The 288,358-nt window shown below is 36.4% G+C and overlaps 1 protein-coding gene and 1 pseudogene across 4 annotated transcripts; both read right to left on the bottom strand.

Annotated features, from left to right (window-relative positions):
* Nucleotides 1–54,160: 54,160 nt before the first annotated feature.
* Nucleotides 54,161–152,368, bottom strand: Cyyr1 (cysteine and tyrosine rich 1). Of its 4 annotated transcripts, none has more exons than XM_087213523.1 (5): nt 151,828–152,368; nt 146,837–146,939; nt 69,292–69,449; nt 60,310–60,420; nt 54,161–58,829 (listed from the first exon to the last, which is right to left on the bottom strand). In XM_087213523.1, the coding sequence occupies exons 1-4, from the start codon at nt 151,898–151,900 to the stop codon at nt 60,359–60,361; spliced, it is 396 nt and encodes a 131-aa protein (XP_087069649.1). In that variant the 5' UTR covers nt 151,901–152,368; the 3' UTR covers nt 54,161–58,829; nt 60,310–60,358. The 4 variants fall into 4 exon arrangements, with proteins under 4 accessions (XP_087069649.1, XP_087069645.1, XP_004842296.2 ...); XM_087213519.1 differs by lacking the exon at nt 151,828–152,368 and adding an exon at nt 147,104–151,821; XM_004842239.4 differs by lacking the exon at nt 60,310–60,420 and having other exon boundaries at nt 151,828–152,355.
* Nucleotides 123,929–124,053, bottom strand: LOC147830361 (U4 spliceosomal RNA; annotated as a pseudogene).
* Nucleotides 152,369–288,358: the final 135,990 nt, after the last annotated feature.

Below are 288,358 nucleotides of genomic sequence, written 5' to 3'. Positions count from 1 at the left end.
CTCTCTGCTCCAGTCCAATACTATTTCCCTTAATCTTTTTAGTGCCTGGGAAGCCACTGCTTCCTCTGTCTTTAAAGCCAGTTTTCTCTCCTGAAGGTTAATGTATTGAAAAGAGAGCAGGCCCATTGTTTCTGCTCCTCTGGGCAGGCACCCTATTTTCTTTAGTTTCATTTGTCATTATATTACTATGACTTAGAGTCAACCTCGTGATTGATATTCACTGGCTAAGTTAAGGTGTCAAGTTGCTTTCTGAGCAGCCCTTCAAGAAGAACTGAGCTGGTTACCTGAATCTCCTTGCTGGATCTCTTGTCTACCTAGCAGGACTTCTGAAAAGCTGAACCTACTCACCTGATTTGTTTCCCATCTGATGGGCTGAGTCCTCCATATCAGTTGGTGTCTGACTGAACTGAGTTTCTGCTTTATTCCCTTTCCCCCTATATTCCTGCAGGGTTTATCTGTTCTTCTTCTTACACTGCCTTTCTGTCCGTAACTGTCAGGGAAAAGACCTCACCTGAGATATTTGGATCTCACTAGTGTCAGCTGACGTTGTCCTCCCAGAATTCTACCCCATGAAGAGGAAGGAGGTGCTAAAGCTGGAGAGAGAGTGAGCCCCTCCCTGAACCTTTGTGAATGCTAGTGAAATCCATCCCACTTCACTCTTTAGCCAGTGCCTGTGTTCTCCCATTCTAAGAAACTTCCTTTCCTGTTTAAAACAGTTCTTGAGGGCCTGGGATTTAGCTCAGTGGTTTTGCCACCTGCTGTGCAAGTGCAAGGACCCAAGTTCAATCCCCGGTACCAAACAAACAACAACAGAAAAACCAGTTCTTGAATTTAATGGAGAATATTCTCCATCCTGCTGTACCTGTCCAACCAGCCTTGCATTTTCTCATCTGTCTTCTTGGGTGAAGGCATGTTGTGCTCTGCTGTCAACACTTGCCATAGAAGAGGACCAGGACACTCTCAATTGCCTGCAACCAAATTTCTAGGATCCCACTATTTTTTCCAGTAAGTTTTGCAAACATAATGAATAAGAATTTTCAGTACTTTTCTAGTAATCATCCATGTGGTACATAGATAATTAGGACATAAAAAATTTAATTATAGAACATTAGTTTTACTTTTACAATTTTCCTTGCCTTTCCAACTTTCATTGAATTGCTTAGTTTCACTCACAAATAGAGTATGTGCTATTGAGAATCTTGAATCAGTCGCCTTTTTTAGTAATCCCTTTTATATTACTTACTAATGTCTGGACTCAAATGGTCTCAAGAGTTTATGAACTTTAAAAAATAAAACCTGGGAGCATTTCTAAAGAGGTTGGGGCTGGGAGTCGAACATGCTGGGTCTCCTTCCAGCTGTGTCACCCTATCAGTATGGTCTTGGTCCAGACTGGCTTATCTGAGCCCTAGTTTATTTGTGAACAAAGTAAACATCTTGTCTTAGGCTTCTTTCTTAATTTACTTCAGCATCTGTGATGATGTGAATCTTTTAAGGTTTCCAAATCACATTTGACCTTCTTCATTTTGAAAAGCATTACCATTCCTTCTGTTTAGAAACAAATTTTCCACACCATGGTTGGAGAGTTGCCTAAGGGAAGATCTGAGATGAGCCACAGGTGACAAAAGAGAAACAAAAGGCAGAAAAGAACCTCAAATAATTCAATAAAGAAGCATTTTGTAGGCTTTAAGCTTATTACCTCCAGTGGGCCCTGAATGCCAGGAAAAGAAATAGAGTGGAAAAAAGCTTAAAACTAAGTACTGAATAGATGTCTTGGACCAACCGTTCAGTGAGGGGAAGTGCTCTGCCATTCATTCTTTTCACAGCAGTGGTCTTATTACTAAGGATTTCTTTGTCCCAAATCATAACTTTGCCATCTTGACCTTGAATCTTCCCTATATTCCTTTCTTAGTAATATGTTTGGAAAAGATATTATATATATTTTATGTATTATATATTATATTATAGATTTTATATTTTACATAAATATAAAAGCATATATATGTATATATAATCTGTCCCATATAATATATATGTATATACAAATAATTTAGTTACAAAGTCACATTATATACATTAGATAGTTCTCTGTTTTGATATTAAGCCCCAAGTGCATCTTGTTATTTTTTTAGCCAGAACTAAAAAGCTTTCCATGTAATAGAAAGGTAGTTTTTCAGACATGAATTTTCCATATCACATTATTTATTCTGCCTTCTAATCTGAATTCCACCAGATACTTCTTTTGTCAGCTTCTTTTATATTTTTACTTTTTTGGTACCGGAGATCGAACTCAGGTCCTTGTGCTTTTGAGGCAAGCGGCAGAACCACTGAGCTAAATCCCCAGCCCTTTTGTCACCTTCTGATAACCAAGGACATTTGTTCCATTCTACGTAATCTCTTCAAACCTCATAATCTAGTTGAACCTACCTGTCTGACATATTGGGCAATAATTAATTCCCTTAACAGGCATTTCCATGTGCACATCTTTCTCCATCCCAGACATTTTTGATCAGTCTGGACATGTTTTCTCAGCAGAAGTCTACAGCATTCAAACCATTTCTTATTGTACCTGATTTACTCCTGCCAGCTGTAGTGCTCTTTGAGACTTCTATTCACTCCTGGCTCTCTCTTCTTTGTCCTCAATCTTATTTCTGATGTCTTAGTCTCCAGTTTCATATTTCTTGCTCCAGGGATTTTTCATAGTCATTGCATATCAGTTTTAGCATTTCTAAATATTGTATTTGTCACTAATTTTGCTTCCACCTAACACAAGTGCAAAGGTATATATAATAAATTTTGGACATATGTGTGTATTTGGGGAAGAGATATTTTTTCACGGACTTGGAAGAATTAGCTTTTCTTCAGTGCCCACGAATTGACTTTCTAAATGAGATAGTATTTTAAAGACACCTACCTTAGGGTTAGAGGTCTAGAAGGTAGTTTATGAATGGTGGTTTCTTTTATCTTCATTGTGGAATTTCATTAACCATAGCTGGTGAATCAGGGAAGGTATTTGCTCAAGAAGACGTGCTTTCCTGATTCCCTCATATTGTGTGCTTAGTGTCTATTCAAAAGGCCAGCCATGGTACAGGGTGAATTATTTAGAATCTTGCATCTACATGTGATGAATTCCAAGCTATGTTGAGCACAGAGGAGTATAAGAAGGTAATGAGGAATCTCTTGTAATTCAAAGTCTAAGCTTCAGGAATGTCTACCATTGGGGTTAAGAACACTCTCAAGACTTTCTCACTCTTGTGCTGTTTATGCACATCTAGATTATTCCTTGTTCCAGATTCACTTCTCATTTCCCCATGGTACGAAACAAGAATTTATGTGTCCATGAGTGAGACCTTCCAAGACAGACTGAGTCTCATTTTCAGGCCCCAAATCCCCATGGAAGGAATAAGTGTGAGGAAGAGGCCTAAGTATACCCACTTCATGGGAGATCCTCACTTTCAGACTAATCTGGGAGGTCGAGGTCTGGGGGGGGGGGAAGGTGCTTTTTCTTTTTTGTATATTATTAATTTTATTGGTACATTTTAGGTATACGATGCAATGACATTCATCATTGGAAATTTGCACCTTTACATAGTCTTTCTTGGTTCTTATTTTTCCCCCTTCCCCAGCCCTTCCTTCAAGCCCTCCATTCCTCCCTATTTACAAAGACTTTGTTTCCATTTTTTCATTTTCTCATATTAATCCCATTCCCCTCTTTCCTTTCCCCTACCCCTCCCACTTCCTTCCCCTTTGCCCCTTTTCTTCCTATTTCATATGACCTATTATACCTTTTAGTCCTTCTTTACCCTTTCAGTTTCTCACACCAGAGAAACTATTCAGCATTTCCGTGTGTGTCCTATTTATTTCACTTAAGAGTATCTCCTCAATGTGCCTCTTCTCAACCTTGAGTGCTAGCTGCGTGCTATGTGTGGGACAGGGGAGCAAGGAAGAGCACACACTCTGGATTTCTAATGCCTGGGTTCAGTTCTTATCTTCACCAGTCAGCTTATATGATCAGTACCAATTACTTTCCCTCTGATTCATTTTCCTCATCTGTAAAATGGAGATGATGGCTCCTACCCCAAAGAGTTGTTGTATGAATTAAACACATTAATATGTACCAACGACCTGAAAATAGTGCTTGGCACATGCACATTACTTTATGAATATTTGTTCTTATTGTTTTTAGATAGCTCAAATATGCAAAATATAAAAAAAAATGCAAAATATAAAATGAAACACTCATTTTTAAAAAATCTTCAAACCGCACAGGAGAAGGATAATTCAAAACTTTCCCAGATGATTACTTCTCTTTTCTGAACATTCAGTATCTCTTTTTCTTTCTTCTTAGATCATGACCTTGTTTCTTATTTCACTGAAGAAAACTACTCCTCTCTACTGACTTCTCCAACTCATGTAAAGTCAACCCTCCTTCTACACCTAGGTGTGTAGGTCAAAATTATTGATGTCATGATTTTGCCCATTAATTGAACGCAGGTTTTCTTTATACTAATTCACATCTAATCAGTTGGCTCTACGGAATTCATACTTTTCAGCACTATGGTAACCTTGCTCCAAGTACTGTCTGTTCACCTCCTGGTTAGAACGCTTCCAGTGATAACTGATCCCTCCATGGTCACCTTTGCTCTTCTCCTTTCTTTCATTCCTTGTATTTATTGACAGAGTGTCACCTCTGAAAGAGCGGAGCAGTGCCTGGGATGGAGTAGTTACTAAAAACATGATTCTTGAAAGAACCCACTGATCTGTGAGTTCATTACCAATTTATGTTTGGGGCTTCTCAACTTTTATATTTCTTATGTATAGTGCACTGTTAGGCAAAAAGTGGGTACTCAGAATATATTTGTTCAATAAATGTCTGAACCCCAAGTTATTGGGGAGTAGTATAAGTACAGCACAAATTGCTTTTTTTCGCACCTTTTATATGTTGACCTTTTGTTCCCCTCCTTCTAAAGGCACCACAAAAAGCCAAAGGGATGAATGTGTCTAGAACTAATAAAGGATCATTTGTTAGGAGGAAGATCTGAAGATCAAAGTGGATAAAAAAGAGCTAGAGGCAAGGATTCTATGAAATAGGGAGTGCAGAAGCAGAGCCACCTGGGAGACTGTATATACACAAAGAAAGGTGTGGGCTCTACGGGAGGATGCGACATCTCTTGATGCAGGAAAAGGGAAGTCTTTGAGCTTTCAGAAGCTGAGACAGAAAGGTCCTAGGTCTTCAGCATGGTAAGTGATAGCTCTGTTTTCCCATCTTTCTTCCATTCTTCTTGTTATGATTTATATATCTGGATGTCTCCTGAAAGCTTCATGAACTCATAAGGGGGGTTTTGAAAATATGATTAGATTGTGGGTGTGGGATTCTCACCAGTATGGATTAGTCCACTGATGAGTTTTTAGCTAAATGTGATGTTGTGAGGTGAAGCCTGGTCAGAGGACCTGTGGCCTGGAAGGGTTTATCTCCTTCCCTCCTCCGGTGATCTCTCTCTCTGTTTCTTGCTGCCACGCCATGAGCTGTTTCTTCTCTGCCAGCTAAGACTACTGAGAGAAGCCTGGGAAAACTGTGAGTCAAAATAAACCTTTATTCCTAAGAGTTGTGAGGGTCAGCTCTTGTGCCTCAGCGATAAGAAAGTAACTAGGATACTTACCTTCCTGCTCACTTCATTCCCTTTTTTGTCCTCTCACCTTACTTATATTGAGCACTTACTGTGCACCAGATATATGGAGAAGAAAAGATGTAGACTGGGTCCTTGTACCTGTGGGGTTTATAGTACTGGATTGGCATGAGTGGGTTAGGATACAGCCAACCTAGAAGCACACATAAAACAAAGTGAAAAAACACTGATGTGGTTCCACACAGATGTAGCTATGCCTAAAATATACCTAAATATACCTAAAATATAGCAGATGGTGGCATGTGATGGTGGCTAAGGAGACGAAGTGAAAGGTAGGCAGAAGTCAGATTATAAAGTTCATAGAAGCTAACATAAGAAGCCTGAACATATTCTGGATGCTTTGGAAAGATTGCAGGATGACAACAGGAAAGTAAAATAATGAATCAGATTTTTGTTGTAGTAAAGGTAACCTTAATAAAAAGAAGACGCATTTATTTATTGAGGATTCATGATGTGCCAGGAAATAGTTCAAGAACTACTTATGTAATTTTTTATTTAGCTCTTCTAACAAACCTGTGATAAAAGGTCTAGGTTCATCCTAGAGTTAAGGAAACTGAAGGTTAGAAAACGTTCCTGTAGAGATATGGTCAGAAGTCACACAGACCTCTAAGTCAGAATCCTCACACTCTTAATTTCCAAGACCATAGTTGTGAAGTAGAATAGAGGTTAAGGGAGGAAAGTGGCAGAGGAGGTGTGGGAGACAAATGGGTGTGCTGTTCCACTCAACCTGGACTGAAGTGATAAGAATGTAAACAAAAACAATAGTGGAAAGGACTAGGGGGAAAGATGCTTTTCGAGACAAATGAAGGAGATTGAATATATAGGGTGGCGACTAACTGGTTGTAGAAGAGCAAGCGAGAGGAGAGTTTTTAGAATGGCTGTGTGGGATATGGTCATGGTAACTGGGTAGAAGGTGGGGCACATTCACAGAGTCAGGAGTGAGACTTGAGACCGTTCAGCTGTGTTGCGGTTAGGGGTCTGAAGGCAGGAGGTGTTAGGGACACAGGATTGGACCTCAGTGGAGGATTATGAGCTAGAGGACCACCACCAGCACAGCCCATGGAAACTCTGGCTCAGGAATGGTTGGTAAGCTGATTAGATGTGAGGGCTTCACATAGAGCCTTGAAGTTAAAAATTTAGTAGATTATGAGGCAAAAGAAAGAGGAAAGAAAGGGCTGAAAGGGAGTTGTAGAAGAAGTAGGAATAAAATGAGGTGAGAGTGATATCTCAGAAGCCAAGGAGGGATTCTGGATCAAGGAGGTGGTCCTCAGTGGAAAATATCACAGCAATGCCAAGAGAGGTAAGAACATTATTTGACACTATTTAATGACATCAGGGCCATTGTTCAACTTACCAAAATAAATCTACTCAGTGTTAAGGAAGCTGTATTCATCTGACAGGTGGAGAAGTAGATGGAAAAAAAGGGATTGGTGTGGTCAAAGACTAGGCTGAGGTGGGTGACAGATGGTGGCCAGAGCAGAATGGGGTCATGGAAAGGTTTTTGGGGAGAGAACTGTGAAAATGTTTTTCAAGAGGATAGACTCTAAGGAAATGGTGGAGAAATTATTCTTGAATAACACATTGAGGGACCTCAGAGACACATTATTGACTTTTTCAAATGGCTGTGTGAGTTGGAAGACGGATGCTATCTCTCTCTTGGCCTTATTCAGGACTGCAACCTGGATGAATACGCTTATTTCTCTGGGTAAAATAGGTTTTTAGTTTTCCCTTTTTCTTTCCTTCCCTCTGTACCTTCCTTTTTCCCTACCAACTAAAGCACAGACTCTTGGAGAATAGGAGTTCTGATCTTAATTCCCCACCAATAACTTTTTTCTCCACTGAAGCTTTCTTCCTCTTTCAATAAGTTAGTATTAACAGTCCTCACCACAGTGCTGCCAGGAGAAGATTTTGAGCCAGGTTAGGATGCCCGATTGATGTAGTGCTGTATCCAGTTATCAACAATGTCAAACTGACTTTCTGTTTCCTTGATCCTTTGCCTAGAAGTAGGCTCAATCCTTTATTCTGACTTTAGTTCTTTTTGATTGAAAGATTTAAACAGTGTGATATTGTGGGTGTTTCAATCCAAGAATCAGAAAACAAACAGCTTCTTCTTTTGCCTAGAGTAGAAGTACAAGCATTCATAATCATAGAGAGGGACCGTAGTCCACATTTTCTTTATTGTTGCATTCAATAGGGAAAAGTTTACAAACAAATACATTGGAGCGCATTGATTTCAGAAGCTCTTGGCTTCAGTGAGGGGAGGGAAGTAGAATCTCAGGTTGATTCTGTTCTTTGGTGGCCATACGTAGGTTTCAATTTTTGCTGAGGCTAGGTGAGGCAATCTGCACTTTCTTCACGTCTGTGTGCCTGTGACTTCATTCCCAGGCAATTAGCGAATGGCCTGGATCCAATGGCAGTTCAGTGTTTTTTCAGTGGATTATGTCAACCCTCTCTGGAACCTATGGTTATTTTGGTAAAGAGGAGTTAGATCAGCTGGTCACCATTGGATTTCTAAAGACTCAAGTAATCTTTAGAGCTGTTGATGGATACTCAAGGCAGTTAAAGGTATCAACTGAGTAGTGTTTTGTAGCCTTAGCGCTACTTGACAAATGTATGAATGAATGGTTGTGGTGATTTGTTTATTATGTGTTAGAATTGACATTTGCCTGCCCTTCTGTTCTCCCCAAAAGCCCAGAACACTGAAGCCACTGGTTATTTGCATATTATTATCACCTCTCCTAATTATAAAAAATAACAACTGAAATTTGTATTATGCCTCCTGTTTATACATTATTTTCCCACATGTGATCTTATTTGAAGTTCACAGCAATGCTGAACAGAAGGTAATTATTGTTGCTAATTTCAAGACAGGGGGAAAACAAGGCTCAGACTACTTTAGTGCTGTAAATGAAATTACAGATCCAGTAAGTGGCCACAAGGGAATTTGCTTTTTGTCTGCCATGGCTTTGCTCTGCCTACAGTTGCTCCTGTCCTGGCATCAGGAATCTTTCAGAGTTTTAGCAGCCAGTAGTGTTAGTAACTGCCTGCGATTAGAAGTTCCAGGCCATGAAGAGTTTAGAGGTTGACAGTGAATGGCTTCTTTTTTTTTTTCTTAAATTCTTTTATTGGTACATTTTAGGTATACAATATGTTTACATTTAGCCTTGGGTGCTTGTACCTGTACATGATGTATCTTGGTTCTTATTTTTTCCCCAGTACCTGTGTGCCCTTCACCCCCTCCACCCTTTCCTATTTACATAGACTTTGTTTCCATTTTTTTTTCTTTTCTCATAATTGTGAATGACTTCTTAACACTCATCAACCTTGAGGTCAAATACAATAATTATAGCAATAAACAGCTTTGCCATCTCCCGCCATCTTGTGCCCCAAGCAACTAAAACCCCTTGTGCTCCAACCAGACTTACATGAAATGTATCCTTAGGTCTCATGGAGCAGCATTTATTTTTGTATCTATTATATGAGAATGTGTGAAGGAAGAATTAAAAAAAAACAATGATTGATAATAATCAATCCCAAAGAATTTTTTTCCTATGGTTCAAGCATAATATTTTTCATAGTTTAATCTAAAAGAAATATGATTTTTAAATAAAGGTGTCTTTTTAATATAAGGTCATTAAAATAATGTGTTGTATAAGTAAATAATGGTACTTCCACATGAAGAGCCAGTACAGAGCTTTTCAACTTGATGGTATTGAAAATAGCTCATGATATAGGAACATATACAATTAAAAGTCACATATGCAGTAATAAGTATGTGTGTGTGTGTGGTGTGTGTGTGTGTGTAGGGAGAGAAAGAGAGGGAGGAAATTCTGACACATGCTAAAATTTAGGAAAACCTTGAGGCCGTTAGACTAAGTGAAATAAGCTGGTCACAAAAAGACAAATACATATTATCCCACTTACACGTGATTCCTAGAGTAGTCAAATTCACAGAGATGGAAAGTAGAACGGTAGCTTCCGCAGGCCTCAGGGAAAAGAAAATGGGAATTGCTTAGTGGGTATGGAGTTTCAGGTTTGCATGATGAAAAAGTTCTTGAAATTGGTTGTACAGCAAAGTCAATATACTTGACGCTAATGAAAATTTCATTTAAAATGGTTAAGAAGGTAACTTTTATGTTATGTATTTTTTATCACAATAAAAATGTAATTTTTAAATTATTATTGAGGAATAATACTCACAAAAAAGAAGAGGATTAGGCAGGGGAACTATCAGGGTGTGATACAGATCTGACAGACTCTACAGGCCAGTGGGAATTAAGGTACAGACTACCTAGTGAATGGACTACATTGAGTGTGGAAATGATTAGGCTTCTGCATTACTTTGGCCATCATGGCCTGGCTCACTCATTGGCTGTGGTCTGCTCCAAATGAGCAGGACCTTGGCTTGAAAGCTGAGGCAGATGCTGAAGGAGTTCACATTTGGAGACTGTCAGCAAGGCACAATCCTAACACTGGCAGGAATTCCTTCTCTAATGGGGGTACTGAGCAATGCATCTCCATGTCTGCACATGGGAATTTTCCTGTAGCTTGCACATCTGTGCATTTTACATTTCCAATAATAAATCAGAAAAGAAGCGAAAGCTATTGATATAAATGGCCACAAGTAATCTTAAGTGTTGAACAATAGGTCACCTATTAAATATTCATATCTGAATATTACTTGTAGACCCCTACCAAGTAAATACATTCCATCAAACTAAACCATGGACTATTAGCTTTTCTCTGAAACTGAAAAAAAAAAAAACCCCAAGAGATTGTCCTGCAGCCTCAATAGATATTCTCAGTTTGATACTGGGTGTACGACATGGACATCAACTTTAGATACCGCCTTTGTTAACTTTATCCTGTGTCTCTACCAGGGTATAAAAGGCATTCAAATGGATCACTGCGAAGATATTAAACACAGTACATAAACCTTGGAAAGCACTACTTTATCATCTGTTGAAAGAATGGAGTTCTTATATCAGGCTTAAGGCAGTCCTAGTGACTTCCAAAGGCAGCTAGGATGGAAACAGGAAGACAGTTGGGTATCAGCATCCAACAGTGCTGGTAAAAACTGTCAGATCCTCAGATGAAAGGAACCATCTAAGAACAAGACGAAAGTGAAATCATCAGAGGGATGGGTTTTTTAAACTTTAAGTTATTTGTGGGTTATATACCTAAATCCTGGGTTGGTTGGTGTTCAGAGGTGTTTTGTATTCTTACAAAAGAATAAAAACTTCCTAATTTCAATGAGGGAAAGCTGATCCAAGGGAGCAAGAAAATTATAGAGTGGATTACATGCTCAAAGGCCAAGAGAAACATGGGGCCATTGGGTTTTCTGTATCAGTCAGGAAGAACTGCACTGAGATATGGGAATTCACCCATACAAGATTACTTCAGTAAAAAATTACTTTCTCCTACAATCTCACAAAATAGAGGATCAATAAACTGCCAGGAGATAGAAAACGCTGAGTGACCACATGTATCAAACTGAAGCTGTTGCTACTATATACTTCTTAGACCCAATTTATGTCTCATTGAGCAACCCCAGTGATTTATAGACTATAACATGTGCTTTAAAAGTGGAGCTTGAAGAGCAGATCTATCTTTTCTAGACTCTACCTGTTCAAATAAGAATTTGAGTCACCTGTGATGAGACTCTATAAAATATCTGGTTAATTATTCACCTGGGTTTGGACAAGACTAAACTGGTCACAAATTCGTTTACCAAAACATGCAAAATTTTCAACTCTTCTAATCTTACAGGGGCTTTTGGTGCATTCTTTTATTTTACATGAACTAAAAAACATTGAGTGTAGGCTGAACACCTGCAGGTAGGTAGAGTTTTAAATGTTCATGATATAGGTGAGAATAAGATCCAACAAACTTTCTGTCCTTGGGGACTTTATCTTCTGCCAGGGGGTAGATAAGCAATAAGTCAAAGACATAAGTAAGGTGGGATTTTAAAGAATGGTGAGTGCCACAGATAAGAAAAAAGCAGAAAAGACATACAGGGAAAAGGGGGAGGAAGTGAAATTTCTAGCTGGTAGAAGAGGAAAGTTTTTACTAAAAAGGTGATATTTGACCACAGACTTGAAAGAGGCAGAGAGTGCATGATGTTCATATCTTGCATAAAAGTTCTACAAGCAGAGGAAACAGCACATGCAAAGGCCCTGCAATACTCAGAGCAGGAGACAAGTGATACAGTCAAAGAAGGTATTTCAAAGAGAGTTAGCCCCATCAGCCAAAGCCACCTGAAAGCAGAGGGCCAAGGAGACTTGGTAGGTTATAAAGTTAATCTTTCCACAGCACAGCAGAGTTGAAAAGGGTAGAGAGGGTTTCTGGAGAGGCAAACAGAAGACATTTGGCACATGTCCTGATGTGAAGAGGAATGAAAGAGCAACTGAATAGGAGAGTATTAGGAGATGAATCCAGACAAAGAGCAGACTGGAATTCCATGGGCTCTCACCATGAGTAGAACAGGGATCTGCTACAGAACTTTGTGTGAGGTGGTGTGCATTGAGAACATATCTTTGGCTTCTGAGTTACAAACAGACTCTACTGGGGCAAGGGTGAAGTTGTGAAACCAATGAGGATGCTAATCCTTAATATGAGCAAGAAAGATAATGATTTGAACAGGCAAATGTTGAAGTTACAGAAAATGGTGTGTTTCTGAACAAATTTTAAAAGAAAATGGCTGGAGATATAGTTCAGAGATAAAGTGCTTGACTAGCATGCGTGAAGCACTCGGTTCAATCCTCAGCACTGGAGCGAGAGAGAGAGAGAGAGAGAGAGAGAGAGAGAGAGAGAGAGAGAGAGAGAGAGAGAGAGAGAGAGAGAGAGAACCAAGAAGACTTTCTGGTGGACTGAATTTGAGGGAGATGTGATAAAAGACAGGGCAGTCAAGGAATTGAAGATGACTCCAAGTTGGAAGTATGGACTTGCCATTCATCTGGGACAGGGCTGGGGATATAGCTCAGTGGTGCTCTGCCTGCCTGACAAGCACAAGGTCCTGAGTTTGATTCCTGGTACTAGAAAAAAAATTAGCTCATATGGGGCAATTTGGGAAGATCCAGTTTTTAAGGAAAGCTTAGCAGTCAGTGTTGGACTTGTTGACTTGAAGGTTTTGCTTAGGAATTGGTAAGTAGGTAGTTGGCTTTATGAGTCTTGAGTTTAGGAAGAAGATTGTAGTGACTTCTTAGAATTCTTTATTGCTTCAGTTTCCATTCTCAATGTAAGTTGGGTGTAAACTTATTTTGAATTCTTATAGCAGCAGTGGAGCTTAGTCACCCTCTTTTTTCCCCATTAAGTTTATTGTTACATTTTAGGTATACAATACAGTTACATTCATCATTGGGATCTCATACCTTTACATGATGTATCTCGGTTCTTATTTTTTTCCCCATTCCCCTGCCCTCCCTTCACCCCCTCCACCCTTCCCTATTTGCAAAGACTTTGTTTCCATTTTTTTCCTTTTCTCATATATTTTCTTTTCCCTTCTTCTTTCCCCTACTCCTCCCACCCACTTCTCCTACTCCTTCAGACCTTTTCTTCCTATTAAACAATATCAATTATACATTTTTAAAAATTATAATATCAAGATCTCAAAGATATTACCACAGATTTTACAGAATTTAAAAGGATATAGAAAGCATATTACAAAAATCTTTTTTGAAATAAATTTGACAACTTCTAAGAAGTACCTTGGAAGACAAATTAATGAAACTAACTCTGGAAGAAATATAAAATTTGAATAGCACCTATTAAAGAAAATATATTCCTAGCTTGAAAACCTAGCTATATGACAACAGGCTCATATACATTTTAACTGATAAATTATATCAAACAATTAAAAGTGAAAAAGAAGGAACACTTCTCCCCTCATTTTAGGAAATCAACATTGTGCTAATCCTAAAACTAGATAAAGATAATAGAAGAAAAAAGTATGAACATAGACAGAAATTTGTTTAACAAAACAAACTATTAGAAGTCATATCTGGCAGGATGTAGAAAGTGGTTTTTTTTTATAGGGATGGCAGTGTTGGTTCAGCATTGGAAGATCTACCCCCAGAAGTCATCATTTTAACAGAGGAAAGGAAAAAGCCATATGATCCTGTTAGTAGTTGGAGAAAAAGTATTGGACTAAATTCTACAGCTGTTCATGGTAGAAGCTATCAGGAGACTAGAAGTAGAACAGAACCTCCTCAACAGATCAAAGACATGTACTCCATACTTCCAGTAAGAATGCCTTATATGAATGGAGAAGATACAATGCTTTCTCCTTAAGGTAGGGAACAAGGGTAGATATCCCTACTCTTCATCTGTCCATTAAACTTTGAAACATAGGCCCAAACCAAAATAGTCTAGCAATAAAATGACACAATTAGGATAGGATTGGCAAGGTAGAAGTAAAATCTTTATATGTAGATGAAATGATTATCTACAGAGAAAATACTAAGAAATCTCTAGGAGCCCCTAGAACTTGTATTTGAATTTAGCAGGATTAGAAAACACAAGGTATATATAAAAATTCAGGTCTGTGTATACTTGCTATAAATGAAGAATTGGATATTGAAATTTAAAAGTTATGTAGGAGTACAAAGGACCTAGAAAAGTAAAAAGAAAAAGAAACTGTTGGAAGACATTTATTTACCTAATTTTAAGACTTCCTCTAAAGCTACAGTAATCAAGGCAGTGTTGGTGTAAGGAAAGACATATAGATCATTGGAATAAAACAGAGAATCTAGAAATAGAACCACACATATATGGTCCACTGAGTTTTAAAAGATTATTTAACATTAACATTTTATAGAACATAAACTCAACTGAAGAGCAGAGGAAAGGATAGTGTTTTCAGCAAATGGCACTAGAACCCCTGGTATCTGTATATAAAAAATTAACCTCAACCCTTTATTTCCATACATAAAAATAACTTGAAAGGATCTATGAACCTAAATATGAAAACCTAAAAGTATAAAACTTTAAGAAGAAATTATAAGGGAAAACGTTCATGAATTTAGGGTAGGCAAGAATTTCCTAGGATATAAAAAACATGATGTATAAAAGAAAAAAATTGATAAATGAGATTCCATCAAAATTTAGAACTTTAAATGACATCATTAAGAAAATGAAAATTAGTCCTTAAACAGACCATATTTATAATGCATATAACCTATGGCCAGAATATATAAAGAACTCTTACTGCTCTTTAATAGACAATGCAATTAAAAAGTAGACACAAGGGCTGGGGATTTAGCTCAGTGGTTTCGCTGCCTGCTGCACAAGTGGCAAGGACCCGAGTTCAATCCCCGGTAGAAAAAAAAAAAAAAAAGTAGACACAAGAAGATGATAAATAGCCAGTATAGCACAAGGAAAGGTGTGCAACACTAAAATCAGAAAAATACTAATAAGTACAATAACAAGATTGAATTATACACTCATTAGGGAGGTGAAGTTAAAAGTTTTAAAAGAACAAATGTCAGCTTAGGTGTGAACCACGTAGAGCTTTCTAATGCTGCTAATGTGAATGTAAAATGATAAAACCATTTTGGAAAACAATATAGAAATTTCTTGTATTATTGTTAAGAACCAACAGTCCTGTTCTTAAGTTTTTACTTGAGAGGAATGAAAATACATGTTCACAATAGATTTGTACATACAAGTTGACTATCCCTTATCTGAAATTCTTGGGACCAGAGTGTTGCAGATTTTCATTTGAAATCCACTTGATCTGCAAATAGGATAACTACTCCTTTTTTTTTTCCAGGTTCCTGTCACATGCACTATTGTTTTCCGCCCTTTAACTTTCAGACTATGAGTTTCTTTTTTAATTACATGTGTTTCTTGTATGCAGCATATTGTTGGATCTTGCTTCTTGACCCATTCTGCCTATTTCTTGTGATTGGTGAATTGAGATCATTAATATTGATGACTATAACTCATACATGTTGACTTATCATTCTCATGACTTTTCTTTTTGTTGGATTCTCCCTCTTTGCATTTAATTTCTTGTTGCCCCTAACAGATTCATTCTGCTGGCCTTCCTGGGGTTGTGATCCTAGTTGTCTTTTCCTAGGATATTGTCTAAAATTTACTGGAGTGCTGGTTTGGTATTCATGAAGTTCCTAAGGTGCTCTTTGTCATGAAAGTATCTCATTTCTCCATCAATTTTGAAAGATAGTTTTTCCAGGTACATCAATCTGGGTTGGAAGCTGTTTTCCCTTAGGGCTTGAAATACATCACTCCAAGCTCTTCTTACCTTGAGGGTTTGCATTGAGAAGTCTGCTGTGATTCTGATGGGCTTTCCTTTGTATGTGATTTGTTTCTTTTCTCTCAGTGCTTGTAGAATTTTGTTCTTCTGTTGGGTTTCTGGAATCTTACCTATTACATGCCTATGTGTAGATTTTTTTTGATCAAGGCTATTTGGAGTCCTATATGCCTCACTTATCTGTATGTCAAGTTGTTTTCCCCTGCTTGGGAAGTTTTCTGTCATCACTTCTGTGAACAGTTTTTTATGTCATCTGCACTCTCTCCTGCTTCTTTGTTGACTCCAATCAGTCTTATATTATTCTTCTTTGCATCATCTAGCAGGTGCTGGATTGATTTCTCATGGTTCCTTACAATTTTAAAGAAAATTTTTCTTTTCCTTGTCATTAATTGCAATCTTATCTTCTATATGTGAAATTCTGCCCTCACATTGGTTCATTCTGCTGCATAGACTTTCAATGGAGTTTTTAATCTCCTGGAAATCTGTTTGTATCTGTTTTATGGATTCTATTTGTTTCCTGTGTTGGGATTCCATCATGTTCGTCAGCTCTTCTATTTTTTTTTTAATCTGTGTCCTCTATAGATTTATTAATCATGTCTTGCACTATGGGCACACTCTCTGTTGTTTTTTGAGAAATTATTTCTGATTTCATTTTTTCCAGATCCTCTTTTGTTACCAGTTCAGGGAGTCCAGGTGGTTGAGTATCAGATTGTTCCATCTCATTTCCCTTTGGGGTTGTTTTACATTATCTGCAAGTCTGGTTTTGAAACTTGTTTACGTGTCTTCTCATTTCAATAGTGGGGGGAGTGCTACTGGCACCCATGCTGCTCACCTCCTCTGTGCTGGTGTTGGGGGCGGGAGGTGGTTAAGGCACCCCGGAAGCCTCCTCTTGTGTGCTTGGAGTGGCTCACCTCCTTTGTGCTGGCAGGGGGTGGGGTGGGGGGGTCGGGGGGTAAGGTGGCCTAGAAGCTCCTCTTCTGTGAGTTTGTAGAGGTTTTAGTCCATAATGAGCAGGCTCCAAGGCAGGAATGGCAAACAGCCATGGCAGAGCAGAAACAATATGGCACACACAAGGCAGCAAAGGCAACCTTAGTCATCCTTGACAATTTCCATTCTCCACTTTCTCAAAGACTCTCCATGTAATAATACAGATATTTGTCTTATGCTACCACCTCCTGTGACCATCTCGCTATGGGACAGCTAGATACAACCTACTTGACTCACTCCACTGATTCCCAAATCTAGCATGGACTGTGTAGATATGCTGAAGTGACCACCTCTCACTTAGAGCATTAATCAATGGAACACAGGACTGTGTGGTATAAACCTGCCAGTTGGAACTTTCCATGGTGAATCTACTTGGGTAATGCCATGGACTCCCCAGTAAGGGGTTTGATCTACAGGTCTCTCTCTCTCTCTCTCTCTCTCTCTCTCTCTCTCTCTCTCTCTCTCTCTCTCTCTCTCTCCCTCTCTCTCTCTCTCTCTCCCCCTTTCCCTCTCCCTCTCTCCTCACTGGTTGAATGTGTATGTCCCTAATAGCTTTGCCCTTCCACTGATCCTGGTAGACACACTTCCCTCTTCTCTCTGGATCTTTAAGTTATATTTAACCTTTGTATTATTTCATGTGTTTTATTGTGCTGCCCCCTCTGTGCCTCATTTGACCTACACATCTGAACACTCTTTCCTGGTCATATCTTTTATACAGGATGATTCTCTTGGTAGGAATAAATTGGACAAAGTTCAAACAAGAGCCATAGGGGTATCTGGCAGTATAAGCATGTTTCCTGTGAGAGGAAAAATGTTTTTCAAATGACTCTTAAGCTTTAGTATGTCTTGCAATCACTTGGAAGAATTGTAAACACACATACTGTAAACACACAGAGTTTTTACTTTGATAGCTCTGGATAGATCTGCATTTCTAGTTTGCATTTCTAGCATCACAGTGAATGAATGCTATGATGATAGCCTGGGGAGAATACTTTAAGTATCATGGATGTCTAGTAAAAGGAGTATATAGGGCCAATGGTGGTGGGTGACTCTGTGTAGTGGCAGGTGTTGCCTTCCAATTGCTCAAATATGAGCTCCCCTGCCGCCATCTCAAGCTCCTAGGGCAGAGAAGCTGTGCTGGTCCCAGCACCCGGAAGGAAGCTCCCCCGCCGCCATCCCAGTTGCTCAAATATTCTTAAGAAAGACAAAGAAAAAGTCATCATTTGGGAATGAGAGAGGTTGGGAAGGTGCTGTGTCAAAGACATGAGGAAAGAAAGAGAAGGTATCTTTAATCACTTAGTAAATAAAACTATAAGTGGACTAAAGAAATGCAACATAACTTTTGGGCAGCCATAAAGGTCCACTAGAAGTAGGAAGTCATGAATTTACAATGAGAGATGAGAATAACCAGCATGTTTATAAAAAAAATTCTAGCAATACTTACATACATGAGAGTTTAGATAGGTAGAAAGATGAATATGACCAGGGTTCATGTTTTAAGAGAATGCTATGAAATGTGGAAGGAGCAAGGGAATGAGAATGTTTACGAGGGAAGATTTATAATGATTGAAATGAAATTGAAGTTTAGATGAGAAGGAAAAGCATAAGACTAGAGGGTGTGGGACCATAGAAAGAGGTCAAAAAGCAAGGAGGAATGGAGGCTCAGGAGCACTCTCTCACTGCCTAAGAGTAGAGAAGTGACTGCCCTGAGGGCATGCGGATCTTGGATGAATGGAGAGGGAATGCCTGACCTGGATTTCATTGCCAAAATTATTCTAATTAGAGGAAATATCTTGTAAATGTTGGCTGATTGAGAGAAAAGACTCTCAAACAATTACGAGGAGAATAGATGCAGCAATTGGGAGAAGGCTCACTATTTCTGGTGTATAAAACATAATGGGTTACAAACAGGGAATTCCCATTATCTACCTATCTCAGATACTTTTTTTTTCTCAGATAGTTTTTTAAAAAATGTGCTTTTTATCCAAACTGCCCATACAGTTGCTTTGGCTTTGTGCTATAGAGTGAACAGGGCCACTGAAATTTCTTGCCAGAAACATGATTTGTAGGTAACTTTAGATGTTTTGTTTTGGTGTTCCTTTTAGTCTTAAGTTTTCTGAATTTGGTAGCACGAAATAGACTACAATTAGTATTGAGTGTTTCTGGTGTACACAGTAATTGCTTATATCCTCTGGGAGATGCAAAAGAAGCTTGGTAGCTTAAAAGAAACTACATTTTGCTTTGCATTTGTCAGCATTTTTTCCTGCTAAATATTTCCCGATGATTTAAAAAGTGCATTCTGAACTTAAATTTATTTTCCTATGGTCATTACTAAAATTAAAATTTATAATTTAAGAGAAGGCCTGTTCATTTAGAAACCCCCACCTATGAACATTATATTGCTTGTAAGGGAGAATCAATTTTATGGTTATGACTTAGAAAATCAAGTATATACAGAATCTTCACTTCTAGCTACTGTCATATATCTCTGTCCTTTACAGAAAATCTCCTGGAAAATGGTTTCATACTTGATGGCTGCATAAACATTACCTTCCCTCTCTTGTACCTACTTGAATTGGGCATTGTCCATGTCCTGTGCATAGAGATCACTGGATACTCATCAGATTTTTTTATTTTTTGCTTCTGCCTTGATCTCTGTATGACCAATGTTTTGCCCTCTTTTGTTTTTTCCTCACCATGTTTGACTCTGCTGATAATATTTTTCCATCTTGAAATATTTCTCCTGCTGTCTTCCTGCACCTTATATTTTTCAGATTTTCTTGTTTTTCTTGTGGCCAGTATTTATCACACCCCTTTGTTCACCCTTCTCCTTTTTCAGATATACAAAATATTAAAGATCAGGCCTCTATTTCAATTTCTAAAGAAACCTCCATTCTGCTTTCTATAATGGATGTACTGCTAATTTATATTTCCACCAACAGTATACCAGTGTTTGCTCTTACTCAATCTTCACCAGCACTTGTTATTGTTTGTCTTTTGGATACTAACCATTCTAACTGGGGTCAGGTGATCGCTCATTGCTATTTTGATTTGTACTTCCCTGATGATTAGTGACACAGGCACCTTTTAATATACCTGCTGGTAGTTTGTATGTCTTCTTTGGAGAAATATCTGGTCAGGTCTTTTTCTCATTTTTAAATACTGTGACATGAAAGAAAGGAATAGAATAGTGGATACCAAAGCTTGGTAGAGGAAAGGGGGTGGGAAGATATTAGTCAAAGGATACATAATTACAATTTAGTAGGAGGAATAAATTTTAGAGGCTCTGTTGTACAGCAAGGTGACTATAGTTAATGGTAATATATTCTTTAAACATGTAGAGCAGATGTTAAGTGTTGTCATCACAAAAATGACAACTATATGAGGCAATGCATTTCTTAATTTACTAGGGTTAGCTAAAGCTTGGAAACAGCCCAAGTGTCCATCAACTAGAGACTGGATAAGGAAGATGTGTTTTTTTTTTTTTTTTTTTTTTTTAATAAAATGGAGTACTACTCAGCCATAAAGAACGAGAAACTAGAGATATTTATACCTAAATGGATGCATATTGAGGCCATACCCTTAAGTGAAATAAACAGGACACATATGTGTAAATACCAATTAGTTTCTGTGGTGTGAGAAACTGAAAGTGTAAATAAGGATTAAAATGAATAATTGATAACGTGAAATAGGAAGAAAAGGTCCAAAGTGGTGGAGGAAGTGAGAGGGGTAGGGGAAAGGAAGGAAGGAACAGGAAAAATACGAGAAAAGGAAAAAATGGAAACAAAGTCTTTGTAAATAGGATGGGGGAGGAGTTGAAGGGATGCCGGGGAATGGGAAAAAATAAGAACCGAGATATATTATGTAAAGGCACAAGCTTCCAATGATAAATGTAAATGTGTTGTATACCAATAAAATAATTTAAGAAAAAATATTTACTAGAGTTAGCTATCACATGAAAACAATGAATCATTGTACTTAAAAGCAGCAGATTGTAGATTATAGGAATGTAAAACATTAGGTTAATTTTTAAAATCTTATTTAATGAGAAAAAAACTACCAGTCTTTGTGTTTTGGTCCTTTTCCTTTGTAATCCACTGTTACCCTTTAGGTGCTCTCATCTAGTCCTGTGGCTTTAAACATGATCAATAGGATGGTTTGAATATAGTTTGCATCCCCAGGGACCCTCTGTTATTGAAAGCTTGTCTGGACGGTGCAGTTTTGTGAAGTGCTGCGGTACCTTTAAGAGGTGAAGTCTTTTGGGACACACTTGAGTCATTCTGGGGATAATCCAAGAGGGGACTGTGGGACTCCAGTCTCTCTCTACAGTTTCTTGCTTGGTGATGTAAATTGTCCCACACAGCGGGCCTCCATCACGGTGCATTGCAGCCAAGAGAGAGAAGCCTCAATGGAATGGAGCAGGTGCAGGCACCAGGCCTTTGAGCCTCCAGAGCTGTGAACTAAATAAACCCTTTCTCTTTATACTTTAGTGGCCTTAGGTGTTTCACTGTAGAAACCTGAGATTAGTTGATACCTGATGTTTCCCAAACCTTTATTTTCAGCTATAAGCTCTCTCTGAACTCTGGACTCATGTATTCACCTGTTGGGCATCTCTGTTTCAGAGTGGACACCTCAGACCTCACGTGGCCCTGAACTGGACACTGTTTCCTTTTTCTCTCCATTTCTTCCCAGGTCAGTAAATCACTCTGCCACTTACCTCGTTGTTCAGCTCCAATCTTGATATTTTTTCCTTATACCTGAAATACTTTAGTAAATCCTTTGGCTTTACCTGTGAAAGACATGCAAAGTCCAACCTTCTCTAAGTACTTCCTCATTATCAGCCTTGTCAACGCCATTGCCTGGACTTCAACCAAAAACCTTAGAGATCGTCTTCTGCTATTGTTCTCACAGAGTCTAAGTTACATACAGAAAACAAAGTGACCTTTTAGAAATGCCAATCAGATTATGTCCCTTCTTAGACCAGAAACTTCAAAAGACTTTCCATCCTGTTCACCACAAAATACAAAGATTAAGTCCTATATTTCCAATTCCCTTTCTAGCATGGACTTCCTTTCGTGTGCACACTGGCCACACTGTTTTCCTTTCTGTGCATTGAGCATGGCAAACCCTATGTTCCTGCCTGGGTCTTTGCCCCTGCTATGTGTCTTGCCTGCAATGCTTTCCCCAACATGTGCACAGGCTTGCTTCCTAATGCAATTCAGGTCTCAGTGCAAATGTTGCCTACTGAGAGTATGTCTGGACCATCTTATTTAAATATGAACTCCATCTCCCTTATTACATGCTCTGTTTCTATCACTCCTTACTGCTTTTTAACTGACTCACAATATATTAGGTATTTGTTTGTTTATTCTGTTTCCTCCCAATAGGATAAAAGCTTTCAGGGGTCAGAGACCTTATTTTATTTCTGTGGATTGTTTCTACAATCTAAGAAAAATTAATTGTTGCCAGCATGGTGAGCCAGTTTTATCTCCATTCAGGCAGATGTTTCATAATGATAAACATTTGGTCGATGATCTGGAGTTGTTATTATGTTCCAAGCATTGTTATAGTCTAAACATATATTTCTGATAAGGAAACACCAAGAAACACTTAAGCAGTTTTATATTTGCATTTTTAAATCCCCATGGTGGTAAAGCCAGACTTCTAATAAATGCTCAACAAAATTTTATTTAACAAAAGAATTAAATAAAAGATTGGATATAAGTGCATGTGTATGTATATGATGTACATAGAAATATTCAGATAATTTTTTGTAAAGACTATGTCTCTAATGTTAAAAATATTATTAAACTAGGCAAAAAATACATTTCACTTTGTTTCATTTGAGTATTAAAAAGATATGACATTCTTTTACTCTGGCTTCTCTAGGCTTAACTGTGAGTCTGATAAGGGACAATTAAAAATAGTTTAAATTATTTGGAATTTTAGATTTTGATGAGTCTTTCCAGTATCTCATTTTATGATTTTACCTTAGCTGTATTTATATTCTTACATGATTGTTTCCCCTCCAGGGCTGGGAAATCTAACCCAGGATCTTTCTTGCTAGGAAAGTCTTTTAACACTTTTAACACATCCCCAGTTCTATTCTTATATTACAAAAACAAATAAGTCCTTAGTAGGAAGTCACTTGGGTTAGGCAGGTAGGCTATAAGCAGCATTCAACAAGAGTTGATTAATTTCATGCATGAGAATAAATGGGACTCATGGTGTCCTTGTTGAGTTTAACATGCAGCACTTAATACAGATAGAAAGAATGCAGGACAAAGCGATTTGCCATTATAGTACAATATTGTACTCATAGAAGAACATGTTAAGTTCTTTTCATACTAATATGCATTTTAAAGGTATTCAATTTTTCTAAAGTTAACTTTATTGAAATGCAATTTAGGTACAATATAATGTACATATTTAAAGTATACAGTTCTATGGGTTATAACAAATGTATAATCATATCTTATGAATTAAACCATGTGTCCTCCCAGAAGATACCTTGGAATTCTAACTTCTAATACATCAGACTACGTCAGATAAAGTCTTTAGAGAGGAAATCAAGTTAAAATGAGGTGGTTAGGATAGGATCTGAGCCAATATGACAGGAGCCAATATGCAAGGAGAGAAATTTGAACAGAAAGAGGATGTGCACAGGGAGACTGTTCTGGGAATATTAATGCTATATGCTTCCACAAGCCAACAAGCTCCAGAAGAAGAAAGGACTAGATCAGCTCTTTCTCTAGTGCCTTCAGAGGAAGCATGGACTTACCAACACTTTCATCTCTAAACTACTTCCTTTGTGTTACTTTGTTAGGGCAGCCCTGGGACACTGACATATGTATCTCTAATTAAGATACAGAATATTTCCATCATTCCAAAAAATTCCTTGGTGTCTCCTTGCAGTCAATCTCTACTTCCCACTCTAAGCAAATACATTAGATTTCTATGCCCGTAGATTACTTTTGGCTGTTCTCAGACTTTTCATTAGTAAGATCATGCAATGTGTTCTCTTGTGCTTGATTTCTTTCACTCAGCATACTCTTTGGAAACTTATCTATGTTCTGGAGTGGGTAAGTACTTCATTTCTTTTAATTGTCAGGTAATGTTCTCTGTTTTCCTTTGCCCAAGTTCTTAAACTTAATTTATTGATGATAAATGCACAGGTCTATTTCTGGATTTTGTATTTCAGTCTCCCAATTAGTTTGAAATATTACTTTTAATGTTCTGCTGCTTTAAGTATGAGAATAATACTTAATATGCTATATAAACAAAATATTACAAAAAATCCACTTCAAACCCAAAAGAAGTGAAAAGATTTGATCCAGTAAGTTAGAAAATTAGAGCAAATTAGTTTTATTAACACATCTTATTTCAGAGATGCCAAATGATGCCTTCAAGGTGGCTATTCAATGGTACCATTTTGGCTATTCCCCCACTACTGGAGTGCTCTTTCTTTTTGCTTTATCTTTCCCAATTCTTATATTCTGCCACAAAATCTCTAGTCAATGAACTTTGTTATCCCTGGGTGCTAAAAGTAATGCCTTAAATATTTTGACAGACTGGGAGTGGAGCTCAGTGGTAGAGCATTTCCCTGGTATAATCAAGAACACCGATTTGATCGCTAGCACTGCAAATAAAAAAAAGGAAAAATATATCATGGAGCTTTCATTCTCACTTCCATGAAGATAATAATGACTTTTATCTCTAAAACTGGCTATAAAATTATTTAACAGGGGTCCAGACTTTGGAATATATTATTATGTTAACTTTATGTTCTATAACACACTATGCCCATTATAATCATGTAGTTCTTCAACCTGTCCCTTATATAAGTGTACCTTTGTGACTTTTTCTATGCTCTTTTAATTCATTTGTAGTGTTCTTTCCCCTGCTACCTGTGAGACTTCACATAGATTTCCATTTGTTGTATAATGAATTCCTTAATGGTCCCTGTGGACTCAGCTTTTTCTACTGTATCAAGCACTGTGAAGAACACATAATGAAAACACCATACATACTTGTCAAAAGAGTAAAAGAAGCTTGCCTCATATTTGTATGTTACAATTTGGATTTGGTAGTGGTTTTTTCCTCAGCTCCAAATTCTATAAGGACAATAGTAATTTCATGTACGGTAGAAAGATCTCTTGTGTGTTAGGCTAATCTCCAAGACTCTAGGCATGTGATCATTCTAACATAATTTTCAAATCAGCTATCATTTAAGAAAATCATGACCTCATAACTGTTACAGATAGTGCACTCTGATTTTCAAGAGAAAGATGCGTATTAGAAGAGTATTAAAATGTGATCTGAAGATATGATCTGAGGTGTGGTTCTAGAGATTTTGTGTTAGTCTACAGGCAGCAGGGAACCAGTAGAAGCCTTTAAATAGGGAAGCCTAAGGGTGCTTGGAGGCTGGACTGGATGGATGAAAGAAGGAAGGGAAGACCTAGTTAAGAATATTGTAATTGACCTGAGTATGGGGATTTAGAATAGAAAAATGGCAATAAAAGAGAGAAGGGACAGAATGGAAATATATCAAAAAGATAGTTTTAGTGGCTATAGGCATGTGGGAAAGAAATGAGCATTTCAGGACAATTTAGAGTTTTGAATTGAAATATAAATAATATTTATTTTTAGTTCTTCTCCATCTCACTTTCTTCTCTCCACTTTCCTTTTCTTATGTGTAAAGAAACCCAAAGAGCTAGAACAGTGGCTTTAGGATTTGTCTTCTTCAGAAAGAGACACTGTCACTGTCTTGTGCAGACACTTAAAAATTAGGTATATTTTAATAATATTTCAGTGTATAAGCAAATGACTTTAAATCCTATAGGACAAGAAGACTGAGTAGAAAACCAGGCCAATGAGACCATTTTTGAGGAAGGACAAAGAAAAATGTACCGTGTGGGTTGGCACAAATACAAAGGGGCAGGGCTCTTGGCAATGTTTCAGTGCTGTCAAGCTGACCATGCTAATCTGCTAATGATTATTATGAACACATTATTTAAAAATTGCTCTTAATAAATAGCATTTCAGATGAGCCTTATGTTCAAAACTCTTTTTGGCTTCTCTATACAATATTTTACTAAGATTGCAAACATGTTCTGTCTGGAAGAAACATATTCCCTGTATGTCTACATAAAGAAATAAAAAGAGATTCAGGTTGATTTAGTTTTTACTTTCTTTCTTTCCTTTCCTTTTTTTTTTTTTAGGAACCAGGGATTGAACTCGGGACCTTGCGGTTGCGAGGCAGGTGGTGGAACCACTGAGCTAAATCTCTGGCCCTGATTTATTTTTTATAAGCTTCCACATGAGGAATAATGTACAGTGTAGTATTTGTCTTTCTGTGCCTGGATTATTTCACTTCTCCTAGTTTCATCCTTTGTGATGCAGTGTCAGGATTTCATTCTTGACTATTAAATAATAGCACATAATAGGTATATATTATATGTACATGTGATACATGTCACATTTTCTAGTGTATCTCATATGCAAATGTTAAACTATCACACTGAAACCCATTAACATGTACAATTAATAATAATGATAACAAAATGAAATAAAATGAAGAGAAATATCATAGAAGTCAAAGATTACATGAGTAAAATAACTGTACTGTACATTTGTAGCATTTTATCCTCTTCATATTTCACTTTCTTTTTCTGATGCTTATCGTAAAATTTATTTTACACGAGAAGAAATTGAGTTCCTGAACATTTAGGTAATGTCTCAGATTTTATAATTTATGTTGAGTGCATCTGCATCTTGACCTCTGGTTTCTTAACTCCTGCCCAGTTTTTTTCCACTGTGATTTAGGGGTGATGGTGGTAGTGGAGACAGTGGACATCCCTGAAGGTTAATAGACGTTTATTCCTTGCTAAGCCAGTTGCCTCTTCTGTTGTCCATCTCACACACTGGAAATTCAGTGGCAGTGGTGAGAGCAATGGTACAAAGTGAGTTTGGCTAAATTCCCTCAACTTTAGACTCTGCACAAATTGTCAGTAAGGCCAGGTTTCTGTGACTGTCTCTTTTCTCCATTGTTGCTTATTAGACGAGTCTTGGACATGGCTGCTTTCTAGTTAAATGCCACATTTGTCACTGAAGTGATTTCACACAGGTGCTTGGAACGTGAGGATGGCAGGGGAGAAATTCTAAGACAGGAACTAAGCGATGTGTGCATTTGGTCAGAAGTTTTAGTAATGAGGTCATAGTGGAAAAGAGGAACCCTTCGCTCCTCATTTCTATGGCTGCTTGCCTATAGCATAAATGTTTCAACACCATGCCACATCTTTGGGTCCCTGTCTGATCTTCACTTGTACAGACACAGCTCAACTTTTTCCCTGACTTAGTGCTCTTGTGGGGTGATTCCCTTTGTCTCTCCCTCTCGCTTTGCTTCCCTGCTCCACAGCCCCTGCCAAGGCTGACTCCAGCAATTTCTAGCTCCAGCAGTCCTTGGCTTCTTTCCCCATGACCATTCTCCTCCCAGTTGCCTCTGCTCCTGTTCTACCCCAGATTTCCCAATCTATTTTCTGTCCACCAGGCAACAAACACAGTTCTTATTTCTGTTTTTAATTTAATATTTCCTCCATCTTTTGGCACTTGAATCTTATCCCTTTAAGCTGCTCTTGGGGAAAGAACCACTGAACAATATTGCTACTGTGCTTTTCCTTTAGTCTTCAAATCTGACTGTGCCTTGTATGAGGTCCTTGCCTTGTTTTAGAATGAGAACTTGAACCTTCCAGCTCCTCACAGAGCTTGCTCATTTTTGATAGGGCTTGCCACCAATGCTGATGAGCTCCAATAGGAAGTGTGAATTAAAATGAAACAGTGCTCTTGCTTTATCTGTTGACTGGTAACTGGAAGTAGCTCTGACTTCTTTATTATTTTTAATTATTAATTTTTATTTTTATTTAGTTTATCAGTACACTTTAGGTATACAATACAGTTACATTCATCATTGGGATCTTGTACCTTTACATGAGTATCTTGGTTCTTATTTTTTCCCCATTCCCCTGCCCTCCCTTCACCCCCTCCACCCTTCCCTATTTACAAAGATTTGTTTCCATTTTTTGCCCTTTCTCATGTTTTTTCTTTTCCCTTCTTTCCTTTCCCCTTCCCCTCCCACTTCCCCTATTTCTTTAGACATTTTCTTCCTATTTCACAATATCAATTATACATTTTGATTCTTATTTACACTTTTAGTTTTTCACACCAGAGAAACTGTTCTGTATTTAAGCATGTGTGATCTATTTATTTCACTTAGGATTATGGCCTCAATGTGCATCCACTTAGCTATAAATGTCTCTAGTTTCTCATTCTTTCTGGCTGAGTAGTACTCCATTTTATAAAAAAAACACATCTTCTTTATCCAGTCTCCAGTTGATGGGCAACTGGGCTGTTTCCAAGTTTTAGCTGTTACAAACTGTGCCACTATAAACATGGGTGCACATATATCACTGTGGTATGATTCTTTTAATTCTTTTGGGAAGATACCCAGCAGAGGAATGTCTGGGTCAAATGGGACCTCTAGCCCTAATTCTTTGAGGCATCTCCATACTGATTTCCACAGTGGTTGCACCAGTCTGCACTCCCACCAATGGAGAAGGGTTCCTTTCTTGCCACACCCCTGGCAGCATTTGTTATTGGTTGATTTCATGGTAGCAGCCATTCTTTCTGGGGTGAGGTGAAATCTCAGCATTGTTTTCATCTGCATCTCTCCAATGATCAGTGATGTTGAACAGTTTTTTATATGTTTATTTGCTGCTTTTACTTCTTTGTCTGAGAAATGTCTGTTCATTTCAGATGCCCATTTTTGGATTGGGTCTTTAAATTAGGGAGGCTTGATTTTTTTGAGTTCTTTATATATTCTAGATAGTAGACCTTTGTCTGAGGAATAGCTGGCAAAATTTTTTCCCACATTGTAGGTTGTCTCTAAATTCTATTGGTGGTTTCTCTTGCAGTGCAGAAGCTTTTTAATAAGATGAGATCCCAGTTGTTGATTCTTTGTGCTAGTTCCCATGCTGCTGAGGTTTTGTTCATAAAGTCCTTTGCTATGCCAATGTCTTTGAGAGTTCTACCTAACTTGTCTTCCAGCAAGTAGCTCTGACTTCTACTCAAATCTTCAGAAGACATCATTTGAAGCTGAAGCTCCTGGTTTCTCTCTAGAATACTTCTTGCACACTAAAATGATATAATCCACGTACATTAAATTGGATGAAATTTTATTTGGCCACTAAATATTTGAAGAGACTCAGGAGCATTAATAATCTCATTCTTTTGCTGACACAGTCATTTTCGTAGCTGAAGTCCAGTAACACTGAGGAATAGCTCTGAACGTGGGTGGAGAGCCAAGCCACCAGCAGCAACACTACTTGTTATACAACAAGTTTTAGCAATAAATCAAAGCTGAGGAAGGCAAAGAGAAATGCCACATGTGGGATGACAGGATCATGTCCTGGTGTAGGGAGCTTGGCTATTGTTAGGGTAGAACCTTACTTCTCATGCTGAAATTGCCAATGATGCCAGCTAAGGGGAAAGTTCAGGATTGGAAGGAAACAGGGATCATGGCAGAAGTGACTTAGCATGGCTATGGTGCTTGGAGGGCTATGCCTATCCCAACTTAATCTGAAATTGCCTAGATTCACATTCAGGCATGGATGGTGGGTCTGGAGCAGTGAGCAGGAAGTCCATTCTTGAGGATGTTGCTTAGAAGTTAAGAGAGTAGAAGAACTGACTATCAGGTGGTAAGATCAGTTCATTAAAAAGGGATTCTGGCCTTCATCAAGGATTACAAAGGACAAAGGTACAAACATTCACAGTGAGAATGGGAGAAGAATGGTCCATAGCTAAGTACTACTACAGGAATAAATTCTTAGTGGACAAGCAGCTGGCTGAAGCTGTCTAGGCCCATTAGACAGCAGCTGTTACAAATCCTTCTGTAAGATCTATCCTGGTTGAAATTGAAACCGTAACTGGATAGAACTGAATTTTCTGATTGAAGGCAGTAATAACTGCAGAAAGAAGGAGATGTGGAAAGGTGTACTAATATGATGGGACCAGGTGATAACCCACCATGGTTTACCTGGAGTAAGGAAATTCCTGGGACCTAGGACTTGGAGTTCTAATACTGGGACCATCTTGGGCAAGTCAGGATGGATTTGTCACACTAGAAGGAAATGTTTTTGGTGGTATCAATTAAATGCCTGCTTATATATTGCTGAAATAAGAAAACTAAACCAACAAAAATAACTGTTTATATGCCAAAAATATAGCAAATGTGAAATACACAATTGGTAGTAATCTAGGTGAGAAGTGTTCACTTACTTCTTATTGATACATGAAATTAGGAGTCTTAAAGCACTGAAATATCTTCTTCTTCTTTACCATGTTATTTTGTTAGCACATATTGGTTATGCAGATTAATGGGTTTCATGTTGGCAGATTTATACATGCGTGTAACATACTTCACTCATTCTCCCAATCAACCCCTTTTCCCACTTTCTCCCCTAGTTTTCCATGTATTATTTTGGGGGGAGTTCAATGTGTATAATATATTTAGATCATATTCATGCCCCTTTTTGAATCGAGAAGGAAATTAGATGTCATTTAATCTTTCATAGTGTGGATGATAAAGTTGAAAGTCAAGGAGATTTGATAAATAACTCGTTTGAGTAATAAAGAGCATACAATTTCAGAGTCCAAATTCTCTGCTTGCCCTCAGTTTTTTTTTGTATCACAAAAAGACTTTTCTTTTTTTCTCTAGGTAAGAACTGTACCCCACATAGGCTATGTGTGTGTGTGAGATTCAATTAGCTTTCCTCAGAAGGTTATTGTAAAATATACTATGGCACTATACAAATATCAAGTTGTAATTCTTCTATGACAACCATCACAGTTACTAGTGATAGCATTACTACCTATACTGCTGTTACTATAGCATGATGGAGATATCAGTTAATATTTGTTACAACCTCATTTCCTAAGTGGGCTGAATTGAGGAATATCACACATTCAGGTAGCCTAGCTGAACTTCTCGACTACTTGATAGTTTTTCATGGTCCCTACTGTAAATCTCCAAGATGAAAACAGCTCTGGAGTCAGTCAGTTTACTCTTTTGAATATACTATAATTTCGGGTACTGACTAGGCTGTAAGTCATGCACAAGTATGTATCTCGGCAGGAGGTAAAGAAACAAGGTATTGCACACTGACCAAAGCTTCGACCCTGAAAACTGAAAACTGTTACAAGAGAATTCCTTACTTGCAGAGTGAGTAGAAATGATGGATAACTCTCTGAGCTTCAAAGTTTAGAAGGACAGATCAATTTCAACTGGAGGGTCGGGTTGTCATTTTTCATTCCCTACTTTGTCAGGTGCGTGATGTCTAACATGCCCAAAGTAGCTCCCAGGGGTCTATCTGCAGCTGAGAGTTACAAATAGAAGGATGTTTTCAGCAAGTCCATGAATAAGATGTGTTCATACTTTAAAGATGCTTCAGATGAGTATTTGAGAAAAATTCAGATTCTTTACTCTAAAATGTATGATAGAAGACTATTCTCAAATGAGTTCCTTAGTATCTCACCTGGCTTCCACTGAGTTTGGATCAGGAATAAATTTGACCTGGCTTAAAAACTGAAAATAAAAAATCACGTTTTGACCCTTGAAGTGATAAAATTCCCAGATGATAGGTTAGATAATTAAATGCTATCATCAATGATTATTTTGCTTAAGTAACATCACAGATTTAATATGGTTGAATTGACTGATTTTTTTTTTTTTTTGGCCAACAGAATGCCTGACTATTTTGGAATTGAGTAGTTAGTATTTTTTTGTGAAAAAAATCTTCCATCATTCCCAGGAGAGGTATGGAGTTTTTGGAATGGTGAAGAAAGTAAAGGTTTTTACCAGAGGATGAAGACTTCATATCTGAGACTGTGAGATATTCTCGCATACTAGAATGAGTCATAGGAAGTAAAAGTGGTGTTTCAAAATTAAATGGCTTTTCCTCAGAATTTCAGGGAATATTTTTTTTCTACCACCCACGAAGCTTACCTTAGTATAGCTAATCTCCATTTAATTCTAAAATGTCCTCTGATGACCAGTAAATATCTCTTATGGGGAGTTTCTCTGATTTAATTTGGATAATGTTACCTTTATTATGGTCTTACATAAGAGTCAAGTTTAGCATTATATAAGTGGCAATAACTAAGAGTTTCAGGCTTCAGTAAATAAGGTTTATTAAATACAAACTAAGTGAAGTTCACTGAGTTTGCAACTTAATAAGTGTCTAGGCTAAAATAACCACCCTGGTTTTCTTTCTTGTTTTGCTATAAAAGACCTTGCACATACTCACTGAAGACAATTAAAAATAGCTTCATGAGAAAATCAAATTTAAATGGTTAATAACCTCATATTGGGAACTGGAAGATTGTTTTCTTAGAGTAAGAGTTTTTCTCTATAATATATTATTTTCAATAACGAATCAATCCCTGTATTAACTACCCCAGTATTCATCACAAAGGAAACCTAATAAAATGTATCTTGTCAGAAGCTTCCAAGTCAAACTTCAAAAGATAAAGTAGAGCCAGTGAATACACAGATGATATTGTGTAGGGCAATTGTAATTGTGCCTTCTTCTAGCAGGTGATAATACATCTCATGAAATATTGTGGTCCAACACCTGGGACAACAGCCAATAACATAATTTTAAAGGTAGGTATATTATGTGGTGGTTCCATTTTCCCTGTGCTGTAGAATGCCTAATTTTACTATTTAAAATTTTTTGATCCATATCATAATTGATTTTGTAATTTTATCAAGAACAAATTTCTATTTAATCAGTAAAATACCAAAAGAAAGAAAAACACATCCTATGGTTTGGCCATGTATAAGTGACTAGCACCTTCCTCCTGTGGGCATAATAGAGGCTGATATCTTTATACATTTTTGTGCACTGTTACACTGCAGGAGAGAGGCAAGTCAAACCCAAGTTCTAGTCTCAAGTTTCCATATGTAAAAAGTATAGTTTATATTACTCTTAGAAGGGTACTGCAGAAAGTTCAAGAAAATTGTCTAACAACGTAAAATATCACAGCAGCCATATTTTATGCACAAAAAGATCCCTGAAAGTTTTTATTGTAAGTCTAGATTATAGAAATAGAAATTAAACCCACTAAGTGAACTGCTTATGTGAAATCTTATTGACTAATCCTTCCTCTTATGAATCTGATTTTCATATTTCATGCTTGCTTAATGCATGGTAGAGACCATCAGTAAAAGAAGCACCCATGTTTATAATAGACACAATGAGGATGTGTAGTTTCTATATGTTGCTCTTGAAGTTGTTTCCATCTTAGATAAATGCCGTTCTCCAATTAAATGTGAGGCTGAAGACTGGGGAGAGATCCTTTCGCCCCCCACCATTTGTTCAGTAAATTGCCAGTTCTTTCAAGTCCAAGCTCCTCAGTATATGTTGATTCTTCTGACTTATCATCTAGCCAAGGCAGGGGTGTATCCTGTCACTCACTGCAGAATAGCTCAAGCACCCTGACCCACAGGTAACTTATTAGAATACCCGTGTTCTTTTCATGCCCTGTAGAATTTCAGAATATTATAGCATCTATAGGCCTGATGCACTTTAATCAATATGCTTTCTGGAAAAATTTTAGATTGTGACTAAATGAACAGAAAAACAATGTGGCATCTATATGGCCACATAGGGGGTAGGGAGGAAGTAAACAAAACTTTGTTTAGTATTGATTATTGTGCCCAAAGCTATGGTTGATTTTTAAAATACATCAAGTCATAAGTGAACAGAATATGGTGTTGGTGTCTCATAGAATTTATAGAATTTATGTAAAAGGTGATTTTATCCAAAACTAATAATAGACAGAATTATTGTTCTGAATATAGCAATAGCCATAAATGGGAAAGCATAAAGATTATGTCTACTGAACTCACAATCCAGACCTACTAATTTGACAATAGTTCCAAAGGACAAGCATCCTACGGTCACTCACATGGTAAGTTCACTGTGAGACATTAGAGGTGTGGTGGGAAGAACTGAAAGATGCTCCTCATAACCTTCACCTCTGGAATCACTGCCATCATCATGATATCTTGTATGGAAACATGGAGGTTGTCAATCTAATGAGTTACTGAAAAATAGAGTTTGCTCTGACTGGAAGCGGAAAGGGATGCAAAATATACCATCACTGTCTTTGAAGATGGAAGTGGTAACTTGTAAAGACCGTAGAGAAAGCGTTAGGAGCTGAGAGTGATTATGAGATGCCAACCAACAAAGAAATGGGACCTCCATCCTATGGTTGCCCTGGAGCTCGATTCTTTCAACCACTTGGACAAGCAGAATTTTTTCCCAAAGTTTGGACCAGGGTTATGCCCAGTCATCACTTTGTAAGATCAGCCTTGTAAGATCCCAAGCAAAGAATGCAGTTGGGCCCACTTCTGAGCTAATAAGTGGATGTGGTGTTAAGCTGCTAAATTTGTGGTAATATTTTTCACAGTGTAAGAACAGATACAATGGACAATATTGTGTCGAGCAAAAGACATAAGAAAACTCCACTTTTAAGGAAATGTTGGAAAGTAATCTAGGTTCTTCCTGTTGTTTCCTGAAAAAAAGCCATCCTCAGAAATTTCCAGCCTAGACAAAAATGGAAACTACAGAAAGTTTTGAGTCATTGCTTCAACAAGTTTGGTAGAACTGGACTCCCTTCTTGGACGTGGACTGTGTATGCAGGAGCACGAATAATCCGTCTAGTCTAGCGGGTGCAGGTATTGAAATTTCCTTACTAGGTCGCCTGATGACTGACATATACCTTTCGCTTGTCAGGGACAATAGCAACAGCTTTGGTAAATTTACTGATATTCTAGCAAATTGCTGACATTCGAAAAAGGAAGGAAAAGGTAAGCTGAAAATTAAAAAAAAAAATTCCAGGCAAAACAAATCCTGCCAACAGCTCACTAATTGTGAGTTTTGTGGTCAGAGTCTGATGTGGCACTAAAAAACAGTGGGGCTCTTTCACAAGAAATCTATCCAACTCAAGGAATTGTTTCTCTGAAGTGATCAGACAGATCAGTCTGGATTCACTTGAATATTCTTCTACACCAAGAATTCAGTGTACAATAACAGAGAAAATTAAAATGGCTTTGTCAGTTAGTTGAGTAGTTTCATGTACAATGTATAACTTTCCAACACTTTTGATGTGTAATCAATTTGAGTGCACCACATATGGCTTCTAATCAAGTTTTACATTCCAACATGCAATGTTAAAATTTAACCAAGATAATACAATGATTGCTTTCTGAAATACTACTGCTAATTCCTCCACTAAAAGTATCCTTTTTGGGCAGTCGGTATTAAACTTGACTTAGGTAGTTTCTCCATGACAGCACTGCCACATCCAATTTAACTTCCTCCCCTCTACTTTATGTGAGTGGAATCAGCCTGAATATTTAGGTCCTCTCATGTCCAATAAGATTCCCTAGCTTTAATTCTGAATTATTTTATTTTTAAAATGTTATTTGTCTTTTAAATAGGTAATGTATTCACATGGTTTATATTTGAAAATCATAAAAAATATTAACTGAAACTTCTCCCTTTCCCATTGTCTTCTAGTGACTTGGTTTCATTTTCTGGAGCAACAATGCCACTTGATCCTTGGTTGTCTTTCCAATGATATTATATGCTCCATATATAAAATTGTGCACACAGATATGTGTATACAAACAGAATCAGCCTTTCTATCTGTGAGTTCTACATTCTTTGATTCAACCAACCATGCATCGAAAATATTTGAGAAAAAATTTGTCTATACTGAGCATGTACAGATTTTGTCTTTATTTTCTATACAGTACAGTATAATTACTTACCTAGGATTTACACATTATAATTGGGTTTTATAAGTAATTTAAAAATTACTTAAAATGCGTGGGAAGATGTGCATAGGTTATGCCCAAATATGAGGGGCAGCTGTCATTTTATATAAGGAACTTGAACATTCTCAGGTCTTGGTATCTCGGTCTCTCTCTCTCTCTCTCTCTCTCTCTCTCTCTCTCTCTCTCTCTCTGGTGTATCCTGGAACTGATCCTATGAGAATAGTGAGGAATGACTGTGTAGAGGTACCTCCCTGATGAGAAAGCATCTTAGAGTTGCCTGGTACCCTGTGTATTGCCCTGTATTTCAGTGGTGTACACCACTCTAAATGACTAAGGTTTCCACAGGGGTCCTAGGCAGCCCCACTAGGGAAGCCCTAGAACATGAAATGTTGCTGAGTGGTGGTATAGTTTGAGGCGGTGCTGTGAGGCTGCACTTGCAGTGAGGTAGTTGTAGAGCAACTGCTGCAGTAGAGAATTTGTACCAAGAGAACAGTAAAAAGGCAAAAGCAACACACATCACTTGGCCATTTTGGTATGAGTATGCACAGCCCACTAAAGCTAAAAAGAGGGCAGGAAACTATTGTTACCATAGCCCTAGCATGGATCTAATTAATACATTTCTATAATTTAGAGAGAGACTCATTTTGAAAATTTTCAATCATTTTAAAGTGTAAAGTTCCTTGGCACTTATATTTACATTGTTGTGCAACCCAACAGGGTTTTGTAGAAGAAACACATGGTAGAAAATTACAAATATCTGCTAATGTTTAAATTTGCTGTTTTATGCTTCTTTTTTCATGCTGATCCTGATGTATAAAAGAAGTATAACTTTGAAGAATTATATAAACCTGCCTACTGCAGATCTCATGCTCTGAATAAATCACATAAGGTGGTAGTATGTCTAGGGTTCTAGAACTCCAGAAAGTGCTGAAAAACTTCAGAAACAAAAATAATTTAAAGTGGTTATTACAAACTGTTCCCAGTTTACAATGATTTGAGCTAATGATTTTTTATCCTTACAATAGTATAAAATTGATACATTCAGCAGAAATAATACTCAGAGTTTTGAATTTTGATCTCAAGCTAATGATAGATAATTGGGTATTTTATTATGATACCAGGCAGTGGCAGTCAGCCACAACTAAGCAGCCCTGCAATCACGAGTGTGAACAATCCATATGTGAGTGTGAACAGTGTACTGTGTTGCTAAGCTGTGATGTTTGGTAGGGTAAGTGTATTAAATGCATTTTTGACTTATGACATTTTCAGTGTATAATGGGTTTATCTGACCATAACCCCATTATATGCAAACCAAGGAGCATTGTATTTTTTCACTGTTTTGAGAAGTACTAATTTTTGAACTATCTTGATGTGTATTATTTGTGCTATTAATAAGCTGAGATCACACCAAACTGGGCAAAGGTAGTTTTCCTGAGCTTGAAGGATGATTGTCTGAGCCACAAGAGGAGCTGGGCTTGGATTAGCCCTTATGAAGTACCATGGCAACTTTAGATTGTATTAATGGCAAATTAATGAAAATTAGTAGAGATAAGATGTGTCTTTTGATTATATAATATGTAAAAATATATTGTATCATTTTACTTTTCAGTGAGTTCATGGTGTGGTTGATACAGATATTATTTTCCTTCTCTAAATTATTTTTTAACTCTACTTTGACTCCTCTCTAGGGCCCTTTTTTATTTCCCAACTTCATAGAAAGGCAAGAACTAAATTTGGACAAGCAAAGGGCTGCTAAGATTTGCCTTATCTGTTGTTGAATTTTATCAATTTATTATTGATTATTTATCTTAATTTTATTATCACCTTTTAATACAACTCAGGAGAACTTGTACTCCTTACACCTATTTATAGTTGTAGTCCTTGAGCAGAAAGATTACTACATTTAGGTTTTTTTGTCTTGATAAATAATTACCAACTGTTTCCTTGTTCTACCTTTTCAGAAATGACTGAGCTGTGTTTACCACTGAGCACATGATAAAGTATATCTGGCTTGAATTTAGTTTTTAGAAGAGCTTTTTTCAGAATCAATGGAAAAATATCCAGAGAAATCGCTGTGCAAACTTACAATGTAAAAATATCCCTGGCCCAGATGATAACAAAAGCTTTGTCAAATTGCACATAATAGAGCCAATGGCAGCCAATGCTTGAAATCCATCCTCACACTACTTAACTAATTCATTAACAAAATGCTCATGTCCCAACAGATTTAGAGAGAATGACAAATATGCTGTGTAGTACCATAGAGGTCAACCTACATTCTTATTTGCATGATTATTGAGCATTTGAATATTTTATTGCAGTTTCCCTGGATTTCAGAGAATTTCATTTTGTTTGGGTCTGAGAAAATCCACTTCTATTTATGACTTTTATCAATAATTATTTATTTCCTTGCTGAAAATCCAAAAAATTACAATTTTCCCCTAAATACATAAATGTAAATATTTGTAATAACTTAGAGTTAGATTTTCAAGTCACTATTGTTTCCTGATTATAAAAACCAAAGGACTATGTATCCAGAAAATAATAGTTATTTTAAAAAATAATAAAATACTCTCATCTGACAACTTAGAGATAAAAATTTTAAATTTTTGGCACATATTTAAATTTTTGGTGTATATAATTTAAAATTTTTGGTATATATATTTGATATATAATTTTTGGTATATATTTAAATTTTTGGTATATAAAATTTTAATTTTTTGGTATATATACATTTTTGGTATATATTTAAATTTTAAATTTTTTGTATATATATAAATTTTTGGTATATATTTTTGGTATAAAATTTTAAATTTTTGTATATATGGTATATATAAATTTTTGGTATATATTTTTGGTATATATATATATTTAAAATTTTTGGTATATATAATTTAAAATTTTTGGTGTATTTTTGGTCTAAATTTTGGTATGTATTTTCTGGATTTACATACAGACACAGTTTTCATTAAACACAAAATAAGAGCACACCGTAAGCCCCCTTTCCTGCTTCCCAGAGTGTAGATGTATAATAACTCTCCATGATTCACTTGTGGCATTTGTAGAGTATTTCACTGTTCGATGACCATTATGTGAAGTTATGTTGATTTTATTTTATGCTATATTCAACATTGCAGTTGTGACTCTCATCCATAAATCTTTGAATATCTACCTTATTATTTCTTTTAGATAATTCCCTCGAAGTAGAAATGTGGTCTTAAAAAATAACTCACACTTGGTGTATGTTGCCAGACAGAAAAGAAAGAAAGAATTAGAAAGAATTAGCTGCCCAATTTCCATCCTAATAGGTGCTAAGGCACATATCACTTACTTTTTTACTAGATTCATATTTTGGAATAGGTTTCCAATACATTAAGAAGGCTGGCAAATTTTAAAGTTTTAAGTTGATCTAGTTTAACACTAAAAGTTTGTGACTATGCTTTCTCAAGCAATGATTGTAAAATTCAGTGTTTTTTTTAGGTAGAATTTTCCCAGTTTAATCCACAATAGGAAGTTGTTAGAGAGCGTACCGAGAGATAAGAATACATTAAATTCTGGTTGTTGAGAAACAATGCTGTTATCAATTTGTCTTAGGAGAATAATGTCAACTCTATAACTGAACTAACTTTGGTTTAAGTTTCCTTTGAAAATTCTAATAAGGAGAGGTAACGGTATTTAAAGTATTTGTGTAATGTAATTTTAAAAAATTACATTCAATAAAAAAGAAAAACCCTAGCCTCACTTTGTGGTATTTCTTCTGAAGGAGTTATTTTTGAATCCTTTTTCTCCACTTACTCTTTAGACCCCAGAACCCAAGGGAAGAACAGTTTGGTCCTGAATTTGATGTGAGATGATTTCCAGGAACTGGGCCAGCAGCTCTTATTTCAAGTATAGTGACTGCACTTAGACATAAGGCCTGCTCCTCTGATGGAGGGAGATCTTGCCTGGGGCTGGATCTGGGACAACAGGCAGCTCATGAAATACTGGACATTCATTTGTTTTCTGTCCTGGGCAGCTCCTGTGAGTAATTTGTGGCACAAGGCAGATCAACATCCACAGCTATTTCTTCATGGGAGACTCTAATCCCTGGTGACTTTTTTTCCTGGTCCACCCTTCCTCAACCCTCCTGCAAAGTCCAAGAGACAAAGCCCATTTAGTTGTAGAGCTACCCTAATGTGTAAGATTGAGCCCTTATGATTTTCGTGAATTACATAAAACTTCTCATTTTATCCAAATAGCAGCATAAAATCGTATATCAGTCATAATTCTCCAGAAAACAACCAATTCAGTGTGCATGCCTGCATGTGTACACGTGTAGGTTTTAAGAAATTGACTTATGTGATTGTGGGAGGTGGCAAGTTCAAAATCTGTAATGCAGTGCAAAGACTGAGACAACAGTTCTATCCTGCAACTGTAAAGCAGAATTGTTCCTTTCTCCAGAATCCTCGGTCTTGCTCTTAAAATCCTCAACTCATTAGACAAGTCTCACCTTATGGAGGATGATTTGCATTACCTAAGTCTGATTGTAAATGTTAATCACATCCACAACAACATCTACATTAGCATTTGACCAGACAACTGGACACTATGATCTAGCTAAGCTGACATATAAAATGAGTTTGCTCTTAGAAGTGTGAACAAAACAATCCTCATAATAAGTGGCTTACAATTTACAGGTGAGATAAGTGAGGTTTAAAGAAAAAATGTAACCTCAACAGGTCCTGCATTTGGTACAGAGTGAAGCCAGGATTTGAATCCATCTCTGACTGACTCCAAAGTCCAGAGTGTGTTCATTGCTCACAAACATATGCACACGCATGCACACACGCAATCTCATACATTCATGCTGATGCACCCACACGCTAACGTCTCTTACCCTTTTTACATGAGCTGGGAAGAATCACGTTACAATGAGGAAAACTAACCCAAACTATCTTTTGTTGTTACTCGCATTTAAAGGTGAGGATGTGCTACAGTACGTGGGCAAACTGAGTCAGAAAAAAGGAAGCTATCACAGATATCAAATCCAAACCTTCAAATATTGTTTGGGTCATATTAAAAAAAATCATAGTGTTTTTTAAAAAACGAAAATTATTTGGGAATCTGTACTTGAGGCTGTTTTAGTGTACGCAGAGTTTAACAAACTCTCCTTGTTAATTTATTAAGATATTTCAAGTATATATATATATTTCAAGTATATATATATAGATATTTCAGTATATATATACAGATAGGTATTTCAGTGTGTTTATGTATATATATACTATATATGGAAACTGCTTTATATCTTTCCTAAGCACTTTAGCTCTTTATAAACTTGTCTTTTCATCTTTCTTCTTTTCAAAAAAATTAGAATAGGTTATCTCACTGGGTTTATGTTAGGAATTGGGTGGCTTGACAATTTCAATATTGGCCTCAAATAATTTTCATTCTATACATATTGAAGACCTTGTACGTTGCTTCATGCCACTCAGAAACGTAAAATGGGAAATTAAAAAAGTTAGAAATTAAATGGCATTACCTCATTAGGATACAATTTTTCAATCCATAACTCATCTTCTTGTAGTTTAGGTCTGGAAGACAACATTATTATTTTAGGAAAACAGTGTTTTCATTGTAGAGATAGTAGTTTTTCTCAAAATATCCATATTCATCTGATTTTCTTTGACTGATCTTCTTTTAGAGAAATCTGAAAGATACTATCAACTATGGACACAAGAAAACGATTAATCTCAGAATGAAATATGCTGTAGCTATTTTCAGATTTAAGGTTCTTTAAATATTTTATGGGGATAAGAGATTAAAACCTGGTGATTGACATAGAAGAATTCTAATTGGTTTGTAAATTTTACTTTGTGATCGAGTAATTTGGGACTGAGCATTGGTTTATATTCACACATATATGATTGGTTCTTTAGATTTTGACATCTCCACATCCATCTATGGCACCATGAGTGCTTAAAGAAACATCAGTCACATACAGCAAATTAGTCATCCCTGAAAATGCAGTCTATTGAAAATTCATGATAAGACACTAAGAATTCTCTCTTTGACAAGCATAGGTACCGCTTAAAATCATTTTATAGAGAAAGGATGATGTACAGGATAGTTGTCTGACTAGCTTTGGACCAACCCAGTTCTTCCCCCATAGTCCTAATAATAACTGTAGAATGTGCTGGGATGCAGCACCCCGAGCTAAGGAAGGATGGCCAGAAAGGCCCAGGCTTCGTTCCAGGTACTTTAGCCCAGTGAGTCGCATAACCTTTGTGACTTAAAACTCAGGTAGGCAAATTTTCAAAGCACCTCAGCCACAGTACAGATGGGACATGAACAGTCCCGACTCCCCCTGCCCATGGCAGCTTTCCCGAGCTTTGGGGGACTGGGACTCAATAAATCCTAGGCTTCTGCCTCTTCTAATTTGTTGCTTATGGGTATGCTCTGCTTCACTGCACTCAGAGAAGTTGGTAATCAGTGCATAGTGACCCTTCCTCACACAGCAAAGCAATATTTCTCATTTTTATTTTTATCTGCCAAAGGAATGCACAAGGGATATTAAATACCTAACAAATCATAATTATCTTTAGGAAATGAAAGAAAGGCTCATATTTCATTGCAGTTCTAGCAGAAAACTCCTAAAAGATTCCATAAAAACCTTCATAAGAACCATGGACGTATCAGTCCTCACTTTTATATTCTCCACTATCTATAAAATGAATGAAATCAGGTGTGTATTTTTGTGTAGTGTTATATAGATCATAAACATCTAGAAGCATAGACAGAACCATGTAAAGAACCTGATTCTGTGGTCTCGAAAACACAGAACTGACTGGGAGAAAATTTAACAGGCAAGACCTAAGAATTTTTAATTTTTTGGTGTTGAGGATCAAACCCAGCACACCCTCATGCTAGGCAAGTGCTCTATCTACCACAGAGTTACATCCCTAGCCTCACTTAAGGAATTAAAAAAATTGAAGATGAGTTTTCTCTCTTGTTATGGTTCTGGTAAGCAGTCTCAGAAGAGCTAGGTAGAGCTTTGCCAATATTCTCTAGATATTAGGGGGTATTTTGAAGTAAATACAGTATCTTTAGGGAACCACAGTTCCCTATGTTGAAGCATTCTCAATTTGTTCCGATACCACTCTCTGCCAACCATTCTCTACTGTTACGTAAGAACTCAACTACATCTCCAACCCCTTCAAGATCCATGGCAGTGACCTTAAATTTCCAAATGTCTTGTGTCTTCTAAAGTCTACAAATATTCATTAGGGTTGTGCTCAGTGAAGCACTATAATGATGTTATATATGTTGTGATGGGATGGATAGCCATGGCTTGATTGAAATACTTTCAGGCTGCATATTTGCCTTAACTTAGTTTCTGCTTTCTGTGTCTGTTTCTCTCTTGCTTTTGCTGTTGCTCTCATTTTCATCTCTCTCTTCATCTCTCTGCATCTCCACCATCAAACACTCTTGTGCAGATAAAGACAGTTATATAAATGGAAGCAGTTTGACATTTTAAGAGCAATATACACATGTTTTACATTACAACAAAGACACACGTATTACACAATTTTGCTATTTAAATTAAACACATTATGGTGACACTGTGTCTATCCATACATATACCAACATCAGTATCTATCTACCTCTTTCTGCTTTAGCGTCTTCCACATACTTCTCTTCGTTCAGTTCATTCTGCTCCAGCCAAAAATGACTCATTATTCTTCCTACTAAGTTATCTGAATACGTCCCCACCTCAGGATCGTGGCCTTTGCTGTTCCCTCTTCCTGGCGGAGTCTTTACCTTGGCAGCTACAAGTCTCACCCCCCCCACCCCCCAACCAAATTCTCTGCTTTCATAGAACCGCATGGAGAGTAGTCTCATGATCTTCCTATGTAAAACTCAGCTTTTCTTCCCAACCCTGCCATTCTTTCTCCTTTGATGTTGCTTATTATCATCAGAGATGTTTCACACTTTGTCACTATTTTTTGATTTGCTTATTTTTTACCTTTGCACAAGAGACCAAGCTTCCAGCACACAAAACCATGGGGAACACGGTCAGGCCACATGCAAGCTGTCGAGCTGTGCATCCCAGAATTCCAGCTCTCCCACCTTGGAGATCATGCGTTTAACTGTCATGACTTCATTGTTTTCAATTCTTATTTTTTATTAGTACACGTTTGCAGTACATAATGATCACATTCCCCATGAGGTGTTGGCATGTGTTCATAACACATCGCAATTCTTTTTTCATACTCTTCCCCTCCTCTTCCTCCCCCTCCCTCAATCCTATTTGCAAAAGATCAATCTCCCTATGTTCAATCATCTATATTTTATTTTGCTCTTTATTTATATTCTGGGTTTCTTATATAAGAGAAGCCATGTGATATTTAAGCTGTGTGTCTGATTTATTTCACTTAACATTATGGTCTTGAGGTGCATCCATTTTCCTACAAATGACTCAAGTTTATCCTTCTTTATGACACAGTAGTACTCCATGGTGTATAAACATCACATTTTCTTTTTTTTTTTTGTATTAAATTCTTTTATTGGTACATTGTAGGTATACAACACAATTACATTTCTCATTGGGAATTGTACCTTTATATAATGCATCTTGGTTCTTATTTTTTCCCCATTCCTAGCCCTCACTTCACGCCCTCCACCCTTCCCTATTTACAAAGACATTATTTCCATTTTTTCCATTTCTCATCATTTTTTCCTTTCCCTTCTTTCCTTTCCCCACATTTTCTTTACCCATTTATCTATTAATGGACATATAGGCTGTTTCTAAGATCACCTATTATGAATTGTGCTGCTGTAAACATGGTTATGCTTGTATCACTGTAACTTGATGTCTTTAACTCTTGGGAAGATCACTAGAAGGGGAATAGCTAGGTCAAAGGAAATTTCTAATTTTAGTTTCTTGAGGAATCTCCACATTGATTTTCATAAGAGTTGTACTAATTTACGTTCCCAGAAACATTTAAGAACACCTGCAAAGCTTCACCAGCATTTGTTACTATTTGATTTCGTGATAGCAGCCATTCTTTTGTAAAGTGGAATCTCAGTGTTGTTTTCATTTGCATTTCTCTAGTGGCCATTGATGCTTAACATTTTTTCAAGTATTTTTTAGCTATTTATACTTCTTCTTTTGAGAAGAATTTAATTGCCCATTTTTTGTTTGCATTGTGGATTTTTGTGTCTACATGGCACTTCCTATGATCACATTTGGTGAGTTAACTTTGCAGAGATTTTTTTGACATGTACAGTTCATAGAGATTCCCAAACTTCTATGAGCCATTTTCTTCTTCTTCATACTTCTGTGTCCATTTTCTCTTATGCTAAAACCACAGCAATTAAGGTTTGGCACAAAATACATTCTAGATTAAAAATCTGTTGATTGAATAAAGGCCCACATGCATGAAAATAACTCTAAAAAAGGTGCCCATAATGTGCTTGGTTTAGTTTTTATTAATCTGCTGGGAAGAGGTTATGATCTTGCAATAAAGCAAATCAAGCTTATTTTATTTTTAAATTGAGGCCTAGAGAGATCATTATATCTATCGTTCCATTTTAGTAATTTTCATTTTGTTCTTAATATAAGTAGAAATGTTGCCATTAATATTTGAATTTTAATGCTCTTTTACAGTTATAGGACCTAATTCACTTAAACCTATGCTCAGTGCATGTTAAAAGCTGGTGTTTTTGTTTTCAAAAGCATACTTCAAAACTGGTGACATGAAAAAGCACTAACTGATTGGGTTTTCCCCTAATGAATGGAGACCCAAAAAGGACTTATGTCCATACCAAATATTCATACTGCAACAAGCTGTATATCTACCATCTCACCTCTCCATCAACAATAAAATGCAGCTTCTCTCTGAGTAGAATGCAGGCTGCTGTCAAGTGGAAATATATTTTGTCTTGAACAATGGAGATCTGCATGCTTGGCTGGGAGGCTGTTGGACACAGTTTTCCTTGGATGAAACATAGCTGTCAAAGGAAAACTGCAGCAAGAGAGGTCAAAATACTATTTGCCATATTTTTATTACTTCATCACCGGTCTCTGAAATTTGAAAAGGAGGATGGAGGTAGAATATTTCTTAATGCACCTGTGTTCCTCATATCAGTGCAGTCAGATGAACAGTTCATTGTTCATGGCATATGTTAGGTCATTAAATATCTGAAACATTTCAAAAGTAATGGAATTGTACATTTTTTTCTTCTGGGTTGACTTTGAGGCACCTCGAGGAATCAAAATCAGGGAAAATGTGGCCCTTATGGTATTTGGATAGGACAGTTCTGTTTCACACAACTATCTGCTGTAGTGGTTTAATACAAATACCATCTTCTGAGGCAGAATGTCACCTGAAGTGCTCTTGGGTTCCAGAGACTTCTGGCTCCAGGCGGTGGTGATGGTGCCACCATCCTCCACAAATTGTGCCCATCAGGAAAGACAGTACAGAAAAGGGGGGCGGGAAAGAGAAAAAAAGCTTCTTGTGATGATCACATCGAATCCAAGAACTTTGGGCTTAACTCTTACTTTGTTCTAATTAGAGCATTTGTGCAACTACATTCCTTACTCTAGTTTGTAGTTTTCCAAAGCACATTGAATAATTAATTCAATATTTATTTCTTATTGAGGGCCTTTACTGAGTCCTGGCTACAAGGTTGTACATTTAACCAGCATGCCCTTGTTTTCAGGGATTCCAGTGGGATTTTGGGCAGTCTAGTGGAAGTAGGGGACAGAATAAAACAAGTAGAGAAATATATTTCATTATATCTCGGCGTAAGTGTAGGAAGACAACACACAGGAAGTAATAACAGGGGAAGGGGCAAAGGGTTGTTGGAAACATAGTGAGGTTTTTATGGTATGATATTCAAAGAAAGACTTAAAGAATGAGAATCAGCCATGTCCCAAATAGGAATCAGTATGTGCAAAGGCCCTGAGTTAAGAGAGTGGGTAGGGTCAACAACCTGAACAAATAATTGTGTAAAGAAGCATCATAATGAAGTGGACAACAGAAAGATGCTGGAGTCTCCACTCTCAGCTTTGGCAATAGTTAATAATAAAATAGAACAACTATGACAATCAATGCACTATAATAAAAGTTACATAGGCTCTCATTTTATCAAAACATCGTATCATGCTTTCACCTTTATGGTGAAAGGAAGCATTTTCCAGTGAGGCTGCTATGACCTCACTGCTCAACTTCTCTGCCACTGTTAGCTGTGTGACCTTGGAGTAGGTACTTTTCCTCTCTGTGAATCAGTCTTCTCATCTGTTCAGTGTAGGTAATTTTGTAATTGAATAAGGTAATAATTTAAAGAGCCTATTATGTATTTGTTAAATACAAAAGAAATAAGGAGTGGAGTAGAAAGAAGAGCCAAGTGACCAAGTTTTGATCCAAGGGCTCTGTCTCCACAAATGGATTCATGTCATAATCTTGAGAGTGGGTTAGTTATCACCAAGTGGGCTCATGGTAAAAGTGAGTTTGACCAGCTGTTGCTCTCTTGCCCTTTCTTGCCCTTCCATCTTCTGCCTCGTGTCTTCGTGCTCTTGAACTTGTCAGCCTCCCAAACTATGAACAATATATACTTCTGTTCATTATAAATTTCCCTCTCTTAGGTATTTTGTTACAGCTGCAGAACACAATCTAAGAAAATTACTATTAACTCTGCTGTTTGGGTAGAATTACCTGGAAGATGACCATTACTTTTTCTCATTTTAAAATTCTTCCCTAAAGATTCTAACACATTATTGTATAGTTTAATATTTGAATGGTTCTATATTTGTCTTAAAATTCTTCAGGGACCTCAGCCATCTAAAAACGTGTAACAGAAAGGCACCAACCAATTAATACACCAATTTAGGTGTATTAATGCCCCTTATTGGCTGTTCAGTGGATGCCCGAAACTATAGATAATATTAAACCCTATAAAGACTATATTTTCCTACATACACACCTATAATAAGGTTTAATTTGTAAATTATGCACACTAAGAGATTAACAATAGCAATAAAATAGAAAACATGACAATATACTGCAGTAAGTTTCACGTGAATGTAGTTCCTTTTTTCCAGAATATCTTATTGTGCTTTTACCTTTTCACTTTAAGGAAGCATTTTAAATGCTTGTCTTTGACACGAATTGTGAATTGTGAGCATTGGTACTTTTGTACTACCGGACAATTATTAAGTGAAATAAGTGTTACTTGAGCAGAAGTACTGCATTATGGCAACATTTAGCAGCTGATCTGATATTGAAACAGTCAATAAATGACTAACAGGTGGGAGGCATAGCTAGAATGACTATGCTGGACAAAGAGATGATTCATGGCCTGGGTGGCATACAGCAAGACTGGCAAGTTTTCATTAGGCTTCTCAGAGTGGCGTGCAGCTTAAAACTTATGACTTGTTTATTTCTGGAAATTCATTGACAGTTTTGGACCATGGCTTACTATGGATAATTGAAACTGCAGAAAGTGAGGCTACACATAAAGGGAACAGCTGAACCAATTTTTATTGTTCTCAGTTATGCTTACCAACATTCTTGATTAGCTCTGAAAAGTTTGGTTCATATTTCACATTGCTTTGCCATTCTAGTATTCCTTTTCCATGGACAGCGATTCACTCCTTCATGAAGTAAAAATATAGAGCATCCACTTAAAATTCATATGGTGTCTAATATGCAGGTGAAAATCAACCTGGGAGATTATCTAGTGAGAATCTGCCAGGACAGGTATGGCACCTGTCCACACCTGTCCTCACTTCAGAGATAAGGGTCCTTTCATTCCCTGCCTTGTCCACAGAGCACATTCAGAGTGGAACTGATGGGGGGGGGGTAAAGGAAGAATCGCAGCAGAAGAGGGAGTGAAGCTCTGAACCAGTAAGGCGGTCCACACATCTACCCATTCAGTTGGATCTGAAGCCAGGCAGTAGCAGCTTCTATGAACAGCCCAAGACTGCCATAGGGAGTTTGTATAATGGAGATTAAATATGGATGCATTTCTTTGTAGCATTAAAAATTTACTCTTATTGAAAGAAGTATTTTTTGATATGAAAGTAACACCTTTATAGTTTTTAATTCTGCAAAATGAGGGTAATGATAGTACCAACCATATAGAGTTGGAAGAAGATCAAATGTAAGGTGGAATAAATCCTGCAATATTTATTTGTAGACACTCATATCTATTATTATTATTTAAGCTGACACATTTCTAGGGATATTTCACTGACATCCAGTCTTTTTACCATGTGCTACTGCTTTTCACAGTTTCGATAAATGCATTCTTGTTCTCCATATATATTTAATAGTATATATTTATTTTTCATCTCCAGCTAGTTCTAATTGTTTTTGTTTCTTTTTAGAATATTTAGTTATTTCTCGATATGCCATAAAGAAATGGTAATTCAAAAACTATAGGATCTTATTTTAGTAAAAATGCTTTTAGTGAATCATTTGGACATTGCTTCTGAAGTTGATATTGCATTAGAATCTGTTCTGTGGAAAGTAATTTATGAGGCCATTCTCTTTATGTAATAACTGAGAAACCCAATTTTAATTTGAAGAATTATAAAAAGGCCTCTCCTAAACTGGCAAGTTGTTTTGTTCCCATTAAATGAATCACTCAAGATGAGCATGTTCATGTACATAAGTGGACATGTATGAGTACTGTGTTTAATGATACAATCTATTAGTATTTGGATGGACATGCACCATCAATTAAAAACTGCAAAACTCTAGCCTTCTGTTCATCTCTCTGCCCCACCCCTTGGATTCTGAATCCCACCGACAGTGTGCTGCTCACTATAAACTTATTTCCTTTAACTCTTTATATTTTAAAATGTCAAATATTACTTGTTGGTTTATTATATGCAGCCATTTATTTCATGATCTAAAAATGTAGGTACTACCTAGAGACTGCAATGTCTAAAAGACAATCCTTGCTCTCAAAGAGTATATAGTCTTGTGGGGAGACAGACATTCATACAATTCTAGCTATGAGGGGTAAAAAATAGGTTCAAAAAAGGCAGAGGTAAGAAAAATTCAATTCTCATCAGAGAAATTACTCAACTTCACTCCTTAGGGAATAAGGCCTTTAGCTAAATCTGGAAAGGTAAGGCGGTTTCCATGGAGTAAGTGAAATGCCTGTGGCTCCCGAGGGAAGTGGGTGAGGGAATTGGTGTTAGGGTCCCAGGTGGGGCTGAAGGACCCAGAGCAGTGAGGCTGCAAAGGCATTTTCACACGCAAAGCAGGGATTGAACTCTGAAGGCTTACTCATTCTGAACTACTTTCAAGCTGCTTTCTAGCCAGCAGAGAAGATGATGTCCATGCCGTGTGTTAATCAAGAAAATAACTAATAATAAGATACAAAAATGGGGAATCAGATGGATTGGTTGTCTTTAGTTTTAGTCAGAATAAATTAAATTATCCATCTTATAGGTTGGGAACAATATTAGATCACTTTCTTGTTTATCTCACAGGGCCAAGCAGGATTCAGAGAAAGATACTGTTGCCTCCGCCTCCCACTTAGAAATGGCAGGTGGCACGCACTCAAAATCTACTCATCACTGCATTAGAAGAGAGGGAGAGTGGAAGAAGAAACCAGAGTTTGTGAACAGATTCTTAACCATTTGTTCCTTCATGCATCCAGCAAAGGCAAACATTGCTGACACATGTATCTCCTGCACTACACATTTCCTTGGATTTGTTTTTCCTTTTCAGTGAAGGTATTCAGGGTTAGGTTGTACCTGTAGCAACTCTATCCACTGCAAGCTCATCTGGAGACACATCTTGGAATTCCTTTCTTGACACAGATGAACTATCTTGGAACAAAGTTGAAGCAGGGGTTAGAACTGGGACTACGTTCAAACTTGTCCACAAAGGCGCTTGGTATGTGGAGTACTTCCTTCCCTGCCAAGCACAATGTGCAGAGCAGAAATGACATTTATGAGAAGCACAGACTTTGTGTGTCTCCTTTTAATGTTCCTTAGGAGCACAGCACTTATCTAGTCATTGTGGCCTCTGAGTGGTGCCAGCTCCATTCTTCTGTTGTCAGTTCAAAAAAAGCAATTTGATCACAGCCAGGCATGGTCCCAGGATTCTTTCAGCTGTTGAGTTGGAATGGTTTTTGTTAGAGGGAAGGTAATATTTTCTACATAGCCTAAACTCCAAATAATGGATTTAGGAGAATAAGATAAGTATCTTTGCTATCAAGTGCTATCTAGCTGGCCCCTAAAGCTCTCTGCCTTTTGCTTTCCGTGCCTTAGTGTAATCTCCCTGGTTCTTAGGAAAAGATATAGCAGAAGTGAGGGGCTATCACTTCCCAGATTAGGTTTCAAGTCTGTGATTCACATCTTGCTAGTGCTCTGTTTTTCACTAGCACTCTCTCTCTCACCTATGGGTCTTCTTGTGTGATTGCCTGCTCTGGCAAGCAACTTGCTGTATTTTGAGTTGTCCTATGGAGAACCCATATGGCAAGAAACCGAAGGTGGACCCTGGCCTATAGCCAGTGAGCAAATGAGGTCTTTAATCCAAAAATCTTCAAGGAACTGTCAACCACTGCATGGGAACGAGCCGGAAGCAGATCTTTCTGCAGTTGCACAGTGAGATGATCGTAGCCTGTGCCAGTCCCAGTACCAGAGGATCCAGCGATTCAGGGCCAGAGTCTTGCTCTATAGAAACTGAGATAATAAATGTTCCAAGCTATAAGATTCCACATAATTTGCTACACAGCCATGGAAAATTATAGAAGCAGTAAGGTTTGGGGATGGGTCACAAAGTTTAAAAAGAGGATGTGTATATACATTTATATCCATCTGAATCGCTAACCTAGATAGGACATTTATGACAGATGTCCTACATACACTGCTTTATAATCATTGCAACAAGCTGGTAAAGGTGTTATTATTCATATATTTTGAAGGAAATTGATATTATGGAAATTCTGTTATTTGGCTCAGAACATACAGCTAGAAGACAATAGAGAGAAGAGAGAAAACAAAGTGTCTCCAATTCTGAAGCCTGGTTCTTTTCTCTGCATTAGAAAGGCTCAAGAGGTGGGGGAGGGGACAGAGTGAACAGAAATTGAAATCCCCTGTGGATCTTTTTAAAGTTACTTATGTTGCTTTCTTCCTTCGGAAGTCATGATAGTTCCAATTGAAACAGGTATACTCCATCCCCAGAAAAGTATGGCACTTAGACAAGTTTAGGTTATCCTTTTCAGCTTTGGCTTGGGTTCTGATAATAAATATTGCATATTCCAAGCAGGTTCAGTCTGTAGAAGCCTCTGTAGTGATTAGCAAAGTGATCATGTGGCTTTGGTATTCTGATATTAGGTTTTCCTAATGAAAAATAAAACAAACGAAAAACAAAACAATGGCACCCAGAGCACCATTCCTTCATAGGCTCAACTTATTGTCTGATGGGTGCTAGACATTAAATATCACCTATAACCAAGAGTTGGCTGTAATGGCTTGTGTCTAGATGTCCCTTCAAAGCCTTGTGTGGTCATAGGTGGGGCTTTTTCAGAGGTAGCTGGATCTAGAGTGTGTGATGCTGGAATCAATTCATAGTGCAATGCTAGGATCAAGGGCACTAGGATTAAGGGTGTGAGTGCTACCCACCCTAAGTAGTAAGGGTAAGATCTAAGGGATAGGAAGAGCTGTGGCCATCCCTTGCTGCTTTGCTACCTTCTGGCCACCATGAACTGTTTCTCCTCTGCTATTATCATCTGCCATACCACCCTGCCTTGGAACCAGCTGACTGTAGACTGAAAGCTCTACAAACTGTGAGCTAAATAACCCTTTCCTCCCCTAACTTTGGGTGTTGGGTATTTTGTCTCAGCAATGAGAAAAGGAACTAAGACATTGGCTAAATGGGTTTGGCTGAATGAGGACAAGTTAGGAGTAGAGTGGATATGTGGTGAGTCCTGCTTGCATTTTGTGATGAGAGCAAATATGAAAAATAGAAGAGAACATTGCAACATTTCACCTTTGGAAGATGAGGGCAACTTTGTATGTTCCCATGGTGGCTTCTAAGCTGAACAAGCAGCTGGAGACTTAATTTGACCGACTCTGTGTGACCAACTTCAACACTATGTCCAAATTCTATCTTCTCCCATTAGCCTGTTAGCTCCTATAATAACTTTGCCATTCTGGGTTCTTATGCAGGTCACAGTCTTGTTTCCACAACAATGGTATCATCACCCATGTTAGTGAAGGACATCATGATTAGCTGATGAAATCCACAGGCTCTCCTCAAGCAGGTGATTGGAGTGTTTTCCTCAACAACATCCTATTACCTTATTGCTTTGCTTTGTTTTCTTTTCTCTTTTCTTTTCCCTTTCCCCTTCCCTCCCTCCTTTCTTCCTTTCCCTCTCCTTCTCCTCCTTCCTTGTACCCAGGGTCTTATGAGGCAAACACTCTACCTCTGAGTTACACCCAGCCCTCCCTCACTACCTCATTGGATTTTTTCACTGAAGACTTTTATACAGCAGCACTATTCAGTCTGGTGGCCATGAAGCTATACATCATGAAGCTATAGATCACTTGAAATGCAGTTAATGAGATTGAAGAACACAATTTTTCACTTAATTGAATTTCAATTAATTTAAAGTTAAATCATCATATGTAGCTGGTGACTGCTGTGTTGGATAAGGTGGTTTTAGAGGCTTGTCACATTACATTGATTTTTAAAATTTATTTTGGGTTCATACTTATAGAACATTTCCAAGTGCCAGGCACTATATATTTAGACTTTGGGTATATTAACCCAGTGTTCAGAAAAACCCAGTGAGGGCTATTATTTACACTTGAAAGCAGAAAGCTGAACTTCAGATGCAATAGCCTGCCTCAAATTACATAGACAGAAGATAGGACTCAAAATAAAATCTGTCTATCTCCAACTTGTGTTTGCTGTACATAAAAATGAGGCTAAAATAATAGGAATGGAGGGTAAAAAACAAAACCAAAATGGATTCATGACAATTGACATATAACTCTTGTATATTAGTCAGCTTTCCCATTACTGGGACATGGTACCCAATACCCACAGCCTTTAGGAATCAAGGTGTAATTTCACTTCTGGTTCAGTCCAGGGTTGGCTTATCTGGCACAAATAACATGGTCCAAGGGCATGGTGAAGCAATGGCATTGGGGCAGAATAGGAGAACAGCACCAGAGAGGAAGGGTCAAGGGACTAGATACAGTGCACAGGTAATGCCTCCATGGCCCACCCAGACACACCCAGAAGCATGGTCTGCAGCCCCTCCCAAGACAACCAAGTTGACACAATCAAGCTTAGCAGTCACACCTTGTTATAATGTTTTCTTTCATTTTATTGCTTATTATAAACATGTTGGCCATAGAAAATATGTTAGTTTATAAATAACCCAATTCAAAGCTTTCACATCATATATTATTTTTCCCCAAATGCATCTATGAAAATAATCAGTGAACTTCAAAAATATATAATGTGCATATTTATGCTTTTGTGACACTAAAGGCAAATAGTAAAAATAGTCATCTATTGTAGGTGTATTGGTTTGTGGTATGCATTAGGAGAGGCCTTAATTCAAAGAAGAGATATGCTGTGGACTCAAATGGCTCCTATGTGGGTAATATTTACAGAATATAATAGGTTCACAATGAATGTTTACTGAAGGTGAAGACGATGAGAATTCAACTTTCTGATGGTCTTTCCTCCCTGTTTTTCTTAAGGAACACATAGTTATTTGCAATCAACATTCTCAAAATCAGAGACACTGGCATTTTAGCTGCAGCAAAACTGGGTCTGATCACACTTGCAGAAAAGAAATCAATGAAAGCATATATACTCTTGACAGTGTGCTAAATGGTTTATGTGAGTTAGGAAGGCTCTTACTAGAACAGGCTGGAACTTTTGGATACTTTGCATCTTCATAAGTAAGAACGCTGTCAATATCTAAAAATCAATCGAGTCATTCAAAATAAATCTAGCCTTTAGGCCTCACTCAGAGTTAGACTATATTCAGTCAGATCAATGTATTTCTAGTGTGGGCATTTGAAAGTAAAAGAAACTACTTATATTAGCTATTAAGTTTCTTAACTATAAGTACAGATACTGTAACATACTCTGAGGCATTCTTTGTTTTATTCAGCAAAACACATATAATTTTTGGACTTCATTAAATTATGATGATATTAGATTAAACATTTTAGGTTTAATGGTAAAGTGACAAAAAGCCTGGTCATCTATCTCCAATGTCCAGTATACAATTTTTAAATACACAAAAATATGCTAAGGTCTCTTTCAGCAAAATATGGCACCTGTGAAATATTTATTAAATGCTTTTACATCTAAAGGTAGGCACTTCATAAGATTTGCATTTGGTAAAAGGTAACCATTGATGACAGTATCTTACCCTTTTTGATCACTGTAAAACTTTTTTAAGAAAACTAATTATCAAAATTTTACAAAACCAGAACAAAACTTTGGCTCAGTTACGTATGAATGGAACTCAATTTTATTTTTCCCTCTTCTTTTTGTAAATCTGTTATATATTTTCATGAATAAGTTCTGAGATATTTGCTACCTGATATAAAATCCATTGGAATATTTAGCTTCTTATCTTACTCTTGAAGTGAAGTATTTGTTGCCTGTAGAACTTCTTTCAGTTTCCCCTCACAGTTGGAGTACTCTTTATGAAAATCCACTGACTAAAGCCAGCAGTTAGGCAGTAGTTAGCATTGAAGAGCTCTTGGCTTCTAGTAACTGTTGAGTCTCTTTGATCCTAATTTAACTCTGAAATTAAATAAATAATATTCAATTGTTGTTTTTACTTCCAGAGACATGGAAATTTACACTACCTAAAAATTTGAGTGGAGTTTTTGTGGCCCAGTGGACCCATCTACCATTTAATTTATTTTAATTTTCTACCATTTTTTACCATTTAATTTTCTACAGGATTTCTTTATAAGATATCAAGGTTCTGTTTGAAGTCCTGGTAACAGGGAGCTTCACAAAGCAATCTAGTCAATAAGAAAGCTCCAACTACTCCTTTTTATACAGGTATACCTTGGAGGTATTACAAATTCAGTTCAGTTCCAGACCACCACAATAAAACAAACATCACAATAAAGTCAGTCATTCAAATTTTTTGGCTTCCCAGTGCATACTAAAGCTACATTTACACTATCCTATTAAGTGTACAATAGTGGTATGCTAAGAAAATTCAATGTGTATGTCTTAATTAAAATACTTTATTGCTAAAAAGTGCTAATGACCATCTGGGGCTTTAGTGGGTCAAAATCCTTTTGCTGGTGGAGGAACTTAACTCAGTGTTGATGGCTGCTGACTGATCAGGGTGGTGGTTGCTGAGGATTGTGGAGGTAGTGTCAATTTCTTAAAATAAGACAACAATTAAATTTGCTGCATGGATGGACTTTCCTTCATGAACTATTTCTCTGTAACATGTAATGCTGTTTGATAGCATTCTATCTACGGTAAAAAATCTTTCAAAGTTGGAGTGAATTCTCTCAGACTTGGCTGTTGATTTGTCCAGTAAATGTTTGTAATATTCTAAATCTTTTGTTGTCTTTTCAACATTTACAGCATCTTCACCAGAAGTAGATTCCATGGCAAGAAACTACTCTGTGTGTCTGTAAGAGGCAGCCCCTCACCTATGAATGTTTTATCATGACACTGCAGCAGTACAGTCACATCTTCAGGCTCCACTTTTCATTCTATCTAGTTCTCTTGCTACTCACACTGCATCCACAGCTACTTCCTCTACTAAAATCTTGACTTAGCAAAATTATCCATGAGGTTTGGCATCAACTTCTTTCAAACTTATGAATGGTGATATTTTGGCCTCCTTCCATGAATCATGAATGATTATAATGTCATTTAGAATGTTGACTCCTTTCCAAAAGGTTTTCAATTTACTTTGCCCTGCTCCATCAGAAGCACCACTTTCTATGGCAGCAATAGCCTAATGAAAGGTATTTATTAAATAAGACCTAAAAGTAGAAATTACTTCTTGATCCATGAGACTCTGAAAAGATTTTGTATTAGCAGGCATGGAAACAACTTTAATCTTGCTGTATACCTCCATCAAAGCTCTTGGGTAACCAGATGCATTGTCAATGAGCAGTAAGTTTTGATAGTCATAATGTTTCCTGAGTGGTAAGTTTCAGCAATAAACTCAATAAACTGTGTTGCAAATGGGCTTTCTTGTTCCCTTGAAAGGTCACAGAGAGTGCAACTAGTACAATTCCTAAGGACTTCAGGATTTGAAGAATGATAAATGAGAACTGGCTTCAACTTAGTCACCAACTGAAACAGCCCCAACAAGAATCAACTTTTCCTTTGAAGCTTTGAAACCAGACATTGACTCGCTATAGAAGTCTTGGATGGCATCTTCTTCCTGTATAAAGTGGTTTCATCTACATTGAAAATCTGCTGTTCAGTGTAACCATTTTATGATCTGTGTAACTTGCTGCAGCTTCTTCTACATCAGCAGTTGCTGCTTCAATTGCACTTTTATGTTATGGAAATGGCTTCTTTCCTTAAACCCCATGAACCAACCTCTGTTAGTTTCCAACTTTTCTTCTGGAGCTTCTGCTCCTCTCTCATCCTTCATCGAACTGAAGAAGGCTAGAGCTTTGCTTGGGACGAGGCTTTGGCTTCAGAAAATGTGGTTGGTTTGATTTTCCATGCAGACCACCAAAACTTTCTCCATTCCAGCAATAAGGCTATTTTCTTTCTTATCCTTCAGATGTTCACTGGAGTACCATCTATATTCTTCAATGAGGAACTTGTCCTTCGTATTTACAACTTGGCTGTCTGGTGCAAAGGCCTAGCTTTTAGCCCATCTCAGCTTTCTACATGCCCTCCTCACTAGACTTACTAATTTCAAGCTGTTGTGACTCCTTCTTTCACTGGAACACTTCATTCATTGGTCTATTTTCAATATTGTTGTGTCTCACATAATAGGGAAGCCCAAGGAGAGGGAAAGAGATGGGGAATGGGTGGTGAAGCAGTTAGAACATACACAATATTTATCAATTTATTAAGGTCCTTGTCTTATAGGGGCACGGTTTGTGGCACGCCAAGAACTACTGTAGTACATCAAAGGTTACTGACGATAGATCATCTTATCAGATATAATGTTATTGAAAAAAGTCTGAAACACTGAGAGAATCACAAAAAGGTGAAATAGAGAGATGAACTGAGTACATGCTGATGGAAAAACGGCACTGCTTGATGCAGGGTTGCCACAAACCTTCAGTTTATAAAACACAGAGTATCTGCAAAGCACACGAGTAAAGTGCGTTAAAATGAGGTATGCCTGTACTAAAACCAAATTACCCTTCTGGTAATTTCCATCCAGTGCCTCAAACAGTGCCAGGCACATAGTAGGCTCTGTGGCACTCAATATACGTTTATTGGTGAATGAAAGAATGAACAACTCTACTTCTGACTTTTAAAGCTGCATAGAATAAAGCTATTTCTTTGTAGACCAGGCCATCATTCTCTTGCCCTTCTTCAGTCTTCTCTTTTCTAGGATCAGTACTGAAACTTCCTTCACCTGGTGCTTATCATGACTATCAGCTGTTCTGTCAATCTCATTACTTTTTCCTGAATGTGCTTAGGTGGATCGGGAGACATCCTAAGATGCAGTTCCATAATACTCCACGCAGGGTTAGCTCTGAGCAGGGTAGCAATGCTGCATCCTTTAACATAGATAGTCCATACCTGGCCTGAAAAGTATTCCCTAGAACAATTCTTTCTTGCCTGTTTCTGAGGAGAAGCATTTTATTCTGGGCAAGATCACTGACTGGCTCTTATTCTGCTGTGAGCAAAGGGTTATTTCCTTGAACTTCCAGGGTAAGGCGGGGGTGGGGAGCGCTGCGCTGAAGGCTGTGGTGTCGGGGAGTATGGAGGAGGCAAGTCTGGATGGTATTCCATCTCATGGTCATGACTGTAGGGGGGTGGTGCCACTGCAAAAGAGAAGGAAAGAGAGTCAGGCATCTAGCAAATACCTAAGTGTTTACCGTGTTTTAACTACTGGCCTAGATACTTTGGGAGAGGCCATCATTTTGTCTGCAAAAATCATAATCTTTTTTTCAAGTGGAGGGAACATATGTATGAAAGAGTGAGTGCTCTGAAACGTGGGGCTGTGGGTCACAGTGTTTGGAATCATTGGCTTAGCAAAAATTTTTTGGAAGTATGATGCTGAAGAGGCACAGAGAGAAAAAGTGGAGGAAAAATTCAAGCTCCAGCAGCACAGAAACAGGAGAGCACTTTTGCTTAAGCAAAAAAACGGGGCGGGGAGAAGAGGGAAAGACATCATCATCATGGTGGCTCTGACTGTCATGTGTGATGCAGCACTAGGAGAGATTTTTTTTGAGTACATTAGAGAATATGCTTTAGGACAATGACTCCACAATATGGATGGAAGGAGACTGAAGCAAAGGTGAGATGAAGTGGTAGCGTACCTGAAGGATTATAAGGGGCTGATGACCATGAGGGGAAGACATTTATGAGTCCCAAGTAACTCAGGGCTTAAACAGTTACTAGCTAAATGGAAAAGGAGTGAGAGACTAAAAGAAGAGGTAAGGCTACTATATTGGGTACCCAGTATGGGACTCCTATAACTTGGAGGATGGTGTAGCCATTATAGAAATAGGGAAACAAAGGTTGGGAATGATCAAGAACTGAATTATCTAAATCTTATTTAAATTTTTTCTTTAATATATTACTCTATTATATGCTAGTGTTTTAAATCGTATTTAATCCACTTTGCCATGTCTATGTATGGTTGTCTACTCTGCAGTGATCTCAAGCCCCCTCCCCAGGCTTGGAAGAGAGACGCTCCTTGAGCTGAATTTCACTGGTGCCTTCACAAAGTGAATCATTCTGCAATATCTGAACAGGCCCTCAGCAGCCAGTCTCAAGAGGTGCCAGAGAATCCCTGATTCCACTGGGAAAGTGACATGCCTTAATTAGTTGTTGTGACTGAAACCTAAATCTCAAGACTACCATCTTAATAATGCAGCTAAAAGGCCAAACTTTCCAAGTTAGAATGGCAGAAAAGAACAAGTGCAATTTGAACAAACTTATCCCTAATGTCTTCAAAGTCCTGCTGTTTCCAAAAGGAATTTGAGAATGCTCTGATAAACAGGCATATACAGACATAGGTGAGTAAACAAAAACTATGTTTTTTTCTGCATCCCTCTGGCTTACTAAGAGCTTGATGACTGGAGTTCTTTCCTTATCTCCCTGTACGTGGAGAATGTAGGAAGCAGAATTGAGTCACCTGAGGAGAAAGGAAGGAGTCACAGAACTGAGGGGGATGTTCCCCAAATTGCTCAGCTAGTAAGTACCATATCAAGTTGGCTGAGCTGGTTGAGAGCTCTCAGCAGCGGACATAACCTTGTAAAGAAATCAGTGATGATGTTTTCAGCATCTCCAACGCACCTTCATACCTAGGCTCCTCTAAGCTCTGTTTTCTGCAACGAAATGGAATTTATCCCGTGGAGTCCATATTCATTCTCTGAATTTTACACCCACTCTGCCACTTTATTAAATCTAGGAAGAGTGAGAAAAATAGATTGCTAATAAACTTCATCCCAATCAAGAAAGGAAACAGTTCAACTTCCATGCAAAATAGCAAGTTCCAGCTGGATGCTCACTGATCTGTCTCTTGTAAGAATGCAGTTCTGCACTGCTTTTCCGCTGACACTTTCCCCTGCCTCTTGCTTGAGGGGCACAGGCGAACTGATTCTGCAGATTTCTCTACATCAGTCTCTGTCATGAAGCCATGGTGTGTTTATGGGTCTGTAACAAAGCCGTTACATTCTGCCATCTGCATAATATCGGCTGGAGGACATTACAATGAGAATCCTTATGGTTTAGGCAGCTGCACGGTGAACATGAAAATCTCCTCTATGAAACAGCATTCTTTTACTCATGTAACCTTTGAATTCTGATGAAAGGATAAAATAAGGTTGAAAAGTGGTATTTTGGGAAGATCCATGATGAAATAAATATGACACATGCTTTATAATGTCAGTCACTGAAAGACATTTTGAGATAATACATGTACAATGGTGAACTGTTATCTTTCTTGTTGGTAATTAGGTTTCACTAGGAAGTAAATGTTTCAAGGTATTGATTTAAGAATTCCTTATTAATCAGAAGAGGTTTTATTCTTTGTTACAGGTCAAATAATCTTCGAAAGATGTGTGGATGAAGCTGGAGACATGGGACCTTTGAAATTCTTTCATAATCAGTATCCCAATTCACTACTGTAATAGACATGTCATTTATCCTCAATGTCTGATAAAGTTATCTACAATATTAAAAAAACCTGAGGAGCACTATACAGAGAAAGAAATTTAATGTTTTCAATCCATTCAGACTAACATCTCTAAGAAAAATAGATGGCATTATCAAAGCCATTCAACATTATTTTAGAACATTTAGAAACAGAAGAAAATCATCCATAACTTTGTCAACGCTCTTTAACAAATGAAATCTATATTTGCTAGTTATTTGTGTGTATTTATATCCTCACAATCACAGAAAACAGTATACATTTTTCACTTTGTATTTTAACATGTCTGTTTTATTCTGCTACGTATTCTTCATAAACTTTATTGTTAATGACTATATGTTATTTCACTTACAATTCACTTATTTTGAAGTTAAAGTTTTAATTATTATAAATAAGGAGTGAAGAAAAGCTTCTTATAGAAACTTTCTTTTTTCACTTTGAATGATATTTTAAGAATAAAATCCCAGAAATTGACTAACTGGCTAAAACAGGATGTAAATTTTATTGTTTAGGGGACATTATGAAACTATTTTTAAAAGAATTGTTGAAGCTAGTGAGGGTCCCAGTAAGGCAAAGGCATACTATCATTTACTACTTTGGTAATTTAATATGTGAAATAAAGCCACTTCATTTTATCATTTCTTTGATAATAGTAGGGTGTACATTCTTCTACTTTTTGTCTACTGTTTGAAATTCACATTTGGTAAATTTTTTTTGGTTCTGGGTAGGTGGCTTATGAATTAGGCTTTTAATTAGAATTAAAATATAATTAAGGGGACAAGATGTAAACAAACATACAAAATTGCATATTTTTATTTTAAGAAAACTTGGTCAAAATGCCTCTTTCATTACATGAGTTTTACCTCACTGACATACTGAAGTTTAAAACTTGTGCATGACAAACTGTTTTTCATGTTTATCATTATTTCAAAAGTTAGTCTTTTTCACACGTTACATAATGGACCTGAGATTATGCATATACATTTATATATTTAATTCTGCTTGTAAGAATTTGTTATTTTGTTCTATTTTTTACATCAATGTTTATTTTTCTAGGATTTAAGATTTTGTCAAGCCAAATTAAATGTAGCATATCAAATAATCCTTACTTTTCCAATTGTTTTGTTCTGTTTCCTTTACAGTCTGTAAAATTTTAATCTCCCTGTTCTGTTCCAATGATCCAGTTATATTTTTGTACCCAAAATGCCTCATTTTAATCATTCCTCATTTTAAATGGTTTTGATAAATGGTAGGAGTGATGACTTTCATGACTAATGATTTTTTTTTTTTTTTGTATTAGGGATAGAACTCTGGTCCTTGTGCTTGCGCAGCACTGAGCTAAATCCCCGGCCCACATGACTAATGATTTTAAAAGACAATTTCTACTGTTATTCTAAAAAGCAAACCTTTCCTCCATTCTCCTGCAGTTACTACTCAGGATTTGTCTGACCCCCATTCCAAGGAGAGGATTTTAATAAAGGTCCACAAAGCTCCTGGCAAGGACCTTACCATGTCATCCCAGTCACACAAACAGAATACTGCCCGTTTCCCTTCTACAATGGCCTAAGATGCCAAGATAATATAAAGGATTGTTCTTCTTCTCCCAGATTACATCAAGACAAGTCTTTCATGTTTTACATCCCTCTGTCACCATGAGAAAGACAACTGTGGAGCCTGAACCAAGAAGGCTTGGCACATCTAATCTGATTAAGCTTCCAAACTTCCCCCACCCTGGCTTTCCTGTGCTCAGTGGAAAACAAAGCCTGTCACCAGAAAAGTGCTGCGAGTCTTCTCCTTTCTTTTCCTTCACCTTACTTCACCTTACACTAGTCCAGAACATGAGGAAGTTCTTTTCTGATTGTGCCTTTTTGTTTCTCAGAGAAGTAAGATCTGTTGAGAAAGCACCTGCTAAGCGTAAGTAAGGGAGGCTGTGAAGAATTCTGACTTTTGAGAAGGGAGAAAAAAATGCATGAGATCATTATCTCAAGGAGTGGATGGGAACATTCACTTCACCTTTTTACTCTAACTAAAATTTGATTTTCCATGCTTGGATGACTTCCCCTGTACATTATCAAATCAGAGCTGGCCTTTTTCTCCCCTTACTACAAACTACAGGGCCAGGATGTGCTCAGAGTGTTTATAATCTTTGTAGCCAGTTTTCAAAAAGTTATGTTTGCCCTCTTTAAAAACCCAAGTTCTTTTGTAGTCCATATGATATGGGGCCATACTACTTTTCACTTCTTGATATATATGTATATAGTCCTTCCTGTCCCAACCCATATTGAATGGAAAGTACTCATCAGATCCACAGCTTCTTTTCATCCCAGTACCTATTACTATTCCTGGTCACTTCAACATCCAGGTATGCCTGTTTCTGAGTCCCTTGACATGTTTTGCTTTCTATTTTCATGCTTGTTTTTAGCAATAATGGTACTGTTTTGTAAATCTTAGTTTATGAATCTGACTAGTACCTTTTAGATTTCTAGAATACCACATTCCCCTACATCTTCAACCCCGCCTGGATTTTCAATTAGCTGATGCAATTTAAAAAGTTTTACTTTACATAATCTCTTTCCTGTCTTCATGTCCTTCTTTATGCAGCTAAGATTTATGCTCCATTATTAAAATTTTCTCTTTGCATCTGCTGTCAACATTCTTATTTCTTTCTTCCTCCTTCTACCTGGCAGAAACCTGACCCTGATTAAATCCAATATTTTGGCTACCACAGGTCTGTATCCAGAAGCTTCATGTGGAAAGAGAAAAAGTACAATCAGGCTAACTGACCTAGCTTTAAATAAAATGATCATTTTCTAAAATGTGGTGGCACTTACTGTTGCTTTTAAATTATACATTTCTTTAGGCATTTCATATGCTCTCTTTCCCGAGACTGGTTTCATGCTTTCAGTTTTCTCCTTAAGCACAAACATCTCAATCCCTCCACTCTCAGAACACTTGTGTCCTATTTCACTGAGAAAATAGGCACAAGCAGAAGAGAAGATACACCTGCTCTGACCAGCAGATCTACAAAGACCTGGGAATGCACCTAGACACCGGCCTCAACTCTGATCCTTGCTGAGGCCAAACAGTCTACTTGTGCTATGGATCCTATTTTTCTTTCTACTCAAGGACCTTGACTTTGAATAATCTTTTCTCTCTTCAGTACTCATCAGTTTTACTCCTTCATCTTTCTTATCAGTGCACTTACTAATGTACTACAGGATACCATGATCTGGAGTTTTCCATAGGAGAAAAAGCAAAAAAAAAAAAAAATCTGATTTCATGTCCATCCCAATTTTCTAGACCCATTTAATAGCAAAACATTTCAAAAACTTTGTATGTGCCAGCACTACTTTATCATATAATACATTCATAGATTTTGCCTTTAGCATTAATTCTGTAACTAAAATTTATATGAGATTAAAGAAAGCTTTATCATTTTATGTTTGCATTCTCTGATTTATATTGAAACAGGTTGCCTGGGTGAAGACTTGGCAATATTCATTACATTCATTTTGTTTCCCTTCAGTATGAGTTGTCCTCAAATTGACAGCCATGTTATTACAGAGAAGCTCTCTGGTATGAATTTTTGGTATATAAAGAAGTTACACATGAGATGAAGGCTTTTTCATATTCAGTACACACAGAAAAGTTTTTAGGATGAGTTTGTAGCCTCTAAAAAGATTTGTTGCATGCCCAAAAATCTTCTCAGGTTCAATACATAGACTAACAGGGTTGCTCTTAGTTGTGAATTCAGCGGTGCAAATGCAGTGCGGATTTCTTAATGAAGTATTTCCAAAAGATTTTAAAGACTACAGCCTAGTTGTTTTACAGAATGTGAAGGAAAATGAGATAACTAAGACTTTCTAAAGTGGAGTCCAAGATCATGAGGTGACTGCACTGATACCTGACAAATGTTAAATCACAGAATGTCCCAACAGACTTGGATCCTCAAGTGAAGCCAGTTTACAGATTTTGATACCTTGCTGCAGGGAGTACCCCATCGGAATAGTGATCAATTTAGGATTTCTGCTAGCCAATGAACTATCTCTGAAAACAAGCTTTATGTGGAAATCCCCTATAAGAAACCTCCCCTGCACTTGCCTTACAGGGGACTGAGGGCTGCTCTGATGCAGTGTACCCAAACTGCATTTATTTATCAAATAAATGATATTTCCCCCCGATCTCTGTGTCAATTTTTGTTTTTCAACTTGGTTTTGTCAGATATTTTCTCATACAAAGATGCAAGCTGTGAACTCCTGGAGCACCAATGCACAGCACTACAGCTGTTACCCTCAGAGTGATGCACTTAAAGGTTCATGGTGTCCATCTGTCCCTTTTTGGTGCTATTAATTTGGATCACCTTGCCAAATGTTTGATTTCTCAACTGTGTAGTTACTGTTTTTTCACTTATTATTGATAAGAAATCTGGCGCATACTTTAAGATCTGTAAATTCCTGTCTGCAGCAAAATATCCCCCTTCATTTTAGCGTCTGTTGATGATTTTGGCCCAAATCTTCTTACAGTGATTTTAAAATAGTGTTTTACCCCTAGTTCTGTGACCCTCTCCTACATTTATCTGTTGGCATTTTTCAGTTAGGAAAAGAGCGTTTTTCCACCACTACCCCCCAAGTCCTGTTCACCCAGCAGAGTCAATACTGTACTTCAAATCTCAATTTTCTTGATGGCATTGAAAGCTCTTGTGTTTCTTTTGTTGGCATTTGATGTTGTATCTTTGCCAATCCTTTTGTTTTGGTTTTACTATATTGTTTCCTTTTAGATGTGTAAGTAGCAGCCAAACCTACATTTTAAAAATGGGTTAACATGTTCACTTTTCTTTGTTTACACTGAATTTCTGGAAGATAGTGGCAATGTACAGCTTGACAAATCATTCTCATTTTGATAAGGGCCATTAAAAAATAATGGTAATGGAAGATGACACTTGTTCATTGTACCCAACATGGAAGGGATGAAAAGCTTAATTTTAGAAGGTCATTGTCCAACAAAGGGGCAGATGTGACAGCAGAACGACATTCTCTCTTCCCAAGTGCAGCGTAATGACGCTCACTACAGGTTTCCACTGAACACTTTCGCCATGGAATAAAATGACCTTCGATAAATTATGTTCTCCCACTTGTCTGGCTCCTAGGCTAGAGAACTATATCATTTGATAAGTTGGGTCATTATCTTAATTATCACAGGGTAAACTAATGTGGGTGAAAGTCTTTTGTACTTCTACACATGAAAGAGTTTGAAAAGCAGTCAACAGTATTATGATTCCTTGAGTAAAATGAATTAGTAACTATGAGCATATTATGTCTTCGAAGACTCAGTATTTTTGCAGTAAAATGCTTCCAGTGTAAGGTTCATGAGTTTCTTGCATTATTCAGTTTCCAGAACAATGCATTTACTGAAAATGCAACATGTTGCTACTGTGATGTCAGTGAAAAATGATGCCATTATAAATTTTGAAAATATGTTTATAGGACAAAATAGAAACCTCAAAACTAAAAATTAAAAAAAGATCTCATATTAAAATGGTGTTTTTATTACCTAATTTTATTCAAGGTTTGGACTTACTGAAAAGCAAAATAAAATAGGATATATTGCAAAATATTTTAAAATACCTTAAAATAAATTTTGATTAATCCTTTTTGATCAAGGAAATGTATATTGAAAATGTTATCTCTGGAATACTCCCTTCTATTTCTGGAGACTTTGCTCCAGTTAATAGCTCTGATTTTCTTCTGTTCTTCTCTTGAATTACAGGTTTGTGCTAGAGGAAAACAACGGGGAGAGATGAAGAATAAAAAAAGTCCTATCTATTCTTTTTCTTGTATCTCAGTCCCAACATCTTTTACCAACTTTAATAGTATTCTTGACAACCACGGAATATTCAAAACTGCAAACTGCTTTTGTAGCTATTAAATTCTACATATTCCAAGGTGGAACTTAAAACCAATTCCACGGGTATTGCTATATGGTTAAGTCTAGACTGTCATGAGATAAGTGAATAAAATAGTCCAAAAATTTTGACTCATAAATTTAGTGTTTTAGAAGAGGGGAGATAAACAGTCAACAATAAACATGATTAGTCAAACTATAGCGCTGATGGTGAACCTTTCAGAGACCAAATGCTAAAACTGCAACCCCAAACTCACTTATTTATTGCAAAGTGCCAACTCTGCAATTAAACCTGAATACTGAGGTTTTAGTTTAGAAAAAACAACTAATACATTAAAAGAGAAACACAATCACAGAGCTTTCAATGATACAAACAGCCCACTGTGACATGCCTGCCATAGGTTTGCCATCACTGCTCTATAGTAACTTGGAAGATTAAAAGTATTCTCGAAAGAAAGCAGAGTAGCATAAGGAGGACTGGGGTGTTGTGGAGAGAGCCACATCACAATCTTCATTCAGGAAGTGACCTTTGATCAAAGAGGTGAATGAAGCAAGGGAGCCAGTGCTTCAGGCAAAGCCTTGAACTGGTATTGTGACTTGTGTGTTCATGAACAACAAGGGACCAAAGTCTGATAAAGCCTGAGTGGTAAGGGAGAGAGAAGGAAATGAGGCCCAATATGGGAAAAAGGGTCATTTCATGCAATGTCTTGAAGGCCCTGGTTAAAAAGAGCAGCTTTTTTCACGAGATACAATGAAGAACCTTTGGTTGAGTCTTCCTCTGGAAAGGGGGAGCCTCTGGAAGACTTTGAGTACAGGAGTGATATAACATCTATTTTAACAGGTTTACTCGGGCCACTCTGTTGAAAAAAGACCCAGGAGTCCAGAGTAGATGCTGGGAGTTGGGTCAGAATGGTAAGAAAATAAGAGAGAGTTTATAGTGTGGCTCATGCCAGAAATAAAACTGTTTACTTTTTACTGTGATAAGCCATCAGATACTGAATACACTTTGCAGGTAGAGGTGAGAAATTTTCTTGGTAGATTGTGAAGGAAGAGTGGAGTTGAGAATTAATCCAATAGTTTTGGTCTGAGCAACAGGAAAGGTAGAGATGCCACCAACTGAAAATAGTGAAGGTTTTGGGTAGAGGGAGATTATCAATACTGTTTTAATCCCGTTACACTTCACATATTTATTAGGCAACCAAGTGAAGATTTCAAACATGCACTGGGATAAAACAAATGTGAGATTCATGAGAAGAATTAGCATATAAATGAAACTTATGACTGTGAAGCCACATGATCGAGTGAAAGAAGGGAAGTAGGGAGGAAGATCTAAGACTGAACCCTAAGGCACTGAAAAGAAGGTACCGGAGAAGAGGAAGAACTGACCAGAGAGGAACTGAAGTTATTATTTCCACATTCATCCCTTCTGTCGAAGCAGTTCAAGAAAAAACAGAGGAAGGAAGGATTAGGGAACTAATAATACTCAGGACAGATTGGATGTAGAAGGTATCTGTTGCTTTTTCATAGGGATTGAGAAAGGACATAGTGTCAGTGGGAAATGATTTTCCTAAGATGTATTAAAGTTAGAATGTGTTTGCCCTTTTATGTGCCAGATTATACATACAAAATTAGAAAACTCTGTTGAAATCTCTGGTAGAGATTGCAGCATTTTGTTCATGTGATCACATGTACTCAATATATTTATATGTGGAACTTCTAGAAGACTCAACAAATGCTTGTCAAATTATTAATATATTACCTTTGCTTTTTGATGAGAAATTTAAGATGTTCTTTTTGCATAATAAGGACATATAAAAACTTTCCTCAATACTTTTCCTCAAGACCTATATGCCTATTGAATCAGAAGCTAGTTTATTGAGACATATAACATACTTTTTCTATAATTACTTGTCAGAACTCACTGGCAGGTAGACAGAGTGGGTGTGAATTGTCTCTTTATTTTAATTCTGACAGAATGGCAATTGTAGTTAATCAGACAACCAGTGAAAATATGAATATGCTCAAATACAAAATAGGTTTTCTTATTTGGATTTAAGTAAGTAATCTCTATTCAAAGCTAGAGCTCTGATCTACATTTACTTAGGAATGCTCTAGAAAATTTGAGATTATTTCAATGAGAGCCTTAATGTCTTCTCTCTCTAAGGAGCAGGGCATAACTAACAAACCAGACTCTTCCTTCAGGAGTGGGCAGTGCTGATTACCAGGGTAGGAGGAGATGGCATTGATGTGTGTGGCTCGGATGACGCCCACCCTGGTCCCTCGGTTGTTCTTCATGCACATGCAGATGCAGATGGCGATTCCAGCAATGACTCCCATAATAAACACGATTCCGAACACAATGCCAGCAATTGCAGTGCCCCTAAAAGGAAAATCAAAGTGCATTTATTAGAAAAGGTCTGTAGGGCCGGGGATTTAGCTCAGTGGTTCTGCTGCCTGCCTCACAAGCACAAGGTTCCGAGTTTGATTTCCCGTACCAAAAAAAAAAAAAAAAAAGGAGGAAAAACAAGGTCTGTAAGGATTCTCCAGTCTTTGAAATATAGCTCCATGACTACGACAAGTGCTTCTTTACAGATGCTCTTAAGGCTAATACTTTTAAAAAGAGAATTTCTTGAATCGGCCAAGCGAATAGTCTGTATTTTAACGGGTAAGAAAAAGTTATAAACCTTTAGGGAACTGTCTTCCAGCACCATTTACCAATCAGTCATTCAGAATCTACTTTTAAAAATTCATTTTTGTACAAAGTACAATTTTCTTCGTATGTTCTCTAAAACAGTAACTAAAAGGTCACTTTGCTGTATACCTAAATAGTAAATAATTTATATTGAATATATTTAAGAAAAAGTTTGATAAGTGACTAAATTTGAAATACAATTTAACATTTTATCCTTGATTAAAACTCTTCATAGGACATTTTTTTAAAGAAAAACCCCCACCAAACCAAGAATCATGTATTTTTTTATTATCCAGAAGACAGTTATAATAAGTACCCTCATTAAATTCAGGAATAATAGAAGCCAAACTTCTACCCCTGCTAATGTCACAAAACCACACATAGAAAAAGAATGGCATGAGATAGGAAACATCATCATTATTTGTGGATAATTTGATTTGCAGACATATATATTTGTCTACTATTTTGAAAAGTAATGAGGAAATCTTTATCAAAATGAAAATTTTGACCAGAAAGTGTCATTTGTAACAATGGAAACAGAGCACTTGTGTGCAGAAGTAATATAATGAGGATGTTCATCAGAGTGATCAAGGTGAAAGGTTCATGATACATGGCTAACTTAATAAGAATATTATAAATGGAAAAGCAAATATTAGCAGGATAATGCAAGTATTTACAGAAGAATTGTAATAGGATAATTTTGAATGGATATTTAATGGCTATCATAAATACAGAAAAATAAGAAAAATTTCTTTACAATTTGTGTATTTCCAAAATGTATTCCCAACCATTTTCAACTCTTTCAGCTATTTTCTAGTACTTTTAAATTTATTTCTCAATATTTTATTAATTTTTTTATTTTAAATATTTTAATTCTTTTGTATTGGGCTGCTTTTTAGTATTTAGGGATATAGGACCCTCAGACAAGCTTTATCCTTTGTTAAAAAGGGTTATCTGTATTTATATTAGCATTACACTGCTTTTCGTTTTGCCAAACAAAGTGTCACGGTTACCTCTTACTTCTCTTCAACTTATTTTTCTAAAGGAATTTCCATGAATTTTCATTTTCCATATTCTTATTGCAATTCCTCTCCTTCACACAATTCCTAGAAATCTCTTGCACAATTATCAGTAACTTTTCATACTCATGCACAGTAAAAAAAAAAGTTTATTATTTCTATTCTGCCTCCATAAAGAGTTGGCCTACTAATTCCTTCCATTACTCTGAGTCTAGAACTATTTTTCTCCAGGACTGGATTAGTGTCCTCAGCTCAAATTTCTGAACCCAAATCTTGCTATTTCTTGATGAATTGAGCTGTTGTGGAAGCAGAGTCCCGAATGGCTTCTTAAAGATAGCTTCAAAGACAAGTAGCTTTCTGGTCTTTACATGCCTAAAAATTACTCAACTCACTTGATTCCTAATTTGGCTACTGTGTTAATCAGCTTTCTATTACTGTAACAAATATTTAAGATAATTCAACTTATAAGGAGAAAAGGTTATTTTGGCTTATGGTTTCAGAGGTGTTAGTCTATGAAGACTTAGCTCTGTTGGCTTTGGGACTATGGCAAGGCAGTATATCATAGTGTCATGCTCCCAGGAAGCAAAGTTAGAGGAAGAGGAAGGGGGTGGGACTGCACTACCCGCTTCGAGGGTATGTCCTCAATGATCTAACTTATTTCACTAGGCCTTACTTGTTAAAGGTTCCACCATTTTCCAATAGTGCCGCCCGAGGTACCATGCCTTTCACACATAGGCCTTTGGGGACACTTATCCAAACAATAGCATCTACGTATGGAATTCTAAGATGAAAGGCATTATTTGTCTTACAGAATATAGACCTACTATAGAGAAATCCCATGGCATTATAATTACTTTTCTTTGTGGGATATCCATTTTTTCTTTTCTTATTCCTAGAATTTTTTGTTCTTAACATTTTCTTTTATTTCCTGGTATTCTGAAACTTCATAGTGTAGTTGGGCATTTTTTAAAAAAACATATTTATATATATTTTATCAGATTCTTTTCCTCATGAAAAGAATCTTTAAACTGGTAATCTCTCCACCATTTACCATGCTTCTCTTTTTGGAAACCTAATCCGAAATAAATTTATAAATTCCTCAATTGCTTCTTCATTGTTTCCCTTTGTTCTTTGAACTAATTTCTGGGGAAATTCACTGACTTGATCTTCCAAAGTTTTATTGAACTTGTACATTTTAGCTAGCATATTTTAAAATTTCACCCACTGTACCTTATCCTCACTGCACTCCCCTCATTTTTATAAGTGTCTTCATTTCCTTTTGTGGATACAGTCTTTTTTCTCAATCGCTGAGATACTAATGATATGTTCTTTGAACCTCTCTATATCCTGTGTTACCTCTGCTCTAAGTTCCCTCTTTCTGATTATTTCGGTCTCCATATTTGATGTTTTCCTTAAATGTCTGGTGCTCCTTGAGTCCCATTGGCTATGGTTTGGATGTGGTTTATGTGTGTCTTCTAAAGACTGATTAGGGGAAGATGTCAAGAGGTGTTGTGGGATTTAAAGAGCTGGAGCCCAGTGGGAGGTTGTGAGGTCACTGGGCATGTGCCCATGGAAAGGATTAATATCATTCTCACAGGACCTAGTTGCTTCTGGCTCCCTTCCTTGTCACGTGATTAGTCCCTCTCTCTTATGCTCCTTTTTGATGCTATGTGGCCTGATATAACACAGCCACGGGGCCCCTTGACCAAGTGATGCCAAGCTATTTGGATTTTCAGACTCAAAACTGTGAGCTGAACAAACTTCTTTTCTTCATAAGTTAGGCAGCTACATGTATTCCATTACAGAAACAGAAATTGGCTAATATAGCCTCCTATTTAAAAAAGAGGCTCTAAGTAGCTGTGAGTACACTCACTGTGCAAGGCCACAGAAGACCACAGGGGTCAGGGTTTACATGTCATTTCCTTGGGGATGTTCATTTTTCTCCACAGATGATTCTCCAATTTCATTTGGTCTTAGCCAAAAGGCTGAGAAGCGATGATTCTCCAAGTTCATATTCGGGTAACATGGGCCTGACTGCCAGTATCCCGAGAATCCTTGTGCTTCGCCTCCAGAGACCCAGTCTTTTGCTGTGCTGTGATTTCTGTCTTTCAGGTTTAAAAGTATGATCTCTGAAGGAGTCAGACCACCTGGATTCCAGGTGAAGCTGGGGAACCTTGGGCAAGTTTCTCAGCCTCTCTGTGTTTCACTTTTCCTCGTTTATCACAGTCACAGTCAGTGTGGCACTTATCAGACCATCCTGGTAGATTTCTTGTCATGAGTCCTGTGCTCATAGACTTTTTGCCACATAAATATATCGTAATTCTCAGTGCTCTATGGACACTTATCCTATACTTATCCTGCATAGGCCTGTAATCTCTCACCCCAAACTGCTGAGGCCAGACATGCCTCACATATCAGAGATTTTCCTATTTTGGAAAACGAATACAATCCCTCCGGAGCAAATTGTCTGATACTCTGAGAGCAGGCAGGACAGCATCCTGAGGACATTTACATTTCTACAGTAAAAATGGAAACATTAACACGCATGGGTTACATCCAGACTAGTAAAGGGCCCCAGGTTCATTTACATCTGTTCTTGCTACTAACTGACCCTTATCTGCAATTCTAAAATCCTCAAAGAACTCTGAAAAGTGACAGGAACAGATATGGGATTGTGAATCTGTATTTGTACTGTCCAGAAGACATTCCTCTCTAAGACATTTTCTTGCTCACTTTAAAAAATAGAACACCTGGAGAATTGCAAAAAACTTAAAGATATTTCTACAGGCACTTTTCACTTTATTATTAAATTATGAACTTGGAATGTGAGACATGTTTGGATGTGCAGCTACTAGTACTTAAAGAATAGCAGAGTCTAGTAGTTTAATAGATACATCTCTTCAAGCAAGAAGATTTATCAAAAGAAATAATCTGAAGTAAGAAAATGGAAAGTTATCTGAAAACCTCCTTTGTATTTTAATTTCAGGTCTAAGTAAGATTAAATTAGAGGACCTAATTTATGTTCCCAGAAAAATCGATGGCCCAATTATTAAGACACAGAGTTTCTAAAGTATGTGTTCTAGAATCTGTTAAAATATCAAATTTGGGCATATTTATATTCATTAATTCTTTTTTTAAAATGGAGGAAGTAGAAAATTAGTCACATTTTGTTTCTCTGTTAGTAGCTCCTGGAAAAGTTCTTGCTCTTAAGGTTAATAATGAAGTTGTAATGAATGTGTTAAATGAAGTTTTTTAAAGTAAATCATGATTTTGATGTTATTGATCCTTTGACACCTATTAACAAAGCAGCAAGCACAAAATTTATAGCATTATTTACTGTTATTAATTACAAAAAATAATAAAATATAATCTTCTTGTATATAGATCATTTGTTTTAGGCAATGGCTGAAAAGAGAGAAGCTATTAATTTTAGAAATCAAACACCATTAAAACCTTGAAAATTTTTAGGGAATCTATAAGTCTAGTTTATCTTATTTTCCTCTGTGGATTGTCCTTTTGTTGCCATGTGGATGAAAATTAAAAAAAATTATAGAAATAGTGATGCCCAAGAAGTGGGCAGAATTATAGAACATTTTTGTTAGGAGAAACTTTTTATATGGACATAAGAGTTTTTACGAAATACATAGTGGGAGATAAAAGTTTTAGGAGACTGAGTTTTCTGGAAAAAATTAGTACAATTTCAGGAGAATAAATTTTAAAAGAATTCATTTCCCCTTACAAGGTAAAAATAAATTATAAATGAAGCAAAAGTATTTTCATCGTTTTACTAAAGGGAATATTAAGTAGTCCTATTTATTTAAGATACTCTGTATGGGATAAATTAGCAATGAAAAAACATTCCTGTACCCCAACAGAGCTAAAAGTAGAATGCACACATGAGAAGAATGAAAGTTGGCTTCATTTCCCACCAGACTATTTAATTTACCCAATAATCAGATTTATTTGTTTATTTTGTTAGGGCATTACAATACCATCATACTCTTCAAAACCAATATTTTATTGTAAGTCTTTCTGAAATTTGTAAGGTATATAATTTAGTAAAACTTTGACTTGCTTAATTTAAAAAATGCATTTTACCCTGGTGTTTCAGTAAAGCATTAGCTAAAATAGAAAAACAAATTTGATGATGTATAGTTTTTCAATATTAAAATTATACAGTTCTACAGCTTCCCCTAATAATTATAGGTCCTCAGAACTCTATCTTTACCTCTATGTCTTGCTACATGTATATCTCTATATATCAAATAAGAGCAATATAATTTCAAATGGTTACATTATTTGTAAACATTGTTACTATTCTAGATGCAAAATGTTTACAAAGGGTTGGAAGACCAACTTCTTATGACTTTTCCCAGTAAGCCTATATTACTTGCAAAAAAATTACTGTGACAGGCAAGTATGCCAAAGATGTGTTGCCTTCCTTCATCCCAGTGCTCCCATTTAGTGATTTCACTCAGTTCTTGGAGATTTTTAATTAACTTCACTCTGCCATCTCTAGAATGACAAAATTAGAAAGCAGTGGGTAAATTTACCTGATTTCCTGATTTAAATTAAATTTATCTGATTTTCAAGCTCTGTGAACAGAGACAATTCTCCACAACAGTATTTGTAGAGAATTCTACATTTTCATTGGTTCAAAAAAAACCTCTCAGGTACATGGCTACCTGAAATGAATATTAGATCTTCTAGACACCTTAAAGGTAGTCTTGTTTTCCTTTGATACAATTCTGGAAAATAAGTTGTAGGTAAAATAAGAGGTAGCTGGTATGGTTTTATGTCTCATTTTCTTTTTTTTTTTTTTTCCCGTACTGGCGATCGAACTCCGGTCCTTGCGCTTGTGCAGCAGGCAGCAAAGCCACTGAGCTAAATCCCCGGCCCTCATTTTCTTATTTTACCTTCTACCCTACTTTCTGAAACGTTGAGCTCTATCTCCATGTTGAGCCACGAGGACAAGGGCTATGTCCTAGGGATGGAGGAGATTGGAGGTGATGGAGTATGAACCCCTCCTAACTACATGGATATGCCATATCAGCTCCCAGTTGCTTATCTCTGGATTTCCTTTATGTGACAGATTAAACAACTAGTTCTTTTAAAAAAATAAAAACCTGTCATTTTAGTTTGAGTGTGTGTGTGTGGATCTGCGTGAAGGAGATGTTCCTTGATCTAATATTATTGAGTATAACTACTTTGTCAAGATTATCACATAATCTCCGCTATTGTAAACAAAATGAAATAATATGGAACAAACAAGCACTGTGAAACCCTGCAGAAAGTTTCCAGAAAAGCATATCAGTAGCAGGAAAGCAAGCAGATCCATTCAAATTCTATTAAATTGAGATCATTGATCTTATATCTTACAGAGTTAAATGTTATGACTCAGTGAGAACTTTCAAGAAATCTCTACATCATTTAGATGTCAAAGAAGTATACAAAATGAGAATAAAAAAATGAGAATAAAAATGGTCTTGAATGTGTTGTGAATTAGAGGGTGATGAATACAATAATACTTTATCATTACAGTTCAATGGTAAATGCTTTGATCAATGAGGAAAGGGAGAATTATTTAAGCCTAAAAGTACCCTTTTAAGAATTGGTTGGTTTGCACTTATCTCTACCAATTAAATTTGCTGAATGAGCACCCAACTCCTACCTGATTTTGTGTCAAGATAGATGGAGTGAAGATTAAGTGCCTATGATTAAACAAGACACCAATTAAATATTGTTTTCCAGTCACTTGGGGAGGAGAAAGGGAGGGGAAAGCAAGGAGATAAAAAAGAATTATGATATGTTATATACGTATACCAACTCCCCATGATATATATAATCTTTTTCTTTTCTTTTTTTTTGGTACTGGGGATTGAACTCAGGATGTTGCACTTGCGAGGCAGGTGGTGGAACCACTGAGCTAAATCCCTGGCCCCATGATGTATATAATCATGTACTACAAACAAACCAATGAGAGAGAGAGAGAGAGAGAGAGAGAGAGAGAGAGGGATTTCAAAATTTTCACTCAGATTCCTATTTTCTTAAACAAAAATCAAATATTGAAAGTATTCCTCATATTATATATGTATATTTATTATCCTTTTATATGGGAATATGTTTCTTATGATATTTATGTTTATGTATGACATTTGTGTGGATACCAAATATCATTATTTGATGCCTTCTATGGGGGTAATTTTTCCCCACTGTATGTACAAGGTGTGCTCAAAATATATGGGAAATGTTTAAATTAAAAAACATTAGTACAGCAAAACATACATTGGCATTAATCTCCCTCAAAATACTCCTGGTCCGTTTGAACCTACTCATCATATCATCCTTGTTCTTGTGAATTTTGGAAGCATTTGTTAAAGTCCTCTTTCATGTCTTTAGGAGGAATGATCAAAAATATGGTGAATGCTGCTGCCAACTGACATCCAATGCAAAACAGGCTCATAAAACACTTTAGTATGTCTCCATCTACTCTATTTACCAGATCTGGTGGTATGAGATGTCTCTCTCTTCTCTGAAGTAAAAATGATCACGAATGGTGAATGTTTTGAATCAATTCAGGACATTGAGGCTGCCATGATAGTGCAACTAAAATATTCAAGAAGAGGACTTCCAGAACTGCTTCACAAAGTGGCAAGAAGAATGGGATAAATGTGTTTGAAGCCAGCGGGAGTATTTTGAGGGGGATGAATAGCAACCTGTCTTTAACTGTAATGACTTTTAAAATTTAAATATTCAAAGATATTTCAATCATACCTTTTATAGTCTATAAAATGAACTGAAATGAAAATGATGGACAAGCAATCATTATCTAGATTGAAACAGATACAACCAAGCACACAGGTTTCCACTTTTTAAACCTAAAAATGTTTATATTGCATTGGTACAGTACACTCTTTTCAAGTAGCCTTTGCTAAAGTGCTAATCCCAACTTGCTCATGATAGTTATGTTAGACAGTACTTTCTCCTTTTGCTTTCTGTATCTTTATCAAGTTTTAAGCAGAAAACAAACAAATAACAAACCAATTTTTAAACAGATACTTCAAATATTTCTACTGAAATGCCACTGTTTTTGAGATTTAAGTACTGAGAGGATAAATGATTTTTTTTATTACTTAAATTCTTTTATTGGTAATTTGTAGGTGTACAACACATTTACATTTCTTATTGGGAACTTGTACCTTTACATGATGCATCTTGGTTCTTATTTTTTCCCCATTCCTAGCCCTCCCACCTCCACCCTTCCCTATTTACAAAGACTTTATTTCCATTTTTTCCATTTCTCAGCATTTTTCCTTTCCCTTCTTTCCTTTCTCCTGCTCCTCCCACTACCCCTACCCCTTTGGACCTTTTCTTCCTATTTTGCATTATCGATTATTCATTCTAATCATTGGTACAGTTTAGGTATACAATATAATGACATTCATCATTGGAAATTTGCACCTTTACATAATCTCTCTTGGTTCTTCTTTTTCACCCTTGCCCAGCCCTCCCTTCAACCCCTCCATTCCTCCCTATTTACAAAGATTTTGTTTCCATTTTTCCATCTCCTCATATTAATTCCATTCCCTTCTTTCCTTTCCCCTACCCCTTCCACTTCCCCTTCCCCTTTGCCCCTTTTCTTCCTATTTCACATTACCTATGCTACATTTTAGTTCTTATTTACACTTTCAGTTTCTCACACCAGAGAAACTATTCGGTATTTATACATATGTGTCCTATTTATTTCACTTAAGAGTATCACCTCAATGTGCATCCATTTAGCTGTAAGTGTCTCTAATTTCTCATTTTTTATGGCTGAGTAGTACTCCATTTTATAAAAAAAACCCCACATTTTCTTTATCCAGTCCCCAGTTGATGGGTACTTGGGCTGTTTCCAAGTTTTAGCTATCACAAACTGTGTTGCTATGAACATGGGTGCACATATATCACTGTGGTATGATTCTTTTAATTCTTTGGGGAAGATCCCCAGCAGTGGAACAGCAGGGTCAAATGGGACTTCCAGTCCTAGTTCTTTGAGGTATCTCCACACTGATTTCCACAGTGGTTGCACCAGTCTACACTCTCACCAGCAGGGTTCCTCTTTCCCCACAGCCCCACCAGCATTTGTTATTGGTTGATTTCATGATAGCAGCCTTTCTTTCTGGGGTGAGGTGGAATCTCAGTGTTGTTTCCTTTTGCATCTCTCGAATGACCAGTGATGTTGAACATTTTTTCATGTATTTATTTGCTATTTCTACTTCTTTGTTTGAGAAATGTCTGTTCATTTCAGATGCCCATTTTCAGATTGGGTCTTTAAATTTGGGAGGCCTGATCTTTTTAAGTTCTTTATAGATTCAAGATAGTAGACCTTTGTCTGAGGAACAGCAGGTGAAATTTTTTTCCCACACTGTGTGTTGTCTCTTCACACTGCTGGTAGTTACGAGAGCATAAATGATTTAAGAGACTGAATCTGATTATGAAAATTCAGAGATAATCGTTTCTTTCTACTGGCTCCAGGATAGAGAGTTTCAAGTATATACAGAGTTTTAAACACTGACCAGTCAGGATGGCAGGTGCCTTTTGGGGCCTAGAATTTAAAGATTTAATACGGCTCCCATAGGACTGGGGTTGATGTTGGAGATTGTAAACCTTTCCGAATTAATTGCTCAACCAGGTAACAGACTTTGATGCCTGGAGACTCCTGGCAAGGAGTCTATGTGTTCATACATTCCATGTTTTCTTACACAATTCTGCTGACTGCTTGGCTATACACTGAAAGCTGGCTTGCCCTTCTATACAACTGTGTTCCCTTCCTGGACCCCAGTAAGTCCTTATCCTCTGCCAAACAAACCTGTGATTGATCCCTGTCTGCTGAGATCTCCTGCTCTCACCCTGCTAATGATTTGCCTGGTTCTGACATTTATTATCCACATACGACTCTCATGAGTCTGGGGCTGCGCAGACCTGACAGCTGCTGCCTGGTCACACCTCTCTGAAGATCTTGCTCACAGTCTCACCTGTGTCAGCCTGATAGGACTGACTGGAGGTGGCACAAGTTTCCTTTTAGGATCTAGCTTCGTCCTCATTAAAGTCATTCACAAGCAATCCATTCTTATCTGAGTATCAATATCATTCTCTCTCACTGCGGATGGTTGCTCTTATACAGCCCCAAATAGATCATGAGTTTTGTATCTTACCATTATCTACTGGAGAAAAACGAATTTCAATCTTGTCCTATTTCAATAGACCCAGTCCCAGAGAAGCAATGTGACTAGCAAGCTGAAGATGGGGACCAACTTCTAGATCAACACACATGGCCAAGGCCAGAGATACTATGAGTGGACCAGCTTGGGTTAGATATCTGTCCTTAAATTCGCCATTTGTAACCATTAGGTAAGACATGGGGGATTTAAAGGTGGGTGGTTCAACAGCAGAAGCAAAAGGATTGGCACACAAAGACATGGGTGTCCACACACACTGCCCTTTGTTTAGTTGGCATTATTAGAATTCTAGGTCCAAAAGTGAGTCCGCAGCATTGAAAGAAATGAAGGAAAGGTAGAGCTAATTGCCCTCAACTCTCAGATCCATTTGTATTTTAACTAACCATACAAGCAGTACCACAAATTCAGAGAAGTAAATTTGCACAAGCTTACAGAATTTCTATGGTCTGCTGTTCTGGCAGATCCTTACATCAAAAAATATAATGTCATGTTGTAGAGAATCATAAATTATGCAGAGTCAAACATCTTTTATATCTCCTCTGTTCTGCATATCATGTTGGGGACACATGGAAGACAGAGATGGGAGAAGACATATACACACATGCATGCATTTAGTTATAACGTGAAGCATTAAGATAAATGGGGAGGATTCTATGAGAGCAAATAGAATAGCACCTAATACAAATGTGGCAGTGTGTGTGAGGGCATGTTCTAGTGTGTGGGTGGGTAGAGGTTGGGTGAATATGAGTGAAAGGACTGTGTGTATATGTGTGATGACTGAGAATGGATTCCTGAAGGAGGCAACCTATTTTTAGTATTAAAGGAAGGTTAGGAACGAATAAAAGAGAATTTAAGGGATTACAGCTACAGTGTATTTCAGATCAAAAGAACAATATATAAACGTTATGGGAATTTTATGTTTAAGGAACCATGAAAATCAAGAGTTGCTGGAGTAGAAAAGCGTTAGGTAAGGCTAGGGAGTAATCAGAAGCTTGAGGGGAAGATTAGGAAGGTGTATAATGACACTTAAAGAATTTGGACTTTTTGCTGGGGTTTCTGGAAAGCTTTAGGCATAGGTCAAAGAGTAGTGTGGAAAGTGGATTTGATTGGTGCCAGATTGCCCAGGAAGTCTTATTAGAAGATCATTGTAATTTACTAGGTGAAACATGAGAAAAAGAATTTGATGTTGGCAGTGGTACAGGGAAGAAGAAAAACAATATAGAAATAAATTCACTGGTATATTAAAGCCAATAAATTCAGACTTCTTTTTGTTTGTTTGTTTTTGTTACGTTTTTGAAGAACTGGGAATTGAACTCTGGGCATCACACTTGCCAGGAAGGTGCTGTGCTGCTGAGCTACACCCTTGGCCCAAGTTCAGGCTTCTAAAAGACTACTGTAACTGTATGCTATCCTCAGTCACCTTTTCTACAGTCAACTTTTATACAATACCCGTACATAAAAGGCAGCTTAATACATTATGGATTAATGGACTATTCGCATATTTGTGTGTAATTTTAGGGTGAATTTGATCTATCAAATCTCTTATCGCTCCCAAAAAGGGGACCTCTACAAGGGAACACTCTGACCCCTTACAGGAAGGGAAGGTCAGGCCCAGAAAGGCTTCATATGGAGGGCAGGTTGTAAAATGTATTTACCCTGTTGTCTACTGGTCTGACTTTAATCAAGTGTGCTTTCCAAAGGTGAACATAATAAAAGTCATATCCATTTTTTAAAAATGCTGTAGTCCATAAACTTTTAGGATAATGACCACTCATAGATAGAAGTTTGCTTTATTTGTAAAAATCAATGAACTCTGAATTGTCCTTGTCAGAATCCAATGTTCTTAAACTTCAGTAAGAAGTAAGATATAAATTAAAAGTAAAAGTCTGAGTTATTCTCAGATTGTTTCATGAAATCTGATCTTCTCGTGTAGGTTTTTGTGCAGTTAAAATATAATTGGATTATATGGTGCTTGAGATTCCCTCCAGCTCCCCAGCACCATAACTAATTAGCAGAAATTCTACTTTAATAATACAGTTGCTGCAGGTCAACAAAGGAAAGCAAAGTAGAAGTGAAAATCTTAGCCTAATGAACATGGAAAAACGATCAGAAGTGAGTTAAATTTCAGTGTGATAATTAATTACAATCCAATCCAATAAAGACAAAATTCTATGAATATTGACTAACTGTAATTTAAAATATATTTATTAACAAAATTCTCTTCCCCTTTATCATCTCTAATTCTGGGACAAAAAGGAATATATCTCTTTTTATAATTTTTAGTTGATTTATTATCAATATAAACAATAATCTCAGCTGTGGAGATATAAAAATAATCAATGTAGTAATAATTACTTTATGTAAATAATTATGACTATATGTATAATTCATATTATTTATCTAGCCACTAATTAATAATTTTTATTTTGTAAAGATATGGCTTTGATTGAAAGATCTTGACAAAAAGACTTTATAGACCATGACACACCAATTGGTATGGAAGATATTGATATGATCTTTTTTCTTGAGGGAATAAAAGAATCAGGAATATTAATTAGACCGATTTGCTTATTTCACACACATGCATTAAAACATTATATTGTAGACCAAAAATATATACAGTTACTATTGTAAGCATTTGTCAATTTAAAAAAAAACGAAACATTAAACAATTGGGTAGATTCTGTGTCAGTTTACAAGCAGAATGTTTCACTGTATCCTTTGAAATTCCCATCCAGGGAGCTTCTCACTCTTAACTCCATACACCTTACAGGATAGGATGTTTTCACAGTTTTAAAAGTGATGGCTTTTACAACACAGCTGTGTTTCTTTGGATGTCTCAGAAATCAGGCAAATTTCATATATTGCTCCATGTTTTAGGACAGGTAACCTAACATAAGAGTAGACAGAGAAACGAGAGTTTCCTATCAATGAAGAAGAAAATTAGTCAATATAAGCTGTACACAACTGGTTTTCAATATGTAGTAGTATAAACTACAGTTGTTCAAAGTACTTATGTTACGTGTGTAGACAGAATAAGTGACATTACAGTCTAAGCTACCTCTACTGATTAAAGCTTCTTCTGATTAAATTAATGCAGATTAGGCAGAAAGAAATGTATTCAACAAAGAGAAACTCAGCAACAAGAAATAAGAGGGTATAATCTTTAGGACCACAAACCCAAACTTTTCCATATCTCATGCTTCCAGGAGTGACTTGTAACAAATTCTCAACAGAACCTTAATGGAAGTGTGACATCATTTCCTGTCAAAATCAATTACAATCCATGTCTCTTCTTCAACCCTTGTACTCCCTAGCCTGTCTGCATGACTGGAGGCAAAGGATTCTGGGATGGTGAGCAAGCCCACAATATAGAAGGAGGGTGGGTCACAGAGTTATGGAATAAGGAAGAGCCACAGAGCTGAGCTGGTGCGGTGCTAAAGAAATGAAATTGTGTTGTGCTAAACTACTGAGATTTCAGAGATTGCTTTTGCAATATCAGCTTCATGATTAAGAGAACAGGAAGTAGATTTGGCATGCAACATCTAGTGTTTAAATCTAGTTTCCACTACCAGTAAGCTCTGTGACTCGACCATTTTCAGCTTCTGTTTCAGGAGCAACAGTCTCATTAATCAAGAGAAAATACTGTAAGGGATTTCAACTCAGGAAATAAATGTAATAGAGCACAGTGGTGAACTCTGGAGATAAAACTACATTCTAGAGGAGATGAAGCTTCCACAGCGTCAAATGTAGCTTCCAGGCTCCTTCAGTTGGTCAGCTGAGTGGGGCTGCACAGGGCACCTGATTTGATAAAGAGTACAGGATTAATCCTATTTATCTCAGAGTAAAGGCTGTGATCCCCAACTCCGGCTTCACATTAGATTTAAATTAAATCACAGAAATGCTCATGCCTGGGCTTTAAGGCAAGTCAATTAACTCCTACTGTCTAAGAAAGAGATCCAGACCATGTGATATTTTTAGTAACCTTGGTAGTGCTAATATATAGTCAGTGTTAGGAATTGCTGAGTTGGAGTAACTAGAGGCTAAGATTTCCACAAAGACACCTAAAGCTGCTTACGTATTTTCTGTATCAGTAGAAATTGGTTCAGAGCCCAAGGAAAAAAGAAAGATCAGGTGGACTTAGATCTGTGGAACTGGAAAAAAAATCTCAGTAGCAACTTCTCAACAAAAAGAGAGTAATTTAAGCCAAAGCTTTTTTAATAGAAAATTCAGGGAAGAAAAATCATTATTAAATATTATTATTATTGTTTCTGAATCCTAATTTTATTTCATATTTTCAGCCTACTAGATGGATGTGAAATACGTGAATATATTCCAAGTGTACAAAATGAATATTCAACACAGACAACTTTTTTTTTAAGTTGCTGGGAAATGAACCTAGGGCCTTGTATATATGCTAGAAAGGGTTTTACGACTGAGCTACATCCACAACCCACTCAACATATAAAACTTTTATGAATGGTAAACACACAAGACTAGTAAAGAATTAACCAAACATGACAGAAATAGAGATACTGAACAATTGCTGGTAAACTTTTCTGTTGATAGTCATTAAAAGATGCTTGACTATATGAAAATTGTGAGGTCAGCATTTCTCAAATGTGGAGAAAATTTATTTCAGCAACCTAAAAATTTCTAGATTGGTTCAGACTCACCATTTATCCAAGTCCCTGTGATACTGCTGATCTAACTCACACTTAGCAAGAAAGATCAATTTTCTACTAGACATGAATAAATCTTAATGGAAAGCATATAATAATTTCCTTTAGTCATTTATAACTTTTACACATAAATTTCTTCTATTTTTGGACCACTAAGGTCTAGTGGGATGACAAATTTGAAAATGTCTTCTGGTAATGAAAGATATTTTGTGTTGATTATTTGATTTTAATAATTTAAAAACGTTACCAGGGAGCATATAACTTAATTACACGAAGACGCACTGGTGCCAAAGCTTTTTATTTTTTCATTTACCTGAAATTAAAGTAAAATTTCCTCATAATTTTAACTATTCCTGAAAATATTTGAACATCTTGATAGATTTAACTTGCAAAGGGACCCTTTCCCACCAATCTGCTCTCAGCTGGAAATTCATATAAAAAAATTCCAGGGAAAAACACCAATAAGTTATTTGTAGAGCCACTTTTGGATTTTGCCAATCAATTCACCAGTTCACAATTTCAAAGATCGTTTCATCAATCTTCTATCATTCAAGTCATAGAACATAAAATAAATCCTTTAACAAGAATTTGGATTGTACTCTAAAAGAAAGACAAAGTCATTCTTAAAAAGCAAATCAACTAGCAAGAGTGCTATGAGAACCATACCTACAAAGCAAAATGGTTGTAGCAGATTTCAGCTGTATTCCATAAATCTTAACCTTTGTTTTTCCCTTCTGTTGCTAGCAGAGATTTGTTTCTTATATCTTCCCTAAGGCAGATTCTAGTTTTCTATGGGGCTAGAAAAATATAATTTGGCTTCTTAACATTTTAAATTCAACTTACTAAAACTCCATGGACTCCAGTGAAGTGTAGCTCATGTCCATCTGGCCCACCTGAGAAAGACTCAGACATACTGCTTCCTACTACAATATCAAGAAGTGTAAAATGAATAATTATTCCTTGAGGAACTAATCAAATTGGAATTAAGGCCAATGTTGTGCCATAAAATGCCTGAGGAATGCACATTGTTTTCTATGTTCAAAGACAAGGAGATATCTTCCTTCAGCACACCCATATGTAAATACTGATTTTATGCTTTTCATTGGATTAGAAATTCTGAATGGAGACTCAAATTGAAGCCAAATATTTCATTTGTATCATATATGTTCATTTGGCTTCAAATTTTAAGCAGCTAAATTGATATCAGATTTACAGTGTATATCTTTTACACCTGAAAAGTTCTTGTAAAAGTGAGGAACATATCTCTTCACCTATTTACCTAGTACAGGTATTTTTCTAGGAGCTGTGGATACAATGGTGACCTAGAATGTCATATTTGACCTCAACCAGAGAAGAAAGACAGTTACATAGCAGATATATCTGATACTATAATATGGTATTAAGAAAGTGTAATTATAACGAGGTTTGAAAGATGAGTTAGTCAAGAAAGAAAAAAAATTCATAAAGAAGAAACCTGTTGTATTTGTCAGCTTTCCCATTTCTGGGACACAGTGCCCAACACTCATAATTTAAAGGAAAACAGGTTTAATTTAGCTCATGATTTCAAGGGGATCCAGTCCATGGTTAGTTGTATTCAAGGCAGGAACATCATAGTAGAAAGGATTGGTGGAGCAAAGCTGCCAGATTCTTAGTTCATGGTGACTAGGAAGGAGAACAGGGGAACAGTGCCAGAGAGGTAGGGATAAGGGACCAGGACCAGACATAGACCACATGGCCATGCCTTTATGACCCATGCAGATACACCCAGAAGTCGTCATCAATTTCCAGGTGGATCCCAAGTTAATCATGTTGACATTCAACCCTAACTACCACACCAATGGAAAGGTGAGAGAGCACAGGCCTATGTTAAGAGAGGAAATTTTAATGTACCAAGTACCATGTACAGTTATGAGGACAGGAAGTTGTTTATCTAATGGATGTAGATGAGCAAACACACAAACTAACTCAGGAAGGGCCTTGCAAGCCACAATTAAGTGGAGGCTGTAAATTTTAGGGTTGAATGGCGGAATAGTGTTACATTTAAGGAAGACACAAGTAGAAGAAAGGACAAATTAGAGCAAGCAAGGAGATAAGGGTACCAGTTGGGAACTTTTTACCAGTTGTGACTGAGGTAGGAGAAGGCCTGGCTGGCTATAATGGTTGGACAGTGGTCCTCTAAAAGATGTCATGTCCTAATTCCTAGAACCTGAGAATGCTACTATGTTGTAAAATGTCTTTGCAGATGCAACTAAAATAAAGGTACAGAGTTCATTCTGGATTATCTAAGTAAGCCCTAAATCCAATGACAAGTATCCTTACATGAGACACACAGGGAGATGTGGCAATAAAAAAAAAGAAGTGAATTTGACCATGTAGGCAGAAGTCTCAGCACAAGGCAAAAAACTGCCACAGGCCTGGAAAAGGGGAGAGGTTAAGAAGCCTTCTTTTTTAGGGTATCCAAGAAGGATGATGGTCCTCCCTTGCTTTCTGACTTTTGGTCCTCAGAACTTAAAGTGAATGTGTTTATATTCTTTTAAAAGATTTGGCACTTTGTTATGGCTGCTATATGGAACTAACAGAGCAAAGCAAGTGAAAGACACAGGAGGAAGATGAGAATAAGGGGTATCAAGTCCAATAGAGCAGGATCTAACAGTATCCATGAGAGAGAAGTCAGAAAGACTTTTCTTTCTGACCAGAGCCTGGTCAGCAAACAGGAGATTACATGTGTGACAAACTGCTGAGTCTGAAAGCACAAGGAATGCCTGAAGATCACTGATGGATCAGGTTAGCTGGAAGAGGATTATGATTTTGAGCAGTGAAAAGAAAAACTGGAAAGGGAAGTAAACTAAACACAGTATTGTCTTGGCAGAAGAAGGGACTACATCAGTGTAGAGAGAGAGGGGATAGAGCTGGGATTGGGGAGGAATTTACCCCATGCCAAAAATAGAACAATGCTTCACTCAGCTTGGGCTGTTAGAACGAATACCACAGACTTGTAGCTTAAACAGCACACATTTGTTTCTTACAGTTCTGGAGGCTAGAACTACCAAGATCAAGGTGCTGAAAGATTGATTTCTTAGTAAAGATGGCTTTGTGGTGTGCAGATGACTACTTTCTTGGTGTATCCTCACTCAGAAGAGCAATGGAGCTGCTCCAGGAGAGTCTATTTTGTGTGGAGGGCAAGACAGAGGCCCGGCAAGAGGTACAGAGGAAGAAATAATAGGCATTTGTTGTAGATGTCAGCAAGCCAATCAGGTTAGCAAAAGAGAGCCGATAAGTTTTGGGGCTGCCATTAGAGAGGGCTTAGCAGCTTAGGATAGTACCTATCAGAAGCTGAGCAAGAACTTTCTTCTGTCATCCTCTACTCTCTTCCCTCCAGTAGCTTTTACAGTGAGAGATCAGCACAGAGAGGAAGGGGGCTGGGAGGGGAGCCATGAGAACAGAGAGCAATTGTCCACACCCCTCTCCCCCCAAAAAGGGGACCCACCGACTGCTGGCAATAGCTAGTAGATGGGGAGAAGCCTTGCATAAAACATGAATCACTACCATCTTTGATGAAACATTTTGCGACTTAGAAGACTTAAGAACTAAGACTGAGCAGAAAAGTCACAGATCTGCCCCATTTTCAACCTTCAATTATCAGAGGAAAGCTTCCTATAAACAGGTAGTGAGGTAGAACTGCATTTTGCTTATCTATCAAGTATCATGCTTGTTTCATTTATTTTTAGACACTGACAGAAAAGGATGAATGTATTCTCTATGATATCCTCCTGTGGATGTCTTTTCTTAGAAGAAAATCAATGGGATGGTAAAGGTCCAATCTTAATGGGTGTGTTCCTAATTCCCTTGGTGGTACAATTAGAATACACAAATCATGGTGTGCGCTAGATTTGGTTAGTTTTTGCACTTCTAATTCTTGGAGAAAGTTTTGAACAGCACTTTCTAAAGCATCACATACAAGGTTCAGTTGTTTGTCCTAGCCAAGGGAGAGGTCCGGAACAAGGTAAATACAAAAGACCCCAGATTGAGAGCTGGAATTGAAAAGCCTTTTCCAATCTGCTCACAGGGCTCTCTCTTTCCCCTTGGTTCACCACTTAATCTTTTGGTCTCATTTTCTTCATCTGTACGGTAGAGATAATGGGTCCCAATTTCATCTTATGTTATCTCAATGGAAGAATTCCCACAGTTAGAAGGAATGAAAATCTGACCAGTAATACCCACTTATCTGTATCTCTGAAGTGCTATAAGAATTAATGACAGCTTACAAAGTGTCCCTAAGATGAAGAGCATACCGAGAGAGAGAGAGAGAGAGAGAGAGAGAGAGAGAGAGAGAGAGAGAGAGAGGGAGGGCGCTGATGAGCATGATTAAAAGTGTCAGAGGATAAGTATATTTTAATGAAGGTGGAAAAAGCCATACAGCAAAGGATCTTGCTTGCTTGCCCTAGTGTGTCAATGCCTCAGAGTAGAAAGGAATATCCATGATACTCGAACAGAAAAATAAAGCCAATAACAGCATCTGACAGTCCAAGACTTAATACTGAATTATTCTTTGCTTCCTTAAAATTGCAACCTAAATTTTTAAATAAAGCACTGATTTATGCAAACAGGCTAATGAAACCAAGCAGTTATGTCTTGGAAATTCAGAATCGACTATACAGGGAAGCAAAAGAGTAAAGACAGAGATGTCCAGAATTAGAATTAAGGAAAAGACATCAAGAATACTCTGTTCCCAATTCAGAATGTATCATGAGTGGAATTCATTTGCTATGTATGAACTGATAACTATTTTTTTATTCTTGTTGTTTTTGTTTTTGGCCTTGCAAAAGGAGACAAGATGAGAATATAAATGTTGTTTGCTTAGGAGGATTCTTAGCCTGGGTAAAATGCATAACAAATTTGACAGAAAGAGTAACTAATAATTATGTTTTGGTTAGTTACATTTGTAAAACAATAGGATAACAATAAGGTATTTATGAATTTAAACAATTTTAAAGAAAGTTAATGTCATTGTGTCCTACAGTAGTTATTTCAGGTTATAAACTCTCCAGAAAATAGAGAATAAATTGTTTTGCTCTTAATATTTCTCTCTTGGTCTCTGCACACACAAGGGCAACATAGGACAGTTTCTACTTCTGCTTTTGGAGAACTACAATTTCTTGTATACATAAAACAGGTGTTGACGTCTAGCTACACATTTAACTCCAAATATGTTTTATATTTTATATTGTTTACTTCTGTGTTGTATGAAGAACTACAGCTAATGCTAAAGAAAAGTTATTTAATTTTCTTATGTTTAATACCAAATGTGGAACAGGTGATATTTTGCTCCTATAGATGAGTATTTCTAAGATGGTATTCTCATTTTATCCCCCATTCACTTTTGCTAACTTAATTTTGCAAATATGCTTTTATTCTGCCCTATACATGTGATGTGAGTGTATTTGCTGTAGTTGAAAGTATTTTATACTTGATTCTGAAGGTAGTTGAGACAAGGGAAAAAAAAGTGGATGGAACTCATAGTAGGCTTAATGCTTTTCTTCTTTTTTTTCCACAATGCTCAATTTTAGAGCTTGACTGGACTCCACAAAATATCAGTCTCTATGTTAAGTATTCTAATTTTAATTGAGCGATTTTACCACTATTAAAAACACCTGGAGATTGCATTATAAAGAAGACAGTAGATAGGGACTTCATTTAGCTCGGTTATTAATGAAAAATTTGGAGTCTATTCTTGAATGAGTGACCTACTTTAAACATTAAGTCCTGTGTTTTTGTAACCACCTGTCTCACTTTTTAAAAAAAGACATTGGTGATTTGAGGTATATGATCAAAATGAAATCAAAATTCCATTTAGAAAGTACACTATTGAATACTACATTTTATTGGTGAAACTTACAATGATATAAACAAATAATAAAAATCCCATAGTCTAATTTAAGAAATTAATTATAGATTTCCTTTTAACTTCCCTCTCCAAGACAATAGAACACACACACATTCCTATATATAAAATTCTTTCTTTTTCTAAATTTACCATCTTTCATCTTATTTCTGTTCACTTTTTTGTCCTCAACAGTATCTGCCTAGAAACCGTGTTGCCAGGAGACCACTCTGGAAAAATATCTACTGCTGTGGTCTCATAGAGATTTCAGATGTCTAATGAGGAGCTGACACAAATCATCAGTTTGCTCCTGCACAAGTAATAATTTTTTAAAAGTCACAATGAAATACTTATCTGGATATTGTCTATTCAGGTAATCATAACAACTGAAGTGCACAATGTGAAGAAGAAAAATAGTACCTTTGGAAAATTTAGTTTGTATAAATCCATGGAAAAAGGAGATGAGACAAAAATAATATCTGTAATTTATTTATGGGACAGTGTTCTGATCCTGACACATTACTATTTATTTTGATTTTTGAAATAACTCTAAAAGGCTCTATTATCTGTGTTTTAGCTCTATTATTTATCTGTTATCATTCTCTTTAGGTCAAAGGAATTTTGAAGCAGCAAATTCCGTGACATGGCCTAAGGGCAAGCATGAAAAAAAAAATCAGTGATAAAAGAGACAAAATGCATGCAATAAGAGCTCCATACCAACTTGGAGCATTCCTAGTAGGGTACAAGAGTCCAGGCCATCTTTAAAGTATTCAAGTAATTCACTGTATTACAATAAAATACAATGATCAATAAGCGACATGAAGAACAATGAATACATGTATGGTGGAAGGTGGACTCTAAGAAGTTAGGAACATATTTAAGGTATATTTTCCTTTTTTAAAAGATAGTCGAAATATTTAAAAAATATTTGTGCTCCAAAAAGAAAAACCAAATCTGTAATCTGAAGAGTTTATGTGAATTAAAATACTTGTTGGAAGCTGGACTTGGTGGCACATGCCTATAACCCCAGCACTGGGAGAAGCTGAGGCAGGAGGATGGCAAGTGGCCAGGATAGCCTGACAACTTAGGGAGACCTTGTTTCAAAAACAAAATACAAAATTCATGAAAAAAATGGTTGGAGATGAAATGATAAAGAAACCATGGTCCTTCTCTGCTAATTTGTTGTAGTTTTGACATTATTAATTATACTTTCCACATGGTGCTTCATGGTCACAAAGGTATAGTAATATATTTATAATTAATATTCCCTACAAAAATTTTTATGCCAAGCATGCAAGGAGCAATTAAAAACCCAAGTTACAAACAAAGATGAGGTTCTATGCGAGAATTTAGAAGCTACTGGGAAATACTACATTCCAGAGAGTTTAAGATTAAACTTTGATAATGTCCATTTCTGCCATGTTCCACAATGTGACCACATATTGGTTGCTCAACCTCACCAAGCTTCAACTTTTCTTGTAAGAAAAATGCACATATTTAATGTACTTTACTTATAAGGCCATTATGAGAATTAAATGAGAGCATTATGTAACCAGAGTGCCTGGAATATTATAAGTACTTAAACACATTAGTTATTATCATTATCATTATTATGGAGTTAAATTAAGCCAATATAATCATAAAGTTCTGCGACAGAGTTTATGATGGCAATTGTGGAGCCACATAGCTAATCACTGAACCGCTGCTAAGAAAATGAAAGAAAGTTACTGTCTAGAGGGCTTTCTGGAGAAACTAGGTTAATATGAAGAAACATATAGAAAACCTCTCTAATGCTTTTCAGAGGCATCAGAGAAGAAACTGGTGACTGCATTGAGGAACTGTTCATTTGGGGGACACGTCTAAAAGCAAAGTCCTGACCCAGAGCTACTCTACGTCTGCTTTATCTTTTATTGAGGTATATCTTCTATCAGTAAAGTATCTAAATATGAAATGTTCTGCTTGATGAATTTTAGGGTTTTATGTAAATGCCCAGGAAACCACCACCCATCGACATAGAGAAAGCATCATTCGACAGCCACCTCGTGCTTATGTGTCAGCCCATCACCCACTCCCCGTCGGTGACCACTCTTCTGGTGATAATATGAGTCTTCAGATTTCCTTTCAATCTGGCAAAAAGACCCTTGAGAATTCTGATACATCCATGCTCTTCCTTATAGCTAGACGTGACTCCTTCCCCATTAATTTTAATTATTTGTATTATAAAGTCACCTTGGTTCTAGTCTACAGTCATATCATCAATGTGCCTCTAGTACTAATTTATCTGCACCATGATATTCTTCTGATTTTTAGAGGGCTTTCTCTCAACTTTTATGTTACTGAGGTTTCATAGTAATTTTTGATTCATAAACTGTAAATGTTATTATTATTATTACTATTATTATTTTGTATCAGGGATCGAACTCATGACCTTGTACTTGTGAGGCAGGGGCAGTGTCACTGAGCTAAATCCCTGGCCCTGTAAATATTATTTTTAAAATCACTATCTTACTGTATTTTCTAAAACATCTTGAGCTAAGGCTGAGTAAGAAGCCAGGGAAGATGAGCTTTCAGAAATCACAAAAGTAAACTGGTGAGGCAGCTGTTCTCTCAAAGGTGAGGTTTTCTGCTTCTAGTTTCAGAGTTCAATTGTGATGCAGCAACAGAATGCACTCAGGAAGGAAGGAGGAAGTGCTCCATGACTACTGTACTCTTGATTTTAACCTGGATCCCTGAGCCTCGTGCACAAGCTGTGAATCCTTCCATTCTAGGAAAGAGAAACAGGCTTAAAAGTGCATGTAGAGTGCTCTGTAGAGTTCTTACCCAACCCAGATAATGTTCACCTGGCCCCTCATTTGACACTTGACTACTGGTTGCTCTACAAGCAAATGAAGCCCCTAGTGACCAGTGCCAGTGTATTAAGCTACACACCTGATCACAGAGAAACTAGAGTCCTTTCTAATTTCATAGCAATAGTAGTAAGTTTTGAGCTTAGTTTTTTTTCCACTCACTGCCTGAAAATACAAATGGTAACAGCACAAGCAATAAAAAAAAAAGCAAATCGGTGCTATGAAGATCTGTAGCCCACAGGTTGCTGTGATTTCCATTGAATATTTTCAAGGGTTCATTTTACTTTCAACTTTAAAATTCACATTCAATTTTGACACATAAGACATATGTCTTAATTCTTTACAGTGCTGACACTGTGAAAACAGATGACTCAACCACCAGTTATAACAGCATATTATTACAGTATTCAACCAAATATATCTTATGTTGACTAAAGAGGGATTTCAACTTGATGAGGCAAAACCAGCAATGCCCATGTCAAAACATATGCTGTCCTCTAGTAAGAAAAAAAGCCAAATATAAATACTGAACAGTGCTGAAATGTAATCCCTTAAGAAAATTTAATGTCTTTATGTTTTTCATTATTTGATCATTAGTTTTAGAATAGCTTCTTTCTAAATGAACTCTGCCCTTACAAAGATTTCAGAATTTAGACCTCTACATGAGTCAAAATTTCAGGGGCTGACTCTTTCAATGGGTTTCTCCTTTATAGCCAAAGAACAAGAACTCAATACATAAGAAAATAATGTCAGCCCTTAGAAGAACGGTAATCATTCAATAACAATGACTTCAAGCCAAAGAATTATAAAGATAAATCAATCTTGGGCAATAAAATGCCAAAACAACAACAAACCAAGCAATCAAAAATTCACCATGAGTAAGAAAAAGTTTGATATTAAATGTGTTTATTTCAGGTTACTCAAACTGCTGAAAGAAATGACTATCCACAGAGCATCCTAGAATGGCTGTTGAGACACAGTTATGACATCTCTGAATTACATTAACACCAGGCAATGGAGCCAGAATGGCATCTAAAGTACAACACAAATTGAGCACCTACTCTATACCTTCCTTTGTTTTAGGGGTTCAGCATGTAAAGAGTTGTAGAGTTGCAGGGCTGACAGATCTAAGCTCAAAGTCAACATTTAAATACACTTATCAGTATGAGGGGCTCTGAAGATGAGGTTGGGGGAAACTTCACAAATCACATGACATATAAAAGGAGGCTGAAAACAATGAGAATTTTCCAGTTAGATAAAGTAAGAAAATATTTCAGTGCAGGGCTTGGTATTTGCAAAATCATGATGTGTGAAGAGGCTTATGAATGAAAAACAACAAGCAGTGCTGTGTGGCTGCAGCAAATGTTGCAATGTTGACATGGCAAGAGGTGTGCCTAAAAATGCAGCCAGGGACTCGATCATGAAGGATTCTCTAAGCCCAAAGAGAGGGAATGACATGACCAGGCCTGCATTTTAGAAAGATGTTTCTGCAGCAGTGTGAAATGATAGGATGAGGCTAGAGAAGCCAGTTAGGAACTGTCCTAGCAATTCATATCAGAGGAAATGAGGGATAAATTTGAGGTGTTGGGTTGTAGGGGACGTGGATTTGAGTGATGCATAGGAGAAAGAACTCTGACCAATCTGCGGGCTTTCTGACTTGAGCTACTGTGGTAAAGGGGATTTTCTGAATTGAAAAAAGTGAATACAATGGACATAAATACTGGGTGAGTAAGTTGGTGTGAAAATGACTTCAGTTTTTGAAGATGCAGAGCCAAAGGTGTCCTTTGGATATTCAGATATAAACAACCAAGTAAACCATTTTTTTTCATAGTATCATGGATTTTTATGGAGTACCTAGAATTTGGTAAGAGTTTACTTAGTAGGTGTCATAATCAAACTATTGTTTCATTAAATGCTGGTCTTTTTCAGAAGAATTTTTCAAAAAGTATAATATTCTAAATTAAAATTAGCATAGCTTATTGTTGACACAGTGTGATCAAGACTTCTGATCTTGAGGTGTTGGATTATCCTAGTGATTTTCTCATGACTTTTGATTTGCTTTAGGTGTGTTAATGTTCACCAGATGTACACCAAATTAAACTGATAATGCAATTTCTGGCATCACTCGCTTTTTATCCAGAGCAAAACAACTTGATTCTGTACTTAGTTCAAATCCTATTCATTTACAGAGGCAAAGATGGCTTTGTAAAGTTTAATATGTATTCAAGCAGTTACCAAAATTAATTTCTTGGACTATTAGATTGGCTCTTTTCTATTTCTGGTGCAGTCATTGTGGGAGCAACTATGTTCTGAGTTTTACAGGTCTCTCTGTTGCTTAGCTTGCTCTCCCCACTGGTTCTCTTCCCTGTCCCAGACTACAAGGAACTGAGCAAAAGAGAAACAAGTAAAACATTTTTAAGGTCAATGCATTCACTCTGTCAATACTTAGGATAGTCTGAGTGACAGTGTCACGTACTATGAATTATATCCCCCAATTTTTGATGATATACAGTGGAGATTATGGAGAATAAGGACTCTTGGAAAGGTCTCCTTCATAGCTTTATGGAAAGCTTTTTAAAATCAGGGAATTGCAGCCTCCTGTATTAGCTAGGAGCCTGATTATCATCATCATGATAATGTGCACTGTGAACTAACACCACCAGGACTGATTTGGTGAGAATTATTCATGGATCAAACCCAACATAATATTGCAACAATAACATCCACTCTAGGTAACTGTTGTATGATAAACAGGCTCTTAAAAAGCAATTATTTAAAAATATAAATCAAATTATGTCTCTACACTGTACCATACATTCCAATGGCTTTTAGTTTTACAGAGAACAAGAGCTAAAGTTGACAACAGCTCACAAGGGCCTCCGTGATAGCCTCCTTCTCCTTATCTCTCCGACCTCATTTCTCTTCACTCTCCTGTTCTCAGTTATAGTATTCCAGCTCCATTTGTCTCTCTGCTGCTCCTAAAACAACAGATGCATGACAACTCTTTTAGAAAGCACTTCTTGCAAACATCTGCACAACTTTAAATCGGTCAGATGTCACCTAGTAAGTGATTCCATCCTTGACCTCTTGATTTAAAAGTGTGGAACCTATACCTCATCTGCCTTCTGTCATTTTTTTTTGCTTTATTTTCTCCATAGCACCAACAGAAAGTTTCTGTATATCCTTCAACCAACTTATTTGGAGATAATGATATATTGGGAGTTAATAATGGTAAAATCCTGAGAGCTGCTACAGAAAAGATCTAGATGGGTTGATAAATTGTATTGAAATATACTTATACAATATATTACAATAGACTGAGTTTATGCTGCTGTGACAGAGACCCCCATACCTCAGTGGCTTAATTTAAAAAGTTTATTTCTTCTTCAAAGTCTGCTTAAGCCAGGTGATTCTCCAGGATAGTTTTCGCCATGCTGTGACTCAGAAATCTAGGATCTTTGAATCTTATGGGTCCACCCTCTCAACATACAGCTTCAAGGCTTACCAGCGGAGGGGAAGAGAGTATTCCAAGATCCCACAGAAATGTTTGCCTAACTCAAGCCAGGAGTGACACTCAGGCCAGGAGTGACACACATCATTCCTGCTCATGGTCTAAACGTAGGAAGTACAACCTATGTATGTGATCAGATCAGGGTAACTGGTGTATCTATGATCGCAGACATTTATCATTTCTTTGTTTTTGGAATAGTCCAAGTCCTCACTACAAGATATTCTGAAATAATTTGCTTGTTGCTAACCATTGTTATCCCACTATGCTATACAACATTAGAAGTTATTCTTCCTGTGTAATGCAGTATCCTCGTACCATTTAACCTCGTACCATCATGTTAACCATTTTCTTTCCATCTCCCCTTCCTCTTGCCATTCACAAGCTCTGGTAACCACTTTTCTATGCTCTACTTCTATGAGATTAACTTCTAGTTTTCACATATAAGTGAGAATGTTGTATTTTTCTTTCTGTGCCTGATTTATTTTACTTAACATATTATTTTCCAGTTCTATCCATGTTGCTGCAACTAAAAGGATTACATTCTTTTTATAACCAAATAACATTGAATTGTGTGTGTATACCACCTTTTCTTTACCCATTCTTCCATGTAATGGACACTTAGGTTCTTCCCTATCTTGGCTGTTGTGAGTAACTCTGCAATAAACATGGGAGTGCAGGCATCTCTTTGACATACTGATTTCATTTCCTTTGGAGATATAATCTGTGTGTGTGTGGAGGTTCAGGATTATATCAAAGTTCTATTTTTAGCTTTTTTCAGGAGTCTCTATACTATTTTCTACAAGTAGTTGGACCCCAACTTACATTTCTATGAACAGTGTGGGAAAGTTTCGCTTTCTCCCTGTCCTTGGCACCATGGTCTTATTTAGTTTTGTTCTCTTTGATAGTAGCCATCCTACCTGGGATGAGATGATATGTGACTGAGGGTTAGATTTGCACTGTAATAGTCTTCTTATGCGGCAGTGTATTCAATGAACACAGTGCAAGAATGGAATTCAGCACAACTGGGCACAAGATCCGATTCAACCAATCACTATTCTAATGGCTTCAAGCAAGTCAGATATCTGTTCTGGGATTGTTTTCCAACTGACAAAATAGGAGAACAGCAATATCCTGCTTGTATTAGAGGGAATTGCAAGTCAAATAAGAAAATTTATAAACAGAATTTCCAAATGTAGGCTACCTTTCGAATGCTAGTATATGAATAACGCAGTATGATACATGGGAAAATCTGACAGGACCAGATAAGATAAAATGAATCACACTTCTATTTCATATCAATATTGATAAAGTTATTCCATTATTAGTGGCAAACAAAATGGAACCATTTCCAACTGGATGGGTTCACAGGTGTGATACCTAATCAGTAGGTACGGCCCCGTTTATACATTAGCATTAGCTTATTTTCTATGTATGGAACCTGAAGAAAATGCCAAGAAAATTCCTATATATAAAACATTAAAGATTGCCAAATGCACATTTACAGATTATGAGGAAACTTTTCTCATCATTGCCTTCTAGAGTCAATGAATCCAATATTGACAGCCGATGTAGTGTCTTATGCTCTGTTGCTGGGCAACACTCTGCTAGATGGGGTGTTGTGAAGTATAGTGAAGCTCTGCTCCAAGGATTCATGTGAATTTAGCAAAAGATGTGATACCGATCAAATGCCAGCTATTTGAAAAGTCTTACTAGAATATATTTAAGGATGCTACGATCTTTTAATAACAGTTTTTATAGATTTTGGGTACTTAATGAGTATGCTTTTTGTCAAACCTCAAAAAATACTGAATACATACATAATCACTTTGCTAGTTATCTCAAGGTAGTTGAGGATGATAAAACGCTAATGTTAATAGCAATAATAAAATCTTAATCCAAGAAGTCTTGTAAATAGCAAACCTAACTTTTAAAATATATTTAATGCAAAATAAACAGCTATGTGGGTTCCATTATTAAAATACAGGTTAGGTCTTCTAGAAAACTCATTGCTATTTTACAATATCAGGGTGGAAGGAATCCTAGCTACCTGCTCCAATTACCTAATAAATGAACAAACTGTCCCTAAAGAGAATTTTTCATTAATTTACAGTAGCATGGCATTTATTATCTAGAATAAAGTTCATTCCATTTATGTGGATCTATATCTGATATAAATTATTCATATAATAGGCAGGTATTTGCCTCTGGAAACTTTACCTGTTTCTAGATTAGAAAATGTTTCTTGCTGCGAGTGACTGTATTTTATATACAATACATATATATATATACTATTATACATAAACATACTAAACATTAGAAAAATCTTTACAATCATTTAAAGGTCACCGATTGAAAGCTTAAAATATTAAACCAGTCAATATTAGGGTAACCAACACACAAAATCCAGATGAGAATCTTCTAACTGAACCTCATCATAGAATTTTCCTGCCTATTCATTGGCCTATATAGGTCCAGTGTGATGAATGAAAGAAGATGGATTTAGTCAGGCTAGACACAAGCAGGTATTCACAGCCACATGCTGGAAGGCAGACAGCATATTAACAATAAGATAAAGCTTTCTGCAACGGAAGTTCAGAGAAGCAACCTTCTAAAAAATGCCCAAGTGCTGGTTTTTAAAACAAAGGGTAACAAAAAGCACAGTAAATTTTATATGATATTTTATATGCTGTTGTCATAAAATAGGACCAGGTTATTGCAAAGGGACTGCTTCTTTGTTTTATTTTGCTGACAACTTATACTACTCTCTTTAATTAAGGGTTTGAGTTACTTCCCCCCTCCAAATATTATAACCTTGAGAATGTTTTCTTTCCTTCTTTTAGTCTCTTTCAGAGACTTCTATTGTCTTTTATAAAGACAGAGAGTTAGTCATAGTGCCAAGTTGATAGTACACTGTGTAGATAATTTGAAGTAAGTAACAAGTACAGAAACAGATACATAAAAATAGGTTGCTCAGCTCAAATGTCACTTTCCACATGACAATTCAGGAATGTGTCAAAAATACACACACACACACACGGAACACACACACGCAACACAAGCTTGAACTATGGTAGTAGCCTCAGAAAGTGAATTCCCTTTCCACATCCTTGTTTCCACTGGTCTGTTTCCTACCAGATTAAAGAGTACCATGTTTGTCCTTGGCTCTTGTGTCTTGCACCTCCAGATGTGCAGTTCACATTAAGTCTAGACCAGGGGTCAGCAAACTATGTCTTATGGGGTCAAATCTGGTCTGCTGCCTGTGTCTGAATGGCCTATTGTATAAGAACATTTAAAAAATATTTTTACTTGGTCAAAAAAGTCACATTAATGTGTAAAAAGTCAAATTTCAATGTCCCTAAATAAAATTTAATTAGGACACATACACACTCATTTTTTCACACACTGTCTATGATTTCTTTTGATCTACAAAGACAGAACACTGTATATAACCTCCTTGCTCTCAAACTGCCATCATATTAAGTGCTTTTCCCCTCTCAGGCATTCAGAATTTTCCATAATCTGGACCCAGACTAGATTCTTTCTAGTCTTCTCACCCTCTACTGACTCTTCCCTTCCTGCCACTTATGATCTCTAAGTACAAGGACGGGTCTTGATCATCTTTACCTTTAAGAGTGTTGCAAAAATGAGCAAGCCTGCTACAGAGTCCTGCAGCCTGAGTAAGACCAGGAGCAGGAGCCATGCCAACCCTTTCCACATGTACATGTACGTGCACAATCCCATACTTAGCTGTCAGGTCCTGAGGAAATTCCATTGGCATAGCAAAATACCTATGTGCTCTAATAAAGCTGCTATGGGAGGGCTTACTTCCATAAAAAGCAAACAGGAAGTCTGAAAGGCGCAAGGACTCAGTCCAGAAGTAGATACTACTCTAAAGACTAACATGCTCTAAACACCAGTAAGGCCAGGATCCAGGGCAACAGATCAAACATAAAAGAGGATAAAACAGAGGCTATGGTGTTTGGAAAGGAGGATAGAGTGGCTCAATCCTAGAAAATCTGGAGCCCTGGGAAGTGACTGGGCATAGAATCTAGACGTAAGACCAGCTCCTTACTTCGCTGCTTTGGCATCATAGCCTTGAGGCCAAAAGATCTGGAAGTAGTGTTATGCTCTGTGGCTTTAAGAATATTAATGGGAAATAGAAATGTAATCCACTCTATTTTATCTGGTCAGGTTTTCTATGTATCATTCTGCAGTATTCATGTACTAGCATATGAACGGTAACCTACAATTGGAAATTCTATTTATAAATTTATATTTCAAGTTTGCAAACTCATATTGTATGAGCAAGGTGTGTGCTTTCTCCTGCACGTTATAAGTTTTCAAATGCAATCTCAAAGCAGATAATTTACTTACTTGCCTTAAAATAATATGGCCACCACTGGCTCAACCAGTCCTTAGTCCCAGTCCTATTTATCATAAAGATGAGAAACTGTGTTCAAGATCACAGAGAATCTACTCTAGAGAGGGAAATCTGAACTCAGTCCTACATACTGAATGAGGGCTTTTAAAATCACTCTTTTTAGCTTTAGACATAAGCCAAGGTCTGTGGAGGGGAAAAACCTATCAAAAAGGAAAAGTGACCCCCACAGAGGAAGGGATGCAGCAGAGCATGGGGAAGGCTGGAGGAGAGGAACCTGACTTATCTTGAGCACTAACTGTTTGTCAAGTCTTATGAAAAGGTTGTCATAATTTCTCATTTAATATGCATAGTAGGTCTGCAGGAAGCTGTATTATCTCCATTTTATGGAAGATGAAACCCAGGCTTAGAAGGATTAAGTAAATTGGTGGAACTGAGATCTGCAGGGAGGCCTACATGATCCCAAAATAACTCTTACCCTTGTGCTCCACTACTGTATCACAGTTCTTGGACAGATATTATCAAATGAATGATGAAGATAGAAAAATTATAAATTGGTAGTCTTTTTACAATTAAACATAGTATGCCTGATAGTATTACTTATTCCCTCCAGGTTTTCTTTAGCTTTTTCTTGTAAGTCAGATAGCTTGTGACTATCACTGGCCCACTGAACTCACAAGTCAAGCATACTTTGTGTGCCACCTGCCGAAAGACACATGAAGTAATTTAAGAATGTACTGCTTGCCCTAGGGAATTACTTCAGATCTCTGGCCATCAAAGCACTTCACCAAGCAGTCCAAATTCCCTTTTCAGGCAGAGTTTGTTTTGTTCCATCCTCTTGGGCTACTTTTTCCAACCAAACCTTATACATCTTGCCCCTCCCACATTCAATAACTTCTCAATAAAACCCACCCTGATCTCTCCATTCAGAAAGGATCTTTCTCTCTTTCCACTGTTATAGCATTTTCCTAGGTCGTTTATATGGCTCTGTTTTTGATCTAAAATAATATTTACGTATGCACCACAAACTTCAAGAACTACACCGTAAACATCCAAGAATTTATATCTATCTTTTAATCTCCCACAGTGCCTTATAGTGTCACTAACATAAAAAATATTTAAAATATAAGTACTAGAGAGAAATGTAGTAGTAAAATTACACTTTTTTAGGCTTCTCTCTATGGACAATCTTCCCTTCAGAAGTTTATTTCCACACTCAATTCCCCCATTTTTTTTCTGACATGGTTCTTTCCAATTAATGCAAATCTTTCTGGTCACTAGAATTCTTTAGAATAAAGCAGTTGTAAGAAATGGAAGAAGCTAGCATAGTTAAGGTGGTCTGTAGCTTTTTTTCTTTATACCACTTGCAAAGTTAATATGAAAATCTGGGTTAAAAAAGACACTTCATTAACAATAGAATGTATAGGGTTATTGGCATACAACTTGATTTTCAAAGTCTTTGATGAAATATTACTCTGATTTGTATCCCAGGATCATGCATCCTTCCAAGATGTTTTAGTCAAGTCATTGCATAATTTCTTTTACTACATAATTTATATTGCTGTGACAGTCTGAAGTTTATGAGGGCCCTTTGAAACCCAATTTGAACTGGAGGGCAAAACATATTTAGAAAATTTTAAAGTCTATTAAAGAGACTTTCCTTCTCATTTAATAAATATTAATGCCTTTATTAATGGAAGGCTGATGAGTACTACATTATGAAAAAGGAATCTTGAATTTTCAGTGATTACAAGAGTATTTGCTGCTATTAAATAAAAAAGTCTAAATACATTCTATTGAATATTTCAACTTAAAAACAATGATGGCAGAATATCAAATTTGAGGCTTCTGTTAGATAATAAGTTCCTTAATTTTGATAGATTTACAGAGCTCTTCCAAAATATAATCAAATGTAATTATCCGTTTAACTAGGCAATGCTGGGTGTATATATTATGCATGATAATGGTCAAGCTTAAAGCCACTTATATTGCCTTTTAGAATGTATTATATATTTAAAGCAATATTTGCTTCAAAATTCTTTTCTTAATATTAAAATTTGTGTGCAAGCTAGCAAGTAATGAAGAGATCTTAGGGAATAAAAATATTGTTTAACCAGGATTTAGGAATTCACTAGGCTAATCTATCTGATTAAAATTTTGACTATAATAAAGGTTAAAAAAATAATGTGTCAGGACTGGGGATTTAGCTCAGTGATTCTGCTGCCTACCTCGCAAGCGCAAGGTCCTGAATTCGATCCCTTGTACCAAAAAAAAAAAAAAAAGTCTATCAATAAAGTGAATTAATGTGGAAGAAATGGAGTAGGCTCATCCTAAGAATATCCAAGCCTATTCTTTCTATAATCCACTTTTTACTTTTCATAGTATTATAGTTTTAATATGGTATTAGTTCTAATCATTCAAGTACTCTGCCAGATAAACCTAATTATTTCTCAGAAGTGGATTGCAACTGGAAGAAAAATGCAGTAGAAAACTTATTGCTCCATACAGATATATTTACTTTGTATAAAAATATTTTCCTTCCTGTTCTTCTGTCTAAAAGGAAAAGACGCAGTTGGGGAAATCAAGCATATAAAACCTTCTTGGAGTGGGGAGGAAAATCCCAAAATTTGGGCTAGCCCAGATAATTGTTCCTTAAAGCCTAGGAGATTCCAGAAGATTTGCATGCAGGCACAGCCAGGGATTTCTTGGGAACCATAGCACTTGTTTGGGCCCACAGCACATCTTTGTCATCAGCAGTTGCTTTGATGGACTAAGCACAGCACGGCAAAGATGGTCGACTGATATAAAACGACTGCTTTCGGACCTGTAGGGACCACTCTGAAGCTCTGGAAGGGCAGTGCTTCCTGCCGCAATGTTAAAAGCAGAAATAAACATCTAAGCATTTGTAACCACCCAGATTCCAAACTTGGACCTCTGCATGGCTGTCGAGGACTACCTTCTTGAACTTACTGCCTGAATCTCTCATTTGGGCAATGCAGAAATTTTGCTAGTTTACTCCTTGTAGCTCCAGATCTTATGGTGTTCTAGGTCTGCTATTGTCCTAAGCTCGGCTTTCTGACACACTGACAAAAAGGTCAATTAATTGTGATCCTAGTTCCTCACCAATTGACTGCTTTACGAAAAGGACAGGGCACAGGATCAGAGTGTCAATTTGAGTATGAATATTACAGAGCAATTTACATTTTCAGAGTGTGACTGAAATATTTGCAATAGAGGTCTTTTCTGAGCAGAGTAGAATAGAGTTGGTAAATCCTTCCTGCTCCTTTGTTTTGGCTGTCTGTACATTCAAATATCACAAACATTTTAATATAGTCTTTAAGGGTACAGATAAAGCCAGTTAGTTTTCTGAAGAGAAGGCCAAGCCTTCCTTTTAATTTTTGTATCATCAGAATGAATCAGTACAAAAATATTAGGATGTACAAGTTGTTTGATTTTGACTATGGAATGGTATTTTCATCTACTACTTTTAAAGAATCCCTAATGGATGACTACTGCCCTGAAACTCCTGATTATATCTCAATCCAAAGAGAATGATAAACAGAATATTGTTTCATCCCCATCTACCTAGCCATGTCTCATCCATAACACATTCTCTAGGTCAAAGGCAAAACAATAATATTGTAAAGAGGAACATATGAGCAATGGATAAAATGTTTGCTCATGCTTAGAAAGAAAACACACTCCACTTTTTTAAATTAGGAAAACATGATATTTATATGTGTTTCTCTTTGTTTTGGAGGTGTACTGCCTCCTTGTTAGGTGTTTTGTCTTTCAGCAGAGCATCTGTGGTATAAATTGGGAAGTTAACACTATCATAATTGTACATAAATTCTATGTACATTGTATTGATGTTGTATGGTCCCATGTGGTACCTGTAAAAACTATGTCTGATAGAACAAAGGATGCAATACCCGTATATTTTAGCATATTTAAACTCACCTACATCTATTAGATATCTACACTAGGAGGTTATAATAATTGGCAATATTTTCACAATAGGGAAGATTTACTACTACAGATTATCAATAAAAACTAAGAAAGATAACTTTACATAGAAGAGCCAAAAAACTCTACCAAAAGACTTCTGGACTTAATTGACAGATTCAGTAGAGTGGCTGGATATAAGGTCAACACTCAAAAAACAATAGCCTTCTTGCATACAAATAGCAGACTCATTGAGAGAGAAATTAGGGAAACAATTCCTTTTACAATAGCATCCAAAAAAATGAAATATCTGGGAATCAATCTAACAAAGGAAGCAAAAGACCTCTACACTGAAAACTACAGCACTCTGAAAAAAGAGATCAAAGAGGATATAAGAAAATGGAAAGACATCCCTTGTCCCTGGGTAGGAAGAATCAATATAGTGAAAATGGCCAAACTTCCAAAACTACTATATAGATTTAATGCAATGCCAATTGAAATTCCACAAATATACTTCACAGAACTAGAGAACACAATTCAAAAATTCATTTGGAACCAGAAGAGACTTAGAATAGCAAAAGATTCTAGGCAACAGAGACGTGGCTGGTGGTATCACAATACCCAACTTGAAGCTATACTATAAAGCTACTGTAATAAAAATAGCATGGTACAGTCAAAGAAAAAACCTGAAGATCAGTGGAATAGATTAGAAGACGCAGAAACAACTTCAGACATACTCAGCCACCTCATCTTTGACAAAGGAGCCAACCACCCTCATTGGAGGAAAGATAGTCTATTTAATAAATGGTGTTGGAAAACTGGATTTCAACCTGTCAGAGATTAAAACTAGACCCATATCTATCACCATGCACTAAACTAAGATCAAAGTGGATTAAAGATCTAAATATTAAAACAGAAACACTAAACTTGCTGGAAGATAAGTTAGGTAGAACTGTTGAAGACATTGACATAGGAAAAGACTTTATGAACAAAACCTCAGTAGCTTGGGAACTAGCACAAAGAATTAACAACTGGAATCTCATCTTACTAAAAAGCTTCTGCACTGCAAAAGAAACCACTAACAGAGCTAAGAGACAAACTACAATGTGGGAAAAAATATTTACCAGCTGAACCTCAGACAAAGGACTACTATCTGGAATATATAAAGAACTGGAAAAAATCAGACCCCGTGAATTTAAAGACCCAGTTCTAAAATGGGCATTTGAAATGAACAGACATTTCTCAGACAAAGAAGTAAAAGCAGCAAATAAACATAGGAAAAAATGTTCAGCATCACTGGTTATTTGAGAGATGCAGATGAGAACAGCACTGAGATTCCACCTCACACCACAAAGAATGGCTGCTATCAAGAAATCAACCAATAACAAATGCTGGCAGGGGTGTGGAGAGAAAGGAACCCTTCTCCATTGTTGGTGGGAGTGCAGACTGGTGCAACCACTATGGAAGTCAGTGTGGAGACACCTTAAAGAACTAGGGCTGGAGGTTCCATTTGACCCAGCTATTCCCCTGCTGGGTATCTTCCCCAAAAGAATTAAAAGAATCATACCACAGTGATATATGTGCACCCATGTTTATAGCGTCACAGTTTGTAATAGCTAAACCTTGGAAACAGCCCAAATGCCCATCAACTGGAAACTGGATAAAGAAGATGTGGTCTTTTTATAATATGGAGTACCACTCAGCCCTAAAGAATGAGAAACTAGAGACATTTATAACTAAATGGATGCATATTGAGGCCATGCTCTTAAGTGAAATAAATAGGACACACATGTGTAAATACTGAATAGTTTCTCTAGTGTGAGAAACTGAGAGTGTAAATAAGGACTAAAACGATTAATAACTAATAATTGATACTTTGAAATAGGAAAAGGTCCAAAGGGGTAGGGGTAATGGGAGGGGAAGGGGAAAGGAAAGAATGGAAAGGAAAAATTATGAGAAAAGAAAAAAAATAGAAATGAAGTATGTAAATAGGGAAGGGTTTAGGGGTGAAGGGCGCACAGGTAATGGGGAAAAAATGAGAACCAAGATACATCATGTACAGGTACAAGCACCCAAAGATAAATGTAAATGTATTATATACCTAAAATATATCAATAAAAGAATTTAAGAAAAAAAAATCTAAGAAAGATAATCGGACCTTATCTTGATCTATTCCATGAATTCATAAGGAGGATTTAGAAGCCTTGGAAGCCCCAAAAATTATTTGCAAAGCTGTGAATCGGTTAAGTAATCTAATAGTTTTTTTTTTATCAGAACTTAAATGGCATCTGTGGCAATTTCTTTCAAAACAAAACAAGAATAACACCAATGACAAAATAATTCTTGAAAAAACACTGGTCTACAAAAATGAGTAAACTATTTTTAGGACTACTTATCTACTAGGAGAACATCAGGAGGATGTTTATGGAGAGTTTGATTGCTCACAAAATTTAGATCTGTTCTGATCAGTGTGAACTTGTGTGCCTTGGCTTGAATTTCTAGAGAAAATGTTTCATTTTCATATTTTTTTCAGAGTAGGATAGACTAGTTCATTTCAGTGAACATTATGAACAAACATTCTACACTGGGGGATACAATGATGTTACAAAGATAAAAAGACTAGCTTCTTGCCCTTGAGAATCTCAGTCCATCAGGAGAGACACAGATAAAGCTAGTGATCATATACCATGAAAAATCTTATAAGGGAAATGAATTCAGGACTGCCTTATCTCAGTAGAACTGAAATCTGCCAGGGCTTAACTGCGACTGGAAAAGAAAAGAAGTTTTTTTCAGTCATGGAGAGCCTTCTGGAAACCACAGCAACCGATGTGGAATTGTAAGTGTGCAGCTTGGTGGGAACACAAACGTCCATGACCATTCAATCTAATGTAGGCTGCCCAAACTAATCACCTAATGCTGCCTTCAATATATTCCCTTTTATATTTATTGGGTTAAATGCTTAGCATTTCTGCCCTTCCCTTTTGCCGCCCCACTTTTTCTGCCCTTGGATACTCCATAACAGCAGGGAATCTTGATCGTATCACTCCTTGTTCTCGACAAAAAAGAGTGTTATCGAATGTAGTAGCCACTAGCTACATGTGACCTCATGAATATTAATTACAATGAACTCAAATTAAATAAAACGAGACATGTAGTCCTTCAGTTGCACCAACAACAGCCCACTGCAGAAAGTCTAGTGTATAGCAAGACAACTCCATGTAGCCAAGTCGATGACCAAGCACCTTCAGCCACCAGGCATTAGAATCCAACAGTATTGCCTAAAGCTAATTTAAATCTCTAAGTAATTAATTTTTTTCATCTTTAAAGTTGTATAATAATTCTTTTCCTTGCTTCAGGGTCCTAGATGTCAAAAGAAATAAAGTTAAAGGAATTTTAAAATTCAGAAACCCCTCTTGGAATATATCACGTGTTCACCAAATGCTGCTGCCTTGTTAATGCTCACTCTCTGCCTGGGAGAAAATATTCTTCTCCTGCATAAAAGCAGACAAGAGTTTGTGTCAATCACTTGTAATGAATTAGAAAATGAAGTAAGTTGACCCCAAAGGTGAAGGGGGTTTGCATTCATATTATTTTCCTCCCAACATACAAATGCATTCACAACATGAGTGATCAGAAGTCAGGGAACGGCTGCCCTTATGGAACTACTGTGCAGGGGAAACATAAAAAAGCATTCAGACATTGGAACAAATTAGAGCCAGAGCAATGGCTGGAAGCACTGCTAGTTTCCCTCTTCTTTTTTTTTTTTTCCCACAGAACAAAATATTATTAAAGTAAGTAGCCTTGTCCATAAGCGAGGGCTTGGAACTATACTTTGCAATTTCAAAGTACTATTGTATTTCTCTCTTTTTTTCAAATTCTCTCTCTCCCTGTCTCTCTCCATCTGTCTTTTGGGGAGCAGGCAAAAAGCTGGATAAACTTGATGCATTTTAATTATGTGAGATAACTCAATCTATGTAACTAAATAAATTCAAATCACTTTTATTTTTACTCGTTGAATGTTGTATAAATCTCAATGGTCAGAAATCCAACCAAAAAAGAATGTTTAATAGGTAACATTTTAAAAAATTCATTAAGTTTATTGGTACATTTCAGGTATACAACATGATGTTGTTCATCATTGGGAATTTGTACTTGTACATGATGTATCTTGATTCTTATGTTTTCCCCATTCCCCTGCCCTCCCTTCAACCCCTCCACCCCTCCCTATTTACAAAGAATTTGCTTACATTTTTTTCCTTTTAGCTTTTAATTGTCTCTTTGAATTTAGATATTTTTTGTTACATGGACAATTACTGATAGGTGAATAGCTCTAGTTTCATCATTAAGTGATAATGACCTATGTTGGCATGAATATAACTCCATTTCATTGTCGCTTTTGTACCTTTCCTTTATTTTTCAAGACTATGGCCAGATGAATCACTTATAAAGAAAGCTGAGCTCCCCCACAAAAGTGCTATTTTATAAAGAGTACTGCTGCCAAATTCAGAGCTAAATTTAGGGTTGAGGTTTGAGGATCTTTTATAGGTCCCAGGAGAATATTTTGTTCAATAATATGACAGCTCAGTGATCACTGGGTCTCTTCACCTGTTTGATCTCTAGAAATATAATATTCTACAAAGTCAAAGATAATAAAGGTTAAGGCATCATTATTTTTTAATTTAAAGTTCAGACATAGGAGTGAACTTTTTAATAAAAATATTATATAGAAATCTCAAGAAATAAACCATAGCAATTCTATAAATAAAGAGTAAAGGAAAAATTTAGCAACAACTAAAATGAGTAAAAATTGAGAGGTGTTCTGCTAGAAATATGACCAACTGTCAATCAAACAGAAGTAAATAGTAGAGGAGAACAATTCTGATAAAATAGAAATATTTATTGTATACCAAAATATTCTCATTTTTCTTAATAATTACACTTCTGCTCTTAGCTCAAAAGATTTACATTTAAAAGATTTTGATCTCTTTTAGAAAATCCTCCTGAATAATATTTTCTGTAAATTTATTAATGCAAATTTGGAAAGAATTTAAAATACAGGGGGAGGGATGCTCAATTTATTGGGATATTATCATTATTTGTTCCCAGAGGAAAGCCATTTTTTCTCAGAAATCAATTTGACCTGCTATTACTGAGTAGCTGGGTTACTAATTATATGTGGCCATCAGAGAAGAAAACCCTTAAGAATAGAGAAGGATTCAAATAAATCTCATAAGCATTTTCAACATTTATAAAGTTAGTAGGACAGCTAACACTGTAAAATTTTGTTGGTTTAGTTTCTGTTTCAACCAGACATAGCCCATAATTATTGAGTCTTTCTCTTCAATAATTGTAAGTGCCTCTCCATGGCACTTATATAAATACTTTATACATAGTACATATTTCACACAACAATCCAAGAGATATGGATTGTCACTGCTATTTAATGTATAGAGAAAGTAAGTCTATGAGGTGTTTAGTAACTTCCCTAAGGTTACTGAGTTAGTGGATGACAAAGACAGCAGTTTAAATTGTAGTGTGTCTACTTCAAAATACATTCTATGTGTCCTACATCATATTTTCTTACATGTGAGGTATGATAAAAATAGTTTTTAAGTTAAGAACATTTACTACAGTAAAAGACAAATTAATGCCCCTCAAAATACTCTTCTTTGATTCAAATACATTTATCATCATTCTTACCAGTTTCAGAACCAGTTATGGAAATTTTCTTTCAGGTGCAATGTTTTGGCTGCCTCCATGTCCTTAACTGATTCAAACTATTTACCTTTCATGGTCATTTTGACTAGGGGGGAAGAGCCAGAGGTCGCACAATGTTAGATCTGATATCTAAGTGGATGAGCACACACTATAATGTTTATATGAGCTTGCTTTTTGGTTAGCTGGCACTTGACAGCCTCATTCATCCTATTTTTTAAAATCAAATCTTCTAAGGACATGGAAGAAGACTTTCAGAACTGCTTCAGAAAGTAGCAAGAACAATGGGAAAAGCCTGTTTCAAGCAAGGGAGGTTTTTTTGGTTTTTTTTTTGGTGTATGTGTGTGTGTGTGTGGTACTGGGGATCGAATTCAGGACCTTGTGCTTGCAAGGGAAGCGCAGTGCCACTGAGCTAAATCCCCAGCCCAAGGGAGATTGTTTTGAGGGGGATTAATGACAATGTGTCGTTTACTGTAATACATTTTAAAAATTTAAACATTCACCATGTTATTTTGATCATAATTCTTATGTTCTATTTGCATATTTTAAGAAAACTATGTAGTTTTAATTGAGTTATTGATGAACTGGATGCAAATAACTTCTATAAACTGAGACTTGTATTAACATGTATCAGAGACGTTCACTTATTTTATGAATATCAAATATTATCTTTATAAAGTATCCAATTCATGAAGAAGCCACGATTTTTTTTCAAGTTTCAGGTACAAATGAGGATTCTTGGCTTTACCTAAAATGGATTCAATCTGTACAAAGAATGATTCGGATTTAGTAGTAGCCATTACCAAAATGTAGGAAAAATCACTCTGCTGCAGATTTTGAAGCTGTCTCAATCTGGATCATGGTTCATGAAAACAGAAGGCATAGGCAAGCATGATTTGGAATAGCCAAGGACAATATCATCAGTCCTTATTTTATTTAACATTAGCAGCTGTAGACAGCATTATTTTTGACAGGAGTTACTGTGGTTCATTGCTACCGGGTTTCATCTTATTAAGCAGTGAGTGGTCTGCTAGAATGATTGAGAGGTGAAGATGTATTAGATATTAGGGAGGTTAAAGAGCCTCAAGGCCTTTGGCAATAATAAACAGTTGATTTTCAAAAGCTCTGTTACATTTTGACAATTTCATATTATTGCTACTCATCTTTCCTAAGTGGTGATGAATTGTGTTGAAACATTGATATACATCAGCAGGAATACTGATATAAGTTGACTTATATTAAGTGTCTGTAAGCAACTCTACAGCTATAGTAAATAACCTTTTCCATTAAAGAGTAGAGCAAAAGATTTGAGGTGCACGGTGAAACTTAGTTTTGCCAGTCTGCTTCTTTGTATTTGTATGTTATGAAAGCCACTGGAGTTAAGAAACTGCTTATGAGATTTAAGATGCTCACAAAGAGCCCAAGTGATTATTTTTCTCATAGCTAAATTACGTTTTTAGTGGGGAACATTTCCTGGTACCTAGAAGTTGAATATCTTGTTCTTTTGGCCATATTACAAGCACATATTCAAAAACAGTTCATGAAAACACATTAACTAGTGTATTAGTTAGAGTTCTTCAACAAAGCAGAAGCAGCCGTACATATAGTACATTTTAGTACAATAGAACATAAATTGTAAAAATTGTCTCGCAGGAGTCGGAGGTCAAGATGTCCCACTGTCTGTCCTCTGTAAACTGGGAAATGGAGAAAACCAGTGATATAATTCGGTCTGTGTTAGAAGGTCTGAGAGCCAGGGGTGGGGCCTAGGTGGTAGGTTAGCGTGGGTGCTGCTGGTTGGAGTGAGTGTCCGCATTTGAGAGCCCAATGGCAGGATAAGAGGAACGCACCAGCAAGAAAGAAGACTTCTGCCCTTTCTCTACTTTTTTTGTTCTAGCTGGACTCTTAATGGACTGGCTGATGCCTGCCCAGGTGGGTAAGGGTGATCTCCTTTACTCAGTGTAATGATTCACAGGCTAATCTCTTTTAGAAATGCCCTTACAGACACAGCCATAAACAATATTTTATCAGCTATCTGAGGATCCTACAGTCCAGTAAAGCTGACACACAAAATTAGTCATCACGACCAGGTGCCTGTCATGGCTGCTGCTGCTGCTGTTGCTGCTGTTGTTATTGCTGCGGATGTGTATCTGTGTGTGTGTTGCTTGTGTTCAAGGCTTGGAATCAGTCCTAAGACTAAGCACAACAGAAAAGTGAATGTTACAAACACTAGCTTAATAAAACCGAGCTAAAGCAACTTATTTTATGGCAAAAGTCCTAGAAGACTTTGTTGAGAATTTAGAACCCAGACATATTTGAGACTGATTCGAATGATGTAAAATTCAGTACCACAGTCTAACTGTAGTACAAACATGAAGCTCTAGGTGCACATGGCATCACCCACCACTATTTCAGGCACTATGTCAGCATTCATTTCAAATCAGCTTAAGTAACTGGTCAACTAGAATCTCAAAACCAGAACTGCAAAAAATGGTTTGTAAATACTTGGCTAGCATCACTCATTTGCCTGTTTAATTTTGCCACCACAACACTTTGGGAAGAGAAATGATGTCATTTCTCTGGTCCTCAGGAGCTGGCAGTTTCTTTGCACAATAAGGGGTTATTACAGGGTTAATATTAAATGAATACATTAAGGAGGTAGTGGCTTATTTACTTCATCAGCGGTGGTGGCTATGCCCTGCCTCTCTGTTATATACTCATATTATGGATATTTGCAATTTGTATCTCCAGATCCACTCTCTAAGCTTCTCTGTCATGATCACTAATCAGGAAGACCCATGCATAACAACTGTACCAATAGATCAATTTGCCCTCCAACTTCTGTTTGGGTTTGGCCAATGGAAACCTGATGCTGAAGACTAGGTGTGGGGAGGAAAGTGAAAATGAGGCCTTTGATCCTCTGGCACTCATCTGTCAGCTGTTTCTAGCTGACTGTCTTGCTCTCTGGACAGCCAAAGCTCCTGTGCCATTTTACACAGCTACTTTCTCCCAGTTGGGTATCTGCAGGGGACTGCAATATTGATTACCAATAAAAATCAGTGGCTTGGACTGGCCAGCACCTTTGTCAGTTGCACTAACATTGGTCATCCTGGTGTCCCACTTTCCGTCTCTCTTAGTTCTTTTAGTTTTTTTCTCAGGCCTGTATCATACACTGGGCAGGAGACTGGAGCCTACTGCAGAGGTTTCCAGTAACGTTTCACCTGAAACGTTATCTTTTTTAGCCTTATCTTTTTTAGGCTTAGGGATGAAAAGGGTTCTTTGCTATTGATTGCCCAGAATACCACACCACCTTTTGTTGGTTTCTCTAATCTCCACCTGCACTTTCATTAATGGTCCTTTTATTAAAGTCTCTTAAGTCTCAAGACTAAGTGTATTTTTGCTTCCTCCTGGAATTGATGGAAAGGGCTGGGTACTATTACAGTGGATTGCACAGGTTTTTCATAATATAATACACCCCACTTGGAATGTCTATGTTATTTTATTTTAATATTTATTTTGCTCATTCATTTTTGTTTCCCATAAGTTTGGAAATTCATCTCTCCATACTTTAACTGCTAGTCAGGGTGACAGAGAAATAGCTGGGCCCCAAAGGATACAAGAATATCCAGTTTAAGAGGCTCTTTGCTAAATGGAGGCAAAAATGGAGGAGGGAATTATGAAAGGAAGAAAGAAGAACTCAGCTCAGAATAACTGTGCTATTATAAAGAGCCATCCTACTGAAGCTTTGCTCTCTTTACTCATTTGGATGGAGGAAGGAAGGTTTGTGAGATTTTTCCTAGTACTTAGCCCAATGACTATAGAGTTATTAATGATTTATAAACCAAATATTATTAGAGCATCTTCTAAAAGCCAGGCTTTTTGATTTCATTTCTCTTGAACATAATGTCTATAGTCTGAGGTCTTTTCCTTGCCTGTGTTGTCATTGCACATTGGTGGTCCCTCCCTCACCTTCCAAGACCTACTTCAGCTTTTCTATGGGCTCATGAGTACAGTGAACTCTGAGGTCTCCACAGCTTCCCTATCCGGTAGGAATCAGTGCATCTGTATGTCCCCTATGGCATTTAAGGGTTGAGTTACTAGAAAAGCATTGAAAGAGGGTGGTGAAACACACTGTTGAAAAGCACACACAGGTATTAAGCTCTGTATCTCCATGAGAGGCCTTATTATACTTTTAACAAACGGGCATATGTATAGTCTGTGTAAATAAAGAAATGGTGCACACTATCAAAGGAAGGCAATGTCAAATGACAACATTTCAAAAGTAGGTATGGCAGCAACTTGAGACTTTTTTTAGAAGGTGTAAGTCACTTTATTCCATTTTAGACACTATTTCCTCACAACTTCAGAGGATTTTGGTAAGAAAGCATGGCAGAAGACATTCTAATGTGGTTACAAAGGGCTTGAAGCTTTACTTTTTAAATTCAATACTAAGGTTGAAAAAATGGTGCCTATTTCCTTTTGATTTTTATTCAGTATTTTTATAAGACCAGCAGCCTGACACATCAGAATGAAAATGTACATGCTTTGTGATTTTACTTGGGCAGCACTACCTAACAGTACTTTAACTGGGTCTGCTTTCATCTTTATTTTTACATCCCCCAAAAGTACATCATTTCTGTATCCTCTAGATTTATTCTCAGCTTTCTTGACCCTGTATTTCTTGTTCATTCAATCAATAAATGATCACTGAAGACCTACTATGTGCAGTTTAGATTGAGATTCTGCACTCATGGGAGATTTTAGTCAAACAGAAAAATCAAGACTATGTAACCGTACATACTGATGAGCATGTGAAGTAAAATATATTGTGGGGTCCTAAAACAAGGAATCTTCCCTGGGGTGAGGATTCAAAGACGTTTATAAGGGAAACAATGGAGGTTGGGGAAGCGGGGGGAACTGTGGCTGATGAGTGTAAGTTAATAAGCTAATTGAAGGGGATAGGAGAAGTCTAGGAAGCATTTGTCAGACAGAGATGAGGGTTGTTATATGCAAGCACCTAGAGATTGTGTGATGCTGAGATCAAGCATGGATATATGTAGTATTTGATATAAAACCACTGGACGCCAACTAGCTCAGGCATAGGGTCAAGTTTCACACATAAGGAATATAAATTTACTTTGTCCATTCTGTGTGTGTGTGTGTGTGTGTGTGTGTGTGTGTGAATTTCCTTTGGTTCATGTCTATAATGAAATATTTAAGACCCTAACATTTATAAAGAATAGCTGTTTGTTTAGTTCATGGTTCTGAAGTCCTAGATCATGGTGGCAGTATCTTCTTGACCTCTGGTGACGTCCACCTCGCTGTGTCATAACATGGCAGAGGACATCAGATGGAGAGAAGGAGCAAAGTTGCCAGTTAGGATCTCTCTTCCTCTCCTCATAAAGTAACTAATAACATCATGGAAGCCCTACCCTCATGAACCCATCTTGTCTTAATCACTTCCGAAGGGCATCATCTCTAAATACCACTGGTATATGAATTTGGAGATTAAATTTCCAAAATATATTCCAATCATAGAAGTTTATGGCAGAACACATAAAGGGCAGATGCAAGAAGGTGGATGGCAGAAATTTTAGTTCTTACTGCAAGAAAAAGAGCTCAAACTCTCAGCACTTGTACCAAACAAAGTTTATCTATTGCTCAAATTTTATGTCCAACTCAGGAAGCAGAAAGAAAGTTTTTGTCCTTCACTGGTACTCAGCAATTCAGTCTAACACATGCTTGTCTGTGACAGAGAGGTTCATTTGCCAAATAGTGAATCAGTTTTATAACCTTCTCTCCAGACATTTTGCACATTTCAATGACCAAAGAAATTCAAGGGCAATGCATAATCTCAAACTACAGCAAGAGTACAACAGACCTACCATGAGGCAGATAATTAGAAGCCTAGACATATTTAATGAGTACCACAGTCTGAATGTTTGTCCTTCCCCTGAAATGGATATACTGAAACTCAGGCCAGAAAATAATGATATTATAAGGAGATAGAGCCTTTGGGAGGTGATCAGGTCATGGGGGATGAGCCCGCAAGAATGGGATTAGTGCTCTTACCGAAAGGACCCCAGCTGCCTTGCGCCTTCTGTTATGTGAGAACATGAGCAAGAGGACCGTCCCCGGATACTCAGTCTGCCAACACTTTGATCTTGGGTTTCCTAATTTCCAGAACTGTGGGAAATACATTGCTGTTATTTGTAAGCTGTTCAGACTATGGCACTTTGTTATAGTAGCCTGAACAGACCAAGATAGTGATCAGCGGTGATGTCCACCACAGAAATGCATGTTTCATTATCAGACACTGTAGTACATGCACAGAAAAAGTGACTGTGCCCTGCCTACAACCAATGTGTTTTTGCACCTTCCCTTATTTACAACTATCTGTTAGTAACTACAGGTGAATGGAGGATGGGTAGGGGCAATGTACTGGAGGGGTAGTGTGTAACAGTGAAGTTAGGAAACGTTTACTTAGATGCACAAACATTTTGTTAGTGGAAGAAAACTACAGTAGATACAATACCATTTCTATCTATTTGACTTTTTTTCCATTTCCTAGAAGAAGGACACGAGTGATTTTGCCCTGAATATCAATTTCCAATTGCCAGTTGAACTTTTTAAAATTGCAGTTATTTGCTTAATTTTCAGAGCTCTTTCTGGTTCTTTTGTGTGTATCTTACTGGTCTTGTTTCATGAATGCAATATAGTCTCCTTCTTTTAGGATATTAACCATGATGTTTCTTCCATGTATTTATTTTTCTGCCACTTTGTTTCTCTCCTTTCTTTGTTCTTTATCTGATCCTTTTCTCTTTTTGTTTTGTCACTACTTTACTTAACTTTCTTCTAATGTTAGGTCTTTCCTAGATGCCAAATTCCAAATCACATTTAAAATTGAAGTTTAAGCAAACCCCATTCAGAAGGCTGAGTGTGGCTTACCAATTTGTAAATCTCACTGTAGGTTTGCTACTCTGGACCATTAATTTGGTTGGGAAAAATCCAAATGCCTGCGTCTATAATTCAGAGGCTCTTAAACATTTGTGGTGCCATGGAAGACTAGTGAAGCCTATGGAACCTGTTTCCGAATTGTGTCCTTACACTGTGTTATGGTTTATATCTAGATGTCCCTCCCCCCAATGCCTTATGTCTCACAGATGGGGCTTGGGGAAGGTGATTGGATCACAGGTGTGTGATACTCATAGGTGTGATGTTCACTGAGGAGTTTACAGCTAAATGAGATATTGGAGGTGAACATGATTGGAGGAGGCGGATCACTGGGGGTGTGGCCTGTAAAGGTATCTAACCCTTACCCCTCCCTTGGTTCCTTTCCCTTCTTCCTGCCTGACATACCATGACTTGCTCCTCCTCTGCCCTGCCCCTCTTCCATGCTGCCATGCTTTAGACCTAGCAGATTACGAACTGAAAGCTCTACTAACTGTGAGCCAGAATAAAACCTTTTCTCTTTAGAATTGTGGGTGTTGGGTATTGTGTCACAGCAATGAGAGAATAACTAAGATATACTGCTATAATTTTGAAATAATGAGGATCATAAATTCTATTTTGAGATATATGCAATGAGTCAGGCAATAAGAAAGTACAATTATTTTATGATGGTTTGCTGCCTGTATTTAAAAGTTATAGAAATGTAACTTATGGAAGTTAGTAAAAATGGAGATGAATTATTGTTCCAGTCAAGTTCACAGCTTCTCTGGTTAAAAATTGTTCCTGGAGAACTTTATTTCTGGGCGGATTGATTTTTCCAGGAAGCAGATCACCAATTTCCAACCTTATGTTTACAAGTCTGCTGCCAGGTTTTCACAAGCCATGCAGAAAACAAATCTCTCTTCTGTGGGAAGATTTTCTAAACACCCTTGGATTTCAGTGCAGTAACTCACCCTCCAATCTCAAATATACCTGCTGTCTCCAAATTCAGGGGTTGTCTGATGAAACCTCTTCAAAAAACAGACTCCAAGTTTACACTTGATACAGCAGAGTTGGAGAGGGACTGTTCCATCCACATTCCACTGTTGAGTCCTATTTTCTGTACACCTGCTTTTAAAGCACCAGTTGTCTCCAATCCTTGAGGATTTCTGTAATTTTGTGTGGAAATGTCTAGCTTTTTGGCTTTCTGCCTCAACATATTCAGCTTTCTGCATTCCCTAGGCTAAAGCCATTACAAGTTAAACTATTTTCCAGATTGCAAAATATTACTTCTGTTGTCTGATGTCTTTTCATCTTGTGAGTTTTTAAAATTGTCTTTACTGTCATTGCTTTGTGAAGATTCAGGAGGAATTACAAGTAGACATTTGAGTTCAATTTACACTATTAAAGCAGAAGCTTTGGTTTCATAAGTAGCATTTTATTACGTCTTGGATTCTCATACTCCCCTTCCCACTCCATAATAGACTATCTCCTTCTCTGAGTTAATATAAAAATAAGCAGAAAAACAAGGTTGATATGCAACACCACTTTATGGAAGACATCTATTTTGTGTTATAAGGAAGTCATTTTGTGTTTTAGGAAATAATTGCTTCTTGTTTTTGGTAGTACTAGGGATTGAAACTAGTGCTGCTGAGGTATATTCTCAATCCTTTTTATTTTATTTTTTATTTTTATTTTGAGACAGGATCTCAATAAATTGCTCAGGTTGGGCTCAAATTTGCAATTCTTCCTCAGCCTCCGAAGTAGTTGGGATGAAAATTATTTCATGCCTTGCAAGGAAATAATTTCTAAAAAGATGTTTTCATATCTCTGTTTAAAATATTAGACTGAGTTCCTCAAAGACAATGACCAGGGAAGAGGTGGTTTCTTCTGCTAGAATGGCAGAGTGGAGGGTTTTCCATTGGTACAACCCTTTCACAGATAGCAACTAAAACTCTTGAAAAATATTAAAACAACTCCCTGAAATCACTGGAGAAAATATAAAAAGCAGGCATAAATTTGTAGTGAGTCAAAAATGGGTAGGCCAGAGATGTAGCTCAGTGAGACTGTGCCTGCCTGGCAAGTACAAGGTCCTGACTTCAATCCCTGGTACCAAAAAAAAAAAAAAAAAAAAAAGCAAAGCAGGAAATGAAATTGAGTTTCCTATGGGTAAGAGTTTTTGCCTAAGGGCACTCTCTGGTCAGAAAGCAAGTCCACTCTATCTTGGACAGATGTCTCTGCAGTGTACTGGTTTTAAGAACCACAAGACTGAGTTCAGGACTATCAAAGCAAATGGGAAGTGAGAGTGGAAATTAGAGAAAAGAGAAACTGCACAGGATGGGTGTTATGGTTTATATCTAGTTGTTGCCTCAAACTCTCATAGGTTCATAGGCAGGGCTTTGGGAGGTGGTTGGATCATGGGACATGATATTCATCAATGGATTTGTCTACTGCTAACTTTATAGCTAAATTCGATGTTGGAGGTTGAAGCCTGGTTGAAGGAGGTGGATCTCTGGGGGCGTAACCTGGAAGGGTCTATCTCCCTCCCTCTTCCTTGATCCCTCTCTCTGGTTTTCAGCACCATGCCATGAGCTGTTTCTCTTCTGCCTTGCCCTTATGCCATGCTGCCCTGCCTGGCAGCCAGTTGAGTATGAACTGAAACCTCTACAAACTGTGAGCCAAAATAAACCTCTCCTTCCCCAAATTGTGAATGTTGGGTATTTTGTCCCAGTCACAAAGTAACTCAGACAATGGGGGATCATATTTTGCACCTGAATACTGGGAAAAAATCTTAGGATGACCTCAGAACTATACTTGAATGGGGTAAACCCCTAGCAGCCATAGATGATTTGAGGCTAAAAGAACTGAACAGAGATTCTAGATTTTACCTTCTGCAGAAGTGGTAAAAACTTCTTTTGAGTTTTTCCAAGTAAACTATGTGATAAAAACAAACAAAAAATAACACATGTAGAGAAAAACAGAATCCAGTTACTACTATGTATTTTTTTTACACTATCTGGGCTATACTCCAAATTATGAGATACTTTGATTTTCAATAGGAAAATCAAATAAAGAAATCAATCTTGAGATAATCTAGATGCTGGAATTAGCTAACAAAGATTTTAATGTAGTCAGTTAACAATGCTCAAGGATACAAAGGCAAATATGTTTGTGATGAATAGATAAATAGGAAATCTCAGTGGAAAGATGAGAACTATAAAAGGACCCAAACAAAAATGGGACATAAAATATCCAATATAAATAAAAATTCTTTGGATGAGTTTAACAGCAAATTGGGGATAAAAGAAGAGTTGGTGATTAAAGAGATCTCAATCAAAATTATATAATCTGGAGAACAAACAGAACAAAAAGAGAAAAATGAATCTCAAAGATTTGTTAGAGGAGCTGAAAAATAGGATAGGGTGGAACCCAACATTTTTACAATGAATGAAAAAATAAATTCCCACATTTTATACTCAAATATTTCAGGTATCCTATGTAGTATGGATGGGGAAAAACTTTGAATATATCAATTATATTGCTGGAAACAGAAGATGAAAAAAATCTTGAAAGCATCCAGTGGAAAAAAAGATTAAATATGCGGGAATAAAAATATAAATTACTACTGACTTTTCAGCAGCAACAAACCACAATTCAATAGTATAAGGGTCTTTACAGTGTCAACTGAAACAACAAACCATCAATCCATATTGTATTTGGAGGAAAAATAAGTCAGGAATAAAGGTGAAATAAAGGCATTTTGAGATGAATAAAAATGATAATTTTCTCCTATTGACTTCCCCTGAATGAAAAGCCACCAGAAGTTCTTCAAGCAAAGATAAACAATGACAGATAAAAATTCAGATCATAGACAGACACAGTGGCACACACTTGTAATACCAGCATTCCAGGAGGCTGAAGTAGGAGGATTACAATTTCAAGACCCATTTGGGTGATTTAGTGACAGTGAGACTCTGTCTCAAAAATTTAAAAAAGGGCTAGGGATGTACTAGGTTCAAAAGTTCCACACACACACACACACACACACACACACACACACTCAGATCTTAATTTCTTTCAAATATGACTGTTAACAATAAAAATGATATCATGAATACCAATATGTAGTAAAAATGAAAACCACAGTATAAATTACAGGGGGTAAAAAATACCCTATAGTTCATACTTTTTTGATAAGTTGTACAGCATTAATTTTTAATATGCTGAAAAACTGAAGGTACTTATCGTAATCTGTAGAGCATCCCTGAAATAATAATACAAAGAAGCAAGTCAAAAAGCTGAGAGATAAATGAAAATGGAATTCTAAAAGCAATTTCAATGAACTCAAAAGCGGTAGGGGGACAACAGCAAAGGAACACAAAGCAAATGAGACAAACACACAACAAATAGTAAGCTGATAGACCTAAATCCAAACACATCAACTATTACATTGCTTTGAAATTATATACTCTAAGTACAAAACAAAGATTGCCAGAACAACCTTAAAAAGCACAAATTATTTGTTATCTCCTAGATGAGAAGTGTTTTGAATATAAAAACTCAGTACTTTGAATATAAATGCACTCTGAATACAAAGATTCACGTACAGGCTGGGAAGACGTACTTTTATATCCTGAAGCATAAGCAAATGGGAAGCAGAGGGTGGGAAGGAAGGGAGATTCTCAGGAAGGCAAGGGTGGTTTAAGAGTTGAAAATCAATCTCTTGAATCACTGTTGAGAACTAAAAATGCAATCATTTCAGTAGATACAAAAAGTGATGGAATCAACTTCCATTCCTTGCAAAACCCTCAGCAATTTAGGAACAGAAGAGAGAGTCTTCAATCTGATCAAGAGGATCAGTGAAAAGAATTACAGTTAATGTCATACTTCTTGAGTGTTTGTCCCTAAGATGCAGCACAAGGCAAAGATGACTTCTCTTACAATATCAATTCAGCATTTCCCTCCTCTGCCCATGTACCATTGGCTGAAATTACTCAAGTGGCTCCATATATCTCCAAGGTAGGCTAGGAAATACAGTTTACCTTGAGGAACTATTGCACTCTATTAAAATTCAGATGCTATAGAATAAAGGAGATTGGATATTAAAGACAATTCATCTCTCACACACCAGTCTTCACTGGCTGGCAGATACAATAAGGAAGAATTTTAATTGCAATAATTTACCATTCTTAAAGCTACCACACTTTGAAATCATCAGTGAGCTTAGAATACGCTTCTACTAACTCACCCACAAGAATAGAGGAAGATCTAATCAGCTGCTGTTTTATTCATGCAGATAATCACTTTTCTTCATCAAAACCCTAAAATATGAAGTTATGAGATTCACTGCCAAATGCAGAGCACTCAGAAAATCAAAATCTTACACTGACCAGGATTTATGAATCACGTGTTAAAAAAGAAATTGTAGAATAAGATTTATGCCAGCTCAAATTATAGATTTTAGCATACTGACTCATAAATCAGTCACTTGAATCCCAATGGCCCATAAAAGGATTTATAAATCAAATTTTATTTAGGATTTATTAACTGAATGTCTACCACAAAATTACCATGTTTATAAATCTCTTTTCTGACTTACAAAACTCAATTTTATAAACTTTTGACCTCTCTAATATCTTTGATAGGATGCATCCTGGTGACACCTGGGATTACTGTTTAATGATAATGCCTCTATCAGTCAGCTTTCCTGTTGCTGTGACACAATATCCAACAACCCGAGCCTAAAAAAGGAGAGGTTGAATTTGGCTCACAGTGTCAGAGGATTCAGTCCATGATCAGCTGGCTCCAGTCCATGGTCAGCAGGAAGGCATGATGTTTAGTTCATGGTGACTGGGGGGCAGAACAGGGGAAGAGACCCAGAGAGGCAGGAGGAAAGGACCAGACACAGACCCTGGGGCCAGACGTGTACTCCACCAGTCCCCAGGCAGAACCCAAAGCCAATCAAGTCAACAGACCTCCCTAATTACCACAATGTCACAAGGAACGATAATTTTATTCAAATTATTTAAATAAAATTAAAAGAATACCATTATAATAAAAATAATGTCTATATTTAGGTTTAAATATTTAAAAATTAAGTTTTCAAGTAGTAATAATGGGGCCTCAGGTAAACCTCATTGGCTCTTATACTGCCACCGCACAAAGCTAAAATATTTAAAAATTAAGATAAATAATTATTTGAGCATAAAATGGCATGTAAATGGTAATTTAATGAAACACAAAAAACATTTCAAAGCAGATTAAATGTTTCAGTACACATCACATAATAGAATTTCTCTACTATGCATCTTGTTCTGTTTAATTTCTAACTTGTCAAATATATTTTGTTTTACTTTAAAACTGTAAATTTTATTATGAATATAAAAATAGTTAAGCTATTTTAAATTATTTTGTTTTTCAGGTTCAGCTTTCTCATTTATTATATTATGTTTATGGTCTCTGGATTTGTCTCCTACCCAGTGGAATGGTATTATTCAAAGTATTCACATGGCTGATTTTCTCATTTTGTCCATTCTTTGCTCAAATGTCATCTCCTTAGCATCTTTTTTGTTCATTCCTGACTACCCAGTACAAAGTAAACCTGTTATTCTCTATCCTTTAAATTGCTTTACCTTCTTTTTTGCATAGAAAGATACTGATAATTTGAAAGTTTAATTACAAAGATGGCAAAGCTAATGAGTAAGAGAACAAACAAGCAGTTGTATTGTATAATGGTTTCTGAATTCTAGTTAATATGATATTTATTCCTAATAAAATTAAAGGTAGTTTATATGATTCACTGCTTAATAAGAAAAGACTAAACAGTTAATTTAAACTAATTTAAATGAGTATATAAATTAGGCATTCTCTTAATCAGTACATGGACTTTAGCTATCTAGGGTAAATATCAGAGATTTCTATAAAAAAGATAAAAAAGCAGGAAGAAATAGTATGCAACTTTTCAAATAAAACTGAAGTTCAGTAAATGTTTTAAGAAATCAATGATCTTTTGTTTTTAATTTTTTGGATAAAGTTTAAGGTGATGTTTCTGTGGGCTTGAATTCTCTTTATATTTTCCTAAAGGTCAGGTTTTAAAAATGAAATAGAAAAAGTGACAATACTTTAAAAAAATCTCATTAAACTAGTTTGGTTACATATATTCCTTATTTTTCATCCCTAGATCCAACAGCCATAGTAGCAATAACAACATATAATCCTGACTTTTAAAAACAGTGCTGGAGATCAAAACAAGGCCTTACACATGGTAGGTAAGCACTCTACTACTGAGCTACATTCTCCAGCCCTCAAATGGTTCTGTTAATTTAGTATATGCATTCTGCAAACAAAATTTAAAATGTAAGTTCTGCAATATTTTTAATAAAAACTAACAGGGCTTAAAGAAAAAACAGTTTTGAGGCAAAACAGTTAAAATACATACAACTTGCTAGTGAAAGAAGATCTGTCTCCTTAAGTCTGAAGCTTACAAATTCTGGGGGCTCATTTTAGGGCAAATAAAACATTAGATTAACTGCCTGACAAAACTCAGTAGCGCAATTCCCTATAGGTTTTATTACATTTTTTTGGCTGCAACTATTTGAGGCTCTCTTCATCTAATGAGAACTTTGAAATATCTTTTCGGAAGCTAGAAAGAGAAATTAATATAATATCACACCAGAATGATGAATTACAACTTGCTTTTGGCTATTCTTGGTTAAAAACTTTTTGGCTTCACAGCTTGTTAGTGGGCATATGTAGGACTCTTATCAAATTTGGGAAAACTTCTGTTAGGCTTTTTTTATATGCAAGTGGTACTACTGTTTGAAAGAATTTTCCAATTTCTCCCTTAGCTCCTATGTATCAAAACTTGTTTCTCAGTTACAAGTTGTAGAGCACACTTCAGTCATAAATTCCTGCTCCCCTTCCTATTAGAATGCTGGATGATTTTTGATAATGGGTTGTTTGAGTATTCTTGGGAGCTATTTCTATATTGGAATGGCTAGCAACAACTTAACTATACATGCAAGTGACTGCTATGTATATGAATACATATATTAAACAGAATCCAAACTAAATATATACACAATTCTCCTTCTTCTAGCTGAATCCCTCAAATGGTGAAGCCATTCAAAACAATGTAAAGAACATAACGGTCTTGAAAGAGAAAATTAAACATCTTCCCAAGTGCTGTAAGAGTTCATAACCATGTGAACATTACCTCTAGATATAAGGAAGGGGAATGCTATGGGTTGATATGGTTTGTCCCCTAAAGGTTTATGCATTACAAGCTTTATCCCTAATGTCACTGTACTGAGGTCATGAGATCTTTAAAATTCAGTGGCTAGGGAGTTAAGAGGGATTAATGCTGTTCTCACTGGGAGAGAGATCGAAAAAGAGACTGTTCCTGCTCTCATGGGACTGGATTAGTATTTTGTTAGAGAAATGCAGAAGGGACTAAAATGGCTTAAAGAAGACTGGAGCCCAGAAAAGAAAGCTTCTCAATGGCGCAGCAGATTTTACTCCACTTAGACTACTATAGCAATAGTACTAGATGTCTTGGGAAATAACTTGCTCAGCTCAGGGAGGAAGCTCACTGTGGCCCAAGGCTGCCTCAAAAACATTAAAAAGGCACAAAACAATCCAGTGGAAATGTCAGCTTCCCAGGATCTGGGCTTTGAGTACAGGAGGAAGTGCAATTGCTACAAGTCAAAAGCTGAGCAAAAATGAGGGCCTATTTTTCTGGTTAGAAGTCATGGGGCCAGTGCTCATTTAACTTTTTCTTAAAATAGAGAAAAAAGGGTCTAGTCTCTGCAGCATTCAGGTTCAGGTTTTTGTCTTTGTCTCTTGAAAGGGATAATTCTATTTCCATTATTTTGGTTTCCCTTGCCAAGGAAGAATCTTGTTTAAACAAACACAATTTCTCTGTTATACAAATACTAACTCCGGATTTACTTATAATGTATGAGTTAACTGACATAATGGAAGTATATATTGGAGAAGAATAACTGGTAGCTAAAAATTACTGAGCACCAGCAGGTATTCCTAGTGGTTCACACACATTCACTCATTTAATCTGTATAGCTACCAATGGGCAGATTCTAATGTTATAATTATTTTGTAATTTCATATTTTATAGAGACAAATTTTATAATTTGTCAGTTTCTGTTCTGTATTTAATCATTTTGACCAAACATAAATGAATCTTTATTGCTTATTGTTTTCAATATTCCTAAATATTTACCAGAATAATTTGAGATTACCCTTTATGTATGTCTATACAAGCATGAAGAAGTTATAGTTGATGAATGTTTAATTATACATCTTAATTTGGTACTTAAATAGGGTAAAAGGAGTCCGAAATGAAGTATTATTTGATATAGTTGATTTAGACCACTGTGGCCCCAATACCATTTATTCCCAAACTGTCCACATGAAGACGTGGAAATATCCCATTATTTTGCACCTATTGAATCTGAATTTCTAGATTAGACCCTGGGAAAAGGTATTTTTAGCAATTACTCCCCGGTGATTCTCATGCATACTAAAGTTTGAGAGCCTTCAATTTAAATGAATTTCAATACTGTTAAATCTCTATTTTCTGATGAATAGTCATAATTAAGGTCTGATGTTTACAAATGCAAGACATTTAAAAACTTGAATGTGATTTAAGAAATGAATAAATATAATAAATATGTTTTTGTTTCTTGTATATGAATACAAGCTTAAAATTGTTATTTGAAACTAATGATGCAGTACTGGGGGAAAAAGCCTATAAGGTTTTGCAGATCTTTAAATGAAACTATCAATTAATTGAAATGCCTAGGGGTTGGTCTTCCTAATAGCATAATCTGAAAAGTAGAACAGAGTTTACTTCCTTTGGATAAATCATTTCAAGATAAGCTCTTTTCCCTTGTGAACCGTTTTCTTCTTGTATTCAGGAATGAATTTTGGGTCTCTGCGGTTCTATGTGAGTGCTCCCTTCTCATAAATATTTAAATTAGAAGAAAAACTAGGATCATTCTTTTAAAAAGTTTAATGAGTTTTTAAAAATGTATGAACATAGTTGGGAAACCCTGCCAGTGATTAAAGAGACTTAGTTTTAATATTACTTTTTTTTCCTTTCTGAAATTTTCTTGGACATTTCATAAAATATTATTTTCCTTTCATAAAATCTGTGTTGATTAGTTTTCTCATCACTGGGACAAAATACTTGACACAACTGAAAAGAGGTAAGGTTTATTTTGGCTCACGGTTTCAAAGGTTTCAGTGCAGGGTTGCCTGTCTCTAAGGCAGAAACACAGTGAATGGTCATGGCAGAGGAAAGCTGGTCACTTCATGGCAGCCAGGAGGCAGAGAAGTTAAAGTTTCAAAAGACTCAGAGGAGAGATTTATTCTCCAAAGGCATGCCACTAGTGACCTGCCTCCTCTACCATCATGCAATGGGTTTTGCTGCACTATAAGAAAGAACACAGAGTGGGCCATCTCCTCAGAGATATCAATTCCTAACTTAAATGTTCACACACATGCAAAATATGGAATGTGAAGTTTTAGACTGGTTTAGAATTGGAATGGAGTAAGTCTAACCTATGGAATTAATTGCAGTCCACTCAAGTGACTGTCGATTAAAATGAAAGAAGAAAAAGAAACACAAATAATTTCATGTAGCCTTATATGAAAATCAAACTGCCCTTATTGTTCTTTTTTGCTTGGTAGGTGAGTTTCATCAAATTAGCTCCTTTATTTACTATTTATAAAATACCAAAAATTTGAATTTCTCCTTTCGATTTGTTCTTTCACTAAACAAGTTAGTCATGAGATTATGATTTTCCCCACAGGAATACACAGAGGAAGATTCAGGGTCCTCAGTGAACAGTGGTTATCTCTGCCATTCATTGTGTCTCTTTTGAAAGATTTAAGTATAATAAGACATGTGCTAATGAAATGGATCCACATACATTTTCTTTTTCTTTCCCTGTCAATTGATTCCTGCCAATAGCACTCTGTATTTGTCCAATACATCATGATATGTACCTAATGTTTTCAGAGACCGTATAACAAGCAAGTATTCAGTGCTACATGACAATGAGATTTTGGTCATGTGCAAGTAACTGTTGTTACATATTCTTTATAAGTAGATTCAATTATAAAAGGATTTACACAAATGCCTGTAAATAGAAATGCTAGTTTGAATCTTGATCACTTCTTATTCTAGGTCAAAGCCTTGCCATGTCTCACATTTTGGAGTCTGATAATTCTTGTTATGGAGGACTATTCTGAGTATTATAGGAAGTTTAACAGTATTGTTGGCCTCTACCTACTAGATGCAAGTGAAAGCCATCTCCTTAGCTATAAAACATCTTTCAAGACATGTCCCTATTTCCACTGTGGGACAAAACCCCCCTTTTGTTGGGAACTACTGGTCTAAATATTTAGATTTTTTTCATTCTTTTTGGCCCATAGTGATCTAATGGAATATTTTATTGCTTTCATTAAAAGAGCAGATACCTTTTGTTGTGTCTTACCTGAAATACAAAGAATGGGTTACTTTCTTCCTGTCTTTTGTGTCTACAAAGTTTTAGAATTATTCATAATTTCAGGAAAAAGACATTTTTGTAAACAAAAATATAGTATGTATACTTAGTTATAATGTATATGCATTTCTGCATTACCACATTATATATATATACACATAATATGATATATAATATATATACACATAATATATACACATAATAACACAGAGATGGTAAACTTTAAAATGATAAGATAAAAATAAATATAAATTCCATCATTTCCTGCTGACATCCTACTAGATAATCTTTATATTCTTGGGCTGAACACAATTCAGACATCACTCTTCCAAGATATAGTTCCATGCTGTTCAACAATACAAAAACAGCATGGGTTAAGACATCCAACAACTCTAAGTATCTGCTCTAACACAAGCATAGAATTAGGTGCTGTTTTCATTTAGACTTTACAAGAATTTTGCAAACATACTATGATCTCCTCTTAAATAAGAAAACTGAGAGTCTAGGAGTCAGTCTGCCCAAATTACCAACTAGTCTAGAGTCAGGAGGCAAACCTGATTTTGCTAGTCTCCACAACTTCTCTTTCGATTATACAGCTGACAATGTCTTTTAACAGTTTATGTCTGCCATATGCACGACCCTATATCAGACTCTGAACTTTAATGGGCTGTGTGTCATATAGGGAAGTAGATGGATATTAAAAAATGAATATAACCAATAACTTCCTCTCAAGAATTTATGCCAAAGGCGATAATATGTATACAAACATGAAAAAGAAAAGGACAAATACTACAAGAATTGTGAAAATAAATTGTGATAGGAATCCAAAGAAGGGAATTAAGTGACTATTTACTGTTGAATGGGTAGAAAACTGGTGAGGGGGGACTTATATACAGATTCCTAAATTTAAATATTGATAAATAATTTATATTTCTCTGTATTTTATTGCTGTCTTTCTACTTTACAGCAATGATAATACTTTATGATAGATATGTCAGATACCTTAGTCATTCCTAACACTGGTAATTTATGTCTTCTCTCTTTTTCCTTTTTTGTTAGTCTTGCTAGAGGTTTGTCAATTTTATTGATATTTTTAAAGAATAAGCTTTTGGTTTCATTTTTTTCTCTATTCTTCTGTTTTCAGTTTCATTGATTTTTGTTTTAGATTTATTTTGCCTTTCTTTTTCTGATTTCTAAAGGTGGAAACAGATTACTGATTTGAAAACTTTGTTTTTAATACAAGCACTTAAATCTATGAATTTCTCTTTGGACATTGCTTTAACTTCATTCCTTATTTCTTATGTTGTATTTTCACTTTTGTTCAGTTTAAAATATTTTTTAATTAACCATTAGACTTCTACTTGACCCATGGGTTATTTTTGTACACTGATTAATTTTCGAGTGTTTGTGAATTTTCCTTTTATCTCTTTGTTTCTGACTTCTAATAGAATTTCATTATTGTCAGATAACATATTTCATTAATATCAATTTCGTTAATGTTGCTTTGTGACCTAGGACACTGTCTATCTTAATGAATGTTCCATGAAGGTATTTTAAAAGGTCACTTTCCGCTTTTGTTGAGTGAAGTGTTTTAAACATTTCAATCAGATCCATTAAATTGATGGAATTATTCAGGTCTCCTAAATCTCTGCTGATTTTTCTCTCTGCCAGTTCTACCAATGACGTCTTCTGAGAGAGAAGTACACTATAATTCTCAGTTCTTCCAGTTTCTTCTTCACAAATATTCACATTTTGTTGTTAAGTGTGTACCTATTTAGGATTGTTATATCTTCTTGGTTAATGGGCACTTGTATGTAATATGATTATTTCTGGTCATATTCTCTGCTCTGAACTTTATTTTGTCATATATTAATGTAGCCATTACAGCCTTATTTCAATTAATGGTTACATAGCATACCTTTCTCTATCTTTTTTACTTTTAAATTACCTGTATCATTATAGTTGAAGTGAATTTAACATAGCACACATTCAGATTAGTTATTTTAAAAATCCATTTTCTGTCTTTTAGTTGATGTGTTCATACTGTTGATGTAATTATTGATATATTTGGATTTAGGTCTATCATTGCCTAATTTACTTTCTGTTTGTTCCCTCTGTTTTACCTTCCTTTCCTGTTTTCCTTTTTGCAATATGAACATTTATGAATATTCCATTTTTACTTATGCGTTGTGATTTAGACTTCATTGCTATGTAGTTTTTTTTTTTTACTTTTTTTAGTGGGTATTTGAAGGAATTATAGAATATATACTTATTTCCTTATTATCACTTGGAATAAATTTTCTATCACATTATTTAGACTATGGAAATCTTGCCCTCTTACAGATCCCTTTTGTGCCATAATTATTTTAAATACTATGTCCAAATCCATTGAAATTGCAATCATACAATGTTATATTTTTGTATTGGACTGCTGGATGTATTGTACAGAACTCATGGGGAGAAAAATAGTCCACTAAACTTCCTTCTGGTATCATTTACTTTCATTCTTAAGAACTTTCCTTAGCAATCCTTTTAGATCAAGTCTGCTCATTTAATATATTCTTAGTTTTTCTTAATCTGAGCACTTGTTTATTTCATTTCTATTCCTGAAAAGTATTTTTACTGGATATACAAATCTAGATCGATGTGTCTATTCTTCCAGTACTTAAAATATATGTCACTTCTCTGACTTCTTTGGCTTCTGATGAGGAATGCAAATTTATTCAAGTTAGACCTCCCCTACAGATAATGCACTGTTTTTCTCTGGCTGCTTTCAAGAGTCTTCATCAGTTTGATCATATTGTGTCTAGACATGGATTTCTTTGGATTTCTCCTGTTTAGAAGTTGCTGAGTTTTTAAAATTTATAGTTTATCTCTTTCACCGGACTTGGACATTCTTTAGCACCACTCTCTTCCTCTTTTGTTCTGGAACTCAGGCGGCAGAAACACTAGACCTTCTCCACATTCATGTCAGGTCTTGTCCATAGGCACTCAGGACTCTTTACATTCTTGAAAATATTTTTCTCTCTGTTACATAACTATCTGATTGAATCATTTCTATTGATTTTTCTTCAAATTCACTTAGTTTTTACTCTGACCTCTCTATTCTTTTCTTGAACTGAACTAGAGAAATTTTAACCTTGATCACTATATTTTTTTGTTCTAAAATTTTTCATCTGGTTCTTTATAGTTTCAATATTTTTTTTTTTTGAAAATTTCAGTTCTTTTCACCAATTTCAAAGAGTATTTGCCCTTACTTCTTGGGGTTATTTTTACAATAATGGCTTTGAAATCTCTGCCAAATAATCACATTTTTGTCACCTGCTGATTGTCTTTTGAATTAAAATTTGCTTGGTTCTCTGTATGTTGGGTAATATTCAATTGTTTCTTGGACTTTTAAAATACTATATTTTAAGCTTATGGAGAGTTGTGACATTTTTATTTTAGGAGGCAATCAATTAGACGACAAGTTCCAACCAGACTTCTGTGGGTTGTAATTTCAATGCAAATTCCAGTTCAAAGCCTTCACAGTCATGCTCAGAACAGTCCATGTGTATACCATTAAAGTGCAGTGTAGGACTTGGATGGTTGTTTCACTTGTATTCGGTTCGCAAGGTCTGTGGTGGGCTGCTCAAGGTCAGATCCATGCACATGCACTGTGAGGTACACTTTTAGAGGGCTCCAAGAGTTCACAAGCAACCACAGGAATCTCTTCCCTGAGCTTCTCCATCTTGATGATCTCCTAGCAGTTTCTAGTTCCCAGAGACAATCCTATTTGGATTTCTGACCAGAAAGAAACTCATGGGAGTTAACCCACTCTCCTGGTACTGCATTCCCACTTTCACATTATGGACTCTAGTTTGACCCTGTTGCTACTTTTGTCTCTGCTGCAGCAGCAACAACCAAATAGTCTCTCAGGAACTAGGGCATGGAGAATTGGGAAAAGAAAGAATATTATAGGATGCTCCCCTGTGATCTGAGCAGAAGTCCCTACTTATTTAGAGACCTCCTGGAGTGAGAAAAGCAGAAGGAAAAACTGGTAAAAGCAAGGCTAGCTGGGTGGTACTCTGAGTTCTCCTCTCAAGTCTGCCTGCTATTATTTACTTTCCGTAGTCCTGAAGTAGTTGCTCGGTGCCTTCTGCCCTGCTACCAGAGCTGTGTTTGGTGCAAGTACAGGTGCTGTATGCTTTCTCCATCTTATCCAAAACTGGAACCAACCTTTCCAGTTGAAGGCAACCAGATAAAAACTATTTTACCACAAACACTGACCAAAATATACAACGTGTAATACATGGTCTGTGTAAAGGCAACAAGCTGAGTAAAAAGAAACTCATTTGAGAATTTGATAGACCTCAGTAGATCCTCGCTATGATCAGTGACTTTCTATTCCATATGCCATCTGGCATTTATTTGCTACCACTGAAAATATGTTCAATATAGTCACTGTAGCAAATACAGGTTATGTCCAACATTGTCAAAGACAAGTAGTTGCCCTCTATACTCCTGTAAGCTTTATAAGCATTGACTTGAATTGAGAAAATTGCCAATTAACACAGTTTTTAAAAAGCCTAATCAGGAAAATTCTAAACTGTTACATCCATACTCGTATGTATAGAGCACGGTACTGAAATTGCCAGCAATTAAAACACTGTGCATACATTAATTATTCACATATCATCAAAAAGATGAGCTAGGCATCTGCACAATATGTGTTTCTGAAAAGATGTGAATAAAAGTTTTAAAAGAGAATTAATTGGAATTATTTAATGAATTCATCTTTAAAGCAAATCATTATCTCCTGAGTTTTGGGATTGCACATATGATTTTCTCATAAATCAGGTGTCTGTACTTTGAGACTTGCCTCTGCTTCTGAGTTGGTTTCTCTGTGTATTTCACAGGTCAGCCTGGGGCAGCAAGGATGATTTGAATTCCTAATGCACGTGATTGTACAGGTTGCATTATGCTTTTGGCAACTGCTGGGCAGCAGGACACAGCACTTAATTAGCTTCCTTTACAGTTATCAGACTGCAATCACATTTGATTAAGAGGGCCATTTGTTTCACTCAGGCTGAGAGTGCTCTCTGGGGCAGAGATGCCTATGTCTTGACAGGTGGTACTCTTTCACTGACAAACTCCAGAGGGCCAGGGAGAGAGCTCTGCCCCAGAAGTGGCACTCTGAACAGTCGCAGGCTTTCCCAATGACCTTGGAGAAGTCACTTTGCTCCCCATCTGTTTTCTCTTTACCTCAAATCCTGATGTTTTTCAAAGCCCATGTTTTCATGAATGACCAGAAAAATTTGTAAAGTCCAGATAAGTGATTTCACCTATGAAGATATCCTTCAGCCAAATTCTGAGAGGAAGCCAAGTTGTTCCTATTACTCCACCTTACACACTGACAAACTGAGGTGCAGTGATACAAACAAAACCAAGTTCATACAACATAAAAGAAGAAAAGCTCACCCCCTTAGGTTTTTTTTGCATTCAGTCTTCTATAACCGTCTATAGCTAAAACCACTATTCATTACATAGAATCACAGTTTGTTTAGAGGGACATGAAAGGAGAGGTTTATCTACTTAATGTAAGGGTGGATATTACTTAAGATTGCAACCTCAAACAACAGTGCTTAGAATTTATTTCATAAATTTAAATTCCATAACTATAGCTAAGGTATAAAATCAACCCACATGCCCATTGATAGGTAAATGAATAAAGAAAGTGTGGTATATATGCACACAATGGGATATTATTCAGCCATAAGGAATGAAATCCTGTCATTTGCAGCAAAATGGAATGAGGACATAATTTTAATTGAAATAAACTAGATAGAGACAAATATTTCATTATGTGGAAGCTAAGAACGTCAATCTGAACGTACAGTGATTACTAGAGGTTGAGAAGCAAGCAAGGTGGTGGATAAAGGCAGGTTGGCCTTGATTTTTGCACATTACACTCATATGATAAAATGTCATGCTGAACCTCATTAATATGTACAACACATACATGTTAATCAAAAATAAAATTTAAAGGACAAAGAAACATTTAAATTTTAATTTTCCTATGTGTAATACTTTGGAGGCTGATCTTGTATTTTTATGGATGTTTGTAGAGGAAAAATGTTTTATTAACACCATAGTGGTGGTTATTTGAAAACACAGTCAATACTTACTTTTTGCAAAACAGAGCTTAGAAATGTATAGTTGTTTGCCAAACTGATTTGTAATGTTTTTCTCTGTTTTTTCTGATGTGCGCAAAAAAGTCTTCTTACTACCTCATCTTTCCATAACAGTGATACAGAAACTACAAATTCTATTTGTCTTTGAATCACAGAGAGTTACTTTGGGTTAAATAGCTAAGGCTTTCACCCATGATGCTTTCAGATGGAATCCTGTTATATTTTATGAGGTTGTCATTGCCCTCTGAAATTTTCATTAGTTGCGGGTGTTTTCATTCTAACATTCTGCAGTTGGGAGTCATTGCATTCCACGTTGCACCTGCCTGCCAGAATTCTTCCAATACAATAGAGTAAAATTCATGGGGTGTATAATATTTTTCCCGCCTCAATTTTATCTATAAAACATTTTGGCTCCAAAAATTATGGAAATGAATAGAATTGTATAGGAGCCTGTTGAATGGTTATAGGCTGCAGATCACAGTACCTCATGGTAGAGCATATTCACCCAGGAAGCATGAGAAGTTAAATCATTATAATCAAACTGGTGCTTCAATTCAGGCCCATCTCATGACTATAATTTATTATAAACAGTGTGATTAGGAAGTGGTGACTGACTCTCTCACACCTTTTACTCGATAATGACATCTAATTTGTATTCCATGAAAAGATGGTCTCTGAAACCAAGAACATATTCAAATTATGATTTGATTTTTCTAAATAAATATTTATCCAGATGATGCATACTAATTTAAAACCCGCAAAACCTCTGGGTTTTCTTGTTTAAATGTAGGATGGATCTGCATTTGAATGATCTGTTATTTGATCTTTCAATCTGATAGGTCCTGTAATTTGGACGGTGAGTTGGCCAATGGGCTTCTTGACCTCTCAGGTCTGGAATGTCTGGATAAGGGCAGACAGATAACTTTGGAACCTGTTACAAATCCTAAAAGGGAAAAGAATGGGTAACATATTGACTGTGAATAATAAGAGAATTTAACCCAGATATTGAGGACAAGGCTCTCTCCAAATATAGTATTAAGATCTTCCTAAGGATAGCACTGAATTATTTCCATTCATCGCAACTTGAATCCTTCAGATCTTCAGGAACTAGTAGGGAGTAGCAGAAAGAGGTCAAGTATATCTAGTTTTAAATACTAGCTTGCTTATAGTAGGTGTGTAAAATTGGATAAATTACTTAACTCTTAGCCTCAACCTCTTCATTTAGACAAATAATAATAATAATAATGCCTAGGTCATAAGAACTACTTTGAAGTATAATAAACTAATACGGTGTAAATATCTGGGACAGAGAAAGTCCTAATTTAATAGTAGTTAACTTCACTCTAACAATTGCTCTACCACCAAACACTCAACTGTGATTTCTATCTAATTAAGGTAGCTTCTAAAGCTTGGAATACATAAGCAGATATGAATTGATCTGCTTCAGGTTCAACCAAAATAAATAAAGATAGAGCTTCTCATAAACAGTGTTGTTGGCAACATGTGCAATTCCAAATGATCTGAAATACAATGAATCCTGTATTTTATATAATTTATAATGCAAAAAACAAGTTTTAAAAAAGGCCTTCATTGTCCTACCATCACCAGAGGTATATGCAGGTGAACAGCAAAGGGCATAGCTATAGTGATGGAAGGAAGGAAGGCTTAAACACCATCCAAATATAAAAAGGGGAGAAATTAAAGTGTGTTCCTGAATTTTCATGAAGTTCCACTGTGAGCTTGCTACTCTTTCTTATACATTCTTCAGAATTTCTCATTCATTCCTGTCTACATTTTTCAACCACCAACTCTAGGGTTTTTACTCCCAAGTCTATATGTGATGCTCTATTCTCTCCACTTAGCTTCAGATGGGTATATTCCACAATGAAGGTTCACTGAATTTGGTTTATAGCCTATTGATTGTTCTGCACTCAACATAATAAAAATGGAAATCATTTACTTCTTTGAACATTTGGAAATATTCTCCATTAGTTCCTAGTAGATCCACCCAACCATCCAGGCAGAAACTTCAAAATTAATTTGGACTGGGATAGGGATTTAGCTCAGTGATTTCACCACCTGTTGCGCAAGCCCAAGGACACGAGTTCGATCCCTGGTACCAAAAAAAATAATAATAACAAAATTAATTTGGACTTGTTCTTGTTCAGCACCAACCCCTCACCCAACATTCCATAACTCTTGATGTCTGTCCTCTATCACTTCATCCTGTAACACAGGACACCTACAGCACCACCATGGCCTGGGTGCTGTCGAAAGTAGAAAATTTCAAGCCTGAACCAACATCTCTCTACCAAATCAGAATCTATATGTTAACAAGACGTTCAGGTGTTTCCATTACAACTCTCACAGAGCTTTTCAATTTCTTCCTTTTTTTAATTGCAAGAATTTTTATATATATACAAATTACAGACCTAAAAGCCGGTCAGTTAACATGGTTTTATGTCTTGATCAGCCTATTGTAAATTGAATGTGTCATAAGTTGAAAATGTATTCAAAGCACAAAAACTGTGGAATGTCATAGCTTAGGAATACATACTTTAAATGTTACCAGAATATGTACATTCATCTACATTTTGGGAAATTTATGTCACAGCTTATTTTATATTAAAGCATTAAATATCTCACGTACACAGCAAACTGAAACTTTGTAGACATGATGGGATGTGAAAACACAAAACAAAATGCTTTATCTTGGATCTGGAATAAGTTCCAAAGGCCCATGTTAAAGGCTTGGTTCACCACTTGGTGTTATGGGGAGGAGGTGAATTTAGGAGGTGGGGGCTAGTTAAAGGAGGTTAGGTAATTGGAGCATAACCTTTACAGGGATCTTAGGGCCTTGGTACCTTCTTGTCTCTTTCTTTTTCTTTGCTTCCTCCTGAATGTCAAGAGGTAAACATATCTCCTCTACCATACACTCCTGCCTGATATATTGTGCTATGTCAGGCCCAAAGCAACAGGGTGGAGTGACCATGGACTAAAACATCTGAAACCATGAGCCAAAATAAACCTTTTTCCCTTAAGTTAATTATCTCATGTGTTTTACTACAGTAATGGAATGCTGACTAACACAAACAATAAAAAAAAGTCCAGGTAGCACTGTGCCCTATAGGGTACCACATAGTTCGCTTGACTTCTCATGGCTAACTAGAAGCTGTGCTTGCTGCCACTGCCCAGTGTCACTTGGGAAACTATAAAAATTCAAAATGTGAAGTGCGGTTTCTACTAAATGCAAATTGTTTTCATACCGTGATGAAGTTGAAAAATCCTAAGTGAAACCATTGTAAGGTGGGGACTCTAGGTAATAAACATATCCATATACTCCTCACAGATTTATTGTATATTAGTAACGTGCAACATTTTCTTCAGATGTTTAATTTTTTAAGTAATAAATATAGAATTGAAGTTAACTTGTACCTCGCCCTAGGTGACTAATTTGTCCCAGTTTATCCTGACTGCAGCTCTGACAGCAGTCCTGCATTGCTGGAAACCATTCCATACTGGAAAACCAGACATTCATGTGTGCTTTTACCTCCCTCATACTTTGATATATCCACCATATGCACATGCTTTCATAAAGCTTGCAGATAATTATTTAAATGTCTAACTACACACAAATAGCTTCCAGTTTTACACATTCTTCCCCATTCACTCTTTCACATAGCATTATCAGTTTTGAGATTTACTTTAATTGTATGTATTGATTTATTTTAATCACTGCATCATAGCCTATTCAATTAACACTATTATTTATCCACTGTCTTCTGATGGATATTTAGGTTGCTTCCAATATTTTGTTATTTTAATAATATCTTGATCAATGGTACAGATGTCTCCCTGTGCATTTTGGTGAATTTTTAGGGACTGCATCTTGAAGAGGTATTGCTAAGTCCTAAATTATGTCCACATTCAGCTTTCTATATTGGTCAAATTGCTTTCCAAGCATATTTAAAGGTTTATATTCTCCTACTAGTGTTGTGGAAACCTTTTTATCTTTGCCCATATTGCTTGGGCAATATTGACTTATCGAATTTTGCCAGCCCACTGGGTGTGAGAAGGTATTTCATTGTTTTAAATGCTTCTCTCTGCTTTAGTAAGCCAGGCTGAGTATCTTCCATGTGTTTATGACCTTTCTCCTCTTTCCTCCATTTTCTCTTTTGTTGCCCACACAAATTGCCTATTTTCCTATTAAGATATTCTGGACACTAATCTTTTGGGAATACTATGAATTGCAAGCATCTTTCCAAGTGAGGAATTTCCTAATCCTTTTATCTAAGAATTTTGTTACCCTGTATATTTAACATCTAAAAAATACTGAGATAATTTGAGATAAAATTCTTACCATAAAACTCACCATTTTAAAGTGTATGATCCATTGGGTTTTAGTATATCTCAACAGCTGTTTGTGCTTAATTTTAAAAACCTTTCCTATTCTCATAACATAAAGCCATTCACTTATTTTTTTTACATTTATTTTAAAACTGATACTATACATAAAAAGACAAAAATTGCACATGTTAGAGGGGTACCATATGACTTTTAAAATACATGCACACATTAGGTAATGTTTAAGATAGGTTAAATATATCTATCTCTTCAAATATTTATCATTTCTTTACAGTGAAAACACTCAAAATCCTTTGATAATTGTTATATTTCCTCTTTTTAAAAAAATCATAAATATTTGATTTTTATATTTATGTAACTAATTACACTGATAGAAGTAAACTTTTTGAAGTTAAGTAATAGAATGATCTAATTTAATATTTATTTAAATAGCTAGCTAATTGTTCTAGCATCATTAAGTAATACATTCACTTCTACTAGTTTCTAGTGCTATGTCTGTTATCTGTAAGTTCCCATACATACATGAGTCAGTTTCTAAGCTCCATATTCTTTTGGTTTGTCTGTGATCCAATGTCACATAATTTTTTTTCTATAGTTTTAAAATAAATCTAGTGTCTGTAAGGCATGTCTTCTTAGTTTATTATTCTTCATATCTATCTTTACTTTCCTAGGCCCTTTACCATCCCACATATATTTTAAGCCCAGTATTTCAAACTCAATGAAAGAAAATGGTCCTGTGCCCTTTGATTAGAGTTATATGAAATGTACAAACAGCTCAGGAAGAATTAACATATATCAGTATTGGCATTGTTACAATATTCCCAGCCACAATTTGGATATACCTGTTATTCCTTTAGGACTCTCATACCTTGAGAGTTTTATACATTTATATTACTCTATAAATTCCACATGCATATTATTTGACTTCTTACAAGGTATCTTACAACTTTTAGTGTTTTATTTGGATGTGTTTATATACATACACACTGCTTTTTCTAAAAAGTCTTGTTTGTATATAGCAGTAAACTAATTTTCGTACACTCATCTTGTACAGTGACTACTAGTTTTTATAATCTGAGTGTTGCTAATCATATCATTTCTAAATAACAGTAATTTAGTTTCTTCCTTTCCAGTTCTTTCTACCACTTTTGCATTTGTCTTGCTGCTCCTACCAGTGAGGACTGTCAGTACAATGCTGAATAGTAGTGGTAACAGACACAGTCTTGTTTTGCAGTTGCTTCTGTTAAATTTTCTTCTTTTCTTAGTACATGTTTGCAATACACATCCATCATGGGGAGCTGGTCCATGCACATATGGCATCTTGCACCTTTTTACTTCCTCTTCCCCCTTTCCTTTCATACTCCTTTCTCCAACCCTAGGTTCCCTTCCTATGCGTGAAAGGTCTACCTCCCTGTTTCCTACAAATTTTATCTTGCTCTTTCAATTATTTATACTTTGAGTTTCTCATATAAGAGAAACCATGCAATATTTAACTTTCTGCATCTGCTTTACCTTTATGGTCTCAAAAGTTGCTGCTTTTAAAGGGAAACATAACATTATACCCCCAAATACAGGGTTTGATGAAAGGTGGGTTTTTACAAAAGAAATCTATTGGGTTAAAAGTTTCCTCTATACCTACTTTGCTAAGTGTTTTTACTTGAATGATAAACTGCATCAATTCCCTTTCATTTTTGATTTGATCTTAGAATTGCTCTTGTTCAAGAAGCCTGCAGAATACCCTAAAGCTGTAGTGAAAGTTGGTTTTCTTTGATTCTACTATGTTTTGTGCTTTTCACAGCAGGTTAAAGTGTGTGCGCATGGCTCCCTGGACTCCAGTAGCTTCTAAGTAGTTCAAGGCCAGGGCCCTGTCTGGTTGGTTCATAGCTGTAACTCTTGGCAGCTGGTGGTGTTAACTGAGCATCTCTATGTATGTGTAGAAATAAATTGTTGGTAATATACCCTAGAAATTTTTATTCCTTTCTTAAAACAAATTATACAGTATTTCTGAGAGGCTTATATACAAGGGCAATTAGAAGGGAATACAAATTTGAGAAAAGTTTTAAGTATCTAGACATCTGTGTTTGCTCTTAAGATGACCAGTACAATGTAATTATATATCTTCTGAGAAATGCTGGCCCTCTTTTACCAAATATAAGTTGTTGCCACACTTTAAATTATGTTCATATTTATTTTAATCTTATAGTACTTATTTATCTTTATGTCATTCTTAAAACAATAATAAGGTTCCTACAAACTTTGATTTGCTCTGTATATACTTTTCAGAGGCTTTTTTCATGTTACTAAAATTCTTTTAATGATTCATTTAAGTGACTTTTAAAACAGTGCCAAAGGTCTTTTAAAATGCATTAAGTTTCTGTCAGTGTTTGAGTGTCTCATGTGTTTAATTCAGAACATTCCGCTGCTCAATAACCACAGAACCTCACATGCCACTGGAAAATACAAAACCTTTATCTTTTAACTCAGTTTTGCTTTCATGCTTAGCATGGCTCTAAAATCACCATTGGGATATTTATTAGCTGTCTTTGCAAAACTGTGGGTCATACATCTTTCACATTTCATTGAGAAGAAAAGAAACTTAATCCCACTAGGATCTCCATTATTAGTTCTTCCTCTTGATTTTTTTCTCTGTGGGGATTTTTATGCTGGCCTAACAGTGCTCTGAAGATTCCTTAGATGGATCAGCATTTTACAAAGGCAAAATGAAAAGGCAAAACTCTATTTTGAGTTGGGAAATTAAATTCTATATTTGCCAGGCAACTTTTTTTTTTTTTTTTTTTTTTTAGTACTGGGGATCGAACTCAAGTCCTTGTGCTTGTGAAGCAGGCGGCGGAACCACTGAGCTAAATCCCCGGTGACGTGTCAATATTTGGTTCTTATTTAATATGATACAATTATTCTCTTACATGGCAGAGTACCTTTATGTTCAGTAAAGTCGTTTTTAGCCACTGCATAACAGTAATTAACCACTTGATTGCACCTTGAATGATACCATTTCTAAAGATTACTCTACAAAGGGCATCTTTTTGTGGGATCTGCTCTCCAGGGAGCATCAATCATATTTCACCAGCAGCAAAAATGTAAATATCCTTTCCATATTCATCATAGAGTATTTTGTCTTCCATGGAGAAGAATTGCTGAAATGAAATGTTCAGGAGTCAGACTGGTAGGAAATTGTTTATTTCTCAAATTGGCTCAAATTCTCATTTTTAAGCATACTGAGACTTCTAATTTTCAAGTAGTGGCTTGCATGTTCGAAAATTTCTTACATGGAGACATAATTACAAAGCCACATTTTCTATCATAAAATATTCCAAATAATGTGACATTTCAAAATGTCCATTCTTTCCTCTATGGAGTAAGTGAAAGCAATCTTTATTTAGAGCCTTCTCACCTTAGTCTATTTTCTTAGTGGTGTCCAATAGTTTATCTTTTCTATGTAAAATCGCATATCTAGTTTTACCAGTAAAATATTGAAATAGTTCATCTTATATTTTGTACGTATGACAAGTGAAAGCATGTTAGTAAGATCCTACCTTTGGTCTGATCTACTTTTCTTACATTATACTCAAATTTTTACCTTCCCTTGCTAGCTGCACTGAACATGTTTTCCCATACTGATCATATCCTTTCTTGTGTCTCTACAGGCAGGAGTCCCTCTGTCTGGAATGTGTTTCCCTTTCTTCACTGTTCATTTATATAAACATCCATGCTTCCTTCAAAACTCTGATTAAATGTTATCTATGAAGCTTTCTCTAAACATCTCATTCTAAACACACACACACACACTGTTTTCTCTACTGTCATCCAATAATATATTATAGATCAGATTATGAAATTTGAACTTCGTTTACACTCATATTCTATTTTGGGATCTTAGCAGTCAAGGTATATTATTCATTTATCCTTGGATAGGACCTGCTCCAGCTCTGGCACCCTAACAGGCACTTCCTATGCATTTATAAATAATTAATGGATTAAACAGTATGTGCCAATTAGTGTAAACATTATTCTCAAATTCTAGATGATGATGTTATGATTTTTCTATACGATATTGGTCCCTGCGGCCATAATGACAGAGAGGAGATAGGCTATTATAAGGCTTAATTTTGGAAGTTTTACAGCAGATAGAAATAAATCTTAAAATTCCTACCTGAATTAAGAAAAAAAAAAACAAAGGAGGGAAACCGAAATTATTTGCCAAAAGTAACGTATTTAAAATAGAAAATATCTGAAAAGAAACATGGAGAACTGAGAAAAATGACTTTTCAAATAAAAGGTAGATGGAAAGTTAACTCTTAATGATTAATGTGAGAAAGGACAAGTGCAGTGGAAGTAAACAGAATTAAGTGATAAACATCTCTCTCGGAACTGCTGTAGTAAGTGAGCAGGAGAGAGGCCTCTGAAGCATCACCAGGATCCAATTCACAAAAAATCCAGAATGCCCCAGATTATATTCTTGCTTCCTTTCAACTCACTTTAAACTAAACCAAAGTTTCTCTTTTGAAGAGAAACAAAAACATCAACTAAGTTATGAAATTATTCATTTAAGATACATAATATTTTATTATTTATTCCTTTCTTCCTTATTACTTTTATGATAACCACAGAAGTTTAACTTCTGTTAAGGTCACTAAAATGATTTTACCAAGAATGTGCCTTGATGCTTGAAAGAGGGGAAGCACAGTTTATGAATTCCAAAATAGCATTATTTGAAAGCATAAGACTCTTGTAAGCCTTCTTAGAATTGATTTTTTTCTACTTGCTTCACTCCCCCCACATACACACAATAAAAAAATAAAGCTTTGGGTGGAGTTAAGAATTCTTTTCAAATGTTAAACAATAGCTGGAAATCCTGAACATGTATTCTCCTTTACCCAGTAGGGAAAACACTTTAAAGTCTCTCCTTTTTTTGTTGTTAAGAATTATTTAACAAGGTATTTAGTCAACAGTTTCTATTTTAAACTGAAAGTCCAGTTTTAACTGCCTGAAATATATTTTTCCTTCCAAAACTCAATTCTTCTTTTTCTTGAGACATAACAAGTGCATGATACTAATAACCTTGACGAATGTGTCAATGCAATTAATGATTTACTTCAATCAAATGATGAAATTAGAGATCTGGAACATGTATCATAAAAGTGTGAATTTGATTCCAAATATAAATCATATAAAGCATATCTATAAATTTAACAATTTTAAATATTCTGATAAATAAGTAATTATGTACTCTGTGCATATTTACCAGGGTGGAGGTAGAAAGAAGAAAGAAATAGGGACACAGTGCACACCATGGTGTCGTGGACAGAGAAGTATGTGAGGAGCCAGGGGACCACAGTCACTCTGACGTCCCCTTCCCCAAGTCCATAAGCACTTGGGGGCTCCATTCACACCTCTCCCTGGAATAGCATCTCTGGTGAGCAGAGATGAAACAAAAATAAATTTCCAACCTATTAACAAGGAATTTCAAATTACTTTAAATACTCTGCAATGATATGTAACAGTAAACATCATTATATATTTACAGATGAACTGATAAATTCATGTAATAATTCTGACAGTTTTCTAACTGAATTCCTAACTGAATTAAGTAAAAGAAGGGGGTTTTATCTTTCTCCTGCCAAATCTCACATGAGGGAAAAATTTACCACTGGTTTAGAGTTATTTACTTTTCAAACAATGCTTAAATTTCATACATAATTTTTAAATTTTAGCTTCACATTTCCTGCATAGAGTCTTTAAGAACTATAATAGTCTTCAAGTATGTCCCAAAGTCTGACTTTTTTTTTTTTTTACTGTAGTCAGACAGACAAGATCTCTAACACCAGTCCCGATGCTGATTCAAGAAAGGTTTCCCTGGTGCCAGTTCTTGGGAAATGGAGGATGTGCTATGAGCCTTCTCAATGGACACATCCCTAAAGAAGCTGAGCATGTAGGACTTGCACTTAATAGTTCCTGTTTTCACATGGCCCTGCACAGGGGATGAGTTAAGCATACCTGTTTGGGAACAGAACAGTCCCCAAATCATCCTAATATGAGCTTAAGGAAGAAAAACAGAAGACAGGAGCTAAGCCATTGCTGCTGTGAGAGCTACAGGGGCTTCTGAGCCGAGACCCTCGCTCACTCCCTTTCATCTGAACTGTGTGTGTGGAGGATGAAAGTTGCACACATCTCCAGAACTCCACCCCAAGAAAGGCCACTCTTGCCTCCTCCTTTCCTCAGAAGCAGTTCTAAAATAAACCCTTCACTTGTTTTGGGGAAATGCTGTACATATTCCCTGCGTGCATATTTCTGTCTTATGTGTGTGTGGTTTGATTATTTATTACTTTGCATTAGTCATGCCTACCCCCCCTTTTTTTGACTGTTAAACTTGTTTCCTGAAATTACTTTGTGTGTATTGCACAGAGAAATCATATTTTTGCATCTCAGCTGCCTTTATTCATAACTTCTCCCTTTCCTTGACTGGGTGCATCAGACAAATTAATACATAAATGGCAAAAACCTGGCTATAATTCAATAACAAATGCTAACTTAGAAATACATAAACGCAGTAGAAAAAAACAACATTAAAGAACATGAAACACCCATTGACAATATTTAAAAAATTACCACTGTATGTAATGCTACTTAAAGCATTACTGTACAGAATCAACCAATGAAGAATCCATTTAAAACTCTTTTAATAAAGGCAATTTATATTTATTTGCATATTCACACCACATACTAGATAATGACGTGTGTCTAATATGTCCACTAAAAATTTTATGTCAGTAATCAATTTAAGCTCTCTATCCCATACCTGCAACTTAGTACTCCTTGACACTAACTGGACACCATTAATATTGCCAAATTTGACAAATACTCACGAGAGAATATTCCCAATATAGGCGTAGTAGGAGCAACAGTAGGGCGTGGTTCCATCACAGCAATAAGATCTGCAGTCTTTGCCACACTGAGCAAGGCAACTGTCTACATAATAAAAACCATGGATGAGCTATTATGGTTGGAAATCACAGCATCAGGAAAAAGTATTCTATTTCATATCTTTATCAGTTAATTCCCCCTCTTTAGTACATTCAGATCTTCATTTTCATATTCAGAATTCTAGAACATTTGCCAGGTTTTACACTCACCTTTCTTCCCAGGTAGATGAAGCTGTGAAGAGCAAAGACCATTCTTCCTGAAGCTCCTGAACCAAGTGCTGTACTCAGCACTCAGCATTGGTCAAATGAGGTAATGAAAGGAGAAATGAATGAATGAGTCAATAATCATTCATTCAATTTGTCAATAGATTTCTTTGAATAGTTTTTAACTGATCAAGTTTTCTGATTTTAGAGTGTTATATTCTCAATCAACCTCAATTAATGAAAAGTGTTATTGATATGGGTAATACCGAACAGTGCTAATTTAATGCTAAGTTTTCATAACAGTGTATTTTATGCTTTTCTTTCCATGCCATTTTACCCCCATAATTACAGTTTGCTTCCATATGGTAACAGAAATCAGTCTACTTTCTGTCAAGTCATTAGGCTTGGAAAATGGTGTGTTAGTTACAATAAGAAGTTTGTGAGCAATTAACAGATCATTAAAAATCATACTGAAGAATTGATAAGCTATAATACAGCACAGTGTGAAAGAGGAAAAGGGTATTGTCTGACCAAAAAGAAGTATTAGAGGCAAGAAAGACAAATTACTATTTTTCTACATGTTTTTCAAGAAGGAAAATTATACCAGAAATGTTAGATAAAAATCACCCTAACCTTTTAAAATTTTGATTTCCTCATACATGGTTTATTTTTTGTTACTTTTTAATTAGTTAAGTTTATGAGTACATTTTAGGTATACATAATGACTACATTCATCATAGGGAATTTGTACCTGTACATGATATATCTTGATTTTTATTTTTTGTCATTTGCCTTCCTCCCTTGTTTTGAGTTATTATTGAGTTATAATCAGGACTATAAATCATGATCTATATGTGAGTTTTGAATACTATATATGTTTAGGAAAACAAAATACACGCTGATAATTTAAGTTGTATCTTCAAGAATCACAAAATAAGTCATTTCCAACTTATTCCTTGTAGGTACTATTGACCATTATATAAATTATATAAAGATTTTGGTTTCCTATCAAAGGTATAGTATTAAAAGTATAATGACCATGTATTGATTTATCAAGAAAGGAAACATTTTATTACTTTTAATTCACCTGAGATGATTCTTTACAAAATGATGTGATCAAAAGGTAGCAAATTTCATCTGCTTTTATAGTAGCTTTTTTGGAACAAGTGAGAAAGTTCAACTTCAAATTTTATTTCCTTTCATTTTATGTTTACATTGTAGATAAATAAACACGAACCTTCATGTTTTCTTCTTGATTGTGGTAAGAAGAAATGAGAGGGAAAAAAAATCTCTGTAAGCTTTAGCAACTACCTGAACCACTTACAAATTTTGAAACAAAACCATATTGGAATCATTTAGATCCAAGGGAGAGGTTAAGGTACCAACAATAAGTGCTTCCTGCAAAGCACTTGTCATACTGTTAGAGGCTAATTTGTGCTTTCTTCAGTGACTATTCTGCTGCTGTCATTTTAATGCTATTTCATTTATTCAAATATTTCGACTGGTCAGTTATCCCCAAGGTTTAGCAAGGATGTGTTACTTCTTGTTCTTTAAAAGGCACTCAGATCTGGAGACAGCTATTGTCTTCATTGTTCACAGTAAGACAACTAATGTTTAAATAAATTCATGGGCGCCTTTTTAGTGAGGCTCAGGACAGTGAATTGTTAAATTTTCCATGAATGTCAAAGATTCAATTACTACCACTACTTTCTAGTTATGACTGTCATAAGGACATGGTGTTATCAAAATATTTTGAACCAACATTACAGGAAAGCAAGCCCAAAATCTTGTAGCCAAGAAGGTGGATTTACCTGTAGCAAACCTCTAGATCATGTTGCACATTGTTTCTTATTTTTATGGCATTTTCCACAACTCTTGTCTGCTTCCCAGCACTAAGCTGCTAAATTTAATTGTACAGCAAATACATTCACAATTACAACTTTTCCAGTCTAAACTTTGACTCATATTTCAAAATTTATTTTGCTATGTTACTTGCTTTCTCTGGCTTGAGTTTTCACACACTTATAAAAGAACGGAACATTCCAACTGTCCTTGGAAAATAGGTTGTATTACTTCTAATAAACAAGTTCGTATCACTGAAAACTAGTTCAAACTTTCTTCAGTAGCTTTTTAATGAAAGGCAGGAAATGGAAGAAGGTTCCCCAACTCACCCCCTTAGCCCACCTTCGGGAATTGTGGTACAGGAAAAGCAGTATCTGGCTTGAAGCACTTGCTCAGAGGCTCCTGCAAGCTATGGGTAAGGATAAGAGAGGTAGGAAAGGGAAGGGATGGAAGGCACTGGCTGAGGCCCAAAAGGTAAAACCTTGACCAACCAGATCCTGTCTTTGTAGCTTGCAGTAGGAATTGGACAACAATATAAACACTTCATTATGTCTTTTTCTAAAAGTGATGCCACCATAAAACATGGTATATCATGGATAGAAGCCTTGTTCTTATTTACCTAGCCCAATAGAACTTGAATATAATGTTTGTGGAAAATAATTCAGATTAAGGACAGTGCATCTCTTAGGCTTTTGTCCCATGAAACGGACAATTCATTTACCAGAATATTTCAACTATTTTTATTTCTAACCATAACTCATACTTCCAACTGAACTGAATCATCCATCGTGGCATATACATACCCATGGTGTTTGGTGTTGTTCATACTATATCCTAACATACCCTACTCTATCTCTGTCCAGGCCTTTCTTATTTAAGTAAAGATCTTGTTCCTCCAATTTCTCAATTCAATACTCCTGAGCAAATATTTGTTTGAGGTCTTTCAAGGGGTGAGTTTTCTAGTCTCAGAGGCTGTGCAGACTGTGTCCTTAAGGAGCTTACACTTATAAGCCACAAATAAGACCCCCACCCTTTGAATACCAACACACATGATGGTGTCTCTCCTAGGACACACGACAGTGATTCATGGGCAGCCCTTCTCTCCCAGAGAGAAACTCAGAGCGTGACTTCTGTTCTCTTCTTGAGTAAATATGGCAAGCTTAAAAGCCTCTGGAATCAGAAATCCAGGAGTAAACACTCAAGAGTTCCCTAGCTAAACATTTCTTCTGAAAGACAGTGAGTCAACCTAGTATTGGTTTGCGGTTACTTTAGAGTGTGTGTAATTACTCTGTAGTCTGCTAGGTAAGGAGAGAACGGCACGAATCCAGAGGAACCAACCTTGCTGTTGACCAGCTGGGCTGGCTTCCTGAACGTGCAACTGGTACTGAGAGAACTGGAGGGAAGGGGGGGGGCAGGTGCAGTAGGTAAAGTTTTCAGTCTTCCAACGGAATAAAGCAGACACAAGAACAAGAAAAATGTGTAGTTCAATGTAGTGGTTGAGCAAGGCCAGGCCAAGTGAGGGTAATTAAATAAAGTCTCATTTGCTTTTTGCCTCCTTCCATCCTTCCCATAAGCAGAGGAGGTGGAAAGGATGAGCCATGCTTCAAATGAACTAATGAAGAGATTTTTACATAAAACTACTGTTAGTGCAATTTATCCTTAGTCCCTCAAATTTGGAAAACTATATGATTTAAGTAAAAGGAATGTTGTAAACAGATTAAAATGTGAATTTTTCCCATTATATTGGAGCAAATTTTCTACTTTTATGCATTTCTATATTAGAATCAGCATTTTCCCTATAGATATCTTTTAAATGACAGCTTTAAACACTTGCTAATTTGCACTTTAATAAACAGACTGAGAATTTCTATGGAAGTTCTATCTGGTGAGGTTAGATGAGAAATTAGATGCTCAGGTGACAATGTGGGAGAAGGTCTTCATTTGAGTTTGCAGTATCTCTCAAAATGTAAATTGCAGTGCTATTCATATATAAAGCATTGCAGGGAGATGGGTAAGACTGATTTTTGCCACCAGAAATCAAGAGATATGGAAATATTTTTTATTAAAAAATTAGCTTTTAACTTTGTTCTGTGAATATGAACAGATGCAAAAACCATGTGTGTAATTAACTTTATACCTGAATACCCAATGAAAGGCCATCTAGGGCTTCCTATCAATCACAAAACAAAACTCATTTTGCTTCATTATTTATTAGCAATTCTCACTAAGAATAATTAGAAGGCGGGAAAGGAGATGCCCTCCACAAAAAGTGCTTAGCTATATGAAAGAAAACAGATTAGACTCCGAGTGAATTCATGCCTCTCAAAAACCTTGTATTTTAACTCAGCACACCCAATCCCCCAGCCTACAACACTTGTGAATCTTATAAAGAACAAAAGCAATGCCTAAGCTTTCATTTCTAAAAGGGGAAAACCGATATATTCAGAAAGTGGGCGGTGGAGGGGGCCGTGGGTAACCTATAATGCAATGGCAAAGTCACCGGAGGAGCTTACTTTAAAACCCCAGCGAGACCTCCAAACTTCAGGTGCTTTTTAAAAGCGCTTTCCCTTCCCTCAGTCTCCGCCCTCGCGCGCAGGTTCCTGAGTCGTGGATACATTTTACACCATCCAGACACTGCAGTACACTAAACGTGAGGTTACCATTTGCAGGTTGCTTACAAGGAGAAGGGGCAGGGGCAGCAAGCAGGAAAAGTTAAAAGAAAGAAGAAAACAAGCAAGCGCAGGTTTCTGCAGTCGCCTGGCGGGGACCACACAATCTCTGCCCTCCCACAAAGGTCTCAGATGGTCCTGCCCGGCCCGAGGTGGCCCAGACCCGGACCCACACACATTCCCGGGCCCCTTACTCTCCCTCAGCCCCGTGTCACTGACCTCCGTAGACGAACAGCAGGACCAACTTGGGAAGCAGGACCCCTGGACCCCGGGGCAGCCTGGGCGCGTCCATCCGAGTCAGCGGCTCGAGGTCGCGCTCTGGGACAGACGACTGGACCGGGGCCGGGAGATCCCGGGTCCGGGACGGGATGCGGAGGCGGAGGCGGTCAGAAGCAGAGAGGGGCGCTCCCGGGAGCAGGCTGGCGCGGAAACCCGGCCAAGGCCCGGAGAACCGGGTGGCAGCCGGGCGGCAGCCGGGCGGCGGGGAGAGGCGCCGTGGCTCGGACCAGGTCTCTTTGTCTCGCTCGGCGATAGGCGCCCCGGCTCTCAGGAGGCGGCTGCTCCGGCGTCCTGGCCACCCAAGCTCACGTTTTATCCCCGCTGGTGGCACCGAAGTGGGGCAGGGGGCGGGGGTGGCCGGACTCCTCCCCACCCTGCAGCGCTTCCTTCTTCAGGAACTTTGTCTAACCCTCCGCTCCGGATGCTCCCGGGGCGCTCAGCCAGCTCCTTTTCCAACTCCTGCCTCCTCCACACCCCACTCCTGGTATAGTCTCTCCCTAAGTAATGGATGAAACTTTTGCTTTTTATCTTTAAACAAATAGGAGAGACTCAGTTGGAGGTAATTGGACAAAGAAAGACAGTGAAGAAAACCCAGGAGAGTTGGAAAGCACTCAAACTGAATGATTCCTCTGATGGCAACTGATAAAATGTTGGTTAGCTGTTAAAGCATTTGCAATAAAGCCAGGGAAAACGACAAAACAATGCACTGTCATCACAGTTATTTAGTTACTAGCCTATGCAATTAGATAAGAGAAAGTAAAAAGATTTATAAAATCGTGAGCAAATTATCATTAGCAAAAATGATGCTGTATATTTGGAAAATCAGACATCAAATCTAAAGCTCTTGTCTAAAATATCAATAGCTGTTTTTCCAACAAAGATAAATCAATTAGAAAAAACACAGGGCTATACAGAATGGGAAACAAAGAAAGGAATAAAATTCAGCATCTCACAGATAATGGGGTTCTCTAAATTAGTGTATAAATTTGAGAATGAATGTGATGTGAGTAAAAATACCAACATGAAAGTTTTTTTAGAATAATTAGAATCTAAAGTTTTGTGAAAAGAAAACATAAGAATATCTATTTTTAAATAAGAGCAATGATGGTTTTAACTTCAACAGATAGTAAGTACACATAACATTACAATCATTAAAACAGTTTGGATCAATACTGAAATAAATAAGCTCACTGGGAAAGAATAAAGAACTCCAAAATAGACATAGCTTTGCACAGCAATGTAATTCATGGTAAAAAATAATTTTAATAACAGGGAAATGATGAATTTGGGTAGGTATCTGTGGAAACTTCTTTCATCCAAATCAATTTCATATGAATTAAATATATGAGCTTAAAGATGCAATTATGAAAGTATTTGCTAAAAGAATTAGAGATAGTATTAAAATAATTATGGAACAAGAAAGGATTTTCTAAGCATTAAAAATACCTCAGAAACTATAAAAGAAAAGATTGACCAACTGAATTAAATTAGATTAAAACTTTCTGTATGTAATATGTTAAACATTTATTGGTAAAAATACTTGCAATGGATAGGATAAACAGGCCTAATCATCTATTATTTAAAGAGCTTAATAATCAGTAGGAAAAAGAGAAACAGCTAGTATGAAAAAGAAAAATTATATTATCAAACATTTCATTAAAATTATGTACTGTGTATATATGAAGAGGTAGATACAATTGACAGAGTCATGGGACTTTATTCTTAATATTACATTAAAAATGTATGCATTCTAATTTATATTTACCTCAAGAATCTTGATTATTAAAAAGTCAAGGATAATACATAAACAGGAGATAAAATGGCATTAAAAATTTGAAAATAGTTTTTTTGGATGGTGGAATTCTGATTGTTATTTCATAATTTTCCTAAATTAGGCTCATACAATTTTTTTTTTTTTTTTGGTGTCGGGGATCGAACTCCGGTCCTTGCACTTGTGGGACAGGCGGCGCCCATACAATTTTTAAAATAAAAAATAAGTGTCACTTTTAAAAAGATGGCATGTCTATCATCTGCGACATTATTCCATCATTAAACTCAAGTGTGTGGAGACTATTTAAATGAGGAATGCTCATGACCTCTTTAAGGAGCAAAACTGCACTACTTTCAGATCCTAACTTAGTGACTACATATAACCTTCTTTATTATTTTTGTTTTTCAAATACTTATAATAAACATATTGTTTCATAATAATAAATTGACTTAAACATAAGATCTTTTAGTCTGAGTACTCAAGTAGATCTTTCTTATATGAAAGCTTTTAAATATATTTGAAGGTGGAATGATTTCATCTCTGGAGATATTTTAATTACAGCCACAGTTTTGAGATTTTAAGATCTATGTTCAGCAATGACCATTTATTAGTGTATTGTATGTAATTTGATGCTGTATTTGTATTGTACATGTGCCTCTGGATGATATGTGCACCTATGTTGTAAATGCTTAAAGATGATCAAAATGCCATAGATCAAATAAATATGACAGAGGAGAGCTTTGACCAATTGTTTTATTTAGCACCAAAAAATTAGAATAAAGCCAGGACTGCTGGGGATTTAGCTAAGTGGCACCTTGCCTGCCTTGCAAGCGAAAGGTCCTGAGTTCAATCCGTGATACTGGAAAAAAAAAAGACAGGGTTTCATGGATTGTCTAGGTCAATTTTCTAGTTTCACAGATAGGAAAATGAAGACCAAATTTCCAAATAGATGAGAAGCAGGCAAGATCTCATGTGGAGTTTTCACATATTGGAGTTTTCAGTGATATGCTAGACTGCCTAAATTTGATGATAACCCCCTTTGAATTCTCCTGACTCACAATATTCTCTTCAATAATTTATTTCTCTCTACAATCAAACAGGTCCATGTAACTTTTTACAATTAGCGACATGTTGATAAATACCAATAAAATATTTTATGTATGTGCAGGGACTCCCTTTGTGTCTGTTCTTATTTTTATAAGACATCATAGATGCCCAGAAAAGAAAGTGCTCACACAAACAGAAACATGGATTCAGAGGAACTCAAGAACAAACAGGGAGAAGAAAAAAGGAGAGGGTTGTAGACTGAATACTGAAGGTTCACTGTCCACCTCGGTCATTCCTAAGTTCTTTAAACTTACGACTAAGTAATAATAAGTTAACACTCTTCACTTCCCAGTAAGATGGATACTGTTGTCACCATTTCTGTGGTGTGAATAAAGTCACTGAGACACAGAGTGGGAAGCAATTTTGCCCAAGTTTACACAGCGGAAAAGGATGCTATGAGAATGTAGCAATTCCACCCTTCACCATTGAATCTAAACTGTCAAGACTTGTTTGGTTTTGGTGAGATTTAAGAGTCTTAGCCTGGTTATTCCAAAATGGAGGTCAAATGCTTGCCAATGACAAGCTGCTTCACAGCAGCCATTATTTCAGTTAGCAGCAGTGAAGGTTTACTGAGGCCTTCTTAGTGCAAGGCCTAGGACCAAGAGTGGGAATATTTGAGCAAATGATCTTTAATGTTTCTTGAAAGATTAGTTTGATAGAAGCACAAAGTATGTTAGATTCAAGGTTTTTTTCATACAGTTTTATGTGGCACAATACTAGTCTGCTATTAGCAATAATTTTAAAATTACAGATTTGAAAGTCATCTTCATTTGTGTAATATCTTGTTCAATCATCCTAACAATCATATGACATGTTATGTTACTATTATTATGATGGTGATGCTACATCTTAGAAGTGTGGAACTGTAAGTTTAGTGTGCATTACAGTCACCCGTGGGCTGGATTGAGCTAGAAATCACCAGAGGCTGCCCCTAATTCACTAAGGCAGGGATGGCCTGGGAATTTGCTTTCCTACCGCATTCCCATGCTACTGCCTGAATACCATGAGAACCACTGGTTTAGAAAATTCTGGTTTAGGGAATCTTCCCCTTACATTTGGCTACTTCTAAGAGTAAGAGGCAAGTTTTTTAAAAAATTTTAAATCCACACAATAATGATTATATACATTTATGTGGCACACCGAGGTTTTGACACATGCATGTAACATGTAAGCATCACCTGCCCTGCCCTCTCTAACAGTAGTAAACTATTTTTTACTTCTATGAGACCAATTTTTTTAGATTCCACGTATAAGGGCACTCATGTGGTATTTGTCCTCATGTGCCCAACTTGCTTCATTTAAAATAACGTCTTCTGGGCTCATCCTTGTTGCTGCAAATAGCAGGATGTCATCATTTTGCATGGCTAGATATAAGCTGCATTAATAACATTTCACTGTGTGTTTCATATCATGTTTTCTTGACACAGTTATTCGTTGCTGGGCGGTTAGCTTGATTCTGTATCTTGGCAATTGTGAATAGTGCTGCAGTCCACATGGGTTTGCAGATACAAGGAGGAATCAGATTTGACTCCAGAGTTTTGTTTCTGGGTCTCAATGTCTATTTTAGTAGCACTGGCTATCACTGCTTCTCACTTTTGCTTTTCAACATGGTTGGATGATTAATGACTCTCAGAGTCAGCTTCTAACTGTGTTTATGTTTCATAAAGATTGCTGATGAACACCTCACAAGTAGAAGTGGTTTTAGGGTTTGTGGGTTTTTTCTGCTTCAATATGGCTATTTTAGTTTTCTTATTAGAAAACAGAGTTTATGTTCAAACAGTTGTGCTTTGAAATATTAATTTAGTTTTAAAAGCCTATCTATAGAGCAATTATTTTGTTTCTTTAATCCATCTTGTGTAGTATTGTACATTCGTTTTCTTTAACTTGAGACATGGAAGGCAGAATCTCATTGTATTGCTAAGGCTGGCCTCGAACTCACAATCCTCCTGTCTCAGCCTCCTGAGTAACTAGGATTACAGGCATGTGCAGTACCACCCCTACAGGCTGGTTTTACGCATTCTGAAAGGATTTCAGTTCAAGAACTCCATGTTCTTGGGAAAATATACTGCTACTGCTAATCTGTACATGGTGTAGCTTATTTTAATTGAATAGCTTGTTTCTTTTAGGGGTATTTATAGAAAACTGCAAAATTTGTTATCAAACCAAAAGGCTCTTTTCCTTCTTGTCTCATTCCATATCTGTACTTCTTATAACATCTATTTATGCTTACAATGCATCTAAAATACTTTCAGAATTACCTTGTTTATCTCACTATCAAAGTTGCAGTACAAAAAACAAAAAACACTGAAAGGAGTCTAGAGTGTGCTTTCAGTTTGTTCCCCACTTTGCCACAACCATGATTAAGGGCACACAGTCAATTACTAAGTTCCACTTTCCCTGTATTAGTGTTTTTCTCTGCCCCAGGTTTCACTCAATTGAAATGCAGTTCGGTTCATCGGTTCAGTTTTCTTTCAGCTTTACTTCTTTAAGGTTGTCGCTGTTGTTTTGTTTTCTCTTTCATCCTTGATCATTTTTGAAGATGTAGAATCACAGAAAGCTTCCAAAAGTCAAAAACCTACAGAAAGGTATATTGAGAGACGTGTCAATTTTCCCCAGATGCCATTCCAGTCTCCCACCCCTTAAACATAACCAGCTTCATTATTTTCTAGTTTATCTCTCATATATTTATTTTTTAATAAAGATAAGATGATTTTGAGTGGTTTTTCCTTTGGAAGTGATAGAGGTGAAACAGTTCTGCAACTATCTTACATACATTAAAGGACTGTGGAATTTGGAACAGCGGAGAACTTTGTGTCTGTAGATTGAAATTATAGCAGTACAAACTTCATTATTTCCCTTTCTTTCTTACACAAAAGTCAGCTTGTCGTCCACACTCTTTTGCATTTTTTAACAGAGCAATGTATTTTGGGAAAAATTCCCAAGTCAGTTCAATTATCGTCTTTATTCATTTTTTATTGCTCCATAATATTACATTGAATGTGTGCCATTGATTTGTCACATGTTTGGATCCTGAGACACTTGGTAATATTTGCACTTACAAATAATGTCAGAACAGATAATTTCGAAAATGTATATATTTTCATGTATATACTGTGCAAAAGTAGGATTGCTGGGTTGAATGGTGTATATTTTGTTGAATATTACCGAATTCCTCTTTAGAAAGACTGGCATTTTGCATCCCCACCAGTGATGTGTCCCTATAGCTTTGCCAATATAATATTGCCAAGCCTTTGGTTTTTCATTTTTTGCCAGTTTGATGGAAGAGATAGTGTTTCTTTTGTTTCTCTTGTTGTGAGTGAAATTTAACTTCTTTTCAAAAGGTTATTATTTTTAATCTCTTTGTGAGTTACTTATTCATAGCATTGTCTATTTTCCCATAGGATTTTGGTATGTTTCCTTAAAAAATTCTAGGCCTGGCAGCTAGCTCAGTGGTAGTGTGCTTGCTTAGCATGTCCTGAGTTCACTTTTCAATACTGCAAAAGCAAAACAAAATGAAATAAAATTCCGTTTGTATTACGGATATTAGCTTTTTTAAAGTGATATATGTTATAATTACTTTGGTTCAATTTATCTTTGCTTATAGTGCTTATATCATACAAATAAGTTAAAATTTTACAAAATGAAATTTATTAATTTTTTCAGTATCTGGATTTTGAAGTCATAATTAGAAAGTCTTTTTCTTTTTCCAGGTTATATAAGAAAGTACCCTCAATAATGATGCTTGTATAGAATAATGATAAATAAAATGATGTTTCATTTTATAAATTTATATCTCTGTGTTACTAAGTGCATAATTTACTAGGTTATAATATTAGCATGTAACAATCAATAGCATTTAAGTCCACAAATAATAACTAATTAGAAGATACATGTTTGTTCTGTTAATGAGATGTTATACAGAGAGATTTGAAATCAGATGGCCACTACTATTTTCCACTTGGAGGTCTGCTGCATTACTTTTAATGTAATTGGAAGTTTTTCAAGTGGATAACATTTTATTTGTTTCTAGCACAGAGAATGATACAAGGAACTAATAAATAATAAAATACTTTCTTATATTAAAAAGAAATGGAAATTATCTATACTTGTCTATCTGCTTTTAACCTCTGCTATGGCCACGACTATTTTTTTCTTCCAGGGATTTCTCGGGAAGATAAACACTTCAGTGATAGACACAAACATAAATATTGTTAATATTGTGACAATTTTATCTTCTTAGTTGATAAAAATATTTAACTCTGTGAAGAGAAATGGTAGGATAAATCTTTCATTTCATTAGAGAAAGGCTCTCAGTATATGTCACTGTAAAATTTTACCAAAATTTAATTTAAATTTTGAAAAATGAAAAGTATCCATGCTCCCACTACTTTTTTCTTCTTTGAAGAAGTTGGTTATGTTCTCATTTGCACTTTTGCATGTTTAAATAACCACATAATTGAAGCATAAATATCTGTATAATTTCATCTTATTTTTCAGTTAACAGTATATCCTTAGTATTTCTCATATTTATATTATCTTCATAATTGTTCAATAGTTGTTCAATATTCCAGAAGGCTGTTTTAGCTTATTTTATTAAGCCCTGACTTTGTTGTTCAAATAGACTTTCTGTTGTCTATCAATTTCCACTCTTGCTCATAGCTAAACAGTTTGCCAGATATTAGCTGTGTAATCTTTTAAAAATGAAAATATACTCCAGTTCTCCACTGAATAAAACTCTTTTAAGTATTCCCTTTGAACTTTGAGTATGATTCAAACTCTTTGTCAAGATCTAGAGTCACAGATGATTTGGTTTCCAGTGCCTGTCTAACTTCTTTTCCCACTAGATCTGACCACAAAGTCCTCCTCAGAGATTCTCAGAAGTGGAGATCATTTCCTCACCTCACGTTATTCCATCTCTCTGTAGCAATCCCCTCTGCAAATCTTAAAGTCACACCTAAATGATCACTTTCCTAGAGATCACTTCTGGGCAAACTCTCCCTTATTCTTAATAAAAACATCATATTATTTTAAAATTCTTTCACCTGAATATTAAATCTCTAGAGTATTAAAATTTAAGAATTACTTCTCCAGACAATTGCTATCCAGTAAAAAATATGTAAGCCATATATCTAATTCAAAATTCTCTATAGCCATGTTAAAAAAGTAAAATAGGAGAAGGGAAATTAATTTTAAAATGTTCTTATTTACTTTGATCAATACAACAGATTATTTCAGCATATGAGCAATAAAATAATTAATGATATATTTGCATGTTAAAAAATCCTATATACATTACACCTTTATAGCTTACATTAATTTGAGTGCTAAATTTTCATCAGAGATAGCCAAAGTACATTTAGATTTCATGGAGCATTGAAACAGTAGATTTAAATAAAAAAATCTTGAAACATACTTAAATTTTCTGGTAAATTAAAGATGTTAAAGTTTGAGTTAAAATTTAAATTAAAATGAAATAGAATAGGAATTTTTATCCATTTCAGTAATGGACATTTCAAATGCCTGGAAGATACTGATACCTACTAATGACAATATCAGACTTGCACAGATATAGAAATTATACCAGATTATACCATGAGGCTGTTCAAATGAGGACATCACATCTTCGGCACCAAGTACCATTACAGAAATCCTTACTAGTGCTCCCTATCTGAACCAGATGATGTTTTGCAATGCTGCCCACTCTTAAAAATGTATATTCTATCTTTGTAATCCTGTCTTCTCTATTCCATGTTATAACAATGTATCATCAGAATGCATATCGAGGAAGAGCCAAATTCATTTGATGGAGCTCTTGCAATGAAGGTTGAGGTGTTGAGTTTCTAAGGTCTTTCTTGGGAAATCTATCCTTCAGCGACATATTTGCAAGACATAAGAAAACTGGGTAATAAAAGGTGTATGGCAAATGTCCACTGCAAGTTCCCAATGGCAGGGAATGCCTCTAGTCTGTACATGACTGTTTTATTGACACCTTTAAACATGTTTTGGCTTATAAGGATACACAAAAAATTTTGATTTTGTGAATGGCTTTTTGATTCACACCAGGAAAAACGAACTAAGAAATCTAAAACATACATACTTTTCACTGTCTGGAGAACATAAGCATCGATCTTACACTGTTGTGAGGAAGATCTATACTTATCTATCTGCTTTTAACCTCTGCTACACCCAAGACTATTTTTCTGATGTCTTCCAGGGATTTCTCTGGAAGATAAATTAAAAATAGAACATGAGTGACAGCAGAGCTGAAGGGTAGAATGACCTTGAGTACATAGCCAGGAGTGGTTCAGCTGCTGATTTCAAGAGATATATCAGTCAGGAAGCTCGCTTACCTTCACTGTAAGGGAAACTGACTTGACTGGAACTACACAAAGTGATGTGCAAAGGGAAAGTGTAGGCACGTGTTTTGTAACAAGTGACCTGTTTCTTTCCAAGGCCTTCTTGTTGATTTGATTAGAGAAGGGTATCTGATCCAAAGATAGTTAGTCCCTAGACCAACAAGCAGTCTGGAGCATTACCCACAAGAACAGGTAAGTGTGGCCGATCAGGTTATAGTACTTAGGAATTCAAATTAGGAAATATCCACATAAAGAGCCAGTTAGCTGTGGAAGCTAAACATGCAGGAGTACAGTATTATTTAGGGGTGAGCACAGAGCTATAATAAATTTTTTATTGTCCTAAATTAATTGAGAGGAACAACTATGAGTAACGAGAAACAATGAAGTAGAGAAAAAGTTAATTTACATGCATTCACATACAGCCACAGCATTGATATTTTCTTCTTCTGCACTTATCGTTTTAGATAATTCATATGAGAATCCTTTAACTATGTTCTCTCATTGCCATTGGGATTTTGAATTAAATGTCATCTATCTAGTTGACTCTACTCTGACTTCCTAGTCTATTCTTGCCTTCTGTGCTTCTTCCTCTGCCATCCTGCACTTTCAAGACACTACATTTCTATTTTCCTACATTCCTACATTTCTACATAGCACCCTTAATATATACTGATTGATCTTCTCTTTACTATCAATTGCTCCTGCATGAACAGAAAAACAGTGATGTTGGGAGCCTGATACCACCCATACCATTGTGTGTGCAAAGCCCCAAGGGTGAACGATGTACTGTGGGTGCAGAATAGCTTTGTCAAAAGAATATGTGATAAGTAGAAATTTGTACATGACACATGTAATGGAAAGTTGGTAGATATAAAAACATACTGAGAGCTGCAGAGATGCGGGGTGCTATAAAAAGAAATGGTTGAAGATCAAAGGATCCTACTGCTGAATTCCTTAGATCCATCTTGTCTCCTTCTATTTCTTGCTTGTACTAAGGTGTGATTTCATAGGCTAAGAAAAGGTACCTCAAGCTAAATATCTGTGAAATGTATTCTACTTGCAAAGCTCAGATCTTAAAATTACCAGGTAAAATGGAAGGCATCAGGAGGAATCAAGGTTGAAAAGGATTGCATTAAATTATGTAGTAATTCAGGGTCTCAACTATTTTTCAGCTGAAGTGAAGAGTACAGAGTCTGTCTAGTGAGTGTCACCACCTCTTCCTAAATCTGTTAACAATACTCCTATTTTTCTTTAAATCATTCATTTTCAATCAGGAACAATTAACCCCCAGGTAACATCTTTGGTAATTTCTGGACACATTTTGATTGTTATAATTTGGGCAGGGGAGGAAAGGTAGTGACCACAGATGGTGGTAAATATTCTATAATACACAGGACCACTTCCTAAAACAGAGTTTTGCATTTCCTAATAACAGTAATACAGAGGTTGAGAAACCCTGCTCTGGAGTATTATGCTATTTATGTTGCCTAAACTATCCTTGTTCTTACCCAGGAGTATTGGTCAATTTTCTTGTTGCTGATTCAAAATACAAGACATCTACAATTTAAAGGAGGAGAAATTTAATTTGTCTCATGGTTTCAGAGGGTTTAGTCCATAGTAAGCTGGACAGTACAGGAACATCATGGCTGAAGGTTGTGATGGAAAAAAGCTGCTCATTTTGTGATAGTTGGGAAGCAGAGCACAGGGCTCAAATCATTTTTCTAAAAGTCTCTTAATCCAGTCAAGTTGACAATTAGCTTTAATTATCACATTGGGTGGCATAGCATAAGATATAGGATTTTATATAAATTTGGCAAAATCCAAGAGTTTTTCTGTAACTTACTATAAGAGTTGGGAGAAATCAAGTTAATGTTGGAGATATGCTATGGATTAATGTTTATTTTTCTTCCAAAATTTGTGTTGAAATTTAATCCTCAAGGCAACAGTATTAAAATATGAGGCATTTAAATGGAATTAATGCTTCATAAAATGGCTAGAGAGAACTATCTATGCCCTTTTGCTCTTCTCTCTCTTCTCCACATAGACACAGTGGTTTTTCTTCTGGAAAGAGTGACAATCAAAATGTCATCTTTCAAGCAGGTATGGGCCCTTCCCCCAGACACTGTACCTGTTGATTCTTTAGACTGAGACTTCTTGCCTCTAGAACTGACTGTGGACAATAAATTTCTCTTCTTTATCAATTTCTAAGTCTCAAGTATTTTGTTAAATAAGATAGGACACTTTCCATTATCTGGTCTGGTCAACTGCATACATCCACTTTTTCTCCCAAACCTCATTTAATAAGAATCAAGAATCAAAAATGTATGAATTCATAATGCCAAAGAGGATAACAGAGAAGATATCATTGATAACTGATTATGAATTCTGGAAGACAGGAAATCTGTCAAGGAAAGGTACCTGACAAGGCAGACAGAAAAGATATTTCAACCTAAGTACCTGTAGAAGGCATTCCAATTGCAATGCCTAGAACTTAGAAGTACAAGTTAAAATGGAAGGCAGCAGAGTAGGAGGCAGGGCTGGAAAGAGAAAGATTGGTGTAAAGTGAGTATATTCAAGTGAGTAGCTCCAGATCTCCTTTGCAGTCATGAAATTGCCATTGCTATACTGCCCTTCTCCTTTCCTTCTTTCCCCACTCCCAAATTCCCTTCTTCCCCCATAAATACCTTGTGTTTAGACTCAGAATAATTCAAACAAGAGAGTGATCCCAAGCATCGATTAAGCAAGGGTGCAGTGATCTGAAATGACATAAACTCAAGTCTTGTTGGTCCTGGTAGATCAGGATGAGAGGTTTTGAATTCATTTTAAACACAGCACAAAATCTTGTGGGTTCCAAGAAGAACATCAGGATTTGATATTAATTTTTAAGAAATTACTCTGCTGAATGAAAAAATGGATTACAGAAAGACATAACTCCCATTACATATGGCAGAACAACTGAAAAAGCTGTTGGTTGAATATGTAGGTTAGGATAAGAGAAGAACAAAGATGACTTTATTTTTTTAAATTAAACAATGAGGCAGATGTAGTGTTACTGAGATGAAGAAGGCTAAGAAAAAGTTTGAAGGTGAGATTTGGAAGGTAAATTGGTAAAACTTTGCTCATATTGACTTTCTAGGTAATCAAGTGCTGATGCCAAGTTGGCAGTTGGGAGACTGCTAAGGATAAATACCAGAGATATAAATTTTGGAGGCATCAGTAAATAGTTGGTGTTATGTGTTTAAATTTGTCCTCTCCCCAAAATATGTTCCAACCCCAATCCCCAGCACTTCAGAATGTGATCTTATTTGGAAATATTATCCTTGCCGATAGAGTGATCCTTGCAGATAGTTAAATCAAGATGAGGTCATATTAGAGTAGGTTGGATGATCAATGCAATATGACTTGTGTCATAAAAAGAGAAGAGACTCGGAGACACTAGGGGAGAACTCGATGTGACAATAGAAGAAGAGATTGAAACATCATAGCTGCAATTCAAGGAACTCTGAGGATTTCCATCAAACCACCAAAAACTGGGAAAAGGCAGTAAAGAATTCTCCTCTACAGACTTTAGAGGTCCTATGGCACTTTGTACAGCTTAACTTTGAACTTTGATCCTGCAGAATTACGTGACAAGAAAGTTCTGTTGTTTTAAGTTACCTAGTTTGTGACACTAGACTATGGCGTCTCCAGGAAACTAATATAGATGCTCTAGGATCCTGGACAAAAATATTCAAAGAGGGAATATATTCAGGAAATAGGGTCGAGAACTAAGCCATTCATGACACACTCCAGTAGCGATGCTCTATGGAGTTGGTCCAGAATCTCACTGGATTCTGATCCCAGTACTACTTAAGTGACTCCCTAGTCTTTTCAATATTTTGATCTTGGTGTCTGCTGGTATTGTCTTTTTCTTTACAGCATTTTCAGTGACTCAAATAGGTTCCTCTTCATGAGGAGGAGAGAGAAGGGACAGCAAACTTGTGAAGCACTGCTTTTATTGTTAAGGAGATCATAGATTCATTGAATCATAAGTAATAAACAATGAAGCCAGAATATTGAACTTGATCAAGGGATTCCCAGATTCATTCTATTTCCACTGAAACCTACTGTGCCAGTTCTGAGACATGGCAGCTCTTACAAATTAGCACGATGAGCTGAATTTATTCACTTAAGTGGATAAATAGTTTATCCTTTAGAACTTTTTTTTGTTTAAATTCTTTTATTGGTACATTTTAGGTATACAATACATTTACATTTATCATTGGGTGCTTGCACCCAATGTACCCTTGTACGTGCTGTATCTTGGTTCTTATTTTTTCCCCATTACCTGTGCACCATTCACCCCTCCACCCTTCCCTATTTACATAGACTTTGTTTCCATTTTTTTCTTTTCTCATAATTTTTCCTTTCCATTCTTTCCCCTACCTCCTCCCACCACCCTTACCCCTTTGGACCTTTGCCTATTTCAAAGTATCAATTATTTGTTATTAATCCATTTAATCCCTACTTAACACTCTCAGTTTCTCACACTAGAGAAACTATTCAGTATTTACACATGTGTGTCCTATTTATTTCACTTAAGAGCATGGCCTCAATATGCATCCATTTAGTTATAAATGTCTCTAGTTTCTCATTCTTTAGGGCTGAGTAGTACTCCATTTTATAAAAAAAAATCCTCTTTATCCAGTCTCCAGTTGATGGGCACTTGGGCTGTTTCCAAGCTTTAGCTATTACAAACTGTGACGCTATAAATATGGGTGCACATATATCACTGTGGTATGATTCTTTTAATTCTTTTGGGGAAGATACCCAGCAGGGGAATAGCGGGGTCAAATGGGACCTCCAGTCCTAGATCTTTGAGGTATCTCCACACTGACTTCCATGGTGGTTGCACCAGTCTGCACTCCCACCAACAATGGAGAAGGGTTCCTTTCTCTCCACGCCCCCACCAGCATTTGTTATTGGTTGATTTCTTGATAGCAGCCATTCTTTCTGGGTTGAGGCAAAATCTCAGTGTTGTTCTCATCTGCATCTCTTGAATGACCAGTGATGTTGAACATTTTTTCATATGTTTATTTGTTGCTTTTACTTCTTTGTCTGAGAAATGTCTGTTCATTTCAGATGCCCATTTTTTAATTGGGTCTTCGAATTTGGGGGGGTCTGATTTTTTTCAGTTCTCTATATATTCTAGATAGTAGCCCTTTGTCTGAGTTACAGCTGCTAAAATTTTTTTTCCCACACTGTAGGTTGTCTGTTAGCTCTGTTGGTGGATTCTCTTGCAGTGCAGAATGTTTTTAATAAGATGAAATCCCAGTTGTTGATTCTTTCTGCTAGTTCCCATGCTACTGAGGTTTTATTCATAAAGTCTTTTCCTATGCCAATATCTTCAAGAGTTCTACCTAACTTATCTTCCAGCAAGTTTAGTGCTTCTGTTTTAGTATTTAGATCTTTAATCCACTTAGATCTTAGTTTAGTGCATGATGATAGGTATGGGTCTAGTTTTAATCTCTGGCAGGTTGAAATCCAGTTTTTCCAACACAATTTATTAAATAGGCTATCTTTCCTCCTATGAGGGTGATTGGCTCCTTTGTCAAAGATGAGGTGGCTGAGTATGTCTAAAGTTGTTTCTGCATCTTCTAATCTATTCCACTGATCTTCGGGGTTTTTCTTTGACTGTACCATGCTATTTTTATCACAGTAGCTTTGTAGTATAGCTTCAAGTTGGGTATTGTGATACCCCCAGCCACGTCTCTGTTGCCTAGAATCTTTTGCTACTCTAGGTCTCTTCTGGTTCCAAATGAATTTTTGGATTGTTTTCTCTAGTTCTGTGAAGTATATTGTTGGAATTTCAATTGGCATTGCATTAAATCTATATAGCAGTTTTGGAAGTTGGGCCATTTTCACTATATTGATTCTTCCTACCCAGGAACAAGGGAAATCTTTCCATTTTCTTATATCCTCTTTGATCTCTTTTTTCAGAGTGCTGTAGTTTTCAGTGTAGAGGTCTTTTGCTTCCTTTGTTGGATTGATTCCTAGCTGTTTCATTTTTTTGGATGCTATTGTAAAAGGAATTGTTTCCCTAATTTCTCTCTCAATGAGTCTGCTATTTGTATATAAGAAGGCGATTGTTTTGTGAGTGTTGACCTTATATTCAAGTACTTTACGGAATCTGTCAATTAAGTCTAGAAGTCTTTTGGCAGAGTTTTTTGGGTCTTCTATGTAAAGAATCATATCATCAGCAAATCATGACAGTTTAACTTCTTCCTTTCCTATCTTTATTCCTTTTATTTCTTTCTGTTTTCTAATTGCTGTGGCTAATGTTTCCAGAAAAACATTGAACAGGAATGGTGATAGTGGGCATCCTTGTCTTGTTCTTGATTTTTAGCATGAAAGTTTTCAGATTCTGACCATTTAGTATGATATTGGCTGTTGGTTTTTCATAGATAGCCTTAATCAGGTTGAGATAAAGACCTTCTATTCCAATTTTCTGTAGGGTTTTTTATCATGAATGCATGTTGGATTTTTTGAATGCTTTTTCAGCATCTATTGAGATGATCATATGTTTTTTGTCCTTGACTCTGTTAATATAGTGTATTACATTTATTGATTTATGAATGTTGAACCACCCTTGCATCCCTGGGATAAATCCGACTTGGTCAGGGTGTATGATCTTCTTGATGACCCTCAGTATTCTGTTTGCCAGTATCTTGTTGAAGATTTTTGCATCTCTGTTCATCAGGCAGATTGGCCTGTAGGTCTCTTTTTGGGTTGGTCTTTCCCTGGTTTTGGAATCAAAATAACACTTGCTTCCAGGAATGAATTTGGAAGCCTTGCTTCCCTTTCAATTTTCTTGATGAGTTTAAAGAGTAATGGCATTAGTTCTTTAAACATCTTGTAGAATTCAGCAGTGAAGCCATCAGGACCTGGGTTTTTCTTTGTTGTTAAATATTTTATTACATTTTCAATTTCACTCATTGTAATTGGGGTGTTTAGAATTTCTATATCTTCTTCATTGAACTTTGGCAATTCATATGTATCTAGGAATCTGTCCATTTCTTCTACGTTTTCCATTTTATTAGAGTACAGGTTCTGGAAGTAGGTACTGATGACCTTCTGGATTTCTTCTGGGTCTGTTGTGACTTCCTCGTTTTTGTTCTTAATTGCATGGATTTGAGTCTTTTCTTTCGTTTTTATGGTAAGTTTGGCTAAAGGCTTATCGATTTTATTTATTCTTTCAAAAAACCAACTGTTTCATTCATTAGATTTTTGTGTCATTCTCTTAGTCTCCATTGCATTGATTTCTGCTCTGATCTTTATAATTTCCTCTCTTGTGCGAGCTTTGGGTTTGTTATTCTCTTCTTTTTCCAGGAGTTTGAGGTTGTGCATTTGGTTATTTATCTGAGTTCTCTCTGTTTTCCTAATATGGGCATTCACTGCTATGAATTTCCTGCATAGAACTACTCTCATTGTGTTCCATAGATTCCTGTATGTTGTAGTGGTATTATCATTTACTTGTAGAAACTGTCTAATTTTTTCTTTAATTTCTTTTGTGACCCATTGTTTGTTCAGGAGGGCGTTATTCGATTTCCAGGTGTTTGTGGGAGTTTTGCAGTTTCTCATGTTATTGATCTCCAATTTTACTGCACTATGGTCTGTTAATATACAGGGGATAAATTCAATTCTTTTACACTGACTGTGACATGTCCTATGAGTTTTCATGTGGTCTATTTTGGAGAATGACCCATGTGCAGCTGAAAAGAATGTGTATTCTGATTTTGTGGGGTGGAACACTCTGTAAATATCTATTAAGCCTATTTGTTCAATAGCTTGGTTCAGCTCTAGAATTTTGTTGTTAATTTTTGTCTAGATGATCTGTCTATTTTTGATAATGGGGTATTGAGGTCCCCCACTACAACTGTATTAGTGCTTATTTGGTTTTTCATGTCCATAAATATTTGTTTTGTATAGTTGGGGGCATTTGTATTTGGTCCATATATATTTATGATTGTCATCTCTTCCTCTTGGATTGTTCCCTTCACAAGGATGTAGTGACCATCTTTGTCTCTTTTAATTAGTTTTGGTTTGAAATCTACTTTGTCTGCAAATAAGATTGCTACCCCTGCTTTTTTCTGGGTTCCTGTTGCAAGGAGAGCCATTTTCCATTCTTTTACTTTCAGTCTACAAGTTTCCTTTTGAGTTAGGTGTGTTTCTTGTATACAGCATATTGCTGGAGTTTGCTTCTTAATCCATTCTGTCAGTCTACTTCTTTTGATTGGTGAATTGAGGCCATTAACATTGATAGTTATAATTGATAGATATTGACTCATTCTTGCTGTGATGTTTTAGTGTTGTTGCCTCTCATTTCTTTTTCCCCCTTTCCCTTTAGTTTTTTTACCTTGTCTGGTGGCTTCCCTCTGTTGAGCCTCATGGAGATGTGACCTTCGTTGCGTTTTCCTAGGATATTGCTTAGAATTGCTTGGAGTACTGGTTTGGTGTTCATGAAATTTCTCAGGTGTTGTTTGTCATGGAAGTATCTAATTTCCCCATCGATCTTGAAAGATAATTTTGCAGGATTCAACAGTCTAGGTTGGAAGTTATTTTCTTTTAGGGCTCAAAATACTTGACTCCAGGATCTCCTTGAGTTGAGTGTTTGTGTTGAGAAGTCTGCTGTGATTCTGATGGGCTTTCCTTTATAGGTGATTTGCTTCTTTTCTCTAATTGCCTGTAGGATTTTGTCCTTCCGTTGGGTTTCTAGGTTCTTGACTATTATATGTATAGGTGTAGATTTGTTTTGATCATGGCTAGGTGGAGTTCTATTATGTCTGAGAAGTTTTCTATTATTACTTCTGTGAACAGTTTTTTTTATGTCAATTTTACTTTCTCCTGTTTTTTTGTGAACTCCTATCAGTCTTATGTTATTCTTCTTTGCATCATCTAGCAGTTGCTGAATTGATTTCTTATGGTCCCTTACTATTTTTAAGAAATCTCTGTTTTCCTGGTCCTTCACCACAATCTTGTCCTCTATATCTGATAGTCTATCTTCAGATTCTGTTAATCTGCTTTGCATGCTTTCAATGGAGATTTTAATCTCCTAGATATCTGTTTGAATCTGTTCTATGGATTCCATTTCTTTCTTATTTTGGGTGATCATGGTTTCCATTTCTTTCTTGTGCTGGGCATTCATGGCTTCCAGCATGATTCTGAGCTCATCTATTTTTTTTTTTTAATCAGTTTCTGTTCTAGAGCCTCTAATCATTTCTTTCACTCTGCTCACCATCTCTGTAGTTATCTGGGAGATTATTTCTGTTTTGAATTTTTTCTAGAGCCTCATTCATCTGTTTTGTTACTTCCTGTGCTATCAGTTCAGGGTGTCCACGTGGTTGATTATCAGACTTTTCCACCTCATTTCCCCCAGAATTTGCCTTTTGGGAGGTGGAAGTCTAAGTTTGTGACTTGCTTAAATGTCTTCTCATTTTTTTTTTTTTTGGTACTGTCCTTAGTTTAGTTCCTGGGTTGATATTTTGAAGTTGCTTATTGTAAGTATCTTTGTTGATGTATTTAGAACACTTATGGAATGATTGTTTCTCAGAGGTGTCTTCCAGATATAGCTGGTCTTTAGGTTTTGAGTCTCTAATGACTCTGAGGCTATCTCATTTTTATTATACCAGAAGGACAACTGATTAGATCAATCACAACACCTTAGCCAAGTGAGACAATCAGCAACACCATAGCATCAAACACATCTTAGAGAATGACAATTTGTGGTAGTTATTAATCTATCACCTTTAAAAAATAAAGGGCCTCCTTCAGGGTATGTTACTGCTGTCACAATAGACAACTTGGGCAGCAGTGTGCAGGTATAAGTCAGTGAGTCTCAGTAAGCTAGTCCCAGACCAATGAGATTCAGGCAGATTTCTGGCTGTAAGTCCCAAGTTGAGCTCCTTGTCCCCCTGCAGGGTTGCACTCTGCAAGTTTCTATTGCAGGTTTCAGCTACCTTTCCCCCGAAGAAAGTCCAGGATCCAGTGGGAGCTGATGATCCCTCCAACTTACCAATCATGGTGATCTGGTGTGCCTTTATTGCCGAGATTCTCTTCACTTTTCCAGTGGGCTTGTTTTCATCATGGAGCCTGAGAGAGGCCCTCTTTCTGTTGTTCACTTCTGGCACTCAGGACAATGGCTTTTATGTCCGCCTGTGCCGCTGCACTTTGTATCCAAGTAGCTGCATAGCCAGAAGGCCAGAGGCAGGGGTGTGTGTGTGTGCTGGGGCCTGTTGTTGGAGGTGCCTGCTCAGCCAAGCTGGGGGCTCGTGGGCATGCTGGGGGGTCCTCCTCACCCTGTCTTGGTCATAAGCCTGTCTTGGTCACAAGCTGGTGGAGCAAGCCAGAGGAAGGAGGTCCCAGTCAGGCTGCAAACACTCGGCCCCACTCGGCCAAGCTGGCCTATCCTTTAAAACTTCTGATGTAATCTGTGTTTCATATCAGAATCCCAATGATTAACTTACTTTCAGTATGGGGTTTCAAGTTGACAAAGAGAAAACCTTACCTTCCATCTGCTGAAATTAATATTTATGTTCCATATTTATCAGGAAAATATATAAGATTTTTGTAATATATCCCAATTTAAGAACAAAATAGTATATGTTTCAATGCTGCTTTGCCTCGTCCCTTTATCTATGATCATACATTTTCTATTTTTAAATCATGCAGTGGGAAGTACACAGAGGTGCAATGATATTTCCCTTTTGTAAAGTTAAACTTGGGGAAACAGTCCAGTGCCAAACCATTCAGGAGTTACTTGTGGAAACTAAATAAATCTAATGTTTTATCCAGTCTATTCTCCAGGTATTTTCAGAGATTTTTTAGAATCTTTTTTCCAGATCTCTGCTCCCATTGCCAAGTTCAGCTTCTCCTCCTACCCAAGGTTAATCCATCTACTTGTGTTTCAACTTCTTCCAACTTCTATCTCCTACTTGTTATGCTCCTAAGATTTTTTTCCTGCATGCATCTTTTATTCTGCATTTTGGCATATCTTTCTTCTATGGCTCTTTTCTTTAGTATGTAAACATGACTGCAGATGTTATAAACTGAGAAGCTATGTAGTCTCTTTGGTAATTTTAACTGTTGTGCATAAGTTTTTGGCAAGGCTGTATCTCTACAGACTTTGTTGCTTTTTTGGAGAAATGTGTTTCTGTTTTATGAATATATTTATAATGTAGTCTGCTTGTATACTGTAATTTATTTCTGGAGCTTGCATGTACTCTTCATTGAGCAGCTGTTTTCTGGAATGAGGATCATAAATGAAGAGGACTTTATAAAAGAAATACAACCACAATTTTAAACTTATGAGGGAAAGAAGCCAGAAAAGGAAAGGGAATTGTTTTAGTGTAGTCTGAACGTTTTGGAGACTGTTGATTTTTTTTCTCTTGTCTAAAACCAAATAACATAGACATTAGAAAATGAAATCCTTCAGGTGTTCATATGTTCAGATATGATTGTCCTGATTGAGCCAGAAGGGAAAGTGTTTCTGTGAGGACAAAGTCTCTTCTTAGGGGAAAAAAGGTATCCCTACAGTTAATCAAGTAGGAAAAATGACGGTCCTATGCAAAGAGAGCAAAACTCATGTTACAGTGAGAGAGATCCATTTGGCGTCTTGGGACACAGGAGACTGCTCTCTGAGGTAATCTGGGTATTTGTAGAGTTCTAAGTTGGCACTGTCATGTCTCATATTGAAGCTAGGCTTGGTCTGTGATATGGAACATGGGCTGCATTGGGGACTATGAAGAAGATAGAAGTCCACACAGTCCATGCCTAAAATACCAAATATGCCCTGAAAATGAACCTGCACCTGGGGCCTAATACTATCTGTAGAGAGCAGAAAAAGATAGTGACTCTCTGTGTTGCAATTTCACTACCTCTACAATAAGGCATTAAAAGATAACCCTTTGGATTAAAAAAGAATGAAGATGTATTATGTACAAGTACCAAGCTCCATAAGAAATGTAATCACTATGTATTGCAAACATGTAGTAGCAAAAAACATAAATTGAAAAAATAAAAAGATCCTACCTAACCTTGGTTTTGGTTGTGGTATTGTCACATATGCTTAGCACGGGGCCAAAAACATGGATGGTTGGGCCTACCAGGGTGGCAATCTTACACAGAAACAGTGGTCAACTATATAAAAAAGACAAAGACTTGTGAGAAACTCACAGATCCAATTAGAAGATTATTAAGTCTCCACGTGGGTAGATATGGATTCAAATTCAAGGCATTTGGGGACATTTGCACGCATGTGAATGTCAAGACTGGTGAACATAATATTATCTTTAATAGTCTTTCATTTCTCTTCCTGTCTCACAAGGAAACATGTTTCTTTCTTCTATGCCAGAGAACATGCAAAGGAAAAATAATTGTCGTTTTATTTGTGATCCATGGTGAATCAGGGATTTGTCAGAGAAATTGTAGGGGAAATATAATGACCTAATTAAAAATTAAATCCAAGAACTATAAGTGGTAAGTTGGATGTTAATATTTGATCACCTTTGAGGTAATAATTTTCAGTTAGATTTTTGATTAGCAATACAGCAGAGTAAACTATTAGTGGTGGGCAATGAGAAAATGGTAGTATAGGCATTTAAGATCAGCATCATGGATCTGACTGTTACTCATTATGAGTGGGTTCTTATAACTATCACTTTAACACTCTGAGCTTCCATTTCTTTGATAGTGAATGAGCACAGATAATCTTCTCTTTGTCATAGTAAGCAAGGAATGAAAAACATATGCAAAACATGTAATTTATACATGAGTTATTTTTCCACCACTCAATGATCTTTTGTATTTCTTTAAATTATGATTAGCAGACTCTGAAAATTCAACATATATAGAAATATTAAATTTGTTAATACTAATTGGTAGTATATTGACAGACTAGAGACTGAAATAAGAATATTTGTGACACAGGAATATGAAATTTTCATTTGTACATTTGGTTTTTACAGTCTAAAGCTAAAAGTTCATGCAACCAGTATTACTATCCTGGGGAGTAGAAGGAAAACAATAAGCACTGACATTCATCAAAACAAGTATTTTCAGTTTGTCAATTTCAGTGGCTTCTTTCCTTGACTTTCTTAGCCATAGGATAACAAAGTGCATGAAGTCATATGTCCTCCAAAATATGAAACATTTCAGAGCAAACAATTTTTGTATGAGAAATGGTTACAAAGACATGAAAATAGCTGTCTGTGTTAGTCTGCTAGGGCTAATATCCACAAAGCACCAAAAACTGGTTATCTTTGGCAATAGAAACTTATTTTCTCACAGTTCTGGATGCTGGAAGTCCGAGTTCAGGGTGTGGAGAGGTTTGGGATCTCCCAAGGCTGTCTTGTCGGATTACAGATGGATGCTTTCTCTCGGGGTGTCCTTACACATGCACACAAAGCCCTCTCACTCTTCTCAGAAGGACACAAGTCCTGAATTAAGGCCCCAGCCTTGTGGTCTCACTTAACCTTAATTTCCCTGTGAAGGTCCTGTGTTGAAATAGAGGGACACCATTTATGCCAAAACAGCATCATAGAACATTTTCTTAAAACTAAAGAAATTAGCAAAATCTGAAGTATATTAGCAATGCATGTGATAAATCAAAACCTAGTGCTAGCTAAAGGTAATAAAAAGAATAATTAGCCAATTTATTAATTTTCCTTTGTGGTGTAGTTTAATTAAAGAAAATTGTTGACATAAAAATTACCTTATACTCCAACCCCAGGTTTGGTCATGTTGGGTAGTATACTAGTATAAATGCATAATTCATCATATTAAACTATGGGATATTAAGAGCATTCTTTCACAGCACAATAGAGTGATTATAGTCTAGAACAATATACTATATATTTTATATTATTATTGTTAATTATTATATTTTACAATCCTGGGGATTGTACCCAGGGCCTTTGCACTGAGCTGCATCTTCCCGCCCATTTTTTATTTTGAGATAGGCTCTCAGTAAGTCACTAAATTGCCTGGGCTGGGCTTGAACTTATAGTTCTCCTGTCTCAGTATCCCAGTGCTGGGATTACAAGTGTGCACCACCATAATCAGTTTATATATTTTAAAAAGAACTAGAAGAGAGAAGTTCAAAGCCTCTCAACACACACAAAAAAATGATAAATGTTTAAGGAGATGACAATAATAATAACCTTGACTTGATCATTGTACATTGTCCACATGTATCATGGTGTGCCTCATAAATATGTACAATTAATTATGTATCATTTAAAAAGGCATAATGTCATTTATTATAATCAAGGTGCAAGATTTTATATGAATCCACATAAACTGGAGACAATTTAGGAATTTTCTTTTGTGTTTGTTCTTTTTTATTTTATCGGTATATTTTAGATACACTTAATGATAACATTCATCATAGGGAATTTGTACCTGTACATGTAATATCGTACTTTTTTCCCCCCATTATCCTTCCCTCTCTTCAATTTCTCTTCCCCTCCTTATTTACAAAAGCTTTGTTTCCATTTTTCATTTTATTCTTTATTTTCTTGTCCTTTCTTTCCTTTCCCCCTCCCTCTCCTTGTTTTCCTTCTCATTTAAATATTTTCTTCTCATTTCCCAATATTTATTATACATTTTGGTCCTTATTTCCACTTTTGGTTTCTCACACCAAAGAAAAAAATGCAGTATTTAAACATGTGTCTGATTTATTTCACTTAAGAGTATGAGAGTATGGTCTCAAGGTGTAATCATTTAGCGAGAAATACTTCAAGCTCATCCTTCTTTATGGCAGAGAAGTACTCCACTGTATTAAAAAATGCATCTTCTTTATCCATTCATTGGATGATGAGCATTTTCTCATTGTAATACAAAGTATAATAATGATGACTACCTCTGCGTTAATAATAAAGGTAATGCTGGCAAAATGAAGGCATTATATTGTTGTGGCAAATCAGGAGTTGAAATGATCTTCCAGAGACAGGAAAGTTGGGTAAAATAAAAAAGTTTATTGCCCGACAATGGCCAGCCTCAGGAAACAAGTCCTTATAGACTGACCTCGAGTTAAGACAGTTTCTCCTTTTTATACCTTGCTCGTAACTTACAGGGTAGCTTAAATTGCAGTTATACAGAATGTGGCAAGGATGTGATAAAGCAGCATTAGGCAATTTTCCATGGTTTCAAGGTTGGGGACATAGATAAACAAATTTCAAGGCTGGTTTCTAATCTTTCCAAGAATAGGCTGCCCCACAAGAGGGGGAAGGCCCACCCAGAGTTTCCAAGCTGGGACAAGTTGATACAGATGGGGTTTTACAGGTGGCTCACACAAAGTACATAGCATATTACTGCTACATTAAGTTGACACAAAGTTCATGAAAAAATATTTTACAGCAATTATCCATTCCAGGTTATGTTCGGCATCTCTTTCTACCTCACTATCAGTGAATATCATATTCCTTTTCTTCTCAAAAGCATACATAGTCCTTTGTGGGTAGCATCCCAGTGGGAAGAGAGAAGGGTTCCATGAGGTTGAGAATGACAGGAATGGAATTTTTGGAGATATAGTGCTCAAAAAGTCTCTCTTTCCCTGCACAAGGAAGATGCATTATGGATCTGATTGGTCATGGAGGATGACCTGGGGCACTTTTGCAGATGGGCAGAGTCTTTGTGCTTAGAGAATACACAAATGGGTGTAGTTCCTTCATCTGTGCCTCTTTCCTAGAGGCAGAAAGAGGGAAGCTGAACTTGATGAAGGTCGCCAAGGAAGGGCACCTTCAACCTGCTCTTTTCTTTTTCTTCTCCCCTTGAGAAACATTTTGTTGGCAAAGTTACCTGGGGCCTTCTCCCCTAGGAGATGAAACTGGAATCCCAGAATTGTTGCCCCTTGGATCTCATTTTCTCCTGTATGTTTAGTGATTTAGTATTTATAAAATGTAACCTGACCTAGGTTATCAGTAACATCTTCTTGGAATTTCTAACACAAAGCCAGGCATCAAATAAATATGGAATCTAAAAAGGCAATAAAACAAAATGTAAAAACCACAAACAAATAACATAATACTTATAAGAGAATAAGAAAAATAATCTCTAAATTATTGATAGGTTGAAAATTAAAATATGTCAAGAGAAGAACATTAACTTAATAGCAATTCCAAATTTGATAACATCATTTTTCATAAATACTTTATCCCTCCTCTAATTTGTATGCTGTGTAATGAATTGACTTCAAAAGGAAGATATTTGGAAGAAAGATATGATAAACCTGCATCCTATGGAAGTTATATTTATTTCCATGGTGGCATGAACATCTTATTATCAACTGATATAAGGTCCCTCACAAAATAGTAAAATGAGGGGGCTGGCAAGAAAAGAAGGAAAGAAGGAAGAAAGGAATGGAGGGAGGAAGGGAGAGAGGGAGGAAGGAAAGAAAAGAAAAGAGGGTAATTTTTCTCTAGACATAAGCAACAAAACATTTTGTGAAAGGGTATATTTTAGAAATCTTTTTCAGAATGTAAGACTAGAACTCATGGAAAATGGAGACACAATTACTTTTGAAAATTCACAAGAACCCAGTGAAGAGGCACTTGGGACAAACGACCTTTGCTTCTAATTGTATAAAATTTTGTGACCTACTTTTTCTGGCTGGTTCGCTTTTTATTTTATTTTATTAATACATAATTGCATATATGAAGTTTACATTCATCCTAGGGAGAGGTGCATATACATAACACATGTTCAGTCTTTTTTAATCCCTTCCCCTTCTTATCCTCCACCCTCCAAATGACTCTAAATTCCCTTTCCCCATTTTTATGCTTATGGTTATTATTATTTTTAGCTCAGGGCTATGACATATAATGTGTACTTTCTTTGTGGGTATTTGGTACATGTAAATGACACATCTTAAATCTTTTTACTTCCACTGTCCCTCCTCCCTTCCCTCCCCCTCATTCTCCTGATCCCTTCACATTTGCAAAAGCTCTGTCTCCTCCTTTGCTTTCTGATAAGGAAGATTCACACTGAACCTATGGTAAAATATGAACGTATGGGAATGCACATCTTTAAATTGTCAAGTAACAAGTTAGGAAGAAACATTTTGGACATTGCTGACTACACTCATTATGATACTATTCTAAGAAACAAAATTGGCTTAGATGATATCATTCCTTGCCTTTAAGTTTTTCCTGAGAATTTATGGTGTGGTTTCAAGTCATGTGACTTTTCTTCAGTAAGTGCATATTCCCTGAATGATCATCTTGATTCCTAGAATCATTCCTAATGTTACTGATTTTTAAGATGGGTAGGGTTTTATTAACTCATGTCAGATATACATTAAAAATTAAAGATAATTGACATTTATCAGATACGTCTTTACTAGGTTTACCAGGTATTTATCTCTGGGACTAGTACAGTTTTGAGCACCCACTATACTTTTAGACAGTATCTCTCTCTCTCCATGAACAGAAAAAACAGAGAATTAAAACAAATTTTAATATTATGCAAAGCAAAACAGATTTGCTTAAGAAAATATGTAAAAAATTAAAAAGCTGAAATCTTAATAATACAGTTCAAAGCCAAATAGAAAGTGATTTTTAAGTATGTGTTCAATTGAGTTATGTGCAATGGCTCCTCAAAAGAGATACCTATTTATATCCAAATACTGACCTCAGTGCTTCATTGTTACACCACAGGTGCTATAAAAGAAAATAGAATTCTTCTTTCTCCTCCCCCTCTTTCCTTCTCCTTGGGCCTGGAGTTGAAGTAGGTTAAGAATAGGCCCCCATTTTCAACCCAGAATTCACTCCTCTTCTCAACAAGTGCTCAGACACTGGGTTACTGGACTGGGGAAGGATCTCTGAAAGAACTGCATCTTATAAGAAGTCTCATCCATTCCCACTCGAAAGCCAATCTGCCCACTACAGTTCCTCAGGCTCTGGGAATTTCTTCTGGGGCAGTGGCTTTGCTTTCTGGGTAGGCAGATACCTTTTAGCTTTCCGTGGCCAGCTAAATGGGCTATCATTTTTTTCTATTTCCTAGCTGCTAAAATTCTGTTGACCTGTCTGCTCTTGTCTCTTCTACTGTGCTCTTTATTTTTGCAGGGTTATTTTTGCTGTCATTTTGGTTGATTCCTGAGGGCAGCATGGGAAATGCATGTGTGCAATCTGCCACTCTTAAACACGTCCCAGAGACTGTAGTTTGAATTAGAGAGAAACAAGTTTTTGCCTTTCTCTCTATAGTTCTCCTCTATTTCCATCTCACTTACGGTCAAAACAACCTACCTAATTCTTTTTTTTTTTTTTTTTAAACCCAAGAGCTTTATGGTCGAGCGGAGTGTTGAGGAGGCGCCTCCTTCACAACCCCGCTCCCAGTAGAAGCTGTGGCTGCTGCTCTGCTCCTGCCAGTCTCACCTGGCACCGGGTCCAGGTACCCTGCAGGGCAGGGGCCGACACATCCGGGGCACTCACGGGACTGCAGTGTGCGGCCCAAGCCTGGTGGCAGAAGCAGAGCCCATGGCATGCTGTGGCCCCACGCAGCTCAGGAGGACGAGCAGGGGCAGGCGGGTGGTGGGTATTGGAGGAGCCCGGCAGCCCCACGCCCTGCTTCTGTGAACGACCCTGTGGGTCCTTCCTCGGCCGGTGACATCCCTGAGAAACCCCGGGGACTGCCCGAGGCCCTGCCTGGGGAGGCCAGGCTGTCCACCCAGCCGGCTGCAGCCCGGCTGTCCCCTCCTCCCTGCACAGCAGGCTCATGCTGGCCTGAAGCCCGGCACCTGCAGCACCCAGCCCAGGGCCTCCTCCAGCAGGAAGCCAATGCAGGGCGGGCCAGGCCCCGGGTGCAGGTGTGGCGGGGAGCAGGGGTGGGGCGGCCCTGTGCCCGCGCAACCTACCTAATTCTTTATTGCCTGTTCATCTGCACCAAAGCACTAGTTGATAGCAGTTTAGAGAATTATTTTATGCAGGAAAGTTGTATATATATTTTTCATACTCCAAAAGCGATCCATTCTCTTTGAAGCAAACAAAATAAAATGAAGTATACAGAGAAATAATGGAATTTCTTTTAATGGAAATCTTACAATATGAGAAAGTTTTCAAGACTACCAAGGAATAAATAAATCTTGATTGAAATTCAGGCTATACCTGTTGCTTAGAAGTGGAGGGCCATTTACACATAACCAGATTAACCCGGGGCGATTCAGGCAAACAACCTGCTTCCCCGTGAGGTTCCAGAAGCTAGTATAGTATTAACAAAGATTTTTCCAGTATAGATAAATAATTGAGTGAATTTTAAAAATCATATAAAGGAATACACTTTTTCTCAAAAAGTCAGTAGTTTTACATTGAGGCCATTTTTGATTTGAATGATTAATTTAGGTGACATTTGTACTCCAAAACATTACTGGGGAAAAAAAAATCACCTTTTCAAAATTTCTAAGTATCAGTTTACATTTACGAAAACTTTTTAAAGGACTTCAGTCAAGGGCATAAAGACAGATTAATTGTGTAAGATTTCTAGGAAAAATTACTGAAGTTGGTTTCTTGAATTACTATTTGGGTTAACGTGTTATAGTCTTGACATAAAGGGGACCTGGAGCCAATATTTAAAAAAAAAAATTCTTGAATGTGTTCATAAACCCTTGGAAAAATAATTCTTGAGTCTATTATGTCTTCATAAAGTAGACAGCAAATAAAACAAACCCCTCAAATCCCAAGGGAAAAATAAGCTGTAATTAAAAATCTATTATTAAACAGTGAGAGCAGCAGAATTTATTTTTATGGCTCTGTGGCAATAACAGAAGTGTTTTTTAAAGCTATATATATATGTGACAATGTTTACTACTAGCCAGCTTAATGTACAGAACAAGCCCAAGAGAAAATTTTGGAAATTTCATGTTATTAAATCTTGTTATTTTTTCTTAAATTCTTTATTGGTACATTTTAGGTATACAATACATTTAGATTTATCTTTGGGTACTTGTACTTGTACACGATGTATCTTGGTTCTTATTTTTCCCCCATTACCCATGCTCCCTTCACCCCTCCACCCTTCCCTATTTACATACTTTGTTTCCATTTTTTCCTTTTCTCATAATTTTTCCTTTCCATTCTTTCCTTTCCCCATCTCCTCCCACCACCCCTACCCCTTCGGACCCTTTCCTATTTCAAAGTATAAATTATTAGTTATTAATCCTCTTAGTCCTTATTTAATCTCTCAGTTTCTCACACTAGAGAAACTATTTGGTATTTACACGTGTGTCTTACTTATTTCACTTCAGAGTATGGCCTCAATATGCATCCACTTAGCTATAAATGACTCTAGTTTCTCATTCTTTATGGCTGAGTAGTACCCCATTTTATAAAAAACCACATCTTCTTTATCCAGTTTTCAGTTGATGGGCACTTGGGCTGTTTCCAAGCTTTAGCTATTACAAGCTGTGCTGCAATAAACATGGGTACAATATATCTCTGTGGTATGATTCTTTTAATTCTTTTGGGAAAATATCCAGCAGGGGAATAGCTGGGTCAAATGGGACTTCCAGCCCTAGTTCTCTGAGGTATCTCCACACTGATTTCCATAGTGGTTGCACCAGTCTGTACTCCCACCAAAAATGGAGAAGAGTTCTTTTCTCTCCACACCCCCAACAGCATTTGTCATTTGTTGATTTCTTGATAGCAGCCACTCTTTCTGGGGTGAGGTGGAATCTCAGTGTTGTTTTCATCTGCATCTCTTGAATGACCAGTGATGTTGAACATTTTTTCATATGTCTATTTGCTGTTTTTACTTCTTTGTCTGAGAAATGTCTTTTCATTTCAGATGCCCATTTTTGAATTGTGTCTTTGAATTTAGGGGGTATGATTTTTTTCAGTTCTTTATATATTCTATATAGTAGCCCTTTGTTTGATTTAATTTTGTTTTTGTTTGAGAAAATTTTTTTTCCCACATTGTAGGTTGTCCATTAGCTCTGTTGGTGGTTTCTCTTGCAGTGCAGAAGCTTTTTAATAAGAGGAGATCCCAATTGTTGATTCTTTGTGCTAGTTCCCATGCTACTGAGGTTTTCATAAAATCTTTTCCTATGGCAATGTCTTTGAGTTCTACCTAACTTATCTTCCAGCAAGTTTAGTGTTTCTGTCTTAATATTTAGATCTTTAATCCACTTCAATCTTAGTTTAGTGCATGGTGATAGATATGGGTCTAGTTTTAATCTCTGACAGGTTGAAATCCAGTTTTTCCAACACCATTTATTAAATAGGCTATCTTTCCTCCAATGAAGGTGGTTGGCTCCTTTGTCAAAGATGAGGTTTCTGAGTGTGTCTGTAGTTATTTCTGCATCTTCTTATCTATTCCACTGATCCTCGGGTCTGTTTCTTTTTCAGTACCATGCTATTCTTATCACAGTAGCTTTGGATGGTTCTTTTTAATTTTTTTTTGGTACCAGGGATCAGACTCAGGACCTTGCGCTTGGGAGGCAGGTGCCGGAACCACTGAGCTAAATCCCCAGCCCTCACAGTAGCTTTGTAGCGTAGCTTCAAGTTGGTTATTGTAATACCCCCAGCCATGTCTCTGTTGCCTAGAATTGCTTTTGCTATTCTAGGTCTCTTCTGGTTCCAAATGAATTTTTGGATTGTTTTCTCTAGTTCTGTGAAGTTTATTGTTGGAATTTCAATCGGCATTGCATTAAATCTATATAGCAGTTTTGGAAGTATGGCCATTTTCACTATATTGATTCTTCCTACCCAGGAACAAGGGATGTCTTTCCATTTTCTCATATCCTCTTCAACAAAGGATGTCTTTCTTATATCCACTCCTTTTCAGGGTGCTGTAGTTTTCAGTGTAGAGGTCTTTTGCTTCCTTTGTTGGATTGATTCCTAGCTATTTCATTTTTTTGGATGCTATTGTAAAAGGAATTGTTCCCTTATTTCTCTCTCAGTGAGTCTGCTATTTGTGTATAAGAAGGCGATTGTTTTGTGAGTGTTGACCTTATATTCAAGTACTTTACGGAATCTGTCAATTAAGTCTAGAAGTCTTTTGGCAGAGTTTTTTGGGTCTTCTATGTAAAGAATCATATCATCAGCAAATCATGACAGTTTAACTTCTTCCTTTCCTATCTTTATTCCTTTTATTTCTTTCTGTTTTCTAATTGCTGTGGCTAATGTTTCCAGAAAAACATTGAACAGGAATGGTGATAGTGGGCATCCTTGTCTTGTTCTTGATTTTTAGCATGAAAGTTTTCAGATTCTGACCATTTAGTATGATATTGGCTGTTGGTTTTTCATAGATAGCCTTAATCAGGTTGAGATAAAGACCTTCTATTCCAATTTTCTGTAGGGTTTTTTATCATGAATGCATGTTGGATTTTTTGAATGCTTTTTCAGCATCTATTGAGATGATCATATGTTTTTTGTCCTTGACTCTGTTAATATAGTGTATTACATTTATTGATTTATGAATGTTGAACCACCCTTGCATCCCTGGGATAAATCCGACTTGGTCAGGGTGTATGATCTTCTTGATGACCCTCAGTATTCTGTTTGCCAATATCTTGTTGAAGATTTTTGCATCTCTGTTCATCAGGCAGATTGGCCTGTAGGTCTCTTTTTGGGTTGGTCTTTCCCTGGTTTTGGAATCAAAATAACACTTGCTTCCAGGAATGAATTTGGAAGCCTTGCTTCCCTTTCAATTTTCTTGATGAGTTTAAAGAGTAATGGCATTAGTTCTTTAAACATCTTGTAGAATTCAGCAGTGAAGCCATCAGGACCTGGGTTTTTCTTTGTTGTTAAATATTTTATTACATTTTCAATTTCACTCATTGTAATTGGGGTGTTTAGAATTTCTATATCTTCTTCATTGAACTTTGGCAATTCATATGTATCTAGGAATCTGTCCATTTCTTCTACGTTTTCCATTTTATTAGAGTACAGGTTCTGGAAGTAGGTACTGATGACCTTCTGGATTTCTTCTGGGTCTGTTGTGACTTCCTCGTTTTTGTTCTTAATTGCATGGATTTGAGTCTTTTCTTTCGTTTTTATGGTAAGTTTGGCTAAAGGCTTATCGATTTTATTTATTCTTTCAAAAAACCAACTGTTTCATTCATTAGATTTTTGTGTCATTCTCTTAGTCTCCATTGCATTGATTTCTGCTCTGATCTTTATAATTTCCTCTCTTGTGCGAGCTTTGGGTTTGTTATTCTCTTCTTTTTCCAGGAGTTTGAGGTTGTGCATTTGGTTATTTATCTGAGTTCTCTCTGTTTTCCTAATATGGGCATTCACTGCTATGAATTTCCTGCATAGAACTACTCTCATTGTGTTTCATAGATTCCTGTATGTTGTACTGGCATTATTAGTTACTTGTAGAAACTGTCTAATTTATTCTTCAATTTCTTCTGTGACCCATTGTTTGTTCAGGAGAGTGTTATTCAATTTCCAGGTGTTTGTGGGAGTTTTGCAGTTTCTCATGTTATTGATCCCCAATTTTATTGCACTATGGTCTGATAATATACAGGGGGTAATTTCAATTCTTTTACGCTGACTTAGACATGTTCTGTGAGCTAGCATGTGGTTTATTTTGGAGAATGACCCATGTGCAGCTGAAAAGAATGTGTATTGTGATTTTGTGGGGTGGAACACTCTGTAAATATCCATTAAGTCCATTTGTTCAATAGCTTGGTTCAGTTCTAGAATTTTGTTGTTAATTCTTTGTACTGATGATCTGTCTATTTTTGATAGTGGGGTATTGAGGTCCCCCACTATAACTGTATTAGTGGTAATTTTGCTTTTCATGTCTATTAATATTTGTTTTATATAGTTGGGGCATTCGTATTTGGTGCATAAATATTTATGATTGTCATCTCTTCCTCTTGGATTGTTCCATTCACAAGGATGTAGTGACTATCTTTGTCTCTCTTAATTAGTTTTGGTTTGAAATCTACTTTGTCTGCAAATAAGATTGCTACCCCTGCTTTTTTCTGGGTTCCTGTTGCATGGAGAGCCATTTTCCATTCTTTTACTTTCAGTCTACAAGTTTCCTTTTGAGTTAGGTGTGTTTCTTGTATACAGCATATTGCTGGAGTTTGCTTCTTAATCCATTCTGTCAGTCTACTTCTTTTGATTGGTGAATTGAGGCCATTAACATTGATAGTTATAATTGATAGATATTGACTCATTCTTGCTGTGATGTTTTAGTGTTGTTGCCTCCCATTTCTTTTTCCCCCTTTCCCTTTAGTTTTTTACCTTGTCTGGTGGCTTCCCTCTGTTGAGCCTCATGGAGATGTGACCTTCTTTGCCTTTTTCTAGGATATTACTTAGAATTGTTTGGAGTGCTGGTTTGGTATTCATGAAATTTCTCAGGTGTTGTTTGTCATGGAAGTGTCTAATTTCCCCATCGATCTTGAAAGATAATTTTGCAGGATAGAACAGTCTAGGTTGGAAGTTATTTCCTTTTACGGCTCAAAATACTTCACTGCAGGCTCTCCTTGAGTTGAGTGTTTGTGTTGAGAAGTCTACTGTGATTCTGATGGGCTTTCCTTTATAGGTGATTGGTTTCTTTTCTCTGTCTGTAGGATTTTGTTCTTCTGCTGGGTTTCTGGGATCTTGAGTATTATATGTCTAGGTGTAGATTTTTTTTATCATGCCTCGGTGGAGTTCTATGTGTCTCACTTATCTTTGTGTCCAATTGTCCACCTCTGTCTGGGAAGTTTTCTGCTATTACTTCTGTGATCAGTTTTTTTATGTCAATTGTATTTTCTCCTGTTTTCTCGTGGACTCCTATAAGTCTTATGTTATTCTTCTTTGCATCATCTAGCAGCTGTTGAATTGATTTCTCATGGTCCCTTACAATTTTTAAGAAATCTCTGTTTTCATGGTCCTTCACTCCAATCCCGTCTTCTATATCTGATATTCTATCCTCAGATTCTGTTAATCTGCTCTTCATGCTTTCAATGGAGTTTTTAATCTCCTGAATATCTGTTTGAATCTGTTTCATGTTTTCCATTTCTTTCTTATGTTGGGCCATCATGATTTCCATATCTTTCTTATGTTGGGCATTCCTGGCTTCCAGCATGTTTCTGAGCTCATCCATTTTTTTTTTATCAGTTTCTGTTCTAGAGCCTCTAATCATGTCTTTCACTCTACTCACCATTTCTGTAGTTATCTGGGAGATTATTTCTGTTTTGAATTTTTCTAGAGCCTCATTCATCCATTTTCTTACTTCCTGTGCTATCAGTTCAGGGTGTTCAGGTGGTTGATTATCAGACTATTGCACCTCATTTCCCCCAGAAATTGCCTTTTATGGGGTGGAAGTCTGGGTTTGTGACTTGCTTAAATGCCTTCTCATTTTTGTTTTTAGTACTGTCCTTGGTTTAGTTCCTGGGTTGATATTTTGAAGTTGTTTATTGTAAGTATCTTTGTTGATGTATTTAAAACCCTTATGGAATGATTGCTTCTCAGAGGTGTCTACCAGGTATAGCTGGTCTTTAGGTTTTGAGTCTCTAATGACTCTGAGGCTATCTCATTTTTATTATACCAGAAGGACAACTGATTAGATCAATCACAACACCTTAGCCAAGTGATACAATCAGCAACACCATAGCATCATATACATCTTAGAGAAAGACAATTTGTGGTAGTTATTAATCTATCACCTTTAAAAAATAAAGGGTCTCCTTCAGGGTATGTTACTGCTGTCACAATAGACAATGGGCAGCAGTGTGCAGGTATAAGTTAGTGAGTTTCAGTAAGCTAGTCCCAGACCTGTGAGATTCAGGCAGATTTCTGGTCGCAAGTCGCAAGTTGAGCTCCTTGTCCCCCTGCAGGATTGCACTCTTCAAGTTTCCACTGCAGGTTTTAGTTGCTTTTCCCCTGAAGAAAGTCCATTTTCTGATGGGAGCTAATGATCCCGCCAACTTACCAATCACAGTGGTCTGGTGTACCTTTATTGCAGAGATTCTCTTCACTTTTCCAGTGAGCTTGTTTTTATCAGGGAGCCTGAGACAGGCGCTCTCTCTGTTGTTCACTTCTGGCACTCAGAACAATGGCTTTTATGTCCCCTGTGCCTGTGCAGTGTGTAACCAAGTAGCTACACAGCCAAAAGACCAGAGGCCGGGGGGAGGGCAGTGTTGTTGGAGGCGCCTGTTGGTGGTGGGCCTGTCTGGGGTCGGGGTGGGGTGTCCTCCTCACCCTATCCTGGTGGCAAGCTGGTGGAGCAAGCTGGAGCAAGCATATTCCAGTCAGCCTTGACGTAGTAATACTCTTAATCTCTCCTTTGAAATATTACATCATTCAGACCTCCATTCTGTTTTACTTCTTTTTGGTTTTGTTTTGTTTTACTTTAAAGAAGAAACTTCCCACAGCAGATCTTCTTTCTAGGTGTGAGCAAGGATCAAAGAAAAAGTTTGCACAGTGACCTTGTCCCCTACCTTTGTTTTCTCCCTGTCCTGACCCTTCACTTGTCCAACCCTCTCCACTGTTTCTTTGAGACTGAAATCAGGCCTGCAGGAAATTTGCAGAGTTCTGATGGAGAGGCATTTGAAGCCTGATGTATAAAGTGCAAACCTGTGTATAAAGTGTCAGGACTGTGTTGGATGATTTGGGGATGGATAATGAACACAGCGATAGTCTGATGCCTCAGTCAGATGCTAGTACAGCAATATTAAAAAGGTCTTTCACTGATGTGCCCACCACAGGGATGAACCTCCTCTGGAGTATGGTGAAAACAAAGTGGACAGATGGTGCATTATGGGTTCTCCAGAGAAAGAGAATCAATATAAAATGTTTGTGTAATTGTACAAAGGGGCTTAGTAGGAAGGCTTACAGAATCAGGGGCAGAAGAATCACAGTGACTGTAGGAGCAGAGGCAGAAGAATCCAAAATGGACGACTGAGGAGATAGTAATCAGAGATGGAATCCAAAATGGCTCTCTGAGGAGATAATAATCAGAGGTAGAAGGCTTGGAAGCTCACTGTAAACTCAGTGGTGCAAGAGTTTGTGTCAGGAGGCTGAAAAGTCTGCTCTGCAAGGCTGAAGAAACTGAAGATTGACGTTCTGAGGCAATGACAAAGATTGGAGCTCTTTCAGAAAAGGGAAACACTTCTTTTTTCTTTCCCTTTTTATTCTGCCCAAGCTACAAGCCTATTAGCTGGGGCAACAGACATCCAGGTGGGACTTATCCTCTCCTGTGAGTCATCCATGGATACACCCAGCACCTGCTGATCTGCTAGGTGATTCTTACTCAAGTTAAATTGACACATCACAATTATTGTGTACAGACAATGTCCCCATTTGAGACCAATGAACATGTTTTTGGACTTACTGAGGCTGCAAACTACTTAAACATCAAAGGTTTGCTTGAAGTTACCTGTGAGGCTATTGCAATATAATCAAGGGCACAGCTCCTGAGGAGATTTGGAAGACTTTCCATTAAAAAAAAAGATTTTACTAAAGAGGAGGAAGCTCAAGTATGCAAAAAGAGCTGGTGGTGTAGAAAGAAGTAAAATGCTATGCCTGACATTGTAACAACATAAAGATTGCACCAGACACTGTTGCACTATTCTACTTATAGTTAGCATTAGACAAACAGTAGACAAATGCAGCAGCCAATTGTATTGGCATAATATTGTCCTCATGGGTTGTACAGTTTGATTACTGATTGCAAAACTATGGCTGAATTTCTTCATATACAATTGAAAGTTTGTTTTTCCTTTGCTCTGAATAAAAAGGAATTGTGGCTTCTCTATAGAAAGTGGCATTTCGAGATTTCTGGTTTTGTAAAGTGATTTCTGACTAGATTTTATCTAAACTTTAGTGAGCTTTTAAGAGTTGGCACTGAAAATGAAACAACTTCTCAAAAGTCTTCTGAACTAGAGTTAACAAAATATCTTTTTCATGGATTGAAACTGGAAAAACTCTACGTAGCGTGAATGATCTAGATGGGGTGATGAGGAGGTTTGCCACCTTCCATAGTCAGGCAGCACCATGGTACTGGGCAGCCTACATGGAGGGAGTTCCCTTAATTGGGTCCAAAGATCTGTTGTTGTTTTTGTTTTTAAAAGTCTAATCTTCTCAGCTTTGAATACATTGCCTATGGACTCAACTACTACCCAGTTTGGGTTTTTGGAAGAAATGTAAGTAGAGAGTTTGTACGCTTTTCAATTAGGAAAGACACTTAATTCCAAAAAGAAGCTTGCATACTGCACATCATCATTTTATGCTTGTGGGTGGCAGGGATGCAGAGCTGAAGGTAATGAGGCATAAAACAAAAATCCCAATTTAATCATAGCATTTCCAACATTACTTGAGACTTTAATATCATAACAAAGTGTCTCTTAATCTGTCTTCGGGAGTGAAACATAAGCCAGCCTGGATCCTGAGCAGTCTTAGAGAAGAGGCTGGAATATGAACGTGTGTTCTCAAGAAATGTTAGAAACATTCAGAGGTTATTTTACTCTAGACTGATGCTGCTACTCAGCAGGCAGTCACAGACTGAGTCCGCAAATTCAGAGGTGGGGAAGAGGGGTGGGAAATAGCTAATACTCTCCCCTGAATGTATTCACATTTCTCACAGGTGGAACCTTGCACAGCTGTGAACCCTCAGCTCTTACCACATTTCTGGAAACTGAGAAGCTGTGCCTTTGTGTAATCTCTTGATATAAACAAGCTCATACATTTTCATACCTTTTGCCATCAGCTTAGCTGTTTTAACTGTGCTGACTTCATCCTATCAAGGGCATCACAATTTCATTGTGATAACAAACACTACAATGGTTTTCAAGCATTCAAGGCATTGGGATGTGTATTAGAAGTAGACATGTTTTCTGGAAGGGTAAAGTCTTCTGAATGTCCTCTGAAATGCAGGCAAAGTCACAAACATGTACTCTTAAATTAACATGGGAACTTACTAAGATCCTGCTATTCAGAGGGGCTTTTATTTATTTATTTATTTTTTTATTGGCTTAAATTCTTTTATTGGTACATTTTAGGTATACAATACTTTTATATTTACCACTGGGTGCTTTTACCTGTACATGATGTATCTTGGTTCTTATTTTTTTCCCCATTCCCTGTGCTCCCTTCCCCCCCTCCACCCTTTCTTATTTACAAAGGCTTTGCTTCCATTTTTACCTTTTCTCATAATGTTTCCTTTCCCTTCTTTCCTTTCCCCTTCCCCTCCCACTTCCACTACCCCTTTGGACCTTTTCCTATTTCAAAGTATCAATTATTCATTTTAATCCTTATTTACAATTTCAGTTTCTCACACTAGAGAAACTATTTGGTATTTACACAGGTGTGTCCTATTTATTTCACTTAAGAGTATGGCCTCAATATGCATCCACTTAGCTATAAATGACTCTAGTTTCTCATTCTTTATGGCTGAATAGTACCCCATTTTATAAAAAAACCACATCTTCTTTATCCAGTTTTCAGTTGATGGGCACTTGGGCTGTTTCCAAGCTTTAGCTATTACAAACTGTGCCACAATAAACATGGGTACAATATATCTCTGTGGTATGATTCTTTTAATTCTTTTGGGAAGATATTCAGCAGGGGAATAGCTGGGTCAAATGGGACCTGCAGTCCTAGTTCTTTGAGGTATCTCCATACTGATTTCCACAGTGGTTGCACCAGTCTGTACTCCCACCAACAATGGAGAAGGGCTCCTTTCTCCCCACAACCGCGTCAGCTTTTGTTATTGGATGATTTCTTGATAGCAGCCATTCTTTGTGGTGTGAGGTGGAATCTCAGTGTTGTTTTCATCTGCATCTCTCGAATGACCAGTGATGTTGAACATTTTTTCATATGTTTATTTGCTGCTTTTACTTCTTTGTCTGAGAAATGTCTTTTCATTTCAGATGCCCATTTTTGAATTGGGCCTTTGAATTGGGGGGGGGGTGTTTGATTTTTTTCAGTTTTTTATATTCCAGATAGTTGTCTTTTGTCTGAGGATCAATTGCTAAAAATTTTTTCCTAGACCTTAGGTCATCTCTTAGCTCTCTGTTGGTGGTTTCTCTTGCAGTGCAGAAGCTTTTTAATAAGAGGAGATCCCAATTGTTGATTCTTTGTGCTAGTTCCCATGCTACTGAGGTTTTCATAAAATTTTTTCCTATGGCAATGTCTTTGAGTTCTACCTAACTTATCTTCCAGCAAGTTTAGTGTTTTTGTTTTAATATTTACATCTTTAATCCACTTCAAACTTAGTTTAGTGCATGGTGATAGATATGGGTTTAGTTTCATTCTCTGGCAGGTTGAAATCCAGTTTTTCCAACACCATTTATTAAATAGGCTATCTTTCCTCCAATGAGAGTTGTTGGCTCCTTTGTCAAAGATGAGGTGGATGAGTATTTCCAGAGTTGTTTCTGCATCTTCCAATCTATTTCACTGATCCTCAGGTCTGTTTCTTGGCCAGCACCATGCTGTTTTTATCACAGTGCCTTTGTAGTATAGTTTCAAGTTGGGGATTGTGATACTCCCTGCCATGTCTCTGTTGCCTAGAATTGCTTTTACTATTCTAGGTCTCTTCTGGTTCCAAATGAAGTTTTGGATTGTTTTTTCTAGTTCTGTGAAGTTTATTGTTGGAATTTCAATCGGCATTGCGTTAAATCCATATAGCAGTTTTGGAAGTATGGCCATTTTCACTATACTCGTGTTTCCTACCCGAGAACAAGGGATATCTTTCCATTTTCTTATATCCTCTTCGATCTCTTTTTTCAGAGTGCTGTAGTTTTCAGTGTAGAGGTTCTTTGCTTCCTTTGTTAGACTGATTCCTAGCTATTTCATTTTTTTGGATGCTATTGTAAAAGGAATTGTTTCCCTCATTTCTCTCTCAGTGAGTCTGCTATTTGTATACAAGATGGCTATTGTTTTTTGTCTTGACCTGTATCCAGCTACTCTACTGAATCTGTCAATTAAGTCTAGAAGTCTTTTGACAAACTTTTTTGGGTCTTCTATGTAAAGTATCATATCATCAGCAAATAATGACAGTTTAACCTCTTCCTTTTCTATGTTTTTTCCTTTTATTTCTTTCTCTTTTGTAATTGCTGTGTCTAATGTTTCCAGAACTATATTGAACAGGAGTGGTGATAGTGGGCATCCTTGTCTTGTTCTTGATTTTAGTGTGAAAGTTTTCAGATTCTGACCATTTAGTATGATATTAGCTGTTGGTTTTTCATAGATAGCCTTAATCAGGTTGAGATAAAGACCTTCTATTCCAATTTTCTGTAGGGTTTTTATCATGAATGGGTGTTGGATTTTGTCAAATGCCTTTTCTGCATCTATTGAGACAATCATATGGTTTTTGTCCTTGACTCTGTTAATACAGTGTATTACATTTATTGATTTATGAATGTTGAACCATCCTTGCATCCCTGGGATAAATCCAACTTGGTCAGGGTGTATGATCTTCTTGATGACCCTCAGTATTCTGTTTGCCAGTATCTTGTTGAAGATTTTTGCATCTCTGTTCATTAGGGAGATTGGCCTGTAGTTCTCTTTTTTGGTTGGGTCTTTTTCTTCATTCTGGAATCAAAGTCACACTTGCTTCCAAGAATGAATTTGAAAGTATTGCTTCCCTTTCAATTTCATTGAAAAGTTTAAAGAATAATAGTGATAGTTCTTCTTTAAATGTCTTGTAGAATTCAGCAGTGAAGCCATCAGGACCTGGGCTTTTCTTTGTTGGAAAATTTTTGATTAAATTTTCAATTTCATTCATTGTAATTGAGGTGTTTAGAATTTCTATATCTTCTTCATTTAACTTTGGCAATTCGTATGTATCTAGGAATCTGTCCATTTCTTCTGTGTTTTCTTTTTTTTTTTTTTGCTACCAGGGGTTGAACTCAGGACCTTGCACTTACACAGTAGGTGCTGGAACCAGTGAGCTAAATCCCTGGCTCTTCTGATTTTTCCATTTTATTAGAGTACAGTTTCTCAAAGTAGGTATTGATGATCCTTTGGATTTCTGCTGAGTCTGTTGTGACTTCACTTTTTTCATTCTTAATTGGTTGGATTTGAGTCTTTTCTTTCCTTTTTTTTTTTGATAAGGTCAGCTAAAGGCTTATAGATTTTATTTATCCTTTTGAAAAACCAACTCTTTGATTCATTGATTTTTTTTGTGTGTCATTCTCTTAGTCTCCATTGCATAGATTTCTGCTCTGATCTTTATAATTTCATCTCTTGTGTGAGCTTTGGGTTTGTTATGCTCTTCTTTTTCTAGGAGCTTGAGGTTGTGCATTAGATTATTTATTTGAGTTGTCTCTATTTTCCTACTATGGGCATTCATTACTATGAATTTGCCACCTTGAACTGCTTTCATTGTGTCCCATAGATTCCTGTATGTTGTACTAGCATTATCATTTACTTGTAGAAACTGTCTAATTTCTTCTTTAATTTCCTCTGTGACCCATTGGTTGTTCAGGAGGTTGTTATTCCACTTCCATGTTTTTGTGGGGGTTTTGCAGTTTCTTTTGTAATTGATCTCCAATTTTATTGCACTATGGTCTGATAATATGTAGGAGGTAACTTCAATTCTTTTACATTTACTTAAACATGTCCTATGAGCTAGCATGTGGTTTATTTTGGAGAATGACCCTTGTGCAGTTGAAAAGAATGTATATTCTAATTTTGTGGGGTGGAACACTCTGTAAACGTCTATTAAGTCCATTTGTTCAATAGCTTGGTTCAGTTCTAGAATTTTGTTGTTGATTTTTTGTCTAGATGATCTGTCTATTTGTAATAGTTGGGTATTGAGGTCCCCCACTGCAATTGTATTAGTGCTTATTTGGTTTTTCATGTCAATTAATATTTGTTTTGTATAGTTGGGGACATTTGTATTTGGTGCATATATATTTATGATTGTCATCTCTTCCTCTTCAATTGTTCCCTTCACAAGTATGTAGTGACCATCTTTGTGTCTCTTAGTTTTGGTTTCAGATCTACTTTGTCTGCAAATAAGATTGCTATCCCTGCTTTTTTCTGGGTTCCTGTCCCATGGAGAACTGTTTTCCATCCTTTTTCTTTCAGTCTATGAATTTCTTTTTGAGTTAGATGTGTTTCTTGTATAAAGCATATTGCTGGATCTTGCTTCTTAATCCATTCTACCAGTCTCTCTCTTTTGTTTCGTGAATTGAGGCTATTAATATTGATGGTTGTAATTGATAGATATTCATTCATCCTTGTTATGATGTTTTACTTTTTTTGGCTCTTTTATTTATTTTTCCTCCTTTCCCTTTAGTTTCTTGCCTTGCTTGGTGACTTTCCTCTGTTGGGCCTCATGGAGTTTTGACCTTCATTGTCTTTTTCTAGGATATTGTTTAGAATTGTTTGGAGTGCTGGTTTGGTGTTCATGAAATTTCCGAGGTGTTCTTTGTTGCGGAAGTATCTAATTTTGCCATGGATTTTAAAAGATAATTTTGCAGGTTACAACAGTCTAGGTTGGAAGTTATTTTAAGGGCTTGAAATACTTCACTCCAGTCTCTCCTTGACTTGAGTTTTTGTGTTGAGAAGACTGCTGTGATTCTGATGGGCTTTCCTTTGTAGGTGATTTGTTTCTTTGCTCTAATTGCTTATAGTATTTAGTTCTTCTGTTGACTTTCTGGGATCTTGACTATTATATGTCTAGGTGTAGATTTTTTTTTTGATCATGCCCAGTTGGAGTTCTATATGCCTCACTTCTCTGTATGTCCAATTCTCTACCTCTGTCTGGGAAGTTTTCTACTCTCACTTCTGTGAACAGTTTTTTTATGTCAATTGTACTTTCTCCTGCTTTTTCATGGACTCCTATCAGTCTTATGTTGTTCTTCTTTGCATCATCCTGCATCTACTGGTTTGATTTCTTGTGGTCCCTTACTATTTTGAAGAAATGTGTTTTCATGGTCATTCACCATAATCCTGTGTTCTATATCTGGTATTCTATCTTCACATTCCCTCAATCTGCTGTGCATACTTTCAGTGGAATTTTTATTCTCCTGGATATCTGTTTCAATCTGTTTCATGGATTCCATTTCTTTCTTATATTGGGAGATCGTGGTTTCTCTTTCTTTCTTTCTTTCTTTCTTTCTTTCTTTCTTTCTTTCTTTCCTTTCTTTCTTTCTTCTTTCTTTCTTTCTTTCTTTCTTTCTTTCTTTCTTTCTTTCTTTCTTTCTTTCTTTCTTTCCTTTTTTTTTGGTACCAGGGATCAAACTTGGGTGCTTGTGTTTGCACAACAGGCAGCAAAACCACTGAGCTAAATTCCTGACCCCTCCATTTCTTTCTTATGCTGGGCATTCATGGCTTCCAGCGTGTTTCTAACCTTATCTATTTTTTTTAATCTGTTTCTGTTCTAGAGCCTCTAATCATGTCTTTCACTCTGCTCACCATCTCTGTAGTTATCTGGGAAATTATTTCTGTTTTGAAATTTTTTAGGGCCTCATTCATCGGTTTTGTTTCTTCCTGTGCTATCAGTTCATGGTGTCCAGGTAGTTGATTAACAGACTTTTCCACCCTGTTTCCCCAGGAATTTACCTTTGGTGGGGTGGAAGTCTGAGTTTGTGCCTTGCTGAAATGTTTTCTCATTTTTGTTTTTGGTATTGTCTTTGGTTTAATTCTTGGGTGGGTACTTTGAAATTGCATCCCTTACATTGGATGTGAAATTAATGAAGTGGCCTTAAGTAGAAATATTAGATTACTAAACTACTAAACAGTGGAGGAGTCAAAAACCTCCTCACCAAGAAAATCTACCTCACCAGGAGAATACCAAAAAGAGTACACTATTATAGTAGGATACCATTTAGCAATAAAACTGGAACCAAGTACTTATACATGAGACATAAAGTAATGACAGGAATCATTACACTGATGAGCTCTATTAATTGTGAAGAACTGTATAACATGGATAGGAAGGAACCTTTAGGGTTAATGCAAATGTCCTATACAGCTTGAATCTTGGGTTAAATAGGTATCTACGTTTGTTGAAACTCACCCTGTACATTATGTGATATGTACCTTTTATAGACATAAATTATACATTAAGACAGCTGGAAGAAAATGAAGTTACAGGGATCAAGTGAAAAAAAAAGCATCAAGTGTAAATATTTGTATCATTTTTCCACCCCTACATAAAGAGAACTCCTGAGAGGTCTGATCCCATCTGCCCCCCACCCTAACCCCAGACGTCTGAGTTCCTGAGCTCTGAGAACAGTCACAGCCCCTCACCCGAGCCTAGGAGCAATGCCTATTCTGCTAAAACACAGCGCATGCGCGCGCGCGCGCGCGCGCGCGCGCGCACACACACACAAGCACGCGCGCACCTTGCACCTGCAAGGTCACAGCAACCATTGCTATAGCCACATGCTCACCCATTCTCACTCTCCCGCTTTGCACCCTACAGAAGCCCATTCCAACAACCTCCTCTACCCTGTCCATAGAAGACCCAACTCAATAAACTGGATTCGGCCTCTCCTTTGGAGTTACTAGGAGGTCCCTCCTGGAATCCTCAAACTCAGGCTGGCCATGTTCTTTACTGAGTCACCATCATTTACCTACCAATTTCTTTATTCCTTAAGCTATAGCTAGAAATAGTTTTTTATTTTTTATTATTGTAAAAATATATGTTTACCAGAGCACAGTGGGAACAATTGCAAAGATTTAGGGAAAAAAATTTAGAGGAGCTGGATAGAGAGAGGAGGAAGATTGGTAGTAACTATCTTGCCATGCTGTATAAGATATTGAAGGAGAGTCTCAGACAAAGAAATTTGAACACATTTGTTCAGTTACAAATATAGTCACATTTCAATGCTTTCCAAAAGCAGTAGTGTAAATATAAATTGATCCTAATCAATCTTGGATATTGTACTGATGTTGCATCTAAATATGTGCTTTTTGTTGAGATAGACCAAGCAGACAAGATCTCCTGAGAGACACTGGTATTATATATTAAATACTAAAATATGTTTTATTACTATCTTAAGACATATTAGACAAATTTTATTTTTTCAAAGAATAACTGATATCTACTGGTTAATTTATTTTAAATAAATTATATAAGAAGTGTGATTTTATAAAATGCAAAACAAATAAAATGGCATGTTTTATTTTTCTACTGCAAATCAAATGTATATAGACTATTAAGTTCTGTGGCATTAAAAAGATGCAAAAGAAGTTTTCATTATGTGCTATTAGGAAATCTTATCATTTGTGTGGGTTTTTTCCCTCATCATTTTGTGTTTTGTTTTTAGACTGAACAATAAAAAAGCTATTATTTTAATCATGCTTTGTAAATATAATTTGGGAATATAGGTAATCATTATTTCTGAAGAAGCAAAAGTTGAAGTTATTCCATTGCTATGGTTTGTCTTTTGCATATTGCTTTTTAAGCTCATAGAATCATTTAAAATGATACTTAGGAATTTTCATTAGCTGATCTAATAAAGATTACCCTGAAACAAAATGTCAGATTTTTTCCTTTGTGTATCTCTTATTATCTTTAATTCAACACCATTGTTCCTTATGTTTCCTGCTTTCAATGAAGGGCTCAATATGGGTAGCTATTATACAGGATATGACTAAAATAAAAAGCCATTAAAAAATTGAAACTTCATACCTCTCAAAATTCCCATGGGCGCAGTCAGGTACAGCTGAGTCACGAATCAGTGGATGATGTCCAGGGGTCACAGAGTACCCCCAGTCTCCAACAGCTCACGTCATGTCCCACTGTGAAGAGGAAATGTTTGGACTTTGTTTGTGAATTAATTAACAATAGAGAAATAGAAATAGCTGTCATGAACTCACTGGAATACTTTGACACACTGCTGGCTGTTCATGAAACACTGGCTATGAACAGCAAATCTAGCTCACTTTCTTATCTAGGCAAGACAGTAAATTCCTCCCTGTAAATACCATACTCCCTGTCACATTTTCCAAGATATACGACAGCATAATGTGCAAGGATACCATGTGGTAGAGATAATCCAAATGAATATATTTACATATTTTTCAATTCATCAGTAGGGATCTTAAAACATACATATGAGAATAGTAAATGAAAAATTCATAATCCAGCACATTTCTAAGTTTTTATCCAAAAAAACCTGACAATAGGAGTTGAAGAAGATATTTATTTATACTCCCATGTTTATTGTAGCCAAGAAGAGGAAGCAAGTTAACTGTACATGGGTAGACATATTGATAAAGAAAATGTAGTATGAGAATAAAATGCCATAGTGTTAGGCTTAAAACACTAGGTATTCCCATTATATGTTACAATACTGATAAACATGAGGACATTATATATGTGAAATAACTCAGTCCCAGAAGGACAGTACTGCATGGTTTGACTTACTTGAGGTTTGTAAAGTAGCTAAGTTCGTGGAATCAGAAAGCAGAATGGTGGGTGCCAGAAACCGAGGAGAGGGGACTCAGCTATACAAGGAGTGTCAGATTTTTTTTCCTGTAAGATGAAAAAAATTCTAGTCTTTAACTGCACATGCAGTTAAAACTTATGTTAATAAGTACATTTCACATTGTGGGTTTTTTTTTTACCAAAATAAAAAAAAATCCTAAATACATGTAATAAACAAGATATTGTGTTCATGATTTTGTAGGAAATTGTTTATGGGAGTAGCTGTGAAGGAGCAGTACAGTCCCTTCTTAGGGACAGACTTCACGGAGAGTTTTGGATTTAAGGGCAAGAAGGGAGTGGCTCAAGACAGGTTCTCCAGGAAGAAGACTCTGAGGCCAACTTCAGCATTCAGGAAGCTTCCCTGGGGAATGATAGGGGACTAACAGCCCTGGGAGAGTGACAGAAGTAAATTCAGGTAGAAGGTGGTGCAGAGCTGTGTTGCGACCACAACCAGACTTCTGCCAGCATGTACTTGGAGCCTGGGTGGCCCTGGGAGTTGTGCTGAATGGGGCAAAATGGGTCTGGGTATCCATATTCCTACAGACACTGGTGCTGGAAGATCCTACAAAGAAAACACAACTTTGATGAAAGAGGCTATCTTTAGTGTAGGATAATCACAGTAGAAAGGAGTGGGTAGGGGGAATTGTGGAGTAGGGAGGGGAGAGGCAGAACCAAAGAAAGTGTCTATCAGTTTGGAAGAAGGATCCAAGAACCAAATCATCCTTCCCAGGGAGGGATAAAGGAAACGAAGACAGAGGAGACAGATGATTCACAGGTTAAAAAGGGGTATAGAAAGCACGACAGGAAAGAGTGAAATGCGTAAGTCAGAGAGTAGGTAATAATGTTACCCCTATGAAGAAGAAAGGATGTAGGGTAGAATCTAAGATTATACTTCCGATATTGAAAAGAATTTGCCCAAGTGAGATTTTCAACGCAAGCTCTTATTTCAAGTTGTATTAGTCTGGAAATGTGATCATCTAGGAACTTTGGTTTGATAAAAGTAATAAACAAAATTTATTATTATTTCTGAACTATATAAAAATCTATTATATTAGTGTAAATCTGCCCTTAAAGCTGTGATTGGATATTTGCTATTGTTATAATTATTTATCTTCCTTGTGGATGTTTTGATTGTGTATCACAGATTCTTAATGAAAAAATTTCTTTACCCTCTAATCTCTTCTTAGAGGTCATAATGACAATTATATGTCCCTCTTGCTCATACATAATACATGAATTCTGCAGAAGTAGGTTATTGAAGTACTTCACTTATCTCCTTCATCACCTTTTCAGCTGATGTGTGGTGAGGAGAAATTTAATATACAGATTTTTTTTTCCACTTTTATGCCCCAATTGTAAATCTAGGTTGCATAAACATAAAAGGGAACTTAATGGAGTTAGTGAATTTATGGAATAAACAGTTTACTAGACCTGGACTTTTAAAAAATTTATTAACTTTGGGCTTTGTGTGGAACTTTGGCCAAGGAGTTTTAGATCTCTAGGTCTCATTCATTATTTGTCAAGTACAATTTTGGATTGTGTGATTTATAATGACACCTTCCTAAGGAGTTGAAGCTGGTATAAGTTTGCCTATAAGCCTCCATTTCCTTGTCTGTTGAATACGTCCTTTCTGTCAATTTGCAATATTAATTTTATAGGAAAATTAATCTATGAATCTTTCCTTTCTTTATTCACTACAGCTTAACATACATCAATTCCCCCTTCTCTGAAGGAGATATGTGCCCAGACCTCTGCTGGATGCCTGAAACTATGGACATAGTAGTGGACCCTCTATCTACTATGTGTTTTCCTTTATAAAATACAGCATTGTCACATAGTATAAGAGGTACCCTATCCTTCCATTATTTATGACCCGGTACCTCCTTTGCATCCCTACTCCTGCACTTTGGGGCAATTGCTAAGTAAGAAAGAGTTACTTGAATAGACACTATTGGGTTGATCTGATCACCAGTGTGGCTATAAAGTGACTGGCCAGATGGTAGTGTACACAGTGTCTGTACACACATAGAACAAAGGAATGGTTTATGGCCCAGGTAGGACAGAATGGGATGTTGTGGGATTTCATCACGGGCCTCAGAACAGTGAATAATTAAAATCTCAGAAGGCTTTATTTCTGGAATTTTCCATTTAATATTTTTAAACCATGGTTGATCACAGGTAACTTAAAACCAAGGAAAATGCAACCTTGATGGTGAACTACCATACCCAGGTAGTTTTAATGCACCACCAAATTTGAAACATTGCAATTTAATTTTGTTCCATAAACTTAACTCCATTTCAAAACTGTAGCAGGAACACTTATGTACATTTTTAAGTCATATGTTATAAAACATAATAATTTCATTATTTCCCGTAATTAATCTGCCATGTCTGACAACTCTCTATTAACACTGAAGGTTAAAAAACAAATAACAAAGCACTTCAAAGTCGCAGTCGGGCCTCTTCCTTTGTTTCCCAGCCTTTGTCCCAAGTCAAAGGACAGTTTCCAGCTTCCCATAAGAACTAGGGTAGGGGCTCAGATCCATGTGTGAACTGTGTGTCTCAGGACTCTCCTGAGTCATTTATCCAGCTGGCTAGACAACACTGGTGCCTACTGCTGTGCAGCTGGCTGCCCTGGAAGTCATAGACATCACAGGTCATGCTGTATCTAACTTTCCTCCCCTGGTGAACTCAGGGACAGTGCGATTTGTCTTCGGGCTCTACTTCATAGATGCAAACCTGGTTCTGGTCCATGGAGCTATGATTTCTCGGGTGCTGTTTCTTTTTGAGGCATAATCAATGGTCTTCAGGCACTAGCTGTGGATCTCCTCCATAGATTCCTACAGTTGAGGAGTCAGTAGAGTCTTATTACTGCTTATACCTAAGACCTTCTGGAAGCATTATCCCACAGCTCTGAGATTCCTCATCTTCTCTGGCTGTTTTTAAAATAAACCTACCCACTGCATAAATCTGACTTCCTATGTATTTTTTCCTACCCTTTTCCTAAGTTCCCACATAAGTCTTAGAAGATCTCTCTCACTTCTTTCTCCATCTGGTAGGAATTTCTCCCGTGTTAATTCTTTTCTCCAACTTTCCGAAAAGGCTTCATCTTCCATTTTTCCTGGGGGCCTGCAGGTGATTAATAATAAAGGTGCTTTGGGCAATATTTGAAAAAGAGCATTCCCATTATAAAAGTATGTAGTTAACTTCCTCAAAAATGAAAGATAAATTGTTGCATCTTGGTTAGAGAAGAAGGACTAATGCTTAGAGGGCTCCTTGACATTTGAGGACTCTAGAACACAATGAGGGTGCTGTTTTGCCCCCTTACTGTGTTGACTGGCCCTGTGGACTACAACCCTTTAGTTCGGCCCAGAGGAGCCCCTCCCACAGGCCTTGCAGGGGAAGCAGCTCTGCTATTTGGACCTTTTGAAGCAGTAGAATGAATTCTGTTTGACTTTTCTGTAGCTGACTGCATTGTTCTAGCAAACCCCAGTAGGAGAATTATTGTGGAGCCTCAGGGGCAGCAAGTTTCCAGCTGTGTGTTGTGACCCATCTAGTGAGTTGTGAAATCCACTTAACAGCATTTTAAGCATCATTTCAGAGATATGAAAGAAAGGAGAATAAAAAGAAAAATATCACAGGACATAGCCTGTTGTAAGGGCAACACTTACTACAATTTGTTTATTTTATTCAGGATCCTGAGTGTTTCATACTGGATTTCAAATTAAAATGCATTTGTTGCCCAGAGTTCTGGGCCACATATTTTGAAAACCACTTTTGTAGGATATTTGAGCAAAGTCATGCCTGCTAGGTCAAAGAAGCTGCTTCCTTTCAAATAATAGCTCTTGGCTTGATGCTGGGAACTGGAAAAGAGATTGGGTCCCTGGTGGTAACACTGTGAAACTATACTGCTCTTCACAAACTGGGTTTTATACATCCACCAATTGATAAAGTGGGGCCTGCCCAGTATCACTGTATCATCAAATGGGAGATACACAGAACCAGGCACCAACCAACCCAATGCACACAAGTAAGTAATGGAAAAAGATTGATCTAGCTCCCAGAATATATCCTGCTGCATAATCTTCTACCTGTCCCACTACTCATGGCTACAGTCTTCTGGGAATTTGTTTTCATCTATTGATCAAGGGGAAAAATACAAATAAATCTGTTTACAGATGGTTCCTCCCAAGGTTCTAAAATGGGCTACAAGTAGAGGCTCAGTGTTATAACTGAGGTGTGATTCTGAAGGACAGAGGTAGAATTTACCACTGCGTTGTCCATTTTGCTTGGAAGAGGTGATCTGAATCTAGGCGAACATTATTTCCTTGGTTTGGCTGATTGATTTGGGATTTGAGGATTATTGACAAAATGTTTGGGGAAGAGGTGTGTGATGACCTTAACGTTTTATTGTTTACATCTAGATGTTCCCCCAAAGACTCATGAGCTCACAGGTGGAGCTTTGGGGAGGTGAATGGATCATGAATGTGTGATACTTATCAGTGGATTAGTCTATTGATGAGTTTATGGCTAAATGTGATTTGGGAAGTGAAACCTGGAGGAGGTGGTCACTGGGGGGTGGCCTGGAAGAGTCTATCTTCTTCCCTCATCTTTTGATCTCTCTCTGCTTCCTACTTGCCAGGCCCTGAGCAAATTCTCCTCTATGGTGCCCCTCTGTCATGCCACCTTGCCTTGGAGCCAGCTGACTATGGATCAAAACCTCCACAAACTGAGCCAAAATAAACCTTTCTTCTTTAAATTGTGGGTGTCAGGTATTGTGTTCTAATAACGAAAAAAATAACTAAGGCACAGAGTATGAGGTTATTTATGTTTCAGGTGAAGTTCACGTCTAAAGAGATGGGTCTTGATAACTAAGTGAACAGAATAACTTGCTCTGTGGATATTAGTCAACCGCAGTATTAACTCAGTAGTGTTAAAAGCAGTCAGTGCAGTAGAAATGTCTAGGTTCAATAGTTCCTGGCAATCAAGGTTTAAATGACCATTAGTGATCCAGTTTGTCAGTAGTAGAAATCAAAACTGGGAGGAAGACAGTATTGGTTCTTTATTCAATAGTTATAACTGAAAAAAGAGAGATATACATGAAATAAAGATCTATCCATTCTTTCTTCCTTTGCTTGTTGTCTGAGGATGGAGTGAGTCTTGTGACCACCTAGAGAGGGAAGCCAGGGGATGACAGGAAAATTAGGCCCAGGACACTGTCCTTAGAGTGCTTAACTGACCAAGCCTGGATTCCTGTGACATGAGAACATAATGTTTCTTGTTGATGTCACTTTTTAATTGAGTGTATTAGTTTCAGGTAGCTACTATAACAAGTTGCCACAAACTTAGTGGGTTAAAGAAATATACAGTTATTCTGATAGACTTCTGCAGGACAGAATCCTAAATCACTTATTGAAACCAAGATGTCAACTGACTTTTGGTTCCTCCAGATGGTCCAAAAGAGAATCTGTTAGATTCTTTGTCTTTTCTAGAGCTATTGTCCTCATATACCTTGCCCAGGGGCTCCTCCCTCCACCTTCAAAGCCAGCAGTGCATCATCTTTGAATCTCTCTCTGCTTTATCACATTGCCTCTGTTTCTTTAGCTACATCTTCCCTGTCTCCTTTTGTAGTAACATTTGATAATTATATCCTAGGACTACCTAGATAATCCATAATAATCACTCATGTCAAAAAACTAAATGTAAGCATATTTTGAAGTTCTATTTTTGCTATAAAACTTGATAGATTCTAGAGGTTAGGACCTAGATATCTTTGGAGCCAGTATTAATTTATTTGTAAATTAGTATTACATAATAATAATTGTATTACTATAGTATTAATTTATTTTTCTTTATTATAATGAGGTACCTGAGGTTGAGTTCTTATAAAGAAAAGAGATTTCTGTAGCTCACAGTTTTGAAGACTGACAATAGCATATATCTGGCCCTTGAAAAGGTCTCCTTGTCTGCTTCACCTCGAGGAAGATGGCACCATAGTGAGAACTACACTTCAAACACACGAACCTCTGAAGGACAAACCATATCTCAAACAGAGCACTTTCTCACATTGGATATTCTATCACTTGCAGATGAAAGTTTTCTAATAGATACTTCTTTCAATATGGAAATGTGTGTGTGTGTGTGTGTGTGTGTGTGTGTGTAGGCATGTGTGTTCAGAACATGTGCATGTGTATGTATTGCGGTTAGGATGGAGTATCAATTTGATTTGCTTTGGAATCTACTTGGGGATTGAAGGAGCATACAGTAGTTATGTCTGTGTCTAGGTGGGTCATGGAGGTTCAGCCTTAAAGTCTACATCTGGTCCCTCCTCACTTCCTCTCTGACACCGTTCTCCTCCTCTGTTTCCTGGCTACCATGAACTAAGCATCTTTACTCCACTACTCCCTTCTGGCATGATGTTTCTGCCTAGAAGCCAGGTGATCATGGTCTGAATCCATTTATAACATGAGCCAAATGAAACCTGTCCTTGTTTAAATTATGGCTATCAGATATTGTGTTCAGGTTCAAGAAAACTGATTAATACAGTGTGTGTGTGTGTGTGTGTGTGTGTGTGTGTGTATGAGAGAGAGAAAGAGAGACAGACAGACAGGCAAACAGACAGACACTAGCAATTTTTCAAGCTCCGGGTTGATTATTTTTGAATTCTTCAATCATGAAAGGAAATAACTTATCTTCTCTGACTTATACTACCGTAGTGAATTTGGATTTTCTTCTCCTTCTCACCATGCAACAAATGCTTTTGTTCTTTTATGTCTTTAACTTCCTGGATGTTTGCAAGTTTCATCATTGCATCATATGCAACCTTAATTTTGATCAACTCATTTTATAATACAAGGAAGACAATAAGGGATCATGGGACTCACGAGGATTATCATGTCTCTTGTAAGCTGGAAGTTTCTGCTCTTCCAGAATAAAGAAAAGTACTATTATGGCCTACATATAGCCCAGCTGGTAGACTATTTTTGCAAGGTGCAGTATGAACCAAAAGCTGATGTGTGCTGCTGAATCTTCCATTGCCAGAATATATCAATTCTGAGAGCAGTGACAGTTACACACACACACACACACACACACACACACACACACACAATGTTATTTCTATCTCCCAAATATGAGATATTTTGGTTTAGGGATTTTGGTACTATGAAATAAATGCCTTTATCATGAAATTCAATAGTGTCTTCAAATATTTCGATGAACGTTCACAGAGAGAGAGAGGTGTGGGGGGGGAATGCAACTTGGGCTTGTGGACAATTTAGCAGATGGTGTTGGAGGCAGTTAGATATACTAGAAATTGTGTGTGCCTGGAATGGATGTGGCCAGTAAATGTAGGTTAGTATTTACATAAGGAAATTATTTAAATGTGACTGGGGAGAGGGAATGAGCTGCCTAGTGAACCCCAATTCAAACCTCTTGGTAAGCTGGCATGACTTCACTATGGCCAGGCAGAACATTATGACCAGATCTTCTCCAATGAAAACTGGGGATCTGGAAGAGAATGTATTCACTAAATATCCTCCAACCTAATATTTATTCTTATGCTCTGTTACAAATTTGTCTTTTGAAGTTTTCAGCCAAAACTGTAATTTCTATAAAATATATCCAGAGTTATTATTGTTAAATAAACTTAATCATCTGCAAGATTACTGGTATACTGTGAACTTTTTTTACTTATGTTACTGTTTAGTTTTAATATTCAATGTATGGCTTAAATTGTATTTTAACCAAAAAGTTATATATTAAATTTATACAAATGTATACTATGCTAAAGGTAAAAAATAGATGAATATTACAGTCCTTTGTCTTTCCAATACTGGTAGGAAAAATAAGCCCAGAAAATACTAGCACTGTTCTGGTGTATTTTTCTTTTCTCTCTTTCTCAGAGCTTGGCCTGCCAGAAAGCATTTGCTGTACACAGCACAGTGTATGTTATAGCCTTTGCCATTGCTTTTCACTTTACATGGAAATATCAGAACCACCTCCACTCAAAACTATTTTACCTAACCTATGCTGAGCAAATTTCTGGTGGAGGAACATATGAAAATAAATTCTCCTAAGCACAGCTTAGGAGATATGATTTAGGTCTAGAACGTCTTCCAAAAGCATCTTGTGTCTGGAGGTGGGCTTTGGAAGGTGACTGGATGATGGAGGCACCCTACTCATCAGTGGATTAACTGACTGAAGAGTTCAGAGCTGAATGGCTGTTAGGAGGAGGGCCTGCTCAGAAGAGGCCGGTCACTAGAGGCATGACATGGAAAGCCTATTTTCCTCCTAGGCTCCTCCTTTCTCTCTCTGCTTCCTGACCACCATGACATGAACAGCATTCTTCCACAAGACTTCTCTACCACGCTGCTTCTGCTTTGGAGCTAGCCAGTCATGGACTGAAAATGTAAGTCAAAGTAAACCTCACTTCCTTCAAGTTATGGGTGTTGGATATTTTGTCTCAGTGATGAGAAAGTGACTAAGACAGTGCTACTGTGGACCTATGTCATGGTATTTGTCCTTGAATAGAAAGCTCTGGTGTGCTCAGTTCAGGGGTCCTCAGCCTGGACTAGGTCATGAACTGCTGGGAGTGACTGGTGAAACGAATGTTACCTTCTGTAGTATAACACTTCTAAGTTCTCAAGCTACAAAAGCACAAATTTTAAAAATAAAATTATCAAAATAACAAGGCTTCAGATTTTTGAAATAGGAATATGTGTGATTTTTAAAATTAATACACAAAATGTATTCTTTAGCAGTGGGTCAAAATCTGCTGTAATTTTAAGTTAGTTTTAAATATAAATGATGTTTTTCAAGTAGACCTACTTGATGTGATGAAGGTATTGATAATTTCTTGATGACACAAACACATAAGATATTCCTTATACTGCTGTATATTAGTTACTTATATTTGTTATTGAAAGAAATGCTAACTTATTCAATTAAAAGTTAACAAAAATAAAAATTGATGTTTTTTCACCCATATATAAAGATCCTTACATTTTATATGCAAATCCCTTGGATCCTAGATAAAATCTGATGATTTTGATAGGTATCTGCAGAAAGTTCTTCACAAGAGGACTACTGTCATAACAAAGATTAAATTTTTATATTTTGACATCCTTCAAGTGAGAGATGCATTTTATATTTCTTTAAATGTATGTATCTATTCACTTTCCAGTTTCATCAGTTTAATGCTAGAATTCTTCTGAGATTATTCGGTTTCTGATGTTCATTTTTCAATTATATCAATAGCATTTTCTCTCTATTCCTTCTTTCCTGATTCATTATCTCCAGTATGTCTAAGAAATATTTTTCTCTCTCTTCTGTGAAAGAATAATGCCTTGAACCATTGGTCTACAGGTTGTAAATTAAACTAAAGATTTCTGTTCATAATTCATGTGCCAGTCAGACTTAAATGTGAGCTTTAAACAGTGATAGTTGTTGCATAGTCAAGTTGTTCATTAGGTATAATATCACGGTAAAATTGATTTATATAATTATGATATATATATATATAAATCTCAGTCTTCAACCATTTTTGAAAAATTTGAGGCTACTTTAGAAACTTAAGTGATTTAAATACATTAAATTTGTCAGAAATCATCTCCTGTACAAAATATTTTTATTCTCCTTGTGTTCCAGAATTAACAATAAGAAAGAAAATAGAAGGCATTCAAGAAGGCTGAAGAAATATACAAGTATAGTAATGTTAGAAACACCATAGAGATATGGTCTGCTAGTAGGCTGAAGACTGAGATTGTATAGGAAAAGTTTTATTGGCAGAAGTGAGAATTGAACTGTTGTCTGAAAGAAGACAAAGATGCAAGATAGCAGAAGCAGAAAGAAAGCTACTTCATGTGATGCTGCATTCAGAGGAGGACTGAGGTGGGCAGGTGAGAGAGAAATGTGTGCAGAGAGACACAAGGACTTAGGCTGGTAATGCATTAGAAAAGTGGTAGATGTTATGAAAGATGGATAAGGTGCAAAATATCTGTAGAGATAACAAATGGAATGCTTCTGTGTGGCAGAAGTATTTTTATTTGATTTAATGATGTAAAAGGTAAGAAAGTGCTTAAAGAATTTTATATATCAAATAGGTTACAGAAAAAGAAAGAATTACTAATAGGGTATCATGGAATCACAGGTTTGTAAAATTCTATAATCATACATCTTATAATCATTCAATGTGTAAACTAGAAAAAATAACATCTAATTACTTTTGATCTTTTCACTTAATAAAAAGTATTGTTGTGTGTAAATATTTTATGATCAAATGAAGATAAAATCAAAAGTAGATATTGATGCTTATGTAGATACTGTTTTTTTTTTTTAGATATTGGTTTTTATAACTAGTTCATTAGGAACTTCAGCTACTCAAATGACTTTATCTCCATTGGAAGATTTTTTTGTATCCATTTATCAATTTCACTATGGTTCATTAGAGTTGACTATTTCTTGACTTCAACATTTTTCCCCAACATGTTCTTTATAGATAAGGGAATTTGATTCTTATAGGAAGCATACACCTTAACTTGAAAAGCTCTGTTTTATACCGAGAAGCTATATAATTGACAGTATACATCTTAATAATATGTGTAAGGCTGGGAGTGGTGGCACATGCCTGTAATCCCAGCACTTGGGCTGCTGAGGTAGGATAACTGCTGTGAGTTTGAGGCCAGCCTGGGTCACATAGTGAGTCTAAGGCCAGCCTAAACTATGCAGCGAGACCTTGTCTCAAAGAAAAAAAAAAAAAAAAAGACTCACTTAATAGTATGTGCAAAAGTTAATTTCTATAGTTACTACATAGTTTTCTTCTAACTATATTAGTTCTATTGTTACTAAGCAAATAACAAAAAGAGAAATACGTTGTATTTTAAAGCATATATATATATCTCTTTGAATTTCAAACTTGTGTATTTTTGTCATTGTAATTGATATATATTAATTTTAGAAATCTTATATAGAATAGACGTATTACAAAAAGAAATTACTGCTTAACAGATAGCATAAAATATTTTCATTGGTGTCATTCTGGTTTGACTGATGCAGGGCATAACTGGTTTAATTCAACCTCCAAAAAATCTCTCACCTAATTATGAATTATTCAGTTAATCAATGGACCATGAAAGCTCCAAAGAGACTCAATTCTACTTTATTGAGTAAATAGGTATTTATTCATCGTGGAGTTACAGCAGTCTCTTGGGTGAAATTTTACTTCAGAATTTTTCCAAAAATATTAGGTGTACTTATACAGTTGTAACAAAACTATAATCTTAAAAGTACAGATTAGTACTCATACCAAAGGGATGTCAAATAGCATTTATTGAGAAGACACAATTTTAAAATAAGTAAAAATTTTTAGTTTTTCTAGGAAAAATCCTTTAAATAACCTAGTAAAAATATTATTGCCAATTGTGCCTTCATTTTCTTTTTCTACCATTACCTTTTATGAGTAAAAAAGCCATGTATTTTCAAAGTAACGGTATCTGTAAGGGTAATATAAATTTATTTTTATTAATTAAAAAAATTAAAATGCTAATCATTGTCCTTGTAAACTTCAACTGCAAAGAAATTAGAATAGAAAGACATCAAATGTTTTGCTTAGCTGTTAAAGCATACAAAGTGAGGGCCGGAGATTTAGCTCAGTGGTTCTGCCACCTGCCTCACAAGTGCAAGGATCCGAGTTCAATCCCTGGTACCAAAAAAACCAAAAAGAATACAAAGTGAATTTTATTTGACTCTTAAAGGAGTTCCTTCATTAAATTTACACAGTTTGGGTTAAATAGCTAGCTCTTGAATTCTCAGAGGGTCAAGTAATCTGTTTCTAGTTTCAGGAGTAGTTTCTCTCAGGTTTATCCTAACTTCTCTAATTCTATATTTCTATGAGAAACTCAGTTAAGAGTTTTATTCCACTTAAATGCAGAGTACTCTTTTGTGTTCATCAAGCTCTTTTTGAATGCAACTGGACCTGTGTGAGGGCAGAGGATAAATGAGGTACAGGGGGAACTGATAATCTGACCCTGGGCTTTTCCATTAAAAAGTAAAATGAAATGCAGCACTTCTGTGCCTTCTGAAAATGATGTTGCTATGGTGACTGCCCTTATGAATGATGTTAGCAACAATCTTGTGATTTTGACTGCCTGTGAGCTAAGGCTGCTTTCGTCTCCAAACATTGCACTCTTTGTTAAATATGCATTTCCGGGGCAGAGCTGTAGGATATCTGTAGGATGTCTTCTTTTTCCATAACAAAGTAGAAAATAGAGCACTAAGATATTTACACTTTCAGGGAAAAATATGCATTTAAACATTGTATGGATAGTAGTCATAAAAATATCGTTTTCAACTTATTCTGAACATGGGGAAAGGAAGAAACAGCACCCAAAATTTGAAAATGAAATTTTGTGTGTTTTAGAAATAACATTCTTTATGTAATTACTGCATAAATAATATTTAAACATTGTAATTTGATTTCCATTGACTTGAAATACAGCATACAACAAATCAAAATTTTCCGTAATTTTTAAAATGTTCAACAATAACAGATATCCTGTTCTTTGCTTCCATATACAAACACCAACTTCTCTTTCTAAATGTTCCTGTAGGGCCAGGGATTTAGCTCAGTGGTTCTGGTGCCTCCCTTGCAAGCACAAGGACCCGAGTTCAATCCCTGGTAATAAAAATAAATAAATAAATAAAAAACTAAATGTTCCTGCAATCCATTTGTGTAGAAAGATGAAGGCAAATATAAATATACTCAAACCAAATCAAAATGGAAACATGTTTCTTAAATGTAAAAACGCAATGGGCAAGGTAGGAAAGAATAAATTATCTTTCCTGGACTAGAAGTTTCAATATTATGTCATATTTTAATTTAAAAATATCAATTTCTAGCATAGTTTCCCTTTTAAAGGTGAAGATTTGATTAGTATCACTGAGTTCTCATGGCACTTTGTACCTGGAAGCACTTTACCATAGTAGCTTCTTTATCTATGCTTTTCCCAGACTATGGGGCATTTGGATGTTGGATCCGCAGCCTTGTGTCCCCAACACAAGCATGTGTCATTCTGACTAGCAAATTAGACATTCAGTCTTTACTGAACAAATCAATCACATCCTGCTAAATATTTGGTGAATTCTTTCCATCCTTTTTCTGAAAGGATTTTTTAAAAGTATGTGTTTCTCAGGTTCAGTTGAATATATAAACTCTCATAGGATGAATTTATATTCCATGTGACACTATATTAGGGACTGCAAAGTTAGTAGAAGAACATTTCACTTAAGTTTTACTTCAGTAAGAAATTCAAAATTAGTTAAATTGTCTTGGGAATACAAAAAAAATTTTTTTAATGTGGCACAAAATATGCCCTGGGAGATAACATGCTCTGGGAGCTGGAGATTGAAGGACAGATGAGTGCTGCTTAACTTCTGGTAAGTTACTATGACTTCAGAAAGTCCTTTATGAAAAAGAGGAGAATCTACATTTTTAGTTAAGATGTTTATTAAATTTGTGGGTATAGGTTACACTTTTCCTCTTCCCTAGCATTCATCACAGGATTCCTTTCTGCTCCTTTCAGTTTTTCCTTCACCCACTTTCATGTCCTCTGCCTTCCCAGTACAGGGTTTCCTCCAGAGTTCTACTCACCTTTTTTTTCCCTTCTAACTCTGGATTCTCTTTGTGAGTGCTGCATCCTCCCACCCCACCCCCTTCACCTACTGGATCACATGCTGATGACCTCAAAATGTGTCATCCTGATTCTCAGAGGCTCCTACATCTTAACTCATCAATTTCTCTGTCTTCTGTCTTTATCTCTGTCTCTTTCTTTGGTCTGTTCTCCAGATCTGTGCTTAGGAAATCCCCATAATCTCCCTTCATCCGGCCATCACAGCATGAAACCTGGGTCATTTGAGTCACAGCTTTCTCCTGTAATGTACAGAGCCAACACCTACTAATTCCTCTTCTCAAGTATGTCTGGAGTCTTGCCCCCACTCACAATCCTTTAACCTCCACACTCAGTCTTTCATCTGAACTTTTATAATTGGTCTCCCATTTTCTACACTTAACCTTTTTGAAATCCCTTCACCAACCACAAAAATGCTTTCCAAAATAAAATATGACCTTTAAAAGAATCCATCAAAGGATGCTCATTTTCAGCCCACTTTCTGTAAGGCCTCTATGTTTTAGCCCTGGTCTATCTCCAGAGCTTCAGTTTTAAAATATGGGCCTGACATGTTACTGCTTGCATTTGTTACCTAACTAAAGAATTTTTATTTGCAGACATGTATGCTTAGCCTGTTCTCACTGCCTGGAAGATCTTTGTCAGTTAAAAAAAAAATCCAACTAGTTCTTATTCATCTCACTCAACACTCAAGTGAGGCATTATCTTTTTTCTGAAATCTTTCTGCTATTGTTCTATTGGATTGAATATGCCTTTTCTTGGGAATTCTTATGGGTTATCATTCATCATATTATATAGCAATTATGTCCATTTGTTTCTTTCTTACTAGATACTGAATTTCTTGAAAGCCTAAACTATTTCTTATTTGCACATTATAGTGCCTAATGCAGAGTTAAGTAAATGTTATTAAGCTGAACTGGATTTAGAGAAGAAAAAATGTGTGGCTAATATTTATCAGTGTAAGTTAGTGTTTTGTGTAAGTCCTAACAAAAAGGACTACCATATTCACAGCATGTAAAACTGCTTGTCACTCTGTTAGATACTGCACGTAGCATTTTGAACTTTTATCTCCACCATAAACCTAGGAGAGGTGGTCATCTTAGCTATGATTTTAAATCTGAGAGAAAAAACTATATATCGCAAAATGATAAGGATAGATTTGACCCATTCACAGATAAATTCTCACCAACACTGTCTCAAATAGGGCAAGAGAATCTTATGCACAAGCTTTAAACAAAGGTAGGCATCTCCCTGGAGGTGTGGTGTGTGTGTGTGTGTGTGTGTGTGTGTGTGTACATGGGTGCGTTGTGTTAATGGTACGTGCTTCTTCCTTTGGTTACCTGACTGAGGTAAAAAAATGTAAACGTAATTTCCTTCCTCCAGAGGTTCAGCTTTCTCAAGTATTACCATGTTTGCTAAAAAGTGGTCAGTAGGGATCATGAAAAACACCGTGCTAAATTGGCAAGTGCTCCTGTGGTCATTTTAGTAGCTTCTACCTGACTACATATCATTTTGTCAAAGTTTGTTATAATGGCCTCGGATTAAGGACCTTTTATGCATATTAAAGCCCTGGGCTGAAAATTTTTCTCTTAGTTTTGGAATCTAGAAACTTTGGGGAAAAAGAAACTATGTCAATTACTCTGCTCTTTCTGTTTTAAATAAATATTTTAATTTTTTATTGTTTATCTGAGGAATAACTTACAATAGAAAATAATGTTCATTGTTTTATATGCTACACTTTTAAGAAGCATCTTGAAAAGTAATCATGGCCATTTATCTACTGAAATAACAGACTTTTTGTAGTGGATTTTTTCTTATCAATTTTATAGTCTACATAATTGTGCTACCGCATATAAAAACATCCAGAAATCATTACAGAAGCAAACAGAATACTAATGATGAGGAACTGATTCAGGTCACTGTTAAAATATTAGCAGTAGGAATTCAACTGAATATCAAAGTTTGATAATGCTTTGTGTTTGTAGACTTTGATTTTTAAGACTTCCGAATAAGATTGGAAGGTAGAATGTATGCCTATGAAAACTTCCTCTCTGCCTCAAACTTAGAGGTGAGTTACCAGTCCAATAAATGGTCAGTGATTGACCATTTGGCCATGCCATTTTGCAGTGGTAGCTTAGAATCAAGATGCTTTGTCTCACAAAGCACTAATCATGTATGGATCATTATTAACTTTAAGAGAATGAGATTGCATTTTGACAGTTACCCACATTGATTTATATAGTTGTAATTCACTTGTTTTTCACTGTTGTTTTTTATTACTTTATTCTGTGAACATATCATAATTACCTTATTCATTCACGTGCTGGTGAATATTTAGGGTTGTTTCTCCTCTGATAGAAATGAAGATCCAATGAACCATCTTGTAATCTGGTCTGTTTTTTGTGCATAAATATCAGTTTCTCTAAGTAATTGTCTCTTTCATTGTGGAGAGAGAATTCCTGACCCTCAAAGTTAATGGTGGAAAGATTTATTTCAGCTCACAGTTTGTGGAGATTTTAGTTCATAAGAGGCTTTCTATAAGGCAGAGTGGCATGGCAGAGGGGCATCACAGAGGAGAAATAGTCAATGGCAGGGCAGGCAGAAAAAAAGCAGCAAGCAGGAAGCAGCCAGCCTGTCTTTCTCTTTTATCCTATCCAAGCAGCCAGCCTTTTGAGTGGTTCCACCCAGAACTACACTCATTCCAATCAATGGAATAGTTTAGTACCACACACCCTTAATCTCAATATCAAATGCCCTAGATCTAGCCAGTTCTGAAAAGCTCTACTGATGGGCACATGAGGCCAAACCATAATGATAATATACTTAGAAGTAGAATTGCTTAATCATTGTATAGGGTGTATTCATGTTCAACATTGTAAGACATTGCCAAATTGCTTTTCAAATTGGTAAGGCTATTTGCACTTCTATCAACAGTGAATACAAATTCCAGTTGCTCTATGGCTTTGCCAATGACAACTGTGATGGTTAGATATTTTTGCTTTTTAAGTTTTGATTATCTGATTAGATTAAATGTTATCTTTGTTCAAATATGCATTTTTCAATTTTGTTATATTGAGCATGTTTTTGCATGCACATTTTTATGATTCACATCTATTATCTATTTTTCTATTCTGTTGTTTGTATATTTCTTCTCTACCTAATTTTTATATTCCATAGTCAAATACGACTACCAATTTAATGGATTACAAATATCATCTTCATGCTAGTGGCTTGCAGTTTCATTTTTAAGAGATGTGATAGTGGTGCATCTTCCTTTATTTGTTTACCTAAGTTCATCCATAGATGTATAGAGACTCTTACTATTGATAGAGTCTAATTTATCACTATAATTCATAATTTGTAATTTTATTTTTAAATTTAAAAATCCCACACCTAGTTTTCAAATAAATATTTTAATATTTTCTTTTAGTCTTATATCTTTCTATTTAACTTTAGGTCTTACCCTATCTGAAGGGTGTATGTACATGTGTGTGTGTGTGTGTGTGTGTGTGTGTGTGTGAACTTGTTTTGTTGATTTCTGCTTTGATCTTTTTCTTTCTTCTATTTATTTTTAATTTAACCTGTTCTTTTTTCCTAGGTAGAAGCTGAGGTAATTATGTTGAGACCTTTGCTCTTTTTTTTTTTGGTACCAGGGATCGAACTCAGGACCTTGTGCTTGCAAGACAGGAGGCTTTGCTCAGTTTAATATGTGTTTAATGCTATAAATTTTTTCTAAGGACCGTTTCAGTGGGATTCTACAAGTTTCAATTTTTCATATTGTCATTTTTATTTGATTTGAAATACTTTTTGAACCTTAGATTTCTTAGAATATGCTATTTAGTTTCCAAATATTTGATTTTCCAGATACATTTCTGTTGTTGATTTTGAATATTCTAGAATATAAAATAATTCTATTATGATTTAGAAACACACTTTACATGACTCAAATCCTTTTCCAATTATTGAGAATTGGGGCCAGGCATTTAGCTCAGTGGTTCTGGTGCCTGCCTCACAAATGCAAGGTCCCAAGTTTGATTCCTGGTACCAAAAAAAAAAAAATATTGAGAATTCTCTATGTCTCAGAATATGATCTGTCTTGCTACACATATCTGTGTACACTTAAAAAGAAATGATTTAGAAAAGGATATTAAACTTTCCAAATATAAAAACATTTCCAAATATACTAATGGATCTATTTCTCCTTGTGGTTGTAATGTACACCTACGTAGGTTTTTGAAGCTCTATTATTATGTGTGCATGCCTAGTATTATTTCATCTTGATGAATTAACTTCTTTATCATTATGAAATAGTCTTCTTCATGTTTTGTAATACACTTTACTCTGAAAATTACTTGATGTAATCACTCTAGCTTTCTTTGCAATAGTGATATAGATATAAATTTTCAATCTTTTTATTTTTTAAACTATGTTTATTTTTAAAACTATATTTCAAGCACATCTACTGTGAACCATATATATTGGGGTTTAGCTTTTTAAAAATACATAATCTGAAATCTCTATATTTTAATAGGCATATTTAGACCACCTACATTTACTATGACTGTTAGTATGGTTAGGTTTAAACTAACATCTTGGTATTATATTTCTTTACACTAGTGTCAATCTATTCAAAGTGCAAAGTAAGAAATTAGTCTCATTTAAGATTAAGTCCAATTCTGATAGCATCACAAAGGATAAAATGATATAAAATAAAAATAAATTTAATCAAGATAGTAAATGATCTGTACACTGAAAACTATAAAACATTGATGAAAGAATTGAAAAAGACATAATTAAATGAAAAATATCTCATGTTTATAGATTGGAAGCATTAATGTTAAAATGACCATATTACTTGTTTTAGTCTATTTTATCTTGCTGTAAATAACTAAGACTTGATAATTTATAGAATAAAGAGGTATTTGGTTCATAATTTTGATGACTCAAAAGTCCAAACCACATGGTGGCAGTGGCCTATTGAGGACTTTCTCATTACATCACAACATGGAGAAGTGGAAAGGAAACCAGCTGTGTTAGAAAAGGGCATGTATGTGAGCAATGATGGGAAAGACTGGAGAGAGAGAGACTCATGCTTTTGATAACAACTCACCCAGTCAGGAATGAATCCACTTCTACCAGACCTGACCTACTCCCATGAGACAGCTTTTAATCTTTTCATGACGGTGAAGACACTAGAACCTAAGATCTTAAAGACTGTACAACATTAACACTGTCATTGTGGAGACCAAGCTTCCTTCACATGAACCACTGGAAGAAAAACTATGTACAATTCTGGCATTATCCACAATGACCTACAGATGCAATGTGATCACAACTCAAAATTGCAATGGTATTTTTCACAGAAACAGAAAAATACAATTCTGAAGTTCTTATGGAAACACAAAAGACACAAATAGAAAAAGCAATCTTGAGAAAATGCAAAGCTGTAAGCATCATACTTCCTCATTTCAACTTCTGTTACAAAACTATAGAAATCAAAACAGTATGGAACCAACATAAAAAGAGGCACATAGATCAAAGCGACAGAATAGAAAGCCCCCAAATAAACTGAAATATTAATGGTTACATGATTTTTACTAAGGATACATAATGGAAAACAAATAGTCTCTTCATTTTATGGCACCAGGATAACTAGATATAAATAAAATAAAGAAATAGGATCATTATCTTATATTATACACAAAAATTACCTGAAGTCAAAGATTTGTACATATGATTTAAACTCATGAAATCCTACAAGAAAACATCAGATCTTCTTGGCATTAGCTTTGACAGTGATCTTTTAGGTTTGAAATCAAATGCTCAGAAAATGAAAGAAAAAGAAAAAAAAGGGAGACTACATTAAACTAAAAGGCCTTTGCACAGCAAGGGAAACAATTATCAAAGTGAAAGGCAGCACACAGATTGGGAGAAAACATTTACAAAGCATCTATCTGATAATGGGTTAAACTGATATATTAAAAATACATAAAGAATCCATACAACTCAATATAATAAAAATGGACAACATGATTGAAAAGTGAACACAGGACCTGAAAATAACATTTTCCAAAGAAGATATACAAATTGTCAACAGCTATTTGAAAAGATGCTCAACATCAGTAATCATCAGTGAAATGCAAATCAATACTTCAATGAAATGTTACCTCACACCTGTTGAGATGGCTACTATCAAATATCTAGATAACAAATGTTGCTAAGGATGTAGAGAAAAATGAACTCTTATACATTGTTACTGGGAGTATAGATTGGTGGTTGTCAGGGTCAAAGGGCTGAAGGAATATTTTCATAGGTGAGGTTCCCAGGGTAAAGAAAGCATCCCGCACTGACATCAGCAATGAGACCCAGAGCAAACATCTTTATTCCTCGGCCCTTAAATAGGTGGATACACAGCCTTACATCATTATGTCATTACATAACCACATAATGTATGTGCAGTAGTTTATCCTAAGTCATGCTTACATAAGTGTATACCATTGTGCACATGTGCTAGATGGCAGGGTTGTGTCCTTAAGGGTGCTCAGCTGCCCTGGGCTTTGAATTGATCAGAAGTGATCCCATACAGTGGAAATTATAAAAAACAATACAGAGATCTTCCAAAAAATTAAAAACAGAATTGCCATATGATATAGCACTACAACCAAAGGACATGAAACCGTATGTTAAAGATATCTGCATTCACATGTTCTCTACATATTATGCACAAAACCCAATATATGAAACCAATCAAAGACTTTATTGATGAATGTATAAAACATTGTGATATATATGGAATATATTCTGCCTTAATAAAAGGAGATCCTACCATTTGCAACAACATGGATTATCCTGGAGGTTATCATGCTAAGTGAAATTAGCTGGCTAAAGACAGACCAATTCTACATGATCTTATTGATACTGTATGTGAAACCTAAAATCTTGAATATATGGAGACAGAGAATAGAGCCATGGTTGCCAGGGGGAATGGAGGGATTGGAGAATAGGGAATGCTGGGAAAAAGTATGTATGTGTAGAGATTTATGTGCAGAGCAATAAATATAGTTAATCAAATACTGGAAATACAGCAAATCAAATACTGGAAATTTGCTAAGAAAGAAACTTCAGTTTCCTTTAACACACATAAATGTAAATATATGATAGATATATTAATTTGTTTAACTATGGTATCATTTTGTCAGATATATGTATAAAACATCATGTTGTGCACCTTTAACGTATAAGAAAATATAAATAAAATTTCAAACATTGGTATCAAATTAGTCTACATGTGAAATAAAGACATTTCTCTATCCATCTCTTTTTCATGGAATATATTTCTAAATTTTAGAAATAAGTCTTACATTATACTTTGCATATTTGGTTAAAATGTAAAATTTATTATCATATTTACCTTTTCTTCTGAATAATTCATAAAACATAAAATGCTTTAGCCTGAAAGTCTCATTACTATTATGGAGTGATTTTATTTCTGCATTATACAGTCATTTTCTTCTCTAACTTTTGGAACTTTCCTTTCTTACATGTGGCGGGTACACAGTGGTGGTATTATATTCCAATCACAGTATATTCAGATTGGACATGAGACAGTATAATAAGCACTTAAATATACACATAAATTATCAAAACATAAATTAAAAGAAATGACCTCACATAATACTTGAAACTTGACACACACAAAATGTATACTTGTAAATAAAAATTCAGATTTTCAATATTGAGATCAGAAGGAAAAAATAAAGAAAAATAAAAAGATAAAGAAAATTTGACACTGGCTAATGAGCTCTTAAGAAAGTAAAAAGAGGGGGCTACAGATGTAGCTCAATGGTGCCACCCCTGCCTGGCAAGTGCAAAGTCCTAAGTTTGATCCCTGGTTCTGAAAAAAAAAAAAAAAAAAAAAAAGAGAAAGAAAAGAAAAACACTAAATAGCTTTACAAAACAATTGTTTTCTAGCATGAATGAATAGACCCTTCTAAATGTTTCCAAACTATTGCAGAACACAGAGAAAAAGAAATTGTCCAATTCTTATAGAATGTAATCAGTATGATCTTGACTTCTTTGTTTCTTCTTTATTTTTAATAGCCAACCTGTTTCTTATGTACACTAATTTAAGAAGGGCTTTCATAGATTAAATTTGATGACATAAAAATTTTAGCAAGCCAAATTATTTAGAAATGTACATGCAACTAAAAAAGTAGGGACATTGGCCATTCCCCTCCCAGCCCAGAGGAAGGGGCTTCTGGACCAACATTCCACAACTCCCAGCCCAGAGGAAGGGGCTTCTGGGCCACCATTCCACCACTCCCAGCCCAGAGGTAGAGGGTTCCAGGCCACTGTTCCACCACTCCCAGGGCACAGGAGGTGAGCTGCATGGGCGCCAAAAGCACCCCCATCATCAAAATGAGAAGACACATAAACAAGTCTCAAAATAAGACTTCCAGATCACCTACAGAAACCCCAAAGGGACATGAGATGGAACACTCTGATACTTAATGACCTGGACTCCCTGAACTGGCAACAAAATAGGATATGGGAAAAATGAAATCAGAAATAATTTCTCAGATAACAGCAGAGATTGTGCCCATAGTGCAAGACATGATTAATAAATCTAGAGAGGACACAGAAAAAAAAAAGAGGATCTGAGGAACATGATGGAATCCCAACATAGGAAACAAATGGAATCCATAAAACAGATACAGGAGATTAAAAACTCCATTGAAAGACTACACAGCACAATGAGCCAATGTGAGGACAGAATTTCAGATATAGAAGATAAGATTGCAATTAGTGACTAGGAAAAGAAAAATTGCTTCAAAATTGTAAGGGACCACAAGAAATCAATCCAGCAGCTGCTAGACGATGCAAAGAAGAATAACATAAGACTGATTTGGAGTCAACAAAGAAGCAGGAGAGAGTGCAGATGACATAAAAAAATGGTTCACAGAAGTAATGGCAGAAAATTTCCCAAGCAGGGGAACAGAGCTTGACGTACAGATAAGAGAAGCATACAGGACTCCAAATAGCCTTGATCAAAAAAATCTGCAGATAGGCATATAATTGTTAAGATTTCAGAAACACAACAGAAGAACAAAGTTCCACAAGCAGATAGAGAAAAGAAACAAATCACATACAAAGGAAAGCCCATCAGAATCATAGCAGACTTCTCCACACAAACCATCAAGGCAAGAAGAGCTTGGAGTGACATATTCCAAGCCCTAAAAGAAAACAGCCTCCAACCCAGATTGATGTACCCTGCAAAACTATCATTCAAAATTGATGGAGAAATAAGATACTTTCATGACAAAGTGCACCTTAGGAACTTCATGAATACCAAACCAGCACTCTAAAAATTTTAGATAATATCCTAGGCACAGACAATGAGGATCACAACCCCAGGAAGCACAGCAGAGTGAATTCATCAGATGTGACAAGAAATTAAATGTAAAGGGGGAGAATCCAACAAAAAAAAAGTCATGACAAGGAAAAGTCAATACATATCAGTTATAACCATCAATGTTAATGGCTTCAATTCACCAATCAAAAGAAATAGACTGGCAGAATGGGTAAAACAGCAAAATCCAACAATATGCTGCATACAAGAAACACAGTTAATTAAAAAAGAAACTCATAGATTGTAAGTTAAAGGGTGGAAAACAATTCTCCAGGTGATGTGAACCTGAAAAAAAGCAGGTGTAGCTATCCTCTTTGCAGACCAAGTAGATTTCAAACCAACACTGCTTAAGAGAGATGAAGAAGGACACTACATCCTTGTAAAGGGAACAATCCAAGAGGAAAAGATGACAATCATAAATATCTATGCACCAAACACTAATGCACCCAACTATATAAAAGAAATACTAACGGACATGAAAAGTCATATATGCACTAATACAATTGTAGTGGGGGACCTCAACACCCCGCAGTCACAAATAAATAGGTCAACTAGACTAAAAATAAGTAATGAAATACTAGAACTCAGTCAAACTCGTGAACAAATGAACTTAACAGATGTTTACAGAGTGTTCCACCCAAAAAAATCAGAATAAACATTCTTTTCAGCAGCATATGCATCATACTCCAAAATAGACCACATAATCACTTGTAGAAAGTGTTTAAGTAAGTGCAAAGGAATTGAAGTTATCCATATTATCAGACCATAGTGAGACGAAATTGGAGATCAATAGCAAAAGAACTGCAAAAATTACATAAACACATGGAAATTGAACAACACATTTCTGAATAACCAATGGGTCACAGAGGAAATTAAAGAAGAAGCCAGACAGTTCCCACAATTAAATGACAATGACAATACAACATATCGAAATCTATGGGACACAATGAAAGCAGTCTTACAAGGGAAATTCATCAGTGAATACACACATTAAGAAAACAGAGTGAGCCCAATTAAACAACCTGATGCTGAACTTCAAGCTTCTAGAAAAAGAAGAGCAGGACAAACCCAAAGCTCACACAAGAGAGGAAATTATAAAGATCAGAGCAGAAATCAATTCAATGGAGATAAAGAGATATGAAAAATTAATGAAGCCAAGAGTTGGTTCGTCGAAAGAATCAACAAAATTGACAAATCCTTACCCAAACTTATCAGAAAAAGGAAAGAAAAGGCCCAAATCCATGCAATTAGGAATGAAAAGGGTGAAATTACAACAGATCCAGCAGAAATCCAGAGGATGTTCAATACCTACTTCCAGAACCTATATGCCAATAAGATGGAAAACACAGAAGAAATAGACAGATTCTTAGATAAGTATGAATTACCAAAGTTGAATGAAGAAGACTTAAAAATTCTAAACAACCCAATATCAACCAATGAAATTGAAAACATAATTAAAAACTTACCAACTAAGAAAAGCCCACGTCCTGATGGCTTCACTTCTGAACTCTACAAGACATTTAGAGAGGAATTACTGCCACTACTGTTTAAACTCTTCAATGAAATTGAAAGGGAAACAATACGCCCAAATTCATTTCTGGAAGCAAACATCAACTTGATCCCCAAAGCAGAGAAAGACCCAACTGAAAAAGAGAACTATAGGCCAATCTCACTAATGAACATAGATGCAAAAATCCTTAATAAGATACTGGCAAATAGAATGCAGAAGATCATCAAGAATATCATACACCCTGACCATGTGGGATTCATCCCAGGGATGCAGGGATGGTTCAACATAAACAAATCAATCAATGTAATACACTATATCAATAGAGCCAAAGACAAAAACCATATGATTATCTCCATAGATGCAGAAAAAGTATTTGACAAAATTCAACATGCATTTATGATAAAACCCTACAAAAAATTGGAATAGATGGTCTCTACCTCAATCTGATAAAAGCCATCTATGAAAAACCAACAACCAATATCATGCTAAATGGTCAAAAACTGAAATCCTTCATACTAAAATCAGGAACAAGTCAAGGATGTTCACTATCAGAACTCTTGTTCAATATAGTTTTGGAAACATTAGCCATGGCAATTAGACAAGAGAAAGAAATAAAAAGAATAAAGATAGGAAATGAAGAAGTGAAATTGTCATTATTTGCAGATGACATGATACTCTATATAGAAGACCCCAAGAACTCCACCAAAAGTCTTCTAGACTTAATAACCAAATTCATTAGCATAGCTGGATACAATGGCAACACACAAAAATCAATAGTTTTCTTCCACATGAACAATAGACTCACTGAGAGAGAAATAGGGCAAACAATTCCTTTCACAATAGCATCCAAAAAACTGAAATACCTAGGAATCATCCTAACAAAAGAAATCAAAGACCTCTTCTCTGAAAACTATAGCACTCCTAACAGAGAGATTGAAGATATCAGAAAATGGACAGACATCCCGTGCTCCTGGGTGGGAAGGATCAACATAGTGAAAATGGCCATATTTCCAAAACTGCTATATAGATTCAAGGCAATCCCAATTGAAATCCCAGTAGCATACTTCACAGACCTTGAGAAAACAATCCAAAAATTCATTTGGAACAAGAACAGGACCAGAATAGCAAAGCAATTCTAAGTAACAGAGACATGGAAGGGGGTACCACAATCCCCAACTTGAAACTATACTACAAAGCTACTGTGAAAAAACCCAACATGGTACTGGCAAAGAAACAGAACTGCAGACCAGTGGAACAGATTAGAAAATGCAGAAACAACTCCAGACACACTCAGCCATCTCATCTTCAATAAAGGAGTCAAACACCCTCACTGGAGGAAAGATAGTCTTTTCAATAAATGGTGCTGGAAAAATTGGGTTTCAACTTGCCAAAGATTAATACTGGACCTATATTTCTCACCATGCACTAAACTAAATTCAAAATGGATTAAAGATCTAAATATTAAAATAGAAACTCTGAATCAACTGAAACAGAGGTTAGGTAGAACTTTTGAAGACATTGTTGTAGGACAAGATTTTATGAACAAAACCTCAGTTGCCCAAACAATCAACAAATGGGATCTCTTCTTACCAAACAGCTCCTGAACAGCAAGAGAAACCACCAACAGTGTGAAGAAACAACACACAATGTGGGAAAAAATCTTCACATGCTATTCCTCAAAGGTCTACTATCTTGAATCTATAAAGAAGTTAAAAAAATCAGACCTCACAAATTTAAAGACCCAATCTGAAAATAGGCATCTGAAATAATTTTGAACAGACATTTCTCAGACAAAGAAATAGAAATAGCAAATAATCATATGAAAAAGCATTCAACATCACTGGTCATAGGAGAGATGCAAATGAAAACAATGCTGAGACTCCACCTCACTCCAGAAAGAATGGCTGCTATCATGAAATCAACCAATAACAAATGTTGGCAGGGCTGTGGGGAAAGAGGAACCCTGCTCCACTGCTGGTGGGAGTGTAGACTGGTGCAACCACTGTGGAAATCAGTATGGAGATACCTCAAAGAACTAGGACTGGAAGTCCCATTTGAGCCAGGTATTCTCCTGCTGGATGTCTTCCCCAAAGAATTAAAAGAATCATACCACAATGATATATGTGTATCCATATTCATAGCACAATTTGTAATAGCCAAAACTTCGAAGCAGCCCAAATGCCCATCAACTGGAGACTGAGTAAAGAAAATGTAGGGATTTTTAAAAGATAAAATAGAGTACTACTCAGCCATAAAAAATGAGAAATTAGAGACATTTATAGCTAAATGGATGCACATTGTGGCAGTACTCAAGTGAAATAAACAGGACACACATGTAAATACTGAATAGTTTCTCTAGTGTGAGAAATTGAAAGTGTAAATAAGGACTAAAATGTATAATAGATAATGTGAAATAGGAAGAAAAGGGGCAAAGGGGAAGGGGAAGTAGGAAGGGTAGGGGAAAGTAAAGAAGGGAATGGAATTCATATGAGAAAATGGAAAAATGGAAACAAAGTCTTTGTAAATAGGGAAGGATGGAGGGGTTGAAGGGAGGGCAGGGGAAGGGGGAAAAATAAGAAACAAGAAAGATTATGTAAAGGTGCAAATTTCCAATGATGAGTGTCATTATATTGTATACCTAAAATGTACTAATAAAATAAAGTAAAAAAACAAAATCGGGACATTACTTGTGTCAGACATGATAGAAAATCCTAAAAATTATTAACTCAGAAGGATCTGCTAGAAATATTTAAAAGATCAACAACTCTATAAATTCTGCCAGAATATAAGTAAGCGGGCCAAGAAAGAGAATTGTAAATGACCCATTAACAGTAGTAGAGATATTTAAACTCATGATTATTAAAATTCAAATGTTAAAATAACATTCCATTTCTTACTTATTAGAGAGATTAAATTGATTTACATTACCTTGTATAGTCAAGGCAGAAGTGGGGACTTTGCATACATTAGTGCAGATTTTTGTAACATAATTTGGCACTGTTTTTCAAAACATATGATCAAAGTATTTAATGCAACAAATAGTCTAAGCAAGAGATGCAAATATATCTCAGCAAACATTATATAAAAATGTTAAGAAAAGGAATGGCCTAAATATCAACTAATAGAAACCAAGTAAATACATTGTGGGATAGCATATTAATAGAATATAGGCAATCATAGAACAGAACGAGAAATCACGTGTGTCTTGGAAAATATTAATATTAAAATTGAATCTAAAAAGGCAAGCACTAGAATGCAAATCTATTTCAAAATCTCAGTCTTTATATGATATGCTGGTATGTTTTAAGGGAGAAAAATATGCACTAAAAGGTAAACAGCAATTATTACTTAGAAATGAGGTGAAGAATGACCCCCTTAAATAGTCACTGTGTCACACTTTTTGATATATCTCTACAGTCTCAACTTTTATGACTAGAATAAATTAATTTTCCAATCAAAAATTTTCAAAGCATAGCTATATGGAGTGCTAAGGTGACTCACTGATAGCTGAGTACATGTGGGCTACTTATGCATTAGTTCTAGAAACTGAACTGCTTTGCTGGGCACTGGGGGAGTGTCTGCAGCCTTCCAAACAAGGCAGAGGTGGGCTCAGATTTGCAGTGTCAAGGCTCAGAGGGATCAGGGATCGGAGCTGGTCTGGGAGCACTAGAGCTGAGGAAGCAAGTGAGTAGATTTTACAAGTAGTCCCCAGGAGATGAAGAGCGCACCTGCGCCAGGTGACAACTTTGAAGGGACATAAGGAAATGAATGCGAGGGTTGTTGAAAGTATGATTATCATAAACAATAATAGTTTGGATAATCCTTATAGCACATAGGTCTTTTGAAAAGATTTGTCTCAAAATAAAAAATAAAAATAAGTCCTCGGAATACAATCCCCGTTACAAAGGAAAAAAAATAAACAGCAAAATTGAATGAAGATCAGAATAACTTTCATGAAATTTATTTTTATCATTTGTGATATAGGTATTTTAGTAATTTTCACTTGTGTATTTTCCTTTCTTCATAAAACTCAAAAAACATGATTCATTTCTTTTCATTAAAACTTTTTCTCTCGATAGCTACTTTCAGGAGATGTCTATCTTTCAGGACTTGTTACCAGAGCAATATGAGGGTGTGTAGAACTTTTAATATCATAAAATAGGAGCAAGAGAAAAGGATATTTTCCATTTATCTGAGATTGAGATGGCAAAAATAATTACCTTACTCATTTTTTGTACATAAACCACTATATAAACAAGTCCTCTTGAATAACAAGAATAAGATATGATAACAAGATAAAAGTTGTTTTTCCATTTAAGTTTATTAAATATTCAGTTCATAGAAAGTCAGTGGGCCAGTTAAATTAACAATTCTTATCTGTGATTTTAGTCCAGCCCAAAGAGAGCAGTTTTATTTTGGAAGGGTGCTGTCAACAGAAAAGTAGTTTTGTTCATATTCGGTAATTTCCCTGTAGTGTGTTTTAGCTGAGATTAAAGGATAAAAGAGTTGCTTTTGGAAAAGAAAAGCGAAAAAGTCTCTAACCATACAATGGATCTAGAATCTTTAATTACACACACACACACACACACACACACACACAAATAAAATAAACAATAGAAGGATTCATTCCCATAAACAAATGGGGTAGAAATAGTCAAGGCAAGTTAAAAGTAAGAACACAAGAAAATACATGTTGTACATAACTTATTTTTACAATATTAGATGAGAACTAAGGATTTGTAAAGTAGAAACTGACATTTAATTGAGTCACTATGTTCTTTTTTTGGCATTTTCTTCTGCCAGCTTTACTAAATATAATAAAAAAATGTTGTATATATTTATGGTGTACCATGTGATATTTTAGTATTTGTATATATTGTGAAAAGATTCAATCAAGCTATTTAACATACCTATCACCTCAAATACTTGTCATTTGTTTGTAGTGAGAACATTTAAGATCTACTTTCAACAATTTTCCTGTATGAAACACATTATTATAACTTATAATAACCATGCTGTACAATAGATCACCAGAAATTAGCCATCTTAGGTATGCACAACTTTGTATCGTTTAATTGAAAACTCCCAATCTTACTTCCCCTGGCCTTGGTAATCACCATTCTACTCTCTGTCTCTCTATATACATTTGTAGATTCCACTCATAAGTAAAATCATACAGTATTTATCTTTCTGGTTTTGGCTTATTTCACTCAGTAGAATGTTTTCCAGGTTCACCTATATTGTAGCAAATGACAGAACTTCCTTCTTTTGAAGGTTGACTAGCATTCCATTGTATATATCTATCATATTTTCTTTACCCACTTATCCACCCATGGACACTTACATTATTTCTATATCCTAGCTATTGTGAATGTGCTACAATGAACACAGGAGTTCAGCTATCTTTTTGATATGCTGATTCTACCTCTTTTGGATATATATCCTGAAGATGAATTGCTGAATTATATGGTTGATTAATGTATAATTAAAGAATTGTACTGTTTTCACTAATGTATAATACTTTCCATGAAAATGGCATATTGGAATCCCCACCATTATATCATTATTGTCCTATATCTGTGCCTGGAAGAATGGGCCTGGATCCACAGGGGCTAGCCTGGCACTGGGGTTTACTCTGTATGGGTTCTGGACCCTGCAATTTCTGGGTTGACCTGGGTCTTGGATTACCTGTCTCCTAGGGCCACAGAGATGGGTTTGGAGAATGAAGCCTACCCAGCATGGGGCAAGCTGCAAGCCTGCAGCCATGGAAAGCAGGTTCAGTGTTGAGATCCATGGCAAGATCTAGTGCTCACCTCATTCCTTCTCTACATATGGGGCATCTCTCTCTCCTTACCCTGGGTTTGCAGGCTTAGGGGAAAGTGACATTGGTGCTGTGAATTTGTCATTCCTACAATGTGCCTTTCCTTATTTCTGTGATACACCCAGATGCTATAATCTCTCCCCTATATTTTTTAGCTTGTATAAAGATTTTTGTGCATTGATAGTTCAAATTGGTGTTTTTGAGATTGAACACTGAAAAAAATCCTATCCTTTTCCAGCATCAAGCTGATGTAACTTTTTTTACAAATTGAGGTAAAATGTACAGAGTGAGGTATGCAGTTATTAAGGATTAAATTTGAGGAATTTTGACAAGTGGATGTAAACAACATCACACAAAACATTGCCGTCAATCCAGAAATTCTCTTTTACTTTCATCGGGACAATTCCCATGGACAACCATTGTTCTAATTTTCATCATCATAAGTTGGCTTTACCTACTTTTGAACCTCATAAAAATGAGTATTCTCAAAAACTGTGGCTTGGTGTATACCTTTTTGTAAGACAAATATTTTTGACATTATTTATGTTGGTGCACGTATCATTATTCATATTTTTATATCAATGAACATGATTTTATTGGATGAACAGAATACCCATTCATTTCTCCATTCTCTTTTGATAGGCATTTTAGGTAGTTCCTTGCTTGAGACTGTTATAAATAGCACTGCTATATTCTTGTGTAAGTTTTTTATGGACATATTAACATATGTTTATATGAGCAATTTTGTGAGTCTATAACCTGAAGGAAGCAGAGAGGAAACGAGAAATGTGGGCAATTTGAGAATGTGGCACAACACCAGAAAACATTATTACCTTCCACTGAAACAACCCCTAGAGGCTCTGTCTTTTCCTTTCTCGGTGCAGAGGACAAAAATGAAAGACACATGAAAACTTTTGGAGGTTTTGAATATGCTGCACACCTCCATTTTAGTAATGGTGTAATGGGTGGCTGCATGTGTCCAAACTCATCAACATGTATATATTAAATGTGTGTAGTTATCTGTACATTAATTATTCTTCAATAAAGTTGTGAAAATGAGCCTTTCCTAACCCAAGGTTTTATGTGGGGATATATACACATGTATAAGTATAACTGCCTAAATAACATATAAAGAGGTGACCCTTGCTCTGTCAGATGATGTCCTGCTACATCAAGAGGTGACTCTGCTGTGGGGGACTCTGGTTGCCATAGCCACATTTGCTCTCCCATGTACCTTTTTCCTATTACTTTGATCCACAGTGTGAAAAAAAATTCACAAGTATTCTCTCTTATGAATCCAAGATATTCTCATCTCTAGCCCCTAGTCCATGCTTTAGAAATTTCTTCTACTATACTGTTACACTTTTACTGTACCAGATAATCTTACTTGTCTACTTGACTGGATTGAGAGACTTCTGGAGAGCTGTCTGAGCCACAGGAAACTTTACTCTCTAGTGGGTTAACCCAAGGATGTTCATGGCTGAATGTGCTGGTAGGAGGTGGGGCCAGGTTGGAGGAGGTGGGTAAATGGGGTATACCTTTGGAGGATATTTCTCTTGCTTTTTCTTGTCCCCTGTGCTTTGCTTCCCAGCCACTTGAGTGAGCAGATTTCTTTCACCTTGTCCTTCTGCCATGATGTTGATACCTTGGGGCCAGATGACCATGGACTGAAACTTCTGCAGCTATGAGACAAATAAACTTTCCTCCTGAAAGTTGTGTATGTCTGGTATATTTCCTAGCAATGAGAAAGCTGATCAAAGTATTTTCTTTGTGGGGAAAGGGAGTTATGAGTTGTCTCTGGAGTAAATCTTTTGTTGTACCCCCAGTTTGGCCACTTCTGTTAGAGATTCTAGTGATTCTATAGCATGTCATTGATACACTTCTGTCATCTCTGATGCTTACATAGATTTTCTGTTATTTTTGTGTCTCATCTTATATTTTAAAGCCATTTTATTTAGGTTTTGGGTGGAAAGATTTAAATGATAATATGCAAGTCATGGACTTACCCAGATACAGTATAATCTTTATTCAGATTTTTAAATTAATTAATTAATTGATTATTTACTTTTTAATTACTTTTATTTTTGAGACAGGGTTCTCTATGTAGTTTCTATGGTCTCTTTTTTTCAGGTACCAGGTATCAAACTCAGGGCCTTGAGATTTCTAGGCAGGTGTGGTGCCACTGAGCTAAAACCCCACCTCTGTGGTCACTTTTGAGGCAAGGTCTCTTCAGGCTGGCTTGAAACTCATGATGAGCTTCCTGCCTCAGCCTCTCAAACACTGGGATTGCAGATGCATGTCACCACACCCAGCTACTCAAAAATTTTATAAATATTTCTTTTGAAGTTTAGAGTCATTAATATTTTCAAATTAATTTTTAAAAAGGCAAAAGATACAATCGATTAATTACATTTAGTGTGGTTTTAAATTTTGGAATAATAACCTTGCTCCAAAATGCAACTTGAAATGGGTTCTTGATTTTAGTTGAACCTAGGCAACACATTCGAGAAGGGGTTTCACAGAGTTGCTTCCTCTGTTACAACATGCTTTGTGTAAAGTTGACAAGAATTTTGGCAAGGAAAATTGGAAAAAACTTCATTAAGAATTTTGCATTGTTAGGTGGAATGAGCATATGAAAGTGAAGAGCCACAATTTTTATTAATAATTAGAAAATTGGCAATCTTTAGATAATAGAAAATCAAGTTACACATTTTCATTAGTAATAAATCTGGGTTCTCTAAAATAAGCCTTGGGATCCAATAGGATTAAGTGATTGTTAATAATCTTAACATCTTTCCAACCCCGCACTCTCATGAAACTTCCAAAATCTGTGTCTCTTTCTGCATCCCCTACCTGCCAGACTCTAGATTTACATTCATAAAAGCCCTCTTTTGATAACTTAAATTTTTCAAATTGACTCTTGTGGGCTTATGACTCAAATTCTGCACAAAACACTTTACCCATGGCCCAAGGGCACATAGTTGAGTCACTTCTAGTGGCTGCCACTGTATTCTGTACATAGAAGGTGAGACCATTGTCCAAGGTCAGAGTTACAATGGTGTTCAGCATTGGCTGGCGCCATAAATATTGCTGATGCTTGTTATGATGCTGTTTTCTCTGTCCTCGTCCTACACACTTGCAGCATGCCAGTGCCTCTGTTTCAAAGAGGAGAAATTTCTTTCCCCTAACATCATAGGAATACTGTGCAAGAAGGAGTGTGACTTTATACCTCCATTACACTGTAGGCTTGCTTACAGGTGTTTATTCAGTTTTTGCTTCTATTCCATTTCTTAGAGCTTGTTTAGTCATGAGAGGGTGAGGGGCTCTGGTCAGAAGAAAATGTGAACTAGAATTATCTGTGACATTTGTACTAATGGGTTCTGTAGCTAAATTATTATTCCTAAGACTCCACTGACCCTGTGATGGCCTCATTCACTAATATTCCAGTCAGATCAAAATATATTTAAATTATACTAGTAATCATAATTTAGACTCAAGCTGTTAATTATCCCATCCTGTTACATGCATATTGTTTTAAAAATTAAAATTCTGCTCCCTTTTTCAGAGTTGCAGATGGTAAAATTTATTTTGAAGCCATTGAAATTCAAATAGTTCAGGTTCTTGGGTCCAAACTTCCACTCTTACTGTGGATGGCCAGGGATGGTTAGATCAGATTGTATCTGCAATATAATTTGCATAATGGCACATAAATTTTACATTAAAAAACCTCACCTTATTGCTATACAAACTTCAAGCCAGTCTAAAATACCAAATGTAAATAAATCAAAGGGAAAAATAAAAGATACTAGAAAACAGGGAGAGAGATATTTGCAAAAGTGAGGGCGATCAAGATATGGAGGAAGGAGGGAGAGGAAAGGAGATGAAAAAAGAATTAAGATGGAGTCACACAGAACACACCGAATCAGCCCGCTGCAGACAGGCAGGTCTGTGCACGCCATACCAGGTCCTGAGTCGTGCGGAAGACACCCAATCACCAGGCTGCAGACAGGCAACCACTTGGTTCCACACTACAAAGATGCAGAGGACACCAGACCAACAGACCAAGGTACTGAGTCCTGCTGTTCCCTGCTGAGAGGTAGTGGCTTCTGAGCTGCTGTCCCACTGCTCCTGGTCCAGAGGAAGGGGCTTTCCAGTAAACATTCCTCCCGCTGCTCCCAGCCCAGAGGAAAGGGCTTTTGGGCCACCTTCTGTCCCACTGCTCCTAGCCCAGAGGAAGGGGCTTCCAGGCCACCATCCCTCCTACCACTCCCGGCCCAGAGGGAGGGGCTTCTGAGTCACCATCCCACTGCTCCTGGTCCAGAGGAAGGGGTTTCCTGGCCACCATCCTTCCCGCTGCTCCCAGCCCACAGGAAAGGGCTTTTGGGTCACCATCCCTACCGCTGCTCCCAGCCCCTGGCCCAATTCACCCAGCTCAGAGGAGGTAATCCGTGCAGGCGCTAAAAGCCCCCCACCCCAGTCGAAATGAGAAAACATGTAAATAAGTCTCAAAACCAGACTTCCAGATCACCTACAGCAACCCCAAAGGGAAATGAGATGGAACACTCTGATACTCAACCACCTGAACCCACTGAACTGGCAACACAAGGGGATCTGGAAAAAATGAAATCAGAAATAATTTCTCAGATAACAGGAGAAATTGTGCCCCTAATGCAAGACATGATTAATAAATCTAGAGAGGAGCTCAGGAACATGATGGAATCCCAACATAAGAAACAAATGGAATCCATAAAATAGATGCAAATAGATTTCCAGGACATGAAAAACTCCATTGAAAGTCTACACAGCAGAATGAGCCAATGTGAGGACAGAATTTCAGATATAGAAGATAAGATTGCAATTAGTGACCAGGAAAAGAAAAATTGCTTCCAAATTATAAGGGAACATGAGAAATCAATCCAGCAGCTGCTAGATGATGCAAAGAAGAATAACATAAGACTAATTGGGCTCAATGAAGAAACAGGAGAGAGTACAGATGACATAAAAATCTCTTCACAGGGGCCGGGGATTTAGCTCAGTGGTTTCATTGCCTGCTGCACAAGCTCAAGCACCTGAGTTTGATCCCTGGTACCAGAAAAAAAAAAAAAAAACCTCTTCACAGAAATAATGGCAGAAAACTTCCCAAGCAGGGGAAAAGAGCTTGACATACAGATAAGTGAGGCATATAGGACTCCAAATAGCCTTGATCAAAAAAAAATCTACACATAGGCATATAATTGTTAAGATTCCAGAAACACAACAGAAGAACAAAGTTCTCCAAGCAGTCAAAGAAACAAATCACATACAAAAGAAAGCCCATCAGAATCATAGCAGACTTCTCAACACAAACCATCAAGGCAAGAAGATCTTGGAGTGACATATTCCAAGCCCTAAAAGAAAACAGCCTCCAACCCAGATGGATGTACCCTGCAAAACTATCTTTCAAAATGGATGGAGAAATAAGATACTTTCATGACAAAGAGCACCTTAGGAACTTCGTGAATACCAAACCAGCACTCCAAAGAATTTTACACAATATCCTAGGCACAGACATTGAGGATCACAACCCCAGGAAGCAAAGCAGAATGAACCCATTTGGCATGACAAGAAATTAAATGTAAAGGGGGAGAACGCAACAAAAAGAAAAAGTCATGGCAATGACAAGTCAATACATTTCAGTTATAACCATCAACGTTAATGGTCTCAATTCACCAATCAAAAGAAATAGACTGGCAGAATGGGTAAAAAAGCAAAATCCAACAATATGCTGCATACAAGAAACACACTTAATTCAAAAGGAAACTCATAGACTGAAAGTTAAAGGGTGGAAAACACTCCATGCGATGGGAACACACAAAAAAGCAGGAGTAGCTATCCTCTTTGCAGGTCAAGTAGATTTCAAACCAACACTGATGAAGAGAGATGAAGAAGGACACTACATCCTTGTCAAGGGAAGAATCCAAGAGGAAGAGATGACAATCATAAATATCTATGTACCAAACACTAGTGAACCCAACTATATAAAAGAAATACTAACAGACATGAAAAGTCATATATGCACTAATACAATTGTAGTGGGGGACCTCAACACCCCACTGTCACAAATAAATAGATTAACTAGGCTAAAAATAAGTAATGAAACACTAGAACTCAATCAAACTCTTGAACAAATGAACTCAACAGATGTTTACAGAGTCTTCCACCCCACAAAATAAGAATACACATTCTTCTCAGCTGCACATAGATCATTCTCCAAAATAGACCACATAGTCACACATAGAAAGTGTTTAAGTAAGTGCAAGGAATTGAAGTTATCCCCTGTATATTATCAGACCATAGTGCAATGAAATTGGAGATCCATAGCAAAAGAAACTCAAAAAATTTCATAAACATGTGGAAATTGAACAACACACTTCTGAATAACCAATGAGTCACAGAGAAAATTAAAGAAGAAATCAGACCGTTCCTTCAATTAAATGACAATGACAATACAACATATCGGAATCTATGGGACACAATGAAAGCAGTCTTATGGGGGAAATTCATAGCAGTGAATACGCATATGAGGAAAACAGAATGAGCCCAATTAAACAACCTGATGCTGAATCTCAAGCTTCTAGAAAAAGAGCAGGACAACCCCAAAGCTCATACAAGGGAGGAAATTATAAAGATCAGAGGAGAAATCAATGCAATGGAGACTAAGAGAACGATACAAAAAAATCAATGAAGCCAAGAGTTGGTTCTTTGAAAGAATCAACAAAATTGACAAACCTTTAGCCAACCTTGTCAGAAAAAGGAAAGAAAAGGCCCAAATCCATGCAATTAGGAATGAAAAGGGTGAAATTACAATAGACCCAGCAGAAATCCAGATGATCATCAATACCTACTTCCAGAACCTATACACCAATAAGATGGACAACACAGAAGAAATGGACAGATTCCTAGATACATATGAATTACCAAAGTTGAACGAAGACCTAAAAATCCTGAACAACCCAATATCAACCAATGAAATTGAAAATGTAATTAAAAACTTATCAACTAAGAAAAGCCCAGGCCCTGATGGCTTCACTGCTGAATTCTACAAGACATTTAGAGAGGAACTGCTGCCACTACTGTTTAAACTCTTCAATGAAATTGAAAGGGAAGCAATACTCCCAAATTCATTCCTGGAAGCAAGCATCACCTTGGTCCCCAAAGCAGAGAAAGACCCAACTGAAAAAGAGGACTATAGGCCAATCTCACTAATGAACATAGATGCAAAAATCCTTAATAAGATAATGGCAAACAGAATGCAGAATATCATCAAGAAGATCATACACCCTGATCAAGTGGAATTCATCCCAGGGATGCAGGGATGGTTCAATATATGAAAATCAATGAATGTAATACACTTTATCAATAGAGCCAAGGACAAAAACCATACGATTATCTCCGTAGATGCAGAAAAAGCATTTGACAAAATCCAACATGAATTTATGATAAAAACCCTACAAAAAATTGGAATAGATGGTCTCTACCTCAAACTGATAGAAGCCATCTCTGAAAAACCAACAGCCAATATCATACTAAATGGTCAAAAACTGAAATCCTTCACACTAAAATCAGAAACAAGACAAAAAGGTCCACTATCACCACTCTTGTTCAATATAGTTCTGGAAACATTAGCCATGGCAATTAGACAACAGAAAGAAATAAAAGGAATAAAGATAGGTAATGAAGAAGTCAAATTGTCATTATTTGCAGATGACATGATACTCTATATAGAAGACCCCAAGGACTCCACCAAAAGTCTTCTAGACTTAACCAAATTCAGTCAAGTAGCTGCTTACAAGGTCAACACACAAAAGTCAATAGCTTTCCTCTACACCAATGACAGACTCACTGAGAGAGAAATAGGGCAAATAATTCCTTTCACAATAGCATCCAGAAAACTGAAATACCTAGGAATCATCCTAATGAAAGAAATCAAAGACCTCTTCTCTGAAAACTATGGCACTCTGAAAAGAGAGATTGAAGATGATATCAGAAAATGGACAGACATCCCCTGCTCCTGGATAGGAAGGATTAATATAGTGCAAATGGCCATCCTTCCAAAACTGCTATATAGATTTAATGCAATTCCAATCGAGATCCCAGCAGCATACTTCATAGACCTCGAGAAAATAATCCAAAAATTCATTTGGAACAAGAAGAGACCCAGAATAACAAAAGCAATTCTAGATAACAGAGACATGGCAGGGGGTATCACAGTCCCCAACCTGCAACTCTACTACAAAGCTACTGTGATAAAAACAGCATGGTACTGGCAAAGAAACAGACATGAGCACCAGTGGAACAGATTAGAAGATTTAGAAACAATGCCAGACACACTCAGCCATCTCATCTTCGACAAAGGAGCCAAACACCCTCACTGGAGGAAAGATAGCCTCTGAATAAATGGTGCTGGAAAAATTGGGCTTCAACTTGCGAAAGATTAAAACTAGACCTATATCTCTCACCATGCACTAAACTAAAATCAAAATGGATTAAAGATCTAAATATTCAAATAGAAACTCTGAACCAGTTGGAACAGAGGTTAGATAGAAGCCTTGAAGACATCGGTGTAGGAAATGATTTTATGAACAAAACCTCAGTTGCCCGTGAACTAGCACAAACAATCAACAAATGGGATCTCTTCTTATTAAAAGGCTTCTGCACAGCAAGAGAAACCACCAGCAGTGTGAAGAGACAACCCACAATGTGGAAAAAAATCTTCACCTGCTCTTCCTCAGACAAAGGCCTACTATCTTGAATCTATAAAGAACTTAAAAAGATCAGACCTCCCAAATTTAAAGGCCTAATCAAAAAATGGGCATCTGAAATGAACAGACATTTCTCAGACAAAGAAGTAGAAATAGCAAATAAATACATGAAAAAATGTTCAACATTACTGGTCATTCGAGAGATGCAAATGAAAACAACACTGAGATTCCACCTCACTCCAGAAAGAATGGCTGCTATCATGAAATCAACCAATAACAAATGCTGGTGGGACTGTGGGGAAAGAGGAACCCTGCTCCACTGCTGGTGGGAGTGTAGACTGGTGCAACCACTGTGGAAATCAGTATGGAGATTCCTCAAAGAACTAGGACTGAAAGTCCCATTTGACCCCACTATTCCACTGCTGGAGATCTTCCCCAAAGAATTAAAAGAATCATACCACAGTGATATATGTGCACCCATGTTCATAGCAGCACAGTTTGTAATAGCTAAAACTTGGAAACAGCCCAAATGCCCATCAACTGGAGGCTGGATAAAGAAAATGTGGTTTTTTTTTAAATAAAATGGAGTACTACTGAGCCATAAAAAATGAGAAATTAGAGACATTTATAGCTAAGTGGATGCACATTGAGGCCATACTCTTAAGTGAAATAAATAGGACACACATGTACCGAATAGTTTCTCTGGTGTGAGAAACTGAAAGTGTAAATAAGGACTAAATGTATAATAGGTAATGTGAAATAGGAAGAAAAGGGGCAAAGGGGAAGGAAGTGGGAGGGCTAGGGGAAAGGACAAAAGGGAATGGGGTTAATATGAGAAAATGGAAAAATAGGAACAAAATCTTTGTAAATAGGGAGGACTGGAGGGGTTGAAGGGAGGGCTGGGCAAGAGTGAAAAATAAGAACCAAGAGAGACTATGTAAAGGTGCAAATTTCCAATGATGAATGTCATTATATTGTATACCTAAAATGTACCAATGATTAGAATGAATAATTGGTAATGTAAAATAGGAAGAAAAGGTCCAAAGGGGTAGGGGTAGTGGGAGGGGCAGGGGAAAGGACAGAAGGGAAAGGAAAAACGATGAGAAATGGAAAAAATGGAAATAAAGTCTTTGTAAATAGGGAAGGGTAGAGGGCGTGAAGGGAGGGCTAGGAATGGGGAAAATATAAGAACCAAGATGCATTATGTAAAGGTACAATTCCCAATGAGAAATGTAATTGTGTTGTATACCTGCAATGTACCAATAAAAGAATTTAATACATTTAAAGAAAAAGATGTAAACCATAACAATGGGTCATGAGTACTCTGATTTTTAATATCAGAGATTTATTCTACTTGTTTAAAATGCTTTGAATAAACTGATATTTACTTAAGATATTTATACAGAAAAGTCCAAAAGTCATAACGTGACTAAATCTACTAAAAGAAAATCCCTAAGTGGCCCTCATTCCTCCGCCAAAAGCTTTCCCATAGCTAGAAGGTAACTACTATCTATTCCTCCCACCTTAATTCAATGTTGACTATTTCTGATTAGCATATAAATGGAATTATACTTTGTCATCTTTGATTGGCTTCTTTCAGTTTGTGGGATTCATTTTTGTTGATGAATGTTACAGTAATTCATTTTTTAACTTAATGGTTAGTGTATCATTCTGTAAACACCACAATTCACATACATTTGGATTCATGAACATTTGCACTGTTCTCATTTCAGGCTATTGTAAACAGTTGCATTGAACACTTAGAAGTAAGAGCAGGTGCTTCCACAGGACCATGATGCACAATCCCTTACAGGCCTTTTGGTGTCTGTAGGTACAGGTACAGGATTCCATTCATCATATCCTGAGTTGTATAGTTGTCATTTCTGGATCACAAGGCATGCCTTTGTTCAGCCTTGGTAGTACTGCCGGTTTTCCAAAGTGGTTGTATCAGTTTGCATTTCCATCAGTAGGGTATGATGGATACTGATACTGCATGTCTGAGCCACTACTTGATATTTCTACCCTTTTTACCTTTGTTAAATGTGCTGTGTGCTTCATAGGCACTTCCTTGCTATTTGTGAGACCAAGAAACTGCTTTTATTGCTCATTTGAGATGATGGTACTCATAAACATTTTGTGAGTTTCATAATATTTTTAACCATTGTCCCTGCTGTGCTTCTTTTCCTCTTTTTCTGAGACTCAGACTTCCACATTTAACTGAGCTCTTTGTGTTCTCTATGCCTTTTATGCTCTATTTATGTGCATGTTTCCCTCCCCTCTCCCCCCGGGCTTCAGTCTAGAGATTTCTTTTTGTGAACTTCCAGTTTACTCAGAGCATCAATGATGTCAAATTTACTTTTTTTCCCTTTTTTGGTACTGGTGATTGAACCCAGAACCTTGAGCTTCTGAAGCAGGTGCAGAACCACTGAGCTAACTTCACGGCCTGATTTTCTCTTAAATTTTTCTATGAAATTTGATTCACTATAGTTTTCATTTCTATGTTTTCTTTTATTTTATATTTTCCTGGAATTCTTCATTCTGTTTTAAAATTTAGTATAGTTTTTGTTGGAAGTAGAATTTTATTTGATGACAGTTAAAAATATATATACTAGGACCATAATAATTATTTTAAAATTAACACCAGATAATTCCAATACTTGAATCTTTTATAGTTCTTATCCTATATTTCCTTTCTAGTTCTCTAAAATATTTTGTCTCTTTATAGGGCTAGTTAATTTTGTTTGATGACAGACATTTACATAAAATGTAAACATAACTTGAGCCTTTGAATTGTTATTTATTTCCTTTAAGAGTGGATTTAATTTTGCTACTGGCAAGTTGTTGAGCTATTGATTGATTACCAAAATCTAATCAGTATCATCATAGATTGAACAGGTTAGAGTCTGGGTTTCTGCCTGTGTAAGTGCTGGTCTATCTCTGGAACACTTTCTCCTTGCTGTTGCCCTTTGGTACTCCCTTTGAAAACTCTGGGTGTTTACCTGGTCCTTGCTTTCTTCCTTACTTTGCTCTCCTCCATTTTGGGGATTTTGTTCTGTGGTACTGGGGATTGAACTCAAGGCCTTTGCACAGCGCCACATCCTCCATCCCCAGATTTTTTTTGTTGTTTGAGACATAGTCTTGAATTTGTGATGCTCCTGCCTCAGCCTCTCAGAGTGCTGGGATTACAGGCATGCACCATGATGTCCACCCATCTCTTTTCTTTAATGAATATAGTATTCTAATTTTGGTACTCCCATTTCTATGAGGCTGAAAAATTATCTGCCTAGAATATCATTCTCTCAAATGTCATTTTCGAAAATGGATGTGCTTGAAGGACAAAAGAGCATTAAACAGTAGGCTCATCCCTCTGCACATTTTCTCAGCTCTGCACATTGTTACTGGGTTGGTAGCTCACTAATACCTCCAGGCATATGTATTTCTAACTCCGTCTTTTGCAATTTTCCTCATTTTTCTCTGTGAAGGTGTTGGCCTGACACAAGTTGGTCGACTATTGCTTGGAGGGAACATACAATTTTAATTGTATTGTTACATCCAAAATCTTTATTAGCAGCACATGGCAGACTGTTGAAAGTTAAACATACAGGGAACTGGAGTGAAAAAAATGTGTGGTGATATGGTATATTTAGATGAAAACTATATGCACCGCTCACAAAATAACATTTTGGGAATGCTCAGAATGAAATTCTACTCACTGTCTATGATTTTATATACAATAAAAGAGCAGATGAGCTCAGACCAATCAGGAAGATTCCATGTTGCACTCTTTTGATGATAAATATCTTGTTATGAAGATAATAATAAATATTATGAAGACTACAAGCTCACAAATACTATTAATGGCAATAGTCATGAAGATAATTTTCTAAAATTCTGTATGCATGTGTAGAAAACTATTGCTGCTATAAAGATGTATTTCTGAACACTTAGAAAGGTACAAATAATGCAAGGGAATAATGCAATCATAACTTTTTCCCTTAAGAAAACAGATGTTTTATACCAACACACATTCTATCCACTGACTTGAATTTCTACATCTATACATCATTATAAAATTGAAGCTTTATACCCACAATGTTCACATGATAATTCATATGATCAATCAAGATATGGGAAAAATACAAAACCACTTTTAAAATCTATCAGTCAAAAATTAAATTCAAAAAGGTGTAAATACAGCCATTTGGATAACCATATTATAGGTAATAATGCATACTCATCAAGAATTGGATATTTCAAGCTTTATTCATGTATTCAATAAACATTTTATCATTTGGTGACAAGTATTTGTATATCATGTAGAGGTAATATGAAGTACCTAGAAAGAAAAATTTATGTTAACTTATTTTACTGCAAACAATAATTGCTAAGTCAGGAGATGTATTACCACCATATTTAATATGTTATTTATGATCAGAAGATACACAGACACTTGGGAACCAATTTCCACCTTCATATTGGAAAAAAATAGCTACTTTTCTCCTCCATAGTCCATCATCTCTAAGACATGCATAGTGATAAGAAAGAGTAGGGTTTGCCAGGGATTTAGCTCAGTGGTTTTACCTCTTGCAAGCCCAAGGACCTGACTTTGATTCCTGGTACAAAAAAAAAAAAAAAGGGTAGGCTTGGATAATTCTTCAGTGATAATTCTTCTAGTCATAGTTGCTTCCAAATGAAAGCCTCTGATGGCACCCAGCACCTGGCACTCTTGTCTGTCTTTGGCGGGAACTGTGACTTGCAGAACGGCAGCTGGCACTGTGCTTGGCACCACAGTCTTCAAAAGTATAACGAGAATCTGATTAACTCCAGCACTTGCTCACTTGCTGGGACTCTGCTTTTAGGGCTGTTACCATTACTGACTAGATGGCATTTAGGTCCACTGCATTTCTATGCCTGCCCTTTGAACTGGCAAATTCTAGTGCTTGATGGAGTCTCAGTATTCCTGCAGGGAAATGCAGGATCTGGCCAGTTACTCAATAATTCCAGAACCTACAGCAAGTGTAAGGAGGACTGGATAAATTGTATTTTGGGGGGGGGCTACTTGACAGCTGATTTGCACAAAGGATACCATGGGCTATGGGGAAGTAATGTGTTCTACTTGTGGCAAGGAGGCTCAGAATAGAAACACACAAATGCAGTAGTCTCAGTACAGAAGAGGAAGAAATAAGGCAGAAGTTAAATTGGAGCACCTCTCTTGGCCTTTTAATATACAACAGCTAAAGCATGTTAAAGAGTTTCTTCACATCAGGGAAATCTTTTTAATAGGGTTGTTAGAAGCTTGTATAAGATGAACTGGGAATGTTGTATTTGTGTTTAACTACAACAAAATATTATCACAAGTTTTATTCTTCTTATAAAAAGTAAAACATTTGAAAAAGAGATAAAAGACAAAAAAGAAAATAAGAATAACCTACTACCCCCCAAATAACATAATTTTCACAATATTTTATATGTATTTTTAATATAAGTATTTATATATACTTTATTTTAAATGAGACTATATGTATTAGAATCTGCTTTTTTGTTATTGTTCACTTAGCAATGTGTGGTGAATATTTTCTCATGTTAATGAAAATGTTTAAAATAGTCTTTTGAATACTTAATGAAGATCATTCAATTTCATTGATGAATTGTAATTATATAATTCTCTCGGTGGTAAGCATTGAAGTCCTCTCTCTCGCTCTTTCTGTTTTTGTACAAGCCAGGATACAATGGAAATCTTAATATCTGCATATGTAATTATTCCCTTATGTTAAATAACTAGAATATGATAAATCAAAGGACAAGTTATGTGGTGTAGAGATTAGTTAGACTCAATAGAGGATCAGAAAAAAAGCATCTTTATCCTTTCTACCACATTTCTTTAAATTTTAATTGTAAGCAAGTTGTTTTATTTTATAATAGTTTTATAAATCTTGAACAGATTTTGTAGTCTTTCATGACCCTTTGGATAAAAAGTAGATATTTTGTGCAGCATTAAAGTATATGTGCTGCCGAAGCAAGCACAACCATTAAAATAATTGTTCTGAACCTGGAAGAATTTTATGGGCTAATGTGATTAAATGTTCCTTTTGGAACTAATTACTATTCCTGATAAAATTCTTCAGGAAATTTCTGATACAGAACAATAACTCAAAAGCCCCTGCTAGCATCTTAACAGTGTTTATATTTAGAAGAGACTGATATGATTTAACAAATCTTAACAAGAGTCTATAACTTTTAACCATGTGATGAATTAATTTTGCCCAGATTTAAAGCTATTTTACAGTTATCTTTCTCCAGAAAATATCCCTTCTAGAGGAATTATCAGTGGATACTTGAATAAATTCATTCTTTTATAAAAAACTCAAAATGAACTTTGACATATTGATAATCAACTTGCCCAAATCTTAATGGATATTAGAATGTCCTATCTACAAGATTAACTAGAGTTTGTTCCAGCTAGGTAAATATAGCTTAAAAATCCATCACATTTTACTACATTATCAGTAAAAATTAATGCTCATTTAATTGTATTGATAGAGAAAAATCATTTGATTAAATTCAACACTTAATTAAAATAAACAAAAATTCTTTGCAAATAAGCACTAAAAAAGAACTTCCTTAATCTGACAAAGAATATCAACCTACAGGAAAAATCATATGCTATGGTGAAATATTGAAAATATCTACTGAAGACTAAAAACCAAATGATAATTTCAACCTCTTTTATTCAATTTTTTAACTCACTTCTTAACAAATAAAATAAAAGAAGAGAAAAAGAGAAGTCTAAGAATAGTTAAAAGGAAATAAAAGTGTCATTATGCATGGGGCAAAATGATTACGTATATGGCACTTCCAAAATAATCAACAAAATATTAATAGTGAATTGAACAATGTTGTTATATAAAAACCACAATGAAACAATTGTATGAATATGTACCAGAAATAATGATAGGAATAAAAGACACTGAAAATATTGCCTATCTGGAAATAAATTTGAATAATGATGTGCAAAATCTCTACTAACAAACCAAGAACCAAGAGGCAGAAATTAAGCCTTCCCAGGCTAGGGTTTAGCTCAGTGGTTCCACCACCTACCTCACAAGCACAAGGTCCTGAGTTTGATCCCTGGTACCAAAAAAAAAGAAAAGAAATTAAGCAATCCCAATAAAAATGGAAAAATATTTCATAAAGGTTTTGAAAATCTTATTATAGTCAAATTTGTAATTATTTTAATGGTAATCTTAGATCCATTGAGACCACAATAAAATATTGGAATTTTTAACTTAAGAAATAAACAGAAGTTGAATTTAAAATGCAGTAGGAAATGCAAAGGGCCAACAATAAAGATAGCATTGGAAAAAGAAGCATACTATTGTTCTACATTATATTACATTTGCTAAACAAAACAATGTGATATCGGGGAAAGAACAAATAATAATAAAAGAATAGAGGGTCCTGAAATAAATGGACATATATATCTTATTATATATACATTTATATCATATATATCACATTATTTGTGATTTATGTAATATATATCATTTATATCATACATATCACACATGTATCATATATATTTACATATCATATATCATATATAACATTTTACCATATATATCATGTTTTTATCATATATATCACATATATATTACACACACACATATATGTCACATTATTTGTGATAGGAAACAGCAGTCCATTAATAAAAGGAGGGTGATAATAAATACTCCTATGCCTTTTATAATAGCTCTATGCCATGGATATTTACATGGAAAAATATTAACTTGACCCCTAATGCATCACACTTGCGAAATATTTTCCAGATGAACAGCAAATATAACTGTTAAAAGTAAAACAGTAAAGTTTTGATATAAAGAGTACAAAAGAGCACTAAGCATAAAGAAAAAGAAAAAGAAAAATGTTTATCAGAACATGTAGTAAGTCTTCCTCTATCAATATTCATGATGGAGTAAATGGATCCAGACTATCCTGTCATAATCAATTAGGACACCAGACAGAATCTTTATGGCTTTTAAACATTATAAAATAGATCACGAAGAAGGTAAGGTATGAAAGGAGGAGGGTGGGGAATTGCTTGGATATCTGTAAGAAAGCATGTTCTGGACTATGGCAAGGATTGCATCACAAGGTGAGTGGAGTGTGGGGGTCTTCTGCACTTGAGAGGCTCAAGTTCAGATTTGTAAGAGTGGTGCAGTCGCAGTTTGCAAAGAAGAGAACCAGGGAGGAGAGAATGGCACAGAGAAAGAACTCTAGAAATCTACCTGGGGTAACATTGGTTCTGGTGCTGAATACTACACTGTTTATGTGTTGGGTTAAATGTTTTGAGACTGGGAAAACAATGATGAGGCAGATGCAGTGTGAACAGTTTCTAGATCTCATACAGGACTAGAAGACCTTTTGCGTGTCAACTAAACAGAAGAATGTCCTCGTTGAGCACCAGGGTCACCTACTGAGGAAAGTGGAAATGTTACAGTACCACAGTAATGTGGCTGAGTCCTAGAGTAAAGGTTACTTTTTAGCCCCCTCCACAAAGTTTAAAAAGAAGCTATGGGTTGGATATGGGCACAGAGTTACAGATAAGAGAAGTTCCAGTGTCCTATTTCATAGTCAGATGAGTACAGTTGATAATAAAATATTATATATTTCAAATTTGCTAGAAGAGATTTTTAATGTTCTTCTCATAAAGAGATGATAAATGATTGAGATCATAAGTATACTAATTGCTCAAATTTGATCATTATATATTGTATACATGTATCAAAATATCACATTCTACTCCACACATCTGAACAATACAAATTATGTCAATTAAAAATCAATTTTCAAAATTAATTTTAAAATCAAGCTATGAAAATATCAAGTGAGTCTGCAATTAAATCTACCCATGAGAGAACAAAGTTCAACACTTTTGAATGAAAGACTGCAAAAATTAACACCCAATAATATAAATTTACCATTCCAAAATTACTGGACATGCAAATCATGCCAAAAAGAAGAAAAATGAAACAAATTAACAGAAGAAAAATCAGGCAATGGGAAAAAGACAAATGGCAAATGTAATGTAATTAACAGGCAAGGATGTTAAAAGAACTTATATAAATGTGCTTTATACGAACATAATGAGAATGACAACAGAATACTAATCAAACAACAAGGGACAACACAATAGATGAGATTAAAACCAGAAGAAACGTTGCAGAAGTTCATCTGTAAAACTAAAGTACAGCAATAGTAAATTGAAACTATAGAAACTCAAGCCCAAAAAGAAAAAAAATGAAATTAATGACCAGAGTTTCAATGACTTGTAGGACACCCTTATATATAAAAATCTACATCAATTTATGAAAGACTAATGTTACTTTGGTTCAATTTGTATTTCTCTAATTATTTGGTTTACCATTTCTTTCACATTTTTTCCTTTGTCTATTTCCAGGTGAAAAACACATTATCTTAGGCAAACTAGGATTGGGTCAGTTAAATCTAAATCCTTTATGATAAACTGACATTTCAGCAATCAGAATGTGGACCATTGATTAGATGAAAGTAGAAATGGCCTACAATTTTTTCTTACTTATTAATATAACTTCAAATTATGACTTGAATTCTTAATGTGATTGCCATTGTAGATCATCATGTCACAAATTAAAAAGACCACCCTGAGCAAGGAGGCTACTACAAAAATGAAAACTAGGAACAAGAGGTTGTTTTATATGCTCCTGTTTTAGGAACTTCACTTTTATGTGATTCTGCTCTTTTTTAATGTAGAACTGTATGCTGGTTTACAAAACACATTTAGTACCTGAGAGGTATGTCCACTGAATGGACTGGCAAGCAAAATTTCAAGAAAGTTGGTTATGAGATCCCAAAGCTTAATTAGCCTCTTAAAAAGGCAGGAACCACTCAAACATGAGATAACAATTTGCATCTTTCTTATATAATATGTCATATCTGGTATGTGTTGAATTGTTTCCTACAAATCCATATGTTGAAGTTCTTACTGCCAGAACCTCAGAATAAAACACTATTTAGAAATAGAATCATTTCAGATGATGTTAATTGAGTTAGGAGGAGGTCATACAGGAGTAGGGTGGACACTAGCCCAATGTAACTGCTGTCCTTTTAGAAAGGGAAAATTTGGACACACATGCATAGCAAGAATGCCAAGGCCAGATGAAAGTAGAGATAGAGGTGATTTATCTAAAACCCAAGAAAAGACAGATGGCAAACCACTAGAATCAAGGGGAGAGGAACAGAATGGATTCTCCTTCACAGCTCTCAGGACCACAACCAACCCTGCTGACATCTTGAACTTGGGCTTCCAGCCTCCAGGCATGTGATAAAATAAGTTTCTGTTGTCTAAGTCACCCAAGCTCTGGTCCAGGAGTATGTTTTATATGGTGGACTGATAATGGAAGTCTGAGGAAATTAGTATGCATGCATGTCAGAGCAAAATTAAAAACAAAACTATAATTTGAAAAGTAGTCAGAATCAATTTCATTAGCAGAAATGTTAGTATTGTGTGTAACAAAGGGAGAACAAACAGGTATGTTAAGGGAGATACTGACTAAAATGGTACAGTTAATACAAAAGGGATAATAGTTCTTTAAAAATAAGGATTATAGTTGCATCCTAAAACCAGTGTAAGTTACCCTGCTTGATATGGCTCTTTAAATGAAGAAAGTCTTTAAAATGTGGTGCTGATTTAAATGATGATCACTAGGAGAAGAATGTAAAGTATGAAATGCAGTGAAATATCTGTAAGTTATAGTAAGAGGAGCTGTGTAATTCAAATTATCCCATTGTGCCTTTCTAGTCTTTAAGACTAATGGAGTCAGTTGGTGAATTATTATTAAAATGTCTTTCAAGCTTGAGACATTTCCCAGCACGTTATCCTGAATGCCAATTGTTATCCTTTTACCAGCTTTCATTTTTACTTTATGGGTCAGTGACTAAAATGTAGGGTGCTCTGTAAGTCAGAGTGACTTCAATATAAAGATATTAAGGAAGCAAAATTGAACTGCATGCAAATTTTTTCTTAATTAGCTGCTAGAACATGAAGAGTTTGCTTCTGTGCCTAAAAAATGATACAGCTGTGTACTTGGGCAAAGTCTTATTGCATTACCTCCTACAAATTTGTTTCCATAACTAACAAGGGTAATAAAAATTTAAAGAAGAAAGATAAAGTCTTTTCCTTGGATGTGCTATATTCTGAAAAAGAGTGAAGCATGTAAATTTCCATCAGAACTGGACTTACCTGCTTTAAAAAATTCCACCTTGAACCTTAAAATTTGAGGGTACAATTTTCAAATGGCAATTGTTACAGGCAATTTATCTTTCTAGTCTGAAAAGGATGTTCCTGCATGTATTTCCCTTAGAAACTGGCTGACATGACTACTTTTTTTTTTCTGAGCTGTCATTTTTCTCATAGTGAAACTGAGAAGATCTTCTGAATTTCTGCTGAACATTTCCATCTGTATTGTTTTAACTCTGTATGTCAGTGTCACAGTGAAACTACAAACTCTACCACAGAGATTTCTAAATGAATTCTTTTGACAGAGGTGATTCACGGCAGAGGTGATTCTCTTAGACTTGGTAGCAATCCACACTGCCAAGATCATAGCTCTTAAAATCCCATGGGATTGTGTACTATTTTCCACATTCAGCATATCATTATATGGCTATTCCTGGAACTTCGAAACCTTGCCCATGGAAACTCTTACAAGATAAAAGTGCAGCACTGGTGTTGGAGATATGTGTTATTCTGTGATTGTAAAAGTTGAGTGACTTTTGTACATGACCATACAAGGCCATATGGGAGGTACAAAGACAATTGTTTTAGAAATCAGTGTAAGGGTATGGTGATAAATGATACAAGTGAAATCCCAATGAGACATTTGGACCATCCAACTTCTAGAGCTGAAAGTGTGCTGGGCAATGCATCTGTCATGCCTGCTCTGTTGTTTCAAATGGTTATCATTTCCAGGGGCAATAACTATGCTGAATATTTTCCATTTACCCCTCCCCCCTGATCCACTTTCCACCCTGCTCTATATCATAGAAGCAGCTGTATCATGGATTCCCTAATATTGTCTGGGTGGATTCTCTTCATACAGAAGGCTTTTGGGGATTCCAGTCAATGCTTCCTGCTTCTCTCTACCTAACCTAGACATCACAGCTCTTTGAATTTACTAGCTTCAGATTCAGAACTGTCCTTGTTCCTTTTCCAAATCCCATTGACACATTTTAAAGTCATATCTTTATTAAACTGTTTTCAAATACCTCAGTTTAATGTAGCATCTTTTCCTGCCAGGACCTGGCTGATACAATAACTAAACCTCTAATTTGGATTTGTGTCTATAAAGCTCATATTTTCAAGTCCTTACACTTGTCTGAGCATCCACAGAAGGATTTTATGATGCGAAGATGGAAAAATTGAACTGTGTGATTTGGAGATACTTGGTTCCTTTATCTTTGAGTCCTAGATTGCAAAAGGAGCTATTTTAACATTGTTTATGTTTTCACTAGTTAGCAGTGATTCATCTTAAAGAGACTGGAATGCCAGGCTAACTTCATGGTTCCAATTCTGTGAGTGCTTCTGTAGTAGAATGAATATTAGAAAGGAATGTCTTATTATATAAGTACGTAATAATTTTCTCAGTTTTAAAGATGGGAAGTGTGTGTGTGTGTGTGTGTGTTATACAAACAGGACTACAGTTTATCTGATTGCCATTTATTAATATGGAAACATGAACAACTATTCTAAGAGCATGCAGATACAGTGCTGTTTGTGTTTGATTCTTGACCAAAATATTTTCCAATTCCCAGCTCTATAAGAACAGGTTGGACCACCTGTTTGAACACAAGGTGCAAGGTGCAAGGATGAATTATTTCTAACTTATTAATAAAAATAATAACTTGCTAATCAGAAAGAAAAATTTATAACCTAGGAAAAATGTTAAAAATGAAGCATTATCAAGGTCATTATCAAGAAGTCAATAAATACAAAATATGACTGTTAAAAGAATTGTTATAACTGCTGTACCTGTCTAATAAGGCAGCAGGTAAAATCTTGCTCTCAGGAGAAAGTAGCTTAATGCTGAATGGCATCATAAGGGTTATTTGATAGGTGGAAGAAGACTAATTCTGTTCTTGCAATAAAGAGAGGGCTATGGTTATTGATGGTTTTCTGAAAATAGTGGAAAAGGGGTAACCATCCTTGACAGAAACTTTTCAGACATAACAAATGCACTGACATTTCCCATGTCTACTGATTTATGTGGAAGCAAGTTCTATTCTCACAGTGAACTGGAAAGTATTAACGAAATTGAAATTTTGGAAAAGCAAGTGAAAACTGAGGCCAGAAGGAATCTCTTACTTTATCTTCCATGGAAAATTTTGAAAATTTTGCCAGATTCATATAAAAATGGAATTTGATTTTCTAGGATTGCAATGATTTGTGATTCCAACACAAATGTCTTCTGGATGGGATAATACATCCCGTGAGTTCTTGGAAAGGTGTTTGACAGAAAATGTGCTTTTATGACCAAAAAGGTCATTAAAATGAAACATGAGTGAAAATAAACAAGATTAAAAAGCAAAGTAAAAATATCCAAGCAGATCCTATAGAAAGCATGAAAACATAACAATATGGTTGATTTGCATCAATTTCTTAGTGGAATGGTAATGTTGACCTTCTGAATGATCACAAGGAAAGGTTTTGAGCTTTAATCAACTAGTAATATTTTCACAATCAAGAACTAAGCAACTTTCTCTCCACCGATGTCACATTAATGAGCTTGACCTGAAGCCATAAGGATCAAATAAGAGCAATAGTTTGGCTGTCTATAAATTTCTTAATCATTTCTGGAGGCATAACTGATTGCATTCAAAGTATGCTTAAAACTAAGGAGTTTAAAAGAATAATTTGGGGTTATTCCTGAGATCCTCCATGAGCATTAACTGTGACAGAGACTTTATCATTTTTTTTTTTACATTCTTAATGTCTTTTACCACCTTTAAAACACTCCTATACATATCAGACTTCTCACTTCAAAAGAACAGAATTTCAGGTGTTAGTAGGAAAATAAGACTGTGGAGTCACACTTTTACTATCTACTGTGACTTTATCTGAAACCATCCCAAAATATACTGGGTACAATTATAGTAACATATGAATTTAATTATATTTTTATTTTAAACTATATTATTGCAACAGATATAGTTATAATTTTTGCAAAATTGTGATAAAAACAAAGTTCCACTTAATTAGTTTCTTTTAAGGTTCTAACAGACATATGGTTAGAAAAGAGCAATGGAAGTGAGCTGTTTTAATGTGCAACTCATTTTTTTGGAGAGGTGCCATTTTCATTGAGGAAAATGTTTATTGTCAGGCATGATGGTGCAAGCTTGTAATCCTAGCATTTGAGAGGCTGAGATAGGAGGATCGCCTTGAGTTCAAGGCCAGCTTGGTCTGCATAGTGAGTTCAAGGCCAGCCTGAACTACAAAGTGAGACTGACTCAAAAAAACAAACCAAAGAGGTTTATCAATTTTGTGGGAATGTGTTGCCTTCTCTCTTGAGAAATTGGTTTAGTTTTATTTTATTGTTACTGTGATCTGTATTACCAGTGATACAACTCCCTGATCTAGATTGTGTGGCCATGTTTCTTCCTGTGCTGAGTAGAGCTCTCAGATCCTATTAACTTTTAATACAGACAAGATCTTGAACCAGGAGTAGTGTCTCTCAACATGTCCTTTGCCCATTGTCATAGCTTTGGCATGTTTTTTCTCCAATTAATTCTTCTTTCACTTTATGCATGAAATGTTGACCATTTCATTGTGTTGTGTCTATTTTTATAAACCAACATAACTGCTTCCTAAGAAAACTAGTATATAAATAAATTAGATGATAATAGGTAACCAAATAATAAGGATTTAGTCTACATTAAGAGCATAACTTTAAAGAAGAGTGGGCCATGGAAATCCTACTAAATTATGTAGCAAAAAAACCAAAGCTGGATTCCTGTTCTCCCTTTAATTGGCCTTGAAATGTTAGAAGAGTCATTACATTTTTCTAAGTCTTGATGATTTATTGGTTAATAGAGTGCATGATTGGATAACATTTAAAATCCTTTTCAACTTTAGTAATGTATGAAAATGTAAAATACCATGAGCAAAACCTTATAGCAAGTTCCCATGCAGAACATGGAACGTTTGTTACTGTCAGCTGACAGCTGCACCTGTCTGAAAATTTCCCTGGTTGACAAGACTCACCTCACCTATCTGGGAAATGTCTGGAAAGTTAGGGTCTCCACAGGAGGCAGTAGCTGGTAAAGAGGTCCAGAAATGAGGGACCGAAAAGGCCAGCTGCCTTGCCTTAAAATGGGAAAATCTCTTGGATGCATTCAAGGAAGAGGGTTTTCATGGACTCAGGGTGAATTCAGACCCAGCCAAACCATCTCATAGATTGCTGGATTGGGTGCCTTCCAACTACCTTTCCCATAATACCCTGGTAGCTGGATTCCTGTAAAATTCATCCAGTGAACGTGCTGATGACAAGTTAGAAGGAAAGAGGAAAGGAGAAAGATTAAGCTGTTGACTCCAGTGACTGCTCTTCTTTCTGATAAGGTCAGGACAACTAAGAACTGCAGCAGCTCCAGCAGTGAAAAGATTTCTAGCAGCTAAGTAGCAGGTGTAAACCACAGGATTTGAACAGGTTCCTACATTCATCTCTCTTTTTCCCTTTTTTGCTCTTCTAATTGTGTTCCTCCAGCTTTCTTTCTCTCTTTTTTTTTCTTTCTTTAGTACCAGGGATCAAACTCGGGTCCTTGTGCTTGCAGGGCTGGCAGCAGAACCACTGAGCTAATCTCTGGCCCTCCTCCAGCTTTTAAAACATTGCTGTAAACATTTTTTAAATTAAATTTACTTATATTAAATTCCTACCGTTTGATATACCTGTAGTGGTTTCTTTTGTCTACACTGGATCCTGACTAATAAAATAGCTAATACTTGTTACTTTAAAAAGTAACAAACACCTAGAACACATACTACAAGCCAGGAAATTGTATATGAAGGGGGAGGCACTGAAATCATTATCCAGATGTGAGGGAGATCTGACTGTGACATCTGTCACCCCATTGATCATCGGGGTTGACTTGGCTGATCTGGCTGGCTAGGCAGGTGTCTCCTTCTTCCCTCACCATTCCATGTGTCCATCCTGAAGCTGCACTTAGTTGAAAAGGACAACCATCCTGATAGAGGAGGATCATTTCCTTAGTCAAGAGTATAGGAGTGGCTACACTTCCTTGCTTGAAGCTCCAAACAAACTCTCAAGAAAAATCATGATCCATAGGCATTCTTGCTCTTAAGGTACAGCTCTTGAGGACTAAGGATTCCAAGAAGTTAAATAACAATAATGTTGCACCCAGTGAGAGAGAACCAACCAGAGACTGATATTAAATCCACACAGGAGTTTATTACCAGCTGGGACCCCAGCTAAGCATCGGACTCGAGCCTCAACTGGGGGGAGACAAACATGTTTTATACAACTTTGAGGCCAGCAGTTTCTAGGCCCCCCTATGGGATAGAACTAGTAAAGCAAGCAAAAGGTACAGAAGCAGAACGTCCTGCTGTTAGAACATTTGTAAAACAATAGTTGATTAATTGTTATTTCTAAAGAGACTTTCTAAGGGGAGGAGGTTTTTAAGCTTCCTCCTTCAGAGTTCATCTAAAGGGCAGATAGGTGGGTCAAGCAGCAATATGGAGTCTGTCTTGCTAACTAGGGTCCTTCATTCCCCACTGGTTCTTGTAACTTAATCAAATCTTTGATTCTTGTATTTACTCTTTGAATTTTTTTAAACATCTTTTAAAATATCATAATTTTGTCTCAACACCATCAGTTTAACTGTATCAACCCTCTGTCTAACATATTTAGTCAGAGCATTTATAATGCTAGGTCTCACTAGCAAATGCAGAAGTAAGATAACTAGGGAGCCTGTTACAGCAGAAATTAGGGTAGTTAACCATTAGCATAGAAGCAACAGGTTTTTTTCTAGGGCTACACATAACCTTCCTTTTTTTTATGAACAGGAGGTCAAGTCGCCTTTGATTTTGCAGGACCATATCAGCTAGGGAATCAACCTGTTTTTTTAAATCTGAAGATCGAGTCTTTCAGATGACCCAAATCTCTGGCTACTTGGTGGCTTAGGGCTTTAAAATTTGTGTCCTGAAGGACCAGGGAGGAAGTTCCAATAGCTGCTAACCCAGCTATTCCTAATCCCACCAGAATGAGGACTAAAACGGGGGCAGCCCATTTACTCCTGTAGTGTTCAGTGGTTAATCCCAGATTTTTGGGGGCCTTTTTTAATTATAATACAAGACTTGTGGAACAACATACATGGTGACACAAAATAAAGTGGCAGATTGGGTAGCCAAGACTCATTTGGGAATGTATTTAGTCAAGTCCTCAGTGCAAGCAAACCAAGAATATCAGGACCAGGTCTCCTGGCTTGAAACCATGGGGCTGGAATGTTGCAAAGGGTTTTTCTTGAGCCTGTTGTATTGTAGCCTGGATCTCACTCTGAAGAATCCATAAGGCTTGAAGAGACTGAAGTAAAGAGACACAAGAACTCTCTGTTATCTGTTCAAGGTTTAACTTAGGGAGGAGTGGTGGTGGCCTCCCATACAAGATTTTAAAAGGGGTAAACTTGTCACATATGGGGTACATCTAACGCTTAACAAGGCTAGAGGAAGTGGATCGGGCCACCTACTGCCAGTTTCTAGAACATATTTAGTCAGGGTTTCTTTCAGGGTCCTATCTGTCCTTTACACTTCCCCTGAACTTTGTGGGCAATAGGCACAGTGTAACTTCCAATCGATATGTAGTGCCCTTGCCAACAATTTGGATATCTGTGCCATGAAGGCAGGCCCATTGTCGGACCCCAAGTAATGAGGAATGTCAAATCGGGGAACTATCTCCTGGAGCAAAACCTTAGTTACTATGTTGGCTGATTTTTCATGAGTGGGGAAAGCTTTAACCCAACCTGAGTAGGTGTCAACCAATACCAGTAAATATTTGAACCTATTGTTGAATTTTATTTTGGTGAAATCAAGTTCCCAATGTTCCCCTGGCTCTCTTCCCTGTAGTTGATTACCTTTGCTCTTTGGTCTCATCTTGGGGTTTACCTGTGTACACACTTGACACCTGGAACTGATGTCCTGGACCATAGAGGTCAGTCCTGGGATTGAAAACTTACAGCTCATTAGTCTTTTTAACTTTGATTCTTCCAGGTGAGTTAAGTGATGTAACTGATGAACAAGTTGTCACCCCAGGGCTCGGGGGAGACAAATTTGTTCATTTGTCCCTTTCCACTAGCCTGAGTCCAGTTTTGTACCCCCTCATTTTTGGTGTTTTTTTTTTCCCTCTTTCAGGGTATATGTGGGTCTTTTTGGCAGGTAGCCAAAGGGTCAGATGGGCAGAATGTCTGTTGGCCCCACTGGTTCTTTGGCCACTTGTCAGGCCACATCATCGCCCTCTCAGTTACCACATGCCTTGAAGCTGTCTCCATTTTGGTGGCTTTTGTAATGAATAATAGCCAATGCCCTGGGTTCCCAAATTGTCTCCAATAAGGCCAAAATTTCTTTTTATTTTTGATAGTTTTCCTTTTTGATGTCAATTACCCTCTCTGTCTGTAGATGTCACCATGCACATGGGCAGTGGCGAATGCATACCGGCTGTCAGTGTAGATGTTTACAGATTTGTCTCAACCTAACAGGGGTTGAGTTAAGGCTATTAGTTCAGCCCTCTGCATTGAAGCCCCCCAGCTTAATGCCTGTGTCCAGTGCACCTGTCCTCCTGGACTGACTACGGCCACCCCCACATACCTGACTCTGTCTTCCACAAAGCTGTTTTCATCAGTGAAGAAGGTCTCATCAGTCAGGTCTGGGCGGTTGGTAGTGGAAGTTGTCAGAGTGTCCAGACAGTCATGGAGGGGCATGCATACGAGTCAGAGTCCGGGAGTAAAGTGGCCAGATTGAGGGTTGTTTCTCAGGAAAATTTGATGCATGGAGCCTCCAGCAACAGGGCCTGGTACTGAGTCAGGCAGGCATTGGAGAGCCATTGTTCTGGGGGTCGGTCCTCTCAGCACTGTCTCCACTGCATGGGGTGAGGTGATGACCAGGTCTTGTCCCAGGCTGAGCCTATCTGCCTCCTGGACCAGGAGGGCAGTGGCTGCAACTGCCCTCAAACAGGTAGACCATCCACTTGCCACAGGATCAAGTCTTTTAGACAGGTAGGCCACAGGTCTGTTTCAAGGCCCTAATGCCTGAGCTAGCACTCCTTTGGCTATGCCCCCTCATTCAGCCACAAACAACCGAAAGGGCTTGGTGACATCAGGTAGGGCTAGGGCTGGTGCTGACACTAAGGCTTTCTTTAAAGCCAAAAAGATGCTTTTCCTTTTCTGTCTGGAGGGACTGTCTCTTGTGCCTAGAGTGCAGCAATAGTGACTTTCCCCAGTTTTTTGGCTAGGACCTCCTCGGGGGCATCAAGGTTATCATAAACTTTCTGGGCTATGTTCAGGAGTTTAGTCCTATTCTTTCCCTCAAATCCCTCCAATTTCTGTAATTTTTTTTTTCTAATATCTGGGGCCAATTGGGAAACAAAGGCCAAATTTAAAGCTGCTGCATTTTTGGGAGCCTCTGGGTCAATAGGAGTGAAAACTCTATAGGCTTTGAAGAGTCTCTCTAAAAACACAGCCAGAGACTCCATTTTTCCCTGGCAAACCTCACTTACCTTACTCAAATTAGTGGGCTTTCTGGCCACTGCCCATAGTCCCCCTAGTAAGTGCTGGAGGTAGGTCCCCTGCCTTCTCTTACTCTCAACCTCATTGGGGTCCCATTCAGGGTGTCACTATGGAACTACTATTTCAGCCTTGGCCGAATTCCGCAGAGTTCCAGGAGTGACGCTGTGGTTTGGCCCCAGGGCCTCTTTGACTCCCTGTTGATAAATGCAGTCCTGCTCCTCAGTGGTGAACAGGATCTGTAAAAGCTGCTGGCAATCATCCCAGGTTGGCTGAAGGGTATGAAAAACAGACTCAAGAAGAGATTAATACCTGAGGTTTTTCAGAGAAGGGGGGATTTTGATGTTTCCAATTATAAAGATCACTAGTTGTAAAAGGGACATAAATCAATCCTCCAACAGGGCTCTGTCTGTTTTAAAGGAAAAAGGGAGGAGGAAGTGGAACTGATGGACCGTAGTCCTGTCCTGATTGAGTGCCAAAGGTCAATCAGGACCTGTGGGGCCTCAACTCCCATGGCCACATTCCAAACCTTGTGAGCAACATGCACAGAATAAGTTCCCACCAGGGGCCAACTGATTCTGAAACTTGGCCATTCTGATTGACACAGAGTTCGCAATTTGCCTTTAGAAAATTTCATGCCATATTCATCTTATCTGTCTGTGGAATAAATTTTTTTGAAGTTATTCAAAACACAATCAAGTGGAGTTCCTTCCGTGGACTGTGAGGAATCCATAATTTTAGCCTGTGAAAATGCAAAAGGCACACAAAGCAACCAGACAGACAGACAACAATAAACAGACAAAAAACAAACTTTGGCCACATAAACCTCTGGGGCCAAATGGATTCAGACCCCATCCAGGGAGTCACTCTTCTGAGGACTCCAACCCAGTTGAGTCTGCTTGCCATAGTTAAGAGGCTCTAGATAGGGGAACCTGTTCTGCTTCCGGCTTCCTCCTACCTACTCACAGTGCACTAAGAATCATTCGATTCTTACCTCTAGAGGCTTTCCCGATAAATTCCTGTGGGTCAGTTGATTGGCGATAGGGCCTGACTGGGACCAGTCTACCCGGAGCCCCAGAATACCATCAGGGTGGCCTCTCCTTCTGCAGACCGGTGTCCAGAGGGGCCAAACATTGCCAATGTCTGATCCTGGTCTTTCCTAAAAAGAAACAAGGGCTCCAAGATAATAAGCTCTAGAGCAGCTGGCTATCTCACTGGGACCTCCAAGAATGTTACACCCAGTGAGAGAGAACCAACCAGAGACTGATATTAAATCCACACAGGAGTTTATTACCAGCTGGGACCTGAGCCAAGCATTGGACTCAAGCCTCAACTGGGGGTTGACAAACATGTTTTATACACCTTTGAGGCCAACAGTTCCTAGGCCCCCCTATGGGATAGAACTAGTAAAGCAAGCAAAAGGTACAGAAGCAGAACGTTCTGCTGTTAGAACATTTGTAAAACAATAGCTGATTAATTGTTATTTCTAAAGAGACTTTCTAAGGGGAGGAGGTTTTTAAGCTTCCTCCTTCTGAGTTCATCTAAAGGGCAGGCAGGTGGGTCAAGCAGCAATATGGAGTCTGTCTTACTAACTAGGGTCCTTCAATAATTTATTGTGAAAAGGCTGGTCAATGACTATGATTCTACAGTTAGTTTTGATAAATAAATTCTTCCATTCTATTGCCCTGAATGACTTTAGATAATGATAACATGTTAGCTTTCTGTTTCTGTGATGAATACTTGAGGAAATAACCTAAAGGAGGAAAGATTTATTTTGGCCCATGATTTCAGAGGTTTCAGATTATGGTCTCCTGGCTCCATTACTTCAGGTCTGAGGTGAAGCAGAATACCATGGTGGTAGGAGCACATGGAGGAGAAGGCAGCTCACCTCAAAGTGGCAGAGAGAGGGAGGGAGAGAGAGGGAGGGGGGAAGGATGGAGAGAGATAGAGAGAGAGAGAGAGAGAGAGGGAGGCAGACAGACCAAGACAGGCCAGGGACAAGATATAGTCCCTAAAGTCCCATCTCGGTGACCTACTTACTTCAACTAGGCCCCACCTCCTAAATTTCTGTCACCTCCTAATAAGGTCATCAGATTCAGAATGCATTCATGGATGAATCCACTGATATAAAGTCAGAGCCCTCATGGTCCAGTCACCTTCCAAAGGCCATCAGCTTGCACCCAGGACCCCAGCACAATGTCATTAGGGAACATTTTACAAGTAAACCAAAACAGATAATTTACTGTGTTTTTCAAATTAGCCAGAACAAAAGACTTTGAATGCAGTCACTACAATCCAGTGATAACATTTGAGGAGATAAATATGCTTACAGTGACTTGAACATTATATACTGTATCCATATGTAGAAACATAACCAAATATGATACCAAGTAAATTTGCATAATTTTGTGCATGAATTTAAAAATCCTGTAAATAATATTGTAAAACTGCCAAATATAACAATCCCTCATAGTATGCATGGGTGTTTGCTTCATTGACAGAGAAAGGGATTTTTGGAAATTCCTCTATATGTTAAGATTTTGCTTCCTTGTTTTTCACTTTTGATCTCTGTCATACCCTGCTCTGTCCCTCTTGTTACATTTTCTTTTGCTTAAATTCTTCTATTGGTTCATTTTAAGTATGCAATACATTTACATTTATCATTGGGTGTTTGTACCTGTACATGATGTATCTTGGTTCTTATTTTTTTCCCCATTACCTGTGCACCCTTCACCCCCTCCACCTTTCCCTATTTACCCAGACTTTGTTTCCATTTTTTTCTTTTCTCATCATTTTTCCTTTCCCTTCTTTTCTTTCCCCTTCCCCTCTCTTGTTACATTTTAAAACACATGCACATATGGATATTGCTAAGGATGGTTAGTATTCATATGGTCACCAGCCAAAAACCAATATTAAAAACACAACAAAACCAGTGTTAAGAAGTTTTCCCTTGCCTTTTTGCATTCTTGTTTCATGTAAATGAGCAGTTACACAGAAGTTATGGTAACAAGCCATGCTTGTTCAGTTTAGGTATAGCTCACAACAGTGCCTAGCAGTCCTGCTACTTTTGAATAGATAGTCTCATTCCCAACATGAAGTGTCAGAAAGGAATTTTCAGATCTCTGAAGGTTGTGTGGAAATTGATCTAGAAACCAATAAAATAGAAACCTAGCCTATAACACTTCAAAATCTCATGCGAGGGCCAGGGATTTAGCTCAGTGGTTCTGCCACTTGCCTTGCAAGCACAAGGTCTTCAGTTCAATCCCTGGTACCAAAAAAAAAAAAAAAAAATCTCATGTGGATTTTCCAGTTTAGTAGTTATATTCTGCTAAAACCTCTGTGGTAGGGATTGTGCTCATCTCTGACTCTCAAAGGTTTGGTTATGAGGTTAGATGGGTGCATGTGTTTGTGTGAAGTATGTTCAGGAATGAGATTAATTAAGTCTATATGCACTATAGTAGCTATTCAAGTCCCTTATCCTCATTAGGTTCCACAAGCTCCCATTTTAGAGCTAATCTAGCATAATTGTTACAGTGTGAAGATTGAATGCCCAACAGAGGCCTGTGTTTTGAAATCTTGGTCCCTAGGGTGGCACTCTTGGAAGGTGATGAAATCCTTTGAGAGGTGGAGCACAGTGAGAGGACTTTAAATCATTGGGGGTGTGCCCCTCCAAGGAGCTTATGGGATCCTGGCCCTCTTCTCACACTTTTTCTCCCTAATTATTAGTTGAACAGTATTTCTCTACCACATGCTCCTGCCACAGTGTGCTACCTTACCACAGGCTCTAAAGCAACAGGACGAGTCACTCATGCACTGGAATCTCCAAAACCGTGAGCCAAGATAAACTTTTATACTGTATAAGTTGATTAGCTCAGGAAGTTGTTATAGTGAAAGGAAACTAACACAGTGCTCAAGGTAGCAGTATTCAAACCTTCAGCTGACTCCATCTAGAAAACACCTCCGTTAATTACTGACCTCACAAATTCTGCACAGCACCTGTTCTGAGCTTCCATTTCTAAGATCCAAGAGATTCACAAGCTTGACTATCTTACACTGGTTCATTATGTTGTTGGCTTAGTACTCCTTTTTTTTTGGTCCTAGGGATCGAACTTGGGACCTTGTGCTTGCGAGGCAGGTGGCGGAATCAGGGAGCTAAATCCCTGGCCCTTAGTACTCCTTTTTGCCAGCAATTGTTCTAAGAACATTCACTCTGTCACAGCTGGGCAATCTGAGGATGGTGGAATATTATTCCTCTAAGCCAGAGGATGGCTACCAAAGAACTCTTCTAAGAAAACAAACACGGAGCAGCGCTTTGTTAGAGGAGTACCTAGGTGAGTGTGCAGCTGTCCAGAGAGTCAAGTCTTTTTACCTAAATCTCTAAAGAGTATAGCTTTCCTCCCTCCACTTACAAGAAGGCACTAGTAACTCTATAATTTTCACAGGTTACAAATTGTGTGTCTGAAAGTAAATACAAGCAATTTACAAGCTACTACAAGGAAATGATAAAAGTACTATGGACTCTTGAATTGCAACTGACCTGACACAAGAAGAACTTGGATTATGACTAAAATTTTAGTTTTAACTTAAGATGAAAGTCTTGAGCTATGACCTGAATGCTGGCCACTTATGCTTCTAGATGGTCTCAGATACAGATTTAACCCTAAAAGAGCTCTGGAAGGAGCATTAAAACATCCTTTCCTGTGTGGAGTTAACTGAGAAATCCTGGGTCAATTTCTCTCTAAGGACACTGAGGTCTCCCTGGAAGAAGTTTGGTCTAAAATTATTCAGGAGAGAGACTTTTTTTGTTTTGTTTTGTTACCAGGGATCAAACTTGGGACCTTGCTCTTGAGAGACAGGAGGTGGCACCACTGAGCTAAGTCCCCAACCCACAGGAGAGAGACTTTGAAGGCAACTGACTAACTTGGGTTACAACCAGACCTCCAGAATGAATTCAGTTTGTAAGTCAAGTATCCTTGGTCTAGAGGAATCATTCAACCTTAAATTGTGAGACCTTCATGTTTTAAAGCATTGATAATAGAGATGAACATAAACTCCCTCAGAGGAAAAAAGCCCAGCAAAGCTTACATCAGGATGAAAATTGTGTTTCTTTACTTAGTTCTCATAAGCATATTTGACATAATTTAAATTAATGAGGCATTGGGAAAACTTCATTTTACATTACAAATGGAGCAGAGAAACACATGATTCAGGAGAAAAATAGATTAAGCAGCTCTGAAAATAAAATTATTGTTATGAAGGTCAGAATAATGTGTTCTTTCAATACAAAATAGAGCTAACAATATAAGCATTCCTTTATATATGCAGTTCATATCATAAATAGAAAGAAATTTTGCCACCACATATTATTTTTAAAAATCCATCATTGTTCCAATCCTGAAACTAAAATTTTTTTACTTAAATGGAAATTAATTTGTCCATAAGGAAAATTTGAGGGTTTGAACTGTGTAGGTTTTTAAAAAAAATTGTCAATATATATTAAAGTCTAAAACTTAAAAAGAAAACATTCAAATTTATTTTGGTTCATTTCTGCCATCATTTTTAAAGTGTTTAAAGCTTTCTTTGCTGAATATGCTGAGGAGGAATATTTGGAAGCCAGACGCTTAGTTTAACATAAAATAACATAATCGTCTATGTAATTCTAATGATTAGTATATCTTGTGCAGGGAAAATTCCCTTCCATATTCTTTGCTTAAAATGAATCTGAAATAATTAGAAACATAATTTAAAGATCATCTCAATAATCCAAAATGTGAAACAGAAAGATTTTTGCAAATTATGCCAAAAATTAAGCTGTTTTAAACTCTTTTCCTTGCATAATATAAAATTGCACAATCAATTAAGTTAAATAAAAAGAAATAAAAATGAGCTAGGTTCTGCTTCACTAATCTTAAAAGTCAGCCACTTGAGCATAACCAGGCTTAGAAGTTCAATCAACACATGTGTTTGATTAGGTTCTCCTGACCCAAAGACCAACATAATTAAGAAAGCATGAAACTAATTTCAGTATTTCTTCCCCTCTGCAATAAGCTGGACTGAAAGAGTGAACCCTGAAGAAAGGTAAAATATAAGGTATCCTGTCTGGTTTTGATAATTGGCCTAGTGTTTCCCACCAGAACTGAGACATTGCTTCTGTTGTAAGTGCCTGAAAATGGTTCAATAAATCATTTTCTGAACATTAGATAAAAGGAATGTATCCTTAATAGCATAAAAGAGATAAGCTTATAGCATCCAAGTAAATAATGACCAATGACAAAAGATAGAATTTCATCAACATACAAAGTCAGAACACACTGGTCTTAACTAACTTTAATGTAAATCAACTACTTTTATCTCAGGGATTTCAATCCTTGATCTTCTGAATCTTAGGATTTTGGAACATTTCCGCAAACATTAAATCTCTAGCTTTATTCCCACCATTTCCTACCTTGTAATATATATTGTGTTGTTCATCTTTGTGCTTATTCTTTAAAAGATAAGGTCTATAGTTTTTTATAGGCTCACTTCCTCTCTCCTTAACTTTCCTCCTAATATTTACCATTTTGTCTTCTCAATAGCCAAGTAGCATTTCTCAATTCCTGGCTCAAGTCATTTTGGCTTCAGTTCAGAAATAAAGTGGGTTTAGTAAGTCTTTCTGTTGAGCCATGGGTTTTCTTTTGCTGTAATTCTCAGCCACACCTACAAAGAGAACTCCAAAGTTCCTTGCCTTAGGATTTAGAAATAGGAGACATTACTCTCTCACAATCATTTAATGTGACTTTATTTCATGCAGAACTGCCTGCAGATTTTCATCTTCCCTTCAGTTCTTCATGTTCCTTTTAGAGAGTCTAGTCCTTGTGTTCTCCCTTTCCCTCTTCTGCTTTGCCTCAGGTCATGTACAGAATAGGTTTTGTTTGTCTTTGTCTCTGTCCTCACATAACATTCAACTCAAATTGTCAATTATCAGCAAACTATGCAAATAGTATGAGAAGTGCTTTTATTGTTGCTCTCAAAGGAATAGCTTTCCAATTTTTCCAAACACAGAGTAGTATATGAGCAACTATCAAAGTTTCATTTAACCCTCATGGCAAGATCATTGGTGTAAGGCAAAAAACTTGAAACTTCTATAAATTTAAGTTAGTTCATATATAATATTTATTGGTCATTGGTCATTGGCCATCTTTCAAGGTAACTTTGAGAATTGACAAAGAAAAGGCACATCAAAACAATTTGTAACTAAAAACTACAGAGAGGCAAGTTACTCTGATTATTTTATCATCTACTTTGCTTCTTTACATTGTAAACACAAACACAACAGTGTCCTTCTTCAGTTAGTGCTTTAACAGTCTCTAGAAAATAATAGGCAGAATTCAATAAGATTCTAGTCCTAGAAGTTATGCTGAAGAAAATCATTTGAATCTTTTTTTATTATGAAAATACATATTTCAGTATGTTTAGCTTTCTGCAGTAATTACAGTAGCAGAGATATTGCATATGAGTGCAAACCAGGAAAGAGAAGCAATGATGTTGTCATATTCTTCTGGCCTCATTACTCTGAAAGAACTTCCTTTTGCTTAACATGTGTGTGCAGCTCCTCAAATGTTAATGAAAATGGTGTGTGCCCAATGAGGGAAGAAGAGAGCTAAGATTAAAAACCAATCCCAATGATGCACATTTAATGAACTGGCCTTAAAGTTTCATATGCTACTTCTTTAAATTTCTGAGTTTTTAAAAGGTACATTAGCAGTCTCTCTTTGAGGTCCAGGAGAAGTTCAAATGAATGAAGATACATGATTGAAAAAAATAAGGGGTAAATAAGTTTCACAGCAAATATGTCTTGTTTTGTAGTTGTATTTTAACATGTGTGATTTTGGTTGGGTTTTGCAGAAATGGTGGGAGTGCGACTAGCAATTGCCCAAGGCATTGTGATTCACACCAAGCATTTTGTTCAATCATGTCTCATCTATCTTTTTAAATTCTTCTGTTTGAGAATGGATTAAGTATCATATGTGGCTGAGGTTTTATTGTTATGAGATTATTTGTTTGTTCTTCCACTGTCATTTTTAATCTTTTTTTATGATGAAAATCCCACTCAATGGTGTCATCCAAATCATTCATAAAATAAGACCTATATTCCTATTCTTCTATTGTACAAGATTACAATAATCTATGACTTTTTTTAGATCTTTTCTCAATAATTCAATATATCATCTATCTTTTCTCATAGGCTATTCAGTGTCTGCTAGGAACATCACTCCACTTTAAAATTATTTTAAATTTTAAAAATTATGAAAATGACTAATGTATTGAGGAGTCAATTATGAAAGCTTGTGTTATGCATTCTATTAGAGTCATAATTAGAGACAATGATAGTGTAGAGTATGTAGATAGTGTAGAGCATATAAAGTCATAATTAGACAATGATAGTGTAGTATCCCTTCAACTATAATTGACATTTATGAAACAAATGCCATCTGTGATAGGTAACTCTTGTGTCAACTTGAGTTAGCATAGTTCTGGGTGTGGCTTACTGAAGATGGAAGACCCACCTTGGGTGTGAGTGCACCAACCAATAGGCTTGTAGCCTGAATGGAACAAAATGGGAAAGAAGAAAAAAGTCTTGCTTCCATTCCTGTGGAGGAGCTCTAGTCTTCGTCATTGTCTTTGACATCTGTCTCCTGGTTTCCAGCCCAGGCTCATCAACCTTGCAGTGCAGATTCTTCAGCCTTGAAGAACAGATTCTTCAGCCTTTTAACACGGACTCTTGGGTCATCCAACCCCTCCCTTTGGCTTCCTGATATGTACTCCCACAGGACTCTGCAATGAGCTCCAGGCCTTTGGGTTTTGGCTGCATCCTTCAGGTCTCCAGTGTGCAGATGGCCCCTCTGTACTTTTCCACACCTGACTCCACAGGCGGCCACTGTAAGTCTACCTTTTCAATCCACATCTTATATTAAGAAATCTATATTTTATATTAAATCTATTTCTCCAGTGAGCCCTAACCGATACACACCATAACACATAGACCAAAAACTGAATTAAAAATGATTGACATTGGTATCTATGTGGTGATAATTTTTTCAAACACTCTTTGTTAATGGATAAACATAGACCACTGTTATCAGAATTATCTAGGTGCTTTTAAGAAAATGTGTTTCCTAGTGACCAGTTCTAAAATTCTTTTTTTTTCCCCATTAAGTTTATTGGTACATTTTTGGTATAAAATACAGTTACACTCATCATTGGGATCTTGTACCTTTACATGAGTCTCTTGGTTCTTATTTTTTCCCCCTTCCCTTCCCTTTACCCACTCCACCCTTCCCTATTTGCAAAGACCTTGTTTAAATTTTTTTTCCTCTTTTCATAATTTTTTCCTTTCCCTTTTTTCCCTTCCCCTACCCCTCCCAATTACCCTGTTCTTTTAGACCTTTTCTTCCTGTTACACAATATCAGTTATACATTTTTAAAATTACAATATTAAGATCTAGGAGACATTACCACAGGTTTTACAGAATTTAAAAGGATATAGAAAGCATATTACAAAAATCTTTTTTGAAATAAATTTGACAACTCCTAAGAAGTACCTTGGAAGACAAATTAATGAAACTAACTCTGGAGGAAATATAAAATTTGAATAGCACCTATTAAAGAAAGTATATTCCTAGCTTGAAAACCTACCTATATGACAACAGCAGGCTCATATACATGTTAACTGATCAATTATATCAAACAATTAAAGCAGAAAAAAGAAGGAACACTTCTCCCCTCATTTTAGGAACTCAACATTGTGCTAATCCTAAAACTGGATAAAGATAATAGAAGAAAAAAGTATGAACATAGATAGAAATTTGTTTAACAAAACAATCTATTGGGAGTCAGGTCTGGCAGGATGTAGAAAGTGGTTTTGTTATAGGGATGGCAGTGTTGGTTCAGCATTGGAAGATCCACCCCCAAAAGTCATCATTTAAACAGGGGAAAGGAAAAAGCCATATGATCCTCTCACTAGTTGGAGAAAAAGTATTGGACTAAATTCCACAGCTGTTCAAGGTAAAAGCTATCAGGAGCCTAGAAGTAGAACAGAAACTTCTCAACAGATTAAAGACATGTACTCCATACTTCCAGCGAGAACACCTTATATAAATGGAGAAGATACAATGCTTTCTCCTTAAGGTGAACAAGGGCAAATATGCTTAATCTTTATCTAACCATTAAACTTTGAAACCTAGTCCCCACCAAAATAGTCTGGCAATAAAATGACACAACTAGGATAGGATTGGCATGGCAGAAGCAAAATCTTTCTATGTAGATGAAATGATCATCTACAGAGAAAATACTAAGAAATCTCTAGGTGGCCCTAGAACTTGTACTTGAATTTAGAAGGATTAGAAAACACAAGGTATATATAAAAATTCAGGTCTGTGTATACTTGCTATAAAAGAAGAATTGGATATTGAAATTTAAAAGTTATGTAGGAGTACAAAGGACCTAAAAAAGTTAAAAACAAAAACAAAAACAAAAACAAAAACAGCATTGTAAGACATTTAGAACCTAATCTTAAGACTTCTTCTAAAGCTACAGTAATCAAGGCAGTGTTGGTGTAAGGAAAGACATATAGATCATTGGAATAAAACAGAGAATCTAGAAACAGAACCAAACATATATAGTCCACTGAGTTTTGAAAGATTATTTAACATTAACATTTTATAGAATATAAACTCAATTCAAGAGCCGAGCAAAAGATAGTGTTTTCAGCAAACGGCACTAGAACACCTGTTATCCGTATATAAAAAATTAACCTCAACCCTTTATTTCCATACATAAAAATAACTTGAAGGGATTTATGAACCTAAATATGAAAGCCTAAACATATAAAACTTTAAGAAGAAATTATAAGGGAAAATATTTATGAATTCAGAGTATGCAAGAACTACCTAGGATACAAAAAACATGATGCATAAAAGAAAAAAATGGATAAATGAGATTCTATCAAAATTTAGGACTTTAAATGACATCATCAAAATGAAAAGTAGTCCTGAAACAGACCATATTTATAATACGTATAGCCTATGACCAGAATATATAAAGAATCCTTAGAGCCCATTAATAGACAACCCAATTAAAATGTAGATGTAAGAAGATGATAAATAGCCAGTACAGAATGAGGAAAGGTGTGCAACTCTAGAATCAGAAAAATACTAATCAGTACAATAATAAGATTGAATTACACACTCATTAGGGAGATGAAGTTCAAAGTTTTAAAAGCCTTATCATGGCTTTTTCTTTTTGTTGGATTCTCCCCCTTTGCGTTTAATTTGTCACACCCAATGGATTCATTCTGCTAGGTTTCTGGGGGTTGTGATCCTCATTGTCTTTTCCTAGGGTATTGTCTAAAATTTTTTGGAGGGCCAGTTTGGTATTCATGAAGTTCCTGAGGTGCTCTTTGTCATGAAAGTATCTTATTTCTCCATCAATTTTGAAAGATAGTTTTGCAGGGTACATCAATCTGGGTTGGAGGCTGTTTTCCTTTAGGGCTTGAAATCCATCACTCCAAGCTCTTCTTGCCTTGAGAGTTTGCATTGAGAAGTCTGCTGTGATTCTGATGGGCTTTCCTTTGTATGTGATTTGTTTCTTTTCTCTCACTGCTTGTAGAATTTTGTTCTTCTATTGGATTTCTGGAATCCTAAGTATTATATGCCTATGTGTAGATTTTTTTTGATCAAGGCTAACTGGAGTCCTGTATGCCTCACTTATCTGTATGTCAAGTTCTTTTCCCCTCCTTGGGAACTTTTCTGCCATCACTTCTGTGAAGAGTTTTTTTTATGTCATCTGCACTCTCTCCTCTTTTTTCATTGACTCCAATCAGTCTTATGTTATTCTTCTTTGCATCATCTAGCAGCTGCTGGATTGATTTCTTGTGTTCCCCTACAATTTTAAAGCAACTTTTCTTTTCCTGGTCACTAATTGCAATCTTATCTTCTATATCTGAAATTCTGTCCTCACATTGACTCATTGTGCTGTGTAGTCTTTCAATGGAGTCTTTAATCTCCTGGAAATCTGTTTGTATTTGTTTTATGGATTCCATTTGTTTCCTATGTTGGGATTCCATCATGTTCCTCAGATCCTCTATTTTTTTATCTGTGTGTTCTCTAGATTTATTAATCATGTCTTGCACCATGAGCACAATCTTTGCTGTTATCTGAGTAATTATTTCTGATTTCAATTTTCCCAGATCCTATTTTGTTGCCAGTTCAGAGAGTCCAGGTGGTTGAGTATCAGATTGTTCCATCTTGTTTCCCTTTGGGGTTGCTGTAGGTGATCTGGAAGTCTGTTCTTGAGGCTTGTTTATGTGTTTTCTCATTTCCATGGGGGGAGGGGTGCTTCTGGCACCCACACAGCTCACCTTCTCTGACCTAGGATCTTGGGATGGCAGTGGGGGAGCTTCCTTCTGGGTGCTGGGACTGGCTCACCTTCTCTGCCCTAGGAGCCTGGGATTGATTCAGGGAGTTTCCTTCTGAGTGCTGGGACTGGCTCACCTTCTCTGCCCTAGGAGCCTGGGATGGAGGCAGGGAGCTTCATTCCAGTTGCAGGAACTGGCTGAGCTTCTCTGCCCTGGGAGCCTGGGATGGAGGTGGGGAGCTTCCTTCTGGGTTCTGGGACCAGCCACCAGTTCTAAAATTTTATGAAGTTGACAAGAGGTATATTTAAATATTTTTTTAATTACCTTTGATGAAGCCTGAAATTGGTAAGTATCCATAAAAAGAAATAAATATTCGTGAAAAATATGACCAATTACTAGAAACCAAAGTTTATAAATTTGTATTTATGTGTGTACTAGGATATTGATTGTGCTCCAATTTATATGTGTATTCCAATTAATTGTGGAATATGGTCCCATTCTTATCCCTTCTTGCCTTATTGTTCATCAGATATATAGTACATATTAAATATTTTAGTCACATAACAATTTTTCCAATTGAAACATTATCAGAAAATAAATTATTTAGTTAAACCTATTTCAAAATGTTTAGTCTCCCATGTGTAATAAATTCCACAATTATAGCTTTCTATTGGCTTCTAAAAATACCTTATACATTGATTCTTTTTTTTTTTTATAGAGTCACACCAGATAGCTATTATGGCCTTGAAATCCCTATGTAGCCCAGGATGCAAACTCGTAGTGATCCTCCTGCCTCAGCCTCCTTGAGTGCTGCTGGTATGCATTAATTCTGCTCTAACATGACATGTTCTTCCCAGCTCATGTTGCTGCTGTTGTTGTTTTTCATTTGGTTTCCCATTTGCTCCCCCATTTTTACAGAAAGTGGGTAGTTTTTTATTTTCCTTCCTGAGTTAAGTCTTCCAATGCATACTTCATTTATATCAGTGGGCCATCAAGTTTTTGCTTTCAGGAATTGTTTTTAGCAGTTAAAATTTTATTTTACAATCAGAAATTCACTCCAAATTATTGGTTCTTCATTTTAATAACAGTCTTTAAGGTGTTAATACAGTGGATTTGTGCAATGTCATAGTTAATAGTAGAAAATAATTTTAATTTTTATTACTTCAAATTATAAATACTTTGCTTTAATTTACTTTCAGCCTTCACAATAAGGATAAGAAGGAGAAAGAAAGATTTTGGGTCAAAAGAAAGAAAAATGTAAAGAATGTGTTTTATTTTGCCTGTAAGCTTTTGTTCCTCAGCCTTTATGATGTTTAGTCAATTTGAGTACCTTTCTGAAGACAGATGGAAATGAAGCTCTGCCTCATTCTATGAAGTCACTAGATGATTGCTTAGTCCATTCAGTCCACAATGTAAACTCTCATCATTTCATTTCTAATAAACTACCATTAATTCATGAGTGAACAATTTGATGTTCCCAAAACTTAGTATTGTATTTCTCCTGGAAAATAATAGGATGCACATGCCTAATATGAAATTTTTACAAAAGAGAAAGAAATTTTAATTTAAAAAAATAGCTTCCTTACCAGAGCTTACATTGTGTTCATTTCTAGGTGTTATTAATAAGATGATACAAGTATTAACATAAAATTGATATGGTAGGTGGTCATTTGATTTCACATTCAGATCATATTTTCTATTTCCATTTGAAAATATTTGAACCACTTAGGATCTCATTCACAAGGCACTTTTCTGTGACTATTACAAGTTGAAACCCATAATAATAGGTGAGGATTTGAAATTGCTTTATGCTAATATATTAACTTGTGGAAGTGTGCTTTCTTTTACTCTCTTTCTAAAATCCATAGCCTCATAGAGATGCATAACTTTTACCTATTCATTCTTAGTAAAGAAAAATGAGATTACCATTATAGTTGGAAGGTTTTAATAAATAAAGGAACTAAGGGAATAGTAGTCTGTCTATCAAACCTCAGGATTACAGCTGCTTTACTTTCTCCTCTAGAAGTTTCCATGTTGATGTTTTATAAGTCATTTGCTTCACAGTAAAGATGTTTTTATAGATCAGTACCTGCATATTTATGCTTGATTTAATCTATATTTATATGACAGCCATCACTCTGAAATCAAAACTTTTTGAATCATAAATTGGGATAAACTTAATTAACTACATCAAGAAAGTTTGATAGCAAGAGTACTCTAGAAACACTTCATCACATAGACTAAAGAAGTTATTGGGTCCCCGTATGCAATCCCCACTGCATTTTAAGTGAAGTTACCAGTTATAAAGAAAAAGTGATAGCTGTCTGGAAATTAGTCAAAGAAACAAGCAAAAATAGAACTGTGTCCTTCATGGATTCATAAACCAGTGAGGAATTCTAAGACCGCTGGACACATGTCACTTGTGGCACTGTCATCTGCAGGGGTTATGGTAAGTTGATGCAATTACAGGTGGCATCTGGCAGCAGTAGAGAAAATTTTATGAGTACTGATAGATTAAGAGTGGTAAGTTCATAGAGAACAGGAAAGATCATTTTACGGTGTGAGTTCCTTGATGATAGATGATGTATCAATTCACAACTGTGGGGCAAGCACCAGCCACACAGATTGGCTGAATTATCTTGAAGGAAGTTTAGGATGGCACAGATAGAAAAATCATGGATTATGCAGGAAATGACAAAAATTGCCAGTTTTTTGTTGTTGTTAAATTCTTTTATTGGTACATTTTAGGTATACAATACAATTACATTTCTCATTGGGAAGTGTACCTTTACATAATGCATCTTGGTTCATATTTTTTCCTCATTCCTAGCCCTCCCTTCACACCCTCTACCCTTCCCTATTTACAAAGACTTTATTTCCATTTTTTCCATTTCTCAGCATTTTTCCTCTCCCTTCTTTCCTTTCCCCTGCTTCTCCCACTACCCCTACTCCTTTGGACCTTTTCTTCCTATTTTGCATTATCGATTATTCATTCTAATCATTGATACATTTTAGGTATACAATATAATGACATTCATCACTGGAAATTCGCACCTTTATGTAGTCTCTTTTGGTTCTTCTTTTTCACCCTTGCCCAGCCCTCCCTTCAACCCCTCCAGTCCTCCCTATTTACAAAGATTTTGTTCCTATTTTTCCATTTTCTCATATTAATTCCATTCCCTTCTTTCCTTTCCCCTAGCCCTCCCACTTCCTTCCCCTTTGCCCCCTTTCTTCCTATTTCACATTACCTATTATATATTTTAGTCCTTATTTACACTTTCAGTTTCTCACACCACAGAAACTATTTGGTATTTATACATGTGTGTCCTATTTATTTCACTTAAGAGTATTGCCTCAATGTGCATCCACTTAGCTATAAATGTCTCTAATTTCTCATTTTTTATGGCTGAGTAGTACTCCATTTTAGAACAAAACCACATTGTCTTTATCCAGTCTCCAGTTGATGGGCATTTGGGCTGTTTCCAAGTTTTAGCTATCACAAACTGTGCTGCTATGAACATGGGTGCACATATATTACTGTGGTATGATTCTTTTAATTCTTTGGGGAAGATCCCCAGCAGTGGAATAGCAGGGCCAAATGGGACTTCCAGTCCTAGTTCTTTGAGGTATCTCCATACTGATTTCCACAATGGTTGCACCAGTCTACACTCCCACCAGCAGTGGAGCAGTGTTCCTCTTTCCCCACAGCCCTGCCAGCATTTGTTATTGGTTGATTTCATGATAGCAGGCATTCTTTCTGGAGTGAAGTGGAATCTCAGCATTGTTTTCATTTGCGTCTCTCCAATGACCAGTGATGTTGAACATTTCTTCATATATTTATTTGCTATTTCTATTTCTTTGTCCAAGAAATGTCTCTTCATTTCAGATGCCCATTTTTCGATTGGGTCTTTACATTTGGGAGGTCTGATCTTTTTAAGTTCTTTATAGATTTGAGATAGTAGATCTTTGTCTGAGGAAAAGCAGGTGAAGATTTTTTTCTACATTGTGGGTTTTCTCTTCACACTGCTGGTGGCTTCTCTTGCTGTGCAGAAGCTTTTTAATAAGAAGAGATCCCACTTGTTGATTGTTTGTGCTAGTTCATGGGTAACTGAGGTTTTGTTCATAAAATCTTTTCCTACACTGATATCTTCAAGAGTTCTACCTAACCTCTGTTCCAGCTGATTCAGTTTCTATTTTGATATTTAGATCTTTAATCCATTTCAATTTTAGTTTAGTGCATGGTGAGAGATACAGGTCTAGATTTAATCTTTGGCAAGTTGAAACCCAATTTTCCAGCACCATTTATTAAAGAGGCTATCTTTCCTCCAGTAAGAGTGTTTGGCTCTGTTTTCAAAGATGAGATGACTGAGTGCTTCTGGTGGTGTTTCTGCATTTTCTAATCTGTTGCACTGCTCCTCAGTTCTGTTTCTTTGTCAGTACCATTCTGTTTTTATCACAGTAGCTTTGTAGTATAGCTGCAGGATGGGGATTGTGATATCCCCTGCCATGTCTCTGTTACCTAGAATTGCTTTTCTGGGTCTCTTCTTGTTCCAAATGAATTTTTGGATTGTTTTCTCGAGGTCCGTGAAGTATGCTGCTGGGATCTCAATTGGAATTGCATTAAATCTATATAGCAGTTTTGGAAGTATGGCCATTTGCACTATATTAATCCTTCCTACCCAGAAGCAGGGGATGTCTGTCCATTTTCTGGTATCATCTTCAATCTCTCTTTTCAGAGTGCTATAGTTTTCAGAGAAGAGGTCTTTGATTTCTTTTGTTAGGTTGATTCCTAGGTATTTTAGTTTTTTGGATGCTATTGTGAAAGGAATTATTTGCCCTATTTCTCTTTTAGTGAGTCTGTCATTGGTGTAGAGGAAAGCTATTGATTTTTGTGTGTTGACCTTGTAAGCAGCTACTTGACTGAATTTGGTTAAGTCTAGAAGACTTTTGGTGGAGTCCTTGGGGTCTTCTATATACAGTATCATATCATCTGCAAATAATGACAATTTGACTTCTTCATTTCCTATCTTTATTCCTTTTATTTCTTTCTCTTGTCTAATTGCCATGGCTAATGCTTCTAGAACTATATTGAACAAGACTGGTGATAGTGGACATCCTTGTCTTGTTCCTGATTTTAGTGTGAAGGATTTCAGTTTTTGACCATTTAGTATGATATTGGCTGTTGGTTTTTCATAGATGACTTTTATCAGTTTGAGGTAGAGACCATCTATTCCAAGTTTTTGTAGGGTTTTATCATAAATTCATGTTGGATTTTGTCAAATGCTTTTTCTGCATCTATTGAGATGATCATATGGTTTTTGTCCTTGGCTCTATTGATATAGTGTATTACATTGATTGATTTGCATATATTGAACCATCCCTGCATCCCCCAGATGAATCCCACTTGATCAGGGTGTATGATCTTCTTGATGATATTCTGCATTCTATTTGCCAATATTTTATTAAGGATTTTTGCATCTATGTTCATTAGTGAGATTGGCCTATAGTTCTCCTTTTCAGTTGGGTCTTTCTCTGCTTTGGGGATCAAGGTGATGCTTGCTTCCAGGAATGAATTTGAGAGTATTGCTTCCCTTTCAATTTCATTGAAGTGTTTAAACAGTAGTGGCAGTAGTTCCTCTCTAAATGTCTTGTAGAATTCAGCAGTGAAGCCCTCAGGGCCTGAGCTTTTTCTTAGTTGATAAGTTTTTAATTACATTTTCAATTTCATTGATATTGGGTTGTTTAGAATTTTTAGGCCTTCTTGGTTCAACTTTGGTAATTCATATGTATCTAGGAATCTGTCTATTTCTTCTGTGTTTTCCATCTTATTGGCGTATAGGTTCTAGAAGTAGGTATTGATGATCCTCTGGATTTCTTTTGAGTGTGTTGTCATTTCACACTTTTCATTCCTAATTGCATGGATTTGGGCCTTTTCTTTCCTTTTTCTGATAAGGTTGGCCAAGGCTTTGCCAGTTTTGTTGATTCTTTCAAAGAACCAACTCTTGGCTTCATTGATTTTTTGTATCATTCTCTTAGTCTCCATTGCATTGATTTCTCCTCTGATCTTTATAATTTCCTCCCTTGTATGAGCTTTGGGGTTGTCCTGCTCTTCTTTTTCTAGAAGCTTGAGGTGCAGCATCAGGTTGTTTAATTGGACTTTCTCTGTTTTCTTAATATGCGTATTCACTCCTCTGAATTTCTCTCATAAGACTGCTTTCATTGTGTCCCATAGAATCTGATATGTTGTATTGTCATTGTCATTTAATTGAAGGAACGGTCTGATTTCTTCTTTAATTTTCTCTGTGATCCATTGGTTATTCAGAAGTGTGTTGTTCAATTTCCACGTTTATGAAATTTTTTGAGTTTCTTTTGCTATGGATCTCCAATTTCATTGCACTATGGTCTGATAATATACAGGGGATAACTTCAATTCCTTGCACTTACTTAAACACTTTCTATGTGTGACTATGTGGTCTATTTTGGAGAATGACCCATGTGCAGCTGAGAAGGTTCTGATTTTGTGGAGTGGAAGACTCTGTACACATCTGTTAAGTTCATTTGTTCAAGAGTTTGATTGAGTTCTAGTATTTCATTACTTATTTTTAGTCTAGTTGATCTATCTATTTGTGACAGTGGGGTGTTGAGGTCCCCCACTACAATCACATTAGTGCATATATGACTTTTCATGTCTGTTAGTATTTGTTTTATATAGTTGGGCGCACTAGTGTTTGTTGCATAGATATTTATGATTGCCATCTCTTCCTCTTGGATTGCTCCCTTTACAAGGATGTAGTGTCCTTCTTCATCTCTCTTAATCAGTGTTGGTTTGAAATCTACTTGATCTTCAAAAAGGATAGCTACTCCTGCTTTTGTTCAGGTTCCCATTGCATGGAGTATAGTTTTCCCCCTTTAACTTTCAGTCTATGAGTTTCATTTTTAATTAAATGTGTTTCTAGTATGCAGCATATTGTTGGATTTTGCTTCTTGACCCATTCTGCCAGTCTGTTTCTTCTGATTGGTAAGTCGATACCATTAACGTTGATGGTTATAAGTGAAACGTATCATTGCCATGAATTTTTCTTTTTGTTGGGGTCTCCCCCTTTAAAAATTTACCAGTTTTGAATGGAAGGTATATTCTAACGTGATTAATTTGGATGTAGGAGGAGAGTCATGGCATCAACTATATGATAAAAGCCAAAATAGATATAAAGAGTAATTATAAGTTATTTGATGTAGAAGTGAACTTGATGCAAATTATCTTTTCAGTAAAGAGATGTATGTATCTATTGTGTAAGAATGTGCACCTTTATTTTTCTATTGAGTCAGCTATATTGCAGCAGGAAATAGAAGTTAGGTTGTAGAAAATAAAGGGTATGAAAATAAGCTTTTCTTTTTTTAGATAAAATGGATTTCTTCCCTGAAGAAAAATGAATCCAAATATTATAAATATATTGTCTTACATTACATTAACCAGTTTTCTATTAGTAAATTTAGTTTTCTGTTACTGATTTTATGTATGCAATACACACATATACATACATATTATGTATATGCATATTCTTATATATGTTTTGTCCTTTTTTTCCTGTTGAATTTCTTTTACCAGTTTACTAATTCTCTCAGTCATTAATTCTATTACTTTGGTGCTTATTTGTTTCATGCTTTGGGAAAGAGTTGTGATTTTGGCATTTGGACAGTTTTATATTAGCAGTTAGATGACTTGTCTGGGGTAGAAATTTGAGTCGAGGGACGATCAAAGCTCTTTTAGGAATTGTTGCCTTCACTACTCAGTGAAAGATAATCCTAGATTTAACTAATCACCACATTTTTGAAAAGAGCTGAAAACCTGAGATAATTTGGAGGTGAAAACATGATGGATTTTTTTGTATATTTACAGAGGAGCTAAAAGAGATGAAAGAAGATTCAGAGGTAAAGTTGTGATTCTTAATCCATTTGAGGGAAAGCAAATATTTGGTCTTACTCTGGTCCTCTTTCTAAAATGTAATTTAATACACACAACAGCCTCACTTACCTGCTATTTTGCTTTCAGTGGTTTCAGTTGCCCAAGTCCACTGTAGTCCAAAAATCTTACCTGGAAACTTCCAAAAATAAACAATCCATAAGTTTTAAAGTATGCGTTGTTCTATGAGTGGTATGATGAAATCTCCCTCAATCCTGCTCTATTGTGCCTGAGATGGAAATAATCTCTCTGTCCTGTGTATCCATGCTGTATAACCTACCTGCCTGTTAGTCACAGGTTGTAAGAGTGACTGTTGTGGAGCCAACAGAGTCCCCTGGCTATTTTTACTTTCTGCCCTGTGGGGATCCACTGCCGGTCTGTGGCAGAAGAGCTCCCCCACTTTGCTGGTACAGATCTTCTTGCTGACCCATTTGTCCTGTGACCTTGGTAAGGGAGGGAGAGGAGGAACAGGAAGAGAAACAGTTTTGTCAGTTCTGCATTGTCTGCACTGATATAGGAGGTGAAGATTCCAGATCAGTAGAAATGCTTGAGAGAGAAGGTGAGTGAGCCAGTCCCAGCTCCTGGAAGGAGGCCCCCCCCGCCATTCCAGGCCCCTAGGGCAGAGAAGAGGAGCAGTGCAGGTGCCAGAAGCACCCCCCCCATGGAAATGCAAAACAGATGTCCAGGTCACCTACAGCAACCCTAAAGGGAAACGAGATGGAACAATCTGATACTCAACCACCTGGACTCTCTGAACTGGCAAAAAAATAGGATCTGGGAAAAATGAAATCAGAAATAATTACTCAGATAACAGCAAAGATTGTGCTCATGGTGCAAGACATGATTAATAAATTGAGAGGAAACAGATAAAAAATAGAGGATCTAAAGTACATGATGGAATCCCAACATAGGAAACAAATGGAATCCATAAAATAGATGCAAAAAGATTTCCAGGAGATTAAAAACTCCATCGAAAGCCTGTGCAGCAGAATGAACCAATGTGAGGATAGACTTTCAGATATAGAAGATAAGATTGCTATTAGTGACCAGGAAAAGAAAAATTGCTTTAAAATTGTAAGGGAACGCAAGAAATCAATCCAGCAGCTGCTAGATGATGCAAAGAAGAATAACATAAGGCTGATTGGAGTCAACAAAGAAGCAGGAGAGAGTGCAGATGACATAAAAAAACTGTTCACAGAAGTGATGACAGAAAAGTTCCCAAGGAGGGGAGAAGAACTTGACATACAGATAAGTGAGGCATATAGGACTCCAGATAGCCTTGATCAAAAAAAATCTACACATAGGCATATAATACTTAGGATTCCAGAAACCCAATAGAAGAACAAAATTCTACAAGCAATGAGAGAAAAGAAACAAATCACATACAAAGGAAAGCCCATCAGAATCACAGCAGACTTCTCAATGGAAGCCCTCAAGGCAAGAAGAGCTTGGAGTGATGGATTTCAAGCCCTAAAGGAAAACAGCCTCCAACCCAGATTGATGTACCCTGCAAAACTATCTTTCAAAATTGATGGAGAAATAAGATACTTTTGTAATAAAGAGCACCTCAGGAACTTCATGAATACCAAACCAGCACTCTAAAAATTTTTAGACAATACCCTAGGAAAAGACAATGAGGATCACAACCCCAGGAAACCTAGCAGAATGAATTCATTGGGTGTGACAAATTAAACACAAAGGGGGAGAATCCAACAAAAAGATAAAGTCATGATAAGGCTTTTAAAACTTTGAACTTCATCTCCCTAATGAGTGTGTAATTCAATCTTATTATTGTACTGATTAGTATTTTTCTGATTCTAGAGTTGCACACCTTTCCTTCTGCTGTACTGGCAATTTATCATCTTCTTATGTCTACTTTTTAATCAGGTTGTCTATTAATGAGCTCTAAGAATTCTTTATATATTCTGGTCATAGGTTATATGCACTGTAAATATGGTCTGTTTAAGGACTACTTTTCATTTTGATGATGTCATTTAATGTTCTGAATTTTGATGGAATCTCATTTATCAATATTTTTCTTCTATATATCATGTTTTTTGTATCCTAGGTAGCTCTTGCATACTCTAAATTCATAAACATTTTCCCTTATAATTTCTTCTTAAAGTTTTATACTTCTAGGCTTTCATATTTAGGTTCATAGATCCTTTCAAGTTATTTTTATGTATGGAAATAAAAGGTTGAGGTTAATTTTTTATATACGGATAACAGGTGTTCTAGTGCCATTTGCTGAAAACACTCTTTTTTCCTCAGCTCTTGAATTGAGTTTATATTCTATAAAATGTTAATGTTAAATAATCTTTCAAAGCTCAGTGGACCATATATGTATGGTTCTATTTCTAGATTCTCTGTTTTATTCCAATGATCTATATGTCTTTCCTTACACCAACACTGCCTTGATTACTGTAGCTTTAGAAGAAGTCTTAAAATTAGGTACTAAACATCTTCCAACATTGTTTTTGTTTGTTTGTTTGTTTGTTTTTTGTTTTTTTTTTCTTTTTACTTTTCTAGGTCCTTTGTATTCCTACATAACTTTTAAATTTCAATATCCAATCCTTCATTTATAGCAAGTATACATAGACCTGAATTTTTATATATACCTTGTGTTTTCTAATCCTGTTAAATTCAAATACAAGTTCTAGGGGCTCCTAGAGATTTCTTAGTATTTTCTCTGTAGATGATCATTTCATCTATGTATAAATATTTTGCTTCTACCTTGCCAATCCTATCCTAATTGTGTCATTTTATTGCCAGACTATTTTTGTTTGGGTCTATGTTTCAAAGTTTAATGAACAGATGAAGAGTGGTCATATCTGCCCTTGTTCCCCACCTTAAGGAGAAAGCATTGTATCTTCTCCATTCATATAAGGCATTCTCACTGGAAGTATGGAGTACATGTCTTTAATCTGTTGAGAAGGTTCTGTTCTACTTCTAGTCTCCTGATAGATCTTACCATGAACAGCTGTGGAATTCACTCCAATACTTTTTCTTGAACTACTGACATCATATGGCTTTTTCCTTTCCTCTGTTAAAATGATGACTTTTGGGGGTGGATCTTCCAATGCTGAACCAACACTGCCATCCCTATAATAAAACCACTTTCTACATCCTGCCAGATCTGACTTCTAATAGTTTGTTTTGTTAAACAAATTTCTATCTATGTTCATATTTTTTTCTTCTATTATCTTTATCCAGTTTTAGGATTAGCACAATGTTGATTTCCTAAAATGAGGGGAGAAGTGTTCCTTCTTCTTTCTGCTTTAAATGTTTCATATAATTTATCAGTTAAAATGTATATGAGCCTGTTGTTGTCATATAGACAGGCTTTCAAGCTAGGAATATACTTTCTTTAATAGGTGCTATTCAAATTTTATATTTCCTCCAGAGTTAGTTTCATTAATTTGTCTTCCAAGGTATTTCTCAGAAGTTGTCAAATTTATTTCAAAACAGATTTTTGAAATATGCTTTATATATCCCTTTAAATTTTATGAAATCTGTGGTAATGTCTCCTAGGTCTTGATATTTTAATTTTAAAAATATATAATTAATATTGTGTAATAGGAAGTAAAGGTCTAAAGGTGCAGGGGAAGTGGGAGGGGTAGGGGAAAGGAAAGAAAAGAAGAGAAATAATATGAGAAAAGGAAAAAAATGAAACAAAATCTTTGCAAATAGGGAAGGGTGGAGGGGGTAAAGGGAGGGCAGGGGAAAGGATAAAAATACAAGAACCAAGATACATCATGTAATGGTACAAGATCCCAATGATGAATGTAACTGTATTTTATACCTAAAATGTACCAATAAACTTAATGAGGGCAAAAAAAGATTGATTGTTGCAGTATTGCAGTGACATGTTCAAGTGAATTTTAGGTTATTAATAATGACCCCAGACTAATACCTTAAGTATTGAAACTGCTGGGGATTCTGAAATTCCAAAGAAAGTCCATAAAGTGTATTTTTTAAATGAAAAAGAGAAAGTTTCTGACTTATGGGGCTGTAACTCATTGCCAGTGTGCTAGTCTAACATGTGCAAGAAGGAAAAACACACAAAAATTGTTGTATGCTAAGACTGAGATTGCAAAGATCTATAGTAAAAGCAAATCTTCTATCAGTGAAATTGTGGAGAAGGAAAAAGCAATTCATGCTAACTTTGTGGTCATACCCCAAATTGCAAAAGTTATGGCTTCACTTTGTCTCACCACATGGGCATTATATCATCTCACATTATCACTAGAAAGGCTAGTACAGTAAGGTGTTTTCACAGAGAAAGAGAAACAGGGAAAGAGACACAGAGAACACATTCATATAACTCATTACTGTATGTTGCCATAATTGTTCTATTATTTTATTAGGTACTCTTGCTAATCTCTTGTTGTGCTTGATTTATATATTAAGCTTTCTCATGGATATCTAAGGACAAGAAACGTACACAGTTAGGATTTGATTCTGTCTTTGATTTCAGTCATCCACGGGTGGGACCTTAGAGCATGCATCCGTCAGAGATGAGGGGGACTGAGACACTCTATGAAATGACCCTGGAAAGCTTTGTAAGTTAAGCAACTTCCTGTAATTTCTCTTATCTGGGGTCAGACCTCTCTTGCTTCATGTGGTTTCAAGGAGAGATCTGGCCCATATCTTAACTGCTGTTTGGATAATTTACAAATAGGGAGATAGCTGTAGATAAACGAACCTGGGAAAAAAATAAAACCACGAAAAAATAAAGCAAGGAAAACATCTGAACAAAATCTATTTTTTTAGGAAAGTCTACCTTCTGCCAGTAAATAAAACTTTAAATATAGAAATTCACTAAAATATATTATTGTAACAGAATATAAGAAATTTAGATGTTCAATAAAAATAAAAAGTGATATAAATTATTTAATGCAGTGGACTATTATATAGTCATGAAAAGGATGCTTTAAAAAGTGGCATTTTAATAATTGTTGTAGTCAGGGTTTGCAAGGGAGTAGATGTTATGCAGGACACATAAATTTATAGGATTGTCCTATTATATTTACCCAAAGGATCGAATGCAAAAGAGTGCAAGAGATCACATGCTAGAGACCCAAAGAATCCAGCTGAGGGCCTGGATCCTGCAGTAATGTCGTCCACGAGTCCAGCCAAGGCTTAGAGCCCACCTCAATATCGCATGGGAGTCCATATCTAGAATCTGCACCGGAAAGACTCAGTAGCCAGTGGTGGAAGCTAGAAAATATGCACCAGTGGCAAGGTGAAGGGGTCTGTACTGGAGCCAGGAAGCAATGCTGAAGGGAAAGACCGGAGCTCCCCTAAAGAGAGAAGCAGCCGTCTCTGGCAAGAGCAATGGCCTGTGAATCTCTGACGATGGGAACAGCTGAGTTCGTATTAGAAAACCAGCCACAACAAAGCTTCTCCTGGGAAATCAACAGCATGCAACCTTCTCCTCCCATTCTCCTTTTGTGCTGTAGGCAGCAATCCTTAGGAGGGCCTTCCATGCCCAGAACCACACTGACTCAGTTCAGCTGGGCGCCCCGCTCACGTTGACCATTAATTAGTGCACCACAAAAATCATTTAAAATTTAATTTATATAGTAGTTTATTGCATTGCAGATCAAATTTGATATCAACTAAAACAAACAATAGTTCTGCTGGTTGAAATTCTTTATGTGGTCTCAGGAATCTGTACAATATTTATAAATTTCTTCCAGATTATCCTGTTCAGCAGTCAAGCATAGGTACTGAAATTCAATGGATTCTGATCCACAATAATTTATTTAACAATCAGCTGTCTTCCTGCCTACTAGCAGATTTATCATTCCACAGGTAGTAGCAACTTGGATGCTTTTATAATATGTAAACATTTCAGAAATTTTTGAATTCTCAAACAACTGAGTCACTAGAGTGCAAGATACTACCATGTAAGCAATTCTAGACCTTAAATTCTAATGATTCCATGTAAATAATTTTACATTTTAATAACCTTCATCTAAGGGAACAACTTGTATGTACAACAAAGTAGTTTCTTTAAATTCTTTCCCAAGTGTCACAATTTTAGCAAACACATAAATATAGCTGCCCATTTGTCAAGGCACTATTCCCAGCATTTTATGTGCACTAAAGTATTTCATCACATCATACTAGAGCAGATCCAAAGATGACAGGAGAGTAGAATCTGTCTCTAGCAGCCCCCTCAGCCACCCTCAGCTCCCTACTCTCTCACAGAAAAGAATGCCAGACAAAGTTGTAGTATTTTCTCTCAATGCTCCCTGTGTTTTGAGTCTTTTTGGACTCAACGTTACCTGTGCTTTGGGTGAAAAACTTTAGCCCTTTTCCACTGTTTAGACTCTGCCCTCCTCCCAGGTCGCTTCTTTTCTTCTCAATGGCTGCATGTCCTCTGTAGGTGGGTTGTAGGCAAGTTGTAGGCAGTGAGCTTCCACACACATTTTCTCACACCAGCTTTGCGGCAGATCTATGGTCTGTGGTGGACTACTGCATGTAGTATGTTAGAGAAGAGGAAATGAGACTCACAACATCGAAAGGCTCAGAACTAACCTTGTGTCATGGCTAACTTATAGGTGAGATTTACATGTGACGCTGATATGTTTTTGATTCATTTTCTTAAAATCTAGGACCTTCTGAGTTGGCAATAGAAATAGTAGGTAAATCTGTCCATTTTCAAAATTCATCCAATTTGGAAAAATGTAAGTAGATACAAGAAATTGGTAAGGTTCTGTTTATTAGTTTAGATGAATGTTTTATGAGTATTCATTATCTTGTGTTTTATAACCAACATGTATATCATCCATAATATAAAATTATATCTATCATATATTTACCTTATAAAATATATATGATACATACAAAATAAAATAGAGAAAGAGAAAAGAAAGCAATAGTGAGAACAATGCAGAATATCTATTTAAAATATCTGGATAAAATGAACAATAAATTCAGATGATAACATTAGCCTATACTTGAAAATATACAAATTCTAATCTACAGGGTTCTTTTTTCCCATTCCATATATCACTGTGCTTAGAATACTAGTTTGTCATTAGACCTTAGAGTATTTGTCATCGTAAAATTTGTTGCACCAGGTCATTAATAGTTAAACAGATTTTGGCACTGCTTGATACATTATGTAAGGTACAGGAGAAACTGAAAAGAAACAGATTTAAACAAAATCTGAGTGCATTTCTTTTGCCTATTTGATCCAGAGATGTGCAGATACAGGGCATGCAGAAGGCTTTGATTTTCATCTCTAGCTCCAGGTTACCTCGCTATTTATTACCTCCCCTCTGACTTCAGGAAGGAGAAAAAGAGTGAGGGTGAGCAGCTTCCTTTCCACAGAAGTGATCCAGAGGCAGGCAGTTCACTTCCCCTCCATTTCCATGGGTCACCTGACTGCAACCTGGTGTGAGGGATGCTGGGAATTATAGTTGATGGGTCAGTGCAGTCGAGGGGGAACTCACAAAGTTCAGTGATTCTATTATTACAATGAGGATGGAAAAATGGATATTGCAAGACAAGCAGCAATCTTTACCCCAATGTCTAAAAATCTTAATAGCCTATTGTACATAGGAAATATCTTAGCAATATGGGTGGAATTGAGGTGGAGGTGAAATAGGGTTTGACATGCAGAATTTCTCAAAAACTGATTTAACTTACTTTTCCACAGTGGTTAGGTGTCCATGTGCCAGTGAACTAGGCTTGAACACCAACCTCTCATGAAAAATAAATTCAGCATGACTAGTATGTTGAAACTTTCACATGCAGGCACTCACACAGGTACCTTTCCTAAGAGTTTACATGGGCAAAAAATGTTATCCTTAGTGGAAAAGCGGAAAAGGTTCACATATTCCTTAACTTTCAAGGTCAAATCTGGCCTGGCTCCATTTCTTTTTTTAAATTAATACATATTGCTCATACAGAACAGTGTTTCATTTTGGCATATTTATACATGCATATAACATACTTGGATCAATTTTATCTGCCCCCCTGCCTGTTTTCAATTCTCTCAACTTTTCTTCCTCATCTTCTTGTTATTTTCTAACAGTCTCCTTTCTATTTTCATGTCATCTTTTTAATTTAATTTTTTTAGATTCTGCATATGAGAGAAAACATATGATATTTAACTTTCTGAGTCTGGCTTCCTTTTCTTAAATCATGATCTAAGATTTCATCAGTTTTCCTGCATATGACATGATTTCATTCTCCTTTATGGCTGAATAATTTTCCATTGTATGTATATACCACATATTATTTTATATTTGTGAAGGGCTAGCTACAAGGGAGGATGAGTTTATCCAGTCCTTCCAACTCCACACAGGGCAGATAAAAATCAAAAGCTGAAATATAAATACTTCACAGTAGAAAGAGTTCAACTAAGAATCAGTGGTACATATTGGCCTATTTTCCCCAAACTCATATTGCCCAAACTTAGCTCCAGGATAGTCTGTGGCTAGCAGGAGTTCGAGTAAAGAGAATCTCACTGGTGAAAAATGGTAAGATGGTGGTAGATTGGACTGGTTTTATGTTAAATACCCCATCCCCAAAAATGAAATTAGGTCTTAAGCATCATCTTGATAGAAGAGATGGATTGCAATCCAGTGGAGCCTCAGACTATGACTCTATCTCAAACCCCTTTTCTAAACACATTTCAGGTTCTTTGATTAGAAGTGGAAACTATTCTTCATTGCTACTAAGACAGGAGTAGTTTGCTTCTCATTGTTCATTGTACTCATAAGTAATACCCAGGTGTGTGTGTGCGCCTGAGCATGTAATGATCTCATTGGCTTTACCTTGATTCAAGATAAAACCACAACAAAAATCAAAATACTTTAGAGATCAGCTATAATCAGTATGTGGTTGCCACTTTGACTATTCTATGAAATTCACACAATATATAATCATGTTAAGATTATTTTCCTTTCACACAGGCCAATGTAGGATAATTAGAAATATTGCTTTAAAAATGTCTTATACTGAGCTTTAGGAAATAGCAGATATTTGCATTATGAATAGTGATGAAAGGGTTGCCATATAGTGTCCCATACCAGTGTCTTCCTGAGAGATGCTTTTGGAAGTAGATTTTTATATAATGATTGAGCAGCTAAAGAGTCACAAAAAATGTTTAGGAATAAATAGTAAGAGATGCTAGACTTTGGATAGATAATGTTATCATTGTAGAAAGTAGACTGAATTATGATTGAATTCTCAACATTTTTGAAGATATTGTCCTATTTTCTCCTGTATGTCTTCTCTAAGAAAGAATCTATGCAAAACTTGTTATGAAATAGTGTTTATTTATTCCTATGTTCACAGTAAATTGCTTTAGACTTATTCTATGAGACCTACGATTTTCTTACTATGTGTCATTGTTATAATAAAAAGTTCTCTTTCCTATCTTATGAGCAAAATTTAGCTAGCAAAATCTTTGAAGCGTTATTTTGGTTTAAAATTGGAATGGAAACTATCTGCATCTGAAATTAATTGATAGGGTTCTATGGAATGGGTTGTAGGAAGCACCTGTATTTCTCCAGTTTATGATAACATCCAGGATGTAGAAACAGATTTGAGAAGAGAATGAAGAGATTTTGAAATTTTAGGCAGAACTCACATATAAAATGGTTGCATTTTTTTGTTTGTGTCAAGTTATTGTTGAACAGTATAAATTACGATATCACAGGCTCGTCTTAACATTTTGAGTTAAATAATACTTATAAAGATTCATTGACTCATTAAACTTTCTTTTCTTAATATTACCCTTAATAATCACAGAAGCTAGGACTACTATCAAAGGGGGAATGTTAGAAGTCTAGTGTTCTATCTCACCAGACTTAGGCAAGCTGGTAACTAGCTCACAATGAGCCTGCTCCACACTTTTTAGCATGCATTGCTACAATCGTTTTGCTAATAAGTTAGTTTTTAAACATTGCATTAATTTGTAGATACAAAGCAAGAAACTTGAAGAAGACACCCTATGTTTGTGTCATAATCAATATTATAATATTTCCTCTTAAATATGGTAAGCTACCTTAATGTATGAACAACATGTTTGGATAAAAACTGTTTTATAAACTTAGCAACATTTCTATGCAAACTAATCTTTCTTTCACCAAAACTAATTAGCAATTTAAAAAGGCTATCATCCACCTTCTTATCTTATGTAAGAGGTCCATTTGAAGAAGAGAGTTTAGAATCAATTTGGGTTACTCCCCAAATTATATTTTAGAAATGAGAGAGCTAAATCAATTTTTTTAAAAAGGAATTTTAACACTCAATCACTAAAAATTCTTTTATGTTTTTCTCTCTTTTATGATCTGTGGAAGTCACTTGAGTTTTTGGTAAAAGCTGGAATTTTCATTTCTATGGTTTAATGATTTACCATTTAATGATTTATAATATTTCACACTACACTTAAGTAGTCGGGGATATATTCTTATTGTTATTATGCTTGTAAAATTAAGGGCACATTGAAAGCCATGCAGAATCTGATAGAGACCAGCTCATTCTTTCTTCCTGAATGACTGTCTAGGACATTTAGAATTATATC

This window comes from Heterocephalus glaber, unplaced genomic scaffold (genome assembly GCF_053883595.1).
Source record: "Heterocephalus glaber isolate CG9 unplaced genomic scaffold, H.glaber_assembly_v1.0 deba00000122, whole genome shotgun sequence".
NCBI classification, from domain to species: Eukaryota; Metazoa; Chordata; class Mammalia; order Rodentia; family Bathyergidae; genus Heterocephalus; species Heterocephalus glaber.
The sequence above is the reverse complement of the archived record's forward strand: the minus strand, read 5'-3'. Positions and strand labels throughout refer to the sequence as shown.

Bases quoted from the DNA above. Each gene is read 5' to 3' on its own strand.
- Cyyr1 (XM_021256132.2), bottom strand. From the start codon at position 147,191: ATGCTGAGTGCTGAGTACAGCACTTGGTTCAGGAGCTTCAGGAAGAAT. The intron at 146,940-147,103 runs GTGAGTGTAAAA...TTTATTATGTAG, and splicing joins TCATCTACCTGGGAAGAAAG to ACAGTTGCCTTGCTCAGTGT. The intron at 58,830-69,291 runs GTAATCAGCACT...TCTCTTTTGCAG, and splicing joins TGCCATCTCCTCCTACCCTG to TGGCACCACCCCCCTACAGT.